The sequence below is a fragment of the Mirounga angustirostris genome, unplaced genomic scaffold (genome assembly GCF_029215605.1).
Source record: "Mirounga angustirostris isolate CCGP_5_RB_7025 unplaced genomic scaffold, mMirAng1.0.hap1 SCAF_3, whole genome shotgun sequence".
Classification (NCBI taxonomy): Eukaryota; Metazoa; Chordata; class Mammalia; order Carnivora; family Phocidae; genus Mirounga; species Mirounga angustirostris.
The window spans coordinates 176,050,382-176,310,796 of record NW_026991711.1 but is presented as its reverse complement, the minus strand read 5'-3'; the positions used below and the strand labels follow the sequence as shown (position 1 = coordinate 176,310,796).

The following is a 260,415-nucleotide window of genomic DNA, read 5'->3' as shown; positions in this document are numbered from 1 at the left end:
ATTACCCTTGGGTGTCCTCTGGGGCTGGCCTGAGCACGGGGCGGGGGTGCAGAGAGCAGGTGCCAAGCTGCAACACCATTAGGGGAATGAAGTTGGAGCAGGAGTAAGGGCTTCTGGGCACTGAGCTGAGGCCATCTGTGGGAGGTCGGAGCAGGCCCAGCCTGGCCAGACTGCCCCCCCCCCCCCGCTGCCCTCATTGGCTCCCCACCATTGCAGCTGCTGGTGGACTGCACTGAGATGTGCGAGTCACCCAGACGGCCTCTTGAACCCCAGCCACTCAATATGCTAAGCAGGGCTAATTTATTCCTTTGCTTCTTAATGGAATTGCACAAAGCCAGCGGGGGGTGAGTGTGGTGGAGGTAGCCCTGGGGTGGGGGGGGCTCTCTGTGGTTCTTCTGCATTCTGAGGCAAGACCCTTGGGCTCCCTGTGGGACTCAGCACCACCTGGTCCAAGGCTTCAGCCCAGAGAGGAAGCCGAGTAGCCGAGGGAGCAGGGACTGGGGGACAGGCAGCTGGGTGAATCCTTGCTTACTGCTTCTTAGCAGGGTGCCCTGGAAAAGCTACTTCGTGCCTCTGAGCCTTCACTTCCTCACCTGTAAAATGGGGAGCACAGAGGCCACCTCGCCAGGCTGCTGTGCGGAGCCAGCCTCACAGTCGATGCCAAGCCCTGGGACACCGTGGGCAGGCAGCAGTGTTCCAGCCCGTCCACACTCTGTTCTTGTTGGCATCTCCTGTCCCTCTTTTGTCACCCTCTGCAGTCCTGAAGTCTGAGGTCAGCTGGGGATGGGTGTTGCGGGGGGGAGGCCGTTCTGGGAGCTCTGCTCTGGGGTGCAGGGATTGGGGGTGAGGGGCAGGGACAGGGGAGCTTAGAACACTATGGTGATGAAATGAGGGAGGGTTTGTGGTAGAAAAGCATGGGCCCAGGGTGTGGGCTGCTCTGGTCACAAATCTGGGCTCTGCTCCTGATAACTTTGTGAGCTCAGTTTCCTCATCTGGGAAATGGGAATGATAACACCGATCTCGCAGGGTTAGCCAGGAGATTGAGGTGACTGATGTATGTCAAGCTCCTAGCACATAGTAGGCCCCCAATAAACATTAGTTTCCTTCTTCCCCTGGAAGGAGTCTCTGAGCTCATCTGGTTGACCTCTTCACTCGCTGGCCGGAAGCCTCACCTGGGAACTCCTCTCAGAAAGTAGAAGGGGAGGGTGGGAATGAGGGAGAGCCTCGGGCTTGGGATCTCTGACTTGTCTGGCAGCTCAGAGGTCACTTGGCGATGATGATAATAAATGTCCTTAAAAAGAGCCTTACGTGATGCTCGCAGCAACCCTGAAAAGTGATGTGAGCAGGCATTGTTACCCTTTTTCATGGATGGGGGTTGAGGCCCTGGGAGGTGACTTGTCAACAGCCCTACTGCTGTCGGTGTAGCTAGGACGTGAGCCAGGAATCCTAAGACCTCTTGTGCACACGGCATCTCTCCTGCTTCTCACCTGCAGGACAGCTCCCCCCCCGCCCCCCCCGCAATAGGATGGGTTGGGGGTGTGCAGTAGGAACAAAGGAAGAGGTTCCTCTTGTTCCCACTGGCCTCTTCGGAGCAAGAAGCTATGATCTTGCTTGATTGGTCCATCCTTCTCCTGGAACCCCCCCCCCCCCCCAACCTGGGCCTGGCCTTCAGCGCTGAAGAAGGTATCCACCCTTCTCCAGCTAGACCCAAGGCAGCATAGGAAAGGGGGATGGGGGATGGGGTGGTCTGTGGTCTCCCCACCTTCTTTGGTGTTAGGCCTGTTGCTCCCTCACCTAGGCTACGCAAGGAAGCCCGGCTACCTCTCTCTCAATGCCTCCAGCAGGTTAGTACTTCTGACCACCTCCTCCAGGAAGCCACTTCCAGGCCCTAGCTTTCTCCCTGCCCCCTGAAGCCATGGGGCACCCCCCTTCTTTTTCCCCCTCCCCCTAAGCTCTTCTGTGGCCCCTTGTAGCTGTGAGAACAGCTCCCATTTTTGCTTCCCAGACCCACTGTTGGGCATTTCCAGCTCTGGGGTCTCCCCTTCCTCACTCTCCCCCCATTTATCTCCCCCTCTGGGAGCCAGAGGCCCTTTGTTAAGCTCTTTGTGTGGATTTGAGCTCCCAAGGCTGGGCAGGGGGATAAAGGGACACCCCTCTCTCCCCTCTCCATTGTCCCATCACTGCCCAGGGATGTGTGTGTGTGTGTGTGTGTGTGTGCACGTGCTCTCGTCCATGTCTGAGCTTGGTGACTTTTATATGTAACTTGGGGGCCAGGAGGAATCTTGAAAGGAGTCAGGGATGCTGAGCAGTCTTGGGGCCTCTACTCCAAGGCTGAGAGGCCCTGGTGGGTGGAAGGAGACTAGGTGCTTTTGAGAGGGCGATCAGGCTTGGGGTGTGTGGAGTGAGGACAAGACTCTGTCCCCAGGAGCGGGTGCTGTCCCCACCCACCTCTACCCAGCTCTCTGATTCTCTTGTCATTCTCTCTCTTTGTCTGACTGTCTCTTGTCTACCTGCCCTGCCCCTTCTCTGTCCTCCCAGCTCACTCTGTCCATGCCCATCCCTCGTTCTCAGCCTAGCCTCTGCCTCCTTTGACACGGCCCCCTGTCCCCGAGGAGAGACAAGGCAGACGCCCTCCCCACCCCTCAATGCCAGTTCCAGGGAGACCCTCTCACCCACTGCCATCCCAATATCCTAGCCTTTTCTGGGCTTCTGCCCCCAACTCAGCCCTCCCTGGCCCTGACTCCTTGCCCTGGACTCTGCTCTTCCAGCCCCTCCCTCAGTCTGCGGGTGTCTCCTCCCAGGCATGCCATTTTCGCAGCCACAGCCCTGGCTCCCCTTTACCCTGGCCAGCCTGATGACCCCACAGTCTAGAATAACTCTGGGTGGCTGGCTGCCCGCTGGGGCCTGGTTAAAAATAGATCCATGCTTGGGGTGCTTTCAGGGCAGCCTGGGGCCGAGGCAGGGTCCACCCCACAGGTCCCTCATAGTCTCCTTGGGGGACATATTCTGCCGGGGCCCTGGAGCCTCCCCACCTCCCTGCTGCAGCCAAAAGCCTGGTTGGAGGGCCATGGGTCCCAGCAACACCTGGGAGGTACTTTCTGGTGCTGGTGGGTGACACGTGGGCAGAGGGAAGTGAACTGAGTGCTGGGATCAGCCCAGGATTCCTCGCTGGTAAGTGTCAAGGGCCAGGACTTAAACCCAAGTCGAGGCTCTCAGGCTGGAGGCGTAGACACTCCAGCCTTAGACGGTTTTGTTGCAGGAAGGTTGAGTTAAGGCAGGAATTTACATTCCTAGCTCTGCGCTTCTCTTGCCTTGGACCCTGAGCAGTGACTCAACCTCTTTGAGCATGAGCTTTTCCTACCTGGAAGACGGACCTTGCACCTCTCTGGGTTACTGCTAGGTGCATCTCTGCCGGGCTGGTGGTGGACAGGGCTCTGGGTGGTGGTGGTGGGGGGGCGTCTACAGGCTCACCAAGCTGGCTGGCCCGCTCCAGCCCTGGGCCCTGGACCCTCATCTCTTCCTGGCCTCTTGGGTCCCTCCCCGGGTCTGGGTCTCCACCTCATCTGGTCTCCAGATCACTCCTGTCATGGACTCTGGGGCCCTGAGGGGTGTGCAGGGCTTCTTGGAGAGGAGAGTCTGGCCTGCTGCCTGTGTGTGCAGAGTGGGTGAAGGGGCGGGTATGGGCCAGTGCCTAGTGAGGGCCTCAGTCTGGGCTCTATACTTTTCAGTTAATCCCCAAGAGCTGTTTGGTTTGTTTTTGAATATTTATTTATTTATTTATTTATTTATTTATTTATTTATTTATTTATTTATGCACGCCTACTGTTCTTGTTTCGTAGATGCATCTTCTTCTCTGGCCTCTGTGAATGCCGTTAACTTTATCTTGACGTTTTCTTCTCCCCGCTCCCCATCTGTTTCCTCCAAGTGGCTCTGCCTCTCTAGTTCTTCTCTGTTAAGCTTTCCCCACAGCCTGGGTTTTTGGCTTATATTTTAAATGGGACCCTAATGGGTGGATGGTTTGCTCTGAGGGTGGGAACGGACCCACCAAGGGCTTCACTCTTGAGTACCTGGCCGGGCGGCTGCACTGGGGAGCGTCCTATCTATATCTGGGTCGCCTCTCCAATGTTCTACGTATCTTCTAGTTTAAGTTCACATTCACCCCACCCCCAAAGTATCTGCCTCCATCAATTCAGAGCCTTTGGAGGGTCTCATGCCGAAGGGTGTGGTGGCTTCCTGGCTTTGGCTTTTCCTGCAGCCAGTTCAGGGTGCAGCTCTCTCAGGCTCACAGATCCTGCTCAGCCATTTGTCCTCAGCTCCCAGAATTTTGATACTGTTGTCAAGGGTGATAATCAAAATATTTAACCGGAGGTCCTAGCGACTGGGCTGGGAGGCTGGAGCCGTCCTGGGGCCCCTCCTGGGCCTGGAATTAGCCCCTTCGGGTCCAGGGGCAGACCAGAGCACTGAGCAGGGAGGTGGGGTGTGGGGGGTGTGCAGTAGCTAGTTACCAGTTGGAACAGAAGGGGTTTACTATCCCGGCAGCCGTAGTCCTTGCGCTGTGCTGAATGGCACTCCGCGGTTGGGTCTTCTCCTTTTTGGTTTTATTTGTCTTCCCACCTTTTTGCTTTAATTAAAAAAAAAAAAAATCTTGCTGTTGTTTTAGAGGAGTTTCAAGAGGGAGCTCAAGTAAATGTGTGTACCCCGCTGGTCCACGGCACTGGAAGAATGCCCTCTTCACTTCTCGGAGCTTCAGCTGCTGTCGCCTGTAGGAGAGCAAAGTGCGGGGGGCAGGGCACTGGATGACTCAGTCGGTAGAGTGTCCGACTCTTGATCTCGGGGTTGTGAGTCCGAGCCCCATGTTGGGTGTAGAGATGACTTAAACATAAAATCTTAAAAAAAAAGAAAAGGAGCCCCGTTGGCAGGCAGAGAGGCTGTGTGGCTGGTCAGGAGGGCTGGAAGACACAGTCTTTCTGGGGACCCAGAGGCAGGGTCTTCTCTCTTCCTGTGTTAGCTATCACCTGTCTTGAGTATGGCCTGGGGGCCACTGATGGGGCAGTGGCAGTGATGTGTGAAGCCAGCTTGAAAACAGCAACGGGTCGGACAATTGGGAGCACTTCCCAGCCAACCAGGGCTTGGAAACCAGAGAGTGGGATGATCTGGGCAGGCTGTAGGGTCTCACTTTCAGAAGAACTTTAAGCCAGGAGGGACCCTGGTGGGCCTGGGCAGGAGGACATCTCTGGGGAGGCAGAGGGCTGACTGGGGGGATCCCAGGGGCCCTTGCTGCCTGTCTGCCCCTATAAGTGTTGATAAGTTCATTTCCCTTTGGCGGCCTCCCTTCCTCTTTTTATCAACAGAAAGCTTCTCTCCGTGGGAGGCAGGGTCCTCCTCCTGTGGGCTAGGGGACAAGCCCCTTGAGAAAGGAGGAAGTTTGGGGTGTAAGAAGCAAAAATAGGGGGAGCTCTGGGGGCCTAGAAAGAGACACAAGGGTGGGGGGAGAGGCCCCGTGAAGCCCTCTGGGGCCCAAGGCTGGAGGCAAGGAGGGGCCACCTGCAGGGAGGTGAGGGGTTGGGGGGCTGGGGGTGGTTCTTACCTCCACATGACACACCCACACCAACATCTCATGAGGGTCAAGCATGGACAAAGAATTCCCTGTCAGGCAACCTCATTTGCATACTCTTTGCATCAGGCTTGTATGTCATTTGGGGTCCAAAATGGTCAGAAAGTTCCTTTAGCACCTACTTTTCTCTTGTCTGGGCGGTCCTCAGCTCTACCCCCTTCATTCTTTTCTGTCTTGGTCCCCCCCTCCTTGTCCACAGGGTCCCAGCCCTGGCCCTGACTCTTCAGGACGCTCACTTTGTCCCGCAGGGGCATGTGTTTTATGTATGTGTGTGTCTGTTGTATACACTTCTTCTATTTCCAGACCCATTTTTGCTTCTTTTCCAGCCCAGTCCCAGCCCTTTCTTACAAGCTTTCGGGAGCAATAATGGGGTTCCATCAGTCTTTCCCCCGTCCCCAAAGTTGCTTCATAAGTCCTGCATCCCCAGCTCCCACCCTCAGCCTGTGCACCCTTCCCTCTGCCTCCCAGACAGAAAACTTAAGGAAGGGGACAGTCGGTACTAGACAGAGCCAGGTCTGAGTGGCCCAGGCAAGGCCTGGTTGAGGAAGAAGGGGTTTCTGAGGGGTTAGGAGTAGATGTCTGTAGGGGAAGTGGGTCCCCTATTCCAGGCATCTGAGATGGCCATGGATGGTAGGACTGAGTTTTGGTTTCTGCCAGATCAGTACGGAGAGTGGCTGGGCTGAATGAGTCTAGAGATTTGGGGATCAGGGAAGCAAGGCTGGCCTATTTTCCTGCTGAGGAGAACAGGGACTTCTAATACTGAGGTTTTATGCTGAGTAATGGAAAGTTGAAGACTCAAACATCATTTGAGGTTTAAAGGAGAGTGGGGAAGTAATGGGGTGGAAACGGGCCTCTCTCTAGGTGTATTGCTTCATTGGAAGTTCTGCCTATTGTCTAACTTGAGTATCTCCTGCTTCAGGCCAGACCCATTTCTTCATGTTTATCTTCAGTGTGGGTGGGGAGCTCAGGAACTCACTGTTTTGCTTTTTTTCTTCTGTTTTCTCTGCCTGAGAGGCTTCCCTCAATCCCTCTTTCTTCTTGAGTTCCAGTTTCTTCTGGGCTCAGGTGCCCCCATTCTACCTCTCCTCTGGCCTGCTTCCAGCATCGCCTAACAATGCTGTCTTGGCTCATCCAGCTGGGACTCCTGGCTCCTCTTCCTTGGGTGTACATTCCCCAGATGGTGGTGTGAACTGTGTGTTCCAGACAGGGTGCTCTTGCCGAAGGTTCTAGTGCGGAGCATCTGTGTGGTGGGGGTGGGTGAACTTGCTTTGAAAGTTGCTTCCGGGTGCCCCTCCCGGCCCCAGTTTCTGAGATATTTGCCCAGTAGCTCCCCAGGGTGCCTTGATGACTCAGGTCCGGTGCCAGGCATTTTCACATTTAAGGCCATCCTGACAATTACCACATGGGGTTAGGGTCCTTGGCTCCATTTTACGGAAGGGGAAACGGGCTCAGAACAGGGAAGAAATCTCTTCCAGGTCACACAGCCGGTTAAGAGTCAAGGTCGGGATTGGACCCTGGTCTCTGCTGGCTTTGAACCTGTATCCTTTCCTTTGGGAGGTGATGCTTCCCATAAGCTTTCTCCCAGCATGCTCTCCACGGCACTGGGAGGTGAGAAAGGCAAAGGCAGTGTACCTGTTCCACAGACAAAGCTGGGCTACCAGAGGGGCTGTGCTCCAGTCTGGTCTGGGATGTCGCCTTCTGTCCTTGGGTCTGTCTCCTTACCCCCCATGGCCTCGTGACTTGGCTCAGACATCCACAGGGCTGCATCAGTAACTTCCTCTTCTCTGGCCTGCCTGGGGCCCAGGCCTGCCCTGCTCTGCCCTGAAGCTAGCAGACAGAGTGAGCATAGAACATGCCAGAAGCCAAGCTTGAGTGGATCACAGAGAGGGCTTGGGACCCTTTGGGAAGCGGGAAGAGGAAGCCACCTTGTACCGTTCAGGTCAGGGGAGCAAATGGAAGTCTGCGGGGGCCAGGAGGGCCTCTAGCCTTGGGAGGATACAGGATCCAGCCGGGGGGCACCATTCCTCCTGGCAGCTGTGGAGTGGTGAAGAATTTGCGTCTGGTGGGGCTTGGGTACCCTCAGGAGCTTGTTCAGGGCCTGGCCCCCTTGGGCCAGCTGGGGCCTCCTCCTAGTCAGGAATCAAGTGCCCTGAGAGTCTTGGCCCACATCTGTCTCCTGACCACAGGGGCTGCAGCTGGGCCCTGGCGGGACTCCCTTGCTTGCTTCTGGAGCCTGGGCATGAGGCCATGTCCCCTTGTTTTGTGCCTCGGTTTCCCTGGCTGGCTGGCAGGTGGCACCTTACACTCTCTTTCCTCTTTCATTTATTCCTTGCCTCTCCTCCCCTCACCCAATGCCGGCCCTTTGCTGCCGCCTTTATGAGATGTCACCTTCCTCCCTGTCTCCTTGTCCTCGCGCTGGCCTCCTGCCTTTCTGTTTTGCTTGCCTCCTTCTCTCCACTCCTGCGCGCTTTCTTTCACTTCCTGTCTTTGACAGTCTCAGCCCCAGTGCCTTTCCCGTCTTTGCTTGTCTCTCTTGGAGGCTCCGTTTCCCCTCCTGTCTGCAGCTCAGTCTTGGGGTCCACCTGGGATCTGACTCAGTGACCCAGCTCCTGGCTCCTCCTGGCCCTACTTCCTTCTCCCACTTCCCCAGAGGGCTGCAGGGCCCAGGCTGAGGGCCCTCGGCGGGGTGGGGAGCCTGAGAGTCCTGGGGTCCTTTTTTCTGGACTCCATCCTATTTCCTCACTCTGTAGTCAGGGGTGGGCCCAGGAGAGGAGCCCAGGGAGGGGACTGGGGGAGGATGGTGTGGTGTGCCAGGAGTGGGATGGGAGGGAGGTTGTTGGGTGAAGAGGGGGTAGATGGAGATCTGCTTATCTGTCTGTATCTGCCTCCCTTTGCCCGTCTCCGGATGTCTCTAGCTATCTGCCAGTCACTGTCACTGTCTTTGCCTCTCCGTGTCATCTAGGGTCTGGGACTGGGACACTTTAACCCAGCTCCTCTCCTCTGTGCCTCCCACACCCACCCGCCCTCTCTGTCCAGTTCAGGGGCAGACCAGTCAGTGGGCTGGTTTCCCAGGAAGGAGAGGGGGCCATGTGGGGGCTGGGTGGGGGTGGAGGTGAATGGTAATTGTATTAGCTAGTTCTGATGCAATTGGGCTTCCCAGACTGGGCCCTCCCCTGCCCACCTCCCTTCCCCTCCCCTCTCCCCTGCACCCCCCCCCCCCACTCTCCATTCATCTTCCTCCCTCTCCCAGTTCCATCAGAATCAATTAGACAGTCCCTGCTTTAATCTCATGCAGGAGCCTGGGCTCAGACCCAGCTGCCCAGCTCCTGGTCTGCAGTTTCCACGTGGGGCCCTGCAACCAGCACCCCAGTGGTGGAGGGATGACCGGGATGACCTCAGGGCCCCTGTTCTTACTTCTCCACCCCCAGATGCTCTGGCCTGCCCTGGGAGGGAGACCAGGCCTTGGGCTTCCCTATGGATTGATCCTCACCATCACTCCAGGTCTGTCCCCACCCCTCCCCCCTCCACCGTTTGTCATGTCAGCCTCTGGGTGGTGATGGAAGTCATTTGGAAAGGGGCCCAGAGGACCCAGGATTCTCATCCTGCAGAATAGAGTGAGGTGGGGGTGGGGTGGGGATGGGGGCTTGAATAATGAGCTGCCAGCGCCTGAAGGCATTCATTGTGCAGAAGAGAGTGACCAAGTTGTTCTCCTTCCCCGGGCAAGGCAGTCTAAGAGGATTTGCTTTGGCATTTGAAGGGGGGGGAATGGAGGTTAGGTATCAGGAAGAACTTCCTGCGTGTCAGGGGTCAGAGACCTGGCTTAGGGGGTGAAAAGGAGAAAGAGAACTTAGGGACTCACCTCCTATAAGAGAAGAAGCCTTTCCTCCCCCCTCCTCCTTCTCTGCCTCCTCGCCTCCCGTCTGCAATGCTGTGCTATGGAAAAGCAGTGGACCAAGCATGGGGGGGCCTCCATGCAGTTCCGGCACTGCTACTTTCTAGCTAAGTGACCCCTGGCAAGTCACTTTACCTCTCTGGGCCTCACCATCCTCATCTGTAAATCGAGTGTGTGTTGGGGCAGGGGGCAGGAGAAGGTGTGGGGTCCCTTTCGAGTTGAGCTGGAATCAGGACTGGATATTGGGGAGCTGTTTCAGAATAGGAACATGGGGCCCCTAGCTAGGGGCAAGTGGAGTGGAGCTGGATCAAGACCTCACCGTCCTGGCTGCCGTAGCAGCAAGAGCCCAGAAGGCCACACTCCCCACTGGTCCACAACCCAGGGCTGGGGGACCAACCAGTGCATTTGGAAGCAGGAGTGGTCTCCCTCCCTCCGTCCTTTCTTTCTTTCTTTCTTTTCTTTTCTTTCTTTCTTTCTTTCTTTCTTTCTTTCTTTCTTTCTTTCTTTCTTTCTTTCTTTCTTTCTTTCTTCTTTTCTTCCTCTCTTTCCCTCCCTCCCCCCCTTCTCTCTCTCTTTCTTTCTTTCTTTCCATGCAATCAACCAACCAATCTACCATGTAATGCATGTCCATCAACCATGCACCGGGCACCATGCTGTGCACCAGGGCAGGGGTACAATGGAAAGACAGATCAGCTCTTTAGGAAGCTGGCGTCTGGCCGGGAAGGGGTGGGATAGGGAAGTGAGCAAATCCGTCAACAAGCGGTGCTAAGAGCTGTGAAGAAATGCTGGTGTCCCACAAGACTGATGGTAGGAGGGCATGCAAGGACTTTAATGGGGCTGTCAAAGGAGATGGGAACCTAGGAGATGACACTGGAGCCCACATGAGATGGGACCCCAGCTCTGCAGGGACCCCTATTCTGTTGCGTGGAGGGAGAACTGTTTGAGTTCTGGACCTTGTAGATGGTTGGGCAGCGAAATGATGGGTGCAGCCTGTGAAGTCCATCTATGCACTGGGCTCTGGGGAAGCCAGCCTGGGAGGTGAGACCCGAGTGAGAGCCCCCTGGAGGCCACAGGAGGACTCGCTGTGGTTGGGAGGGTGTTGAAAGCAACTGGTAGTGAGAAAGCCAGGCCTGCTAGAGCTGTCCCCATCTGATGCAGGAGAAAGGCTGCAAGGTCCCTGGGGAGAAGCCTCTGTACATCTCTCTCTGGGTGTGAAAAGAAGACCTGGAGGCTCAGATCAGATGCCCAAGCCATTCTCCCTGAACAGGAACCGCCTTTGTCCCTCCGAAGACAAAACCAGCGGGGGGCACTGTGATCCTGGGGGCCTGGGACAGAGGAGGCTCTGTGCCTTCCCTGAGCGGGTGGGCCCTCCTCCCAAGGCTTGTCCCCAGGGGGCTTGTGGCTGTGACCTGCTCTCTTATTTCTCTGACACCTTTGCTGGCTGCCTCTGGGAAATTTCCCGTTCTTCCACTCAAGGGAAAAGGGGCTCCTCCTGGCTCTGACCCAGGGAAAACTTGGGGAGAAAAGCCCAGAGTGTCTCCCTGTCTGTGCACGTGGCCTCCATCCCACCTCGTCTCTGGAATTTCCTCCCTGGCCTGCACTCAATATCTGGGTCTCTGGGCTGCATGAGCAAGAGTGGGCTGAGGAGGAGAAGAAATTCCTCCTGCTTCGAGCCCTGGCCAGCCCTACAGCACAGCCTAGCTTGCCAGGGCAGACTCTGGCTGAGGAGAGGAGGAGGAGGGATGAAGAGCCAGGGCCCCAGACGGTGGCAGGGCCGGGAGCCAGGCCCAGGGACCATGGAGGTGTAGGCAGGGCCATGTCACATGGGTTGGGGGGGCAGGAGGTGGAAGCAGTCACTGAAGGGCTGGTTCACCCTCTGAGGATGGTGTCTAGCTTTTCAAAAGCTCCACTGGGGAGGGAGAGTTAGGAGTTAGGGGGCTCTTGTCTGGCACCCACTTGGGCACTGTAAATGTTGGGGGTCTGATGTGAGGTCCTCAGATGGCCCAGACCCTGCCTAGGCTCATCCCAACCCCTCACTCACTCCATATGTTGGCTCTAATATGTGGTCCCCTGTGTCTGATCATTTGTGTCTCGTCCATTCTGTGGAGCCTTGCATCTCTGTCCCCGATGCTCAGGGGCCTGGAAGAAGAAGGAGAGGGAGGAAAGATTTACTAAACACCCACCAGGAGCTGGATGCAGTTTCTGGTGCTTTGAGTACTTAGCAGGAAAAGGGGATTGAGATTGAGAGACCTTTTGGGATTAGGCTCCTCCTCACCCCCCGCCCCCCAAGACAAAAATTTTGGTGGAAATGGAAGCAAAGGAGTTGTTGCTGAAACTTTCCAGGAGATTCTGGGGATCCTGCAGCTGTTCTCAGGATTCTGACCTCCTCTGGTGGTGAAAACAGAACAGAGGACTTATGATTTCCCAAGAGCATCAAACTCCCCCCCGGGGGGGGGGACACATATTTCTGGGTGCTGTCAAGGCAATACACATGGGGGCAGGATCACATGGATCTTCAGGAATTGAGACATGGGGCATGAAGCTAGGCCAGAGGCTGGGAGGGGAGCGCTGGGGAGCAGCTCCAGGCAGCGATGGGCCAAACTTCATGTCCTGGTCGGCTGCGCATTCTTCCCTTCCTCTCTGGAGGTCCTTGGCTTAAGGACAGCTCACTGGGCAGTGGATGAAGTGAAGGGCCCTCTGCCCTTCTGAGTCTTTTTTCTTCAGGATCTCCTTGATCCTCCTAGATCCAGGAAGAGCTGGGTCTAGCCACCACTTTCTTCTCTTTCTTCCTACCCCTGCCTCCCCGTTTTGTTTCTGTGTTTGATGAGTGCCTTTTGTGTCCTAAGTGCTGGGAAGACTTTAGGATGCTATGAAGAAAAAGTCATCTAGTCCTCCTTTCTTTGGCCAAGCAGGGCCACGCCTCAGCCAATCCTATCTGAAGGACTTCCTCTTATTTAACAAATTCAACAAGTGGTCCCTTTCGATTAAACTTTGTTCCACTCGCTGTGGATTAGGCCCCATTTCCTCACGTCTCACGTCTTATCCATTTCCTCTGGTGTTGTGGTGGGGAGGGAGGCTGTGGAGATTGTGGGACCCCCAGAGAGGAGGAAGGCCCCTGTGTGTGGCGGGGGGCGGGGATGATGGTGGTCCCCTTGCTTGGGGGATTGTGAGGGGCTGAGGGCCCTAATGTCTGCCTCTCCCTCTCTCACTAGCCATGCACCAGCCGGGACCTGTTCCTTCTCTTTCACTGTGTTCCTGCCCAGTCTCCCCTAAGGCACCATACCCCACTGCCTTGTCTCCTGGTGGGGATCTGAAGTGGGGAGGGGGCAGGGCCTGAGAAGTCTGCTGGAGTAGGGGAGAGCTTGGGGCAGGGGTGAGGGGAAGGGGATAGGGAGAGGGCATTGCCCTGAGATGGTCCCAGGGAAGCCTGGCTGGGCAGTGCAGGCGGTGGGGGCCCTGGGGGAGGGGTCCCTCGCTGCTGCTCTGCTGGCCTGTTGCTGCGGAGGAGGCCCTGGCGGGGTCCTGCTAGCTCGCACCCCCCCCACCTTACTCTTAGGGCTTAGCTGGCTGGCTGCCCTCCCGCTTTCTCTGTAGCAGCAAGCCAGGGGCAAAGCTCATGGCTGCCGGTCCACCTCTCCGTAGTCTGGCTCTCCCATCTGCCTCTCTCTCCCTCTGTGGCTGTTTCTCGCTCCCTCTCTCCCGCGTCTTGCACCTCCTCCTTCTCACTTCTCTCTCCCTAGTTCCAGGGGCACGGTATGGTCACCCCAAACAAGATTCCTGAGAGGACCCGCCCTCACTTCACATCATCTGAGCACAGCAGAGGCAGAGGAGGGTCCCCGGCTCCAGTGGCAGACACGGGGCAGGACGGGAAGTGAAGGTGGGGAGTAGTGCGCCCTGAACCCCGAGCAGGACGAGGTTCAGCCATAGCCAGAGGGGGCCTGTCCTGCTCTCATCCGTCTGAGCTGGTTCAGCCCCTGAGGCAGGGTCCCTTCCAACCTGGGAGGGTTCTGGATGCTCAGAGCTCCCTCACTCCCTGACTTGGCTGGAGAGAGCCCCAGGTAGGGGAGGCTGAGTGTGGCCAGGGTCAGAGGTTGGGGGTGAGTGGGGACAGCTGGCCCGGTTGTGTTCAGTGTCCCCATGTGCACGCCCCAGCCCATGGATGTTTCTGCTCGTCCTGGAAGCCGGTGGCCTCCGTGGAAGTTAATCACATTATGCGCGGGGGAGCAATATGGGAATGGAGTGAGGTCTGGAGGGAATCCACACACGCACGCTCGCTCACACACTCACTGCAGCTTGGAGCACAACGCTGCCGCCGTCGCCCAGGCTCCCAGCGCCGCCGGGCGGTGCTCTGCCCTGCTCGCAGGTGGACGCCCGGCGCCCGGCCCCGCCTCTGCCGGGTCCCGACCCGCCTCTCCGGCGCGGCCCCGCCAGCCTCGCAAGTTGCCGGGGTGCTCGCGCCCGCCCCCTCCCCCCTCCCCCCCTCCCCCCTCCCCAGCCCGCCCGGGAAGCAGGCGCGCGGAGGCTGTCACGCCGCGGGGAGTGGGGAGAGAGGGGAGCCGCCGGAGGAAGTCTCCGAGGCTGCAAGCGCCCCGCAGCGGCCCCGCGCCTCCCGCCGGGGCTTCCGGGGAGATGGAGCCACGTCGGGGCCGTTCCTCCGGCTAGAGGGGGCCGGACACTCGGACACGCGGGCTGCTCCCGCGGGGGCTGAGGCTCCCGGACACCCCCCTCCACGCCCCCGCCCGCGCCCGGGGCCGGGCTCTCGGCGTCCTCCTCTCCCCACCCCAACTCAGCGCCCGGAGCGGCCGGTCCCCAGACCCTCACGCCCGCCCGAGGCGCCCATCCTGGGGGTCACCATGACTCGGCTGAGCTGGTGCTTCTCCTGCGTGATCCGATGGGGCAAGTACCTCTTCTCCTGCCTGCTGCCCCCGCGCTTCTGCCTCCGCAGCCAGGTAAAAGCCCTCCGCCTCACCTGGCACCTGTTCCCCTCCCCTCCCCCACCCCGGCTTCCCACTCCCTGACAGGCACTCCCCGCCCGTGGTCTCCTCCGCGGCCGAGGTATCACCCTCCCACCTTCAGGGACACACCGTCTTGACCCTTGTCAGCCTGGCTTTCAACAGAGTTTGGGGACTCCTGGGGCGCCCCTTCCCCGGGCAGCACGGATGCACGAGGAGGGAGTGGCTGCCCTTCCCCCAGCGCATCTGGAGTTTGGGTCAGAAGTCTGAAGGGTAGTACTGAAGTCTGTGGGGATTTGGGCACAGAGGAGCGTTTCTAAGGGTTTTCAGCATCCCTCCTAAGTTTCTGTGGGAAGGGAGGACGAGTTCCTGGAAATGGCTCTTTTCCCCCCACTGGACTAAGAGGACCCAGAGTTAAGCCTGGGAGATAGCAGAGTGAGATGGAAGTGGGGCGTGAAGGGGCTGGTGGACTCGGGAGGGATTTCCCAGAGGATGGAGGGATCAGGGAACTGGACAGGGAGAGGATGAGGGCAGGAGGCAGTAGCTGGGCTAGTGAGGGTGGAGGGGTCTGCCGGGGACCGCAGTGCAATGGGTCTATGGGTGGGCGTGTCCTGGTTGAGCATCTTTCCCCTGGGATCCTCCTAGAGAAGCTCCTTGACAATGCCTTCAGGGTGTGTTTGCTTGACTTGTGTGTGTGTGTGTGTGTGTGTGTGTGTGTGTAAGGAGGAAGCTGGGGAGAGGGTGGAGGTGAGTGCATAGCTAGCCAGCAGAGTAGGGAACTGGAAAACCTGTGTGTAACCTTAAATTCTCTCCTGGTGGGTCAGAGACAACCCCAAGAGCATGACCTTGAGCCCTTAGAAGCGTCCAGTGAGGGGAAGGATTTCAGGAACTGGGGGTCCTGTAACAGGGAACTAGGCTTCTGGTCTGTTCTGCATTCCTTTTGGGAAACAGAAGGGCCCGTCACGCTGGGGGAGAGGGGCGCAGTACACCATTCTGGTTAAGAGTGCCAGATGCAGAGCCCGTCTGCCTGGCTTTGAATTCTGGCTCTCCCATTTACTAGCGGTGGACCTTGGGCAAGTTGCTAAATCTGGCTGTACCTTAGTTTTCACACATGTAAAATGGAGATAATGAAACTACCTACACCGTTGGGTTGTTGTGAGGATTAAATGAGGCAGTACGTTTAAAGTGTTTACCGAAGTGCCTACTCCATAGTAGGTGTTCAATAAAAATTAGGGATATTATCTTGATTACTATTGTGCCTTTCCAGCAGGGGTCTCCTTCCTTGTAGACCTCCAGACAGGCCAGGACTGGAGTATGTGGGGATGGAGGGATTTCTCCCAGTATCCATTCTCTCCATCATATGGGATTGAATGTTCAGCTCCTCCTCCCAGGTGCTGCCTCCGGGCCTCAGTTTCCCTCTCTGCCACTCCGCAGTGGGGAAAGGTGCCAACAGGCTTCTGCTCCAGTCACCCAAGGTGTGCTTTGAAATCTTCTAGCAAAATGCATTGTCCCCAGGGATTGGTTGGGAGGCAGGCTCTGCAGCCGTGGAGCACGGGGCCAGAGCCCCATCCACGGTCCAGTGGACTCTGAGTTCAGAGGCTGCGGAGTCGGGTTTTCACGTTTGGGAAAAGGCAGCCTGCAGCGGGAAATGGCCAGCAAGGACCAGGTCAGTTGGACCCCAGGCCACTTAGCAATCCCCCACTCCTCATTTGTAGAGGTAGAGGGTGACCCCGAACTCCTCCTGGGCCAGGATTTGAATGGGGCACTGGGGTGAGGGGCTGGATGAGCAGCTGCAGCTGCCTCCCTCCCTCCAGCCAGCCTTGGAGGGCCTGAGTCAGGCAGGAAATTAGAGCTGGGGGGGAGATCAAGATCACCTAGTAGAGCCCTGGCGAAGATTTTATTAAAAATTGTTGGGATTGGGCCTAGACTCTGTCCCCACCTAGGGTGCTGGTGGAGGGGAGGTTAGGGGAAGGGGAGGTGAATGATGCTCCTTCCTGTGTCAGCTAGGGAAACTGAGGCCCAGGCAGGGCCCAGTTGGAAACTCGCCTTCTGTTTCAGGGAGCATCCAGATTTTTGGAATGCAACGGGGTGACCCCCATCTCATACTGGAAGGGTGGTGGGCATGGGGGCAAGGGGCAAGACCTCCCCAGCCCACAGGGTGCCTTGGTAAGCTTTGGGATGGATGCCTCATGCTGCGGGCTGATGTGTCCCATGCCGGGCTTGGTGAATGAAGCGTAGATGGGACTTCAGCCCCCATTGACCCCTGGCACCCTGCGCAGTGGTACATGGAGGCATGCTAGGGTTCTAGCACCGCAGAACTCAAAGGCCGAGTGTGTATGGGGCTGGAAAGAAGCAGGATGAGGAGGCATAGCTTACTGGAAAGGAGGGTCTCTGGCCAGCAGAGGCCAGACCCTGTGCTCACCCAGATCTCGGGCCCCAGAGCTTGCAAGTCCCGTGGCTTTTCTCTTCTTGTTGGCTCTTCTGGAGCCACAAGAGAGCCAGTCAGTCTCACCCCGAACCCTGTGGCTGCACTGTCCTCAGCTTCCCTCTTTCCTGCCCCTGCACCTCCCACCCAAGCCAGACCTGGGCCTGGGTAACTGACCCCCTCTGTGGAGCTGCAGAGCCAGCCCTTGGATCAGCTGTGGGAGGGGAGCTAAATCATCACCGCCACATGGGACCATAGCCCCTAGTCCTGCTATAGGAGCAGCAGGAACGTTCTCAATCCCCATGAGATGTTGAGTCAGACGCTGGCTCTCCATTCTCACACACCCTAGCTGTGTGACTCCGAGCAGCTTGCCGAACCTCTCTGTCCCTCAGCTTCTGCCTCTGTAAAATGAGAGCTGGTAGGAGCCTTAGGTGGATGCCACAATGAAGTGCCTGATTAGTTAATACTATCTTTCCTGGGGCAAGGGGTGGAGTGGTATCGTCTAAGGGGACGAACGGGTACAGATGGAGTTACGTTACCGAGCGCTTGGTGTCAGATTCCTGCGCGTCCCATACTATCAGGCTCTGTAGCTGGGTGTTGGAGAGGAACCCCAGAGCCAGCAGTGCCCCTGCTTATTTGACGGGAGGCATCTGGGACAGACTGGTGTGAGCGGCCCCTGCGTGGAAGGTGGTGGACTGTAGGGTTGGCAGGAAGCTGGAAGCATGATTGTTGCACAGTGACTGGCTGCTTTAGGGAAATGTGTGGGGCCTGGGAACCATGAGACTGGGGCTCTTTCCTGACCAGCTCTGTGACCTCCCTCCACTGCAGGGTTGTCGTCCGTTCAACAAGGGGGCTGGGTTAGATAAGCTGTGCCCCAAAGGCCAGACTTTCCCCGTGGACATGTTTAATTTGGCTGGCAGCATGGGTTTTCTTTTCTTTTCTTTTCCTTTTTTTTTTAAATTTCAAAATTCGGGTTTTTTGTTCATATTTTGTATGAAAGATTTTATATGATCATATAGATTTGGGGCTTCTTGACAGATCAAAGGATCTGGTGGTCTTCTGTCAGATGTCCCAGATGCTACAGTGGCTGTCCTGAGGAGTGCGTGTCCCCTTTAGCTGGGGCTGCCCTTTCGAGGTCCCCAGAGACCCCTTGCCCGCTCCTCTCATTTAACGTCTGTTGGGCCCCTGAAGGCTCTGACCATGACTCTCCTGGTCGCCCTGACTGTGGCTGCTCGCTGAGCCTGAGAGTCTTTCCACCTCCGATGATCTTGACCTTCAGCTTCTGTGCCGGTTGTGACAGAGGCAAGGCTCAAAGCCACTGCAGGAGATGGGCCAGACAACAGGAAGAACTTTTTGATGGACGAGTGTTGAGGGACAGGAAGAGTGGATTGGAGGGAACTGGGGCCTCGGCCTGGGAACTTGGGGGCATCACAGAAGGTGGAGCTGAAAGGGACCTGAGAGGCCATCAGCCTGGCCATTTTGCGGGTGAGGAAATGAGGCCAGGAGAGAGGGGTGTCAGGCTCAGGCTCGCAAAGCCCCTGAGCTTCATGCCCGCCCTCACTCACGCATCCCTCTGCGCCAGCTCAGTTCACCTCCGTCCAGCGCCCGAACTGTTTCTTCTGCTGGCTGTTGGGTCTGGATCTGGAGGGCAGCTAGCAGGAAGTGCTCTGCGTGCAGATGGGGAAGCCGAGTGGAACCCAGACCTGGCCATGGCAGTGGGGAGGCAGTGCGGTGGTGGGGCCCGGGGTGGTGGCGGGTCCTGAGGCTTCTGGGATCCCAGCCCAGAAAATCCAGCCAGCCCACTGGCGTGTCCCTGATGTCTGCTGCAGACAAGACCCTGGTCCAAGCCCAAGGCGGGGAATCCCAGGCTGAGCAATACTGTCCGAGCCCCCTGAGAGTCCACAGTCTGAGAGGGCCCAGAGACCAGGGGGTAGCAGGAGGAGATGGTGCTGAAGATGGGTGGGTATCACAGGCATGTGCAAATGTGTACTGGCAGGACTGCCCAAGGTCCTTCTAAGGGGATCAGAGGGGGAGAGAAAAAAGGGGTTTGGGTAGGGGACGGTAGATGCTAACAGGAGGAAAATAGGTTAGGACCCATTGACTGATAGATCGACTCATTCATTCTTCAACCATGTCTGGTACCTGCTGTATACCAGGCTCTGGAGACACGAAACACAGGGCATGTACTTGCCCAAGGAACTCTCCCCTTGCGTGGGTGGGGAGGGGACACCAGGCTGCGAAGGATGAAAAATGGATAACAAGCCAGAAACCAGGAGGTCATTACAGAGTTAGAGACACCTCGGGTGGCAGAGTTTAACATTCAACAGGGTGGATGGTGGTTAGGTAGCAGGGAGGACTTCCCAACAGTGAGAGGTTCAGATACAGGGGAGACCCCCACAGGCTTGGAATAGAGGGATGGGGACATTCTGGGGGAGGGTTCTTCCAGGGGGACCCCCAGCACGAGGGTCCTCCACACCCTGAGGGGACCGGGGAAGGGGCTGGCTTGAGGTCCATGGGGCCCCTTTGGGCTTTGTGGGAGGCCAGACAAGTTGGTGTCATTGTGACTTGGTCTTTGGGCTTGTTTTCCAGCGTTTCTGGGAAGCTGCAAGATGATTTCTCAGAACTTCTGAGATAGCCGTTGGGAGGCGCATCCTCTAGTGTCGCCAGCAGCAAAGGGCTGTGGGAGCAGGAAGAGTGGGCCAGGGTACTGGGATGTCAGGCTGGAGCTGGCTGAGCCCTCCAAGTTGTGGGAAGGCTGGAAGGGCTGGTGGTGATGGCTGGGGGGTGGGCTCCCAAGGGCCTCCTGAAAGCCATGCCTCCTCGCTTGCCTGTGGCTCGTCTGCAGAGGGTGGGAGGGTGTGCAGGAGTGTCCGTCTGTGGACCACCCAGGGGTGGTCGCAGGGCCGGCTATGCATGGAACCCTGGTGCATTCAGTGTCGACCAAACTGTCAGTGAGCCCCAGCAGGCTTGGAAGGGAGGTGGCTGGGGTGGGGGAATCAAAGGGTATCGTGATGCTGAAGGGCATGCCGTGGAGGGGCAAAACCTTTTGCAGCTTCATAGCTCTGCAGAAGGACTTGGAGAGACTTGGAGAGAAAGGAGAAGGGGGCCCCCGAGAAGGGACCCTGGTTCTTCACCCTGTCTCCTTGACCAGAACAAAGACTCTGAACACAGGCATCTGCTCCAGGAAGGACCAGAATCAGACACCTTGCTTCAGTGTCCTCCCATGACTTCTCAGAATCACCAGAAGATAGAGTGTCAGTCCCTTGTGCAGTGCACAACCTGCATTTCCGCACGTGGCAGCCTTTCCCCAGCTGAAGCGTGAAGGGATCCCTCTCTTTCTGGAGTTAGGCAGGTAAATGTCTCGGTTGGTCTGGGAGGCCACACACCTGGCTGGGCAGGTCCAGCTGAGGGGAGAGGCCGGTTGTAGAGGCTGAACCCTTGGGATGCACTGTATGTGGTGCTGACAGAGGGTGGCAAGGGCATGCTTTTGGGTGAGGGGGGGAGAGAGTCAGGGGATCTGTAAGCCTTTGTACATGCCAGGGGCACGCACCGTACACTTGTGCATGTGCAGGGGAGCCAAGCGAGAGGACTTTCTTGCCATGTTGCTCAGTCCAGGAAAGTGGTCTCAAAGTGCCTACTCTGGGTGGGGCCCCGTCCTCGGCATTTTGTGTGTTTATGTGAGTTGGACTGTGTGTCCTGGTGTGTGTGTCTACAGAAGGGGGTGAGGCTGAGCCCTCTTTCCCTCCCCTGGAAGGCTCCAAAAAGCAGAGCGGGTGATTTAACAGCCCCACCCACCCTCACTTGGTCCAGCCTTGGCCAGAGCTCAAAGAGGAAAGACTATGGGGGGAAAAACTTGGGGGGGGAGGGGTGGGAGCGGATTAAGACAATGAGGGTCTGAGCAGATTTTGCTGGATTCCCTTGCAGTGCTCCCTGGGAATACATTTATATTCTGTACCCTACTTTTTACCCTGCTCTGGACCCCAAACTCTCACTCCTGAACTAAAGGTGGGGGAGAGGGCAGGGGAGGGCTGGAGGGGAAGGGGAGCACTGTGGGGGAGAAGTAGGCGGGTGGAATGGTGGGAGGTGAAAACTGGGCCCAGGGAGGGGGGGCAGGGGCTGTGGAGGAGGAAGTGGGGAAATGCAAACCAAATGTTGGCCCAGGGTACAGTCAAGAAAAACAGACTCTCGCAGGAGCCTGGAGCGGGGCTCCCTTTAGGAAGGGCAGGAAGGGCTGGGACAGATGTTTGGAGAAAAGAAAGAAGGAAAAAAAAAAAGAAGTAGGAAAAAAATTGGAATGAAATCCACAGCCTGGAGGCAGGGCCATTCTCCCACAGTCTCGGGCCTGGTTTTTCTTGTGTTAAGGCCTGTTGCTGAGTGTGTGCAAATAAATGTGTGTTCCCAGGGCAGGAGGGCATGCATCTGTACTCAAGAGATGGGACGGGGCCAGGGAACCCCAGGATATACAGATTGTGTCTGTCTGTTCATCAGTGGTCTGGGGGCGGGGAGGGGGTTCTGCAGTGAGGACAGTAGGCTCTGCGGGCCTGCCAGCATCAGATCAGAAGGCGGGAGGAGCCTCGGTGGCTCACAGGGCTTGTATGTTTGGAGGTGGGGGTGGGGGTGCAGGGTGGGCAGTGATGGCCTGGGGTGGGGGCTGTATCCAGTGGCTGTCCCTTTGCCTTGTCTCCTTCATACCCCCCTGCAAAGCAGGGCTTCTGACCCCCAACCCCACCAGTGGAGCCTGGGAGGAGGGAGGAGACAGGAGGCTGGGACAAGGGGGTGGAGTGGGGGGAGGAGGAAAGGAGGGAGGGTGAGCTGGAGGCAGGCAGGGTGAGCTGCCGGGCAGATGCTGACTGCTCCTTCGTTCTCAGAGCTGCCTTCTGCCTGCTCCGTGGGGGCTGTGAGCTCAGGGGGGCCGTGAGCAGGCTCCGGCCTGGGCCCGAGGGACGGCGCCCGCCGAAGATGACGTGGATCTGTCTGTCCTGCATGCTCTGGGTAGGTCTCGCTGCTTTAGCTAAGAGGTCGCAGGGCCGCCCCCCTCCACAACATCTTATCCTTAGGCAGAGAGCCAGCGTGCGGGAGTGTTGGTGGTGAAGGCGGAGGGCCTCTCTGCCTCCTGCTGACTGACAGAAGGACAGACTGACTAGGGCAGGCCCTCAGCCGTAGTCCTTCCCCATCAACAGGGCCTAGGCCCTGGTTCTCTGGGTCAGGACATCCCCCCTCCCCACCTTTCTTGCCTCCACTTGAGTCCAGGAGCTGTAGTCTAAGGAAGCCACCAAGAAGTTTGTTTGTTTTGGGAGCCTCTCCTGCCTGCACCGCCCCCACCCCCCGCCCCCTGCCCTGCCACACTGGGGGGAAAATACTTCACCCCTCTGATGCTCAGCCCAAGCTGGGGAGGTGGCCGTGCTAGGGGTCTGGGGGACAGGAGACACTGACCTAGCAAATGAAACCTGGGGAAGCCTGGCTGTGGAGACCTCTGTTTGGATCCCGTTACTTTGATCCCTTCTAGACTCAGTATCAGCTTCTTCCCACTACCATTGCTTCCCCTATAGGCCACCCATCCTTACCAAGACCCTCCTGCCTCCCCTCCCCTCCTGCCCAGAAGAGGAAAACACTGCTTCCTCTTTCTCCCTTCTTTTCTGCTCCCCACCCCCCCCCCGATTTAGGAAGGTGTGTGTTGGGGTGAGGGTGCCTGAGGGGTGGGAAGGCAGGGGCTGGGGGCCACATGATGAGGGTAAAAGTCTCCTGGGAGAGAGGGGGGCGGGGAGAGTCCTGACTGCCGCAGGAGGGGTGGGGGCAGGGGCAGGGGCAGGAGACCCCTTCCTCAGAGGGGCTTCTCGGACGTCTGGGCTGGGTGAAGGCATGCACAGGGGTCAGGAGGGCGAGGAAGTCATCCCTGGCTGAGGTTCATGTTGGTCTCAAAGAGAATGATGGCTGGCTTGGGGGGAGGGGGCTCTGGGCCCAGGATCCAGATGTGGCCTTTCCTGCCCCTTTCCCTGTTCCGGCCAGTCCCCAGGCAAGCCCAGGCTGGGGGCAGCTGTGGGAGATCAGACTTGGGCAGCCAGGCATCCTTGGGGCAGTGAGGGGAAGGGTGGGAGAGGGGGCTGGAACGTGGGGGTTTGGGTGGAGCGTGGGGCTCGGGTGCAGGGGTGGGTCAGAATAGTAGACCGGGAGAGCCCGCAATGTCCTGCACAGAGGCTGCACCAGTGGTTTTCTGTGAAATGGGATCCTTGGCCAAGTTCATCTCTCTGGGCCCTTCCAGCGCCCTTGGACAAGCTCAGGAAGGCCTGCCTGCAGTGCTGAGGATCGAGGTGGGCAGCGGGGGAGCCCTGCCGGGGGACAGATGGCAGTTAGATTTCCAGGGGTGACCGGCTCCTGTGGATGGGGGAAGGGCCACTTCGGCTCAGAGAGCATGGGAAAAGTACTTCGCCTGGGCAGCCCTCAGTTTCCCCATGGGTGAAAGTAGGATAGTGAAGGGGAGCTGCTGAGAGCTAGGCATGAGTGCCCTGTCGACCTTACTGTCCTTTCTGAGAGTTGGGAGACGGTGCTGGTGACCAAAGGCAGGTGTGGATGCTGCCACTTTGGGGCCTCTAAATCTCTCCCCTGCCCTCTCTTCTGGTCCCTTCCCAGCTGTGTCCCTCCCGGCCCTGTGGGCCAGCCCCGTGGGCACTTGCCGGTGAGAGTGGGCTGGGCAGAGGGGATGGCCATTGCCGGGGGGTGGGGGCTAGAGTCTGGGGAAGTGTGGACTGGACAGAGGGCACAGTTCTGGCCCTGTCAGGGCTCCCACAGATGCCCAGGCAGCTCTACCAGCAACCTTCCTCTCTTCTGGGCAGGACTGGGGCGTATGTGGCGGGCAGTGGAAGGGTGGATGGCACCAGGTATGGAGAGGGAGCACAGAGGCCCTGGAGACCTTGCCAAGGGGGCTGCTTCTGCCTTGAGAGGCAGCTGGTGGTGGGAAGTGTGCGGACTTTGACACAAGACAGGGCTAGGTTAAAATCTTAGTTCCATTATTTACCAGATGGGCCTTGGGTAAAACAGTTCCCTTCCTGAGTCTCAGTTTCCTGGTCTGTAAAGTGGGAATAAGAAAACACACCTTGTGTGATGGGGATGAGCACAGAGATAATGCATGTCAAAAGAACAGGTGCCCAGGCACAAGTAGGTGCTCAGTAGATGCTCGTCCTTCTGCCGCTCCGAAACCTCCTGCTTGGCTCGTGGGATCCCCTGAACCCAGATCTCATGTGCGGGGAGGATCTCCCTGGGATGGCTGTTGTGGGAGGGGGCCCCTGAGGCTCCTGACTGCCCCAGGACCGCCCAGGTATTCTGAGGCCAACAACTATCTGGGTCTGCTGCCTCAGGGAGGTAAACTGAGGCATGGTCTGGAAGAGCTAGGTCTTGTGCCCCCGCGTGCGTGCATGCTTGTGTGTGTGGACAGAGAAAGGTACAGATGCTTTCTCCGAGCAGCAGTGTATCTGCAGTGCACGGCTTTCATAAGCTCGAGGAATAAAAATCACTTTATTAGTGGAGGAACATAGCTACATGTTATGCATAACTTGATTTTCTTATCAGATGCTCCTGTTATTACATATTCAAACATGGTTTATTTAGAAAATAATTACATGCCCATTAATTGAGGCTCTTTGGTGTTGTGCCGATGGAGTTAGAGCTGCAGGCTCTTCCTTCCAGAAGGGCTCACTCTATTCCCGGGAACTGGGGAGGAGCTTATCAAGGGAGGTGGGGCTGAAAGAGCCACCCGGGGTGGGGGTGGGGTGGGCAAGTGCTTTGGCCCTGCCCTGAGGAAGCCATGTGGCCTCAGGCTGGTCACTCGACTTTTCTGGACCTCACAGAAGTGGAGAAAGTATTCTCAGAGGCCCCTTCCAGCTGCAGACAATGAAGCGTTCTTTTTTCTGGAGTGGTGTTCTTCCCAGTGCCAAGCACACAGTTTTGTACAGAAGGGTCCTCATGAGCCCGCAGATTCTCAGGGCACAGTTTCTGCCACAGAGGCCCCAGTCTGACCTCTTGGTCCTGAACTCGCTGGCTCTGGAGTTTTGTTTGCTTGTGAGGGCTGTGCCCACCCGGGGCCTCCTGATAAGTAGGGCTTGGGACCTAGGCTGGGCTACACGAGACTGACCGGAGTCTGAAATAAAACCCTCCTTTTGCAGAGGTTTTCAGAATGACGTTTGAGGCACAAGGTCAGGGACAAGTAGCTCACTGTTCCTCTGCAGTGTTCAGAGGAAGTGCAGTGGGCTGGCTTTGATCCCGACCCCGCCAGTTGCTAGCTGCGAGACCTTAGGCAAGTAGCTTCACATCTCTGTGCCTCAGTTTCCCCACCTACCTAGAGGGTCATTTGGTTTTAAATGAGCTAATAGATGCATACATTTAGAATAGCGTCTCTCACACAGTCAGGGCTTAAGAAATGTTAGCTCTTACTGTCTGATGGCATGTTTTCAGAGCCACGAAGCAAGCCAGAGCAGAAGTAGAGACCGGGTTCTCCTGGTGCCCCATCAAGGGCTCTCCATCCTGGGAATCCTTCAGGGCAGGGTGTGCGGGGCCAGGAGAATCAGGAGAGTGATGCGAAGGCCTGAGAACAATCAGGGCCCTCCCCTGCAGGCAGGATGCACACGGTCAGAGCGTGGGCTCTGGAGCCAGCCTGTCTGGATACCACTTATTAGCTGTGTGCTCAGGCGAGTTACTTAGCCTCTCTGTGCCTTCCTTGTGTACAGTTCCTCAACTTCAACAGTTTCGTTTGAGATTCAGTGTGATTCTGTAAGGTGATTCAGTGTGATTCCAGTTTCCGGCCATGGTGAAGGGGACCCACAGAGGGGAAGGGGCCTGCCCAAGGCCCACGTGGCTTCTGGGTTCAGTGGTCCTAGACAGGGAAGGGTAGGCGCTGGGAGGGTGTTGGAGCTCAGGGTTGGGGGGTGAGTTGGGGGCCGGCAGTCCAGGGGTAGCGGCTGGTGTCAGGGAAGTGCTGTGTGTGATGGAGACACCGTCCAGCCACTGGGCCACGCAGGCACCCACCCACCCGCTGCCCGTCCATCCATCTCACGGACGATTATGGGGTGCCTACTTTCTTCAAGAAGCTTGCAGGTCTTGGGCTAATGATTACAGTAAGGTGGGTGTTGCCAAGACGGAAGCTGTGGGGGCAGGTAAGGGGGGACCTCACCTGGACTGGAGGAGGGGGAGGTATTAGGAGAGGTATAATTCAATGCAGGGGTGAAGCTGAGAGCTCAGAAGTCCAAGTGCAGCAGCTAAGGGTAACTGTGGATGGACAGAACTGGGGAAACTGCCAGGAGGTGGCCTTTGGGCAGAGGGGCGCCGAGGATGGGACGGTCAGGGCCTCTGGCACACTGTCAGTGACATGGGAGTGCAGTGGCTAGGGACTTGGGACCCTGCCTCAGACAGACTTGGATTTGAATCTCTGTTCCATCCTGCCCTGCCTGTGTGTCCAGAGCAGGCTCCTCGGGCTCCTTGTCACTGTGAGGGGTCAGTGAGGGAATCTGGGCTAGCCCCTCGCCGTGGCACCGGCCCATGCATGGGGCTCAGCCTGTCCCGTCTCTGAGCCCTGCCACCCCAGGAGATGACTCACTTTAGGGCACAAAAAGGGACCTGCGACTGGCTGCTCAGGCATGTGGGGACGTGGTGTATGAAGTTGCTGAGCAGGGGAGAGAGAAGCAAGCTGAAGGGGGAGATGATCCAGCTCCAGAAACTGAGTCTGGGACTGAGTCCTGGGCTCCCAAGCCCCCCGTGTTCTCTGTCACAGGGCAGGAGCTCAGTCAGTGTGACCCCCTGCCCTCCTTCCTCCGCGGAGAAGCGGGGCTACTCGGAGTCAGAGTTTCATCTCAGCTAGCACCTGTGGCTGGTGAAGGGGGTGACCCGTGTCCTCTCCCCAAGGGCAGGCCAGTGCGCGTGGGGTACAACCACACGTGGGGAAACTGAGGCAAGACAGCAAATCCACTCAGTTTGTTCCTTCAGACTTGTTTAGGGATCACATCGGTCCAGGGCACGGGGACATGGAACAGAAGGCCCGGCGGACGCGTGCCCCCTGTGTGCTAGTCTGGTGCACACAGGAGTGACAGATGACGTGTAATGCCTGGGGGCTGCTCACCACGGGCCAGGCATTATCTCAGAACAACTTGTGGGAGGTGACTATTACCAGCCCATTTAACCGATTAGTAAAGTGAGGCAGATGGGGCTAATCCACTTGCCTGGGGCCACCTCGCTAGCAAGGAAGGAGCAGGAACTCCCGATGGCATAGAGGGCTCCGAGGGGGCACCAGGAAAGTGCAACCAGGGGAGGAGGGGGTGCCTGGGGGTGGGGAGCGCTCAGCCCAAATGGAATCCTGAGGAAGTAAGCAGACAAATCCAAACTGAGGGACCTCCTGCAAAACAGCCCAGAGTCTTCAAAAAAGGGAAATCAAAAGGTGGAGTAGTGTGTCTAGATGAAAGATGAAGGGAACCCAGCAAGGAAATGTAATGCAGGGTCCTGGTGGATCCTGAGTCCCGGAGCAAAACAAAACCAAAGACCCAGCTATGATGGATGTTAATGGGGCCAAAGGGGAAATTCGAATATGAACGAAATCTTAGAGAACAGTGCTGATGCCGGATTCCCTGCGTGTGATCATCACCGCTGGCTTTCTGTAGGGCTTTCTGTAGGGCCAGAGGCGGAGAAACAGCGCAGGCAAAAGCAGCACAACATTAGCAAACGGTGAATCACGGTGATCGGAACATGCATGCTCATCTTTTCCAGCGCTTTCAAACCCTTCAGAATAAAAAAAGAAGACAGCTGTGGGGAGTCTATATCGAAGACAGTGTTGTGCGGGGGGCAGGGTATCTGGGAAAATCTCCCTGAGGGGATGGGGTTTGAATGTGGCCCTCGAGGACCTATAGAAGCTTGGCAGGCTGAGAGGGGAGGAAGGGCATTCTGGGAAGGGGGAACAGCAGAGCAGAGGCTCAGAGGTGGACGCAGGGCAGCGAGCTGGGGAGCGGGGTATGGGGTTTGAGATGGCAGGGTGGGCTGGGTATGGACTGAGGCTGCTTCCCCTGCTGGCTTGAGGGAGTGCACGTTTTGTCTTGGATGCATGGGTAGGCATGGAAGCATTTTGGGGTGAGTGGGGGTGTCAGTGATCCCATAGAGCTGTGCTCTTTAGAGGCTGCATTGAGGCTGTGTGGGGGAGGCGGGGCCCAGTGTCGGGGGCCCAGGAGGCTGTGGCAATAGCCGTGGGTAGAAGTGACAAGGCCTTCCATAGGGCAGAGGCCTCGGAATCAAAAAGCGCAGGAGGGCTGAGAGTGTTCAGGAAGCAAATTCAAAGTCTGGCAGCTAGTTGGACTGGAGGGTGGAGGGCTGGGAGGAGTTGGGGGTGACTCAGAGTTTTCCACTCGGGTGACCAAGAACACCATCAGGCCATTAGCTGGCTAGCAGATTGAGGGGGTGGCAGAGGTTAAGGAACTTTGGTGTGTATGTGAAGGGAGGTGGGGTTGGGGGAAGCTTGCACTTGAGGTGACTGGGTCTCCCACATGCCAGCCTGTGGCTCCTTGGGGAGTCCGAGTCTTCCCCACAGAAATGACAGGTGATACCGACCATCCTGGTGTCTCCACCCAAGAAGACAAGGCGTGGGGGTGTGGATGGCCAGGAGGCGGGGAGAGGGCTTGCTGACTCTCCAGGGCCTGCTTTTTGGTGACTTTCTTCCCCAAGGCTCACTGGCCCGCAGACTTCTGCCCTCTGGCCACATCATCCAGGGCTCCTAGTGTGGGCACAGGGAGCCGAGTGGGAACAGGGCTGGGGGGAGTTTCTTGTGGAGGGGTCTGGAGGCCTGAGCTGGAGGATCCCTAGGGCTGTCAGTCCCCTTTCGCTCCCCATCCCCACCACACTCAGCCCCCATGGGGCAGGGAGGGACCAACAAACAGCATTCCCCCCCCCCCCCCCCAGGGCCCAGGACTCCCGCCAAAGCTGTCCCAGCCAGATGTGCCACGCCCCTCTGGCTGGAACTATCTGGCAGCCAGGCTTGGCTGAATGGAGGGTGGGAAGGAGAGGATCCCTGAGGCCCAGGAAAGCCCTCTGATGCTGGGTGGGTGGGCTTGTCACAGGGCTCGGGCTCTGGGCTTGGAGGGTGGGGAGGAATGACTTCCTGGCTAGGACCTCTTCCCTTCTCTGGACTCTGGCTCTTGAGGGAGGAGGGTGTTGGAGACACCAGGTAGCTCCCGCTATGGCTGTGCCTCCTCGCGCCCCCCCCCCCCCCGGGGCCCCCAGGTCCTCCAGGAGCTAATCCAGCTAGGAAGAGTGGGGGAGTGCTTTGTGAGGCTGTCTGGCACTTGTCAGGAAAAATGATGAGCATTGTCATAACAAGTGGTTACCCCCGAGCAGAGTTTGCATTCATGGGCTTGTTCATATTCTCCGCCCATACCTGCAGAGTAACCCTGGGTGAGGGCAGTGTAGGTTCTAGACCCCCAGGTTTCTTCTTCTTCTGGAATTTAACCTATGGTTGGTCGATGGGAAACTCTTGTACCCCCTTGCGTCTAATCATGCATCCTTGTGGCTTCTGCCCCCAGAGTTTTGTTTTGCATTCAGTAACTTCATAGATGTCTGGTCCATTCTTACAATGATAGCCCCTCAAGATATTTGAAGATCTAAGGCTCACCCACCCTAGACTTTCTCCTCCTGCAAACTGGGACCTTCAGACCTCTGTGGGTGACTCTTTCAACAACATTGCCAGATACCCGTTTTATAGCCGGGCAAGCCTATGTTGCAGAGGAGGTCACAGCCTAGGGCCACTTGCCTGGGGGTGCTGGCCTCCTCGCTCCCACGTGGGTCCCCCAGCCTCTCTTGGAGGGGTGATATTTCATGAAGCACCCCCCTCTGTAACCATGAGCATGTCCCACCCCCCAGTTCCTCCAGCCCTTTCATCTCAAACTGGCCCATTGGTTCCCCTGCTCTTTCTATACTCAGACTATCTTGTCCAAACCCATCATTTTCATTTGGGAACTGTGAGGCCCAGAGAAGGCCACTGGTGTTCTCAGGGTCACCAACCTAGAGAGCTGGTCTCTAGACTCCCATCCCAGTGCTCCTTCAGCCAGAGAGCCAGAATGAGGTGGGGGGAAGGGCAGGGCCTTGGCCCATAAGCTGCTTACAGAGGCCATGAGTGAGGCCAGAGAATGTATCTAAAACCCTGTTCCTGCTCCCCACGCCGTGCGGGGAGAGAGTTTGTAAACTCACATTTATGAGTTTGGGCAGGCAGGGCAGGCAAGCCCAGGGCCCAGGGGAGAAGCCTGGGCGTTTGCTTGTCAGCCTAGAAGGCTCTGCCTCCTCCCCATCTGTTCACTGGGCAGCCAGGAGCCTCTTTTGGGAGATTCCGCTGTTCCAACTATACTTTGGGGAGAAGGCCACCTTCCCTGGGCTTTGGGTGAAGAGCTGGATTTGGGGTATAGACGGAGAAGTCTAGGGGATAAGCTGGAATGGGAAGCTCAGCTTCACTCCACAGGGTGGGAGAGGCAGGCTTGGGGAGTGGCTGGAGTAGGCCTGAGAAGTTTGGGCTTTAGGGCTTCCTGCCCGCCTCCCCAGACAGGCCTTAAATTGAACCCCAAGTCCCCTTCCTGCACCTCCCCCCAGCCCAGGCCTGGGCTGCTGCAGTTGACTTTGGGCTGGGCCCCCTCCCTGGAATGTCTATGACAGAGATTATCTGGAAGGCTGCCCTGCCAGGGGCTGAGAAGGGCAAACAGGGGAGGTGAGACTTCAGAATGGAGGGGGCTCACCTGCCTCTCCTGGTAGGCTGGGGGACACTGAGTGAGGTCTAGTGCAGGACAGTGCCCTGCCCCGGCCCTGCCCCGGCCCTGCCCCGGCCCTGCCCTGGACCCTGCCCCCACCCTCAGTGGAAGCTGGAAGCACAGCTCTTAGAACACAACACTGGACTAGCAGGACCCAGGCCATGCTGCCTGGTTTAGCCACCAGGGGGCAGTGCTGGGCTCCCGGCTCAATGGCCCTCTGCTCTCTCCACCTCTGCCCTGGGCTTTGTCTCTGCTCTGTCCTGCCTCCCTGTCATCTCTGTCTGCCTGTCTCTTTGAATTTTGAGCCAGTCTCAGACTTCAGAAATGTCGCAAATACAGTGCAAAGAACTTGTTTTCCTGAGCTGTTTGCGAGCGAGTTGCTGACACAGTGCCCTACCACCCCTACATGCTTTCCTAATTTTCCTACGAGGACTTTCTCCTACCTAACCCAACCCAGCCATCAAAGTCAGGGGCCTGACATTGACACATGGCTACCGTCTTGTCCTCAGACCCCACTGAGGTGCGGCCAGTTGTCCCGATGATGTCCTTTATGGTCACGGGAAGAATCCAGTTCCAAGTCAGCCCCTGCATTTGACTGTTGTATCTCTTTAGACTCCATTGGTCTGGAAATCTCAGTCTTTCCTTGGCTTCTGTGACCTTGTCACTTTTGATGATCACAAGCCATTTAATTAGTAGACTGTGCCTTGATTTGGGTTGGTCTGATGTTTCCTCATGATTAGATTCAGCTTGTGTCTCTTTGGCAGGAACATGGCAGACGTGGTGTCCTGTTCTCCAAGCATCCCCTCTGTGGTGCACAATTTCCATTCATCGCATTACTGGTCGTGTTTGCTTTGATCCCTTGATTAACGAGTAGTCTGCCAGGCAAAGTTACTTTTTTCCCTTTTGTAATTTAGAAGTGTGGCATGGCGAGGTGCTTTGAGATTTGTGAATCTTCTCTTTCTCATCACACTTTGAATTTTTTCACTTAGTTCACATATTGGCCTGGACTAATTTAAGCCACTACTATCATTCCGTATTATGATGCTCAAATCTGCCCAGGTTTAGCCTTTGGGGACCCATTCGAGCTGGCGCCTCTGTCCTTTTGTCTGTCTGCCCCTTTGATTCTCTGGTTGCCTTTATAGTCTCTGTGTGCTTCTGTCTAATTTCGCTTATTCTCTGTGTGTGCTGGTTCGTCTCTGCCTTTATTTGCCTCTGCCTTATCTGGGTCTTCTTTTCTTCCTCTCTGACTCTGTTGCTTTTCTCCCTCTTTCTCTGTCTCTCTGTCTTTATCAGTGTCTGTCTCTCTGATTCTTTCTGTTCTGTCTCTCTGTCTATCTCTCCCTCTCTATCTCTTTGCCTCTTTGTCTCTCTGGCTTTCTGTCTCTCTCTCATTCTGTCGGTTTTTCTCTCTGTGTCTCTTGTGGTTCAGCCTCTCTCTGCCCCAGACCACTGTAGTGTCTTCCGAGAGGAGTCCTGGACATGCTGGGTTTGTGGGAGGCTGCCTCCCTTCCTCCTCTGAACACACAAGTCGCCCCCTCCAGCCCCTGTCCCAGAGACTCTGGAGAAGGGTCCAAGGAGGGACACTTGGAAGAGAAGAACCCTCCCCTGGAACGGCAGGGTCTGTCATCAGCTGTGGCTCTGTGTGTGGCTATGTGTGTAGAGGGGGGTCAGGAAGCTCTGTGCCTGCGAGAGGGAGAGAGCGAGGGAGTGGCCAATGTCTGCACTCTGCTGGCCCCTGCTGCCGAAGCCGGGAAATGAATCCGGTTGGACGCCACGGTGAAGTACCTTGGAGAGGCGTGGTGCCTTTGAGCAGGGACAGCTTCCTGGGGTGTCCTCCAAACGGGGAGCTCCCCCAGCCTGTGCCTGGGCTGAGGGCCGCAGATGGGAGGAGGGGGTTCTAAGCCGTGTGGGGGCAGGGCTTTGCGGCTTAGAGTGCATTCCTGTATGTGGTTACCAAGGACAGACTGTCGGGGCTTGAGGGTGTGGGGCCCAACCTTGCGCTGTCCAGAGTGGGAAACCGAGGCCTGTGGTAGCGGTGGGCGGTGACTGGCCCGGTCAGACCCAGAGAAGGCTTGGACCGCCCGCCCGCCTCTCATCTCATGTGTGTGGTGAGCTAGTTTTATTTATTTATTATTTATTTATTTTTATTAAAAAAATTTTTTTTTAAAGATTTTATTTATTTGTTTGACAGAGAGAGACACAACGAGAGAGGGAACACAAGCAGGGGGAACAGCAGAGGGAGAGGGAGAAGCAGGCTCCCCGCTGAGCAGGGAGCCCGATGCGGGGCTCGAACCCAGGACCCCGGGATCATGACCTGAGCTGAAGGCAGACGCTTAACGACTGAGCCACCCAGGCGCCCCATAGTTTTAAAAAGGAGATTTAACAGACCAATATTTTCATAATGCAAAGTGATGTCATTGTAAATAAATAAATATTTATTTATAAATACTAATATTTATATTAATAAATAAAATAAAAATAAAATGGCAGAAGGCTTCTGGGCTGGGGCTGGAGGTGGTAGCGAGGGGGTGAGGGGGAATGGGGGGCACGTGGGTAAAAAGGCTAAGGACTATCACCAGTAGAACGGATAAAGGAAGCAGCTACTTTCACACATGGGCTACCACACACAGCGAAAAGAAAGAGCAGCTCTCCGGGCAGCCGTGTGGATGAATCCCACGGATGAACCCCGGGCGACAGAAGCCGGACGCAGGGGTACAGCCTGCTCAGTTAAATTTCAGACTCTGGCAAGATGAATCTTTGCTGATAGAAGTCACAATAGTATTGGGGTGCCTGGGTGGCTCAGTTGGTTAAGCATTTGCCTTTTTTTTTTTTAAAGAGATTTTATTTATTTATTTGAGAGAGAGAGAGAGAGAGAGAGAGCACAGAGGGAGAATGAGAAGGAGGAGCAGACTCCCTGCTCAGCAGAGAGCCCGATGTGGGGCTCGATCCCAGGACCCCGAGATTATGACCTGAGCTGAAGGCAGATGCTTAACCGACTGAGCCCACCCAGGCGCCCCGTGTCTAACTTTTGATTTCGGCCCAGGGATTGAGATTGAGCCCTGCATCGAGCTCTGTGCTCAGCGCGGTCTGCTTGGGATTCTCTCTCTCTCTTTCTCTCCCTTTGCCCCTCCCCCTCTCGAAACCCCCATAAATAAAATAAATAAATAAAATCTTAAAAAAAAAAAAAGTCACAATAGTATTTACCTTAGGGGGATATTGACTGGGATGGCCATGGGAGAGCCCTCTGGGGTGTGGTAACATGGTGTATGTGTGTAAAATTGTTATTGAGTAAGCCATTTAAAATCAGTGTCCCAGTGTGCTGACCCACCTAAGTGTCAGAGTCTGGGTCACACTCAGCTCTCTTTCCTGGGGCACCTCCTCCCAGAAATGGGGGCTCAGGCCTGTCACCCCTGAAGGGGCTCTCACCTCTCGTTTTCCCCAGTCCTGGCCCACTTCTCCCCGAGTCCCCCCAGCTCCTTCCCCAGCCTTCTGCCCAGGCCTGATCACTGTGCCTCTGCCCCCAACAGCCAGAGGATCTGGAGGCCCCCAAGACTCACCACTTCAAGGTGAAGACCTTCAAGAAGGTGAAGCCCTGTGGTATCTGCCGTCAGGTCATCACCCGGGAGGGCTGCACCTGCAAAGGTGAGTAGATGGTCAGGCTACGGGAGATGGGGAGCACGTCATGGTGGGAAGGAGGTGGCCTGGGACCTGGGCGGATGTCCTTGGGGTCCTGGCCTGGGGCCAGGTTCTCACGTGGGGGTCGATGCTGAGCACACCAGATGGCAAGCTCGTGGGTGTGTATGGATGGTACATGATGACAGGTGGTGGGTGGCATGGAGATGGCATGTAGCTTGTGTGTGGATGATATGAAGAAGGCATGCGGATGGCATGTGGAAGGTGTACGGCTAGTGGTTTGTGGTGTGTGGATGGTCTGTGGTTGGCATGTACTGAGCGTGTGTGTGGCGTGTGGAGGGTGCATGAGTGGGGCGTGCTGGCCCGTGGATGTCATGTAGTTGGCATGTGGATGGGGCATGTGGAAGGTGAGTGGGTGCTGTGTGGCGGTCACGTGGATGACACGTGGAGGTCCTGTGATTGGCATGTGGAGGGCACGCGGAAGGTGTGTGGGTGGCGTGTGACTGGCACTGGGAAAGACACCACATTTAGGGGTGAGTTTAAGAGGCCCCAGGTCAGACTGGAGGGAGGGCCTGGCGGCTGCTGGGCTTTTTCAATCACTATTCTCGTGTGCTTCTCACCCGGCCTGGGGTTCGGCTGTCCCTGATGCCAGAGAAGTCGGTGTCTTGGCCCAGGTCACACAGTAAAATCAGCAGGAGGCCCCTGCGCCTAATCTTGGTGGCTGACATCATCTCCCCACCCAGCTGTCCCACCAGATGCCTTCCTCTCCCCCGCCACGTCCCGTCAATCGCCAGGGCCCCCCAATATAGTTTGAGTCCCTGAGCTTCTCCATAGCCTATTCAGGCTGCTGGGTCCTCTCGCCTGGAGGGCTGACTGTAGATCCTTTTCCTCCTGACCCACCCCCTCCGATCCACCGTCTCACCAGCTCCCAGCGGGACTCCATGCACACCTAGTTCGGCCGTTCCCTGGGTACAGCCTTGGGAGTGCCCCTGCCCTCAAGACAGAGCACCGCCCCTTCCTGTGGCTGCGAGGCCCAGCCTCCACCCCTTGCCAGCTCTCTGACCCATCTACCCCTGTCCCCAAGTCCATACTCAGCCCGGCTGCACCCGGCTCGGCTCTCGAGTAGGCCAAGCGTGTCAAACATGCCAAAGGGGCCGGGCTCTCTGTTGCCCTGGGCCTTGGCTCACGTGGCTCTACCTGGACTTCACTCTCCTCCCCTCTCCCCTGCCGAAGTCTCAGTGGGTCTGGGAAGACAGCCTAGGGAGTAATCATCAAAGCACTCACATGGCTCTCCTGCAGTGCTCACAGCATGGCGGGGGGGGGGGGGGGGGGCGGCCTGTGTCACCCTCGCTTTACAGAGGAGGAAAGGAGGAAACTGGGGCGCAGAGTCGTTAAGACTCTTGCTAAGGCACACAGCTGGCTGGGTCCCAGTGGGGCTGTCAGGGGGTGTGCTCTCTGGGGGAGGGAAGTCTTCCTAGACAAGGACTTTCAGCGGCATGATGGAGTGGGGAGTGGGTGTGGATGGGAGCGTGTGAGTGTGTCGAATGTGCGTGTGGAGGATATTCTAGGCACGTCCTGCTCTGGACAAAGGGTAGAGGTTAATTGTCCTTCACTGAAGAGCTGGGATACCCAGACGGAGTTTAGGCGGCCAACAGGGACTTCTGCAGTACCCATATCCACCACATGGTGTCACGCTCCTCCCAAGAGGTCTGGCTGGGACGGGTGGTGGGTCAGGGTGAGAGCTGGGAGGAGTCAGGCCCGAATTGCTGGGCGCAGGGTCACCGCCCCACCTGCCCCTGCCCCATGAACCTGCTGAAGTTAGCCCCTGAGTCTTCCCCCAGTGCCTCCCTTCCTTCCCCAGTGTGCCTTCCCTTCACCCCAGTAACCACCAGAGGCAGCACAGGGGTGGGGTAGAAGGAAGTCCCAGCACTCACTGTGTGACCTTGGGCACATCTTTGGCCACATGTTCTGTGATGGTCTGTGGTCCTGGGTTCCCCAGTTGACCTGGCTTGAGGGCCTGGGTTGAGGAGGGGATGTGACCTCCTGGGAATGGAAGGCTCCCAAGGTGAGACACGGGTTTTCCCTGGTTCAGAGCCTGGCCCTGCCGGTGTGAACCAGAGTGGAGGTCATGTGGCCAGTGGGCTGTCGGGCTGGTTTGGCAGCTCTGAATGAATTATTGAGAAGTGGGAAGAAAGCCAGGACTGAAGTCCAAAGGCACCACTAGGTGTCAGGACTGGGCCATGGAAGGGCTGGGGCAGGTGGAGGGGGGCAGCAAGGGAGGATTGAAGACTCCCAGCTCTATAGGCTATGGTGTGCCTTCTCAGCAAGATCGTCGGGGTCACCAGGCCTGAGGTCAGGGTTGGGGCCACTGGGCTTACTGGTGGGAGATGCAGCAATGAGCCAACTCTCTGTGCTTTGGAACCAGGAGGTGACACGAGATGGAAAAATGCCCTTATCCATCCATCCATCCATCCATCCATCCAGGGCCACCAGGTATGGGTTATTGCTCCCTGGCGAAGGGGGTGATTGTGGACTAAAATCCAGGTCATATTTTGTTCGCCAAGCCCAGGGTTTGCTGTGCTCTCTGGTTCCTTTAACAGGCTTCAAGTCTGGGGTTACAGCATGGATACCCTCTGGATTTGTGGCTGGGGGGTAGGGGGGCAGGGTGTATGGAACATCAAGGCTGTGAATTCAGTCTCCACGGGGCTTGCAGTGCTGAGGGAATTCCTGCAGGCAGGGGCGGTGAGGACACTTTCCTAGATCTAGAGAAACTGGGCCACTTGTCTTTCTCCCTCCGTCTGACCTGCTCTGTAGCTCGGACAATTTTCTGCTCCCCGCCTTCCCGCATTTCACTGTTTAATGTAATGTGGCTGGAGGGGCAGGGTGGGAGACAGGGGTGGGGAGAAGAGTCAAAGAGCCCAGGGCCTGGTCTGGGAGACTCATAGATGGACCGTGCAGACAATGAACTAAGGTGGCGGGACATTCAGGTGTAAGTGTGACTGATAAACAGGCCAAGAGGTCCTGTGAGACAGCTACCAGTCTTCTCCTTCGCTGAGCCTGTCTCCTCCTGTGCCCCATGCAGTTAACAATAAACCCTGTCCTGCGTCCCTGGGGGGGTGGTGACTGTGAGGAACACGGAGTTTCTGTGTGTGGCTATAACACAAACACTAGTGTTAGGGACTAAGGCTCCGTGTGGGGGAGACGGACGGATGAGACAGTGGGGGGAGAGGAGGCCCCGGGCCTTTGTTAGGGGTCCTATCTCTGGCCCTGCCACCCACAGGCTGTGTGACCTCAGATAAATCATATCTCCGCTCAGGACTCAGTTTTCTCAACTTTGGAGGAGGGGCTGGACCAGGAATGCTCACTGAGGCCCAGACGTGGGTGCGGGGGGGGGGGGTCTGGAAAACTCCCTTGTTGGAATCTGTAAAGGCTTGATAACTCGACCAGTGGAGGCTGCCCCTTCACCTCCTGCATACACACGTGCATCCATCTGATGATCGTGAACTGAGCCCCCTCTGGGCTGGATGCGGTGCCAGGTACTGCTGCCAAGATCCAGCCCCTGACCTGGGAAGACAGACATACCATCAGACAGTCATAGAACATGGTGGCAAAGCTGACACAGAGGTGTGTGTGAAAGGTCATCTCTGACTGAGCAGAGATTTTCCTGTCAGGCTTCATCAGGGAAGGCCTATGTAGTCTGGGTCTTGAGGGGTGTGTAAGAGTTCCTTCGTTCAAACAGTGGGCTTCCCACAGATTCTTTGGGTGGAGCTCTAGGGAGTCTAGAGCTTTGCCAAAGGGCCCTAGCCTTCTGCTACACTGAAACCCGAGGGAAAAAACCAGAATGCCAGATCAAGAGCCCGAGGGCTGCCATCTGGGTCTGGATTTGGGGGCTAGGCTTAGACTACTTCCCTTCTCAATGCCTCTGATCAGCCTGGAGGGTAGGGAGGTCACCTGCAGTTTCCCCAGAGTGGGATGCACTTGGGAAAGAGAATTAGGCTCTCAATGGGACAAAACTACCCAGAAGCCCTTACTGGTTGAATCTGGGGAAACCTTGTTTCAGGGAGCTCTTTGTCCTCTGTTACTTCACTGGGGATCCCAGCTTCTACCCTCTGTCTGAGGACCTTTTTGGAGTCAGCCTAGTAGAGTGGGAAGACCCTACGTTCTAGTGCTGGCTTGCCATGGCCCAGCTGTGTGAGCTTGGGTGAGAAACTTAACCTCTCTGAGCCTGGCTTTCCCATTTCTCTAAAGGACGGATTGGACTAAGATCAGAGGCTCTAAACTGTCATCCAGAGGAACTGTAAGGTTTTTCTGGAGGTGATACAGGGGCCTGAGAAGGTAGGAAAAAGAAGAAACCTAAGGGGAAATGCTTGAGGGGTTGGGACGCTGGAAGCCTTGCCCACTTTAATCAGAACAGTTCTGGTTTTAGGAGTTAAATATATCAGGAGGTAGGGTGGATGGTGGTCTTGCACTTAGCCCCGACGTTCCAGATTTCTATCCCAGCTCTGCCCCTTACTAGTAAGAACTTGAGCAGAGTGTGTCGCCTGTACGAGCCTCAGGCACCTTTCCTTTAAAATGAGACACATAGCACACCTCCCTCCTCAGGTTTCTTTGGGGGTTAAATGAGATAATATGTATACATAAAGGGCATAGAACAAGCTTTTAGTAAAAGTTAACCAAGATCACTGAGGTTCCACATAAGAGTCCATCTGCATGAAAGTTTGAAAACCATTGGATAGGAACATCTAGAAGGTTTCCTCTTGCTTGAACTTCAGAGCCACACAGCGCCCACAACCCCGGGCCATCCCCTGAGTTACCTTGTGTTACTTGAGGTACCCCAGAGAAACAGAACCAACAGGATGTATGGATGGATGGATAGATAGGTCGGTAGGTAGTTGATGAATGGATAGATAATTTATTTTAAGGAATTGGCTCATACAATTATAGAGGTTTGGCAAGTCCAAAATCTGTTGTCAGGCTGCAGACCCAGGGAAGAGTTGCAGTTCAAGTTCAAAACCAGTCTGCTGGCAGAGTCCCTTCTTGCTTGGGGAGATCAGTCTTTGTTTTATTCAGGCCTGCAACTGATTGGATGAGGCCCACCCACATTATGGAAGTTAACGTGCTTTACTCAAGTCTGTTGATTTAAATGTTAATCTTATCCCCCAAAACCCCTTCACAGAAACATCTAGAATCATGTTGAACAACTATCTGGGTATGATAGATAGTCTACCTGAGCTGACACATAATATAAACCATCACACACCTCCAAGCCAGGCCATGGAGATAAGCAGGGCAGGGAAGGGCCATGAGGTGGTGCGGGCAGGTGGGTGGCTGGGCCAGTCTGTCTGCCAGCTGGGGAGAGGAGCTGAGGCCCACTGCGGGTGTGGGCGGTTCCTGCTGGGGTCAGGTGCACACCGAGGCTATGTGCTCATTTTCCGAGCCGAGGCCAGGAGGAAAAGGCCATTTAGATCCCAACAATGTTAGCTTCCTGTGTTCCCGGGAGGGCAGGAAGCCACCTCAGGATAGAATCCCAGCAGCCCAATGAGGCGGGAGCTGGCTCAGGGCTGGGGTTGGGGGTGCAGTTTTCTACCCCAGCAGGTAATCTATGGACCCCGCCACACTATGGGGTTCTTAGCTCCACCACGGGCTGGGCCCTGCTGGGTGGGGGGCCATGTTGACACCCATGGGCAGAGATGAGGCTCCTGGGGCTCCATTGAGCTTTGGTTTGGCAGGGTCCCTCCCCAGGGGGGCTTCATCTTGCAGGGTCACTGGCTTACGAGGCCACTGCCTTCTGTGGGAGCTGGGGCAGGCCACGGTCCGCTCAGGTGGGGTGGATCCTGGGATGTGTGTCTGGGGAGGACTCAAGCGCACAGCCCAGGAGGATGGGACGGCTGATGTTTTCCTGCCCATGTCCCCCCATGATGAGGAGCTGTACCTTGTGGAGTGGACATCCCTGTCAACCGCAAGCTGGGTGTTTCCCCCCCAGTGTCCAGGATGCGTTCAAGGTTGGAACCTGGGCCTCCCCTCCTTTCTTTGTCGGAGGGAGGAAGAGGCAGGTGGTGACCGGTGGAGAGACCAGTGGGGTGCCACAGGCTCTCACAGCCGGGAGAGGGCTTGAGGACCATCTGTTCCGGGGCTCAGGGCTGATGCAGGCAAATGAGTGAGTCAGTGGGGCGTGATGGGGAGCAGAGAGTGGGAACGACTTGCTTCAGGTCACACAGCTGTATGATGGCACTCAGGACTAGAACCCGGTCTCCTGACCAGGAGATGGGGGTTCTCCGGTAGAATACCAGTAATACAGAATCAGACGATGCTGATACCAGCTACAGCTTTCTACAGAGCATGCTCAGGGCCAGCCACATATATGAAGTCAGTCAACTCTCACAACCCTGGGAAGGAGGTGTTACTATTGCGCCCATTTTATAGATGAGGAAATGGAGGCTCAGAGTGGCTACATAACTGGTCCCGGATCACAGAGCATGACCGGCATCTGAGCTGAGAGCCAGTCTCTGTGTGGCCAGGGAGGTAAGCGGGTAGATGGAGAGCAGGACCAGGCTGGGTAATAGGTGGTGTTTGTACTGAGGCACTCAGAAGGCACTGACCATGGTCCACATTGGCCCTCTCCCAGCAGGGGCTGGGGCTGAAAAGTGGAGCTCACCCACCCTCTCTTGTGTCCTTTCCATTGCCCCAGAACATCAGCTGCGGTCCCAGTGGTTTAGGCTGGGAAGAATTCTTCCAGTTTTAAATTTATGCCACATTTGTTCAGCCCCATCTGTAAGTCAGACCCTGTGCCTGGAGAAGGGGCAGGATACAAAGATGCCAGGTTGAACAGGACCTCAGTGGGAGCACAGAGCAGGGAGTGATCATCTTTGAATGCCTGATTATTCAGGGAGGGGCATTTTGAAATGGGCCTTGGAGGATGTGTATGAGTTCACCATTTCAGACCTACCAGATTCAATGTCCTTTTGGGGAGTTCAGTGTGGCAGATCTCTTTTGGGGCAGTGGCTGGAGGTGGGGGCAAGACCAGGCCAAGCAGGGCCTTGTAAGCGTGCTGAGGAGTTGGACAAGACAGTTCTAAGCAGGAGTGTAATGTGATCAGTTTGCACTTGAGAATGGTCTGTGGCTCTGGATTAAAGGGGGAGCAAGGCTGGAGGGGAGACAGGGCCCAGGGAAGGATAATTGGTCTGAACTGGTGCAGTGGTGGGGGGCTGGCAGGAAGGGGGAGATTTGACAGCCTCTTTGGAGTTACTTTCTGGGACAGGATGACTAATTGCTTGGTAGGGGAAGGAAAGGGAAGAAGGAATTCCAGAGACGAGCATGCCTGTACCCAGGGAGCAAGGAAGGACCGAGGAGATGGCCTCTGGCCTCAGCGCCCAGCATCAGCCTTTAGCCTCTTGCTTTCTGTGGGATCCTGGGCTCTGGTTTCTGTGTTGGTTATCTGTAGCTACATAACAAATTTGTCCCCAAACTTAGCAATTTACAACAGATATGAAATTATGATCTCATGTTGTTTCTGAGGGTCAGGGTTTCACGTGTGGCTTCACTGGGTGGTTTGGACCCCGGGTTTCCCGTGAGTCGTAGTGAAGACGTCAGCTGGGGTCATCGTCATCAGAGGGCCTGACAGGGACCGGAGGATCCACTTGCAAGGTGGTTCGGTCATGCATCTGCCAAGTTGGTGCTGGCTGGTGGCAGGGGGCCTCAGCTATTCGTCACATGGCCCTCTCTATAGCGCTGCTTGGGTGTCCTCACGACGTGGTAACTGGCTTCCCCCAGAGCCAGTGATCCAAGAGACTGGGGCTGAAGCCACAATGCCTTTGATGACTGAGTCTCAGGAGTCACACACCAGCAGTTCTACAATATTCAGTGGGCCACGTAAGCCAGCCCTATTCACCGTGGGAATGGATGACAGGAAGGTGTGCATCCAGGAGGCAGGAAACATTGGCTGCCACAGTTCCCCTTTCTGGAGCACATTTGAACGTGCCATGCATCTGGGAAGTGGGAAGCCTGCAGAGTGGCATGCCCAAGTTTCACATGACAGTAGGGGGCCGGCCAGTTAGAGTAGGAAATACTGCCCCCTGGGGGAGACTGGAGAAGGGTGGCCAGACTGTGAGGGCCCCATCCCTGGAGGGATGGGGCCCTCAGCGCAAGAGGGCCTCCCTGGGGCTGGGCGCAGGTGCTCCTAAGGTGTAACAATCCACCAGCGGAGCTGCTGGGAACCTGCCACTTGAGCGGACTTTGCCGAGCTTTTGTCTTCTGGGCTGGGGGCCAGGGGCCGGCTTCGTCTGCTCCCCACTGGAGAGCTCTCAAGGGCACGCTCAGCATTCCAGCACACACGGAGCCCTCAGCTCGCTGTATTGCTGTTGCCAATGCCCTCCATCCAGGGGCATTTGTTGGATGTCTGCCCACTGTGTGACGGGCAGGGCTGCCCTGTATGGTCAGGCAGGCCGTTTGCTGCCAAGGGCGCCTCCCCGAGAGAGCACTGGAAGCGGCCACGCTTTGCTCTCCAAACCATGCACCCAGGTACAGAGCTGGGTCCGCCTGGAGAAAGGGCACCTTCTTGCCATTTCCACAAAGACGCTGTATTCAGCTGTGTGGCCAAGGGGCTGGTCTGCCCAAAGGGTAAGACATTTTCTAATTTGCACAAAGCTGCTGTTTGGTGTTGGAGGTCTGGATCAGAAACTGTTCTCACTACTGGGGATTTGTGTGAATGAGACAGGCATGCTCCCTGCCTTCATGGGTCTAGTGTAGGGAGATATACTATTCATAAGTGAGCAGGAATTACCCATGTTGACTTCAGACTGCGAACTGTATTAAGAAGGAAATTATCAGGGTGCTGCTGAGAAAGAATATTGGAGGTGCCTAATGTCATTTGGGTGGTCAGGAAAAGCCTCTTTGAGGAGATAGATGGCTTTCAGTGGATTCTAGTAGTAGAAGGATTTGGCTTGGTGAGCAATGGACAGCTAGGGTGAGGGAGAATGGTCCAGGCAGCCAGAACAGCAAGTGCAAAGGCCCTGAGGTAGGAAAGGATTTGGTGCATTCTGTGACCTGTCAGAAGTATGCAGTACGATACTTGAGGGAGATGGGGTCCTGGCTGTCATTGTGCTGTTGGTATCTTGACTGGGGTTGGGAGGCCCAGAGTGGACACTTAGGGAATGCCTTTTTGATGGATTATGAAATGTTGGGGGCAGGGTATGGCTCAGGGAAAGGCTGAGAGTGGGGTGGGAATGATTAAATGGGGGGTACACATAAACTCCAGGGGAGATCTTCAGTCAGGTCCAACTCCTCAATCATTTATTAAGCTTCTACTGTATGTACCAGGTACCAGGTATTGTGTAGTGAGAGAAAGAGAGAGAGAGAAGGAGAGAGAGGTCCTTCCTTTGAAGGAGCCCATAGCTGTAGGGACCAAGGTGGTGGGGGAAACGTGCTCTGTGCGGTGATACCTGCGAGGAGGTAGGGAACAGTGAGGGAAGCCTCCAGAGGAGAGGCCCGGGACTTGCTCCTGAAGGCTTGGGATTTGATTAGCAGAGGAAGGGGAAAGGTCCTTCTGTTTGGAGGTAGTGGCACAGTGGGACGCCTGCCTGGCTGGAATGGCCTTCCAAGCTCAGGCCACATGGCCTGAAGCTTTCTCAATTCCACATTCCAAGGCCAGGAAAGAAGGCATGGGGGTGGGGTTGGGGTGTCTGGAGGGGAGTTGCCATCCTGGGGTAGTGGGGGCGGGGTGGGGTGAGAGAGAAGCAGAAAGTCTAGACAGATGGGCATGACTTGACTCGAGTGGTCAGGGGTGGGTATGTCTTGGTGTGGCCAGGGGTGGAGAAGTCCCTGAGCTGGCCTGGGTGGCTGGTGGGGTCAGAAAAGCCTTGCTTAGCAACAGCTGAGTCACAGGTCTGAGCTGGGGCCAGGACAAGGTTCTGGGAGAACAAGGTCCCAGGCAGGGCCGATGGCCAAGGTCGCAACTCAGACTTCCATTCCTACAGACCAATCAGAAGCCTTAGTATGGAGAGCCCTCTTTTGCAGCTCTGGGCCTTCATCTGCGCCTCAGTCTCCCCTTTTGCATTCTGCTGAGAATCAGGTTGACTCAAAGCCAGAAAGGGGTTGGATGAACTGTAGATCCAAGAGGCCAGTGCAGCTGGCTGTGGCCCAGGGCTGTGGCTTGCCAAGGCTTTGGGGTTGGGGCAGCTCTCCCCTGCCTCCCTGACCCCTGTTCTCTAACCAGTGCCCCTAACCCACCTGTCTCAGCAGCTAACAAGGTCAAGTCAGTGCAGAAGCTCAGCTCAGTAGACCCCCTCACCGCATCTGTGGGACCTGGTGGGAGGGGACCACCAAATCCCAGGGTGGAGGGCCCTGGGGGTGGGGCAGGCAGGGCTGGGACATTCCAGACTGAGGGAACCCCATAGGAAATTTGATTCCAGCTTCTGGTAGTGGGAGGGCAGATTTAAGTCTGCTGTGTGTGTGTGTGTGTGTGTGTGTGAGTTTCAAATGATGCACAAGAAGTTTGTGAGCCTGTGTAAACATCTATCCATGTGTCTGTGTCCAACGTCTGTGTCAGGCTGTACTCTGAGGGTGTCCTGTGAAAGTGTGTGTGTTGGTGCCCCTGAGTCAGAGGTTTCCCTCGGGCATAAGTGTGAATGTGTGCGAGGCTCTGTGTGTATTTATATGTGTATGTGTGCTTGTCTGGCCGAGTGAATGCGGATAGTGGTTATTGGCGAGTGTGTGTGTGTATGGGTGTAAATGTGTATGTGTGTGTGTACCGGCCCTCTCCTGGACGGTAAATCGGGTCTGTGTGTCTCTCTCTGGGGGAGAGGGAGCGTGATCATGGTTCCTGGGGTGCCGGCTGCCTGCCTGCCTGGTGTGTATGTAAGGGGAGAAGCCCCCTCCACCCCATTCCTTGGCGCGGCTGCCACGCGGCCTGGGTCCCTCTGCCCCTGGCAAGGATCCAGCGGGGGAGTCGGTCCCCCCCGCCCCTCCCCCTGCCCCCCCCACCTTCCCGCGCCCGTCCCAGGGGCTCGGGCAATCAGGGCTCGGCGCCTCCCCGACCCGCGGGTCCCCAGTCCCGGGCGTTCCCGCCCCGCAGGCCCCGGGGAGCTGCGGCAGCCGCCCCCCTTCGCCCCCTCCTCCCTCCGTTCCTCCGTCCCTCCTTCCCTCCTTCCCTACTTCCCTCCTTCCCTCCCGAGCGCGGAGTGCGGGCGGGGGTGGGAGGAGATTTCGCCCGAGTTTCCATTCCATACCTCGCGGCTAAACTTTCTTTCTGTGTCGCCCTCTCGCAGTCTGCAGTTTTTCCTGTCATCCGAAATGCCGGGCCAAGGTAAGGGGCCGCGGGCCGGCTGGCTCCGCGGGGGGCTCGGGGCGCGACCGGCTCGGGTCCAGGACGGGAGCGGGGGCGCCGGCGGGCCGGGGGCGGGGCCCGGGTCGTCCCCTGCCCCGCTCTTTGTTTATGCAAAGCTTCGGGGCCCGGGAGCGGGCTCGGGTCAAGGTGAAGGCGAGGGCCGGGGGTGGGGGGCCGCGGCGCGGGGTCTGGGCAGCTCCTGAAGTTGGCAGGCGGGACCCGAGCTCCGAGGGAGGGGTCTTTGAAGGTATTTCCCTTAGTTGGGGGAGGGGGGCTGGTTGGGGGAATGGAGGAGGAGGGGGATGCATTTCAGTTATCCCGTGGGCCGTGCAGAGCCCTGGTTGGCCCAATTTGGGCAGTCTGGAAAAACTTGGGATGGGGGCAACGGCTGAAGGGGCCTGAGGGCGGGAAAACGGGATAGGTGGGGAAGTGGGGATGAAGTCGGAGGTCAGGGATTCCCTGGGCATGGAACCTCCTGCAGGACCATCCCACTCTCTTTATTGGCCAGGTGGCACTTTGGTCCTCAGTTTCCCCATCAGTGTTTCAGGGCTGGTCTTGGTGAGAGGAAAACTGAGCAAGAAGGCCAGAGGGGCTGCTGGGTCCTGGTTGGCAGGGCTGGCTGGAGTCCTGCAGCATCCTCTCAGGCCTGGACAGAGGAGTGATGGATCAGGAGCCAGCTTCTTGGAGTACTGGATTATGATGGCTTATTTGGTAGGGGAGCTGTTCTGTCAGATGGGCTCAGCCCTCTGGAGGTGGAAATGCCCTGCCTTACCTGTCAGTCTGTGCCCCCACCCCATGATGGCTCACCTTCTCCTCGCCCTCTCACCCCACCTTTGCTGTTCACACGTGATCTTTCCAGAAGGAGTTCAGTGAATGGAAGAAGAGGGGAGGAGGTTTCAAAAGGATGCACTGAACAGTGGAGGCCCAGTATCTGGTGCATCTCATGCTCTGCTGCTTTATTTGCTGAATGACTTTGGGCAAGTCATGTAACCTCTCTGAGCCTCCGTTTCATCCTCAAGGGGATGGGAATAAGAAAAGGTTGTTATGAAGATGAAATGGGAAAATGTGTGTGCAAGTGCCCAGTACAGTGCCTGACATAGGTAGGTGCTCAAAAACGTAGTGATTGGTTATTATCAGTTGGTAGCTCCAAGAGCCAAGTATTATTCTGGAGAAGGTGCTCATGGAGCAGACAGATCTGCAAGGGAATCCACTTCCTCCGGGTGACCGTGCTCAAGCCAAGTACGCAGCCTTGCTGGGGGCATCTCCCCATCGGTAAACTCCAGGTAGGAGTGTCCTCCTAGCAGAGGTGCAAAGGGCCTGGCTCACAATGGGCACACCTGGACAGCTGCTGCCCCTCCCATCACCTTCTGCTTTTCCGGCTCTCTCAGCCTTGTCTCCTTCAGGTGGGAGTGAGGGGTGGGGGCGAGTGAGTTCCTGCTTCTCCCTCCATCTCCCTCCTTGTTCTCTTCATCCAGAGCGGAGCTTCTCCACCCTTAACCCCAGAGGCGGCGTCTTCTCGCTCCTTCTCTGTCTACTCCCTTCCTCTCTTCCTTTCTGCACCTGCTTCTCGTAGTAACAATGAATGTTTGTACAGCGCTTCAGGCTTTAGAAAGCACTTCAGTGCATTATCTGATTTTATTCTTTTAATTCCATCACAGCATAAAGTAGGCTGAAAGATCCCATTGTTTTACGAATAAGGGAACTGAGGCACTGAGTGAATGACTTTCCCAAGGGCTCCTGGTCTAATTCCTCACCCTGTCTTTGTCCCTGGGCCTTTGCGCTTCCTTCTAAATATCCCATCTTGCCGATGTCCCTTAATCCTTGCCTACCCCTCCCCTTTTGCTTTCCATCTCTTGCAGCAGCGGATGCCTTCAGAGAGGATAAGGGCACGAACATACTGGCGTGGAGGGTCTAAGTCTGGGTGAATGGGGGCTGTGGGAGGTCCGGAGGTGTGACCCAAGAGGGTTTCTTATTATATAACAGCCTCTGTGGGATGACAGAGGGATGCCAAAGAGATGACTTCTGGGGGCATAGCCTGCCTGGCAATTCTTAGAAATGCTGGGGGCCTAGAATCCACCAGGCTGTGGCAAAATCCTGCTTTGCCTAGCCCCGGAGGACAACCCAGAGGGTAGAGGTGGACTGGCAGGGCACGGCCAGACAGACAGAAGGAGCTTTTTTAGAGGATTTTCCTCTATAGGAAATGGGACCAGTGGTGGTGTGGGCTCCACCCAGCTGGCAAGTCTTTCCCCTAAAACCACAGCTCTTACTACTGCCCTGTCTTTTCCTCCTGCTGGGAAGGGCAATGTGAGCCCCAGGACACACCACACAGCAGAGCTCTGTCCTCTAGATTTTATAACCAGATCACCTTGGAGGTCATCTCATCCATCCCCTTACCTCTAGACAGGGCTCATTACACAAATGCTTATTGAGCTCTTTCCAAGGGCCAGACAGTGTTCTAGGTAAACAAGACAGATAAGACATTTGCCCTCATGGGATTGACATTCTCCCGGGGGAGACAGACAATAAATAGGTAAACATGCTATGAAGGAAATGAGCTAAAGCAGTGGGTTAGAGAGTGATTAGGCTAACGTGGCCCAGGAAAACTTCTCAGAGGAAGTATTGCATGAGGTGAGACCCAGATGTTGATGTTACGTGATGATCTGGAAGATGGAAGAGCAAGTGCAAAGGCCCTCAGGTGAGATGAGCTTATGAAATGCTTGAAAGAAGGCCATGTCACTGGAGAATGGTGAGCCCTGGAGCGTTTTGAGCACATGGGACATGATCTGATCTGTTTTGAGAAGACTACTCTGGCCTTGAGCAGGCACAAGGGTAGGCTATGGAGATGGGCCAGTAGGCTACTGATGTTGCCCAGGTGAAGGAGGCTGGTGGCTTAGTCCATGGTGCTCACAGGAAAGGCAGTGAGAAGGGGCCAGGTCTGGGGTACATCATGGGGGTAGAGCCCAGGACTTGGCTGATGGATGAGATGTTGGGTGTGTGAGAGAGAATAGGCCCAAGGATGACTCCCAGGTTTTTGGCCAGAGTCACTGGGTGCACGTGGTTCCACTTACTGAGATAGATGGAGTGTGTGAGAAATTTCTAGGGAAGAAGGTGCCAAGATTTCTGCTTTGCTTGATTTCTTATTTCACAGCTCTTTTCCCACATACTGGGGATTTCTTGTGCATGTGTGTTCTCTCCTGTCCTCTCAGATTCAGCCCACGTTGATCATCCCTCTAGTGAGTGGATAGTTCTGGACACCTTAACATGCCACCTTCCAGACTGTTCTTGCAGCATGAACCCATGATCTGATCTGAGAGGGGCTATATTATTTACATATAGCAATATGATGTAACAGTCTACCCCCAAATTTAGTAGCTTAAAACAGCAACAAACATTTATTATCTCATATAGTTTCCATGGGTCAGAAATTTGGGAGTGGCTTGGCTGGCTGGTTCTGGCCTGGGGTCTCTCATGCGGTGGCGGTCAAGATGTCAGCTGGGGCTGTAGTTATCTGAAGGCCTGACTGGGGCTGGAGGAGCTGCTTCCAAGGTGGTTCATTCATGTAGCTAGCAACTTGGTGCTGGCTGTTGGAAGGAGGTCCTAGTTTCTTGCCACATGGCACTCTCCATAGATCTGCTTGAGTGTCCTCACAACATGGTGGCTGGCTTCCTTAGGGTGGATGATTCAAGAGAGAGCAAGGTGGTAGCCACAATGTCTTTTATGTCCTCGCCTTGGAAGACAAACACTGTTATGTTTACAATATCCTATTGGTTGTATAGGTCATCCTCATTGACTGTGGGAGGGACCTATATAAAGACATGAATACTTGGAGGCAAGAATCAATGGGGTGGCCACCTTGGAGGCCAGCTACATAGATGCCCAGAGAGAGGGCGAGGTTGACCTTGCTCCTGGGCGGGGGGTGGTCCATGGGAGTGGTGGGAAGGGCGGAGATGTAGGAATCAGACATACCCCTCTACCCATGCTGCCTTCCAGCTATGTGACCTGTGTTGTAGAGGAATAAATGCACCCCAGCACATAGTAGGCACCTTTCTCCTTTCTTGAACCATAGGTGGAGACTGGACAGGATCTTAGATATTCTATGCCCTGTTCTTTGCCACTGGGACCTGCTGGAGAGAAAATGCTCCATACTGGTTGAGGAGGGGCCCCAGAGTAGATGTTAAAATACCTGTTTATTGCACAAAGGAGGGCTGAGAGGTTGCACCCTCAGTTTCTAGAATAGTGCCTGACTGATAGAAGGGGTTCCGATGAAGAAGTAAAGGAGTGGAATAAAGGAATGTTGAGGAACAAGAGGTTCCTATTTAGAGAGAGGCTGTGGAGTGGGGTGAGGGAGGACATGAGAGCAGGAGAGAGGGAGCAGCAAAATCATTTCATAATATCCTTCCAGAAAGCCTTCTGACCTTCTGACAGAGACTCACACTCCACATAAGTTTAGTCGTTTACATTTTCTAGCGGGGGTATAACTCACGTACTGTCAAGTACACACATCAATAAGTTTGTACCTGTATATGAACCAGATCAAGATCTAGAACATTTCCAGCACCCAGAAGTGCCCTTTTGCGCCCCTCCAAGTCAGTATCCCCCAAAGGAAATTTCTAGTCTTACTTCTGCCATCACAGATTAGTTTTGCCTCTTTTTGAACTTCTTATAAATTGAGTCATACAGTATGTTTACTCTTTTTTTTAAATGACTTATTTATTTTACAGAGAGAGCACAAGCGAGCAGCGGGGAGGGGCTGAAGGAAAGGGAGAGGGGCTCTTAAGCAGATGCTGTGCTGATTGCAGAGCCTGACGTGGGGCTCCGTCTCATGACCTTGAGATCATGAAGCTGAGCTGAAACCAAATGTCGATGCTTAATTGACTTTGCCACCCAGGGAGCCCTGTTTACTCTTGTGCCTGGCTTATTTCACTCAACATTCTGTCTGGGACAGTCATCCCTGCCCTTGCATATTACAGCAGTTCATTCTTTTTGATTGCTATGTTGTATTCCAGCATATGAATAAAGCACAATTTGTTTATCCATCCCACTGCTGATTGCCATTTGGGTTATTTGCAGTTTGGGGCTGTTATGAGCAGATGTGCTATGAATCTTCAGTCATCTGTATCTACACAGAACTTTGTGATATACAAAATGTCTTCATTCACCTCGGTTCTGTGGGGTGGGCTGGGCTCATGGTAGCCCCAATTTATAGATCCAAAACTGAGGCCTGGGGAGGGTAACCAACTTGGCTAAGGGCCAGTGGCTTTCTACATGATTCTGGCACTGCCCTGGGATCCATTGGTGGGGAGCAGGTGAGAAGAGAAGAGAGTGAGACAGACTGAGAGCGGGGCTGATTTGGGCACTGGAGACACACCACAGTGGATGGAAATGCCACCCTCCAGCTCCCCATTCCGAATCCCTTGAAGGAAGCAGTTCCAAGCCTCCCTTAGTCCCCACCCCTATGTCTCATGGGGTCCTTATCTGTCCCCAGTTGTTTCTCTCCTGTTGAGCATTAAAGTGGATGGTCCAGGATGTGTCTTCCACTTCTATTTCAGTATACACATGGTATGTATATACACGGCAGATTGTCTTCTGCTTTGTGTTTCTTCTCTCTCCCCTGCTATACGATTCCACAACCTCCAGGTGAATTTTATCTAGCTCGTTAACTATCATCTATTTATCTATTATTTTAAAGGAAATTTGTCATTTTAGAGTTGTCTTAGATTTACAGAAAAGTTGCAAAGATGATCCAGGGAGTACCCGTGTAGCCCACATCGTTTCCCTAATCCCTAATACATTTTTGAGAAACACTTTTCTCGCTTCTGATTTGCCCCTTGTTTTAAAATAGCAGCTCCTTCCAGCAAAATGCTCATTTCCATTCCAGGTTAGATGCAAATTAAAGGAAGGTACCAGGCAGCTGCTGGGCAGCCAAATTGCCCACGCCTCAGCCTCCAGGCGGCTCCTACTCACCTCCTGCTTCTCTCTTTCTCTCCTACCCTCTTCCCAGACCCTGGCTCTTCCCTGTCCCGAGCACCAGCAATGACTTTGTCTCCTCCCTTGTACCAAAGGGGTTTAAATCCCATCCTTTAAGCTTGAAAGGAAAGGAAATCCCATAATGAACCCCCACCTTTCAGTCATACGACACACCGCTTTTCCCGCTTTCTCATAAACACACCTGCAACCTTCCCTCGAGGTATTGGAAACTTGGAGTATTCTCCTGCTACCGGGTATAGCTGGACTGGGGGAGGCTCGTGGCCCCAGGACGCATGGGTTGTTCTTTGGCCTTGGAGGCAGAGTATTGTGTTTAAATCCTGATTGCATCCATAATTGGTTATGTGACCTTGGGCAAGTTCCTTAACCTCTCTGAGCTCCAGTTCCCTCACCCATACCACGGGGATGATAGTAAGACCTATCTTGTAGGGCTCTCGTGAGCACTGAGATTGATGACCCAACTATAATGCCATGTTTCAAGATCAAGGTGTCAAAAAGTTCCTCCATCCTTTTCCCCCCACACCTGCCCCAGTCCTAAGCAACCACTAATTTAGTTTCAGTCTCTACATATTTCCCTATTCTGGAAATTTCATATGAATGGAATAATAGAATATATGGTTTTCATGATTGGCTTCTTTCACTTAGCATAATGTTTGTAAGGCACATCCATGGCTGAATACTATTCCATCGTGGGAGTATACCACATTTTGTTTATCCATTCCTCAATGGATGGGCATGTGGGTTGTTCCCACCTTTTGATGGTTATGAATAATGCTGTCATGAATATTCATGTACAAGTCTTTCTGTGACCGTATGTTTTCATTTCTCTGGGGATAGAGTCAAACCTTGAACAACCCAGGTGCGAACCACATGGGTCCACTTTATACACAGATTTTTACAGGATGGTACTGGAAATGTATTTTCTCTTCCTTATGATGTTTTTACTAACATTTTCTTTCCTCTAGCTTACTTTATGGTAAGACTACAGTATGTAATACATATACCATATAAAATATGTGCCGATTTCAATTAAAAAATGTGTTAATTGACTGTTGATGTTATTGGTAAGGCTTCTAGTCAACAGTAGGTTATTAGTAGTTAAGTTTTGGGGGAGTCAAAAGTTATATGGTGCTTTTCACTGCTCAGAGTGTTGGTGCCCCTAACCCCCTCATTCAAGGGCCAACTGTATATGCACTAGGAGTGGAATTGCAGGGTCCTACAGTAATTCTGCTTAACTTTTGGAGGAACTGCTAGATTGTTTTTCAGAGTAGCTTATATTAGTTTTCTAGGTCTGCTGCAACAAAGTACCACATACCCGTGACTTTTAACAACAGAAATTTATTGTCTTATAGTTCTGGAGGCTGGAAGTCCAAAATCAAGATGTTGGTGAGCCACGCTCCTCTGAAAGGTGTGGAGGAGATCCTTCCTTGCCTCTCTCTAGCGCCTGGGGGTTTGCTAGCAATTTGTGGCGCTTCTTGTCTTACAGAGGCATCTCCCCAGTCCTCCGTCTTCATATGGTATTTTCCTTGTATGTCTTCGCATCATCTTCCCTCTGTATCTGCCTGACTCTGTGTCCAAATTTTTACAAAGACACCAGTCATGCTAGATTAAGGCCCACAACAAGAACCTCATTCTAACTTGATTATCTCTGTAAAGAACCTACTTCCACATAAAGTCATGTTCTCAGGTACTGGAGATTGGGACCCCAACATATCTTTTTAGAGGGACACAATCCAGCCCATAACAGAACTGCACCATTTTAGATCCTCACCAGCAATGGATGAAGGTTATGATTTCTCCACATCCTCGTCGCTGCTTCTCCGACTTTTTGATTATAGCCATCCTCGTGAAAATGAAGTGACATCTCATTGTGGTTTTGCTTTGATTTCCCTGATGACTAGTGATGCTGAGCATCTTTTCATGTGCTTTTTGGTCATTTGTATATCTTCTTTGGAGAAATGTCTATTCAGATTCTTTGCCCACTTAAAAAATTGGGTTGTCTTTTTTATTGAGTTGGTAATGTTGTTTATATGTTCACAATACAAGTCCCTTATCAGATACGATTTGAGCTATTTTGTTTCCCATTCAGTGGGTTGTCCTTTCATTTTATAGCATGAAAGTGTAAAATTTTGATACAGTCTGATTTATTATTTTGTTATGACTTTTGCTTTTGGTGTCATGCCTAAAAATTCATTGCCAAATCCAAGGTCATAAAGATTTGACCCTATGTTTTCTTCTAAAAATTTAATAGTATTGGCTTTTTCAGCTCGGTCTTTCATCCATTTTGAATTATTTTTTTAAAAGATTTTATTTATTTATTAGAGAGAGAGAGTGTGAGTGCACAAGCGGGGGATGGGGTGGGGTGGAGGGCAGTGGAGAGGGAGAGGGAGAAGCAGACTCCCCGCTGAGCAGGGAGCCAGACTTGGGGCTTGATCCCAGGACTCTGAGATCATGTCACAAGCCAAAGGTAGATGCTTAACCCACTGAGCCACCCAGACACCCTGAGTTAATTTTTATATAGGGTAGGAGGTCAGGGCCCAACTGCATTCCTTTGTATGTGGCTAACCAATTGTCCCAAAACCATTTGTTGAAAAGACTGTTCTTTCCCCACTGATCTTGGCAACCCTGTCAAAAATCAATTGACTATAGGTGTGTGAGTTTATTTCTGGATTTAATTCTATTTCATTGATACATATGGCTATCCTTAGGCTAGTACCACAGCATTCTACTGTTGCTTTGTAGTAAGTATTAAAATTGGGAAGTGTGAGTCTTCTTTTTCAAGATTACTTTGGCTATTCTGGGTCCCCGAGTTTTAGGATCAGCCTATCAATTTCTGCAAAGCAACCTGCTGTGATTCTAATAGGGACTGCATTGAATTTATCGATCAATTTGGGGAATATTACTTTCTTAACGATATTGAATCTTCTGAGCCATGAGCATGGAAAGTCCGTTAATTTAGATCTTTTTAAATTTCTTTCAACATGGTTTTGTAGTTTTCAGAGTATGTCTTATAAAATTTATTCCTAAGTATTTTATTCTTTTCAATGGAAGAAATGGAATTTCTTTAAATGGAATTGATTTCTTAATTTCATTTTCACGTTGTTCATTGCCAGTGTATACAAATACAACTGATTTTTGAACATTGGAGATTTATCCTGCAACTTGATGAACTCATTAGTTCTAATAGTTTTTAATTGGATTATTTAGGATTTTCTATATGTGAGATCATGTAATCTGTGAATAGAGATAGTTTCACTTCTTCCTTTCCAACCTGGATGTTTTTCATTTCTTATCCCCTTCATCCCCCCAATTGTCCTGGCTAGAACCTCCAGTTTCGATGTTGATTAGAAGTAGCAAGAGCAGAAATCCTAATCTTGTTCTTGACTTTAGGGGAAAGCATGCAGTCTTTCACCATTAAGCATGATGATAGCTGTGGGTTTTTTTTTTTTGTGATGCCCTTTGTCAGGGGCATTTCCTTCTATTTCTAGTTTGATGAGTGTTTTTTTTAAATCAGGAGATACTGCTGGATTTTCTCAAAATCCTTTTCTGCATCTATTGAGGATCAAGTGGTTTTGTTTTTCTATTCCTTTGATATGGATGTATGATGGACTTTAATTATGGAACGTGATTACACTAGTTGATTTTCAGGTGTGAAAACAGTCCTGTATTCCTGGGGCAAATCCCATTTGGTCATGGTGTATAATTATTATTATTTGTGGCTGGCTTTATTTTTTAGTATGTAGTTGGTTTTTGCATCTCAGTTCATAAGAGATACTGGTCTTTAGTTTTCTTTCTCTTATAATGTCTGTCTGGTTTTGGCATCAAGGTAGTATTGGCCTCATAGAATGAGTTGGAAAGTGCTTGCTCCTCTTCCAATTTTGGAAGAGTTTGGGACGAATTGATATTGATTCTTCTTGAATGTTTGGTAGAATTCACATGTGAAGCAGTTTGTCTGGGCTTTTTTTTTGTGGGCAGTTTTTTGATTGTGAGTTCAATCTCTTTATTTGTTAGAGGTCTATTCAGGTTTTCTGTTTCCTCTTGAGTCAGTTTTGGAAGTTTGTGTATTTTTTAAAAAAAGATTTTATTTATTTATTTATGAGAGAGAGAGGGAGAGAAGGAGGGAGGGAGAGGGAGAGGGAATCGCTAGCAGACTCTGCACTGAGTGTGGAGCCAACTTGGGGCTCAATTTCATGACCTTGAGATCATGACCTGAGCTGAAACCAACAATCGGATGCTTAGCTGACTGAGCTACGCAGCTTTGATTTAGTGAGCCTGGGCTCGGGTCCAGGGATATGCCGTATTATCTAATGTCCCCAAAGATTCTGATGCTGGGATTCCCCGACAGCACCTGAATAACCCGTGTTTGCCCTGGATACTCCTCCACAACTTTCCTGGGTTTTGGTTCCCCAGGAAGCCACAGTTGCTCTGGGCTCTGTGTTCTCCTGGCTTCTGCTTCCCCCACCCCCGGGGTGCGGGTCAAGGATAAGGTAGGTCTTGGGTGGGAAGCCATTTCCTCGAGGCTTTATAAAAATTTGCAAGAAGTTGTACATTTTTATATGCCCTGCCCGCCCCTACTCCATCTTCCTAAAGTTCTCTCTGAGGTAATAGAGTGTAGGACCTTCAGGAGTTAATAAGTCAGCTTGGGGGGTGTGTCATAAGCAGTGAGTACGCGCATGCACACACATACACACCCCAGCAGGGAGAGGGCAAAGCGGGGAGGGGTTGTGGGGGGACAAAGTGACACTGGGCTGAGACTGGCTTCTCATTTTCCTGGAATGTGGCTCCCAAAAGGTCTCATAGTTTTCAGTATTTCTGACTCTGGGGCTGTGTAAACATCACATAGGGGATTGCTGTGTCTGAGAGAACAGAGGAGTTTGAAAGGGGGAGGGTGGGAGCCCAGAGCAGGGAGAGGGGGTGAATGGGAGATGGAGACTTGCAGCCAGAGAGGGGGAAAGGAGAGGGAAACCCTGGGGTCCTGTTGAGACAGGACATGTGGTAAAATATGTGGGAGGGAACAGAGGCCAGAGGTTTCCCACTGAGAGTGTGAGGGATCTGGTGAGGCCTGGGGTCCGTGGTGTGGGGTAGAGGGCAGAAGGCCCGGCGCAGATGAGGAGGCTTGTCAGTGGTGTGGGAGGGAACAGGGTGACTCCTGGACCCCTGGCCCATACCAGCCTCCCCCAGTGCTTCCAGCTTTTAGCTTGGGGGTCTGTAGTCTCTGAAGGAGTCGGCTAAGCAAGAGAGGGTGAGGGAGAGGTGGGCTCCCCACTCCTGGGGCATGGTGAGCCCCTCCCTCCTGGGGTCCTGAGCCGCCTTCCTGTAACCCAGCATTCTTTCCTGTGTGGCTCTCCCTAGTGGCCAAGACTGTCTTAGCCTTCTGAGCCTCCCAAGCCACTGACCTAGAACAGTTTCCAGAGCCTGAGTGTCCTGAGAGGGGGCCCGATGGAGCTGGAGCTCCTCTGGCCTTGGGCTCAGGTGGTTCTGACTCTGCCATTTATGTGAGCTGTGTTATATCAGACAAGTCACTCAACCTCCGAAATCTGGTTTCCTCATCAATATAAAACTGGTGACATTGATATCAGTCAACCTTGCAAGGTTGGTGTGAGGATTAGAGAAAATGTAGGTAAGATCCTGGCATGTGATAGGCTCTTTCTCAGTAGATGATAACTCCTATTTATTCTGTTATTATGAGACCCAAGGATAACAAGCAGCTAAGTGCCCCAGAAATCCACCAGCTGACAGGTCTGGCCAGCTCCACCAGAATGACAATGGCCCATACTCCCTTACCCTCCCCCACACTGCTTCCTCTGCCTGTGGTCACCTGCTGGCCCCCTGTCCTGTGCCCTGCTTCGCCCTGCCCAGGACCTATGAGGCCCCGCCTCCTCTTCTCTAAGGTTCTGGCCTCTGGCTGATGAGTGACTTGGTCATTTGTACCCCATAGCTGGCAAGCAGGGTGGGATGTTAGCGGGGGGCCATTAGGAAGAGAGGGTATGTATGTCCTGAGGCACAAGAAAGCACCGAGTGAGTCACAGATTAACCCCCTGGCCTGTTTCCACCTGCTGGGCCCGGGCACCCAAGCGAGGGTGTCCAGAGGTGTCTGGGTTCAAACTGGGTTCTGTTTAAGGAAGCTGGGGAGGAAGGTCACTCATGGGTCACATGTGATTGGAGGAACAGCAGAAAAACTCCAGTGCCCTCTCCTGCACCATAAAAATCACACTGGCTTGAATTCCACCATGAGTGCCTGGCTTACAAAGATCTTCTATCCTTGCATGGATGGGATCCATTTCATCTAATACTCACAACAACATGAAAAGGTAGGCATTAATGTAATCCCCTAGGGCACAGAGGAGGAGACAGCCTGGGATGGTTGAGCTGCATGCTCACACAGCCAGGAAGGTGGTGGAACCGGGACCTGGGAATAGACCCAGATTTAGGGAGAGCCTCGAGGAGAGAGTCTGACCTGCGGATGATATAGTGAGAACTGGCCCATTTCTGACTTCTCTACTTCAACAGCCTCATTGTGACTTGGGCTTCTGATCTGTCCCTGCCTTGTCAGATAATTGTGAGAGTTACCGAGTGAATAATGCATAGACAGTGCTTGGAGCAGTCGTGAATCCCAGCATTTTGTGTCATTGTCATTGCCTTGTGACTGGGGTCCCAGACAGAGGCTGTCATTGGGTTGGGTGGAGGGAATTCTGTATTACCAAGCCAGCTTTAACCTCCAGGGAAGACAATGAGAATGGTCTCCCCTGGACGGGGCTCTTTTGTGAGATGGTAAGCTCTCAGCAGCCATCTTGTGCTGTGTGGAGGGAAGTCGGACTGGGACGGTAGTCAAGGTCTGTTTTGTTTTAGGGTTTGGGAGCTTGGGAGTCAGAGCTGGATTTGTTCCCTGCTTCCCCTGTTTATAGTGGAGTGACCTGGGATCATTTACTGAGGAGTTCGGATTCTCAGTTTCCTCATCTATAAACTGAGGTCATAAAGACCTTCCTGCAGGGTTGGAGTGAGGATGACATTAGTCGATATGGAGCTTTCAGCTCCTGGTGCGCAGTGACCTGCGATGATGGTGGTGGTGGCATTGTGGTCGTTAGCCAAGTCTGGCTGTCTCCAGGGGAGGGTCCCAGAGCTGGGAGGCCCATGTGCTCTATTTGTGTCACCTTATCCAGAGGCCAGATCTGTGTGCTGTGCACCCAGAGCAGCCTGCATTCCTCCTTCTCTCATCTGAGCATCCCTCCTCTGATTCCCTGAGGCATCTGGGGCCTTCCCACGTTGAATCCCTCTTCCCTCCCAAAGACCTAATTCTTTAACTGCCCTCTGACTCTCATTCCGACCCTTAATCTGTGTCTTCTTTAGAACCCACTTAAAAAAATTTTCTTTTTGAAATGATTTTAGACTTACGGAAAGTTTGCCAAAATAGTAGAGTTCCCATATACCCTTCATTCAACTTCCCCAAATGTTGACAGCTACAGATCTATTGCATGATGATCAAAACCAGGAAATTCACACTGATCGGATGTTGTTACTAATTCACAGATCTTAGTAGAGTTTGCTGGGTTTTTCCAGTATCTCCCCTTTTCTGGATCCCAGATCCACGTCAGGATCCCACATTGCATTTAGCCGTGTGCCTGCTTTGCCTCCACCCAGCTGGGACAGTTCAGCAGTCTTTCTTTGTCTCTCATGACTTTGGCACTTCTGAAGAGTATGCGTCAGGTGTTTTGTAGAATGTCTCTTAGCTTGACTTTATTTGGTTTTGTGTTTCCATCATTCCTTCTACATGGATAAATGGAGTTAGACTGTTCTTTCACATTCTACTGTCTCTATTCATTCCACTGTCTCTTATCCCTTATTTTTTTATTCAGTTATTTATTTATGTCAGTATGGAACCTGGATATTCACTTGTTTTTAAAGGCTGTAATCCAGTGCTATCATCATTATTTTTGTTATATTATTATTTGATTGAATTGACCCTGCCATGGCCATTGTGAGTTTGTTTAAGTTGGTAGGACTCACGTTTTTTGACATCTTATTTGCTCACTGTATCAGTCAGAGTTCTCCACAGAAGCGACCAGTAGGAGGTATACAAGGCTTACCTCTTTTTAGCTCACTTTGCTTCATTGCCCTTTGCCGATATTGCCTTTTCTATCTCCCCCTCCCCCCGCAAATTGAAGGCTTAAGACTGCAGTGGAGAAAGTAGCTGCAGACGTGGTGGAAACAGCAAGAGAACTAGAATTAGCAGCGGAGCCTGAAGATGCGCCTGAATGGCTGCAAGCTCATGATCAAACTTGAATGGGTCAGGAGTTGCTCTCGTGGATGAGCAAACCAAGTGGTTTCTTGAGACGGCGTCTATTCCTGGTGAAGATGCTGTGGGGATTGTTGAAAAGGCCACAAAGGATTTAGAATACTGCATAAACTTAGTTGACAAAGCAGAAGCAGGTTTAAGATGACTGACCCCAATGATGAAAGAAGTCGTCCTATTGGTAAATGCTCCCAAACGGCGTCACAGGCTACAGAGAATCGGTTCATGAAAGGAAGAGTCCATTGCTGTGGCAAACTTTATTGTCTTATTTCGAGAAATTGCCATGGCCATGCCAGCCTTCAGCAACCACCTCCCTGATCAGTCAGCAGCCATCAACACGGAGACCCTCCACCGGCTGAAAGGTGACTCGCTAAAAGCTCAGGTGACAATTAGCATTTTTTAGCAAATCAGGTATTTTTTTTTTAAAGATTTATTTATTTATTTTGAGAGAGCGAGAATGAGAGAGAGAGAGAGAGTACATGAGTGGGGGAGGGTCAGAGGGAGAAGCAGGCTCCTCGCTGAGCAGGGAGCCCAATGCGGGACTCGATCCCGGGACTCCGGGATCATGACCTGAGCCGAAGGCAGTCGCTTAACCAACTGAGCCACCCAGGCGCACCTTTTTTTTAGATTTTATTTGAGAGAGAGAGAGAGAGAAAACATGAGTGGGGTGAGGGGCAGAGGGAAAAGCAGGCTCTCCACTGAGCAGGGAGCCCGATGCGGGGCTCGATCCCAGGACTCCAAGATCACGACCTGAGTGGAAGGCAAACGCTCAACCCACCGAGCCACCCAGGTGCCCCGCAAATCAGGTATTTTTAAATTATGTAAATTTTTAGACATAATGCTTTCGCACAGTTACTAGATTATAGTCTAGTGTAAATGTAACTTTCATCTTTGATATGCCCTGGGAAACCAAAAAAGTCATTTGACTAGCTTTACTGGGACAATCGGCTTCATTATGGTGGTCTAGAATCGAACCTGCAACGTCTCTGAGGTATGCCCGTATGTATATTAAGAGATTTTATTTATTTGTTTGTTTGTTTATTTGACAAAGAGAGACACAGCGAGAGAGGGAACACAAGCGGGGGAGTGGGAGAGGGAGAAGCAGGCTTCCCGCGGAGCAGGGAGTCCGATGGGCGGGCTCGATCCCTGGACCCTGGGATCATGACCCGAGCCAAAGGCAGACGCCTAGTGACTGAACCACCCAGGCGCCCCAAGAGATTTTATTTTAAGACATTGGCACACACAGCTGTGGAGACTGGCAGGTCTGAAATCTCTAGGACAGGCCGGCAGTCTAGCAAATCAGATAGAAGCTGGTGTTGCCGTCTGGAGGCAGAATTTCTTTTTCTCCAGGAAGCCTTAGTTTTTGCTCTTTGCAGCTTCAATTAATGGGAGGCCTGTCCACATGATGGAGAGCGATCTCCTTTACTTAAGGTCAAGTGATTATAGATACTAACCATCCTCAGACAACACCCAGATCGTGTTTGGTTAAATCACTGGGCACTGTGGCTGAGACGAGTTGACACAGAAGGAGTATGACACTGTCATACCCACCCATTCTGTAGGAAGCATGAACGCCACTTAGCTTCTCATTTGTCAAGGTAGGTAGAGGGATGGAGAATACAGGGGTCCCATCAGGCTGATTTGGGATGGAAGTATGTGCTTCTGGTCTGGGCCTCGTTCGTTTGCAGATTTGATCTTTGACTCTTGCCCTCTGTGAGATTTGGGCAGATCACTCCTTTCCTCTGTAAAATGCAAGGATCATTATTGTTCTCAGGTGGCTGGGGGGAATCAGAGGAAGGATTTTTAGTGCCTGCTCAGAAGCCTGAGTGGGAACACACCCTCCACAGGGCTTGGCTTCAGCTGCCTTCTGGGACGTGCGGCCAGTCTTCTGGGGACACGCGGGGCACCTTCCCTTCTGGGAGAGGCTGAGGTGGCGTTGGCAGCCACAGTTCCTCTGTCTGATCTGATCGCTATGGGAGGCAGTAATCAGAGTCATCACAGTGGGTTAACTACAGAGCCCAGGCAGGAATTGTGGCTGCGAGTGTGTATGTGTGCGCATGTGTGTGTGTGAAATATCCTGGGGTGTGGGTGGGGAATGACTGGCGATTCAGGGAGACCTTCGGGGATTTGCACTGGCAAGGAGGAGATAGCTGCCGAGCAAGGCTCTCTAACAGGGCTGAGCTCCCTGACATTTTGTAGGCAGCAGAGAGGGGGGGAGCAGGGGAGGTCTGGCGTTCCCAGAATGGGGGCAGGTCTGGAAACTAGGGAGAAACCAGCAAGATGGAAAGCTCTAGTTATATCTCCAAAGCCCGCCCCATGCTGTTAGGGCCTTGGCACTCCTCCTACCTCCCTGTGGGTCACTTACCCTCCCTCTTTCCATAAGGGGAAACCGAGGCCTGGGGTGGTTCTAACTTCAGTAGAGGAGTGGGTACGACCACAGTCACTGAGGTAGCCAGATAATTTTCCTGGTCTTGGTGGAGGACAGCCCGGGAGGAGACAGCTTGAAATTCTCCATCCCTCTACCTGCCTTGACAAATGAGAAGCTAGTGGCTTTCATGCTTCCTACATGAACGAGTTGGGTTCATTCCGAGGGGCTGTCTTCTGGTGGTGGGGAGCCAGAAAAGGGGCACCAGGGAACCGAAGGAGCCGCTGGGGCCCCTTGATTGGAATGTCAAGAATAAAAGTGGTTGTATTTGGCCAGGGGAGGGCCGAGCTGCCCTGACCTGGCGGTGCGTGTGTCTGTAGGGGCAGGATGATGTGTCTCAGCCTGCATTGCCCCGACCTGGGGCAAACCAGCGCAGGTTGACTCCGCCTCCTTAAGACCACATCCTTTGTCCCACCACCCCTGCAGCCACCCCTGTGAGTGGCCTCTGGGGCAGTGAGGAGATCCAGGAGATGGGGACTGGTATCAGTGAGCATCCTTGGGCGGCGAGCTTGACCAGCCCCAGCCTCGGTTAACTCGTCCGTCCGAGGATAGTGAGATCTAGCTTGCTGGGGGGTTGTGAGGAGCTTTGAAAACGGGGCCCACAGTGGGGTGGATGTCCTGTTCCTGGCTGAGGCAGCGAGTGGGGGGGCACCTTTGTGTGCAGTTGGCACTCCTCCTGCCCCCCGCTCACACAGTGAGTTAGTGGAGGGGCCGGGGTGGGGGTGGTCTCCCTCCCGCTCGGGAGTCCTCCCCCTCCTCCCAGCAGCTGCTGCTTCTCCTCCCCCTCTCCGCTCCCCACCCCCCCTCCTCTCACACGTGAGAATGATAAACACTCTGCCACCTTCAAATAGGGCCTGACCTCAGCGGCGAGGCATCTCCCCTCGCCCCCCACCCTCCCAGCCACCAGCCGCGTTCCTGGAGAGGATGAGGTTGGGCTGCTCTCCCCGTCTCGGCTTCCTTTGTCCTGTGGGCTATTGCCCACCGTCGGCTCCCTCGGGTCCAGGCTCATCAGGGCCCTGAGCGCCAAAGGGCCCAACTGTGGATCTCAGACAGGATAGTTAAGGCTAATAATGGCCATGGTTATCACTGATGAAGCAGTTAGGCACCAGGTTCCATGCTAAGCACGTTACATGGATCATGTCAATGAATTCTCGAAACAGCCCCATGAGGAAGTCATTACGGTTGTTATTATTCCAGTTGTAGATGGACAGGCAGGGGAAGGTGGGAAGGCCGGGGAAACAGGAGAGAGGTCAAGCTGCTTGCCCAGCCTCACGCAGCTAATGAATGGAGCCAGAACCCCTATGTTGCTGATAACTCGGAACCCCTTCCCCACAACCAGCTTTAGGCTCCATCAGCCTGTCCAACCCAGGCCCCGGGCCCCAGCCCTGAGAGCAGATGCAAGAATGGGAGTGAGACTTGCTTAGGAGCCTGGGCCTCCCAGGGGCATCCCCACTGCCAAGAAAGACGGATGGGGGATCTCCTGGGGGCTCAGAGCTTTGTAGAAGCTTTGTGTCCCTCAAGCGTTCCTTCCCCTATTTCCTAGCCTTGTCAAATTAGAACCTTGGGCAGGCAGATAGCCTTTCTAGGGCATTACCTTAACCCCTTTGTCCTTGGGTCTAATCCAGATTCTGGTGCACAATGAAAGGATTCTTTTACTAATATTTCCCCCATGAACCTCACATTTGGAGAAATTACATGCATTTCCTTGTTTTTGTTAATCAAACACATTTTGGCTACCAACTAGAAACTTCCAGGAGGCACCGAATAACGTATGTTCCCATGCTGAGTTGGTTTAATTCCAGCCCAAAGCTCAGAAGTCCGTTTTGAAATGTTGACCAAAGCTCCCAGCCTTCCGTTTCTACCTTCCAGTTCCCCCGGCTGTCTGACCTTCATTCAACTTGCTGCAGTCCCTTCCCTTTCTGCCACTTCTGGGTAACAACTGTGCTGGCACCCAAGCCGACTATGCAGCCCTGGGCCTACCGGCCCGCCTCTCCTTCCTCTCCCTCCCACAGCTCATGTCGTTCTTGTCTTCCTGCCCATCTCTTTCAGCGCTTTAGCTCTTTGCTGGGCCACGGGCTCCTGCTGGTCCGGTTACCTGGCTGCCTTCTTGGTTCAACTTGCAAGCCTGGGTATCAGAGAGATGGGGGTTCAAATCCTGACTCTGCCACCCACTGGCCCTGGGGCCTTGAGAAAGTCCTCTCTTCTCTCTGAGTCACAGTTTCCCCATCTGTAAAATGGGTATGATGTTGTCTACCTCTGAGGGCTCTGTGGGGATCGGGGATGGGAGACTGTGCAAGTACAGAGCCGGGTGAGCTGACTGTTACCCACTGTGGTCTCTGCATCCCAGCTGCTCACAGGCACAGCCCCGTCCAGCCTCTGTGGTGCTGTCTCAGGCGTGGATGCACACCTGCCTCTCCGGGATGCTGATGAGGGAGGATGGGTGGCTCCACCGTGGGAGCCTGTGTGGCTTTCCAGGCAGTGGGGAGTTTGGGTGGGCTTGGTGGTTCCCCAGCTGCGCTCGGGCGCATTCTCCTTTGCCATTTTACGGTTTCAGGTCTCACCGGCCTAACTATCACTGCATTAAAAAAAAAGACTTGGCTTTTATAACCTTTTACTCGTTTAAGTAATAGAATGTATAGGCTTACTCTGGGGTGCCTGGGTGGCTCAGTCGGTTAAGCGTCTGATTCTTGGTTTCTGCTCAGGTCATGATCTTGCGGTTGTGGGATCGAGCCCCATGTCGGGCTGTGCTCAGTGGGGAGCCTGCTTCAGATTCTTTCTCCCTCTCCTATTCATTCTCTCTCTCAAATAAATAAAATCTTAAAAAAAAAGAATGTATAGGCTTACTCTACAGTTTTTTATATATATATATTTTTAAAGATTTTATTTATTTATTTGACAGAGAAAGACACAGCGAGAGAGGGAACACAAACGGGGAGTGGGAGAGGGAGAAGCAGACTCCCTGCCTAGCAGGGAGCCCGATGCGGGACTCGATCCCGGGACTCCAGGATCATGACCTGAGCCGAAGGCAGTCGCTTAACCAACTGAGCCACCCAGGCGCCCTGGTTTTGTATTTTTAATATGCAGAAATATTAAAAGAAAATTATTGAGCCATGTTTCTAACTAAAATCATCTTAATACCACACTTTAGGGAACGTGGATCAGATGAACCCCCCTTCCTCCCACTGTGTGCTTGCGTGCGTGTATGTGTGTGTGTGTGTGTGTGTGTCAGTTCTTTATTGTGGGAGATTTAAAACATATACAGAAGTAGCAAGAATAGCACGATGAACTCCTTTGTACCCATGCTCGACAACCATCAACTTTTTTGTTTCATCTGCTCCCTTCACTCCTTTTTTTTTTTTTTTTTTTTGCTGGAGTGTTTTTAAAGCAAATCCCAGACATTATATCATTCCACTGTAAATACTTTACTATGTATCATTAACAGATAAGGACTTTTAATTTTAACATTACCATAATACCATCATTACAGTCAACACAATTAATAACAATTTCCTAGGAGCAGCTAATACCTAGTGTATGTTCAGTTTTCCCTGATTATCTCAAAAATGTCTTGTTTCAGTTGGTTTGTTTGCATCAGGCAAATGAATGTGCAAACTCTGCTCTTGTCCGTTTCTGGAATAATCATGTATCTACATATATTCTTGCTTCTGTCCCTTCACCAATCAGCTGACGATATGTGATCACTTTTCCCATGGGTCCTCATTCCTTAGTTTCTATCCCTGGCCTCTCCCTTCCAGGTTTCTCTATAGGCTTCCAGCTGGGGTCTCTGGCTGGATGTGAAATCCGGAGTCCAGTATTCCTCGCCTCTCAGCTTCTCCTTTCCGGCCTTGGCCTGCTGGTCCACTGCCCTGTCTCCAGGAAAGAGGGGGCTCTGGAAGGAGGGGCGGTGGAGAGTGAGCGGCACCCCAGGGTGAAGTTGGGGGAAGGGGGGGAGCTCACACGTCTGTGTCCCTTGATGCCTCATCTGGTAAATATTGTGTCCCTGAGATGTCCATGTAAGGCTGCCTGGCTTGCTCAGAGTTGGGGGGGGTGGGGGTGGCCAGCAGGCGGTTCTGGCTGTGGGGTCACACGGCTCTGGGAAGCACAGCTGTCTTACCAAGCCAGTGGCTGGGGGTGGCCAAGTCTTCATGGGAACACACCCCCTCTTTCAGCCTCACTCCATACTGTGACCCCACCTCCTGCACCTCTGTGCCCTCTGCCTTCATGGCCAGCCAAGGTCCTGCCCTCTTGGAGCCTGGTCGGCTGGTGTCAAGCTCGGGATGCCGCTCTGATCCTCCCAGATCCCATCTCCTTGGGGCTGGGAAAGTCATGCCCCCGAGTTCCCGGGGCCTGCTTCCTTCCGTTCTCCCTTTGCTTCTGAGGCCTCTGGCCTCAGCTCTACTGCTTGGTAGGGCTGCTTCCCGGGGAATTGAGGAGCTAGGGATACTTGGGTCCTCTTCTTGGCTTTTTTTTTTTTTTTTTTTTCCAGCAGAAAGGAAACCTGGCGCCTTCGGGAAGCCACAGCCCCTCTCTGGGCCCCACTGTTCTCATATGAAAAATGTCCAGAACAGCTCTTGACCTCATTGACTGAGTTGCCGAGAGGGACACTTGAGATTTAGGGGTGTGTGTGTGTGTGCGTGTGTGTGTGCACATGCACACAGACTTTAGAACTGCTGCCCCAGAACAGGGTTGGGCTACAAGGTGAGAAAAAACAGAAGTGTGGGCTGCCCAGGATCACCAAGGTACACCAGAACTTTCTAGCTCCTGGCCTCTGTTGCAACCACATCTTTTTTTTTTTAAATTAAAAAATTTTTTTATTGTTATGTTAATCACCATCCATTACATCATTAGTTTTTGATGTAGTGTTCCATGATTCACTGTTTGTGCATAACACCCAGTGCTCCATGCAGAATGTGCCCTCTTTAATACCCATCACCAGGCTAACCCATCCTCCCACCCCCCTCCCCTCTAGAACCCTCAGTTTGTTTCTCAGAGTCCGTCGTCTCTCATGGTTCGTCTCCCCCTCTGATTTCCCCCCCTTCATTCTTCCCCTCCTGCTATCTTCTTCTTCTTTTTTTTTTCTTAACATATATTGCATTATTTGTTTCAGAGGTACAGATCTGTGATTCAACAGTCTTGCACAATTCACAGCACTCACATAGCACATACCCTCCCCATTGTCTATCATCCAGCCACCCCTTCCCTCCCACCCTACCCCCCACTCCAGCAACCCTCAGTTTGTTTCCTGAGATTTAGAATTCCTTATATCAGTGAGGTCATATGATACATGTCTTTCTCTGATTGACTTATTTTGCTCAGCATAACACCCTCCAGTTCCATCCACGTCATTGCAAATGGCAAGATCTCATTCCTTTTGATGGCTGCATAATATTCCATTGTATCTATATACCACTTCTTCTTTATCCATTCATCTGTCGATGGACATCTTGGCTCTTTCCACAGTTTGGCTATTGTGGACATTGCTGCTATAAACATCGGGGTGCATGTACCCCTTCGGATCCCTACATTTGTATCTTTGGGGTAAATACCCAGTAGTGCAATTGCTGGATCGTATGGTAGCTCTATTTTCAACTTTTTGAGGAACCTCCATACTGTTTTCCAGAGTGGCAACCACATCTCTTATCTTTCCCTGTTACCTCTTTCCTTTAGGGACCTCGGGTTCCTTAGCTTTGTTCTTTCTCTTTCCCGTCTGTTCTCTCTGTGTCCCTTCTGGCCCCTGAGGACTCTATGTTCCTGTCATCCTCAGGATCCTGCCTTGTTCCCCAAGGCCCAGCCCTTCGTCCTGATCCTCCAGCACTAAAATCCAAAGGCCTCTCCCTCTTGACTCCATGGATGGGGGAGCCCCTTTCTCTGTCTTCACGGCTCCGTTTCCTCCCAAACCCTCGGGGACTTGGGGCTTTGAGAGCTCGTAGTCTCCTGCCCCAGGGACACCCCTCATGTCTCAAGGCGGTTGCAGATGCCCCAGAATGTCCCCTAACATCTGACACTTTTGTAGAGGTATTGCCCTTGTATGTGTGTGTGACTGAGAGCCCCCTTCTGAGCCTGTAATGAGCACAAGTCTTTTCCCTGAGGAAGGTGATCCCGGGGATGTCCTTGATCTACCTAGTGGCCCTGAAAAGATGTGATTTAAGAATCAGCCAGGCGGGGGAATTGTTTGAGGTCCTGGTTAGAGCCCTGGCTTAGGAGCCAGAAGACCTGGGTTCAAATTTGGGGTCTCTTCCTTTCTAGCAGTGGGGTCTCTGTGGACCTCAGTCCCTTCCCCTGCAGGGTACGATGATGCCATGGAGTGGTGGTGAGCAGGGGTGTGATGAGGTGCTGAGTGGTGTGTACTTAGTGGGGTGTGTGTGGGGTGTGTGTTTTTGCCCAGCTTGGGGCTGGAAGGCACACCGCTCCTGTAGGTTAGCCCGCATCTCAGGATGGACACACACGTCCCCTCCTTCCTTGCGTGCGTGTCTCTGTGGGGGAGACTGAGGCCCCCCCCCGTGGGCCTGGGGTCCCTGGAGAGGGGAGAGTGGCCAGCCCCCGGCCAAGGTGTGTTTGCTGGTGGTGCCGGCTGCTGGGGCCCTTCCAGGATGGCGCTGCGGGTGGGTGGAATCCACAGGGGTGAGACAGCGAGGCCAGAACGTGCCGAGGATGCTTGGGGCCGCTTATCTCAGGCCAGGAATGTGCTGCAGTATTCTTAGCCGACAGCCTTCTCGCCTTTGGAATAACCACCCGGGTGGCATGGCAGACATCTGTCCGGTTCGGCCTGCCCAGACAGTCTGCGGGTGCCGACGCCAAGCCTCCCAGGGCTGGGGCTCACGTGTGTGCTTGTGTGTGTGTGTGTGTGCATGGATCCGTGTGTATGTGTGTGCATGGGGGCATGTACCTGTGTGGGTGCCAGTGTGGATCTTTGGGGGCCGTTAGGTGTGGGAATGTGTGTGCAAAGAGGGTGCATGTGTATTCTGTACACATATATTCGTGTGTGTGTGTGTGCATGAGTTTAAGCACATGTGCTTGCGTGTAGTGCATGGGTCTCTGTGCATACATGCACAAGTGTGTGTGTGTGTGTGTGTGAGTGTGAGTGTACAGGACTGTGTGGCTGTGGCTGTGTGTGCCACTGCCCTGGGGGTGGGCAGGAAGCCCCAAGGGGGCCTAGGGAGCAGGAGGGAGGGAAAGGACAGAGGGGAGGTTGCTGACCCCACCAGGGCAAGACAGGCTGGGAGGCAGTGGTCAGATGTGCAGAGCCGAGAGGAGGGGCTGCTGGGGCCCTTGGTGCTTGGGGGCTGGGCCACCACTCCCCTTGACTGGAAGCTCCAAGGCAGCGCGAACCCTGAGGTCAGCCGGCCTGGGTCCACGTCCTGCTTCTGTCACTCACACCATCACTTGAGCAAGTGACTCCTCAACTGCCCCAAGCCTCAGTGTCCTCATCTGTTTGGTGGTGGGAATAATAGCACCTGCCCAGCAAAATTAACGAGAGAGAAAAAAATACAGTGCCTAGAACATCCTGAGAGCTTGATAAATGATAATGTATCCCCATCAGCATCATGATTATGGACTCCTCTGTGTGCCCCGCATCTGACCTTGGCAGTCCCTCTGTGGTTGGGACACCCAGGCAGGATGGGGGACCCCCCTGTAGCCCCCTATTCAACCTGGCACAGCAGTAAGATGGAGGCCCAGAGAGGGCACAGACTGGCCCTGGGGTCATCAAGGAGCTGTTTGGAGCTGTGAGGACCCAGCCCCTGGCTCCTGGCAGCTCTTCTCACCCCGTGCACTTCCTTGCTCCCGTTTCTGGGGTACCAGGCTGGAGAGGCAAGGAGAATCTGACAGGCTTCCTCACCTGGGCCCACTGCTGCACATCGCCCAGGACCAATCTGTTCACTACTGGATCTGTTCTTACAGAATCAAAGTTTCCACTCTCTGTCTTAACTGCCCTCCTGTGAGTCTTCTGTTTTCTAGCTCCCTTGATCCTGCGGCAAATCCCGACTCGCAGGTGGAGATGAGTCGGCCCCAAGGAGGGCAGGGCCCAGAATCTTCACCCCTTCGCCCAGCCCTGCTCGGGAGAGCTGGCCATCTGGCTCTGGACTTAGGTCCTCACACCTGGTTGGGCTACCCCAGCTCCACCTTCCGCTCCTGACTGTGGCCAGACGGGGTGGAATTCCTAGGAAGCGCTGGGCCCATTTAGAGCTGAGCCCCCACCTGCCCTTCCTCTGCCCCTGCCAGCACATCCCACATCCTCTCCCTTGGCCCTGCTAGGCCTCTCTGGACCTCCCAGATGCCAGGACAGCTGCCCGCCTCCGGGAAGCGGGCCCAGGGTGTCGCCAGGGCTGTGGAGGCGGGAGCGGGCATTTTAGCGCCTGGGCACTGTGGGTGGGGTGGGCAGAGGCAGGTGGGATCTGCCAGGATCCCTCAGCCTGGGCAGGCAGTGATTGCCCTGGACACCTGCCAGAGGAGACTTGTTCCTCATAACCATCACCAACTATCTGGAAGGAAAAGAAAAAACCAACAACAAAAACAACCATCAAACTTTTTTTTTTTTTTTTTGAAACCTACTGTTAATGGCCGATCGGCTGTACATTATTAAACAGGCAGCTGGAGATCTGCCAGGGTGCGGTGCTTGAGCCAAGACTCACAGCTTGAACACAATGTTCCTAGGAAAACAGTCACCTGTGGGGTCCCTGGGGAGGAGCACCCAGAGGGAGGGGTTCCAGCTGATGTCCCTTGCCCTGCTTACCCTTCCTGCCCCAGCCTCCATTCTGGCCCTTGGTGGGGAGCAGGACTGGCCTGCACCTGGAGCCCAAGAATCCTTTTATCTGGCCCTGTGGGCCCCTCACCACCGTAGGGGCCCGAGTCCCTCATTCCTCCCTCATGGTTAAATGGATACGGTCCTGCTTCCATCCCCACATGGGTAAGGCCAGGACCGGCTCTCCTGGGGGCTAGCGGGATGCAGGGCCTGAGCACTGGGGTGGGAGCGGACACAGGGTTTTAGGGTTGATTCCATTGAGTTCCTCCCTGTAGTGACATTGGGACTCCCTACTTGTCCTTTTGGGGCTTCAGTTTCCATCTAACTACAATGAGAGGACTGGATTAGTCAACTCTAAATTCTTGTCAACATCTGTGAGCCTCACTTGGGTGGCCCTGGGGGGAGCCTGGGGTGATTGTCTCCCAGAGTTTGGCGCCCCTCTCGCCCCATCCCTGGTCCCATCGGTGACACCAGGAACCATGTCTCAAGCAAGCCTGATGGGAGGGGCTGGCTTCATTTGCATCTTTTCCCAGCCATCTTGAAGCCAACCGGGGTAAAGGTCAGATGTCTGAAGGTGACAGCGAGTGGAGAACAAGCCGGGGGTCTGGTGTTGGCGTGACTACCATCTTGGTGAAGCCAGTGCTGCACTAGGGTGGATGGATGAAAAGCACAGGATGGGATCGGGGTCACCGCCAGGGTGGGCCTGCGACCTTCTGCACGGCCAGGCTGCTGCTGGCATGTGTGTGAGGGGCGGGTGGTTTGGGAACTGAGTCCTAAGGAACCCGCCCCGAGCCTCTTGGAGATAAGATGGCCGGGTGCTTGCGACCATAGCTGGGCCTCAGGCCTGTCGCCGCCGCTGTGTTGTCTTACTGGCCTTGGGCAAGTGACTGAGCTCCCTCCCCTGTTGGAAGTCGGGTTAGAAGGACGTCTCCCAGGCCCGTGGTGAGGAGGGAACGAGCTAATAAGGCAGGCGCGGGGTTTATAACGGGCCTGTGCATATGCCAAGTGCACCATAGCTGTTAGGATCTGCGCCATCCCTCCCTCTGGCTTTCTGCTCGTCCCCCCTTGCACCACTCAGCACGTTTCGGGGCAAGTGTTGAGGCTCCTGCTTGTGTGGTGTCTCCTCCTCCAGACCAGGTGCTCCTGAGGGCAGGTGCTCCATCTGGCTTCGCTCGGGATCCACCCGCAGGGCCGGCCCTTCGCTCGCCCCACTGCAGGCCCTCAGGAACGTTTTCGGAAGGAATGGGTGAACGGAGGCATGGCTGGAGGCCCGCGGGGCTGATCGGAGGCAGGGAAACAAGCGAGCACCTGGGAGGTGGAAAGAGCCAGAAACTGCGGCAGAGCTGGGAATGTCCATCCTGTGAAGCGAGGACTTGGGGGAGATTGTGAGCCGGTGTGTGTGTGTGTGTGTGTGTGTGTGAGAGAGAGAGAGAGAGAGAGAGAGAGAGAAAGAGAGAGGGAAATTTCTGAATAAAGCTTCGAAGGGACTGTTCTCTGCAGCAGAACCAGGAGGCACAGGAAACAGGCTGCCACTCAGCGGAATCTTCCGACCTCAGCAGGGCACGGGGTGAATTCCGAGGGCCTGGTGTGCAAGCTCAGAGGCTGCGAGCGAGCATCTGTCAGGCACAGGATGTCGATGGGCCCTGAGGTCCCTGCAGATGCTGCTTGAGTGAGGAGAGTAGTGGCAATCATAGCTGAGGTCTCTGAGTGTCCGTTTCCTTATCTGTAAAATGGGGTTAATAATGGTCGTTACCCATAGGGTTGTTAGGACGATTAAAGTTAATATCCAGGAATAGTGCCTGGCACATGGAAAACGCTCAATAAATGTGTTTATTAAATAGGGCTTAAGAGACACACGGGAAGGAGAGATGAATTGTGACTCTGGAGTGGGGATGGTGATGGCTTCTTGGATGGAGGAGGGGGTGGGGGAAGCTTGAGTATAGGGAGGGCCGCTCTGGCTCAGACTCTGTGCTCATGTCTCAGAGTGGTTAATAACTTGCCTGAGGTCACACAGCCGGTGAGGGGTGGGTGGCCAGGCTTCAGAGATGGTCTTTGCAACACCAAAGCCTAGACTCTTTCCCCTCCTCCCCTGGGCCTCAGTAGGATAGGGCCGGGTTTCCCTGGCTCTCATCATCCCCAGCCCCCCAGGGACGGCACTGCATTTCAAGGTGAAGCGGAGAGATTATTATCTATAGCGGTGGAAGCTAAGTCCTCAGGGGGAAGTCTCCAGCTCTGTCCAGCCCTGGAAGTGCTACATAAATAAGAAAAAATGGGGAGGATGCGGGAGTAGGGTGAGGGCTGCAATTTTTAACAGCCCAAAGCCACGGAGCACAGAGCAAGAAGTAGTCATGAGAAGAACACTGGAGGCATGGGGTTCGACTTTAAGGAGAAGGGATGATGAGAGGAGGGTCGGTTAGGGGGCTAGGGAAAGGAAGTCGATGCACAGAGGATGAGGCGATAGGCCATGCAGGTGATGAGAGACAGGACCAATCCAGTGATGGCAGGACCTGGGCCACAGGGCGGCTCCACACTTCGGGCAAGTGTGCGCATCTGGGGCCAGTCCCCACAGGGCAGCAGGGGTGAGTCTTGGGGGGTGGGAGGCCAGTTGGCCAGCATGAGAGCCAGCCTGGGACAGCATGTGCGAGCCAAACGTTCAGCCACCAGACTGGCTCCTCGCCCCCTCTGGCTCAGCAGCCGGCTTGGCGAAAGGTCCGCTCTCGTGCTGGGGCCAGCAAGCTCCCGACTGATCTGTGCCCATAGGCCTGGCCTTGTCAGGATGCTGTTTTGTCCTTCGCACTGCTCAGCCCCTGACCGATTCTGCCTTTTAGACGTTCAGAGATGAATGGGAAATGGTCCCAGGCTTCAAGGAATTCACAGATGAAGGGGCAGAGAGACAAAGGAGGTGTATATGGGCAGTAGAAATTGCCCTGGCTCACTTTCCCTAAGACGGTTTTTTCAAATACTTGATGATGTATGTTGTGTCCTTTTTTTTTTTTTAATCATCTGAAGTAAAAATTGGGCCCAATTTCTTTAACTTTTCTTGTACTTTGATTCCACAAATACTTATTGAGTGTCTACTGCTGTCTTCTTCTGGATGCTCTTTGGTTTATAGTATAGGAGAGAACTCGACACTTCTTTTTTTTTAAATTTATTTGAAAGAGAGAGACACAGCGAGAGAGGGAACACAAGCAGGGGGAGTGGGGGAGGGAGAAGCAGGCTTCCCGCTGAGCAGGGAGCCCGATGTGGGTGGGGCTCCATCCCAGGACCCTGAGACCATGACCTGAGCTGAAGGCAGACGCTTAATGACTGAGCCACCCAGGTGCCCCGAACTCGACACTTCTGATGGTGTCCGAGAGGCATGGAGTAGAGTGGAATTCTCATCTCCTTTGGTCTACATTCTGTACCTCTGTTAATGCAACCCAAAGAGCACATGACTTTTGGTGGCAGCCGTATCCTACTGAGAGCTGAACTGAATTTCTGTTTTCACTAAATCTTAGACCTTTCCTTGCATGAACTATTTTTATTTTTTTGTTATTGCACGAACTATTATTAATTCAGGGTTTTTATTTTATATCTTTTGAACCTTAGTTTAGGACTTGACCCCAAGAGACATATTCCCTTACTAATTCTGGCCTGTTTATCAAGTCAGTTTTGCATTTTGGTTCAGTTCAGTGCCTTAGCTCTTCCTTTTGCTTTTTTACCTTTGTGTACTTGGTAAGCCTCTGTTCTAAGTCTTCATCTAAGTTACTGATAAGTATGTTGGACAAGCCAGGGCAGAGGACAGAGCCCTTTGGCAAGTCAGGAAGTTGACATTGATCTATTAATCAACACCCCTTGGCTTGCTGGCTAGGAATCCACTCGGCTCTCTATCTTGTCTCCAAGCATTTCATCATGGCTCCTGCCAACACCTTCCTGAAATCCAGATAACCTAAGGTGTGGGGGATCCCCAACTGTCCTGTCCAGGCTCTGGACCTTGTAATAATGGGGTTAGGGTGGTGGGTGTGCTGTGTGAGGGAGGGCTGTGGGTTCTCTGAAAATATCCAGGTTGAAGCCGGTGATCATCGCTGGTTTAGGGGCAGTTACAGCCCAGAGCTCTTACAGCTTTAAAATCGGGGTTCTCAGGGGAGACAGGGATTTGTGTGCAATGAACTGGCAATGAACTGGCACAGCAGGCACTTTCTGCCAAGGACTAGCGTCTGCCTAAAAACGTGTTCCGGGAATCTTCCCAGGGACCTTAGAGGTTGTCAGATGAGGGGATGGAAGCCAAGAGAGACCAAGAGTGTCCTCTGGTCACCAGGGCATTGGTGGCTGGACAGGGCTGGAACCCAAGGCCCTGACTCCCAGTCTGAGCCTTGGGTCTGGATCCAAGTGCCTTTCCTGGCTTGGAAACTGAGGCAGGCTCAGGAGGGAGGGGCTGCAAGCATGTGTCTTAGGCACAAGTTGTTGGTAGGCTGTTTTTCTCGTGCTTCTCCTGCCCTTTTGATCCTTTGCCCTCAGACCACGGGCGCAAACCCGAGAGTAGGAAACCAGAACATAGGAAACCAGAACGTGGAAGGCTGAGCATGTCTCCCTCCCTGGGGGAGAGTGTGGCTGGCGCAGGGCTGAGGCTCTGCCCAGTTCTGCACTCTGAGAGATGCTGGGAATGCATGCAAATGAGATGCAAATGGGGTGGACAATGGTGAGGAGGGGGTGCCCCTTGCTGTTGCCTCAGTCTGGCCTGAGTGTTGAGGATGACAAATAGAAAAGGAAGAGACCTGTGACCTGGGCCGTGGAACCCAGCATCAGGAAGGAAGGGAGAGGGGCTCTGTGGGGCAGCAGGGTGGCACGTGGCTTCTGGAGCCAGCTCTGGGGGAGAAGGAGGGCGAGCTGAGGGGGTGGCTGGTTCCTAGGAGGTAGCCCTGAGATGGAGGATCCTGGGAGAAAGCCTGACTCATCTCTAGCTGCAGTGGCGGGGGGTGGTCAGAAGGGGGAGGGTGGAACCCAAGGCACAGACTGACCAAGTGCCTAGGGTGTCCCCCAGGGCCTGGCTCCCGGCCAGCTGTGCTATGGGCCTCTGCCCTTGGGGACCTGGGCATGTGGCCCTGCCTTCCCTGTGGTGGAGAGGGAGGAAGAGAGTGGGGGCCAAGGGCGCTAGAGGGGGGTAGCTCCAGCACCTCCTAGAAGATTGGGAGGCCAGTCCCTGCCTGCTGGATGGTGGTGGTCTACTCTTAGCCCCGCTCAGTGCGGGAAGGACCCCGGGGGCATCTGGCCCTGCAAGAGTGGGGGTTACGTGACACGATGACCTCCAAAGGGAGCACCGGGGACCCGGAATTCCCAGTTGTTTCAGGCGGCGAGACAGCCTTGAGTTGCAAGACCTGGGTTCAGATTCCGTTTCATCAGCTGCCCTGTGGTTTTAGGTAAATTGCTTAACTGCTCTGTGCCCGTCTCTAAGGCCGGGATAAGAATTACAGCCATTTCACGGGTTTTAATGGAAAAACACACGGGAAAGTTTTGGTGCAGGGTAGGCACTCAAATCTTGATGCAAGTGGAATGAGGGAAAACAAGGGAGCAGCTCTGGGGGCAGAGGCCGGGGGAATCTGGATTCAACATTCTCAGGCCATCTTTCCCTTGACTTTATCTTTGCCCTTTCTTCTCTGTCTCTGTGTGTCCCTTTGTCCTCCTTTCTGCCACATCCCCTCCTGCTTCATTGGAAGTGCCTAACTCAGCACCTGGCCCTGACAGGCACAATGCACTTTCCCTCTTCTTCTCAATGGCTGCTCTGTGGCTCAGTGGTTCTGTCCCACCACCCCCAGCTTCGTCTCTTTCTTCCTTCTGGGTCTCTGCTTCTGACCCCCTCTTTGTCCTGCTCTCTCTCCTTCTGGCTTTCCTGACCTCTCTTTCTCCGGCTTCTATCTTCCCTCAACAAGCATCCATTGAATCCTCGCTAGATGCCAGGCGCTGCCCTGCTCCTTTCTGGGCTCTGTGTCTTTCCCTGCCTCCTGGCTGCCCACTTCTCTCCCTCCTGCCCGCCCCTTCGGCCTCCTGCCCTCCCTTCCCCCAGCTCCACAGGCTCCAACACTGGTATTATTCAGTTTTATGAGAAACCCCTAGGCCTACCCCTGAACGGACCAACCACAACTGGAACCAGATGTGCAGTCCTGCACTTGGGGATGGGAGGGAGGGCGGGTGGGAGGAGGGAAAGGGGCATGGGCTGGCTTAGGAGGTGGGCAGGGGAGGGGGGAGGGGAGATGGGAAACCCTGGGAATCCCTCGCCTGCTTTGGCTCAGGGGAGGAGGGCTGCAAGGAGGGGAGGGAGAAGGGGGTAAGCAGACTTCTGTAGAAAGCAGCTCTCACTCTGTGTGTGAATGTGCACGTGCATGCGTGCAGGCGTGTGAGATGCTGGGACTAACACTGGGGAAAGCCTGGGGGGAGGGGGTTCACGGGGGATGATCAGCTATGGGACAGCTCTTGGAAATAAAGGGGAAGGCTACTCTTTTCCTTTGAAATCCTCTAGCTCCTTGACTTCCTGTCTGTGTGGTTTCTAGAGACTTCTGAATTGGTCCTGGAGCAGGAGGGCTGGGAGAGAGGGGTCGTGTTGGGGCGGAGGATGGAAGGTGTCACCTCCAGTGGCTCCTTGCAAGCAGCTGAGGCCGGCATCTCTCAGAGGCACCCCCCCCCCCCCCCCGCCCAATCTGTTGCAGACCTGGGGTGGATGGGATGTGCCTGGGACATCATGTACATGATCCTCATGTCTTAGCATGGTCAGTTTCTGTGATGCTCAGTTTTTTATACAGCTTTGAAGATAAAAGTCTGCCAACAATCGTCTTGGTACAGTGTTGTGCTGAATCAAGCATTTAAAAGTGCTCTTTTATTCCATTTGTAACCAATCATCCATCCATCCATCTCTCCACTATTCAGTTATTCATTCTGCATTCATTGAGAATCTGTGTGCCCTCCTGTGCTGGGCATTGAGCACGCTAGGGTGGGGGAAGGGAATGATGAATAAATCTTTGCTCAGCTCACTGGGAGATCTAGAAGAGCACGCAACAAGTGAGCGTCCTGGCGTTAATGTATGAGCAAGAGCCTTAGGTGTTCAGAGGAAGGGACAGTACCCGCCAAATGGTGCAGGTGCAGAAGGACCCAGGGAGGATGTGGCTTTTGAATTGAGGCCTGAGAGAAAAGAGGGAATTGTGCCTTGAAAAGACTCAGAGGTGGGGCTGTGTCACAGGGGTCCTTCTGCAGAGCTGGGACTCTATCTGGTAGGCAGTGGGGAGCCCGGGACAGTTTGGTGTTGATCAGGTTGACCGTGGGTGTGGGTTGGAAGGAGGCGATGGGGAGGACGGCACTGGAACCAGATGTGCAGTCCTGCACTTGGGGATGGGGAGCTGCTCTGTGGTCCAAGACGGGGAGGGGGTCCCCTCTTTTATGGCAGACTCCCCATCCACCTCTAGAGGAGCCCCCATTGCTGACATGGACTCTCTTCTCTCACCTGACCAGGGCTGTTCCAAGCCCCTGGGCCACCCTTGGTCTGCAGGGGCATGGGGGTTAGCAGGACGAGGCATCAGGATTCACCTTTGCCCCAGAGTTGGGGCAGTGAGGGCTGGCCAGGGAACCTAGCTGGGCAGGTCAGAGGCACATTCAGTGGGGCACGTCTCTCCCATCTCTTGTCTCTGCCAGCACCCTCACCCTCATAGACTGAGGCCACCTTCAAGGCTGGTAGGTTCTGAGATGCTGGCATCTGGAACCCTGGGAACCCTCCATCTAGGAAGGGGTGAAGTCATCTTGTTCTGAAGGCAGGGGGTGGGCACAATGATGCTTCTGTCTCCACAGGGTCCTGGGAAGGTACCCCTCTTCCTTGAATCCTCAAGGATCTCACTGTCACCAAAGCCAGAGGGGTGGAGTGGGGAGGGAAAAATCCCTCTGAAGGTTTGACCATTGCTGGCCCCAGATGCCCCCAAATCTTTCATGAGGCTGTTTGTCCCTCCTCTGGGCTTTCCCTGTCACTTTGCTCTTTGGAAAATTGAAGCCTGGGGAAGGGTTTGGCTGAATTAGTAAAATTAGAGTGTTAGAACTGGAAGACATCTTAAGGACCTTTGGATTCAAACTCATCGGACAGCAGGGGAAACTGAGGCTCAGCAATGCAGGTCACTGGCCTAGGACCTCCCACAAAGGCAGCCCAGATGGGGAAGAGAAGGTCCTTTCCGTCTCTGGAGGGCTGAGTGGTGGGGAGCTTGGCTCTGGAGCAAGGCTGTCCGAGGCTGAGTTTGCACTCAACACTGTTGTGTGTGGTCTTGGACAAGTCACCTAACCACTGCAAGATCACTTTTTTCAGCTAGAATAAGGGCGATTCGAAGATTAAATGAGAGAGAATATTCTTTAAGTGCCTGGCATGCAACAGGTGTGCAGAATGATTTTTCCCTTCTGCTCAAAGTAATCCCTTCTGCTTCCTAGCTCTTATTTATGTGGTACTTCAAGCTTTTCAAGTCACGTTTTCCCTGATATTTGTAATTATAAAAAAAAATTTGTGCATATAGAAAAGTTGAAAGGATTATATGGTAAACTCCCTAGATTCTGTGATGAATTCTTTGGTACATTTGCTTTATCACATTTCTATTTATCTCTCCATCCATCAGTCCGTGTTATTGTTTGATGCATTTCAAAGAGAGCTGAAGCATGCATCTCATTAACTAGAGTTCACTTCACATTACTTTTTTAAAAAAGATTTTATTTATTTATTTGAGAGAGAGATAGCAACAGAGAGAGAGAGAGTGAGAGAGAGAACAAGGGGAGGAGAGAGAGAAGCAGGCTCCCTGCTGAGCTTGGATTTTCCCCATTGGAGACTCAACCCCAGGACCCTGGAATCAAGGCAGATGCTTAACTGACCAAGCCCCCCAGGTGTCCCCACTTCACATCACTTTTGAAAATAGTCACAAATGCCTTAACTCAGCCGAGAGAAGAAAGCAGGGACTGTTACCCCAGATTTGACAGATAAAGAAAAAACAGGTTCAGAAGTGAGATTCTAGGTCTCCTGTCACCAAATGAGTTGGGATTGGCAGAGAGCAGGGTGCGCTACAGAAACTGGGAGTTGCTGTTCTTATGATTATCATTGTCATTGCCATCTGACCAACCATCCTTCTCCAGTCGGCAGCCCTTTGGCCATTTCTCAGCAGCTGTGTTTCTTCCCTGGGGTCCTGGACCTCTTGGCCACCTGTCCCCTTTCCCCACTTCTGCCCCCAGGCCCTCTGACGCCTCCCTGCAGGGCCCGGGGAGGCTGCTGGGCAGGTGGCTGAAGCAGGGGAGGCTGTGCTTCTGGGCACAGGGGGCCCCAGGCGTGTGCCTGCCGCCCAGCCACTGAGCTGGGAGCTGGGAGCCGGGAGCTGGGAGCCGGGAGCCGGGAGCTGGGAGCCGGGAGCCGGGAGCTGGGAGCTGGGAGCTGGCCGAGCGCTTCAGGGGTTAAAGGAGGCGGCAGTGGCGGCGGCGGTGGCGGCGGGCGGGCTGCTGGCCGGGGCTCCGGGAAGGAGGGGAAGGAGGCGGTGCGCCGCTTGCCCGCCTGCTGCCGGGGGAGGGAGCCGGGTGAGCAGCGCCCTGGCTCAGTTGCTCCCAGCAGTGGCCCTGGGACCAGCTCTGCTTCCTGCCGGCTCCTGCCTGGACACAAGCCTCACTCACGCCCTCGTCTCAGTAACCAGCTTCTGGCTGGCCACAGCTGCTGCCCTGTCATTGCCCACTGCCCTGTCCCCTGAGCCCAGGCACCCACCCCACCCGGTGGCTCTTCCGTTGGCAAGGTGAGTGGTGTGTGTGTGTGTATTTGTGTCCTACTGATGCTGTCAGGACCACCGATGCTGTAAATTAGGGGAGGGGGAGGTCAGCCCACTCAGTCACATGTCCCCGGGCTAGGCTAGCCCTCGGAAGCCAACCTGTCAGTCCCCTGCCTTCGGGGTCTGGTGCTGGCAAGGATGTCCGGGTGCGGTTGTCCCTGCTCTGAGAGACCCGTCATCAGGAGTTTCGTTTGCTGGGGAAGCTGCTGGTGTCAGTGACTGCTTGAGACTGAGGCCGGCAGGGCAAGAGGGAGAGGTTGGGAGTATTAGTCTCTTCCCCTACCTGCTGCCCATCCCAGGGTTGCTCGGAGAGGACCATGAGACGCGAGCCTGGGCGGTTTTTCCCTGCCACCCCCTGGAGCTGCTGCTGGGCCCTCCTCCTTGGGGCTCTCCTTACTCCCACCTCTCATCTCCCAGAGGGCCGGCCAGGCTGCGAGGGAGGGTGAGGCAGGCCTGGAAGGGTTTCCCCGCTGCACTGCCCTCAGCCTGGGTCCCTGGGCACACGGGCACAGCCTGGCGCGAGTGCCCCCTGCTGCCCTCCCCCAGCCAGCAGCTCTTATCCCCTCCTCACCCCTCGGGGCAGAAATGGCTAATCCAGGTGGTTAATGAACAGACACACACAGCTGCCTTCTACCCCCTCTCCTTCCTCTCTTCCCACCCCCCATCTCCTCCTCTGACCCTCTGGTGCCCCGCCTGCCACCCCTTCCCAAGTGGAACAGGCTCTGCAGAGCTAATCTCAGTGTCTGGCCCCCACCGCCCAATTCAGGACCAGATGTTTTTAGGCTGGCCACTGTCCTAGAAGAGAAGACTGGGAGGGGGTGACCCAGGGGTGACCAGGAGAAGCCTGCTGCGCTCCCGAGATGGGCTCCCTGCAGGGGTGGGATGGGTTTAGGGGACAGGATGGGTGCTGGATAGGGGAGGGCAGGACAAGCAGCCGTGGGATGAGGCTCAGAGGAGGAGCTGGAAACCGGGGTTCCAGAGTCTTTGGGGACAGGGCTTTCTCTTCTGGAAGCTGCAGAACTTCTTCCATGTGGCAGAGTCAAAGCAGGGAGGGGGGTCAGGAGGGCGTGGGGAGCACTCTCTTTCCTTGAGTCTCTGCTGGGCCCCTTCCTGAAGCTGCCTGGGTGGGGTGGGGACCATTGTGGCTCAGACTTGGCCTTAAGTTGCTTCTAGCCCTGCCAGCTGGCGGCCCCTCCTGTCTCCCCACCCTCACTCGCCCCCAGGACCTCAGGCTGAGCCCTTCCCTGCCCCAGACCCCTCTGGCCCAGGACTGTGGTGGGGACCTGGCTCCACATGGGGAGCTGGGTGGGAGGGCTCTCACTGGGTTCCCAGGCTGGGGAGGGTCTCCGCCAGTCTACAGGACCCCCAGAGCTGGGAGCCAGGACTCTGATCCGGAGCTGAGAATTATCGGGTGGTGGAGGAGGCAACGAGGGACCCTCTGCTTCCACACGCCTGCCTCTCCTTCTCTATCGCTCACTCTGTACTGCTCCATACTTCACCTTCCTCAGAGCCCCGGCTTAGAGTCTCCCATGGGGGCAGCAGCATCCCAAATCGTAAACACTGGGAGCTGGTGGCTGGTTGGAGGGGGGCTGGCTGGGGTGTCGGTGAGTTCGGAGCTGACCTTGCCGTGGGGTGACCATCTCATCTCTGACGGACTATAGCAGAAGACCTGGATTTTGGGGACTTCTCAGTGCCCTGTTTGTACTGAGGTAGGAACAGGAAGCAAAAAGGGAGAATGGATTTTTGTCGGGGGAAGGAAGCTTGGCTCAGGTTTAACGAAGGGGTTCTTAACTAGCCTGGCTGGCCAGCCGGAGAATGGGCTGCCTTGTAAGGTAGTGAGCTTCCCGTCCTGGGGGGAGTTCAGACCGAGGCTAGAAAACAGCTTGGAAGGATTCCTGAGCTGGGATGCGGTTAGGAGAGATGACCCTGACGGTCTCTTGGGATGCTGAGGTCCTGGGATTCTTGGAGTCAGGAATTCTCTGACACCCGGAATGGGGGAGTAGGAAGGCGAGGGCCTCCAGCCTGGGGCGTGGGCACTGCCTCTTATTCCTCCCTGCCAGTGTTTGGGGAACAGAGAGCCTGACGCTCTCCGCTCGCACCCAGTGCTCACTCTCCTACCAGGTCTGCCCCAGCTGCTTCCTGCAAAGAATCTGAGTTTCTTCCTATTTTTCCTGTCTCACCCTGAGCCTTGCCCTGCTGGTTAACCCCACGAGGGCCAGCACAGATGGAGGGGGCGACCTTGCCCCCTGCCCACTTCAGTTAGAGCCCGTGCTCCCAGTTAAGGGGGCTAACTGGCGGCTGGTGTGTGAGGATTAGGGGCAGGGGTGTACTTTGAGGTTTGGCAGCTCATGCCCCTGCCCAGTTTGTCCTCTGCTACCACCCCCCCACCCCATGGGAGGGGGCCTCCCCAGGCTGCCTGGAGATAGTGGGCCGAGGAACAGTGTCAAGATCTGAGATGCAGAAAGTCCCAGGGGTGGCCCTTGCCTGAGCCTCAGTTTCCAAATTTGTGTCATGACACGGAGTGGTCAGGGCAGCTTGAAGTGGTTTGTGTAAGTCGCAGCGGGGTTGCGAGGGAGGAGTGTGGGAGGAGCAGGTCCCCTCACTCCCTCCACGCCACCTCTCCAGACCTGTTTTCCTGTGGGGTGGGTGCCAGGTGGCAGGAGGAGAGGCAGGGTGGGATTGGGGTTAGAGGTTTCCAAACACCACACCCTGGGAGGCTGGGGCTTTTCATGATCGGAATGTCAAGGTAGGCTTCTGGGCTAGGCTCAGGACCCACCAGGGCTCCGTCCTTCCTGTCCCAGCCTGCGTCTCCCCACGGCCCCTGTGACTCCTTTTCTCCTTGGTGGGGAGAGTGAAGGAGTAGGGTCTGAGGTCACCCTGGTCATCCCCCTGCCTCCAGTCGGTCCTGGCTTCATCTGAGAACGAAGTCCTTTTCAGTGTCTAACTGGAGTCCCTTGTCCCGAGCCGGGACTAGATGAGGCTGCTTCATTAGGACATGCTTTCCTCTGGTTCGACAGAGACCCCATAGAGGGGCAGGAAGGTGAGATGCTGAGTGTGCGAGCTGGCGTGGACGGCAAAGGCTCTCAGCTGCAGGCCCTGGCTTATTGGCTTATTTCTGGGGCCACGTGTCTCTGCCTAGAAAGGGAAACTGAGGTCCAGCGGAGGGACGTGTATTGGAGGGGGGGCAGAGGAAAGCCCTCTCAGTTACTGGACTCTGAAAACAGCAAGTGAGCGTGATGCTAGGGGAGGAAGAGAGAGGTTTTCGGAGATTGGAGGGACTGTTGTCTCCAGAACTATATTCCCATGGGCCTGGCTCTTAGCTTTCAAAGCCATTAGGCACACAGAGGTGTGGGCACCAGCGAGCTGGAACGAGGTAGTCGGGTGGCGGGGCTGCCAGCCTTGCAGGCCATGCCCACCTCCCTGGGTGCTCTGCTCCATTATGCAAGGTCACACCTGGCCCTTCCTCTCCTTCCTTTGCTCAGATTGCCTGCAGCACTTTCCCAAGAGGGGAGGTGGCAGGCGGCATGGCTGGGTCCCTTGTCTGCCTCAACTCAGGTTGGTGGCCTTGGCCATCTTCCTACTTGTCCACACCTTGGTTTCCCTCGGAGAGATGGTCGATCTCCAGAGAGCTGGAGCTGTGTGGGGTGGTGTGGTAGGTGGGCCCGAGCCCGTCCCCGGTGCCGCCTCCTCCAGGGCTAGTCTGGGCTCTGTAATCCCTGCCTTTTTAGGGCTGGAGGCTTGTAGCTCAGGCCTGGGTGTTCTGGGAGGCAGGAGGGACTGGGCCGGGAGGGCGCGGTCCTGGGAAGCCGATGAGCAAGGAGGGGTGATGGTAGTGTCTGAGCCGAGTACTATCCTGCCACCATGGTGAGGGGCAGTCCCAGTTCGAAGTCCAGCTTCCCCAGAAACCTTCCTAGGCCATTTCCAGCCGAGAATATGGGGCCCCTCAGTTTTCCCTGCAAACTTCCCGAGAGCTCACCTGTCTTCTAGCTGGATTACAAGACCCTTGAGGGCAGGCCCGGGCCTTTTGCCTCCCTGGTGGTCCTTGCCGGGCCTGCCGCAGTGTGCTCAGCACTGACTGACTGCCCACTGAGGGGCACAGGAGTGCGGGATTTAGACAGGGCCTGGGGAGGATTGGCTGGGCCTGGAAACAGGGCTGTGTTGGCCAGGAGGTCTAGAGTGAGGCAAAAAATGTGACTCCGAAAGCCAGACTGCTGGGGCCCGACTCAGGCCGACCCTGTGTATTAGCTATGTGGCTTTGGCAAGTGACTGAACCTTTCTGAGCCTCGGTTTCCTCATCTGAAATGGGGAGTAAGAATTGTACCTGTTTCCTGGTGTGAGGATCAAATGAGTTAATTTGAAACACTTTGAACAGTGCCTGGCACATAGTAAAGGATCGATAAATGTTAGTAATTGTTATTATTATGGGTCATAGTGATGGTACTGGTGTTTCTCTAGGAGCTCAATTCAGGGTAGACTCTTTTCTCTCTCTTGTGGTTCTTCCATCCCTGAGACGGGAGGATTCTGGGACCAGAGAGTGGAGGAGATAGATGATGGCATCATTTTCCCTCAAGGAGACCCAGCATCAGAGCCCAGAGAGGAGAACCCCCCCACGTCTGTCTCCTCCTCTCTGTGCGTGGGGAGAGGCGGGGAGCTAAGGGGACTTCCCGAGACCTTGTCTGCCCAGGGGAGCCGATGCAGAGCTGTGTTTATGGAGGACTCTGAGAAAGCTGCCATCACTGTAAACAAGATGCGTTATTATAAACCAGTCCAAGCTCTGCTCCTTGGATCCTATCCCATCGCTTGATGAGAGTCACTGAATCGGAGACTCCCAGGCCTGGCAAGGACGTGGCTGGCCCAGCCTCCAGGCAGGCTTACTCTTGACCATGGGTATACCCATGGGGGTGGCGTCTCTATTTTAAAGTGGGATCTCCAAATAGCTGCTGTAAGTTGCTGTGTCGTATACCCGCTGGGTCTCTCTGCAGTCTAACCAGCATCCCTCTTGCTGCAACTTTAAGTTCAGTCCCTTGTTGGTGGGAGGTGGGGGAGAACCATGCCCAGCCCTTCCTGCATGCCATAAAGTTGGGAGCTTTGAACCCGTGGTAGGGGCGGGTCCTGGCCACACTCCCTCCTCATCCCAGGCCTCTGTCCTCTCTGGGGTCCTCCACTTTCTGGTGCCTCTGACATTCCTCATTAACAGGGGTCAGCCCCCAAGGCCTGCCAAGCTGCACTCTCTACCTACCCCTGGTTCCCACCCAGGGAGGCTGGGGTTGCTCCAGGTCGGGGGTGAGCTCTATTTCCGGACCCCTGGCCCGCCCAGTTGCAGCTGCAAAAGGCATTAAGCTTTTTTTTGGAGAAAGAATGGGTTTGGGTTGATGATGATGACAGCTGGGGAGGGTTCCTGAGCTCAACCCGGCCCTATCTCTCTTCCCCTCCCCAGCCCCTGTTCACCTCTGCTCCATTTCTAGGCCATTGCTCATCTAGAGGAGGGGCTCGCCTTTGGCTCTTGACCTTGACCAGACCTGAGCAATCAAGTGGCTACAGCAGCCCTTTATGGGGAGCAGTCTGTGGGTTAGGCCCTGGGCTTGCTGCTGGGGTGGGGGGTCGAAGGGCGGGCACAGGGCTCAAGGGGAGTGTAAGAAAGGCCCAGGGCATGGGGAGAGCAGCGCTCTTGCTCTGTTCCTGGATTCTGGAAGAGTCCCTTCCCTTGCTGGGCCTGATGTCCTCACCTGTCGGTGAAAGACTGGGGAGGTGCAGGGGCTGGAAGAGTCTGTGAGTGCATCTCCCTGCCTGAATCTCCCCTGGTCCTAAGCTGCGAGAACTTCACCTTGGATTGACCTTGCTTCCCTCCTGCCCCGCCCCCACCTCTGGCAATCGCTGGCAGGAAGTCCTGCTGATTAGGGCCCTAATCACCGGCTGAGACTCCCAGAAACAGCTGAGCTGGTTGAGCAGAGAGGGGCAGGCGGATGGGCATGGGGAGAAGCTCCCACCGAGGGACACGAGCTGGGTGTTGGGCTGTGATGGGGGGCACTTGATGCCTGCCTGTGACTGGGGGTGGGCTTCTTGGGTGGGGGCCGTGCCCAGGCACCCACAGTGGAGGCTGCGTGCTGAGTCCGACTGGGCTCATGAGGCCCCTTATTATTCACTTCAAAGCCTTTTGGGGGCACTGGCTGTATGCCAGGCAAGGTGCCAGGGGCATGGGGCTGGAAAGGCCAGGGGGACATGGTCTAGAAGGAGACAAAGGGGAGTAGATGGCTTTCTGCCAAATGCAGAGGCAATGTCAATCAGGAAGCAATGTACACGAGCTGGTGGAGTGGAGAGAGCTTTGGAGAAGAGATGCCATTGGAGATGGGTTTTGAAGGTTGAGAAGGAGTTCTGCAGGAAGCAAAAGGGACAAAGACTTCTTCAGGCACAGGGGAAAGGCATGCACAAAGGCACATGTCATGATGGATCAAATAATGTCCCGCACCCTGTGTTAGAGTCAGACAGAATGCTCTGTCCCTCCCGGCTCTGCTGCTTGCTAGCTGGGTGGCCTCGGGCCAAACCTCAGTGTCTGCATCTGTCAAATGGGGTTGATATTGCAGCCTCATAGAGCTATGATGGGGATGAAATGAGATCCTCTCTGGGAAGTGCCCCGCTCAGTGCCTGGCACGGAATAGGCCCACAGGAAGTGGTGTGCGTGGGAAAGGATGGCTTTGGGCGAGCCTGCTGGTGTTTCTTGGGGTCAGCCATGGGGGGTTTCCTGGGCCAGGTGAACGAGGGAGCAGCTGAGGGCTTTCATGTGGGGATAATGTGATGAGACTGTTATTCAGGAGGGTGATTTGGCCGGTGTGAAGGCTGTACTGACCAGGGAGATCTGGGGACATCCCATAAGCCAAAGTCCTCAGAGTCCTCTGTGCAAATTTCTCAACCCCACGCTGGGAAAGCCTCTCCTGCCATCGCTTCATCTCTCTGGGCTTCCTTCCCACGTGCTGACCCCCTTTCCTGCATCAGGAGGCTGTGGAGACCCTGAAATCTCCTTCCTGGGAGATCTTTCAGGCCAGGGGAGAGCCCTGTTGTAGCAGGCGGGAGTGAGGGTAGACCATAGGCTCTGGCATTTCTAAGGAATCGGGAGGCTCCTTTGGGGGCATCCTTCACTGTCTGCCTGGCACACGGTGGGCCCTCACTCTTTATTGAGCGAACGAACGCGAGGGTCCCCGAGTCAGGGTGGAGGAGACTGCGCTCGGAGGCCGAGGGTTTGCGGCCTGACCGTAGGCGGCCTGGTGAGTGTCTGGACAGGGGCTGCCTGTCCAGAGCCACGAGGACTGTTGAGCGTCACCGAGGCCGGTGGGGCTGAAGGAGTTCCATGATGGTGCGTGGATGAGGAAGCAGGGATTTCGGGAGCTTTAACTTGGAGCGAGGCCCTCTCATGAGGCACGGTGGGGAGGAGGGGGGTCAAGATCAGACACTGTGGCCACACTGTGGGTTTCAGTCTTGACCCCAACCTGCCAGTGCTTTATTTACCCATCTGTCAAAGCAGGAAATAAATAGAACCATGCCCAGCACACAGGCCATGCTCTGTGACCCTTGGTTATTATTACTACTATTGTTATGTGTTGGTGCAGAGGGAGAGAGGCAGGTAGGGGCCTCTCGGCTGGGATGAGTGCCTCGAGCGGGTGGGAGAGCACAGGAGAGACGAGGCTCCCCGGGAGGCTTTGAAGGCTCCTTGGTGCCTCATGAGCTGCCTCGAACCCCACACATCGGGCTGTGTCTGATGTGGCCAGCTGGGCTGAGCCGGGTGTGGGAGCGGAGGCTACGGCCAGCCTGGATTCCAAGCCGGAGCCCTGGGAGAGCAGGGGTGAGCCGGGGTGGGGGTCAAGGGGAGGAGAGGTGAGCAGAGAGGAGGCCAGGACTCTCCCAAGTCCCCAGCTGGGACTCCAGGAATTCCTCCCATCGTGTCCTGCCAGAGGGCCTGGCCTTCTAGCTCCATGGCCTCCGGAAGGCCTGTGGTCCATCTCCCGTCTGCCAGGAGACTGTTCCTGATGCTCTGTCGCTGTTAGAAAGTGATTGCTCCCCACTAAGCACGGTTTAGCTGCAGCTCCTTTCTTCTCTTCTCATCTGGGCTTCAGCTCCCCCAAGTCCGGTGGCTCGGGATAAGCAGCTGCTTTGCAACAGGAGGGCATGAGGGTAGGCTGCAGGGGCCTGCTCCAACCGACTCCCCGTGGGGTGAAAGGACTTGCAGTGAGTGGAGGGACTGGTGGCATGGGGGCCAGGCGGCCTGCTTGCAGTCCCCCTTTGGCACTGTGTGACCTTGGGCAAATCACATCCCCTCTCTGGGCTTCAGTTTCTTCGTTTATAAGATGAGAGGTTGGCCTTAGGAGAGCCCTCCGTTTCTCCAACCAGTGCTGACATTCTGCAAGGCTGCAGATCTTTCTGAACAGAGAGGCTCTTGTTCTTGGGGCCGTCCGAGGAGCCATCCAGCATGGAGGTGGGGGTCCTGGAAGATCTTCAGGCATCTGCTGGGAAGCCAGCTGAGATGCTGTGAAGGTCCCTTCTAGCCCTGGGATGGGAAAGTTCTTTGCCCAGTGACCACTCCTCCAAGCAGCTCTATTTCTTGGAACAGAGTGGAGGCTAACAGCTGTCTGGGCTGAGTGGGCCAGAGTCTGTGGGGCTCGGCCCCAGTGACTCAGGTGGTGATGCGCTGGCAGGATTGGGGCTAGCAAAGCGAGGGTGGGAACCAGCCAGATCCGCTGGCTCCCCTTGGCCACTCTCAGGGAACAGAGTCGGAGTGAGTGATGTGCTGGGGGGCAGGGTGCCGAGAAGAGTGAGTAACTAACAGTTGTGAGTAATGGCCCAGTGTCTCTGCTGGGCAGGTGGCTCCTAGGCTGCAGAGCTGTCTGAGGCTCCGGAAATGCTCCCCGGAGGCCCAGCCACTGAGTCACCGCAGCCTGAGCCCCTTAGGAGCTGGGGGTCCAGGCCGGCATGCCCACCCACCTGCCCCCTTTGCATCTCTGTGCCCCTCTGCATCAGCCCCTCTGCCCAGCGATCCTGCCACGCCCTCTAGGCCGCACAGCTGCCCTGTCTTTGTCGTCGAAGCACCCGGGTGACTTGGGTTGCCTGCAGGAGTATAGATTTGCAGTCTGGCTGTCCTGGGTCTGAGTCCCAGCTCCAGTGCTCATAGCTGTGTGACCCTGGGCAACTTACTTTTCTCCCTGAGTTTCTTGGTCTCATATGGAAAAGGGAGATTTGGCTGTTGTACATACCGTTGAAAGGGGTCAACGTGATGTCGTGTCTGCAGTACACGGTACCTTCGAGGGATTCAGATAATTTGGTCATCCGTCAAGCCCTAAACTCTGTTTTGCTCCTCTTCCCCACCTCCACTTCTAAAATTCCTGCTCCCATGCCTGTATTCCGTGATTTCCAGGATGTTTATTCTCCTATCAGCTTAGTACACTTGCCCTCCTGTTTCTGACACCTCCCACCCAGCTTTCATCAGTGTGCCTCGCCCCTCACCTGCTCTTCCAGAAGGATGGGCAGGATGCAAGTAGGGGGGAGAGTCCAAGGGGAATCTGTTGCTGGCCCTGCTCCCATAGATAGGCTGGCTCCTGGGGGCGCTTTGAGATCTGGGTGAGTATTCAGACTTGAACCCCCCTGCCTCTGCTGGTTCGTGCTCTCCCCTCCTCCAGTCTGGCCCTGTGGATCATTCCCCACCCTGGCTTCCTGAGATGAACTGTGCCCCGGGACCCCGTCCCCTGCCCCTGGGTGTGCTGGTGGGGCCGCCGTGCGGGAGTCAGTGCGGCTCTGCTTGGGGTGGGGCTGGCAGTACCACGGAGTGACTTTGCATCTGGTGCTGGCAGGGGTCCTGGGGGCTGTGTCTGCGCTGTGTGTGTGCCTTGGGGTGTGTGAACTGTGCGTCTGCACCTCAGCAGTGTCTCTGGGTCCCCGGGGTCTGTAGCTGATGTGAGCCGTCTTCCCTGTCTAAAGTCCGCCTGCATTTTCTGAGCCAGATAGAGCCGAGTCTTCCGCTGCCCCTCCCTTCAGCAACCCCTTCCCTCCAGACCTGGTTTCAGATGCGTGCATCTCCGAGGTTCTCCCTGAGAACAAGGAAACATTGCAGGGGGAGGGTGGATATGCGTCAGATGCAGCCGAACAATGCCGGTGACAGCCAGGCCTCCGCTGGCCTTCAGTGCTGGCCTCGCTTCAAGTCTCAGCTGCCGGCTAATTGGGAACCAGAGGGGGCTTCCTGCGCCTCAGCCACAGATGGATTTAAAGGAGCAACATGGGGCTGGGCTGCCCTGCCCTTGGGACTCCTGCTTCCGGGGCTCCTGGTGTGGTCCATCAGAGCAGATGGGGTTCTGGAACACCAGCCCTTGCCCTACGCTAATTGTGCAGATGCATCATTACGCTGAGTGCTCCTGGTGCTGCCGTCTGGGGCCCAGGACTTGCCTACGGGAGTGCCTTTGCAGATCACTGAAGCTGAGGCCAGAGTCGAGAGCTCAGGGAAAAGAAGTGGATTTTTTTTTTTTTTTTTTTTTTGATGGGAATCTCTTGCACTGTACGATACTTTCCCAAGTTCTGACGTATTGGTGGATGAGACCTTGTCAGTCAGCTACCTCTTCTCACCTGGTATATATAGTTCCTGAATTCTTCAGTCAAGTGGGCATAAGAACAGAGCCTACCTCACAGGGTTGAAGTGATGATTTTTTTAAAGATTTTTTTTAAAGATTTTATTTATTTGAGAAAGAGAAAGAGAGCGAGCATGAGCAGGGGGAGGAGCAGAGAGAGAGAATCTCCAGCAGACTGTGAGTGGAGTGCAGAGCCCGATGGAGGGCTCCATCCCAGGACCCCAATCTGATCATGACCTGAGCTGAAACCAAGAGTCGGATGCCCAACTGACTGAGCCACCCAGGCGCCCCTGCAGTGACGATTTGATGAGCTGAGATACATGCAGCCCTTAGCATGGGGCCCGCACCATGCAGTTTACTGCTGTGGACATGAAGACATGGAGGCGCATGTTGGTAGCGGCTCAATGGAAGGGACTACCGTGTACTAAGCGTGTGCTGTGTTCCAGGAGTTTTTAGTGGTGTCAACTGAGTCAACTCTATTTGGTTGCACCCTGGAACGTAGGTCTCCTTATCCCCATTTTCCAGACGAGGAGACCGCCTCGGGGAGCTGCAGGAAGTGGCGGGCTATGGCAATGTGGAATTGGAAGCCACGCCCGACTCCCAGTCCAGTGCTTCTTCTCCCAGCTCTTGCCCTTTGGCTGGAAACTCGTGGCCTCTCGATGTGTTGAGGAATTTGGAAGAAAGGGATCCATGGACAAAAGGTGTTAGGTGTGATCTTTCAGAACGGAATCTGCTCCCAGCTACGGGTTTTGGGTTAGAATCAGAGCTGTCTGCAGTCAGGCGATGGGACAGAATGACCTGCAGGGGTCCAGGGAATGTAAGAGCCACAGATGGGCTTTGAGGATGTAGAGTTTTCTCCTGGGTAACATGGACTTGGGTTGCCTTTGACCTTGTTCTTTCTTTGCGCGTCCTTCAATTTTTTAAAAAGAAAGTAGGTAGACACTGGGAGGGATTTCCTGATTGTTAGCAGCATAGGGCAGTTTGGGGAGCCTCACTTTTTCTTCAAATTTGAGATGACTTTTTTTAAATAACATTTGGTATTTCTGCAGTTGGTATGCATCTTGCAATTGGAGTGCACATTTGGGGTAGCATTTCTCCTTCTCAAAACCTGTTACCCAATGGATGGTGCCCCAGGCAACCAGTAACACCTTTAAGATTAGGAAGCAGAGTGGGAAGGGAGAGAGGGGCCAGGAGGGGCCAGGCCCCTGGTCCTGGCCCAGGAGTAGACTCTGGTCTAGTTTAAGAAGACAGAGGGACCCTCTGGTGTTGGTGTGGGTTCGAGTGTGGCCCCCAGCTCCAGAATTCTCCGATCTGTGGCCTGGCCGAGCCCCACTATCTCCTCACCCCAACCTCTCGTCAGCCTCCTTTGCCACGTCCCAGGGCTGCCGGTGTGCCTCTTAGCAGTTCCCGAGCCCTCTGACTCCTTGGGTTTCCCCCTTGCTCTTAGCTGTTTTTCCCATGCGTCCTTCCTGCCTCACTGTTCTGGCACAATTTAGGGTCAAAGACTTTTGTCCCTGCAAGTTCTCCTCTAGGGACAGAAACCCTCTGTGGGGAGTGAGGGGGGTTGGGTGGGCAGCCTCCCTCTGGGCGTAATTTCTGGAAAAACAGATGGATTTGAATCCCAGTGAGATAATAACCCTCTTCATACCTTCCTTATAGCAGTTAGTTACTGGACTCTTTTATAATTCCCTGTTTACATGTGGGCCTCCTCCACTGGGCCCCAAGTTCCCCTCCTGGTCCAGGCCATTCTTATTCATCTCTGTCTCCCTTGCTGGGAACCTGGCACTGAGGAGTGAATGCAGGGTCTTGCTTCCTAGGCCTGTCCCCCATCCCCCCCCACCGGTCCCCCAGTTCCACTAAAACCTTCACCACAGACCACAGCCCTTACCTTGACCAGATTCTTCGAGGAACTTCCTAGAAGCTATGTTTTCTGTGCTGCAGGCCATGTCACCCCACCCCCTGCTTTGGAACAAATGGCCCCTCTCCAGGAGGAGAAGAAGGGCTGGGGTTTTCCCTGGGCTTTGCATCTCAGGAGAAGGCAGCTCTGAAGTCTCCGTTTCAAACTGCCTGTTGACACTTTCACTTATGCAGCAGAGGCCCTGCTTCCTCGGAGGCCTCCAGGCTGGGCCTCTCAGTGGTGTCTGGCTTCTCCATCTTCTCCTGTCCCCTTGAAGCTGTCTTGGTGGCCTCTCTCCTCTGCACCTGGCCCTGGCTCAGAGCTTGTCTTGCTTTGGCAGCAGCTGCCTATTTTGGGTGGGACATTTGGCCTCCAGCCCTGCCCCTCGCCTGCACCTTCTCTCACTGGCTCTGGAGGCATTGGGCTACTCCAGAGCCCCTGGACAGGTGTGTCAGTCCAGCCCTCCAGACCTTGCACAAGGCACCCACTTTGACCCACTTCCTCCGTTTTGCCATGTGCGCCCCGGGCCCCGCTGACTGGTCTCCTCTCTGTTTTCCCACGGCTGATGTCTCCCCCGCCCCATCCGCCTCAGAGGCCATGCCCTCCATGAAACTCTTGCTGTGGCCCCTCACGGGTCAAGGTGGTGGGGTGCTGGGCACAGCTGAGGCTTGGGACCTTGGGTGAAGCGTGTGACCTCTCTGAGCCTCATCTGGGAAATGGGCTCAGAGCATATTAGATGGAACAGAATTGGACCTGAAAGGGGGTTTTTCTGGCTGGAGCAAGGGCTTGGAGGCAGAGAGGTGGGGAATGGGGCCTGAAAGAGACCCAGCCAGGTCCCGCAGGGCCATGAGGACCATATTAGGGCATTTGGACTCTGTCCCATGGATTCAGGAAGGACTTCAGGCAGGGGAGTGACAGGACTGGATGTGCATTTTAGAAATAGTTCCCTGGCTGCTGAGTGGAGAATAGGTTAGAGGGGCAAGACCTAAGGCAGAGACCTGAGTTAGGAGGTTCTTGCAATAATCTCTATGGTGCAGGGTGGGGCGGCTTGGAAAGATATTTGGGCAGAGGAATTGTCCAGGCTTGGTGGGAGGGAGGGGAAGGGGGAGTCAAGGCGGATGCTCAGGTTTCTGGCTTCACAACTTTGGGTGGCCGAGGGTGGGGGAGTGAGGTGGTTGTCAGCACTGAGCGGGAGAGGAGTGAGGTGGAGGTAGGGCTGTGAGCCCAGGATGCTGATCAGTGTCAAGCCCTGGGCCCAGCTGTGCCTTCTGCCCCCTGCTGGTGCTTTCCTGCGGCCTCATGTGTCCCACCCTTGTCTGTGGCTATTGCTCAGCCCCTCTGGGACCCCTGGCTTCCCCTCTGGGACCCCTGGCTTCCTCTCTCGTGCTCCCAGGGCCTGGCACACCATAGATGCTCAGTACAGGTTTGCCCGACCTCAACTTCTGTGCTTCTCCTGCTCACTGGGGTTTCATCATAAGAAGCTGGCCTGGTTGCAACCTCAGCCCTCCTAGAGTCACTAACTGTGGGTGTGGGTGAGTGTGGCCCCTGAGCCGGGGTCTTGGCTTGGGTTTAGGGGGAGGCACATCTTCAGAGAAAATGCTCTGCCACCAGCCGGGCCTCCAGCGTGGACTAACCCGGGTGCTAGCTCACGCCATCCTCCAGAAGGGCTCTGCAGGGACCAGCTTCCGTAGGTGGAGGCCTGCTGGTTCCATAGCATGCCCTGCTAGGTCCACCGCACCCCCCTTTCCTGTGGCTGCACCTTCTGGCCAGGCACAAGAGGGGCACACCCGGCTCCCCACCTCATGTAGGGTTGGGCTGTGCAGTCTGGCTGCTGCGTGTGGGTGTGGCCAGAGGTCAGGGAGGTGTTTGCCTGCAGAGAAAATTCCCTGTCCGGAGAGCCCTTTCTTGAGTGTGTTACCAGACCTAGAGGCTGGCAATGGGCGGGGTGGTCAGTGCGTGGGTGTGAGGGGAAGGTCCCGAGACAAGAGGGAGGACTGGGGAGAAGGGGGTGCTGCTGGAGCTTGGGGAGCAGGTTGATTGGGTCAGTGGTTCAAGAGGCATGTGGCCCAGGAGGGTTTGGGTGAACAGGGGGGACAGACGTCCTGGGGGCATTGCCCAGAGTCGGCCCTCTGGGACTCTCCTCTATTTCTTGTCGGAGTTGGAGCCTGTGCTGGGTTTGGGGAAAGGGCTGGCCCCTGGTTCTGGAGGGGACTCTTGCCTGGGACATGCCCTACCCCCCTCAGCTCAAGGTGTCCCTGGAAACAGGTCCCTTCTTGCCTCCAGGAACTGGATGCACTTCCTTTCCTGATCCTGAGCAGAACTCTATATAAGGGAAGGAAACAGCCGAGCAGGCCAGGAGCGAGCTCTGGTGAGGACAGGCAGCCTGGAGGGGAGGGCACAGGCCTGGGAGCAACTACCATCTCTTCTCCAGGAGCCCCCTGCCCAGGGCCTGGGGCTCAGAACGGGAGGCCAGTGTCTTGAGCCATTGAGCCATGCTGGGGCTCTGTCTTTTGCCGCCCGGACCTTGTCCTTGCTCCCCGCAAGCCCCCTGGCTGAGGCATTCTGTAGTTACCTGACTGCTGTGTAGGCTCAGTGCACACTTGCCTCCCACCGGGCTTCCAAGCCATCCTTCAGTCCACTTGGCTGGGCCTGCCAGCCTGCCTTTGCCCGGCTCACTGGGGCTGGCCATGGCCTTCTTGCCGGAGCCCGGCGGACTCATCACGTGACGTCTGAGGTGCTGGGCTGGCCACAGCCGAGGGGGTCTTCTGGCTCTTTCCTCAGTCATGTGGCATGGAGGCTAGATCCTCTGGGGGGTCATGATCTGTATTATTCTTGACCCCTGTGGTGTCACCACAGTGACCAGGGCTCAGAGGTAGTGGCGTGCTGGCCACAGGTTCCCCAGGAGGGGCCCGGAGGGTGAGCAGCAGCTCCGGTGGGAGGGGGGGTCCACTTGCTCCGTGCAGGGCAGGGAGGGAAGAAGTCGGGGCAGTGGTGTCCTGTGCTGTGGCTGGGGGAAGAGAAGGCAAGGCTGGAGGTCAGGGTCTGTCCAGTGTGTGTTTGTTAGTGTGGAAAGGAGGACTTCTTGGTTTTAGGGTGCCCAAGTGGCCCGTTGTCTGTGGGCTTTGGGCCCCCCACTTTTTCTCCCCCTCCCCATTATTATTAGTATCATTATTACACGTCTTTAGCCTGCCTTAAGCTTCACCCTTTACTTCTCTCTGCTCCCTCTCCCACTCAGGCACCTTCAGTGGCTCCCCAGTGCCAGCATCTAAAAGTCTTAACTTCTCTGCTGGGCTGTCAAAGTTGCCCGTGGTCCAACCTGGAAAGAGAGTTTGCAGCCGGTCCTCTTACCCTTTGTCTCCTTCCGTTTGTCCTTTAGTGTCCCTCCTTCTCCCTTTCCCCCACCCTGTGTCCCAGCCAAGGGGGACTTGTAGGAGTTCTTTCCTCCATGCCTTGTTCACGTGATCATTTGCACCTGAAATGCCCTTTCCCCATCTCCACCTTTTAAAACCCCATCCACATACCAGGTGAGCTCCGGGCTCTGGACCAGGGGCTCTTCCCGCCCTCGGGGCTCTTAGAACGGTCCTGGGTGAGACGCCCAGCAGACAAAAGCAACCTATCCTGGAGGCCTGGCCTAGGTGTCCCCTCCTCTGTGGACCCTACCCGGGACCCCCGAGTGCTCTCTGCATTCACAGCCCCTGGCACCTCCATCCGGCCATAGAGGCAGCGTGGCGTGCTGGGCAAGGTGGGCATTGGAGGCAGGCGGACCCCGGGGTCTGTCACTTAGCAGCTGTGCTGTCTTGGATCTCACAGGATTGCCGCGAAGACGGCTGGACATGAGGGCACTCATCTCTGCCTCCAGCAGGTCCCAGGGAGAGGAAGGGATAAAATAGTGTGCCTGGTACACAGTGAGCATCCAAAGAAACCTCAGCAACTGCTGCTTCTGCTTCTGCCATTCCTTCTCTTACGAGCTGTTCGACTTTGGGCAATGGCTTGATCTCTCTGAGCCCATGTGCCCCAAAGACCTGTCATGAAGACTAAATAAAATGTACGTAAAGCACCCAGGTCGGTGATGCATAGTAAGTGCTCTGCAAACCCTACCTTCCTTCCCTCCCGTGTACCTCTGGGTGTCAGCCGAGATGGGGGCCTGGAGTTGTGGAGGCAGGGATGTGGAGGGGTTGTCAGGCAGAACCTCGGTGGAAACAGCCTGCGTGTCCATCCATCGGATAAACACGGTGTGCTGGGCTCACGCAGTGGATTAGTATGCAGCCTGGAAAAGCAAGGCAGCTCTGCCACATGAGGCCACATGAGTGAATCCTGAGGACATGACACCAAGTGTGACAGTTGCTGGGGCAGCTCTAACAACATACCGCACGCTGGGTGGCTCACACCATGAATTCATCTTCACCCGCTTCTGGGGGCGGGAACTCCAAGTCCAGGCGTTGGCACTTCCCATTTCCTCTGAGGCGGATTCTTGTGTCCTCACGTGGTCCTTGCTTTGTGCATGTTCCCCTAGTGACTCTCTGTGGGTCCTAGCCTCTTCCTATAAGGACACCTGCCAGATTGGATTAGGGCCCGCAGATGGCCTCGTTGTAACTCCATCACCTCTTTCAATACAGTTACGTTCTGACGTACTGGGGATTAGGACTTGCAACGTGGGAATTTGGGGGGATAGAACTCAGCCCAGAACACGAAGGAAATAAGACAGACTCAAATTGCTGTGTGATTCCTCTTATGCGAGGTGCCTAGAACAGGTAAATTCATAGACACAGGAGGTAGCTTAGAGATCCCCAGGGGCTGGGAGGAAAGGGGGACGGGGTTCTTGTTTAAAGGATGTGGGGTTTCTTGTTTGGAAAGGTGACAAGGTTCTGGAAATGGGTAGGAGTGATGGTTGTACAGCAGTGTGAATGCACTTACCTGCCATTGAAATGTACTCTTAGAAATGGTTAAAATGGTAAATTCTATGTTGTATGCATTTTACCACAATAATAATAATAGAAAGGACTAGCTAGAGATAGGAAAAAAAAAAAAAAACCTTCTGCTCAGGATTGTATGAAATGCTAGAGTCAGAGACTCGAGTGGTTCTCAGTTTTGGCTGGGGCAAGGCGGTCCTGTCCAGCCCCAGGGTCAGGCGGACGTGGGGAGCTCCTCAGAAGAGCTGGGCAAGTTTAGGAGCCCGGGGTTTGATGTTATCAGGGCCGACAACTTGAGGCCCTGAGGATGGGAATGTCACCCAGTTGGGGACCAGGTCCCATCGCTTGCACACTGGTGAGGTAATGGGGGCCATGCCAGGTGGGTGCCTGGGTTTCCTCTTGCTCTGCAAAGAGCATTGCCTGGAGCCCACAGACCAAGATTTCACCTGCAGCGTGCCCCTTCCCAGCTGATTGACCTGCGACAAGTGTCATGATCTCTTCGAGCCTCCGTTTTTTTTCATCTGTAAAACGGAAACAATATTACTGACTCTGTAGGATCGGAAGGGCTCAGAGAGACAGGCATATGGCAGGATTGGCCCCAGCACCTGGCACGTAGAAGGTTCTCAGCGGTGGCGGTGATTTTGACCACTGGTAGTTGCAGGCGCCTCCCTTCCTCGGGTCCGAGTGTCCTGCATCTTCCCACAAGTGCTTATTGTGCAGCTACTATGTGCTGGGACCAATGTGATGAACAAGATGTATTCTCTGCCCGCAGGGCCCTTGATTTCTAGCAGGGGAAACAGATTACTGACAAGGAAACAGACACCTGTTTAGTTGCAAATTGCAATTAGGTCTGTGAAGGAAGAGATAAGAATGCAGGAGAAACAGTGTGTGTGTGTGTATGAGTGACTTAAGGGAGTCAGAGAGGGCCTCTCTGTGGTGGTGGCATTGAAGCCAAGCCAGAAGGCTGGGAGGGAACAGCATATGCAGAGGCCCTGAGGAAGAACAGAGCTAGGTGTGCTCGAAGGACTGAGAAGAGCCCACCCTTATGTGTGGCTTTAGGTCCTGGACAAGGGATGGACACGGAGTGCTGGTGGAGAGAAGTACAGGGCCCAGGTCACACCGGGAGCCCTTGCCTGGCTGGCTGCAGTCTGGTGCATTCAACCTCGTGACCTGGGGGAGTCTCCAAGGGTGTGTCCCGTTGTTGGCATTGTGTCCAGGGACCTTTGAAATTCAGAAGATGTTAGTGGGTGGGGGACTGATGAATGCCAGGCATTGGTAACTCACCCCCCAGCTGCGCCCCCAGCTCTCTCCCTTGCAGGCTCCAGAGCCAGATTTGCCCCTCCGCAGTGGCCTTGGACAAGTCATCACCTTTTCTGTGCCTTCCTTTCTTCATCTGTGAAATGGGGATAAGAAGTCTCTGCCCCAAGCATTTTGAGAGCTTAGGACAGTAGCGGACTGAAAGCCACATTCCAGGGGCTGTTGCCCTGGTCGTTGGATAGAGCTGTAGGGACACTAGCATTTACGAGAGCATCAGCATGGCCGAGAGGGCAGGAGCGCATCTCCGTCGGGAGCCGGCCTGCTGGGTTCACATCATCGGATGGCTTATCGACCTCCCCAACGCCTCGGCCTCCTGGGCCATAAAACGGGGTGTTGAGGGTTGTTGTAGGGATGAAATGAGGGAACTTAGGCTGAGTGGCATAGGACAAGTGTGACGGGGGCACCTGCCATTGCTTCTACTTTGACTGTTGCGTTTTTCCAAGGGCAGAGACTGAGCATCAGGCCTGCTCAGCCCGCACCGTGTGGATGGGTTTATGGAGATACACCAGGGGAGGAGGCTTACCTGAGGCTGACCTCCTGGGCCCGAGCCCTGGAATCCCGCACTGCCAGTGCCCGGGAAGCCAGTCTATGACAGGGCTGGGACCCAGAGCCCCTGCAGACACCCCAGAGTCTGCCCCCTCTGCGGAGAGAGGGTTCCTAGCTCGGGTCCCTATGGGGCAGTGGGAGTGGTCACTGCTGACACCGGGAGTGTGGGGCTGTAGGGCACGGGCCACAGAGTGGCAGGGGGCCCTGGCTCTCCCTGGCACATTCCAGGCTCCTGAGAGGGTGGCCAGGGGCCAGGGTGCCGGAGGGAAGGAGAGAGCCTTTTAAGGAAACATTTCTCTGCTTACAAAAAAAAAGAGAGACAAGAGACATTGAAACACACAACAAAGTTAGTGGGCTGGCCGGCCGGCTGGCCTGGAATGCACAGCTGGGGGCGGTGGGTGGAGGAGCTGCTAGGGGGCAGCAGGCCCCGAGGGGCGCCCAGACCGTAGGCCCTGCGGCCGGGGGTCCACCGCTCCTCTGCAGAGCTCAGGCCTTAGGGGCAGCTCTGCCTCAGGGGAACAGGGAAGCGACCTGGGGTCGGGACACCTGGACTCCCGTTCTTTCCACCACCGCCTTAGGGTGGTTCTGGAAGGGAGGCCCTCCCACTGTTTCAGAGGACACTGTCCATTCTGCCCCTGCTTTAAATGGATCCATAACCTCTCCCCGACCCCCTCAATCCCCAGACCCCGAATGGAGACTGGAAACCCCCTCGTGTCACGGCGTGGGAGACAGTGGCTGTGGATGGGACTTGCCCGGGTCTGGAGGCCGTGGCCGGAGTCTGCAGCATCCGTCCCCCTGCAGCATGGTCCTCAGGTTCCCAGCCCCACCCGAGCCCCAGCTCCAGCTCTCAAGGAAGGAGTGGAGCAGGGTGCTGCCCTGTGGATTGCACCTGCTCCCACCCAGGGCCCGAGGGACCCATAAATGATAGAGTGGTGGCAGACACTGGGAACCTGGCCCCGTGAGGTTGAAACCTATAGCCCCTGAATGGGGTTAGGGACAGGAGGGGACAGGGAGGAGGCCGCTGCTGGATGCAGGACTCCTGCCTCACAGGTGCCTGGGGGAGCAGTAGTGACCCCCGTGGCTGAGACCTTGTCCAGTGGGCAGGACAGGCAGAGAACCCTGCAGGCCACAGCCACCTCTGGGACCTTCCCTTCCTTCCCAGTCTGTTCTCCTGGCATCCTCCACCCCACCCTAGGCTCTGTCTGCCCCAGAAACTTCTAAAACAGTCACTCATGGCTCCATGCTTGTGTGTACCAAGAACCCTGAACTTGGGGGGGCATTTGTCCCCATGTTTCCTCGTTCTCTTGAACATAAGGGAGGAGTTTCCCTTCACATTTCATTTTGGGAATCAGAATGCCTAAGTTCAAATCTTCACCACTTATCCGCTCTGTGACCTTGGGCAAGGTGTTTAACCTCTCTGTGCCCCCCCTGCACCTCAACCAAAGATGTAATAGTACCTACCTTATTGGGTTGTTGAAAGATTAAATGAGTTAATATGGGTCTAGCATAGATAATAATGCCTGTCATTCCTATAGTCCGTATTCAATGAATGTTAGCTATTGTTCCTTTCTTTTGGCCTCATGTATGACTCTCTCAATAGTCTCGGAGTAATGGTGAGTACAGGGCGATAGATACTGAGACTCAACTCAGGCTTCTTTGCTGGAGAATGAGTTGGGGCAGGAAGCCCGTAATGGGACTGGATCGAGAACCCAGGGATGCTAAACACCCAGCTTCTCTGCCCCTTCCAGAGCTCAGGGCACACCATCACGTGAGTCTTGTCCCCTTCTGGGCTGGTGTGTCAAGTCTGGGGATCCCTTTGGCTGGTTGGAGGACAGAACTGGGTCTGGTGGAGAGAGGGCCCGGCTGAGGGTGGCTTCTTGTGAGCAGCCAGCTCTAGCCGAGCCTGGAGGCTGTCGCCATCACTGCTCTGCTGGGGTGGTGGCCGGAGCAGGGGTTGCCCACTTTTTGAGGAGGCAGCAGCCCCCTCTTCAGCGATCTGGGGCTTGTGCCCACACACCCTTATGCCCGAGGGAGAGCCTCCTCCTAGTCCCCTCCGTGGGCCCCTTGGGTTGGGAATTGGAGCCAAGATTGAGGTATGAGCTCCAAGAAAAACGTGTCCCAGCTAGAAAAAAAGAACACACTGAGTCTCTGATAAAGGGCCCTGCTAATTGTCAGGGTAGTGGTTTGGCTGCCTGGCCTGGATGGGGGATGTTATCTCAGGGGAGGGAGAAATGCAGCCCTCCCTCCCCCCTCCCTCTGTCTGGAGGCCCGCGTGCCAGTCCCCACCCTCCATCAGAGAGGAAGATGAGGATGGTGTTAAGAATAAAAGCTTGCCCATAGAGAGTGTGCTTTCGCCCCTCGAGGCTTTCTTTGGAAGAACTGGCAGGGGCCTTTCACCATCCTGCTTCCCACATGCTGTGGGGACCCTAGACTCTGTCTGCATCTTTGGGTGAGATGTCCTGGCATTGGGGAGAACCTCCTTTCTCAGAGGTCTCAAACATGTTTTTAAAAAATGTAAAACAAATCTTAGCATATTGTAGAACATTTAGAACATAGAGCAGAGAAAAAAAAAAAATCCTTCTTCTTATTACCTTAACCCACTGCTATTAAAAAAATCCCGGTGCACTGACCTCCAGTCTTCTGCATATTTTTCTACAGAATTAAAAAATTGTGTGATATACGGGGCGCCTGGGTGGCTCAGTCGGTTAAGCTTCCAACTCTTGGTTTCAGCTCAGGTCATGATCTCAGGGTCATGAGATCGAGTCCCGCATCGGGCTCTGCGCTCAGCACAGCGTCTGCTTGAGATTCTCTTTCTCCCTTTCCTTGTGCCCCTTCCTACCATGAGCATGTGTGCGCGCACTCTGTATCAAGTAAATAAATAAAATCTTAAAATCTTTTGCCTTCTGCCACACCCCCTCTACCCAGTGTTATTGCCCGAGAGATCCCCCACATGGCTGCAGAGTCTTCCAGTGACCTCTCCAGCTGGTGATGGTCAGTGTGTTGGGCTCACGGAAGGGGTGTCTAGCATGGAGGTGGGGTCGTGGAATGGTCTCAGGAGGCCCTGGTTTTCTGTGGGGATGAAAGATGCTAACCTTGCCCCTTTCTCTGTTCCCTCCCACAGGTGGCTGCCCCCTGCCTTCCTCCATCCAGCCATGAATTGGTGGTGAGTGACAGTCCCTTCCCTACCCTGCTGGTCTCTTTCCCCTCTTTCTTCAGCTCTTTCGTTATTGCTGCCTCTAGACCTAAGCATGCTGCTAGCCCCGGAGGGTGCTGGGCCATTAGGTAAGGAGGAGGAGGGGGACACTTCCCGAGGCTGAAGCTGGACTGGGAGGAAATGAGTCATGAGGTCCCTTCTGATGAGATGCAGGGCCTCCTATTTCAATTTGAGACTGAAGTCCTTGGAAAAACCCATAAAAGGGCATCTCGCATGCCTCTGGGCCTGGCCAGTGCCTCTTGCTCTGGGCTTCCAGGACCAGGGGACGGCACCTTCTACCTGCCAGGACCAGATACCCTTTGGCTGGAGGACAGGGAACGGATAGCCGGACCCACAGAGTTCGCCCGCCTGGGCAGTGGCTCACATTCAGGTGGTCCGTTGCACCTCCAAGCCCCTTGGCTGACTCTGCTTTTCTGCTCTGTCTCCATGTCTCCCACCCCTGCCTCCCCCAGCAGGCTTCCAGAAAAGTGTGGATAGGGGCAGGACGCCTATGAGTTGTGGGCTGTCGGGAGAGGGGCCTGTTCCAGACGGATCCCAGCTGGGCTGATTTGGAACACTGGGAACTTTTCCTCCCGGCCCTCTCAGGGCCTTCTCACCCTCCCAAGGCCCCCCCTGCTCCCCAGCCCAGCGCTGGAGGGAGGCAGGGCCCTGGAGGCTGGAGGGGAGGGGTCTGCATGAGTACAGGTGCATCCGTGTGTGTTTGTGGGGGGCGGGAGGGGTGTCCTATGGGCACAATCTGATTTGCTGCTACAGAGGAGCCTCTGATGACACTCGTGTGGGTGGGAGTCTGGGGGAGGGGGCCAGGATGCCCTGGCAGTTTCAGGCGTCTGCACACTCGCTCAACCTGGATACTGGAATCTCTGTCAGGCCACCTGGTCTCTTCTTTCCCTCCAACACCCATTTGCCCAGTGACAATGGACAAGTCCCGCACTCTTTCTGGACCCCAGCTTCCCTTACTGTCAAGGAGAGGGGTTGCTCCAGATGCTCCCAAGGCCTTCTCGGTGCTGAGAAGTGTCCCCTCCACCGAGGGTTGTTGCTGGAATGAAATAAAGTTTGTAAAAGTGCTCGTGACTCAGCCACCTCGGGCCCATGGCCGTGTCCCTGGCCTCTGCAGCCCTGGCCCAGGCCCTGCCAAGCTATTTCTGTTCCTCGCAGAGGCCCCTCCTCCCTGGTCTCACTGGGCTCAGACCCTTCTGGGCCTCAGCTCTGCCCGGCTATGCCGCTCCAGATGTGACGTGTTTTTTGCACAGAGCCCAGTCGCAAGGTCATCTGACAACAGAGGGGGTGGGTGGGGTGAGGCTGGGGTGCTGGCCTGGTTTGCAACTGCTGGTAAGAAGTCACTCTGGGATTGTGGAGGGTCATCATGGTGGGCGAGCGGGGTGGGGGTGGGGGAAGCGGGGAGCATAAGTCTCATCATTTCAACCCAACTGCCACCTCGCCTCTGAGAACAGAATGTCCTTGGCTGCTCTAGGATAGCTGGGGGGTCTGGGGTTTAGGGATCTCCAGGCAGAAGGCAGATTCCTGGCCACTTGGAGTCTTGTGAGCTTTGTTTATGTGAGGAAGGGTCAGGGGTTGGAACAAAAGGGAAGAGGTTGGCATTCCAGCTGGAAGGATTGCAGTTAGATACCTGAAGGAACTCCTACCTGAGTGAGGCTGTGGAATCTTCCCGTCCCTGTGATGTGCCCCACCTGTGCAGGAGGCTCTGACCTTCCTGGAGGCTGGGTCAGCCACCTGATGGTGGAATGGTTGACACACCAGATTGTGCTCCCTGAGGCTTCCCACCTAAATCAGAACCCCCCCCCCCCGCAACCGCCGTGGTCAAGAGTGAGGGGGTTAGACTCCCTCCCTTTGGATCCTGGCCCCCAGTCTCCTCTGTGTGACCTTGGACACATTGCTTAACCTCTCTGAACCTCAGTTTCCCCCTCTGCAGATTGGGAGCTTGTAACAGCAGCTACCCTATAAAGTGGTTAGGGAGAATAAAAAGGAAATGAGTGTATTTTTTTTAAAGATTTTATTTATTTGAGAGAGAGAGAGAGAGTGCACATGAGAGCGCACAAGTAGGGAGGAGGGGGAGAGGGAGAAGCAGACTCCCTGCTGAGCAGGGGGCCCACATGGCCCAGACAGAGACAGCACCCCCACATCTAGCCCCACCCCTACCTAAGCCCAGGACAAAACCTTTGGCTTTTTTTTTTTTTTTTTTTTTTAAGATTTTATTTGTGAGAGAGCAAGAGGGAGAGGGAGAAGCAGACACCCCACTGAGCAGGGAGCCGGATGCAGGGCTTGATCCCAGGGCCTCGGGATCATGACCTGAGCCAAAGGCAGATGTTTACCCCGCTGAGCCACCCAGGCGCCCTGTGAATGTATTTATTTAATCCGTATTCAGGGCCCTCCAGGGCCTGCCCACCTGATTTGGGGTAAAAGTCCAGGTTCTTGCACTGGCCTGTACCACCCTACAGGATGGCTTTGCACTCTGGAACATCTCCTAGAAGCTCTCTCCGCCACTCACTCGGCGTCAGATACCTGGTCTTCTTGCTGCTCCTTGAACACAGCAGGCCTGATGCTCCTTCAGGACCGCTGTTGTTTGTGTTCCTCCCGGCCGGGAGCCCATTCCCACGGATCCCTGCGAGGCAAGGCTCTTTCCCTCCCACAGGTGTTCACGCAAGTGTGAGATTTCCCTTCCCCCAGCAAGCAGCCCTATCTCCCCTCCCTGCTCTCCCGGTCCCTCCATGGCTCACAACCTGGTACACGGTGTGTGTCTCATTTACAGGGCTCCCCCCGTACCAGCACGTCAGCCTGTGTGGACAGGGATTTTTATCTGTTGTGCTCACTGCTGTATCCCTACCCTCCGGCACATAGTAGGCTGTCACCTACTATGTGCCGGAGGGTAGGGATACAGCAGTGGAAGAAAGGCGTTCAGCTGGATGCCCGGTGCGGATTAGGGGCTCAGCAAGCGGGACTACTGTGGCCCCTGTTGCCCCACTTGCCCATGTACGGGGGTCTGTCTATTCAAGGGGCAGGGGTGGGCCTGGGCCGGAAGCTCTGCTGTCGTCCCCAGGGAGTGGGAAAGCGGCCCAGGGGAAACCGGGAGAAAGTTTGGCTTCCCCCAGAGAGCACTCAGCACCTGTTTCCTCAAGGCAGGCGAGGCAAGTGCTTTGAGCAGGTTCACAAGAGGGAGGAAAGGGCGGGTTGTATTTTTCCTTCCTTTTCCATTTGCTGCCTCCCTTCAGCCTCGGCAGAGCTGGTCTCTGGTCTCCCTGCTCCCTTCTCTTGTGCCTCACACAGTGTGTGCCTGTCTGTTGCAGTTTCTCCAGGTCTCAGGGGGGTTCCCAGCTGTCCCTCTGGCCTTCTTACCCATCTTGCTTCGATCTTACCCCCCTGGGATCGGGAGTCCGAGTTCTGGGCACAGGATTTCTGCATGGCGTGTGCCTGCCAGTCACATTCTCCAGCTTGTGCCAGGCCAGCCAGGGCAAAGTGGCTTAATCTTCAACCCGTGTTTTCATCTTACTCAACAGATGTTGCCGAAGGCCTCGGGTAGAAGGGTCCTAGGGTCACCTCCCTCCTGTGGGGTCCCCCAGTGGGGGCAGGATGAAGAGGGGAGAGGGCTTGTTTGCCACGGACACTCCTGATCCTTGGAAATTGCTGAAGCAGCTTTTCTCAACTTCTGAAAAATAAAGAGTCAAAAGGAATTTCCCGAGGGTGATAGCCAAGTGGAGTGGCCGCCGAGGTCGGCTGGATGGTGAGCCCTCCTGCACACACAGCCTGGCACCCAGGAGACTTGCGCTGGGGACAGAAGGGGGTGCAAGTGCTTCTCCTCACGCAGACCAGCCCCTTGGCAGGTGCTCAGAATGTCACTGTGGGGTGAACTGGAGGTCGGGTGGGGAGTTTGTGAGGGCAGGAGGGAAGAGGTGAATGGGACAATGGGAATGCCAGGCCAGATTCATCCATAATAGCAATCAGAGCAATGGGGAGACGTTAACCCTTGTATGGAACTTTCTTTCCACCAAACATGGTTCGGAAAGCTTTGTAAAAATAAACTCATTTATTCTGCAGGACAACACAGCAAGAGAGATGCTGTGATTATCCCAATATTGCAGATGAGGAACTGAGGCCTCAGGCCCCAGAGATATTCAGAGAGGGAGCTGGGATTTTGACTCAGTAGTCCAGCACTGCTGTCCACCCTCTGACCATCAGTCTTGACAAACGTCATTCACTTGCATGACACCTGCAGTTTTCAAAGCCTTTCCCCTGACATCGGGCCATGGGGAACCCACAGTGGATTGTGTGAAAGTCTGGGCACGTGTGAGAGCCACCTGGGTAGGCGGAGGAACAATGTGGGGCTCAGAAAGTCTAGGTGATCTGTTCATGGTCCCACAGTAGTCGGGGGGTGGGTGGTGGTGTGCTGAGTCAGGAGTGGGGTTTTAGATTCCTGGTTCTGCTTTCTCCCCAGGATCCCCTAGATGCTTGCTGCTGATGTGAATACTGGATGCAGCCAGGTGGACTTTTCTAGGATTTCCTCTCCTTTCCTTTCCTTCCTTTCTCCCTCCCTCCCTTCCTTCATTTATTTGAAGTAGAGTCGACCCACAATGTTACATTAGTTTCATGTGTTGGGATTTCTTTTTCTAAACAGCACCAACCACAAGTGTACCTAGCTAGCTTAGGGCCTGGGATTTAGAGGAGGGTCCTGAGCACCCACCTTGTACACACTGCTGTTTTAATGCTGGGGCTGCAAAGTTCCTTTCTGCCACAGTGCCAGGCCTTCTAGAAGGCGAGTGGGGATGGCATGGAGCCACAGGAAAGAGAGGACTTTAGACACCATTTGGTCCAGTCCTGCTCTGTTTCAGGTGAAATGGAGGCCCTGAAAAATTTTTTTTGACTTGAGTGTTTTTTTATTGTGGTAAAATACACATAACATAAAATTAACCATCTTAGCCATTTTCGAATGCACAGTCATGGTATTAAGTTCATTTCTGTCCTTGTACAAACGTCACCCATCCTACTCCAGAACTCTTGTCATCTTGTAAAACAAAACTCTACCCATTTAACAAGAGCTCTGCCCTCCCCTTCCCCAGTCCCTGCCAACCACCATTCTCTTTGTATCTCTCTGAATTTGACCACTTAAGTGCCTCATGTGAGTGAACTCATATGATATGTGTCCTTTTGTGACTGGCTTGTTTCACTTAGCACTGATGTACTCAAGACTCCCTGTGCTGTAGTGTGTGTCAGAATGTCCTTCCTTTCAAGGCTGAATAATATTCCATTGTATGTCTGTGTCACAGTTTGCTTACCCATTCATCTGTCAGTGGACATTTGAGCTACTTCTAGATTTTAGCTCTTGTGAATAACGCTGTTTTCTTGAGAGCAGGCATTCTCCTGGGCTTGGGGTGGTGGTCCTGAGATTTTCAGAAGACTTTCCCAAGGTGCCCAAGTGTCAGATCTGAGGCAAGAAGGCACCACACTGCCTCATGGAGGAGGAGGATGATGTGATGTTCCGGAAAAGTGTGCAGAGCCCTCAGCCCTGATGATGCCATCTTGCCCTCCATCAAGGAGAATGACTAGCAGTCGCTTTAGTTTGAGCTCCAGGCTCTGATGAAATTTCATCTTCTGGCCATGAGTGCCATGAGCAGCCATCTTGGAAGATTCTAGAAAGCGGAGCAATGTCAGGAGAGATGAGCCCGATAGAGGCTTGGTTTTCAAAGGAGAGAGCAAACTGGGCATTACATTCCAAAGAAGATTCTCAGAGTGGTGAGGGTGCTGAAGATCTCCTTTCGTGCAACAGGGCTGTGCGGTCTGGAGAGGGAAAATATGGAGCAGGCGCAGACTGGGAGTGAGAACGTGGGGAAGGACAGATTTGCTATTGCTCTCCAGAGTAGAACCTAGTATGGAGGTTCTTACAAAGAGGAGGAAGGAGACATAGATGTAAAGAAGAGCTTTCTAACATCTAAAATGGCCTGTCAGGGGAGGGGAGGTGGTGTTGCTGTCTGTTGCTGGAACCCATACTCACCAGCACCTACTAGGTGTAAGGTGGATGCTGATGGCAAGTTCTTTCTCTGGGGAGGGCCTGGTGGAAGTCCCGCCCTTAGACTGGGCTGTGAAGGGACATGGCTCCTGGAGGTCAAGGCATCCATGAATGTGCTGACCACCATCCCGGGAGAGATCCAAGTCAGGTGAAGAGAAGCCCTTGGGAGCCATGTTCAGTGGGGGAGAAAGAGAGGAGTATGAGATGGAAACTGATCAGTGCCCGCCTGGGGGCTTCTCACCAGAGGTGGCCTTGGGGGCCAGGGAAAGAAGCAATCAGTTTGTGCTGTGGTGGCTGAGGAAGTCTGTCTCCTGTTTCAGGTCTAGTTTAAGATTTGAGCAAATGGAAGAGAGGAGAGGAGGAGGATGGAGAGCTGAAACAGAGAGGGGGCAGGGCCTTCATATGAGTTCCTGAGCCCGTTGCGAGCCAGGGCAAACCCAGGGTAAATATTTTTGGCCAGTCTGCCCTTGCTGGAGGAGGGGGGTGGAGGGGGTGGGGGCCAGGCGATTCTGTGTCATTTTGGTTGGTGGCCCTGGCTGGGTGTGCTGATGGAACTGATGAGTGCAGGAATGGAAAGAGCGCGAACATGGCATGTGTGGAGGAAGGGGCCAGATAAGGGAGGAGTACACACGCCTGGCAGGGGAACTTGAACTTGATGAGCCAAGCAGTAGGGCCATTATGGGTTCTTGAGTGGGGAAGTGACCCAGAGCAGGATCTGAGAGAGTCTGCTGCCAGCTGTGGGGTGCGGCTGGGTGGTGAGGGGGCTGTGGGAGGAGTGCTGGGCGCAGGTGCTCAGCTGGAGTAGAGAGAACGCGGACAAGAGTGGCCAGAGGGGCACAGAGGAAGCGCCTAGGGAAGCCCAGACTCCCAGTGCCCTGGGAAGGGGAGAACGGCATCCGGTGTGGAGCAGGGGCAGGAGGGGGCTGGGTGAGTGCCCGCCACCCCTGTCGTTGTCCCCTCTCTGCCAGGAACTGTGTGCCGGGTCCCTGGGGGTGAACTGGGGCCGGCCTGAGGACAGGAGTGGGCTTGCGCAGGCCCCTCCTTGGGGGGGGTGGTGTGCAGGGAAAATCAGGCATCACATTTCATTTAATCACATCCAGCCTCTTCTTTTCCTCTGGGGGCCTAGGCTGCTCAAGAGAGGATGGAGCCCCTGGGGCGACTTTGCCCTGGTTCTTAATGGGGAACCAGGCCGCTGGCCTCCCTCTCACCCTGGCCAGGCCTGGCCCTGCGTGTTCTGCACCCTCTCTCCAGCCCCCTGCCCTCAGTGCTGATGCCCATCCCCAGGGGCTCCGCCTTCCCAGGTTGGTGGGAATTAACACGGGGAGGGGATGGGGGTGGTGGTAGGCGAGGGGCAAACACAGGCTTTGAGGTGCAGACCTGGACACTCGGTTTCTGCATCTGCCCAAAGGGGTTCAAAGTGCTACCTGAGTGGCGACGGCTCCGGGATATTTTGTCCTTGTGTGATTGTCCCCCTCCCGCTCCCACTCTGGGGACTGGGGGGTCTGTAATGTGCCCACCCAGCTCCGCGCCCTCTAAGTGCCCAGTAAATGGTGCTTCCCTGCTCTTCCCTCTTGCTTCCAGCCCCTCCCTTCATCTGCTTAGGGTTCTATTTCTGGAGCAAGTGAGCCTGGAATAACCTGCTGTGGGTCCCGGGGCTGAGGACGCTCCTCCAGCCCCCACCAGCCCTACCTGCTGGCTCCCCCCCAACTCTCTTCCCGTCCTGCTAGGCAGCACCACCTGTGATCTCACAGTGGGTTGCCATGGCGGGACATGTGACGTCATGGGGTCTTTTTGGCCTAAAAAACTGCCTGGATTCCAGGCCTCCCAGGGGGCAAGAGTGGGGAGGGCTGGAGCAGTGGAAGGAAGGAGGGTGTGAGGAATTTCTGGACAGAATGTTCCTCCGGAGGCTGAGTCTGCATTCTGCGCCAGACCCCTCCCCCGAGCCTGGGCTTGGGCATTTACCCCTCCCCCCCATGGCCCTTGCCTTGCCTTTTCCTTCCTCCACAACAGTGGCCCACAGATACATTTTTTCCCAGCCCACCCTCCCTGTAGGCCACCAACATGTCATACTGCACAAACCTCTGGGCATCATCCCAGCCACCCAGCCCCTCAAGCCCACACAGTTTGGGGTGGGTATGCATGCACAGAGGGGGCGTGCGTGTCTTTTTTTGGAAAAAAAAACTTGAGGAAAGGATGTGCAGTTTCCCTTATCCGCCCTGTGGTTCGCAACCCTTCACATTCAGGAAGTTCTCTCTGATGTCTGATCTCAGTGTCTCCTACTGCTGTCCATTTCCTCCTCTTCCTACGGCAGTGCACTGAAGGGGTCTCTTCTTCCTGAGGATCTGAGACAATTCGTCTCTAAGTCACAGAAAGCTTGTTCCCAATGGGAGGGCAGTTGACTGAGAGGAACTTTCAGTGAGTGAAGATCTTCGTCAGGGAGAGGAGAAAGAACATGACAGGGATGGAGGGAGCCCGGTTCAAAGACCAGCTGGTCAACATTGGGCAAGTTACTGAACCTCTTGGACCTTCTGTCTCAACTGCAAAGTGGGGTCATGCTTACCTCGGCGGTTCCGAGGATTGATGGTCGTGGAAGAAGTAAAGAACTTGATATTATGCTCAGATCATTAGTACCTCATGAACAGTGATTGTTACTGCGTTGCCATTATGAAAGGCATCCCCAGAGCAGGGCAGGAAGAGTGGAACACTTGAGGAGGCCTGGCTCTCAGGGTTGTGTGGGTGTACCTCGTGCGAGCTGAGAGTGGATGCCTCCTGAAATTTCCTGCCCGAAGCACCTCACCCTCGTCCCTGCCTTGCTGCAGACTTCCAAGTTTGAGACCCCAGAGCAGAGTGAGTTGTGAAGCTCAAGGTCTGGCCGCCAAGTGGCACCAGGTCCAAACCCTGCCACCTGCTTGGAGTTGTCCTTCTGGGGGCAAGGAGGATTCTGGAAGACCCCTGGTGGGGCTGTGCATTGGCTGCCCTCAGCTTTGGAAAGCCTGGGGTCCTTAAGCTATAGGTTTTCTTGGGGAGCCTGGGTGGCTCAGTTGGGTAAGCGTCCGTCTTCAGCTCAGGTCATGACCTCCGGGTTCTGGGATCCAGCCCTGCGTCCGGCTCCCTGCTCAGTGGGGAGTCTGCTTCTCCCTCTCCCACTACCTCTTCTCCAGCTCTCTCCTCCTTGCTCTCTCACAAATAAATAAATAAAATCTTTAAAAAAAAAAAAAAGCCAAAGATTTTGTCCTGGGCTTAGGTAGGGGTGGGGCTAGATGTGGGGGTGCTGTCTCTACAACCTTCTGCGCTGAGCCTCAGGGGGAGGAAGAGGAGAGCCCACAGGGAGGTGTTCTGCTAACCCGGCCTGCAGGTTGGCTAGGGACTGGGGCGAGGGACAGAAAGGTGAGCTCAGCAGTGGGCCCTACAGGACCTGGGTGCCGACCCCGGTATTGCCATGGACCCCACTATGAGAGGCTGGGCGTCATACCTCTCTGTACCTTAGTTTCCACATCTGTGAAACAGGGAGGGAGGGAGATGGTGTCTGAAATCCTTCTCAGAGCTGGTGTTCTGAGGAGTGGTGTGCAAGGATGGGGTGTGTCCTGGCCCAAATCCAAGCAAAGATGGAGGTTCGAGACCTCGGCTCCACAAGGTCTGGGGGATGCTGCATTGTAAGTAGTGAGCATGGTCAGGGGGCCGGGGAAGAGTGAAGGGCTCTCTTGGTTAGCTCACTCACTTGATATTTGCTGAGGGCCTACAGTGTGCCAGGCCCAGTCCTAGGCTCTGGGGCCTATGGGAACTTACGTGCTAGCAGGGAAGGAAGACCTTAAGTGAGATCAGGAAGTAAAATGCATAGTGTGTTGGAGAGTGAGGGGCTCTAAGAAGAAAAATAAACCATGCAACAGGGAGAAAATATGTGTTTGGGTGTGCCCAAGGTGGGCTAACAGCCCAGGCTGAGTGGGGCTCTCTGGCCGTTGGCTCTGGCTCAGCCACGTCAGGACCCACAGCTCCGGTGCTCTGGGAGCTTCCCTATAGCATCGCTGGGGGCCTGGGGCAGGGGCAGCGTCAGTGGGAGCCTGCCCTCATGCTACCTGTCCCTTGCCTTTTTCATTCCCAGTAGCCCCGTCCCTGGCGGCACCTAGGAAACGGAGAAGCAGGTCTTCAATCCTGGGAGGACCGGGATGGAGGAGAGGGCTGGGGAGCTCGGCATGCATGTTGGGCTGTGTTTGCAAATACTGCAGGGGGGACACTGGGGGGACACTGGGTGTTTAACTCCAGAGGGGCTTTTGGAAATTTTTGCCTTCTCAGGGAGCCCCTGGAAGTATGTTGAACGCATCTGCTGACTGGCCCTGTGGCTGGCCTCTAGCCTGGCCCGGGGAAGGGGTGGGGACAGAGGGGCTGGTGCTCAGTTGATTGCTGGCCAGGAGGGAAGTTTCTCTTGCAGTGCTGAGGCCTGTGCTTTCTAATATTGACTCATCTCCCTGGTTTGCATCGTGCCAGACTGGGGAGGGGTGGAGCAGGAGGGTCAATGTGGGGTAGGGTGGGCCTTGGGAGTGTGCAGGGTAGAGATGAGAAATAACAGCTAACATTTACTGAGAGCTCTCTAAGTGCCAGGCCCTGTTCTAAGTGCTTAATGTGCTCCGTCTCATTTGGTGCTCACGAAAAAGCGCTCTGCAGGCCTGGTGAGGAGCAGCAAGGACAAAGTGACTTGTTCGAGGTCACACAGTTAGTAGTAGAGCGAGTCAGGACATGGCCCTGGCGGTCGACGGCTGACGCTGTTAGCTTAAACCCGTGGTTTTCGAAGTGTCATCCCCAGGGCCAGAAACCTTTGAGAAATGGACGTTCTTGGGTCCCACTGTAGGGCCCCTGGATTAGACTCTCTGGGCAGGGCCTGTCCCTTGTGTGCCCATAGCCCTCCAGGTGATTCTGAGGGCTGTGCGAGACTGCCAGCCCACATTCTGTTCTGCCCAGAGTCTGGGCTTCTTAGGAGGCTTTCCCTAGAGCAGGACAAGGGGCTCTTTAGGGCCTGTCATGGGCCTGGGGCAGGTGCTTTGCCTCCATCTTCTCTGTCCCACCCCATTTCTGTCCTTTCTGACCGCCCCCCATCTAGGCAGGCTGGTTAAGAGTGAGGGCTTTGGCGTTGACAGATCTGGATTCAAATTGCAGTTCTGTAGTGTAGACTCAGCATATAGAAGATCCCTGTGATCTGCCCTCCTGGAGTGCTCCTCCTCGCCTGGAGGCTGGAGCAGCCCAGAGAGGATGCGCTTGGGCTTTCCCGCCTAGCCATGGTCTCCACAGGAGAGTTGCAGAGCCTTGGACCAGAAGGGAGAGGTGGGGGTCAGGGGTCAGCGCTGCCAAGGACTCCCCTGGTTGGGGCTGGTGGCTTTTGGAGGCTGAGGGGAGAACCTGGCCCAGATTAGCAGGCAGCTCCTGAAGCTGAGCCTGGGTCAGGGGTCCCTGCCTGGTGGCCTGTGGCTCGGGAGTGGGGGCTGGGAGGGGGCTGGGGGAGGACTGGGGTTGGGCTGGGAGGGAGTGGAATATGGCATCTTTACTTCTCCAGAGCCTGCTCGGGCTCCAGGTGGGCTGACCTGGGGGCTGGGAGGGCCCAGCTGACTTGCCTTCCCATCTCCTACTCTGTTCCTGGGCCCTGTCCTCCCTCAGCCATCTAAGTTGCCTTGGCTACTTAGGAAGTTTCATCCCCTGGAAAGAAGTTCTGGCCTTAGCCTCCCATTCTCCAGGCCACTGGGGTAAAGGAGTCCCGGCCATTTCCTGGAAGAGCACCGCTACCTTGATCTCTGCCGGCTTTCTTACTCCATGCCCAGCTTGGTCCCGTTCCCCTCCCTGATGCCAGAACCTCTCAGAGGCCATTCTGTCCATTCCCCTGTCTTCCTCAGGGCTGAGGAGCTCACCAGCAAGGGGTTAGGGTGGGCATTTCCTATTCTGAGACACTGTATCCTAAGCTGGTCTCTGCTCATCCTGGCAAAGGCTTGCTTCCTCACCTTCACGGTCAAGCTCATGTCCTTCTGCGAGATTCAGGGGCCCCTGGAACCACTTCACTGTGTCGGGAACAGAGCCCTAGGGACTGGAGGCAGGAGGTGGACCTGGAGTGGGAAGTTTCTCTCGTGTTATGGGGGAGTCCAAGGAGCCTTTCAGGATGCCTTTAGTAGGAAGCACATCTGTTGGTCCTGGCTGGGAAAGGGTGGCACTGGCCCGAGGGACAGGCTCAGTCCACAAGTGTTCATTGGTGGCCTTCTACACATCCTTCCCAGTCCCTGGCGTGAGAGATATGGTAGCAGAGCTGCTTATAACGCTGCTTTGAATCTGTTTAGGAGGCAGGTGGGATAAGACTCATAAAACAATATTGGGGAACAAGACATATTCCCATGATGAGATTATTTATACCCTAAGAACCAGATACGTAGCCCAGAGGGCAGGCTTATTGGAGTTCCAAGGTGGGAGGGAGTCCTCCTTGCTGGGTGTCCAGGAAGGGCCTTGTGGGGGAGGAGAGCTTGTTGGAAAAGAGCATGGGTAGGAGAGCCGTTCCAGGCAAAGGCCTGGATGCGTGAATAAGGAAGGGGATCTAGGCGACAGGTCTGGATGGGGCCGAGTTTTGGGGTATGGACACAGGTCTGCGAGTGGGCGGGGCTAATGGTGGAGGGCCTTGAAAGCCTACCGGAGTTAAGACTCTGGCAGGCGTCATCCTGGGCTGTAGTGATTTCACACAAAGAGTGTGAAGCACAGAGTCCCAGGATGGGGTACAAATCCTGTTGTCGCCAGTGGTAGTCGATGACTTTGGACCACTCATTTAACTTCTCCTTTTCTGTGAAGTGGGGCTCACAGGTACTAATGGGATCCACGTACTGGGTTCTTGTCATGAATAATGAGCTGGTGCAGGTGAAGAAGTCTGGCCCTTAGGAACAGGTGTGACTTTTACCTGCTCTGTGTCCCTTTTTGAGGGGTCAGCGCTCAGTCAGAGGCCTTGCTGGGGCTTGTCGAGCTGCGTGGTTCTAGTACCAGTAGGATTGTTTTTTGTTTTCCAAACCTGGCTTCCCGAGCTTGGGGCTAGCCAGGTTAAGTCTGAGCCTTGGGTTGGCGCCATGGGCCCTGCCTCAGGGGGCATTCTGCCCCGTCGTGGCCACCAGCCCTGGGGAGCCAATCCATGGCTGTTCGCCCTGAGGCCTCACACTGTTTTCTCCCTGTGTTCACAGCCCATCAACACTGAGAGTGCACCGAAGAATGTAGCCAACACGGTGAGTGACGGCAGGTGTGGTGGGTGGCAGGAACATCCCGGGCAAGCATGGGGAGCCCAGAAGGCAGAAGGGTGATTTGGGGGAAAGTGAACACATACGTTTGGGGACATCCTTCTGGAGTAGATTTGAGGAACTTGGGGGAAAGTGATAGGGATGTGGGTCATGTTGGGAGCTGGGCATGTGACCTCACTCGTGTGTTTGGAAATGGATTGCTAGGGAAGTAGGTAGGCAGGTTGGAGAGGCCAGTGGTTAAATGTGGGTTTCTTTATTAAATATGTAGAATGCGAGAAAGCTGGGCAGATGTTTCCAAACAGATCTTTCTGACTTCGCAGAAAGACAGACAGTTTCCCAATTTCCTCAAGGCTGCATGGAGGAGGAAGGGAAGAGAGTGGGCGGGTCCTGCAGTGGAGAAGCTGGGGTCAGCCGCCGAGGGGCATATCCTGGCCATGGCTCGTGCGCAGTAATGGGCTTACGGTCGGAGGGCTTGCGTTCAGATCCTACCTCCTCCAACCTTTTAATTGTGCGACCATAGGCAAGTCATGAGCCTGTGTGTGCCTCCGTGGTCTCACGTGCAAAATGGGCACAGGAAGATCTCCCAGCACAGTGGTCGTGAGACACAAGTGAGAGGGTTGGCTAGCTCTGAGGGGCTTTTAGTGGACAAAGGAAAGCTAAACAAGCAGCGAAGTTCCCTCCCAGGCCCTTCTGCCAAGCCCCTCAACCCCTCACCCCTGCCAAAGCCAGGAGGTGAAAGACCAGGGTGCTTCTGATTCCCTTCCTTGACTCCCCGCTCTGACTGCCTTTTCTCCATCTCCAGGGAGAAGGAGCTTTCCGGGGTGGAAACACACGGAAAAGCCTTGAGGAAGACGTAAGTATGGGGATGGGGAAGCGGAGGCTGTGTCTGGGCTCATGTGCCCCCGGGGGGATTGCCGGTGTGGATCATGTCTCATACCTGTCTCGTTTGGTGGAGCATCCCTTGCCTCCTTTCCAGAAGGGCGCGGGGGTCACTCAGCTCTGTGGCTGAGCAGGGGAGGAGGGGTTGGGATGGTGAACAGGCCCCACGTACTTATGCACTGGGCCTCTGTCTTGGCTTTGGCCTCCAGCTCAGCTGGATCCAGAGTTCATTTGCCCACCACTTTGCCAGACCTCCTCAGTGCTCCAGGGTGGGGCGTGGGGAGGGAGGCCAGAGAGGGAGCGCTCTTTGAGGCCTGGCATGGAGGTGAGCAGTCACCAAGGTAAGGCCAAGGGAAATGGGCAAAGGGACTAAGGGCAGAGGTGAAGAAGGACCCCTGGGCTCGCAGAGGGTCATCAGACCTTGGGGAATTGCAGGCTCTACGTCTTGGGAGAAAGGAGCCTTTGAAAATGTCAGAGTCTTCTGTGTGACTTAAGTGCCATTGATTCAGGAGAAGGCTGGAAGATGGGCTAAGCCGGTTGATCCCTCTGGGCTCCTCTCGCCATGCATTTTTGGTGGAGGTCAATGGGCAAATTCCTAAAGTGGAAGGACCCCAGGGAAGGGCAGAAGGGGCTCTCCCAGGACCCTGCTTTGAGCAATGCTCGTGTCTGGGCTTGTCCTCACATCCCTGGGGGAGACGCCCCACAGTGTTGGGCCTTTCTGTCTTCCCCACCCTCCTCTGACAGTTTGCCCCTCTGCTGGCCTCCCTATCCTTGCCCGCCCTGATCTGCAGAGGAACAGGGAGTGGTTTGGTGGTTGGCACGGGGGAGCTGTTGATGGCATGAGGCCCTATCATCTGACAGCTGCCTGACCCATGGTGGGGAGGGCCCTGGAGGGAGGTGCTGGGACAGCAGGAGGCATGTAAGCAGCCGCACTTCTGTGGGGAGCCCCCCGCCACCACCGCCTTGCCCCCCCGCCCCCCCGCCCCAGGCAGCCCTGCAAGGCCAGCCCTACAAGGCGGAGGCATTCCTGGGGCTGCACGGCCTGTCTGGATGGAGCGGGAACATGCCTCTTAAATTAGTGGGGAAGGCTCTGTTCAAGGTATGTGTGGGTCCCATGGGCACAGAGTGCACCTGTCGGGGAGGGACTCTTGTCCAAGTCTATGATATTTCTGGGGCTGGGATGTGGGTCAGAAATTAATTTTTGTGTGTACTTATTACAGAGGACGAACTAACTTAATGCACACAGAACATATAATATGTGCTCAATAAATATTAGCCATTCTTATTCCTGTTATTTTGACTAAGGGCCAGGAGGTGGGCTGGGATTTGTTTGTTTGTTTTCTTTTTTTTGATTCCTACCCCCCACCCATGACAGATGCTCTGGTCCCATTTTTTAGATGGGAAAACAGAGACTTGAAGGGGCTCAGTGACTTGATGAGTGCCTTCTCCATCCCTTCCTGGGTCTGCTGCTCGGATCTGGTGTTACCCGGCTCTCCCAACCCTTGGCCAGGGGATGGTGTGTGAGCCAAACCTTTTACAGTGGCCTGAGCACATTTATAAGCCAAGTCCTAATGCCGCTGCTTCCCACAACCCCAGCCTGGGCCAGACATAGCTTGTCCGGGGAAGCTGCAGCAAGAGAGAGTGAAGTTAGACATCATCAAGAACTTTTTGATGTGACGGTGGGTATGACCTTGGTCCTCGGAAAGAAAGAAGTGGCCCTTTAGTTGGGACAAGAGGTTTTTTCAGAAGGAAATTTTGTTGATTTGGAATGAGTGTGTGTTTGTGTCTGTTTGCCAGGGTGGGTAAAGGTTGTGTCCTGTCTGGATAGGGGACGAGGGACAACATGAATTTTGCTTTAGCCAGTCTAGTGAAGGGAGCAGGTTCTAGGATGGCCTGTGTACTGCAAAGGAGGGAAGACCTAATCTTTACAGTTCCTGGACACCTGTCCCAGTTTGGGTGCTCTCAGGGTCATTCGTCCATGCCCCCGCCCAGCCAGGGGGGCCCCCCTGCAGTCTGCCCCGAGTGAGGAGACCTGTTTCAGAGGCTGCGCCGTTGCAACCCTGGGCCTCCGGGCGTGATAGTGTGCCTGTTCGTTGAGCTGTTTTCCTGTCTCTGGCCTCTGGCCCAGGACTCCCAGGGCAGGAATGGCTGTTTTCCTCCAGCAGGGTTGGTGTGTAGAGAGGTTTGTGGACGGTGTGCTGTGTCGCACTTTGTTTTGGAAAAATCCAGGCTGGTGGGCAGGAAGGAGAGAGGAAGGGGTGTGGCTGGAGGGGCTGGTGGGGGTGGGAGGGGGTGGCCACAGCCCCCGGAGGAGAGGTAGGAATGGGGACAGGCCCCTGACGTAGATTGGGCACCAATTTCTGGCTGCCTGACATGGCCCCTGGTGTTTCTTACAGACCCTCCTCCCAACTGGGCCCCCTGGGGCCTGGGGCTCAGGAAATGCCTTTTCTTTTGGTCCAGAGCTGTTGTGTTTGGTCTGTGGACCTCAAAGGCAGGCAGGACTCTTCCCACACAGTCGTTTTGCTCTAAACCAACCCCACCCAAGTCCTGGGGTTCCCAATCCTTGCTGCATGGTGGAGAAGGCAAGATTGGAGCCTAGGGCCACAGACCTTGAGCCACTCGGGAGTGTCTGGGTGGTGGTCCGCAGGGAGGACCAAGGCAAAAAGAGTTGGGTGGATCTGCAGGAGGAAGGGTGAAGGTTAGACACCAGGAGGAACTTCCGGATAGTGAGAGAAGCAAGACACTGTTTTGGCGGGGGTGGGGTAGAATTTCCTTTCATGCTGTTCTCTTCGTGAAACAGAGACCATGGTTTGGTGATGACTGTAGGGGAGAGTTCTTGGGGTCTAGGGAGTTGAATCAAAGCTGTATTACTGATCTCTGTCTTGGGAGGGGCCGGGAGGAAGTTGAGGCCTGGTGGGCAAAGGGCTTTGACAGCCCCAGAGAGGAGAAGAATGGGGTTACTGGCGGACAGAGAACTTATTTTTCTTTTTAAAATAAAATCTTTGTAGTACTCTTTGTAAAGCCCTCTGGTAGTTTTCCCTGGAGGCTTTAGGTTGGAACAGGTAAATCCCATGAAATCCCATGGGCGCTGTGCTATACCCATTTTACAGATTGGTCGGTTCTTGAAGAGTGTCTTCCTTCATGGAATAGAAGTTCTCCGAGGTCGGGGACTTGGCCTCCTCTTGTCCCCGGTGCCTACCACGTCGCCTGGCACACCGCTGGTGGTACTTGGTGAGGGCTTTCGGGATGAGGGATCGAGCACCGTGATGGGCAGCAGAGATGACCAATGTGTCCACTCACTCCCAGCCTCTTATCAAGGGCCTGTGTGGTGAGGCGCACAGCAGTGGGGGGCCCATCTCTGGCCTCCTGTGTGAGGTCACCTGTGTGTTTTGGAGTATTAGGTTGTGCTTGCTCACACCCCGCCCCCCCCACCCCTGCAACGGCGTGTGATTCTCCACGTCCACTAGACTCAGACTTGTCACCCGTCTATGTCTGCTTTCTGCCAGCGAGTGTCACATGTCCCCAGACTGCGGAAAACAGGAAGCCCCGTCAGTTAGAGGACAGCCCAGTGATTCAACAGGGGATGACCATCCAGCTGTTCCCTTCCCCGTCATCTGGTGGGGTCACGGCCCAGGGCAGCTTCCTCCCCTGCCTCCCCTGCCCTGGCCAGCCTGGTGGAGCAGAGCAGGCTTGGACTTTGTCTTATCACCTCTGGAGACGGCATGGCCAGACTCTGTTGGGGCCAAGTTTTTATTTATCTTTCCTGGCTTTTTGGGGTGGGGAGGCTGAGGAATGTGGAGTGTTGTAACGTTGGGAAGGGGGGTTGGAGAAATGGGATCCAGCTCTCCTGCCCCGTTCTTCCTTTTCACCCCTGCTCCCCAGGAGGCTCCTGGCTCCCCTTGGCTCCCTGGTCCCCTCGCCAAGCCGGTCTCAATATCGCATCGTCTCCCTGTGGCTCTGTGGGCTGGGACCCGTGGCCTTGGCCACACCTCGAGCCTCGGCTACAGCTGTGGCTTCCAGTGTTTGAGGCAGCGTGGTGGCCTCCAAACATGGCTGTGGGTCGGCAGCAGATGAAACCCGAGGGGCTATTTATAGCAGGGTGGCCCTGGGGCCTGGAGCAGGGCTGAGGGCCTGGGGAGGTTCAGCGACTCCTCATCAGGGACCAGTGAAATCAAGACAGATGGAGTGTTGGGTCTCTGGTGTTCCTCTGGGTGGGTAGTCTTGGAACAGCCTGGTTTGGGGCTTGAAAACCAAACATGATCCCTCCTTACCACCCCCGCGCCCCCGCCTGACTCATGCAAACCCAAGTCGTCAGGGCCAGGGGGCTGTGGAGACAGAAACTTTCCACCCTGACAGTCCCATTTGGCTGTTCGTTCTCTCGCTGCTGCCACAGAGGCTGAGCAGGGGAGAGCTGGGCCGTGGCCCACAAAGAGGGGGCTCTGGGTGCAGCCTTCTCCTGGGGGGCTGGATGGAGAGCTCTCCTCTTAGCAGCGCTGCCCTGACTTCGGGCTCGGCCGGGAGCCAGGCCTCCAAGCCTACCACCCACCCCTGCCTGGTAGGCGCCGCAGGGCCCTGGGGGAGGCTGGAACGGGCTTTTCTGCTCCGGGCCCCCATGGTCAAACCCAGAGTCTGAGGGTGAATCCTGCCGGTTGTCGACTTCCATGGGACTTGGGGGTGAGTCACTGTGCCTCAGTTTCTCCTCTTCTTGGCAGACTATGGTCCTGTCTCCTCCAAGAGGTGGTTGCGACTAGGTGGTTGGGAAAGGCTGGGAGGCATGGGGAGTTTTGGAAGGCACCAGAGGGCTCAAAGGGCTCTGGCTGGGCCTGGGAACTGGAAGCTGGGTGTTTGTGCATCAGGTGAGGTGGCTGAGAGGGTGGGCAGCAGCTGTGATACCGGGCTTTGATTTTCTATAGAGGTGAATGTTGGTTGTATCTCTAACTGCCCTTTTAATCGTGTCAGATGTAGTAACAGTAACACTGTATGAGTGCCCCATATGCATACTTCTTTTTAATCTCCAAACCACTCGGTAAGGATTGCCCCACTGTCCGTGTGACGTCAGGGAGGCTCAGAGTGTTAAGGGCAAGGTTGCGGGGAGGGATGCTGGGGGACCCCAGCTCTGCGCTTTCATCCCTGCGCCATCGGGTTGTCCTGGGCTGTTTGGGACCCCAGCGTGGGTCCATTTGCCTAATTTTGTGCAAGCAGACCACCCAGGAGATGGGTGAGGGGGTGACAGACAAGGGGCGGCGGGTCCTTGGGAGCATGATTTGCTGCCTGGCACTGGTCCCGGCTGCTACACACCACGTGGTCCCTGACTGCTCTGGACCCACAACTCTTGATTGAATGGCTCAGTGGTGCTGCTTTGAAGGGGAGGAGTGCGGGGAGATGGTGGTCGGCCGACAAAGGTTCAGAGCCGGGCCGAGGGCTGCCACACCAGCCTTTCCTTCCTTGAGGCTTGCAGTCTGTATTCTCCCCTCAGGCTTACTGTTACGCTGTCCGGTGAATCAAGACGAAATGTGTTTCCATCCATTTAGTAACTGTTTTATTGCGTGTGTGGACTCTGTGGATGGCAGCAGCCCAGACTGTTCTCAGCATTTGGGATTTCTTCCTTCCCCAGGGAAGGAAAAGCTAAGCCCTTTGGGGGCTTGCATGCACACTCCCAAAGGAATTGGCACTGATGGCCTTTGGCTTTAGGTTGCTGTGTTGCCTGGGTGTTAGGGGCCTGGGCTGGAATGTTGGCAGAGAAAGGAGGAGGGAATCTGTGTTTGCCCACAGCCCCGACTGCTCCCGTGGCCGACTCTCCGCTGGCCCCCTCCATAATGCCGCTTCTCCTTTCTCTGTCCCAGGGCTCCGCCAGAGTCACCCCGAGTGTCCAGCCCCATCCCCAGCCTATCAGGTATGCCTGGCCTGTGAGGGGCAAGGGGTGGGGGTGCCACAGTGAGGTCACTGTGGGTGTTTCCAGCAAGTCATACCTTTGGGTTTCTGAGCCCGAAGTCAGAAAGCCACAAGGTAGGGAGCATGGGGAGACATGCCAGCAACAGAGAGAGGGTGCAAGTGGATGCCCCTTGGAAATGCTCGTGTTTTGAGTTCTAGCTCGAAGCCAGGCCTTGAGCTGGATTCTTTATGTCCCTGCACGATCTCATCTAGTCCTTGCAACAACCGTGCAAGGTAAGTATTTTATTCCCATTCAGCAGATGAAGAAACTGAGTCTCAGGGAGGTAAGGTGACTTGTTAAAGGTCACAGAATCACCAGGAGGCAAGACTTGGGTGTGCCTTTGGACCGGCAGGTGTCAAGGCCTGTGCTAGATCCAGGTCTTCTTTGTGCGCAGGGGTTTTTGATGTTGGAGGGTCATTTCTTTTTTTTAATTTATTTTTTATTTTTTTAAAGATTTTATTTATTTATTTGAGAGAGAGAATGAGATAGAGAGAGCATGAGAGGGGGGAGGGTCAGAGGGAGAAGCAGATTGCCCGCTGAGCAGGGAGCCCGATGCGGGACTCGATCCCAGGACTCCAGGATCATGACCTGAGCCGAAGGCAGTTGCTTAACCAACAGCCACCCAGGTGCCCTGGAGGGTCATTTCTAAAAGGAAAGTTCTCTATCTAGCTGGCTGGCAGGGGCTGGGGGAGGGGATGCATGAAGACTCGGTGCCTTGCTGATCCAGAGTCTCTTTTCCCTGTGTCTGAGTTCTGTGGTTTTCTGGCTCAGGCTCTTCTCTCTCTGCCCCACCTCCACTCCTGAGGCTCCAGAGATGAGGCCCAGGGAAATGGAGCCCCGGCCAGAGAGGGCTGGTGTGTAGCTAAAGCCCCCAGTGGGTTGTGGCCCAGCGGCCCACAGACCGGGGTGGCCCTTTGGAGAATCCGCTTCTTCCCTTACAGCTGAGAACCATCTTGGGGTGGGTGGGTGCAGGGTGCAATGCTGAAGTTCTCCAGGCGGTGGCACTGTTCTGCCTTAGGATGCTGCCCGCCCCCCGCCCCCCCCCCCGCCCCCCCCCCCCCCCCCCGCAAAGGCTGCAGTGAGAACCTTATCTTAGGGACAAGGAATGGTGGGGGCTCAGAGGTCAAATTCAAACTGGGCTCCCTACCACAGCCTACTGGCCCCTCTACCCTGGTGGACATCTGGATGTGCCGCCCCATCTCTTTGAAATACCCTGGTAGTATTTCTCCACTGCCCCCCAGTCTCTCCTTTACCCTGCTGTAGTCAAAGATTCTCAAAAGGAAATGTGAGTGTGGACCACCTTGGGTAGAGAGGGGAAGTGAGACAGTAGCGGGTTGGTGATGGAGTAAGAAAGTGTGGGGATAGGAAGGGTGTGAGGTGCCCCCAGAAGCTGCAGGTGCACCTCAGAATGGAATTTCAGTGTCCTGACACCCATTTCCCCTTCCTGGGCTGGGAGAGAAGCTGGGTGAGGTGTAAAGGTGTGAACCCCTACCTTCCCTCACCCAGAGCCCAGCCCAGGGGCTTCCCACCTCTTTTAGGAGCTCAGATGGCACTGGGATTTCTGGGGGCCACCTGCCATGGCAGCAGCAAAGGCTCAGCACCCTCTGTTTCCTGGGCCCTTAGAAATCACGGAGGCCACTGCCAAGAAATAGCCCTGGCAGGCAGTGGAAGCTGCTAGAGGTGGGGGAGAGCCAGGGAACAAAGGGCAGGAGCCGGCCTGCCTCCGGGGAGGGCTGGAATGTGCACTGTGGTCTGGCTTACCTGGAGCCCAGGTGAGCATGTCACCTGAGCTGCCTTTTCCCCTGAGAAGCCTCCCCACCTACTCTACAGCTTGGGAGCAAGGGGAGGGCAGCCCAGTGCTCAGCCCTGGGATGCTGGAGAGCACCCAGCTCAGGCTCTCCTTCCTCTTCAAAATCTATCCCGGGATCCTTTGAGAGACTACCACCAGACCAGGTGGCCGCGGTGTGTCGGGAGGCTGAGCTGGACTCCTGGACTCCTAGCTGGCTCCCGTCCTGGCCCTGACCTCTGGGATCGCAGGTTGAAGGCAGGGCCAACAGGATGGATGGGCACTTAGGATTGCTGTCATGACTGAAATGGCCCGAGATCCTGCCAGCCCCTGGCCAGGTATGCCCAGGCTCCCAGGCTTCTAGGCTGGCCTTGCTGGCTGCATGGGCCTTGCTAGGGGAGGCCTCTGGCCTTGGCTCTGGGTCAGGGAAGAGCCAAGCCTCCTGGGTTGGAATTGTGGGCCCCATGTGGTGTGTAGGAGGTACAGCTACCTGAACCTTGCCCTGAGGAGCTGGCTTCTGATCTGGACCCCCTTCTGCCTCCTGTCCCTCCAGAAACATGAGCGTGAGCCGGACCATGGAGGACAGCTGTGAGCTGGACCTGGTGTATGTCACGGAGAGGATCATCGCCGTCTCCTTCCCCAGCACAGCCAACGAGGAGAACTTCCGGAGCAACCTCCGAGAGGTGGCCCAGATGCTCAAGTCCAAACATGGCGGCAGCTACCTGGTGAGGGTGGGGCCCGGTGCCCCCTGTCCTTTCTCCTCGCCACCTTCTTGCTTCTGGTGCCCGCCAGGGCCAACTCCTGCTCTTCCTCTTCCCGTGATTTCCGTGTCTCACTCGTGGCCTGAGTCTGCACTCACTCTCCGGCCCCACTTTGCTGGGAGGAGTGTGTCTGCCGCTGGAATGCGGCATCTGGACCCAAGTCACGTGTGTACACGTGCCTGTGTGTGCGTGTATGTATATGTGTGCATTGAGGAATTCATGTTCTCGAGCGCTCCCTATGAGGCAGGCCCTGTTCTAACCGCTCTCCACAGGTTTAACTGCACACTAGCCCTAGAAATCAGGTTTCGCCGGAGTGCGGAGAGGTGGGGTGTCTGCCTCAGGTGACAGCATCGGAAGTGGCAGAGCTGAGGTCTGAGGGCATGTTGTGGCAACGTGCATCCTACGGGACCTTGTGTGGCTGGCACTGGGGTGGTGCCTGGCCCAGAAGCACCTTACAGACATGGATGAGGTGGTTGGCAGTTCTTCTCTACTCTCAGAGAGCTGGCATGGGGATTGGCCCCAGAGGAGAGCTCAGTTCCATGTTACAAGGAAGCACCTGTGGGGTGGGGCTGGACCCACCAACCAGACGGTGCAGGCTCGAGGCGGGGTGTGGGAGGCCATCTTAGGTCCCTAGGCCTGCTCTAACACATGACCACAAACTGGGGGTCTGGAAACAACAGAATTAATTTTTTTCACAGCTCTGGAGGCTAGAAGTCCAAATCAAGGTGTTGGCAGGGCCATGCCCCTTCCTGGTGTCTGGTGCCTCCCAGCAATCCTTGGTGACCTTGGCTTGTTGCTACATCACTCCCGTCTCTGCCTCCGTCCTTGTGTCTCTCTGTGGCTCCTCTCCTCATCTTATAAGGACACCAGGCATCGGACCTAGGCCCCGCCCTAAATCCAGGATGATCTCATCTTGAGATCCTTAAGTACTTACATCAGCAAAGGCTGTGTTTCCAAATAAGGTCACATTGTGAAGTTCCAGGTGGATATGAATTTTTGTGGGATGCTATGAACCCACCGCGGAGGCCTGTCCATCAGCTGTGTTGGGCATTGTTGAGGGCTCTGGGTTCAGACATCGGAGAGTCCTGGGTTTGAATGCCGGCTCTGCTCTTACCATCTGACTTGGCCACTTCACCTCACTAAACCTTAGGTCCTGCATCTGTAAAATGGGTCTGATTACACCACCTACCGCTTGTGGTGGTTGAGAGAAGTAAGTTGACATGTGAAGTGGAAACTAGAGATGGCCAAATACTTATCAGTTAACAACACTGGGATTCCTGTTTAGGATGCAAAGATGCCCACCTTGTGGGTGGCACGTGGGACCTGAGACAGACTGCATCGCCTTCTCATTTTCAGTCCTGGGTGTCTGTCCGCTCACTGAGGGGAGTGGCCGTGTCTACCTACTTCCTTCTCCTCCTCTTTACCCTGAGAACCTATAGTTGAGTTCTTATTGGTCAGTGTGTGTGTGTGTCTGATGGGACACCATTGTAAGCTCTTGCATGGGTAGAATTTTCACCGAGGGGGGCATGGGGGTAGAGGAGACAGAGAGAGAGACAGAGAGACAGACAGAAGACAGCAAGCATTATCTTACAATCTCTTCCTTTCCCTCCTTCTAGCTTTTCAACCTCTCTGAGCGGAGGCCTGACATCACGAAGCTCCACGCCAAGGTGAGCTGATGCTGATCAGGGGTGGGGGCTTCCCGTTGCCTGAAAGAGAAGTAGAACAGCTGAGGTCCCTCTCCCTGTGGTCCCCACTTTAGAATCTGGGGGGAAGTGCTGAGACACTTCACAAAGCCTATTCCGTGTCTGTGTCATCTTCTATTTGGAACAAGGAAAAGCCCGTATTTATTGTTTTTGCAATACAAATTGCAGAGAGCCAAGCTTGATACAGCGATTTCCTACCCAGGTCTGCCCCCCCTGGGGTGCACGTAGTATCTCTGGGGTGAGGCTGGAGCTGTGGGATTTCTAGCCTCGTTGAAAAGCACTTTGGATTTAAAGTGGCCCGGGATTGCCAATGACCCGTTCCCACTTGCTGGCTCGGCGGGCTGAGCCCAGGCTTTGTGCGGATGTCTGCTCTGGCGCCTGGATTCTGGTACCTGTTGCTTTGTGACCCTGGGCAGGTGACAGTTCTCTGGGCCTCAGTTTGCACCTCTGAAACAGGACGGGCTAGATTAGATGTGCTCTCTCGGCTCTTCCGAGCATGAATTCTCTTTCCATTTAATGATCTGTGAGTTAAGAAAAGTTTCGAGGAGCCTGAAGCCTGCCATTCGGATCTGCCCTCTGTCCCCTTTAGGCTTCTCTCGGCCAGCCTGAAAAATCAATGGTTTGTGTGTCCAGGCCTGGAAAAGAGCTGTGAACACCTGGGGGCCCTTCACTTTCCCTCTTTGTCCCTGAGCTCGGGCTTGGGGTTGTCTATGGGAGGAGAGTTTGGGAGAAATGCTGGGGGGCACATTTTGAAGTCAGAGTCATGTGGAAGGGACCTTGGGGTCATCAGCTTTACACACATATGGGTAAACTGAGGCCAGGACAGGGGCCATGACTTGCCAGAGCCCCCAGAGCGAGGCAGTGTCAGAGCAGAGACTCAGAGACCCAGGGTCTCTGGTCCTGGGCCAGTGTCCTCTGTGTCCACACCGTTGCCTCCCCTCTGGGCTGATGGGCAGGGCAGGAAGCAAGGTGGGTGGGTGGCTGCTGCTGTAGCACCTGCGTGTGGGGTATGTCCTTGTGTCTCTCTGTGGCTCTTCTCCTCATCTTATAAGGACACCAGGCATCGGACCTAGGGCCGGCCCTAAATCCAGGTCTGGTCGACTCTCTGGGGCTTCTGCCCCTTCTCACTCATGGCTTGGACCACAGGTACTGGAATTCGGCTGGCCTGACCTTCACACCCCAGCCCTGGAGAAGATCTGCAGCGTCTGCAAGGCCATGGACACTTGGCTCAATGCAGACCCTCACAACGTCGTCGTTCTACACAATAAGGTCAGAGCGGGGGGCCGCCTGTGTGCGCGCACAGGCATAGATGTGTCCTTGGATGAGTGTGTGTGCCTGACTGTATCATTGGATTATGTGAGCGTGCAAGCCTGTGTGCATTCTCTTCTCTAGGAGATAGTAGATTCTGTCCCAGGGGCCCTGCCCAAGAAATGGGGAGTTACGAGCTCGTGGGGCTGTCAAGTGTAGTGGGTGATCAGCTGTGTTTCTTCTCTTTGAGTCTCAGCCCGACCTGCCTCCCTCCCTTGCATCCCCCTCCCCTGTCCTGTTCTCCTTGAGAACCACAGCCCTCTCTCCAGCCACTGCCCCCTTTTTCCTCCGGGCTTCTGCATGGGCTGACCTTAGAAGTAAAGTCTGTGTTTGGGGTTCTTATAGGGAAACCGAGGCAGGATCGGCGTTGTCATTGCAGCTTACATGCACTACAGCAACATTTCTGCCAGGTAAGAGCCTGAGTACTGACAGTGGGAACCCCCTCTGCCCATCCCCCAGTGACTGCTCCCTTCCTTGGGGTTGAGGGGTGCTGAGGATGGGCAGGAGGAGCCTACAGCTCCGAGGCAGGTGGCTGTGCATGGGGGGCGGGAGAAAGGAGAGTCCCCCCCTCTACTGGGAGCACTGGTGGGAGCAGCCTTGGGAGGCAGGCCCATCTAGGGACACCCCATCCAGCCACCTTCTCCAAGCCACTTTTCCTTGGCGAAAGGCCTTCTGTTTCTCTGAGTGAGCTGGAGAGGGAGTCAAAAAGAATGTTGGAGGGCAGATCTGGGTCTGGCAGAACCATCTAGAAGTTATCTCATCCTTGTGGGCTTTGATAAGGACTTTGGGGTTTGGGATGGGATGTCATTGGAGAGTCAAGAACAGAGGGGCTACATCATCTGTCTCTTCTTTTAAAAATGATCTCTTTGTGGATAGATAGAATGTTCTGTAGAGCCTTAGATGGTAGTTTTGTGAGTTTAAGAAACTCAATCTAGCCTAATCTTCCCTTCATGATGAATATTTCCTGTACACCTACTGTGTGCCCACAGCTTTTTATAGATGTTATTTCACTTAATTGCCATAACAACCTTCAAGGAAGGCCCTTGTCACTCACCTTTGACAGGGAGGGAAATCAGGTTCAGAAAGGTTAAATAACCTGATTCAGGACACAAGGCTAATAAGTAAGTGGCAGACTTGCTATGGGAACCCAGGCTGTCTGGCTCCAAAGTCCCCTCCCCGAGTCCAGCACACAAGATGTAGAGATGCTGGGGCACCCTTCTTCTGAAAGTTTCTTAGCATAGGGTGGCTGGAGGGCTCCACAGGTCTAGGGGAGCAGGGGTGGGGAGACAAGGGGCTCTCGGACATAGAAGTTGGCTCCTCTGACCACCCATCTCTCCCTGCAGCGCTGATCAGGCCCTGGACCGGTTTGCAATGAAGCGGTTCTATGAGGATAAGATTGTGCCAATTGGCCAGCCATCCCAGAGAAGGTGGGTCTCCAGGGCTCACAGCCAGTGCATGCACCTGTGTGTGTGTGCGTGCTTGCTATCTTGGGGACTGGCCTTACGCACCCACAGGGGATGGAACAGCCATGCCTAGGTGGGGGTGTACCGAACATGCATATTCCGGTGCCAACCTGGAGTGGTGTGAGCTCAGGGACATGGGTGAACCCATGGGCTGCTGTGTGCACTTACAGGTGGGCATGGCACTTGGCTCCTGAGACCAGTGCTGGAGAGCAGTGGGGATTGGTGGGGGACACATAGGTCTGGGTGCAAGAAGGCAGTTTGTATAAGAAGGCAGTGCTATTTCTTGGTCCTGGAAGCAGGACTGCTTCCGTGCATGGGTGAGCCTTTAGGAGGCTGACGTCATTGCTACCTGCTCTGGGGAGGTCACAGATTCTTACCATAAGGGTCATCTTCTCCTGGAAGAGCTTTGAAAATTTAACCAAGGGCTCTCAAGCACGTGGTCTCATTGGAGTCCACAGCAGCCCAGGCAGAGAGCAGGGCAGAGATGATTCATTCATTCACTGGACAAGTTTTAGGTGCTCTACTACATTCCAAGTGCTAGAGATATCTAGTTGAACAGGACAAAGTGCTTTGCCCTCAGTGAGCTGATATCCCATTGAGAAAGATGGACATCGCACAAGTAAGTAGACCAATAGGACCATTTCCGTAGTGGCTGGTGCTAGGAAAGAAAGAGAACAGAGTGGGATAGACCTGATGGAGGAGATTGGGGCTATTTAATGAAGGGGGTCAGGGAACGCCTGTGGGGAGGTGGTGGATTTGAGGCCGAACCTGAGTAATAATGACAACTACCGTATGACCATCCAGGGCATCCCCATTTTACAGATGAGAAGCCTGAGCCTGGGGGAGGGGACTCAGCATGGCCAGGATCCACAGCGAGTAGCAGCAGAACTAGAAGGTACTTGGGGCCTGTAACTCAGGCCAGGCCAGGACCCCTGCCCCGGGGTTGTGCCACCCCCAGTCCTGAGGGCTGGATTCTGCTCTGTGGATAACGTGCTGTGTAATTATGTCTGGTCCACAGGTGAGCACAGGTAGAATTAGGGCTGGTGGGCTGTGGGGAGGCTGCAGGTGAGTGCAAGGCAGAAGCCCAGGCCCAGAGGGGAGACCTGTAGATGGGGAATGGGGCCCAGCCCCCCTGTGGCCAGAGCGGTGGGTCTGCCGCACGCCCATGATGTGCCACACGGCTCTGCGCGCTGTGGCCGCGGGACTGACTGTTTCAGCAGGACACGAGGCATCAACGTACTCTCAGGTCATGAGAAGTACTTCGAAGGGGGAAAAACCCAAACAGCGCGTGATGGCTTCAAGAGTGGTGGGCATGAGGGCTGAACTTTCGGAGAAGGTGACGTGTGGGGCGAGCTCTGAGGGGAGGAAGGAAGCATCTGAGTGCAGGTCTGCCGTGACCACGCAGAGGAACAGCAAGTAGGCTGGCCTAGGGGCCAAAGCATCCCCCTGACTTTTCTAGCCCCTCAGAATGCTGACCAGGCTAGCAGGAGCCCTTGGCCTCTCCACGCTGGGGTTCCCCATTTATCCCCCATCACCCCCACCTTGCTTAGAAGGCTGTTGGCTCCGCTGGTGAGTGTGTCTGCCATTGTATCCGGAAGCCCAAGCAGAAGTGAGTGCTCAGGCCACCCAGGGCCTTCCACCGGCACAGGACAGCCAGAAGCCGGTCTCAGGGTCAGCCATCAGAAACCGGATGTCCATGTGCAGAAAACTCTGGGTGGCTGCCCGACACAGCAGCTGGGGATCACTGAGAGCCTTCCCGGGGAGGAATGAGCAGTAGTTCAAGTACCTGCTGGTTGCATATGACTGGTGGCCTTGGTCACGAGTCTGACTGTGAAGGATGAGGAGAGTGATGTGGCTTGGAGAGTGGGCTGAGCAGCCACGTCCCGAAGCTGAAGGCCTGGGGAACGGGATCCGTGTCTTCTCTCAGCAGGTGGAGCGTTCCAGGACTCCACAATGTGCACTGCGCTCACACAGTACGCAGCTGGTGGGGGATGTTGATGTAATCTGTCTGCTTGGCAGCTTGTATCTGCAAGCGCATCTGCTTATGGGTGGGTCATTTTGTCCGGGCCCATGTGTGAAAGTACGGCTGCTGGCTTCATCACGTATTTGTTGCCACTTTCCCGCCTTCTGGGCAGTGTCATTTGTAGGCAATAGAGCAGCTGGGGGAGAGGTGGGCAGAGAGAGAGAGGGAGGGAGGGGCTTTGCCTGCGACTCCCCCATTCATTGTCACCCCACCCCTGGACTCATTGTCCCCAGCACACAGACACATCCTGTTGGCATGATCCAGAGATCTGATAGGAACCGCCATTCCAGGTTTCCGGTTTGAGTAATGGGGCTGGGGGCTGGGCAGGGGCTGAATAGGAACTGGTGCTGCCCATCAGATTATCTGGCTTAGGTAGTGTGAGGTGGCCCCACCCAGGCCCAGTGACAGAGGCCCGCAGGCCTGGAGGTGGGCCAAAGAGCCAAGAGACAGGAGGGGACCGTTGTCATGGTCATGTGGGTTCTGGTTCCACTAGCTTCAGAGAGCCCCCTTGCCCCTCACGGAGCCTCAGGATTCATTCTGATCCATCTGGCTGGCCTAGCTTGGCGTCCTCTGGCCATTCAGAAAAGGAGGACGCATCGACCGATCCCCAGCAAAAGAACCGACCTCTCTTTCTGGCAGGTGCACTGAAGTTCAGACTGCTTTCCTTCTCTCCCCGTCCACTCCCAGCTTTGTATGTTCTTGCTATGTGTCAGCAACTCTTTCTGGACCCAGTTTCCCTTCTCTTCTAGAAGGAGTGGAGATAGGTTAATTCTTGCATTTTTCCAATAAGATCCAAAAAGAATGGGGGAGTGTTGACCCTAGATATAGGAATGCTTAGTGGGAGTTGGATGTCTTTCAATACCACATACAGAGGGATTTCATACACTTCAGTGTGATGTAAAAAAGTGAAGGACTCTAATTATTAAGCTCTTACTGTTTGTTGGATGGTCATGTGGCTAGTGGGTGGGTCAGGGCAGAACTGGGGCCTTGGGCATAAGCGTAAGCTTGGTTTAAGCTCAGTGTGAGGGTGTTAGAGATGTTTGATGGTTGATCAGCCTGCCTTGTACAGTAGTGAGCTGCTTAATGATGTGAGGGATGTCAGGGATGTGTGGGAGGAATTTTGGTCCAGCAGGAGATTTTTAGGCTGGGAGTGAAGCTGGAAAGAGATGTTCATGCTGACCGTCGGGGGCGCCAGAGAACCCCCAAACGGCCGTACTGGCTAGACGCAGCTCCTGGTTGGGTCCTACGTGCTCATTGTCCTTCCTACCTGGGGCTCCAGGCAGCGAGGAAGGACTGTACTGGGGTGGAGACCCCGGGTTCCAGGAGGCCTGGAGAGTGGTGGGGGGTGGGCTAGGCGGGGGCAGAAAAGAGACAGGGATGGCTCTGCTCTAGGATGGCTCTCCCGGCTGAAGCCGCCCCTCTCCCTGCCCCCAGGTACGTGCACTACTTCAGTGGCCTCCTCTCTGGCTCCATCAAAATGAACAACAAGCCCTTGTTTCTGCACCACGTGATCATGCACGGCATCCCCAACTTCGAGTCTAAAGGAGGTACCTGCCCGAGCCCTCTGGCTTCCCTCCCCTCCTGTCTCCCATCTTTTCTCCTCAAGAGGCAGCCTGAGGGGATAAAAACATAGGCTTGGATTGGAGTCTCGACTGCGCCACCTCCTGAGCTTTCTTTGAGCCCCGGTCTCTTCGTGGGATCGGTTCTGGCGGTGCCTGCTGGCCCGTGATGTTGGATGCGGCAATGGGTTTTGTAAACCTAAAAATGCCTCTCAGATGAAAAGCTAGTATTTCTTCCTCCTTTCTCTTTTCATTTCTCCTTCCTACCTCTCCTCTCCGCAGCCCTTCCTTCCTTTCCCCTCTCCCCCATACCATCCGCGCTAACACCACCCTCCCTTACAGGGTGTCGGCCCTTTCTCCGGATCTACCAGGCCATGCAGCCTGTCTACACGTCTGGCATCTAGTAGGTATTCCACGGGAATGAGAGGTCAGGGATGCCGGAGGCCCAAGGCCGAGGACCAGGGACATGGGTGTGGGGGGATGGGCCAGGACCTCTTCTAGGAGGATCTCATCTGACAGAGGGCTGAAGGACAGAGGCAGCAAGCCTTCCCAGGAGCCCTCTGGCAGGGGGAGCAGGGAGCAAGCGCACTGCCCGCCCCCCTCAGCAGCTCTCTTTTTCTCCGCTCACCTCTCCCTGTAGCAACGTCCAAGGAGACAGCCAGACCAGCATCTGCATCACCATCGAACCTGGACTGCTGTTGAAGGGAGACATCTTGGTGAGTGCTGCCCCTCTGTCTCAGGCCCCCTCCTCCCTTTATTTCTTCTGTCTTCCTGCTCTCCTGCCTCCCCAGACAAGATTGTCACTCCTATAGGCCACCAGCCTCCTGCAAGGCCTTCCTCTGCCTCAGAGCTGGACATCCCTTCTCCTGCGCTTGTCTCTTGTTCTAGAATATCTCCAGGGAAATATCTGCCATTGTGAGCTGTTACCTCCTTGCTTCCTATGGTGACAGGACTCCCTCAGTTCTAATTTCAGTCTTTCCTCCTGCAACTTAAATTCACTCCTACTTTTTCCATTCTGTGTGCAGGAACTTCTTGGGAGGACAGTTTTGTTCCCACAGGGTGAGATTGGCCTCCAACATTCTGCTTTCTAGAAGTTTCCCCAGATAGCTCTGAGATCCTATTTGGTATTGGTGACCTCTCCCTCATTAGGTTTGGGTGAGCCCTGGGGTCTCAGTCATGGAGCTAATAAGGAGGCTCCTTGAGACCTGATTTCCCCTCCTGGGGCCCCTGATGGACTCTGCTCTCCTTCCCACCCAGCTGAAGTGCTACCACAAGAAGTTCCGGAGCCCCGCCCGAGATGTCATCTTCCGAGTGCAGTTCCACACCTGTGCCATCCATGACCTGGGGGTTGTCTTTGGGAAGGAAGATCTTGATGATGCCTTCAAAGGTGGGCTCATTGAATAGAGACATAGACCTAGCAAGGAATAATACCACAAGGTAGAAGAGCAATAATGGAGGACCTATGGCAACAGTGAAGGGGGAACCATTTTTTGAGGGAAGGAAATGTGGTTAGGGTAGGTGTCTCCCTTTGCTTCTTTATCTATTTAAGGTTTTGTCTGTATCACATTCAGACCTGGGACAATATCCACATCCATTCACCCATTCACTCATCCATCCATCCATCCATCCATCCACCTACTCATCCAAATCCATCCATTCATCCAACCATCCATTTATCCACTCACCCATCTGTCCACCCACCCATCCAAATCCATCTATCCATCCATCCAACCATCCATATCCATCCATTCATCCAAATCCATCCATCTATCCACCTACCCATCTGAACCCATCCATTCATCCATCCACCCATCCATCCAAATCCATCCATCCATCCACCAAGAAATACTTGTGGGTCTTTGTGTGCCAGGCATGTGCTAGACCCTGGGGATACAAAGAGAAAGAAGTCAGGCCCTACCCTCAGGGAACTCACAGTTCCATGGGAGAAAGAGACACATAAGCGGGGTACAATGAAGTGGTGCTTGCAGTGATGGAGACATGCACAGGCATGATGGGTGGCTACCATCCCTACTGTAACCTCTCTTCTCACAAGCAGTGGATGGCAATCTGTCCAGACTGGGCTTAGGCCAAGAGCAGAGAGTAGAGCTGGGGCTCGGGGGGTGGGGAGGGGGTGGAGAGGAGCCTGATCCCCCCAAATGTAGTCTGGCTCATGCAGTAGAAAGATGTTTCTGTGATGAGTTTCTTCTGTACTGGAGCCAGGAGGGCAGAAGCAGAAGATTCCATGATAATTACATAACAGAATGTAAATGTTATCAGTCTTAACAGGGAAAAATAAAGGGGTAACCTACAACATAAAGGTAGAGTTGGTAGAGGCAGGGGAAAGTGGGGGCATAAACTTTGTCCTCTTTCACGGAGGGAGTCAGGAGACACCATTGAAAATGGACAGCTCAAGAAATAGAGGCTTAGCTATAGTATTTAAAGTTTCAAAGGCAATCAGAATAAATACTACTACTAGATTTAATAAGAAAGGAGGTGGGAGTGATATTAGTGGGCCAAACTCATTATCTTCATGGTGGTCAATCAATGGAGATTACTTGAAATTGGTATATCAGGAAATGGTGGCATAAAAATAGTGGCTATTATTTAGAGTCTTAGAAGTAACTGCTAGTGGAACAAGAAATAGGAATGGTTGGGAATGGTTATCTCAGGCAAATAGGACTGGGGCCAAAGGTGGGCAAGAGGCTTATTTCATTATATGTATATGATATTATCAACCATATATATGCATATTATTTTAACCTTCTCCAGAAAGATTAAAGTTGGAGTCCTTTTTGGGAATTAATTGCTCATTTTTGTCTTTCCTTCTCCCTTTTCAGATGATAGATTTCCAGAATATGGCAAAGTAGAATTTGTATTTTCTTATGGGCCAGAGAAAATTCAAGGTATAAGCTTGTTAGAGTTCATTTTTCCACCCCCTTGCCTCCATCCTAACCTGTCCTCTCCCCACCCCCAGCATTCTCCCACTGATGCGCTCTACAACTATCAAGTTACCTGTGAATGAGAGGCAGGCCAGCAGTAAGGGATCTGGGTATCGCAGTGGACCTCCAGCTAAATGTGAACCAATGACTTATTCTTTGGATAATAAAAATAAATGACCAAGAGGTGCTAGGCTGGATAAACTGGTCCCATTAGGTCACCATCCCATTATATTCAGAGACTGGGGGCTGTGGCAGATTGAGGGAGTGGCTGAAGGGACATTCAGAGGTACTAGATGGATGAGAAGTATTTATGAAAACTGAGGTGGTTCAACCTGAAGATGAGAAGGCCAATTTAATAATAGCTGTTAAGCCTTTAGACTGGTTATATGTGGAGACCAGTTGTTCTCCATCCTATTTGAGAATAGAATGAGACGAGACGAAGTTAGGCTACAGATGGAGGGACTCTGGGAAGATTCAAGGAAGGACTGCCAAGTCAGGAAATGGACTTGCCCTAGGAGGCAGGACGTGCGGCTTGTGCGGTCTTCATTTTTCTGTGGATGTGTAGGAGAGACTGCTTCTCCCCTCAGATTTCTGCCTGGAGCCGGGAGCATCTTAAGTGGGAGGCAGGGGGATGGCTAGAATGACCTTGTGTCCTCTCAGTGTCCTGCCGTGATTTCCCTGTTGTCCTTGACCCCATGTTGCTCATCACAAACCTCTTCCACACTACTCCTGACTCCAGGGGCAGACTTTCTGGTCTCCTGGCACTGCCCCAGGGGCCTCTGGGACATGGAAAAAGAAGAGTCAGACATCTAGCCAGAGGGCCCCCCAGCTTTCTCCTTCTTTCCTCAGAGTCTTGTCTTGATTTACCCCTATAACCGGGGATGAGCCTTTTCAAGAATGCAAGAAACCAGGGGCGCCTGGGTGGCTCAGTCAGTTGAGCGTCTGACTCTTGATTTCAGCTCAGGTCATGATCTCAGGGTCGTGGGACTGAGCCCCGTGTCGGGCTCCGTGCTGGGCGTGGAGCCTGCCTAGGGGTCTCTCTCTCCTTCGCCCTCTGCTCTGCCTACCCCCCACCATAAAACAAGACAAAAGACTGCAAGAAACCAGACTCCTGGGTTCTCTGTCCACTCTAAGCCCCTGGCTGCACCCTACCATGGTCAGGAAAATGAGAAGCCCCTCAGGGAGCAGCCATGGGGGAGCTGTTGGCTTCTTCTGTTTTTCCAGCTGTTGATCCTTTTTTTCCCCCCCTTTCTCTTCACTGCCCTCCCGCCCCATTCCTTCAGGCATGGAACACCTGGAGAACGGGCCGAGCGTGTCGGTGGACTATAACACCTCCGACCCCCTCATCCGCTGGGATTCCTATGACAACTTCGATGGGCATCGAGAGGACGGCCTGGAGGGTAGGTGGCACCTGGGCTTCCAGCTCCCCTCCATGCAGCACTGCCCTGTTCCCGTGGCCTCGGCACTGCTGGTGGGCTGTGGCACCGTACGGGATTCAGAGACGAGGCAGAGGACAGGTCCAGGGCACCTGGGAGAGCTCCCAGTTGGGTGGGGGACTATAAGACAAAACAGGAATGTATGAAATAATGAAGACAGAGCTAAAGAATGTAGCCAAACAGCCACAGTGACCTGACTGGCAGGGGAGGGGTTCTTGAGAGCTGGAGTGGCCTGGGAGGGCTCCTTGGAGGAGGGGGCCTTGAGTGGCATTTGACAAAACTCCCATGCAGCAAACGCAGTGCTTTGTTAGATTTCTTTGAAACCTGCTCTTAGAGGTCTCCAGGCTCGTGGCCTGACTTCCCTGAGGTCAGAGCACTAGGACTTAGACACAGCATGCAGGGCCTACCAGCTTTCATCAATAGCCAACAAAAATGTTTGAGAGCTGGAAACTGATAGGCTCCAAAATTTGAAAAGTAAGCCGCAGCCGAAATTAATGCATGTTTAATTTAGCTACAAAACCTAGCATTATGTCAAGTGGGCAACTGCAACTCAGTTCAGTCCTTGAGAGTTAGTTGTGGGTTGTATTTGTTTGTGTGGTTGATTTGAATGTGGGAGGCGGGGCGGGGCTTCCAAAAGTTAGCATGCCTGGAGCCCAGGAGCCCTTGAGATGCCTCTCTGGGGTTTGGCATAGACTCGCTTTTCTGATTTGGTCCTGGGACTGCAGCATGCGGGAGCTGGAAGGATCCTCAGGACTGTCAGTCCGTCCCCCAGTCTTCCGTTGGGGATAACTTAGACCCCTCCCCCCCCTGGAAGGAAGGGTCTTCTGATTTACCCCCACAGCCAGCCAAGGATATGTCCTTTCAAGGACACCAGCTCCCAGCCTCCAGGCTGCAGCTGGTCCTAGGGTGGGGCTGTGCCGTCCCAGGGACTCTGGGCCCTGTGGCAGATCCGGGTTAGGGAGAGCCAGTCCTACTGGCCCCCACCTTCTCCCGATCCTCTGCACCCCCCTGCCTCCTTCCACCTTCTTCTCCAGGGTTTTGGATTTGTTGACTCCACCCTGCAAGCCTTCTAGGTCTTTTCTTGAAAAAAGATTCTCCCTCTGACCTTTGAGATACCAGAATGAGTGACAGATTTCAGAGCGAGTGGGATGCGGGCAGTGGTTGGGCTAGAATTTAGGGCTTGATGAGAGCATGTTGTTTACAGGCAGCACTGCAAAGTGGATGGCTTGTCCTCAAGCCTACCTCAGTTCCCGTCTTCCCCATCCTCCCCCCAGAGGCCCAGACACCCCACCCTGCTGAGGTACCGCCCCAAGCACTCCTCCCCACTGCCCGGCCCCCTCTGCTGTGCTGAGTGGCTGGGAAAAGGGCAGAGGATGAAATGAATTAGTTCTGAGCTACCAGTGGCTGCCAGCCTAATTGCTCATCCTTCTGGGGATGTTTGCATTTTTAACAAGAGCACTTGGCAATTTGAAGGTATTTTCAATGTTTCCCCATCTCTCCCTGCTGTGGATTCTGTGCAATGGTAAATGTAAAAACCTTCCGTAAACTGTAAAGGGCTAGGCAAACAAAAGGTAAGCTAGTTAGGGGAAAGGAGAGACTGGGGAAGGCCTGGTGGGGACACAGTGGCCATGAGGGAAGGCAAGGGGCAGACGGCGGAGCAGAGGGGGACCGCAGCGGTGAGAGGCAGGAATGGGGAGGAAGGAGAGGCTGAGTGAGCCCCCGACTCTTCTCTCTCGTCATCCCTTCCCCCAGGCAGGGGGACGGAACCAGTGGGACTTTGTGACCAGTGAAAGGTCAGCTCATCCTGCAGGGACAGAGGGGCTCCTATCTAGAGGCTGAGAAGTCGGCCCTGTGCCTGAAGAATGGGAAGGGAAGGCAGGGGAAGCAGAAGGAGGCTCTGCTGTCCTCTTCCCTGGCCCGGCCTGTCCTGACTACGGTTGGCCTGGACCGGGAGCTACGCGGTTGGGGTGGTCACCAGGACAGACCCTGCCTGTCCGCCGCCGCTGGGCTGCATCCCCCACAGGGACAGGAAAGCCAGCCGTGGGGTGGGAGCAGTGATCATTATTCCAATCCTGCTTTTCTTCCTGGCTGGAGACACTTCTGGAAGGTTCTAGGTTCCGGGGCCCAGAGAGAAAAGCGTTTTCTTCTGGCTAATTTTCTTGGTCCAGAGAGGGAAGTAGGAGGCCTGGGCCTGTCTCCTTAGCTGTGGACAAGACTCTGTGCCTCAGTTTCCCCATGTACTAGTTGGGGTAAGGGTAGGGGCACCTTCTGGGGCGCCCAGGAGATGGCTCCAGCTGGAGCCTGGAAGGTGCCTGGGGGCTCCCTGGAGTGGCCCTAGGGCTGGGGGCTGGGCTCTGCGGGTATGTGGTACCCCAGGTGGCTCTGCCTGCTCCCCGAGGAAGTCACGGACCAGGAGAGGCAGGCTAAGCCCGAGGTGCTGTAGTAGTGTGGGTGAGCACGCGTGCTTGAGGCCTGACTGCCTGGGTCCGGTCCAGGTCCAGGTCTCAGAGGCCCCCCTCTGTAACTGAAAGCCTTACTTAGCCTTCCTATGGTCTCAGTTTCCCATTTTCATGGAAAGCAGTTTAGGTAGGGGTCCAGAATGTGGCCTCTGGAGCCAAATTATCCGGGTTCAGATGCTCTGACAAGATGCTGTCCTCTCAGGGCCTTGGTTTGCTCTGCTGTGAAAGGGGGATTGGGTCGACAGATCGTTTGGCGCACATTCTGGGGAGTAGGAGCAGGGGCGGCGGCCTGTTGTGGCTCCTCAGGAGTCTCTGACACGTCAGTCGTGACTGTGGCCAGCATCTCAGGCGTCTGCAGACAAGGCTAAGGGGGGCGCCCATCGGCCTCGGGAGCCCGCTCTGGCTTTGCCACGCTCCAGCCATTGCGGGTCACCGTTTCGCCTAACGCTCACAGCTACTCTGTGCAGTGGGCACTGTCATCGTGCCTGGGTAGGGAAACTGGGGCACAGTGAGGTTCAGTAACCTGTGTAAGGTTGTCTCGCCAATAAAGAGCAGATCTGGGTGTGGAACCCAGCGCTAACCACCGTGCTGTTTTGGTAACCACAGATGCCTGTATTCCGGGCGCCAGGTCCCGTGACACTCCCTGGGTGCCACTGAGCTTGGATGAATCTGCCCCCTCCGTCCCCACCTCTCACCTCTGGGCCGACCAGAGGACCCCTGTCCTGAGTCTCAGGGTGAGGGAGGGGTTGGATGCAGCGGTACCTGGAGCGTAGCAGCTGGGAGGGCACCGGGCTGGCCCCGCGGCAGGTGCTTAGCTGGGCTTCAGTGCAGGGAAGAGCTGAGGCGCATCCCTTGACGTCCCTACACTGCCCCCCTCCCCCACCCAGGAGGGTTTGGGGCTGCTCACAGTGCGATGCCCTGGTGAGGGGATGGCCTTGCAAAATAGGGAGGGGTGGTGTGTCTGAGGTGAGGTGAGGCCATTTCTGGAAGTGGCACACCTCTCCTATTTCAGGCCCGGTGAGGGAGGGGGATGGGAGAGGCCAGGCCAGTCCCTCTGGAGGCCCCCGGGTGACTCAGAGGGGAAGGCAGGGGGCACTGAGCCAGGCACTGGGGAACAGAGAGAGATTATCTCTGGCCTGGGCTGCTCCTCGAGGGCCCCCTGCTTATGGTGAGGGCCGTCAGCCCTCCACCCCCTGTTCCTCCTGCTCCTGCAGGAGACCCTGCCTTAACCCTTTGTGCCGGGAACTACTCTGTGTTTAACCCCTTCCTTGATGCCTGCACCCCCGTCTCCCTCCAGCCCCCCCATTCCCAGTTCAAGTTTCCACCCCCTCACGACATCGCTGAGCGATCTCGGCAGCAAAATTAGGGAAGAAAATCCATGGGGCTTCTGTTCTCTGGGGTGGTCCGGGCCAGTCATGGAGCCTGTCTGATGCCCCACTGCCACGGTGAGGACCCTGAGGCTCGAGAGGCCGGGGATCTGCCAGAGGGGGAGGAAACCCTCACGCGTGGAGCCCCACTTTGCGTGACCTCCACTCTTGTTGTACTGACCCCATTGTGCCGATGGGTGTCGTGCTGGGGGGGAGGTCATGACATAGGACATGGGGTTGCTGTTGAATCCAGGGGTCTGACTCTGGTCCCTTCCCACCTCCCTTGGAGCTCAGCATATTCAGCGCTCCACACCCGTAATTCGGGTGGTCCTTGCAGATGCTTGTCCAACTTGTCACACCTTCAGAGGGCAGAGTGCTCACCACCACACGCGGCAGGCCGTTTCACTTTGTACAGGTCCAGTAATTGAACCAGAAACAGAGGGAAAAGAGAGAGTTGCCTGTGTGTGGTGGACCATGGATGCTCAGGGACCCGTATTGCTCCCTGCACTCAGGCCAGAAGGAAGGGGAAGTGATAAAAGGTAAAGAATCAGACAGAAGCTCACTATCAAGAACTTTCTGACTGGAGAAGAGTCCAGGCCTTGGGACATGTGTCTGGGGAGCAGGGAAAGCACCTGCCGTCTCTGGGACTCCTTACGTCGGGAGGAGCACCGTCTGGTGAACCCCACAGGCTGGTGTCTGAGTCTGTGTGGGCGGTCACAACAAAATCCCACAGACTGTGCGGGTTCAATAGCAGACAGGCGTGTTTCCACAGTTCTGGAGGCCAGAAGTCTGGGAGCATAGTGTCAACAGCCCTTGTAGAGGGCGGGGCTTGTAGAGGGCGGGCTTCTCCCTTGCCTCCGTCCTCCCTCTGTGTGCGTCTGGGTCCTGATCCCTTCTTTATAAGGACACCAGTCAGGCGGGACTGAGGGCCCACTCATGCAACCACGTTTTAACTTAATTACCTCTTTAAAGGCCCTATTTCCAAATACAGTCCCATTTCTGAGGTACTGGGGGTTAGGACTGCGACATATGAACTTGGGGGGGAAACACGTCAGCCCATGACACCGAGGAAGGAGTTTTCTGGGTTGCCTGTAGTTGGATGCCTGCAGCCTTGGTCCTGAGTTGGGGGAGGGGGGGAAGAGAAGGTCCAGGGCTGGGGGAGGGGAGAATGGTCTGGCCCCCCACCAGCCTCCTCCTTGCAGGCTGTCTCTGTCTTCCTCTGGTTTGGTCTGGAGCCTGCCAGCTCAGCGCTCTGGCTGACACCACATTTCACAGCCTCCAGAAGCCCCATTAGCTGTTTGGCCTGAGTTCTGAAGCCCCGTGCCCAGATCCCAGCTCCCTGTGGGTGGGAGTGGGGCTGTATTTTTTGCCTATGCTGCACAGAGCAGCCTCCAAATTCCTCCAGAGTGTTCCAGGGCAAGCCTTCTCGGAAGCGAGTTCCATACCGAGAGCTGTGGGCTGCCTTCCACCTCCAAGCAGCCCAGAGGCTGGCCAGGCCTGAGTTGCCTCACTGTCCCCATTCACTTCTCCTGTCCCCTAACCTCCTTGGACACTGAGTTGTTCAGGGTCTCTCGCACCTTAAGTGGGTATCGGGGAAGAGGGGTGCGTGCTGGGCACAGCAGCGGATTGCTCAGGGCCAAAAGAAAGAATGGAGACCATGACAAGCCCCCGGGCCTGGCTGCAGATGGCAAGGGCAGCTAGGAACCACCCCTCTTCTGGGTTTCTCCTGCGTGGTGCCCATCAGGCCTGCCTTTGTTTCTGTGGGAAGTCCCCCAAGAGCCAGGGGCTGGTGACAAGGGGGTGTGGTTTTGTGCCCAAGCTTCTCAGCCCTCAGGATCTGTGAGGAGAGACATTCCCTTCCTCAGGGGTGAGCTTCCAGTTCTGTAGGACACCCAGTGCCTCCTAAAGCACTGTTGTCTGAGCCGGGGAAGAGCCTCTGTGATGGCAGCCAGGAGTCCCTGGTCTGCGGTGACTTCTCCTGAGCTGGGCTTGTCCAAGAATTCTCTGATTTTTTTTTTTTTTTTTTTTTTTTTGAGAGAGGAAAGAGGGAGGGAGAGAGACACAGCAAATAGTCAGAGAGTGAGGAGGAGAGAGAAACAAGTAAGAGACCAGCAGAGAGAGACAGACAGACCCAGACAGACATTGGCCTGGAGATTTGGGTTTGGGTGTCCTTGGTAACTCCTTTTCTTTAGATCTCCCTTATTTCCTGTAAAACGAGGGGATCGGAGGACTGGTTCTTTCTGTTTATTTGAGCTTGATCGTTGTTTCTTTCTGTGAGTTGGGAGGCGCTAAGATGGACCTGCTGTATTTCCCTCTCAGACCTTTCCACCTCGTGAGCTTGGAGCAGGGAGAACAGTGTAGCTCAGTGGTGGTTGTAGAAGTCAGGAGAGGCTTGGTTATGCTAGGTAAAAAAAACCCCAAATTCTTACTCCAAAAAACATATATATATACTTCTTGCCCATGCTGCAAGGGGCCTGTGTTCATGTGGGTTGGCAAGGGGCCTGTGTTCATCGTATTTACTCCAGGCTGGCGGTGGCTTCATCCCATAGCTGTTTCCATCATTGCTGCCACAGTGGGTGGAGGACACTCTGAGTGCCTCCTGCTTCTGCCCAGACGTGACACACATGCCTTCTGCTGACATTTCATTGGCCAGAGCAAGTCACACACCCAAGTCTAACGTCAAAGGGGGCAGAGAAATGGTGCACGGAAGACGGAAAGTGGAAATAATGTTGAACAGATTAAGATCTACTATTGGGATGAAGTCTGTGGGATCTAGAGTCTAGATCTGGTTCCAAGCCCTGTTGTTTATAAGTGTGTTTCTTGGTCAAGACACTTTACCTCTCTGAGACCCAAATGTCATATCTATAAAATGGGTACAATAACGGTACTTTCCTCATGAGATTGTTGTTAAGATCCAATGAGGTAATGTATGTGAAAGGTGAAATCCAGAGTGCCTGGTATTTACTATGCTGGTGGTAATTTGTGTCTATTATTATTATTATTATTATTATTATTGAAGTACTGGAGGAGGGAAGGTAGAGAGGTGATTTAAATGTATACAAGCCCTCTCTTCTTGAGAAGAATTCCACATCCCTCTGGCCCCTCTACTCTCTGGGAACCATCTATAGCTGGCTCTGTTCCGGGAGCCCCGCTCTCTCGGGAGTTGCGAGACTTGCCTCTGACATCACCTTGCTGTGTGACCTTGGAAAAGTTACTTCTCTCTGGTTCTCAGTTCCCTTATCAGTGAATCGAGGAGGATGGATTCCAAAGGGGATTCAGCTCTAAAGCCCTAACGAAGATCATGACCAGTGCCAATGACTAGATGATAGCGAGCCTTGGTACCCAGCTGGAGCCAGGCACCACCAACTGCCCTTTCTCCTGGTTACTCCTCCCCAGTAGGACTACTAGGCACAACTTGTAGGGTGTGCTTACGCAGCCCCTTTCTTTGTCTACCACTGCCCTTAATCTGTTCTCTGCTGTCCCTGCGCCCGCATGGTAATAGGGCGAGTCCCGGGCCTGTTGTGGCCACTCTCAGGGAATGAAAGCCCTTCTGGTCCATCGACAATGTGCTCAGTGCCAGTGGACTTGGCACTTCAGTCAGTCCGCTCTCTTCCCCTTTGTTGGCTCCTGCCTGGCACCAGTGCTGTGTGTACGTGTGTGAGGAGGCTCACTGGGTTTTCCCAACTTATGGGAAGAGAAGGAAGGAGGGAGGGAATCAGGAGGGGGTTCCTGCCCACCGGGCACACACTGCTTCAGGCGGGGGACAACCCTTCTGGGCCCACGCGTCCCTCGCTCCCTGCAGCCTCTTCCTGCCGAAGTCTGGTCAGCCCAACAGGTGGCCCTCTCGGACAGCATCTGAGGGGGCCCCAGGCCGGCCTACATGCTCTTGGCCTCAGGCAAGCCTGGGATGGAGGTGGCCAAGGCAGCCCCTCTGTCTGTCCCCCCGCCTGCCTTCTCACCTTTCAGACTTTTGGGCCTGAGCCAGGCTCTGTCTCCCCTGTGCTCTGTGCTCTGGAAGACTCACTGGGATTGGGGGAAAAGCCCCCAGCAGCAAAACCACACTCTCCAAAATTTCTCTTGGACTCTCCCCCTTCCTGATCCTTTTCCTCCTGACATGGGTGTGTGTGAGGTAGTTTACAGCCACAGAACACTTTTCGGCTTCTCTCTCTCTTAAAAAAAAAAAAAAAAAATATATATATATATATATATATATATATATATATATATATATATAACAGCTAATATTATATATTCCCAATATCATGTAATAAAATTGTATTCACGGATATAACTTAATACCGGCACTCCAGCTGATTTAAAGTGTACGATTCAGTGGGTTTTAGTATATTTGGGGTTGTACAACCATCACCGTAACCTAACTGTGGAAACTTTTCATCGCCCCCCCCGCCATTGACAGCCACCCCCCATTTCTTGTCCCCATCCCCAGCTTCATCTCCTTTCTCTCCTGACAGATGTGAATGTTCTGCAGATTTCCTGTAAATGGAATTATCCAGCACGCGGCTTTCTCTCACTGAGCATAATACTTTCAGGGCGCATGCATGTTGGAGCGTGGGTCAGTGCTTTGCTTTGGTTGCTGAATAACACTCCATTTATGGCCACACCACAGTTTGGTCATACATATCTCAGTTGACGAATGTTTTCTTTGTGTCCACTTTTTGGATATTTTAAAGAACACTGCTGTGGACATTCGTGGACCAGTTTTCGCGTGGACTCTGGTTTTCACTTTTTCTTGGGTAGATACCTAAGGGTGGAATTTATGGGCCATAGGGTTGCAGTATGTTTAATCATTTGAGGACCTGCCAGACTGTTTTCCAAAGTGGCCGCACCATCTTACATCCCCTGAAGATTCCAGGGTCTCGGCGTCCTCACCACCTCCTGTCTTCGGGGCTCTAGCCGTCCTAGTGGGTATGAAGTGGGATCTCACTGGGGTTTGGGTTTGCATGTCCCTCATGATTAATGATGTTGAGCTTCTTTTCACATGGTAACTGGCCACTATAGATGTGTTTGTAGAGAAATGTCTATTCACATACTTGGCACACTTAAAAAAATCCTTTTTTTTGTTTGTCCATTTGCTGTTGAGTTGTAAGTTCTTTATCTATTCTGAAGACAGGTCCCTTATCAGATCAGTGATTTGCGGCTGTTTTCTCCCCTTCTGTGGATTGTTGTGTCTTCCTTCACTTGATGCCCGCGGGTCTCTCTGCAGTGCTTTGTGTGCTGATCGCCAACCTTACTCCCGGCGTGAGGCGTTCATCTTCCCGGGACCTCTGTCACAACTGAGATCCCAATACTTCCACGTTGACATCTGGTTGCAACTCGGGTTCCCATTTTATAGATGACGAAACAGGTAGGAGCAGAGAGGTTGGGGGCCTCGTCCAAGGTAGTGTCCTGAGTAAATGGTGGAGGCAGGACTCCAGTGTGGGGGTCGGGAGCCAGAGTTAGGGATCGATACTCCTTCCTAGTATTTAAGGATCTTGATTGAAAAGATGATTCATCTCCAGCCCGAAGTGCTTTCGGCTGCTTGGTCTGATCGCTTTCCAGCCCTAGAGCTGGTGCTTCAATGGGCCTAGGAAAGCGGCCCCATGACACAGAGAGGGAGGCCACGTCTCGGATCCCTGGATAGCAGAGCAGGACAGAAGTGCATGACTTCTGCCCCCGCAGTGCCTCAGTCACCCACATGGCCCCATGTCCCTTCATCTCCCCGAGGCCAGGCGGGGTGAGGGAGGGTAGCCCCTCCTCCAGAAGGTGGCCCCTTTGGGTTGGGAGTGAGACAGTTAGGTAGCGAGGGAACATAGCCCCTGTGCCCACTCTGGAAGAACACTTGTGCCCCATGCTGAATATTTGCCCCTGACCTACTTTCATCGGGTTTAGCTTTCTTGTCTTCTGAACTTTTGGGGAAGATGTGGGAGGAACCAGGAAGAGAGGAGTGCAAGATTGCAGGTGGTCCCAAATAATTCACGAGGAGGTTCCAGGGATCCCAGAGTGATGTGTCTGCCTCATATCTCTGAGCAGAGGGTTTTAGGGGGTGATCGTCTGACCGAGAGCCTGGGGTTCGGCGCCAGACTGATTTTTGTTGGGAAATCCTAACCTGGTTGCTGGAAAGGGCAGCCCTTCTGGCATGTGACTTCAGGGGATGGGGTTGGGGGGACAGGGATGGGCAGAGAGGGAGAAATTCACAGCTGCTGCAGAAATCTTCTGTCCCTGTTCTGTCATGTCCTGTAGGACACAGGGCTTAGTCTGCAGCAGGAAGGGTTTGAGTTAGCCACCTGGTGGAACTTCCTGGCTGTGAGAGGGGATCAGCTGTGGTGGGGAGTTGGGTCCTTGTCCTCTTGGCACCCTTGGGCAGAGATGTCAAGAGGCAAGGGAGATGGGTCTCCATGTGGGATGGCCTGCACAGACATAGTGACAGAGGCAGGGATAGAATGGCTTCTTGAGGAGGACCTGGTACCTTCTCTTCCCCCAGGTGGGGGGAGTCCTCTCTCTTGACTTCCTGCAACGATCAAGAGTGCTGAGAATCCAAATGCAAAGTCGGCCTGACCTTGTGGGTAGAGAAGATTACACCAATGACCCAGCATCTGCCAGCCACCTGCTTAGTGGGGCGAGGCGGGGCTTGTCCTGGTGCCCTCAGACCCTTCTTTGGCTCTGTTCTGCGAGGCAGCTGGTAGGCGGGGAGAGTAGTGTCTGCCCGTGGAACATTCAGTAAACCAATACCCTCTGGAGTGAATGTGCCTTCGGTCCTCTGTAATCTCTGCCATCGGGTGGAGGTTGGAAGGCCGGAGCCACACTCGGAGCGGACCAGAGCTCCTGGCCAGTGGCCTGGGCCGCACGTCTGCCCTCCTGCTTTGCTCAAATATCCAGCTCCAGCCAGGGCTGGAGGAGAGCACTCTCCCCCTCCCCCACCTTCTCCTCCTCTGCCAGACCTGTAGACAAGTGCAAGTTCGCTAGAGCCCGCAAGACCCCATATACCGACTCTAACTATGTCCAAGGAAAGACATTGAAGCTTCCATTAATCAGATCTTGCTTCCTCCCCAGCTGTGGCTTCTTTTCACCCATCATCCCTCTTGCCCTCCTTCCCTTCTTCCTTCTCTCCCTTCCTTTGCTCTCTCCTTTCTTTCCCCCGAATCCTTACCGATCACCTCCTAGGTGGTGGGCACTGCGCTGGCCCGGGCGCTACAGATGCTGTAGAAAGTCGTGCCCTGGAGTTGCCTGCAGACAGAATGGGAGGGGGTGCGGCACCACCCGCTGCGTCCCAAGGCCACGCCGAGAAGGATCTCGGCCAGGGCCACGGCTTCTCAGGAGAGAAGCAGCTACGGTGATGCTCAGAGGGGGACAGCCCTGCAGAGGGGCTGTGTTTGTACTGGGTCTGGGAGGGAGACGTGGCATGGAGAGCAGAATTGTTTCCCAATCTAGAAGTGGCATAACAACATTGCGCCAAGGCTAGCTAGCGGAGGGAAAGAAAAGCAGTCGATTCAGACTGACCCCGCTCTCACCACTGCTGTGGTCCTGGGGTGGGTGAGTGGGATGCTGGAGCCCGTGAAGGTGGGAATGTTGGAAAGGGTGGAGGTGAGGGTGAGGGGAGCGCCTAGGGAGCCGCATACCGGGGGTCCAGGAGGGGAGTGAGAACCAGGAGAGTCGGAGAAAAGACAGCACAAAATCACACACACAAAAAGCACAGAATCCTGCTGCAGATGAGTCTGTTTGCCTTTTTTTGACCTTGGGCAGATAGGTTAGCCTTTCTGACCCTCAGTGTTCTCACCTGTAAAGTGGGGCAAGGATGGCACTTCTCCTCTGGGGCCGGGGATTACATGAGATCATATGCGGGCGCCTAGGTCTGTGCCTACGCACACTAAATCAGCGGTTCATGTTTGTTGTTACTGATACCACTACTTGACCTTGGGAGCTATTTTATAAAATGCTTCCCGGAGTGCAAGTCAGTTCATTTTTTGGTGATCGTAGGTGTTGACCTGGACTTTGAACCTGGACCTCTGGCTACACGTTCCGTGTTCTTTCTACCATGCGGAACCAGGTGTGGGTGTCTGAACCTTTTCCCTGGCACCCTCCAAACACCAGGTTCCATTCCCATGCGGAGCTCCTCCCTCTGCTCTGGGGTTGGGGGACTTGTGAAGGTCACACCCATAGCTGGGGGCAGAGCCAGCCCTAGCTCCCAGGGTCTTTTCAGGGTCTTCACCTCCATGGGTCCTGCCTCCCTGGCTCCAGTCATCCATGATGCCCAGGCTATGGGTTATGGTGACTGCTGGCGCAGGCCTAACGTTTCTTCTTTCTCTTCCATTTGAGAAAACAGAGTGCAGGAGAGTGAGAATAACATGATTGTAAGGGTAACCTTGAATCCGCTCCACCGACAAGAAAAAAAGAAAAAACAAATTGCCTGTGTTCTCTGGTACATGGACTGTCCTCAGTAACATTCACTCATTCAGTCAACAAATATTTCACTGAGAGCCTACTATGTGCCAGTCACTGTTCTAGATACTGAGGATATAGCTGCGAGCAAAACAAAGAGCCTTGCCCTTGTCATGATTATATTCTAGTGGGAGAAGAGAGACAATGAAAAAAATTTTAAAGACATGATAAGTAAACGAGAGAGCATGCTAGAAGGTGATGAACACTCTGGGAGAAAATAGAGCAGAATAAGGGTGGTTGGGGGGGGTTGAGGGGTGAGTTGAAATTTTTTAAAGCTGATCAGCCCAGCCCTCACTGAGGAGGAGACATCTGAACGAGGACTTGAAGGAGGTGAGAGAGTCAGCCAAGAAAATATCTGAGGAAGAGCATTGCCGGTAGGGGGGCAGCAAGTGCAAAGGTCCTGAGGCAGCAGCTTGCCTGACACGTAGGCTTGGGAAGCATCAGAGGGGCCAGTGTCACTGCAGTGAAGGCTGTAAACAGTGAGGTCAGAGGTAATGGGGACCAGGTCATCGGGGTTTGGTAGCCATTGCAAGGATTTGGCCTGTATCCTGAACTTTTTCATCTAATGATGTGTCATAGAGACCCTTCCATAATAGTTTGTAAAGAGCCATTTTACCTTTCTTCAGTTGTATCCCTTCCACTGTACACTTGTTCTGTGTTTTATTTAACTGGTATTTTATTTAACTGTATTTAAGTAATATGGACATTTAAGTTGTTTCTGGTCTTTTGTCATTTTTGAAAATGCTGCAGAGAATAACCTCGTACGTACCCCATTTTGGTTTGTGCAATTCTATCTGTGGAAGTGGAGTTTGTAGAAATGGAATTGCTGGGTGAAGAATACATGTCTATGTAATTCTGATAGTGCCAAAGTGGCCTCTGTAAGGGTTGTATTGGTTGGCACCCCCCACCAGCAGTTTGGTTAGGGACTCGGAGGAAGATCCACCTCTGCCTTCTATACGTACGCTCCGTACGTGAGACACTATTGGGTACCCATCATTTCCTGTACTTCTCAGGACCCTCCTGTGAGCTGACTAGTCTTGTCCCTATTTCACAGATGAGGAAATAGGCACAGAGAGCTTAAGTAACCTACCAGTGTTTGCATAGCCAGGTGGGTGTAGAGGCTGGGATTCTGATGCCCACCTTTTCTCACCGTGGCTTCACAGGGGCAGGGGTCTGAGGAGCTCTGGCCCTCTGCCCCCTGCCCCTCACGAGTGAGCATGTGGACCTAGCAGCCTGGGTTTCAGAGGGTTTAAGACTCCTGAAAACAAGAGTTAAAATGGAAAGCCTGCTTGCCTGGCTCTGCCATCACTGCGCCTGCGTTCTGGAGACCCTTGCTGGCCAGCAGCAGGCTGTGCAAGGAGGCTGTCCTGAGGGACCTGGAGCCACACAGGCTAAGCTGGCCTCCCCGGCCGTCCCTCCCCTCATCAGCCCCGGTGGTGAGACCTGGCAGGCTGTGATCCAGCTAATTCTGCTCCAGGTGGGGCGCTCCCTGCTGCTTTCTGCTGCGTCAGCTCGCTCCCGGGATTGGGTTTCAGCATTTCATCGATGAAAATAAATCAGCCTCTTTATTGCCCGGCATGGCCCTCATGAGCTCTGCAGCCGGGCGTGTACTTCCAGATTTCCTGTAAGTCACTATTTCTGTCCTAGCCCCTGGGGGGCCCTGGGGCTGCTGCAGAAAGAGCCTCAGATGAGCTTGGAGCCCGGAGCCACCTGGGTGGGACCAAGCAGGAGAGGAGAATCAGGCTCAGTGCCTGGCTGAGCATTTTCTCTGAGCTGGATCTTCGAGCATCTAGAGCTGACCAGGAGTTCAGGGGTCATCTGGTTATGCTCTCCCACTGCACAGAGGAGCACCCTGAGGCCCCTCAAGGATCACTCCTTAGTACACTGGCCCCTGACTCCCAGGCTACTGCTGTTTGCTACTGGACAGCCTTTTTTCTAGGTCTGTTTATTGTGCAGTGGCGGGTTAGGGATATGAGGACTGAGTGGGAAAGAGTGGGATTTAGCTGCTGCAGGCTGGGCAGAGAGATCTGACATCCAGGAGAACTGTCTTGCCTTGGGGGGACATGAGAAAGGAGAACTGGTGGCAGGACTGGATTTTCTTGAGGTTCCTTCCACCCCACACATCTGTCTAAATGGGGTGAGTGACCTTGGTTCATGGCCGTGGGGGAACAAGGCAAATTCTAGAGCGCTCCGACAAGGCCCCAACAAGGTTCTGTGTGCAAAGGGGACTCTGGAGTCTCGCCTCAAACTCCCTTTTCTCCTGCCCCTCCCTTTCTGTGCTCAAGCATTATTTGCAAGCACAGGACTCTCTGGCAGGGACGTGGGGCGTCCTGCCTCAGATGGCAGACCTGCTGGGGTCTCTCTCCTACCCTCCGGGGCCAGGGCCTATCCAACCCCCGGGGGCTTTATCCAGGCCACAGTGGGACTCCCTTGTCTGGGAAGCAGCTGAGGAGCTGTAGTGGGCGGGCGCCAGGAGCTCTGACTGCCTTGCTTATCCTGGACCGCCCGGCCTTCACATCCTTACGGCTTGTCAATGCCCTGATGCTTGTCAGAGACTTTGCCTTGGGCTGCTCTGATAGCTTTAAAAATTGTCAGCAGCAAAGTGTTCTTTGATGTTTGTTCTCCTCCTTCTCCAGGGGCAGTGAGATCAGATTTTGATATGAAAGCTCAAAGCTGCTCAGATCTTTTCTTCTCCCTTCCTGCCTCCCTGCCCCTCTCCCTCTGTCTGAACACTGCTTGCAAACCTTCCAGAACCAGGCAGGCGCTCTTCATGTGACACAAGGAGAAAAAGAAGCCTGGGGGTAGTGCCCTGGCTCCTGCGTCCTGTCCAGGTCTGTACCCCATGGTTCTGTAGCTTCTGTGGGTCAGGAGAGTCACTTCCAACTTGTCCCTCTGTAGCAGGGACTGCCAGCTTCTGGCCACACCTGCTCAGGTGTGTGAGCTCATGCACATTGCCTAGCAGACCCCCATGGAGATGCCTATATGAGCCTCCCTAATGCTGATGCACATGGATGGACCCATTTGGGAAAGGACCCATTTGGGAAAGAAAAACTTCCATTTGGGTTGCAGAGACCCAACCAGTTTTGCCACCTACACCCATATCCATACGCACTCAGGCAAAGAACCACACAGACCCCTTTGCATATACTCAGCGCCTACGCAGAGAACCACAAAGGCCCCCCACTCGACATACACCCACCACTCATTCACAGACCCACATAGACCTCTACCCCACCGCATGCCCCACAGTGGTGATGGGGCTCTAATTATAAAACTGCATGGCCAGTCCGATAACCAGTAGTTATGTGTGGTACTTAATGGGCCTGTTTGGGGTCAAGAATGGGGATTGATCCCTAATTGCAGAGATGGGTTCCTTTGCGTGAATTTTGAACCAGCCCTATAGTGGTTCCCTACAAGTTTCCAGGAATGCTTGGAGCCCTGGAAGCATCATTAGGCTACATGCGTAAAAGCCCTAGGGGACCACCTGTTTTGGGCAGGTTGTTCTGAACCAGCATTGTGCTTGGTTGTCACTCTTCACTCCCTTCTTCCTGATGGATGCCTCTGGCTCTCCCCCTTTGCCCCTCCCTCTCCTTCCTTCTTCCTCTCTGGGAAGCAGAAAAAGCATGACCCTCAGAGTTAGATTGGCCATGTGATCTTAAGCAAGCCACAACTCCCAAGCCTCAGTCTCTTTATCAGGAAGATGGGGACGATAGTATCTCCCTTGAAAGGCACTTGTGGAAGCAAGTGTGAGAGCATCCGTGGAAGGGCGGACACACAGTAAATAACCTGCCATCCCCGTTCTGTGGCACTCTCCCATTCTTCCCGGGTCCTCAAGCTCTGCAGCCCCCTCCCCATTTCCCTCCATCCTTCTCCAGGTGGTCATGCCTTGGGAGGCTGTAAGAGTGGGGAGAGGCAGGAGGAGGTGTGTGGGTATGCCCCTGACATTTGTCCCACCTGGACATCTGCCTGCGTGTTGACAGTTCCCTTCCTAAGTAATCCTCTGGCACAGCCGCTCCTACCCTCTTCTCAGGGAATGCTATCCTGAGCCTGGTCCTGGGTGGGGGGGCACTTGGAGACCCTGGAAGGCCTGGGCCGTGTGAGGGGTGCCCAGAACCTGCCCTCCCTCCACCTCCCTCAGCTTCAAGGTCAGCCCTGCCTCCCCTCTGCGCTGGGCTGGAAGGCGGGAGGAGGTCCTGGGGAGGTCTGTGGACATGTTTTCATCCCACACACAGTGTCCCACCCCACCGGGCAGCAGGCCTCTCGCTGTGCTCCCCCTTCGCCCACCTGACGTTCATTCAACCCCTCGACGCTCGGCACACCCGTGCCTTTCTCCTCCTCATGGTTCTGCGCAGAACCAGCTCTTTTAGAGCTCAGAGTCATCTTGTTCTTCTCTCGCATTTTACCACTTTGGAGACTGAGGCCCAGGCAAGGGAAATGACTTACCCAAGGTCACGTGGCGAGTCAGCGGCACAGTGGGGACTGGAAGCCAGGACTCGTGAGTCATAGTGCCGAGCTTTGTCTCTCACACCCCAAACTCCCTCTGCCCTCAGGCTGGCTCACGGAGCCTCAGCTGCGGCACACCTGAACTTGGACTGGGTAATTGCTCGTTGCTGGGCCCCATCCTCTGTGCTGTAGGATGTTTAGCAGCATTTCCACCCACCAGATGGCAATAGCATTTCTTCTAGATTCGACAGCCCAGAATATTTCGACATTGTTCCACGTTCCCTGGGGGGGAGGGGCATATCACCTTGGAGGAGGACCACTGGCCTACCTGTCCTCAGCCCTTTGCCTCTGGGGCCTTAGCTCTCCCGCTGTACGGTGTGAGACAGCCCTTTTCTCTTTTCCTGCTTCCTGTTTCTCTTCCAGGATCGGCTGCTTGAAAACCAAAACACTCAGCCATTTTATTCCTTAAGAGAAAGAGTACAAAATCCAGGTTGGGGAAGATGCTTCCACACCTGCCAATGAAAAGAAAGCACTGGGCGGGAAGGGGGCTGAAGGAGGGGACAGAAGGAGACTGGGCTCCCTTCCTCCCTGGAGGACCCTTGGTGTGATTGAGAGGCCCTGCGGCACCCCACCAGCCCAGCTATGGGGTCTGCAGGCCAGAAGCTCATCCTGCAGGGGATGGAGCATGCGTTAGATTTGCATGTGGATAGTCTTTCTTAGCTGTAGAATTGCCCTTAACTATTCTGCTCTGTTTGCATGGCCAGACCCAGAGACCTTTGAGGGTCTAACGTAACAGGGTTTCTGGTGCCCTTTGGGCATCCCCCTCATGGTGTCTGACTCAGCTCTGGCCGTGGAGAGAATTTTCTTCTGGGAGCTGGGGGCCCTGGGTGGTTAGTCTCTGCTCCAGTCCCGGCCCAATATGCAAGGGTAGGAAAATTCCCCTGCCCTGAGTCTTGGACCACATCAGGGTGTGTGTGGGGGAGCCTGATGAACTCAGGATGTCCTCTGGGTTGACCATGCTGAGACTATAGGGATCATCAGCCTGGGCTGGCAGCCCACAGCTGGGCCTCGTATGGCAAATTTGGGGTCTCCAGTACTACTGAGCATCTGAGGGGCTCCAGAAGGTCACTGGGTCATGTCCCTGCTCTAGAGCTTGTATTTCATGAAACTGTCCTGCCCAGGGCTGTCTCAGGGGACAGGGCACACCCAGCTGCCTCGGAAGAGTGAACAGTATTTTCATCTCTCAAGCTTAGCTTCACCCATCTCCCATGCAGAAAGACGTTTGCCCCAGCTATTTGAGAAAAAAAAATTTTTTTTCTCAAATAGAAAGTGGTAAAATTTTTTTCAAACCAGATCTACCACACCCCCTGCCCAGTACTTTCCTGTCTGTGTGAAGGCAGCTGAAATCTTGCCCCTGTCCTCCCCCCACCCCATGCGGAAGCCATCTTGGGAGGCGGGAGAGGGGGTGGCATTTTCCGGCCTGCTGTTGGCAATGACCAAGCTGGACAGTCTTGGTATTTATTAGCTGAGCAGCGTCATGTTCTCAGATTCCGGGCTGTTTCGTTTGATGCCGTGATTTTCGAAAATGGAAAGGGCAAGGCACATGATATGCCCTGAAGTTGAAGCATCAGGCATGCGCATCTGCACCCCGGGGGTGATAGGGTCACCAACGTGTAGCTCCACCCAACGTGGAGCTGGGTTAGGGAATGAGGAGGAGAAAGCAGAGGTCATGGTCATAGTTGTATATATGTGGCCACCTCATTGAGAGCATCTCTCTGTGCTGTGTCCTGTGCCAAGTGCTTTATATGCGTTATATCAGTCTTTGCAGTACCCTCTGAGATAAAAATACTAATGTACCCATTTTGCAGATAAAGAAACTGAGGCTCAGAAAAATTAAGGAATTGGCCCAGGGTTGCACTAAGTTAGTAAGTGGTAGTGTCTGGAATCAGAGCAGTGTCTGCTTGATACCCTAAGCCCGTGTTCTTAGCCACTGTGTTCCTGAGCGAGAAGGGCTGGGTATAACAGGCCTCATTATTAAAGGTATGGTGTCCAGAAAGTGGGAGGTGATAGGCCTATGGGGCTCCTTACTGGTCAGAGAGCCACATGGGTTGTTTGTGGGTCCCTTGCTTCAGAATGATAAAAACCGCTGGAAGCGAGTGCTCAGGTAGGGAAGAGAAGCAAAGGGAAGGTATGGTGTGGTGGGCTCAGGGACTTCAGGCTGGGTCCAGGGGAGACCGGGCCTGTCAAAGAAGAGACTTGGGAGGACATGCACACATTTAGTATCTAAAGAGCTCTCATGTGGCAGAAATTTGGCTTGTCTGAGCCATCCCATAGGGCACCATATGGCCAGTTAGTGGAAAAACAACAGGGGGCTAAAATCTACTAATTACAGCCATCAAAAGATGAAATGGGTGTTTTGGGGAAATAGTAAGATTCCCCATAACTGAAAATAGTTAAGCACAGCTAGTATTAGTTTTTCCCAAACCTGGCTGCCTCCCATTCTCAGCTGGGCAGTGTTTTACAGTTCAGATTTCCCAGGCTCCACCTCTCACAATTCTGCTTCTGAAGGTCTGGGGTGGGGCCAGGGGATCAGGGTTTTTATAAAACTCTCCCCAGGGCCTTCTGGTGCAGCCAGTCCCTAGATGGGAGTAGAGCACCATAGGATGGAGTTGTTACTTCCAGGGACTGTGGTGTGGTGGTGTTTCCAAAGTGTGGTATGTTGGCCAGGTTGACAGTTACCCATAAGATGATTTTAGGTGCATTTATTTTAATGCATATTAGAAGAAAAAAGAATAGACTTTACACTATATGTATATATGATTATTGATGCTTAGAACTACTTGAACTTAAGTTTATTTTAACAATTACAAAATTTTGTTTTATTTTATTTTTTTAAAATTACAAAATTTTATAAAAATAGTGTTTATGGGATTCACAGATAAACAAGAGGGTTGTATGCAAATAAAATATCCGTTAACCCTGATGCGGGTGGGGGTTGAGTAGGAACATGGGTGGACAGGAGCTTGGGGTTTGTTGGTTAGTCCCAGGTGGCTCTGTGGAGATAGGTGGATAATTGCAGTAGTTTGTCCAGATTGTGCTCTTCCAACAGTCCAGCCCTGGGAAAATTGGAAGTCCTCCTGCCCCCAGTTCTGGAAATCCACTTCTCCCCTCCCCATTCTTTTTTTTTTTTTTTTAAGATTTTATTTATTTATTTGACACACAGAGAGACAGCGAAGAGAGGAAACACAAGCAGGGGGAGTGGGAGAGGGAGAAGCAGGCTTCCCGCCGAGCAGGGAGCCCGATGTGGGGCTTGATCCCAGGACCCTGGGATCATGACCCGAGCCCAGCGCCCCCGTGTAATGACTGAGCCACCCAGGCGCACCTACCCTCCCCATTCTTAATGGCTCCTGTGAATTCTGTGGTATGGGGCGGTGGGGGGGGAACCTCACCCATCTTGTCCCTGAAGATGCAGTTAAGACAGGACACTCGATACCATGTTTGCTCTTCCTCTTATTTTCTTTCTTTACTCTCAGAAAAAAGCAGTGAGAGAGTGAGTGATAGGGAGGGGGCCAGGGTTGAGATGTCGGCTCAGGAGAGGGAGGAGCAGGTGATCTGTACCTGGCATGCCTCTCCCTTCTGAACCTGCAGTGCCCAGGCCTGGCTGTGGAGGGTCTGGGCACCGGGGTGGGGGTGCTGCAGAAGCACTTTGGGGTTGCAAACTAACTGGGGTCCTCAAGGAGACAGCAGGCCCTAAAGCCCCTATGGGGCTGGCTGCAGACCCCAGGCCATCTCTTACCCACTCTGGGAGCTGGCTTGAGACATTCACTGGATGTGAAAATAAGTCACCAGCATCGTGCACATAAGAGTTAGGGTCTGGTGTCCCACTGTCAGGGACTTCTGGCACTTCTTAGGGCATCCAGGATCGTGGTGGGGACTTTGGGCAGCTCTCGTGGTTTTGGCGGATGGGCCTGCTTTAGGTCTGGGTGCTTGGGGGTGAAGGTGGATGTCACTGACACTCTGAGAAGTTATTCTCTCTGCCATCCATGATCTTTATAGATTGGAACCAACTAATACCGATAGCTAGTCAATTGGAGGCATCCTAAGTGGCCTGGTGGCTCGATGTCCTGGGCCAGATGCCCACTTGGCCTTCCCAAAGTCGGGCCTCAAGAACTGTCAAGGTTGCTGGGCCAGAATCCAAAGCTTTTCCCTGAGAATGTAACTTTGGGCCACCTGCCCGCCCCCCCCTTCTCAGAGACCTGCCTGGGTGACACCTCGGTTCCTCTCCTCAGGCCCGTTGTCACCTCTGGGAACTACAGGGGCTTGTAGGGTTTTTTTTTCTCCTCGTTTTATAAGCCAAGGAAGTGTCCTGGCTCCTAGACTCTGCCCCGTGGTGGGGGTGTGGGGGAAGGAGGGGGAGAGGGAGGGGAAAAAAGATTTCCACCTTATTGTTCAGCAGCTGGAAAATTGTTGTCATCTGTTCTGCCTTTCATTTGCTGAGAGTGGAAAAAAATGTGGAAAAATTTGGGGAAATAAATCTCAGTACCCTCGTCGGAACTCTGGCCCTTCCCGCCAGCATCCCGCCAGCATCCTGGCCACTCAGCTCCCGGGGCCGGTCTTCCCACTTCGCTGGGCACCGGGGCCCTGATGGGTCTGGGCCTGGGGCCGGGCCGGGCCGGCCGGGCAGGGGCAGTTGCTGGGCTGGTCTCTGCGCCTCGCTCCGTGTGGAGGGCTTGGGAAGCCACTGTGATGTCATTCAAGAACCGCATAGCTACAGGATGATAAGTGAAGCCCTGGGGACCCAGCTGGCTGAAATTACAGACAGAGTTTTCTCCCACTGGCTTCCTATAAGCCAGAGCGAGGCCGAGCTGGCCGGGAGGGGGAGAGCGAGCGGAGGGAGCGAGCGGAGGGAGGGGTGGTGCGTGTGGACCGGGCAGGAGGGCCGGGCGGGCGGCGGCACTGGCCCCTCCCACCCCTGACAGGCTGAGTGAGCCCGAGCTGGACGCAGACTGCCTTGGGGCTGTAGCCATGGAGGAATTATTTGAAACTTGAGGCACAAGGAACAGAGAGCAAATTAGAGCAGTTATTCTCCTCCCCTTTCTGCCTCTCCGTCCAAAGGGTAAGTGTCCGTGGGGCATTTGTGTGGGTCCTTGGGTGGCTCTCTGTTGGACCTGGGGCTGGGGGGCTTCTGGGCTCGGGCACCGGGATCTGCCGTGGACTTGGCCCCAGGAAGCGCGGCTGTGGGAGGGGAATGCATGGGGCCGTGGCCCATGGCGCTGCCTTTGGAGGTGGACCCGGCTGCCCTGCTCCTGGCCTCGCTGCCCTGGGACTCGGAAGAGCCACTGCCTCATGTCTGAGGGATGGCTGAGTCTGTGGGTGGGGGGCAGTGTGTCTGAGAGGGCCGCGCTCTTTGGGAGTAATGGTTCACAGAGGATGAGGATGGGGTGGCGGGTGGAGGGAATGTGGTGGCGGCATGGCGAGCCCCTGAGACACTCCTAGTGGGACGTGTATTCAGGGCACCCCCCATTCGGTGGTCTGAGCTTTGCGGGCCCCCCAGTGCTGACCATTCCCCTGTGGACCACCCGCGGGCTCCCATTCCTGGCTTTCCCCCAACATTGGCAAGGCTTGGAGTGGCTTGACCGTCCTACTGGCCAGGGATCCCCGAGTGTCCGGGCAGGCACCCTGGCCTGGCAGAGAAGGACTTCGGTTGTTGTGGGCTCGGGTGCTATTTTTACTGTCCCGAGTGCCTGTGATATCTGGTGCCCGGAGAGGCTGCGGGCAGGGAGTGGGAGTGCCAGGCTCTGCTTATAGCGCCTGGCATGGGAGCTGAGGGCCAGGCTGGAGTCAGGAGGCTGGCCTTGCAAGTTCACATTTGCCCCACAGGCGTGGGCCGTCCTGTGACCTGGGCAGGTCCTTCCATGCCCTGGTCCCTCGGGTCTGAAATAAAGGTCAGGATTGAGTTTTCTGTCCCTGCTCCCTCTCTCTGGAGGAATTTAAGTAAGATGGTATCTGTGAAAGTACCGTGGGTCCTTCCTGAGGAAGGCCTGGGGACGCATCTGTCATCAGCGCTCCATGAAGCCCCATGTATTATATTGGGAGGTTCTTGGTCTGCAGCCATGGTTGCCCCCCTGGCCCCCAGACTCCAGTCATCTTCACCTTGAAGGCCATTAGGAGAAAGAGCAATGAACCTCCCTGCGCTGGGTGACCTTGGTGGGGGGGGGGTCCCCTGGGCCTGCTGAGTGTCACTGTCCTCCTGTAAAATGAGGGGTGGGCAGTGGATTCACTGATGCCCTGAGACGGTTCAGCTAGAATCCCCATGGCGTTTGGAAAGCTCTTTTGGCTCCGCTGACTTCCTGGAGCCACCGGAGACAGGAGCAGCCCATGGGGGAGGCTCTCTTTCCCATTTCTGTTTGAGTGCTGACTTCCTCCATCCTCCAGGCCCGCAGGCTGACGTTCAGTCCAGGGCTCCATTTGGACATTGGGCCTTCTCTCTTTCTTGCCACAGCAGAATGATGGAGGTGGCCACCCACTACCCCCCCACCCTCCCCGGGGCCACAGAGGCAGGTTTGTGGGTGACTCTGGTGAGGTCACTTGTATGGGGCACAAAGCCACCTGTTAAAAGGTGGACAGCAGCCTTGAGAAGAATCTTATTTCTCTTTGGTTCAGTCTCTGAGAAGGCAGTGGGTTCCCTCTGAGTGCTATTAAGCAGGAAGACAGGCAGGTGTCTGTTGGCCACTCTGGCCTCATCTGTCTCCGTCCACAGGGCCTGACACCCCGTGCCCATCAGCAGATACCTCCCAGTGTGAACCTAAGTCTCTTGGGCTGCACCTGTTGCCTGCTCGCTGCCATCCCAGAGGCTGTGTCCCCTTTGTGTTCTTCCCCTTCAGAGACTTGGGGACTTCCCTTCAACCCGAATTCTGCTGACCTTCAGAGTCCCTGACGAAGCCCATTCCCATCTGGAGACGTTCCAGAGCTCTCTGCAGCTGTGAGAAACAAAGAGCTGCCTTAGTCCCCGGCTGCCTGTGGGATGGGAGGTCGGCACGGGTGGAGGCCAAGACGGTCACAGTCAGGGTCACAGGAGATCCCTGCCACTGTTGCCACGGTGTCTCTAGAGGACCCCAGGCCATGCCTGAGCCGTGGGGCTGAGGTTCTGCACACCCCTGTCCATCCTCATCTCCTCACACTCCCCTCCCTCGGGCAGGTCGCAACTCAGTGGGCTCCTCTGGGTTGGACCCCAATTGTGCTCCTCCAGCTGGAAGATTTTCCTTTTTTATGTGTTCTCCTGTTTCTCTTGGATGCAGCCTGGCATTCTTCATGGAGTCCCGGGCAACAGAGAGGGATCGCCAGAGGCAGCACCCTGTTGGATGCCTACATTTAAATTTAAGATCCATTGGTGGACTTTGAGGTGTCCATTCACCCCCTGCAATTATGTGCACAATTTGTGTTTGTGCATTTTAGGGGCAATTATCAGGTATGGGCTTTCATCAGGTATCCCAAAGGGTCCTTAGTCTATGAAAGTTAATGTCCACTGGCCTGGAGTGGGGCTGGGGAGTCCTCTGAGGGACACCATGGGGCAGGCTCTGGCTCAGGACCTCCACTGTGCCCAGCCTGGGCGACCAGCTGTGTAGAGTCCTCCTCTGTCATGATATTTTCTCTTTTCTCTTTCCTTTGGGAGAAGCTTGGGTCCCCCCTGAACCTCCGATTTTTCACATCTCTGGATGGCAGCAGAAGAGTGCCTCGGTGGCTCACAGGACTATATATAACTTCTTGGACTATTTAATGTGATGCAAGAGGCATTTATGAAACATGCAATGTGTGCCAGGCCCTGCTTCTGCTGAGCTGTCCTATAAGCCATGCAGGTTATGCATTAAGCTCCAAGAGGCACTGTTCACATAGACCCTATCATGAAGGGTCCCCTCTGGGAACCAGGCACAGGGGGGGCAAAGGCTTTTCTCGAGGAGCCCCCAGCTTAGTGGGAGGACAAACATGAACAGCAGTAATGACCAGCCAGTGGGTGATTTGTGTTACAGGAGTTGTCTGCCCAGGGCAACAGGAACTCAGAAGAGGTTAATCTCAGTCTGGAGGGCTGTGAAAAGGGTTAGATTGTGGGATGCTTCCCAAAGAACTTCAGGCTGAACTTGAAGGAGGAGAAAGGGGTTTTCCAGGGAGCTTGAGAGTTGTGGGGAAGAAACATGAAGAAGCATCTTTCAGGAGAGGGAACAGCATGTGCGAGGCCCAGAGTAGAAAAGAGCATATGGATAGTATGAGGAGTGAAGGGTGTTGGGGGTATTGAGGACAGTGAAGGTGAGGCTTTAAGCATTTGAATCTCACTCCCCAGGCTTGGAGGCCAGGCTCTGTGTGGTTAAGTGGTTGATGCAAGTGGACTTGCCATTAAGATGGGGACCATCCTTCTGAGTAATGGTTGTATCTGGCACAAGGGGTTGAAGGGGTGCTTCTCCACTGTCTTCTCTCCAGAACCACATTCCTGGGACCTTCCTGGTACCCAACCCCATCCTCTGGCTCCCACATGCTGCCCCTCAATAGCCCTGGCCCTAACCCCGGCCTGGCTCCCTCCATGGCTGAGGGAGAATCTGTGACGAAAGGGTTCACATGTCCAGGCCTTGCTCTCTTGGCTGCTTCTTGGCCAAGCCTCAGCCCTTGTCAAAGCTCACGTACTTCCTAGATGCACACGCATGGCCTTTGATGCCCCACTCCCTGTTTAAGGAGCTGAGATTCCCTTTGGGTGTGCTGGGGCCCCAGTCTGCCTCTAAACTACCTGTGTCCAGGGTGGGCGTGATGCCTCTTCCTATTGGCACTCCTTGATTTTCCTCTACATTGGTTGGTTATCACTCTGTTCTGCATAATATATTTTAATGAGTTGCTATTCTGCTGGACGTGGACCCAAAGGACTTTTTATCCTGAAGGGCCCCATCCTGAAAACCTTAATAAATCATTCACTATTCAAAACAGGCCTGCTGGTTGGACAAGGAAGGGTCGCTCCTCGCTGACTCATCGCCAAAGGAACCTTCTTTCTTGGAGTCAACCAGGCTGGCACCTTTTATTCTGCATGGTTGGGCCATCTGTCCTGACCTCTAAATAAGCGAAATTTCCACACTAGACATTAGTAAGAGAAGTAGGGGTCCTTCATCTCAGAGTCCAAAGTGCTGGCCACTGGGGTCAGGGTTTCTCAAGATATCATCCACCTATGTGAGCCCCAGAGCCTTGGGAGAGTTAAAATACTGCTTTTTGGCCTCGCCCCAGGCCTATGAGTGAAAATCGTTGAGGGTAGGGCCCCAGCATCTACATTTTTAACAACCCCCGGAGCAGATTCCTATGAACATCAAAATTGGAAAACAACCACCCTAAACCCAGGTCACCTCTTGCATCCCATCGTTCTTCCATTCTCTTTGCAGTGTGCGGGATGCACACATCTCCCCTTCCCTGCATCCTGCCCATATTGTGCTTCTAGCACCACGCACACCTCCATGGCTTGCTGGAGGGAGCCTAAGGAGTAGGTCCACGTCCAAGTCAGCTGGGGATTTTCCTCAGAGCTTTCCAAAAGCATGACTCGCACATCTGGATTACGGCCGCCGTGGAAGAAGGGCCTCTTGGTGCAATGAGGCTCAGTGTTGAGGGTGGAGCTGGGGTTTGGAGCTGCTGCTGGGGGAGCCAGGAGACATATTCAGACAAAGCGAGTGGGGCCTTGAAGGGACCGTGGGCTTCTCGGCTTCCCTAGAGAAGCGGCCGGGGAGACGGCCCACGAGACAGGATGTTCTGGCCGGCCCGCTCGTGGGGCTGCGAGCTCCCCCCTCTGGGCTGCTCGCAACCTGTGTTGCCCTTGCCGGCTGTCCTTCTGCTCAATTTTCACCCATGCGGGTACCCCTGGCCCCGATCGGGCAGGTTCCTCCTCTGTCCCCTGCTCCCTGCCGCACTGGGCGTCCAATGCGCTCTCACCCGAGAGGATTTGGCTGAGTTGGCCGTGCCCCTGGAGTCTGCTGGAACTGAGTTGGATCTCATGGCCTCTCGGCTTGAGAGCCTCGAAACCATCTCCCCCCACCCTCTCCTCTGGCTCTGTTTCCCTCCTCCTCCTTGCTCTGCCTGCCTCTCTCTTTTGCCCTTCCTGCCTTAATAGATTGAAACCGACGTTGTGTTCCGGCTTCTTGTGGTCCTGCTAAGTAGCACTTAATGTGGCCGCAGTGGCCCGGCAGAAGGGGAGGACGAGCATGTGTGTGTGGGGGGTGCGCTTCATCTCTGATGGGAGGAACAGGGGTACCTGCCACGCTGGGTCACTCCAACGCACTGGGCTCTCAGAGGAGCCCTCCCGGGGGCTAGACAGACCCGGGATGGGCCTGGGTGTCCTCACGGTCCCCCCTTGATGGGAAAAGGAAGGCCAGTGAAGGTGCAGGACAGCCCGGAGCATGGGGCCAGCACTCGGAGTCAGGAGCAGTGGGCTCCTCCTTGGAGGACAGCAGTAGACATTTCCATTTGTATTGTGTGAAAAAGATTTAGTTAAACAATCTACACTTCTTCGATTTTCTTGCTCAGCCTTGGCGGCCTGGCAGTTACTGTTCCTGATGTAGCTGCAAACAGTGGTCCGTGCGGGGGTAAATTACATGGCAGAATAGGTTTAATATCGACGTTGTCAGAATCAGTGAAGGGGCCAAAAGGGGCAAGATGTCAGGTGCTGGTAATCAGTGTGAATTCTTCCTCCCTGCCTCCCTCGGGGGATATGCTTTTGTAGCTCTCTTGCTAAAAGCTCTTCTTTTATGAACCCAAGTGAGATGCGGGGGTGCGTCTACTTTCTCCCTGAAGGAGAGAATACTTCTTGGTTTACGCTGATTTGTACCCAGAGGTTCTCATTGCCCCTAAGTGTAAATGGGGAGCCCGTTGGACACTCCACCCTTTGCTTTGCTGTTTCCCCCACTTCCCAGACCACATGAGCATGAACTTGGGAGGTTAGGGGGTGCAGGGGATGGAGGAGCTCCCTGGCCTCACAGCGTGAGCTTCGGAGTGGCGCCAGGGCCCAGGAGTGGGCCTGCCTTCTCTGGGGCCAGCCGCTTTCCAGGCACAGTGGGAAGGAAGGACAGCCCTTCAGCCTCCCACTGACTGGTCTAGGGGGCCCCCCTCATGGAAATCACCCCCAGAAATCTGAGTGGAGGAGAGCTCTTGTCTTCGACGCTTTCCCCCTATGGAAGCCACCATCTGGGGTCTCTTTTTTTTGTGTAGCAAGGAGCCCAGTTCTTTGGAAGGACACAGCATGAGGGGCAGCCTCTCTCCTTCAGTAGCTTCGATACCTTCAGGGGCAACGACAGGCCATTTGGAAGAGGCAGGCATGCCTGTGCCTGCATCTCAGCAGCCATTGGGGGCCCCAGCACAAGGAACAGATTGCTGGAGATTCAGACCTCTCTCCAATTCAGACCAGCCCCATCCCTGGGAGCCCGTGGCTGCGGCCACACTCTGGCCCAGTATCACTTGGGACCTGCTGCTGGCCAAGGTCCCAAAGCCCCAGGGAAAACTGGGGACAGAGAGATGGTTCTGGAGAGTTAAGTGAATGGGCAGAGCATCCAGCCCCCGGGGGGTGTGTATGGACGATGTGCCTCATTAGGCCTCGCTGTGCTTGCTCCCCGTGACATCATTTGGTCGGCCTGTGGTTTGTGTGTGTGTATGTTGATCAGGATGTTCCTGTTTTGTGGTTGTCTGATCACTTGTTTTTGGCTGTGGGCTTCTGTATGAGTGTTTATTTTTAGAGGCTGCCACTTCTGGCCTGAGGGCTGATCCTTGGACATGGTAGGAGCTTGTATTTTTTGAAATGATTGTGGCTTTAGATTTAAGTATTTATTTTGGGGTTATTGTTGCCTTTTATGTGTTTAATTTATTCTCTGTGTGTGTGTGATATGAGAGACAGTGTGAAATAATAAAAATTGAATGGTTTTTGAAGTTCTGATTTTAAATTAGTTTTGCTTTTAATCTAGTTTTATTTTAATTAAATCTTAAATTAGTTCTGATTTTAAATCTAGCTTTACCAGATACTGTGTATCTGCAGATAAATGGTTTCACTTCTGTGAACCTCACTTTTTCCCATCCTTAAAGTATAATACTCCCTGACTCGCAGGATTAGAAATAATGTGTATGTAAAGTGCCTTGCAAGGTGTTTGGTGCCTCGGGGGCCCCTATCTAGTGGACCCCAAGAGTGTACCAGGGTGTTTGATTTGGGTGAATTCTGGGTGTTTGACTTGGGTGATTATTAGTTGGCGTGTGTGTCTCTGGACGTCTTTGTGTCTGGTTTTCCTGTGTGTGAATGGTGGGTGTGTGTGACTCTTAGTGTCTGGCTGGAGTCTGTGCAGTATTTGGGAGGGGGCTTTCTTTTCTTGCCAACGGGGGGCCTGCCTTGGAGTGAAGGGAGGGGAGGGGCTTCTGTATGTGTGTGTGTGTCGGGGCTTGAAGCTGAGCTGCTGACTGTACAGGGTGTGAAATCACTGAGTCCCTCTGGGTGGGGAAGTTCTTCGTTCCTGAGTCAGCCCTCTGGCCCTGAGCCATCCAGTGCTCACTCTTTCCTTTCAGAGAAAGTATTGCTCATGGGGTCCCCAGACAAAATGACACAGGGGACACCCCTCCCTGATGAGAGCATCTCCTTTTGTGTTCTGGATCCCTAAGATGCTTCCCCTGCCCCCCTGGTCTCTGGATCCTCTTTCCAGAATTCCACGAGCCCAGTGTTCCAAGGGAAAGCATGTCCCCTCTGACACGGGGACTGCTGGCTTTGCTGAACCCCATCTTGACCCAGTACTTTCAGGTCCTTGGGAAGCTGGTGAAATGCCAGGGCCAGCCTTTGGACAGGGCATCTTGCTCCCAGAACCCCCTCCCCGCCCGCTTAGGCTGCACTGCCTGGCCCTGAGAGCTGGGTGTTGGGGCCCAAAAGCCTGGGCTAGGAGTCCTTTTGTCCTCCTCCCCCACACCCCCTGACCTCAGCTCTGTCTTGAGTGGTGCGGGGAGATTTTGAGATCCAGGGAATGGAAGCTCTTCACTCCCTCTGGGAGAGGCGAGGGTGTCCTTGCCTCCCACTGACGTCTGCTGTCTGTTGTTTGCCCTCCGGCTCTCTTGCAGAGGTGGTGGGTCACACTCAGGGACCTCTGGATGGGAGCCTGTATGCCAAGGTGAAGAAGAAGGACTCCCTGCACGGCAGCACTGGGGCTGTCAACGCCGTGCGCCCCGCCCTGTCTGCCACCCCCAACCACGTGGAGCACACCCTCTCCGTGAGCAGCGACTCAGGCAACTCCACAGCCTCCACCAAGACAGACAAGACCGACGAGCCTGCCCCCGGGCCCTCCAGTGCCCCTGCTGCCCTGAGTCCCGAGGAGAAGCGCGAGCTGGACCGCCTGCTCAGTGGCTTCGGTGTCGAGAGAGAGAAGTCAGGGCCCATGTACCGCACCCAGCATCTCCGGTCCCGCCCCATGGGGGGCCCGGCCGTGCCCTCCTCTGGCCGCCATGTCGTCCCAGCCCAGGTTCATGTCAACGGCGGGGCCTTGGCATCTGAGCGGGAGACGGACATCCTGGATGATGAGTTGCCCAACCAGGACGGGCACAGCGTGGGCAGCATGGGCACACTGTCCTCCCTGGACGGGGTCACCAACACCAGTGAGGGAGGCTACCCAGAGGCCCTGTCCTCACTGACCAACGGGCTGGACAAGCCCTACCCCGTGGAACCGATGGTCAATGGCGGGGGCTACCCCTATGAGTCTGCCGGCCGGGTGATGCCTGCCCATGCTGGCCACACGGCCCCCATGCGGTCCTCCTACTCCGCACAGGAGGGTTTAGCAGGCTACCAGCGGGAGGGGCCCCACCCAGCCTGGCAGCAGCCAGTGACCGCCTCCCACTATGGCCTTGACCCCAGCGGTATGTTCCGCTCCCAGTCCTTTCCGGAGAGTGAGCCCCAGCTGCCCCCAGCTCCAGCCCGTGGGGGCAGCAGCCGGGAGGCTGTGCAGAGGGGCCTGAATTCCTGGCAGCAACAGCAACCTCGTCCGCCCCCTCGCCAGCAGGAGAGAGCCCACCTGGAGAGTCTCGGGCCCAGCAGGCCCAGCCCCCAGCCGCTGGCCGAGACCCCCACCCCCAGCCTCCCTGAGTTCCCAAGCGCAGCCTCCCAGCAGGAGATCGAGCAGTCCATCGAAGCACTCAACATGCTGATGCTGGATCTGGAGCCGGCCGCAGCTGCTACCCCCCTGCACAAGTCCCAGAGTGTCCCGGGGGCCTGGCCAGGGGCTTCCCCGCTGTCCTCCCAGCCTCTCTCCGGCTCCACCTGCCAGCCTCATCCACTGACCCAGTCCAGGTCTGGCTACATCCCCAGTGGGCATTCCTTGGGAACCCCTGAGCCGGCCCCGCGGGCCTCCCTGGCCCTGGAGTCCTTCCCTTCTGGCAGGCCTTACTCCCCTTATGATTATCAGCCATGTCCTGCTGGGTCCAGCCAGAGTTTCCGTCCAAAGAGCCCAGCCTCGTCCTCCTCGTCTGCCTTCCTTCCAACCACCCACAGCCCTCCCGGGCCTCAGCAGCCCCCAGCCTCTCTCCCTGGCCTCACTGCTCAGCCTCAACTCCCACCAAAGGAGGCAACTTCAGACCCATCCCACACTCCAGAGGAGGAGCCACTGAACCTGGAGGGACTGGTGGCCCACCGGGTAGCAGGTAAGAGCCTCAGGGACCATCAGTCCTGGGAATCCCCTCCTACTCCCTCCATGCCTTCCCTCTTTGGTCTTGGTTGGTCTTGTTGGGGGGAGGTGCAGGGGCAGCCATCACCCCTTGGCAGGCGCTGCTTTGACCTGGGGAAGAGGCTGTCAGGAGCCCACACGCTAGCCATCCCTCCCTGCGTTCATTGTCTGTTAGGCTCTAAGGCAGGCATGGAGATTCAAAGATCAATGTCTTTCGGTTCCTGCCTTCAAGGAGCTTACAGTATAGTGAAGGGACAGGTAGACAGGAGTGTAAGGTGTGCTCTGACAGGGGTGGGGGCCAAAGCCCCAGAGCTGGAGGGAAAGCAAGGCTTACCACCTAGAGCAATCAGGGAAAGCTTCCTGGAAGTGGTGACTTTGGGGCTGGAGTACAGATTTTCTAGGCAGAGAGAAGATGCTCTGTGCAACTGCCTGCATCCTCAGACTTCAGTTCCTGGGGGAAGGTGTGGAGAAGGCTGGAGGGAGGCTTCTGTAGACCCAGTTTCCCACTTGGGCCCTCCCAGAGGCATAACAGAGAAGGGAGGGTGTCCTTAAGGCCGGGGCTCTACCTGAGTGCTCAACCCTGGTGGGTCCCCTCCGGGTAGGTCTCATTTTCGTGGGGAGGCCAAGGTTCCCCTTCTCATTCAGCTGTCCTGTTAGTCCTTGCTTTCAGACCCGCTGTGGATGAGAAGCAGGCACTAAGAAACAAAGCTCCATTTCCTATCAGAGAATGGGCTTATGTTTCTGGAGGGAGGATAGGGAATGTGGTGACCAGAGAGCTTATTGGGGAGATCAAGGCAAGAAATGGCAGAGTGTGCAGGGCCATGTTGGGAGGGACAGGAAGGGCTCCCTTCCTTCTTATGGGCCTAAGCCCATGACCATTCCATGGGGGCAGCCACACTCGGTGAGAAATCCTATGGGTTTGTTTAACTGTGGAGGTGAGGCCAGGCAGGAGTGGACTAGAGACGGGGGCTAGGGGACCTTGTGCCAAGCCCCTCAGCGGACAGGGTGGTGGGAGCTCAGGGAGGAGAAGAGGAGCCTGGGCAGCTGACTCTGCCCTCCACCCCTCTCCCTAAATGTAAGGGAAGCTGAGACACCATAGCAGCTGCAGGGAGAGAGGGAGACCCCTACGTGGGGATGGATGGTAGGTTTGGGGAAGCAGCTGAGGGCAGGCTGGCTGGCTATTAGGCTGGGTCCAGGACCGGGGTGTGGGGGCAGGGAGCCCTGCTGTGCTTCAGAGCAGAGCACGGTCCCGAGTTCCACTCTGAGTAACTTCAAATTGGCCATGAGGAAAGTATTTATGCCATGGAAATTGGCCATCAGGGATTCACTTCGCCTGGAGAGCTGGTCTAGGAGCACATCATTGCTTTTAGCTGAGAGTCAAAACACAGGATGAGTAGCTCTATAACTCTAGAGGTGCTCTGAGTAGCTCTATAACACGAGGTGGGGTGGTCCACATGGGGCTGCCATCTTCTTTTTCCCACCTCTGGGCTCCTGAGAGAAGGACCACTGGCTTCTTTGTCAGAGATTTTGTTAAAGGGAGAGAAGTGGGGCTCTCTTAATATTTTACAGAGATGAGGTGGCCTGAGGAATAGTAACACTCTAACCTAATGATGAGCAGATTCTCTGGGGAAGCAGAGTGAATTTCCTCTCCCCTACCAGAAACCCCTCTGTATAGCTCTCCTGGAGCTTGCTCTAAAGGAAGCCATACCTTAATGGCTCCAGAAGGATGTCCATCTTGTAGTGCATCTCCCCTCAGCCTTTTCTCTCTTACCAGCTTCTGAAGTCTTGACTGTCAATATCCATATCCTTAGCTGCCCAGGCTTTGGCTGCCAAGGAGTCATAGGGAGGGAGGGATGTTGGTACAATGTCTCTGTCCCCAACCCTGCTATTGTCTTCTCCACCAACTGTGAGTGACTCAGTCAGGAGAAGGGATGAGATGTATAGAGGGGACAGATATATTTGGTCCCCAGGGCTATAGAGGGGACTCCTTGGTCCATGCCCTGTCATGAAAGTATTTATGTCAGCACAAATTCCTCAGTGGCCCTGCAGAGTGTCTGCAGTGCTTGTGTAAGTAAGGGTGCAAAGGCAGGATCATTGTGTACAACAGTCTGGGAGTCAGGGAATAGGCCAGTACCCCTTCTTCCTGCTTCTTCTATGTTCTTCTGCAAGAAGCTGGAACATAAGCTTCAGTATGAGTAACCCAGGAAGCTCAGCTCTGAGGGAGAGCCTCTTTGTGGCCATGAACTTGATCTGGTTTCTCCTGGCTTTTCTCCTGCAGTTCTGCCTTTTCTTCTTTGGCTCAATACCTCCTCCATACCTCAATACTATATCCCTGGCTCATTCCATTTTGATCCAACAACTCCTTATGTCTTATTTCAGCTTAGATCTCAGAGAATATAGGGATAGTTTTCTTAACTTGATAAAGGGTAGGTACCAGGAACCTGTAGCATACATAACACTTTCTTGTGAAACATTAGAAGCATTCCTGGTACACCAGGGACAAAATAAATATGCCTGTTATCGCCACTGTCACTTGTATTAGATATCTTAGCCAGTGCAGTAAGACAAGAAAAAGAAATAGGAGTCAGAGTTGTTGAGTCCATGTTATCTTATGATCCTGATTCTGTGACTGGACTGATCTCAGATGTCTCTAGAGGTAGAGGTTTCAATGCATGTTGGAGATCAGATGCGCATCTTATCTTTAAGGAGTCTAGAGTTTAGTAAGGGGAGAAAGAACTGGAACTTTAAAATGAAGTCATTCCTAATGAGTGAGATATGGAGAAACTTCTGTGGGAGTGAAGAAAAAGGAAAGATCAGTGTCAGCTGAAGAGACGGAGGAGTGTGTTGAGTGTGGGTTTTAAATAGAGCCTTGGGAGAGGAATAGGAGTTTGAAAGTGGGTGGGGTCATTGGAGAGACAGGATTCTTAGTGAAGACAGGAAAGCATAAGTGTTTGAAGAATATAGTAGATTGAGAGCATATAGGCAGTGGCCTGGGACCTGCCTCTGGTTGGTCTTAATATATCAGACTAAGGAGCTTGAATCTTATCTAGTGGCAATGTAGGAAGCCATGGCCATGTTTCAGTTGGGAGTATGCCATGATCAGATCTGTAATTTAGGAAGATGTATCTGGTGGATCTGGGCAGGGAGGAGGCAAAATAGGAGAGAGTTTGAATCGGGACATGTAGTTGTTTATTAGGTAGACTGGGTCGGGGGGTTGCATTAGGGTGCTGACCATGGATATGAAAAAGAAGAGATGGGTGCCAAGGATACCATGAGAGTAGAACCAGTGCACTTACAAATTGATTGGATGTAGGGGTGAAGGAGAGGAAGACATCAAAGATGACTGTGAGGCTCCATGAATGGGAACAGAATGCTAGTTCCATTAATAAGCCAGGAGTTAGGAGAAGAGGATTTTGTGGAAGATGAAGACATCTGTGTTCTGTATGTTGAGTTTGAGGTGACGGTGGAGCCTGCAGGCAGTAGCGATGTATGGAAAGCAGCTAAACATCTGGAGCTGGAGCTTGAAAGAGTGGAAAGAACTGTACGTTTTGGAGTCATCCTCACAAAGATGTGGGTTAAAGCTTTGGCCATGAATGAGATATCTGTATCAGAGGGCATGGAGAGAAAAGAACTTAGGATGAAATGGCCATGAGGTGAACGGAGGGGAAGGGGGCTGAGAAGGAATGTTCAGGACAGTGAGAGAAGACAGGGACAGTGGGTCACCACAGAAGTTAAGACAGAAAAGGGTTTCCAGGAGGAGGGGTGGGGGGGTTCACAATGTCACTGGAGAGATCATGAGGAGGACTGGGAAAAATTCACTGGGCTTGCCAATTAGGTGGCCCCGGGAATTTTCAAAGACATACTTTCCGTAGAGTGGTGGTGACGGAAAGCAGACTACAGGATTGAGGAGTGAGTGCAGGGAGGCAGCGCAGACAGGATATCAACTCTTCTTTTGAGTGGTTATATGATAAAAGGGAAGAGGATGGTAGCTAAAGAGTGTAGCAAGATATGGAGAGCCTTTTTTTTTTTTTTTTTTTTTTATAAATATAGGAGCCATGAGAATGTTTTTAGAGGAGGAGGAGCAGAGGTTGAATATGGAGGGAATAGAAAGAAGAAAAAGATGGAAGAGAAAGAAAGAAGTTGCTAGAATAAGACCAGTAAGGAAGGAAGAGGGGCTCTAGGCCTAGGAGCCCAGGTGGATGATTTAAGCTCAGTGAGGAGGTGGGATACCTCCTTGTGAAGTAAGAGTAGAGGATGAATACAGATATAGGGAAATACCTGTATCAAGCTTTGGGACCTCAAATTGAGAACCCAACTTTTACCTTTCATCGTGGAAAGAGGAGATGACATCAAAGCCCATTCAGTCATTCATTCGGCATGAATTCCTAGTCTGTGTTAGTCTGGGCTCTGGAAAAATGGCGGTAAACAAAAGAGGTAAAAACTCTTGCCTTCATGGGGGAGATGGACAATAAACAAATAGCAAATACATATATAATATGTCAGATGGGTGGTAAGTGCCACAGAGATAAAATAAAGCAGGAGAGTGTCAGTGAGGGATAGAGGGTGGGTGGGTGGTTGCACTTTACATAGGATCAGGGAAGGCTGCCCTGGGCGGTGAGGGAATGTGCAGATGGAACAGCAAGTGCAAAGGCCCTGAGGTCGGGCTGTGCCTGATGTGAGGCTTGTAGTGGGGCACAGAGTCAAGGAGGTGATGGGCCTGGGGGCCAGCTTGCAGGGGCCTTGTAGGTGCTACTAAGAACTTTGGCTTTTACTCTGTGTGCTGTGTGCACAGTAGTGACATCATCTGACTTGTTCTAAAAGGGTCAGTGTGGCCAGGATGGAAGGGAGAGAGACCAGTGAGGAGACTGCTGCTATTGATCAGAGTGGGGGCTGTGGAGATGGTGACAAGTGCTTAGATTGTACACAGTTTGGGAGGTGGAGCCATCAAGGCTAGACGTGGAATATGAACAAGAAAAGTCAAGGGCAACTCTAGGGTTCTTGGCCTGAGCAACTAAAGGGTGGAGTCGCTCTTTACTGAGATGGGTAAGCATGTGGGAAGAGCAGACTTGGAGGGAATGTCTGAAGTGTGATTTTGGCCATGATAGATTTGAGAGGCTCTTGAAACCTCCACGGGGAGAGGTTGGAGCTTAGGAACATGGGCATTATGATGCCAGTACATGAGGTTGCCTGTGTATGGTGTCATGTGAGGTGTGGCATGCATGATGGCACCTGGGAGGGAGCACACTTAGAAAAGAGGTCCCAGAGCTGAGTCCCAGAGCCTCCCACATTTGGCAGTTGGAGGCACGAGGGGGAAGTGGCCAAGAAGCTGATGTGGAGTAGCTCGTGAAGCAGAGAGTAGGGGAAGGAGCAGGTTTCCCTGTGCGGCCCTTGTGGGGTCAGGGAGTCAGCGAGGGTGGATAAAAGGAGGACATAGCAAGTCCTTATAGTGCATCCAGGTGGGCTCATTTTAAGGGCTTTTGGGTGGTGCCCAGCAGCTTTGGGCCGGAGTAGAAATGGAAGGGACTCCGGGGAAGAGGGTTGCTAAGGTGGGGGTGAGGGAAGGACGAAGGGCAGGGGGGTGCTAGGATGCTAGGGACTGTAGCCCTTGGACTCAGGCTGGGAGGGTCACAGCTGGGTCCAGGAAGAGGCAGGTGACCACAAGAGGAGAGAGGTCCCAGGATGGGGCCATGCTGACTGTGAGGGCAGGTGAGTTGTGGGGCAATAGGACTGCAATCTCCTGGTCCCGGGCCGTCACCTGCTTGCCCCATGCTGGGGTTAGAAAATCGAGAGATGTGGCGTCCTGTGGGACAGCAAGAGGTCCACCTGCCCACTGGAGAAGCAAGACCCTGGATGCACCCTCTCTTCTTGTCTGACACCCTCCCACCTCCCTCCAAGCGTGTGGCCCGATCCCAGACTCAGAACAACTAATCTTGATTTTCTCTTTGTTTTTGTTTTGTTTCGTCTTGTTTGATGCTTCGTCCCTTGCATCCTCTGTGTGTCCTGTGTCCATCTGTCCCCTCTGACGTGGGTGTGGTGCCTTCCTTGCCTGGTGTCATCCCCTCCCCCCTGCCTTCCCTTCCTGCTTGCCCCTCTTCCTGCCGGTTCCCCGGGGTGGGTGTGGGCAGCGTACAATGCCAAGCTGCAGGGCATGGGGCACACCAGCTTTCGGCTGCCTCCTCTCCACCGGCTCCGATCTTCCTCCCTCTCTGGTTGGTTCCCCTCCCCACCTTCCCCCTTATAAGTCTCTGGCCCTCACTGTAGCTCTCAGCTTCTCTTCCCTCTTTCTCATGGACCACTTCTTCCAACCTTTGCCCACTCTCGTCCTTGTTCATTTTTTCCATCCCCCTTTACCTTTTTTTCCTCCCCCTTCTATCTTCTTCTTTCCATCTCTTCCTGTTCTCTTCACCCCCTCCTCCTTTCCTTACTGGCCCTCGCACCCACTTCTCTCTCCTGCTCTCTCTAAACCCTCTTCCCCTCCTTTCTGCATGAGCGAGTGCTCCCACTTCTGCATGGACACAGGCCTGATGCTTTTGGCTTTGGCCTTACTGATAGGAACACGGTCTGGGGTGACTAGATGAACTTTCAGGCTCCCCATGGACACATAGGCCTTTGCAGTGAGTGTGCTCGGTGAGGGCGGGGATAGCCCGCTCTCCAGCCACCCTGGCCAGACCACCCTGGCCAGACCGCCCAGGCTGCTGGGCCAGGGTCTCAGCAGGAGCCAGGTTGTGCTTTGCATGGGCCACCAGGCTCATGACAAAGAGTGGTGTCCAACACCTGCTGCCCTGTCCACTCTTGAGTGCGGTACTCTCTGGGGACATGGCACCCCCTCTGACCTCATCCCGAATCTCTGATCCTAGGACCCATGGCCAAGAGTCAGAAGCCCTGGGCATGGTCCTGGCTCTGCCTGTGACCCCCTATGTGACCCTGGGCAAGTCTCTTGATTACTCAGAGCTCAATTTCCTAACGTGGAAAAGGGAGACGTCATAGCCCTGCCACGTGTATTTTGCGTGGTGGCTTGACGTGCCCCAATATGGTGGACCCTTTATCATGGGTCCCCTTGCTCTCTTTGAGGATGATGCCCACTAACGTCTGCCCATAGGCTGTCAGCTCTGGGGAGGGTGTTGCCTCATTGTTTTCCCTGCGCCTCTGAGCCTGGAGGCCCAGGTGAGGGAGAAGGTTGTGCTCAGGCTTGCCCCACGCCATGGCCTTGAGCAGTTCGGGAACAGGTGTAGGGGGTAGTGGGGATTGTTGACTCCTCATGGCAGTATCTGGTGTTTGCACAGACCCTCCTCTTCCCAGTCCATGGGAACTGGAGAGATGGCTCTAGCAGAATGCCCCTGTCTACCTTCTCTCCCTCCCTTCACCCTTTCTCGGCCCAGTGGTGGGGAGTGCAGTGTTCATTTGGACCTGGGGGGCTGGGGCAGGTCTGGGGCAGCGGGCCTGTCCCGAGGGGAGCTGGCATGGCTTGCCCTGGGGCTGCTAGTGTGATCTCCGTGTGGCTTTCTGGTGCCCTGGCCTAGCAGGTGGCCTCCCGGAGAACCTGGCTTTCGGAGCCCCAGGCATGCTGTCGGACACCCAACCCCGTCGCCTGGAGCTGAGGAATCCAGGCTTTTGGAAATCGGAAGGCTGGAAAGAAGAGCTGGGTCTGTGGGGGTGGACACGGCCAGTCTGGGGAGGGGGTAGGGGAGGCGTGTGATGAAGCCTGACACCTGGGCGTTTATCCAGGGGACTTGGGTGGTGGGCGCCTGTGCTCTGCCCAAGTGGGTGCATTGATGTATGCTGGGGCTGCAACCCCCAGAAGTGCGGAGTGTGTGTGTGTGTGTGTTAGGTGAAGGGGATTCATTGCCTCAGGTCCAGTGCACTTCAGGGGAGCCTTGAAACCAGCTGTTCCCTCAAACACAGCACCATCCTGGGGAATGCAGTGAGGACCTGCAGGAAATGGGGCTGTTTGGCACCCTGCTCTTCAGATCTCGCGGTCTGTGTACAGGCCCTGGGCTGGGGTGACTGCCGTCCTCCAGGCGGTGGGGAAGGCCCAGTGCCTAAGTGTGTGAGCAGCCTTCAGAGGACACAAAGTGCTTCTGAATGTCATTATCCAAAAGGCCACTTCCTTGCCATGAGGGCGTCCCCCTCCTCATGCTCCTGGGGCTAGAAGGAAGACATTCCAGAGGCCCTCAACCCCACTCTTTCCACCTTTCTTCACGAGCTTCCTCCAGCCCCGTGGTCTCCTGCTGGGGTAGAGGTTCTGAGGGCGACCCGGACCCACTGCCATTCCTGCGGGTGAAGGCTCTGTGTGTGTGTGTGTGTGTGTCCATGTATGTGTGTGTGTGTGCATGCATGCGTGCAGGGAGTGGACCACATGGACACGGGGGCCTCGACAGAGACAGGGAAACGGGCCAAGAGACCGAGAAAGTCCTGGGGTTGAGGGTGGTGGTGGTGGGGAGGTGGGTGGCCGGGAGTAAGCCTATTTTTACGATCGGTCAGTCTCTGGGACATGAGGGAGGGGTGTTCTCTCTCTCTGACACTGGCTGTTAGCTTGTGTCCAGCCATCCCAGCTTGGCCGAGGAACAATAGGGCTCTCTTCCCTGCCCACCCCCGCCCCGGCCATGCCCTGTCTCCCCTCCCGTAGAGAAGGACAAGGGAGATGGGACATGGCTCTCCAGCACTCTGGGGCATATCTGGGCCTGCCAAAGGGGACAACAGTGATATACTGTGTTCAAAGAATGTGAGAGGCTCTGACTGGCCACTGGTGCCATGGGGCCCACTGCGGGGGGAGAGGCTGTCTCCATGGGAGTGGAATGTGGGGTCTTCCCCCTTCTGCTGAGTCTGGCTCTTTGGGGGTCATCCTGTCCGTCCCCCTGCCTCAGGACTTGAGGAGGTGTGATCATTCTCAGATGGCTGACTGGGCTAGGATCTTGCATCCTCTGCCGTGGGAAGCCCCTCTTGAGCGGTCCGGCCCCTTCTCTGGGCAGCTGCAACCGTCTGCAGCACCTGAACATGGAGGATGCTTCTGGGCACGCCGGGGAGCATTTTCTCTGTCCCTCTGGGAGATTTAGGGCCTTGAATTGAAACAGACCCACTTTTCAAGGGCAGACATCAGATCCCCAACCAGGGAAACTGGCCACCCCTGGCAAAGGCATAGGGCTCTGCCAGAAAGAGGCTGCGGGGCTGGGTGAGCCGGAACTGAAACCAGCCCTAATGCATTTCTTTTAACCTTGGAGCTGAACTTAGTTCCAAACCCCAAGAGCCTTTCCCAAATGGGCCTCCTTTGTCACAATTATTATTAGAAAATCAATGGCTATGTCTGTTTCTTTCTAATGTTTTTGCCAGGAATGAAATGCGCGGCAGCTCTGAACCAGGCTGCCCAGGAGGCCTGGGGAGGAAGGGGCTCGGTGGAGGTGGGAGAAGCGGGTGAAGGCAGGAAGCCCCTGCAGGCGTGGCGTGGTGCTTGGGGGCTGCCGCCTCTCTGACGGCTGGGAGCCTGGGGTGGCCGCACCCTGGGGTCCTGGGCACTGCTCAGCCCTGGGAGAGCCTGCCTGCGTCTTTAGTCCAGGTTGATGGTGGTAACAGACCCTTGTTAGGACTATGTGACCCCCATTTTTCTATTTGGAAAATAAGGGCACTTTAAGGGGAGGGCTTATTTGCTTTAAGTCAAGCAGTTTGTGAGTCTGGTTCACTGTCCCCATCCAGGGTTCTTTTCTCTTGGGTGAGATAGCAGGCAGGCTGCCTCTGAGTCAGAGGGAACCCTAAGTGGAGGCTCGAACCCGCACCCCACCTGGGCCCCTCTGCCTTTGTAAAAGCTACACTAGTCCTGTGCTGTCCGGATGGGGTCCCCGGTTACGCGATCGGATGAGTGCGTGTCGGGAGTGCCTGTGTGTGTGTGTGTGTGAGTGTGAAACAGTGTGTGTCCGTCCCTAGTTTGGCATCGGCAGCCTCCTGTTCATGACAAGTTAGGAAAGCTTCCCAGCATGTGATTTTCACAGCAGCCTCAGTGGCTGTACCAGGCCGGAGCTGGGGGGGGTGGGGGGGGCACGCGGACCTCACCGTGGAGGGCAGATGATTCAGTCTGGAGGAGGGCTGCACCAGCACATCCCGAGGGGACCAGTGGTGTGCGCACGTGCATGCGTCTCTGGGTGCAGTGTGCCACGGGACCGTGTTCCCGGATGTGTCGGCACGAGGCTGGCACGGCTGGGGGCCCCCGTGCCCTGTGGTATGTCCCAGCACTTCCCCTCACTTAACCTGCCCTTCCCGGGGTATGGTGAAGGCAGAGCTGCAGATGTCCTCGCACAAGATTAATGAAGACAAGAAGCCTGTCCTCAGGCTGGGTCTTGGCCTCTGCGACGTGGGGAGTAAGTTTTCTAGGATTCTGGAGCCAGCTCAGTGAGGCAATGGGTTCCGTGCCTCAGCCCAGCTGTGGGAAAACAGAGTGGGAGGGAAGGAGGGCGAGGCTAACAACATGCTTTGGCCTGTGGAATGAAAGGGGATACAGAAAACTAGATGGAGCCCATGACCTCAGGCCCTTTGCCTGCTGATCTGTGGGGAGGGGCGCGGTGGGAAGCTGGACCATCTTTGGGGTGAGACAAGGGGTGGGCAGATGAGGGGCCAGCATAAGGGCAGTTGGTAAGCATTTTCAGAGGTGCCCGGGATGGAGGTTGGGGAACCCCAGAGAAGGCCAGCAATATTCTAGGGGCCAGCTGGGGCTGGGGACTTCATGACAAGACTTAGTCATTTCTTTGTTCCTTCTCGGGAGCACCATTTGCAAGATGATGCATTATGTGCTCTTTCCAAAGTTCTTCCCCACGGGCCTGATGTTGCTTTTTGGTTGATGCGGTCACCTTGGAGACTGTCTCTCGTCTTTCCACCTTCCCTTCTTTGCCTGGAAGCTCTGGCCCTCTTGTCTGCAGGGTTTGAAAGGAGTTGACATCTGTTTCTCGTATCAGCCCTTTGTGCTTTGGGCCCCAGCCCTGTGCAGGGTAGAGATTCCTGGTGAAGGCCAGCCCCACCTCACAGCAGATCCCCCACCCTGCAGAGAAAGCCTGCGGTGTGGGCAGAGGGAGGCAGTGGGGGAGTCTGGAGGGGAGGCAGGCCCAGCTCCAGTGTGGCCCCTGGCTAAGATGCACCGCCTTCTCTGGGGAACTGGGCCTGATCGATCATTTCTCGCCTAAAATGCTCACTGCCCTCTGTGCCCTGAATTCCTCCCAGGGGTGCAGGCTCGGGAGAAGCAGCCTGCAGAGCCCCCAGCCCCTCTCCGGAGGCGGGCAGCCAGCGATGGACAGTATGAGAACCAGTCTCCAGAACCCGCATCCCCCCGTAGCCCTGGGGTTCGTTCCCCTGTCCAGTGCGTCTCCCCCGAGCTGGCTCTCACCATCGCCCTCAATCCTGGAGGGCGGCCCAAAGAGGTGAGTCCTTGAACTGCATCCTGTGGCCAGAGAGAGTAGTGGAGCCCCCCGAACTATCTGGGAGTCAGATCGCCACCTGCGTGGCCCTGCCCTATCAGGAAACTCAGTCCTCATCCTCTATCTCTTCTCTGGCACATGGAATCTGGCATTTCCCTCCCTAAATAGCTTTTATGCCCCCACCTCTTAGATTAACACTGAGATTGAAGTTCCCTCCTTAATTCTTAAAGAGCCCCGCTTAGTGGGGTGGTAAGGGTCCTGGGTATGACACAGATGACCACAGTCTCTAAACTCCAAGCCAGATCATATAGACTGACAAGAATGGTTTTTGAATTCTTTCTAGGTCTAGGGTTTTCTTGGCAGATCTAACTTCAATGCCAAAATGTTTGCATTTCTGAGACCTGTCCGTAGTTGGGAGGCAGTAGATCTTAGACTTCGATGAGTATAAACAACCACTAGGGAGTTTGTTACAAACATAGATTCCCAAGTCTGCCTCCAGAGATCCCAGCATATTAGATCTGGGATAGGGCCCGGGAATATGCATTTTAAACGTCCATCCTGGAAGATTCTGATATGAGTGACCCATGTCCAACAAAATGCAGGCTAGCGAGTTATTCTAGATATAAATGGCTTTTGGACATCTTTTCTCTCCTGCCTTCTGGCAGGACCCAAGTTCCCCATTGCCAGCCCCTTCTCTTTGGCCCTGTTGGGGAATATTTCCAAGGCAAGTGCTCCTGATTTCCACCCATGCTGGACAGTGGCTTTGCAAATAGCCGCTTTTCATTCGCTCAGTGACAAAGGAGTGGGTGGGGCTATGAATGGCCAAGATCTCCCTTTGACCTTTGTGTTTCCCCCAAGAGGGGTGGGGGGGGCGGGGCTGGCAAGGGGACGTGTGGGCTGGTTACCTGGGAAACCCCTCCTCTTCAGGGTCACGGCCACCAGTGGGCAGCCCCCCCACCTCCTCTTCTTCTCCTGCAGCCCCATCTGCACAGCTACAAGGAGGCCTTTGAGGAGATGGAGGGAACCTCCCCGACCAGCCCACCGCCCAGTGGGGGTAAGAGCTCCTCACTAAGCCTGTCTTCCCTGGGTGCCCGCAAGCTGTGCTCTCAGCCCCGGCCTGAGTAAGCACCCCGGGTTTGGGGGAGGTCCTGGCAGAGTTGGGCAGGGCCAGGATCTGTCGCTCCTGGTCCAGATGGCTCATTTCACTTCACCATCCCTGCCCTACTCCCCTTCCTTCTGTTGTCCACATGCACACATGTGGGGGTGCAGCAGCTACGGGCTTGGGATCCTACCGACCTTCTGTGGGGCTCCTGGACTCCCAAAGTCTGGAATCTTCCTAATCGTTGAGAGGTTTTGCATCTTGTGTGCAAAACACCACCCCCGCCCCCATCCTAAAGTGACTCTTTGTGACCTGCTGGTGTATCTCTGAGATACCCCTTGGCCTTCTTGCTCCAGACCCCCATTTCTGTCTACATCCGGACACCTCTTCCATTTCAGGCAACCTATTTAGTTTCCATCAGGGAAAGAAAGGCCCAGAACACTCAGCCTGTCAGAGTCCCCAGCTCATCCGTCCTTGGTCTCCAGGCAGGAACATTTAGTCTCTAGCCCCTGAGGTACTCACTGGAGAGGCAAAGACCGGAAGGGCAGAGGCATTTCCACACAAAGAGAAGACCCGGATGAGTGCAGGGCTGGGGTAGTGTACCTTTTTTTGGTAGAACAGACGGGGAGCTGGAAAAGGGCAGCTGTGGGACAGCAGTGATGGAACAGGACTGAGAAGGACTCAGGGTCCCGGTGGCAGACCCCGGGGCAGCAGAGGAGGGAGAGCCCAGGGAGGGGAGGAGAGTGAGGACTGGAGACCAGAACCAGCGGTATGTTCTCCTGGGGGCTGGCTGTCGTGAGGGAAGAATGTGGCCCCAGAGCCCCGTCCTGTGCAGCAGAACGTGTGTGGGCTGCTGCCTGGGGCATGTGGGGGTCCAAAGCTGGGAGTGGAAACCATGGTTCTCCCCAGGGCAGTGTGGCCCAATGGAAATCCAGCCCAAATCACACTTGTGATGGAGCATTTTCTAGTGGCCGCATTGAAAAACATTATAGGAAACTGGAGAAGTAAATTGTAATATTTTTTATTTAACCCCAAATGTCGAAAATATTATCATTTCCATAGGTAGATCAAGATAAAAATATTAATGAGGTATCTTACAATCTTTTTTAAAAAAAATTTTATTTAGATTCAATTAGCCAACATATAGTACATCATTAGTCTCAGATGTAGTGTTCAGTGATTTATCAGTTGCCTATAACACCCAGTGCTCAATCTTTTTTTAAAACTGTAAAAAGAGGCTGGTGAAATTACTTTTAATAGGTTTTTATTGAATTTGAAAGATCTATAATACTATCATTTCAACATGGAATCCGTATAAAGAGATATGTTGCATTCTTGTTTCATACCAAGTGTTTGAAATCTGTTGTGTGTGTTACACCTAGAGCGCATCTCAATTCTGATTGGCTCCGTGGCAGGTACTCTCATGACTACCATATTGGACGGTGCGAGCCTGGGACGGTCTGCTGAAGAGGCAACTCCGTGGCCTTTTTAAAATTTTTTATTTTTTAAAGATTTTATTTATTTATTTGACAGAGAGAGAGAGAGCATAAGCAGGGGGAGTGGCAGAGGGAGAGGGAGAAGCAGAGCCCTCCTGAGCAGAAAGCCGGATGTGGGGCCCGATCCCAGGACGCTGAGATCATGACCCGAGCCAAAGGCATTCGCTTAACTAACTGAGTCATCCAGGTGCCCCCTCCGTGGCCTTTTGTGACTCCCTGGAATCGCTCTCCCTGCTGGGGGTGGTCTTAAGCGTCCACCTTCACACCTGCTCCGATTGATTCACTGTTGGTCCAGTCAGCCAGGATCTTGGCCATCACCCCGTGTGGGAAGGAAGCCACGTGGGCGGAGCTAGGGTTAGATTTTGCCATATGTGTCTGTTCCCATTCTTCTCTGCCTGCCTTTGCCAGCCCTGCTGCCCCAGTGGGGAGAATAAGCAGAGGTTTCATCAATGCACAGGGTTGGGAGAGAAGACAGAGGCGGAGAAATGCGAGGAATCCTGCTCTCGGAAAGCAAAAGCCTTGCTTGGCTTTGGGGTTGCCCACTCGTCTGCCTCAGCAGAAGAGCCAGATGCCTGGCGACGGGGCGTGAGGGACTAGGCAGCTGGAGGTGCCGGAGGTGGGACCAGGAGAAACCTCCCGCTGCCTCTTCACCTTGGCTCCCTTCACCTCTCCTTCACCCTGGCTCACTGGCCCATCTGTACCTCTGCTGCCCCGCCTGGACCAACCCATGCACACCCGTGGGCTGGAGATGCTTCGAGGGCATTCCATGGACAGCGGTGGTCTCTGAGGCTGGGCTCCTTCCTCCATAGTTAATTACATTCCAATTCGTTCATTTGACAAACATTAATAAGTGCTTGATAAGGGTCCATTGCAAGACACCATTTTCAGTAATGGGCAGGGGGGCTGGGGGGGGCAGAAACCGAATCTGTGTGTGTGTGTGTGTGTGTGTGTGTGTGTGTGTGTGTGTGTAAGGAGAGGGAGGGATAGAGACAGGCCAGCCTAGACCTACCTTATTACTGGGCTGTGTGCATTTGCACACATTGGTCCCCTCTGCTGTGTTTGTCCACTGGGCATCTGAGGATGGTGTGAGGATGGAGTCTGCCCCCATCCCGACCCCGGTGATTTCTCACTGGTGCATACACCCACCTGCGCACAGATAAGTTGTGGATGTTGCTTACACTGAGAGATTGTAGCTTTTTGTTTCCTGCAGGTCTCTGTCTTTTGAGGAAAGGAGGAGGGGCCCGGGGGGGTCCTGGAGCTGCTGTGTGGGGGCCAGGCACCAAGGGCCACACCTGGTCTGTTGGGGCCGTTGGTGTGTGGCGGGCAGGCTTGGGCTCTGGCGGACCTGTGCGGCTGCCTGTCCTCAGGGCCTGTGGCCTCTGCACACTCCCAGTAGCCGTGATAAGAGACACAGAGCTCATTGCTTTGCTTCTTAGAGATGTGTTAGGAGACACAGCAGCTGCCACCGAGAAATCTCGTGACTGGGCCTGCCAACCACCCTGCAGTCCAGCTCGGAGTCCGGCCATGTCCTTGGCGGATGGGAAAAAGCCGGACAGCCCTTTCTGACCTTGTGTGTCACATGACACCTCTAACCCAGCCGGGCGGCTCGGAAGGGCCCTGGGGTGTGCACAGGGAGTTGGTGCTCTTGGCCAAGGATTGTGGAGGTGGAGCTCCTCCCTCTTCCAGGACACCGAGATTTGGGGGGGGGGGACAGAGAGCCCCACACTGAGAAATTCTCTCTTCCTGGGGTTTATAAGTGGCATGGTTTGCTGGGGGTCAGAGACCTCCGGTCGAGGGCTGCCCTGGGTCTCAGGGTTGGCACGGCTCCGCCCGTGATCCCTTACTCCTTCCGTCCTTTACGGGATGCGCCATCTTGATTTCCCATTTCCTTTTGTCCTACCAAGTCCATCCAAGTGCACGGCGTGGAAGGACTGTGTGTGTGTGTCCGGGCGGGAGCGGAAGGATGAGGGAAGAGAGACTATGGTATGGGGGACGTCAGAGATAGCCAAAGAAAGCTGTGTGTATGTGGTGAGCTATGGCGATGCAAGGGGACTGCAGTGATGCCACCAAGGGCCCCAGCATAGAAGTGATTTGCTCGAGGTTGAGGGCCAGGGCTGGGTTGCGGGGCAGCGCCATTTCCTGACTTTTCACTCTACCCTCTGAGCTGTGGAGAAACACGGAGATAGGAAAAGGCAGTGGGGAGCAAGGCAGGAAGCCCTGGGGCTGGGGCTGGTTCCCCTGTATTGCTTCCTGCTGCCCAGCCCTCAACAACATGTCCTCAGTTAGGGGTGTCCCCGCTCCTGCCCCTCTTCCTCTCCCCACACCTCCTTCACCCCGAGGCTCACTGCCTGTGTCTCCTTTCTTCTTGGCACAGTGCGCTCCCCTCCAGGTCTGGCCAAGACGCCCCTGTCTGCTCTCGGCCTGAAACCCCACAACCCAGCGGACATCCTGTTGCACCCTACAGGTGGTGAGTGACTCTAGCTGGAAGGGAGGTGGGGGGGGGGCCAGAGGGAGGAGTAGGGGTTGGAGGACCCCTGTGGTCCTGGGCAGGGCCTCAGGATCTCATCAGAAAGTGCCCAGAAGTGACGGGTTCTCAGGACCCTTCTGGAAACAAGATGGCAGCCTGGCTTTGTGCCCACAATGCGGTCAGGTCTGAGTGGGGGCTCTCTGTGTAGGGCTTGAGCCTTCATGCCCATGGACAGGTGGAGTCAGTACCACTCCCAGGGCCCTCTGACTTGGGGATTTGGAGGCTTGGCCTCAGTTTCCTTGGACTTGGTTAGCTCTCTGCAGAAGCCTGGCTCCACCATCCCCCGAGTGTACTTGTGGACACAGATGTACACCGCCCCCAGGTCACACCTCCCACTTCCTTACCACATCCCCCTTCCTCCCTGTGGGGAAGGGGAGAGTGGAGGGCCCTCGTCCCTGAGTGGCCATTTCCAGTAGGCCGAGCCCAGAAGGGTGTTCTCTAGACTCTGGTTTTAGGGTTGGGCTGGGGCCTTTGGGGCCAACTTGGCTTTTCTTCCTTAGTCACCAGAAGACTGATCCAGCCAGGTAGGAGGGCAATGACACACATGTGTGACCCACGCGGACACATGGCTGGCATAGCCTCCCGTCCGGAGGTGTCTGCATGGCCGGGGACACTGAGTCACCGGGGAGCAGAAGGGGCCTGGGGCTGCCTCTCACCAGCCAGCACCCTTCTGCTTGAGATGCAAGCCCCGGGTGCACGGGCTGTGAGGGGGGCCGGCTTTGTCCCCGAGAGCGAGGCCCTCCTTAAACTGTGTGTCCTGAGCCCCCATGGCCGTGTCAGGGTGGACCTTACCTCTTACCCTGGGCTCTTCTGCCCTGGCCTCACCCTTGCTTTCCTGCCTTCTTTCTCTCAGCAGATTGTCTTTCAGGAAATAATCTCTGTTAATCAATCTCTCTCTCTCTCTCCTTTCTGCTCTTCCTCTCCTCGTCCTCCTCACCTGCCTCTCTTTCCTGCATCTCCTTCCTCCTACCTCCCCTCTCATCTTCCCTCAGAGGAGGATGAGGGGAAGGTGGTGACCGAGCTTCCCAAAGGTAAGTGTGGCTTTGCTGTGGGCCGCTTCCTGCTCTCTGGGTCCGGGCATGGCTGTTCAGGAGAAGCTTGCTCAGGCTGGCTCGGGGGCAGCTCTCTTTCCTGACAGGTCTCAGATGACCGGCCACATAGCCTTCTGGTCCCCACCCCCTGGTGATGAGCTGTCACCCTGGATGCTGCCTGAATTCTGACAGGCGAGCTGGGCATAGGTTCAGGTGTTGCCAGCTCCAGTCGCCAGGGCAGTGGCACCTGGTGACAGTCCCCCCTCCTGCTGCCTCCTCCCCCAGCGGCACGTCCGCTAGCTTGCCTGGGGTGCAGCCAGCCCCCTCGGAGGGCAAAGGGACGCACATTCTTCCATTGCCTGGGGCGCACTCCACGTGCATAGCTTGGAGCAAGCTTTCTCAGCAGTCTTAGAGCCGAGAGCAGCCTCCCTGAAGCCCTTGCTTGGTTTCATATCAACACAGATGGTGGGAAGTCTGTCTTTCTGGGAGCTTGGATGCCTCTGGGGATCTTAGAACAGCAATGGATCCACTCGCACACGAATGCATTGGGACACCCATGCACATAATTTTGACAGTTTCAAGGAGTTCGCATGTCTGTGGATCAGCTTCACCCTCGATTTCGATGAACTGTGCATTGTACATGAAGCAGGGAAGGGAACGTGAGCAGAGATGGGAAAGCAGAGAGGGGACATAATCTGGTTGGAGGCCTTTAAGTTATTAGGGACAGAATTCTAATGATGACTCAGAGCATCAGGTGAAATGAAGGGGGTGCGGGCCTAGGCTGTCTGTATGTGGCTCTGGGCATCGGTGTCCCCCTCTCCTTCACCAGGGGGCCTGGGATGAGGGGGGCACTGAGGTCCCTTCCAGCTCTGATATGTTAGATGTTCTGACTTCCCTCCTGGGCCCTGGTTCCATGTGGCCTGGTTTCCTTAAAGGCTCTATCTTTAAGGAAATAATAAATCTTTTAAAGATTTATTTATTTGAGAGCGAGAGAGAGCAGGCGCGTGCACGGGCATGCAAGCGTGAGCAGGGGAGGGGCAGAGGGAGAGCATCTTCAAGCAGACTCCCTGCTGAGTGTGGAGCCCAGCGCGGGGCTTGATCCCAGGACCCATGAGATCGTGACCTGAGCTGAAACCAAGAGTCGGATGCTCTGCCGACAGAGCCTCCCAGGCGCCCCCTATCTGCTTTTCTGAAGCCCACTTCCCACGCACCACCTTGAGGCTGTGCCCCTCTCAATCTGCCGTCACCCCAGAAGATGGCTGCAGCTTCCCATAGGCTTCGCCTGCTTGGAGTCAGCCAGAGTTTGGGCAGCAGAACCAGGCTGCCTGGGCGTAGCAGATCGAGGCGGCCCCCAGCAACAGATCCCAGAGAGGGACGAGCCCAGTGTGCTCTTGGCTGCCCCTCCCCCCTCCCCCCAGCCTTCTACCCGGGGAAGGGGCTGTCCCCCAGGCCTGCTGCTGGCTCCTGGCTCCTGACAGGGCAGTGGAGATGGGACAGGAGTCCAGAAATGCTGGGGCCTGGAGCCCCCCCACAAACACTCTCCAGTGGGAGGGTCTGAGGGGAGATTATCCCACAGGCTGACAGGCCCTGGATGTCATGTTTCCCGCTTGGGGGTGACACTTCAGAGAAGCGAGTATCGACAGTCGTGAACCAAGAGCTGCCTGTTTCACGAATGACTCTCTGCCTGCAAGGCCCCGAGGCCTCTGGCCCTCTTCCATATGTCCTGGAGCCACAGAGTTCGGAGGGAAGGTTCTTGCAGATGTGCTCAGCTACATCCACCATTTTCATGGATGTGGGGCTGAGACCCATGCTGTGGGGGTCGGGGTCTGGAATTTCTGCCCAAGGCCACAGTGAGGAGGCAGCAGGACCCAAACTGGACTTGCTGGTCTCCCGTCTCCTAGTCCAGGGGCTATTTCAAAGCCCTCCTCCTGCCTCCAGGCACCGTGCCCTGGGATTCCAGCGTGGGGGCGGAATTGCTGTCGCGGTCTGGGCAGTGGGGTGGGAGAGGGGCAGGGAGCATGGCTGTGGGCAGCCCGTTCATTTTTCCTGACTCATGTACCACCTCCCGGGTCAGACTAAAGCACATTCTTTGCTGACCCTCTGAAGCTCTGCTTGATTTCCCTGCTGAGACTATGATGGGAAATTCAGAAAAAGCTGCCTGTGAGGAAAAATGATAAGAGGCAGAATGATCCAGCTAGAGGAAAAGCAGACTTTAAGGGAAACTGCTCTGGTCAAGGCACTGTGCTAAATGCTTGTCATGCATTCCTTGTCTTATTCACTGATTCATTTATTTCATATTTTGTATGTCTACCATGTACTGTGCACTGTGCCAGGCTCTGGGAATGTAATGATAAGCCGTACTGTGATTCCTCATTTCGTGGAGTTTGAGCCAGAATGAAATTACTTGCAATGAGCAGGAGCCAGAATGAAATTACTTGCAATTACATATTAAGATAGTGCTCCAAAGGGATGGGATATAGTTTATGAGACCTTCTAGCCAAGAACCTGACCTTGGCTGAAGAAGTAAGATGTGAGGGTGAGTGACATTAACTTGGTAAAACCGGGAGGTGAGAAGAGCATTCCATGTAGAGGAAAAGCATGTACAAAGGCCCTGGGGTCAGAGGGAACTGCATGTTTTTGTTTTTCTAGGAACTGCAAAATCAGTGAGGCTGAGAGCAAGAGGGAGCTAGAGGCTGGAGCAAGGGGGAATGGGGTACAGATGAGGTTCAACAGGCAGGAGTGGGACCATGTGGGACCATTGTCACACCATCTTGTTTAACAATCACAGAAGCACCGAGAGGAAGGTGGTAGGAACCCCATTTTACCGATGAGGGATGACGTTTAGGGCCGTTAAATGCCTTGTCTAAGGCCTAACAGTCAGTCAGGGGCATGACTGAGAGTCAACGCCCGATCTGTGGAGGCTGCCCCTTTCCATGTGACTACACTGGGCACACCCCCTAAACAGTGGGGCTGGAGCCTGGGTACTCTTCTCCATGAAGGGGGGCGAGGAAGAAAGCCTGCAGCAGTACAGACGTGAGGTCAACATCAAGAATATCTTCCCAGTGGTGAAACAGGGAAAGAAAGTTGTAGAAGCTTCTTTCCCAGAGGAATGGGAAAAGGGAACATTCAGGTTAGGTTCTGTTTGTCCAGATGACTAGGTGGGACAGATTTGGTGTAAAGGAAGACTTTGGACTAGAAATGGCCCCTCTGGGGGATTGTTCCTGCTCGGAGATCCTTGGGGGTGGGTGTACTGTGGCATCTGGGATTCTAAGGCCGTGCTGTGCAATGCAGATTTATTGAGCACCTATTTTGTGCCAGGTCGTGTACTAGGCACTGAGGATATACCCACTGTGGGTATAAGGTGAGATACCCTGGTGAGGGCAGAGATGCCAACAAAGAACTCAGCATTTGGGAGAAGCGCGGAGCAGGGCTTGGAACAGGGTGTTAGGGGAGTTCAGAACTCCTGTGTATGGCCCAATCTAAAAGGCTTGAAATTCCAACTTTTGAGCTCCTGGACTAGAACTCGGGCGTTTCTTTATTTCCTCCCTCTTCCTCACGCACATGTCTTCATTTTACTTGGGGTGGGCAGGCTCCTTCTCTCCAAGTAAAGAACGTTTCCTGGAGGCAGGAAATGCACTTCAGGGTGTGGGTGAAGAGCTGTCAGTGCCCTGGGCCTGGTGGGGCCCAAGTCACTCTTATGCTTCCAGGTGCTCTCAGCTGCCAACAGCCACTTAGAAAAGTTTGAGCTCTGGAATGTTCTGTGTGAAGTGCCCTCTGGCCCCACCTCTCCTACTCTTCCCAACTCCTTTGGGTGGAGCTGCTCCAGGCAGGAGGAAAGTAGCAGGAGAGGGTGGGAGAGAAGGGTGGAGAGAGGCAGGACCAGGTGTGGCTGGGGACAGAGGCAGGCACTGGGGGCTGCTTAGAAACGCTGGTGTGGAACGGAGCAGGAAAGAATGAGAGGGAACTTCCCCATCTCTGTCGCTTGATCCTGGCTGGGCAGGTGAGTGGTCTCATTCCCCTTGTACAGATGAGGAAACTGAGTCCCAGAAAGTTTCAGCAACCTGTCCCAGGTCACCCCTCCAGGAATTGAAAGAAGGGGGAATCCCACGAGTCGTCATGTTGTCCTATGGTTGGGAAGAGAGAAAAAGCCGAGGAATAGACAGAAAGAGGAGGTGTTTTTAATATGGTAACCGACTTTGAAAACTTGGGAAAACTGAGTTTTTGGCCTTAAAGGTTGGTTTTGAACAGTTCTGGAAATGGACTCAAGAAAGGAAGTAATTTCCCAAAGGTCCCTCCTGCTTCAGGTTCATGAGAAACAGAGACGGAGACAGAGGGCTTTGTTCATCTCTACCCCCGGGTGGGCCTGGTAGGCCAGGAAGGGGTGACAGATGGTTGCAGACTAGCCAAGCAGACATGAGGATGGTCATGCACCTAGCGGGACTGGGGAAGGGAGGTGAACAGGTGAGGGCAGGGCCTGGTGAGCTGGGTCACTGAAATCCTTCTAGGCCAGGAGCAAAGCCCTGAGGCTGGTTGGCCTCTGAGCTCAAGGACTATTTCCTACCGTGTGGAAGGAAGGCAGTTGCTGCTTCTCCCTGGGGAGAGCGTCCTGTGCCCCGAGTTCAGACAGAGTCCTCCCCTGGCTTTCTGTGGCTCCCAATCCGGTGGCAGTGGGGAAGGGGCTGATGAGGCTGATGCCTTACAAATGTGACCACCCTGGGCTTTCCGACTCCCCAGAATTTCTAATATGCCGTCCCATCATCACCCTGTGCAAACTACGGGCAGGCCCCTGGCCTGGGGCTCAGGCTATTGCGTTCGGGCCGGGAGCAGTGAGTGGGGACGCAGCCTTGTCTAAGGGCGAGCAGGCCCGATGGGAGTCAGCATCCACGGGTCCCAGGCATGGCTCTGTTCTGACTAGGGGACAGGGTGCTGAGGCCCACTTTATCTCAGTTTTACTGTTGGTAGAAGGAGTACATGTACTTTTTTTTTTTTTTTTACAGGTGGGGTGTAGGGTACTGTGAATTGCTTACCCAGTGTTTGGGCCTGGGTCCCGGTAGGAAAAAGATGGCTCATTCTGTGGGGCAACAGAGAGTTTCATGGACTATTTAAAAGGTCTGGGTAAAGCAGGGACGGATGGTGAAGCACCCCCGGGTGATCCCTAGCAGGAGGAGGGAGCCATTCCCACGCCAGACCTGAAGGAAAGCAGAGAGCTGGAGGAGAAGTTCCCTGAGCGGAGCTGTGGTCTTGGGTAGAGGGATGCAGCCACCGACACCTTGACCTTTTGTCCTCACTCTCCCATCTCCTGCCAGTCCTGCCCACTGGCTAAAGGCCAAAGCCTTCCAGAGCCCTAGGACCTGAGGGTCTGGGTGATGTGGTCAGTACTGGCCTGCAGGGACGCAGAGCAGGCTGGACAGTGGACCGGGAGGACATCGACGGGTAGAAGAGCACAGACTTCAGGGATCATCCACGGGGCTTGTAGCTTGAACTTCTGGGGTCAGCACGAATTCCAGGGAACGAGAAAAGTGAATGTGTGCCTCTCAGGTCCTAGTTATTATGCATCTCTGTGTGGGTGGGGCTGGAGGGTGAAGGTCAGGCATCTACTAGCTTATAGGATAGATGCATATCAGGGGCTCTCTGTGTGCCCGGGGGTGTGTGGGGTGCTGTGAATATAGTGAGCAGAGAGCCTGGGGTGGCCAGGGAGCAGATGGATCCTTTGCTGTTTCTCCGTGGGAGAGGGGGTGCTGCCGAGTGTTGCAGGCATGCAGGTGAAGCCGAGAGCCTGGAAGGGTACAGGAGGAGTTTTCAGAGAGTGACCCAGAACGGTGAGGGGTGGGAGGGGAGCGTGGACTCTGGCTTTGCGTCTCCATCGCCGTTTCTATGGGCTCCTTGTCGCATGGCAAGGACACAGCTAGCCCCCCAAGACTAAACCGGCTCCCTGATTTTTAGCTGGCCGATGTGTGCGCCGTGGGCTAGGGGGCCGGCTCTGGGCCAGACTGCCTGCATTCCTGGGCCTTGGTACTGTGTGATGGGGTGAGCTACTTACATTCTCCGATTACTTACATTCTCCTACTTTCCTCATGTAATTGTTTGCTATTTTTATCATTATTAATAGTTCTGGCCGACATGCTGGAGGACTGGGTAGCCGCCAGCTCTTGGCGTCCCCGTGAGGCTGTGGCCCTTCTCTAGGCCACCAGGAGCCAGCATTGAGAGTCAGGAGACCATGGTGCTAGAATCTCTGGCCACTGATTGGCTGTGTGTTCTGGGGCAAATTTCTCTACCTCTCTGGGCCAAGAGGAGGGGTGAGATCAGGGGTCAGCAAACTGTGGCCAATTCTAGCCCACTGCCTCTTTTTGTAAAGAAAGTTTTATTGCAACACAGCCATGCTCTTTTGTTTATGAATTATCTACGATGGCTTTTGTGCTCCCAAAGCAGAATTGACTAGCTGCCACAGAGACCAGCTCCTAAATGGTCTGAAATATTTACTATCGAATCTCTCATAAAATGTGTGCCTGCCCCGGGCCAGAGGGTCTCTGCAGCTTCTTCGGGCTCCGGCCGGGCCCTTGGGCACGATGGGCACAGAATCCATGCCTTTGGAGTGAAAGTGGCCTGAGGCTTCTGTGAGGTGGGTGGGTGGCCCGGGCCGGTTGGGTGGGGCTTTTGAGGAGGCCTCTGGTGAGGCTGGCCTCTGCCTATATGGACGCCAGCTTCGGGCACTGAGGTGACTGGCTCTGCATCACCCTGTGCCCCACCCCCACGCACTGTCACACAGTCCTGGCCCGCGAAATCTCCAGGGACCTGGCCTGCCCAGGACAGCACACACCCTTGGGTTCTTCACTTTCTTAGGCAGGTTTCAGCAGATGCCCTGATTGGGGTCAGTGTGTGAGCCGGGCTCCGATCATGTCCTACTTGGGGGAGCCAGGGCGGTGCCAGGTTTGGAGGTGTTAGGAGCGTCGTCGATCCCTGATCGTGTCCCAGGGGAAGCCAAGAGTGGCCTGCTGCTTCTCTCTGTGTAGCCCTGAGAACCTTTCAGGCCTGGCCTCAGAGGTCTAGGAGGAGGGTCAGGCAGACACTGGCTGGGCGTCAGATCTCCTCCTGGTCGTGCCTCCACACGTTGCATGCCCCCGGCCTCAGCATCCTCACCTGTAGAATGGCCTTTCTGGCCCTTGTCCCCCACCTCCCCGGATTCTTAGGCTCTTCTAAACACCAGGCAGGGATAATGATGTCAGTCTCGGGAGGAATGCTAAGTGTGTCAGGCAAGGTGGGTGGGAGTGTCTTGGCGGAGAAGGGGCTGGGCGTGACTCGCCGCCACAGGCCTGTTGCTAGGCCAGCAAGCCTGTTTCTGGATTCTGAGCGTGGGTGGAGCCCATGGGAAGCCTGGAGCTGTTCTGAACATGGGCAAGGCTGACCCGGAGCTCTGGGTCCACGGCAGAGCAGACTCCAGCTGGGCCAGGGGGCACCTAGGAAGGAAAAAGCAGCTAAAAGGGGTGCCTGGCTGTAGGAGGGAAGATTCTATGATGACTATGTTCAGAGGCCAAGGCTGGGGTCCATTTCTGGGAAGCTTCTGTGTGTGAGGCCCCGGTTAAAAGTTCTGCGGGGGCTCTCACAGCTTCTCCAAGACACTGGGAAGTGGGGTAGGTATGGGCTGGCTGGAACCCCAGAAGTGCCCTGTGCATGCTTGGCTATCCTTTGGGGGCGGTCCCCACAGGCTGGGGAATTCCCTGACAGGTTGGGAGGGGTCTACACTGCACCCCCGTGGATCTCAGTCTCTCTTCTGCCCCCTTCCAGAGCCCCGGAGCTATGTGGAGTCGGTGGTGAGGACAGCAGTGACTGGACCCCGAGCTCAGGACCCTGAGCCCAAGAGCTTCAGTGCCCCAGCTGCCCAGGCCTATGGCCACGAGATGCCCCTGAGGAATGGGACCCTGGGAGGCTCCTTTGTCTCCCCCAGCCCCCTCTCCACCAGCAGCCCCATCCTCAGTGCTGACAGGTAAGTGGGGAGGAGGATCCAGGCCTGGATCTGCCTAGAGCATGGACGGGTAGAAATCACATCCAGATAGCCGGACCTTGGACACCAGCCCACCGAATTGAGAGAGCATCCCGGGTTCCGAAGCCCATGGGGAGCACGAGGGTGGATGAGCTATAATTCCCAGGCTGAATTTGATCCCACCGTCCAGAACTGTGCTGGAAGGAGCCACCATGGTGAACCAGTCCTTCCCCCAAGTTCAAAACCTAACAACGGCAATCACTGTGTAGTGAGTGCTTCTGGTGTGCCAGACACTTCGTGAAATGCTTTATCTGGTTATTTTGTTTAATCCTCTCAGCAATCCTGAGAGGTAAGTACTCTTATGGTCCCACTTTTCAGAAGAGGAAACCGAGGCACAGGGAAGCCAAGTAGCTTGCTCAAGGTCCTGCAGCTAAACAGTAGCAGAAATACGATTCAGACCAAAGGCGTCTGGTTCTAGAGCCCACGTCTCTCCTCTCCCCTGGGCCTGTGTCTCTGTGCCCACCCATCCCAGGCTGACAGTCAGAGGTGCCCAGAGCAGACATATAAGGGCTTGGAGCTCCCGGTGAGGGGCTGTTGTTTCTGGCTAGGGATGCAGAGAGGGTTTCTGGGGGCTGGAGGTATTTGTGGTGAGGCCAGAAGGATGAGCAGCTGTTGAAAGGTGGAGGAGGAGGAGGGAACGGGCATTCTAGAAGGAACAGCACAACCAGGGCAGAGGGCTGGGGTGTGGACCTGTTGGTGCCGTGGGGCTGAGGGCACCCAACTACAGGTGGGGAGGTGGATGGGTGGCTGGCGTTCTGAGTGGGTCAGACAGAGAGGAGAGCCTGGAATCAGGCTGGGGAGGGCTGTGAAGAGGGATGCCCCCATGTGGGGGGTGCAGGGGGAGTGGGCTGTATGCTTTGTGATGGGGAGAACGGGATGTGACACGGCACAGGGAGCTTGAGATCAGCCCAGGCAAGGCAAAGGGTGCCAGGCATGGGGGGATGGACTAGGCTTGCCTACCCTGACCAGAGCTCTCCTCCAGGAGGGGAGACTGCTGCTAGGCATTCCTTTGCATGTCCATCCCCTTTCCCAGCCTGGCCTCCCATGGGGCCCAGAAACTGTCCAGCCACCCCCTCCTATTGTCACAGGCCAGGCCCGGTGCAGAGTTTGCTGTGTGCCCTATGCCCTTGGCCCAGCGCAGCGTGCCCCTCCCAGGTCAGAGTGGGGGTGGCCTGGTGAGCAGAGGCTGTGTTTTTCTGTGTTCTAAGAATTCGAGAACCTCTAGCTGAGCATGCACCCCCAGTCCATCTCACCCCCTCCCCAGCCTCTGGACAGGGCAGATGGCTCCGTTTCTTGGGAAGTCTGCTTCTGGGCAGGAGGTGAATTCTTCCTTTAAAGGAAGGGGGATTTTCCTAACCTGGCTAGCCGCTGCTGCTCCTGTTGAGGGAGCCCTAACCTTAGGAGGTTTTCACTGTTTCTCACTCAAATTCCTCCTGCTGTGGAGTTGGCTCTTTTCAGGGCTCAGGAAGCTAGCATTTCCCTGGTGGGATTAATCTTCCAGAACTCCATGTCAGTGGCCCCCACCCCACCCTGCTCCGCCTGACACATCCTCCCATTCCTGAGTCCGTGGTATTCCGTCCCAGGAATAGCATTCCACTCTAGCTCCTTCTGGGATTCGAGGTAGACTTTTTCTTGGCCTGCCCCATGACCTGCTTCCTGCCCTTGGCTCTTGCCCGGCTCCCCACCTCATGTCCCCCAGCGACCGGAGCTTATCCAACCTGGCCTCGAGACTCCTTCCAGTCTGTAGCTCCAGGCTTTGGCCCATCGTCTTGTGTAAGGACCACCTCCTCCACCCTTGCCCCCTGCCCAGGGGCTCCTGCTGCCAAGTCCCCCTGCTACTTCCCTGCAGCCACAGCTTAGGCGGGGTCCCTGTCAACCTTTGCCTCTCCTACCATATCATCAGCGGGTAGGAGTTTGGGTCTGGAAGGAATCAGCATTACCTAACCCAGCCCCTTCGTTCGCCACATGAGGAAAGTTGAACAGGTTTCCAGCATCTGGGTTTCCCAGCTGATGGGCCATTGCATTGCACGGCTCTACAGACTTGCACAAAACTTCAGAGGAGGATCTGATTGTGGCTATTTCCCCAGGGACAGCCCCCTCTGAACTGAATTTTATTGGAGTCTTAGAATGGGGAGCTACCTCTGAGCTCATCTAATCTAACCTCCCAAAGGAGGAGATCCCCTGGCCACAGCATTCAGGTCCGGAAGTTGGTCAGCTTCTGCTTAAATACTGCTAATGACGGGAGTCTCATTACTATGCAAGGCAGCTTGCTAAATTAGTGGCCAGATCCAACGGCTGGAAAGCAGGCCTTACAATAAGCTGAAATCTCCTTCTATGAGACTTGTTGTCTGCCTTTTGGAGCTATCCAGGAATGAAAGCCCAATTCCGGCACTCTCTGTGTCCAAAGATGATAATAGCGTTCTGGGAAAAGTGAGTCAAGGCGGGATATTCCCAGTAGGAACAGGAGCCAGGTGGTTTGACCCCTCCCTGGTGTTCTGTTTCAGTGATGTTGGAGGTGACATGAGGCTATCTTCAGTTTCCATTAGAGGAGACCCCCCTGTTTTGACTTGTGGTTTAGGAGTCAACAAGGGGCAGTGAAGGAAACATGGGCTTTGAAATCAGATGCAATTTGAGTTAGAACCCTGGTATTTTACTGTGGGTTGTGAGCTTAGTGCTTCGCCTCTCTGAGCCTCCGTCTCTTCTTCTGCCGGTTCCATAGGGTGATGTACAAAAGTCATGACATTCCAGCAAACATGCCCGTGGAGCTCTTTTTGTTGTTATTAGCGGTGGGGGGGAGGGCTGCATGCTCACGGAGAGCCTGTCCTTCACCTTGACATCTCACCCTGCCCCCTCTCTTTCTAGCACTTCAGTGGGGAGTTTCCCATCTGGGGAAAGCAGCGACCAGGGCCCCCGGACACCCACCCAGCCTTTGCTGGATCTGGGCTTCCGTTCCGGCAGCCTGGGCCAGCCCAGTCCTTCGGCACAGAGAAGCTACCAGAGCTCTTCTCCTCTCCCACCCGTGGGCAGCAGCTACAGCAGCACCGACTACTCACTTCAGCAGTTCAGCGCCCCAGAAAGCCAGGCGCGGCCTCAGTTCACTGTGGCCGGCGTCCACACAGTGCCTGGGAGCCCTCAGGCTCGCCACAGGACAGTGGGCACCAACACCCCCCCCAGTCCTGGCTTTGGCCGCCGGGCCATCAACCCCAGCATGGCCGCCCCTGGTAGTCCCAGTTTGAGCCACCGCCAGGTGATGGGTCCAGCAGGAACTGGTTTCCACGGTAGCACGGTCTCCAGCCCCCAGGGCAGCGCAGCGACCACTCCGGGAAGCCCCAGCCTGGGCCGGCATCCTGGGGCCCACCAGGTTTCAGGCCTCCACGGCAGTGTGGCCACGACTCCGGGAAGCCCCAGCCTGGGCCGGCACCCTGGGGCGCACCAAGGCAGCCTGGCCTCTGGTCTCCATGGCAACGCGATAGCCAGCCCTGGAAGCCCCAGCATGGGCCGGCACCTGGTAGGGTCTGGATCTGTGGTTCCCGGCAGCCCCAGCCTGGACCGGCATGTGGCCTGCGGTGGCTACTCCACCCCCGATGACCCGAGACCCACGCTGTCCCGGCAGAGCAGTGCCTCCGGCTACCAGGCTCCCTCCACGCCCTCCTTCCCCGTGTCCCCTGCCTACTACCCAGGCCTGAGCAGCCCTGCCACCTCCCCATCACCCGATTCGGCCGCCTTCCGGCAAGGGAGCCCCACACCAGCCTTGCCCGAGAAGCGGAGGATGTCCGTGGGAGACCGAGCGGGCAGCCTCCCCAACTACGCCACCGTCAATGGGAAGGTGTCCTCCTCGCCTGTGGCCAGTGGCATGTCCAGTCCCAGCGGGGGCAGCACCGTCTCCTTCTCTCACACCCTGCCCGACTTCTCCAAGTACTCCATGCCAGGTGAGCCCCTCCTTCTGCTCCCGCCTCCACCTTGATGGATCGCCTGCTAGTTAGGATATCTGTCTCTGCCTCTGCTCTGCCATCTCTTTGGCACACAATCTCGAGCAGATCACTGACTTCTCGGCCTCAGTCTCCCCATCTGTATAATGGAAGTTGGAGGTGTCCTCAAAGTAAGTGTGCTGGGTGTGGGGGCAGTGATGAGGATGTGGGTGCCCATGAGGATGATGAAGAGGAGGAGAATAATAGTGATGATCTTACTGGGAACAATGATCATCACCACCAGCCTAGCTTCTGCCCCTTGTTGAGCACATGCTGTGTGCCAGGCTCTGAGCCAGGCACGAGCTCTTTAATCTGCATGGCTGCCTGGCACAGTAGGTATTATTGCCCCTGCTTTATTTTATTTTATTTTATTTTATTATTTATTTTATTTTATTTTATTTTAAGATTTTACTATTTATTTGAGAGAGAGAGAACATGAGCAGGGGTAGTGACAGAGGGAGAGGGAGAAGCAGGCTTCCCGCGGAGCAGGGAACCCGATGTGGGGCCCCATCCCAGGACCCTGGGATCATGACCTGAGCTGAAGGCAGACACTTAACGGCTGAGCCACCCAGGCGCCCCCTTATGACCCCCAGTTTATGCAGGAGCAAACCGAAGCTTAGAGAGACTCAGTCATTTGTCCAGGGCTCCACACTTAATAAATGGCTTCTGATCTAGGCCCACGTACCCTAAAGCTGGTGCTCTTAAAGCATGATTAGAGTTGTCTTATCATGTTTCCATACTTGTGATTTAGCATCACCCTGAAAATCTGCCTTCCAAACCTGGACCTCCTATGTTTGGCTGCCCACAGCACTCTATCCCCACCTTTTGATCCCACTGCACACACATCACTAATAATAGATCAGGCAGCCGGCTGCACTCTGGGCCAAGGCCGGGGGTTGGGCATGTTCCCCGGAATCTGGTTCGTGACCGTGAACCGGCCCAGCTTCACGGAAGCCCATGTGTGTTCACACACTGAATTCTTTACTCATCACCAGAACTTGGCATTTTTTGCCTCCATGTAGAGGGCTCATTATCTAAACACAAAGGTCAAGGCCTCAGCTGATCAGCAGCCTCTCAGCCAGACCTCAAATGTGACTACTGCCGAGTGGTCCCGGAGCTCTGGGGCATTTGAGGACGATTTAGAATGTTTCGGGCAGCCTGCAGTGGGCCCCAGCTGCCTAGATGCTCAGTGTGACTCGCCCGGGTCCTGCCTTGGGCCTGCCAACCCGGGGCACCTACAGTGCCCCTGCACGCCCCTGCTTCCTGCTACCCACCAGAGACATCTGGTTCCCAGCCCCTCTTCTTGGAGGATGGAAAACTTCTAGTAGTTGGGACATTTCCTGTTTCCCACCATCTTCCCTGCTTAAAATAGCCATTGGAGTCAACACAGGAAGGCACATGGGGCTGCAGCCACCTCTGACAGCTCATTAGGCCCCAGCAGCAGTGGGGGCCTGGGGCTTCAGAGCAGAGAGAGAGGCAGCAAGCAGCACTTGTGGCCCAGCTGCCTAGCCCAGAGGCCCCCCTCCGTGCACAGCTGCCAGGAAAGGGAGCCGGCCTACCCCCTTGCTATCCTCCGGACGCTGGTCCCAGGGCCGAACACGGTGTAACTGACAAGTCGAAATGGACCAAGCGCTGGACACACAACCTAACTCGTGTCTCGGGTCCGCGCCGTCAACTTCACAGCATTAACATAAGCTCGCTCTGTCCCAGCTTCTCTCTGAAGAAAGGAGAGCAAAGAAACATGTGCAGTTGGAATCTTCCTTTCTTTCTCTTCCCCCAACCCCCCTTTTGTTTCTTTGGTGCCAAAAGATGAAGGAAGAGCTTGGAGAGCGAGGGCCACACATCCTAACACCCAGACAAGGAAGAGAAGGTGTAGCCAGCACGGAATTGGCAGCTGTTTTTCCTTACCTGGGAAGGTCTTACAGGAGCCTTTCTGAGAACCGCCTGTGCGATTTGGGTAGCCTCTCTCTCTCTGAGCCTCACTTCCCTCATTTGTATAGTTAAGTGGTTGGACTGGATGCTCTCTGAGCATCTTCCTGAACTAATGCTCCATAAGGCATCTCTGGTCTGCAGAGGGTCTGGGTGAGGGTCATTTGCCAGGGAAGTGGGGTAGGTATATGACTCAGAGTAGATAGCCTCTAGGCCATCCCCCTCCTCTGTTCCAGGGCAGGTTCTCCTCTGTTCCAGGGCAGGGCTGAATTTTTTTGTGTGTGATGCAGAACATGGGCTCTCCATATAAGGCATGAGGGGGTGGGCGGGGGGCTTGGGGAGAAGTGATGGGAATGTATTTTTCTTCCCTCAACTTCGAGGTGGTTTTGACACAGTTGGGAAATCCATCTTGTGGCGAAAGAGGCCAGAAGGTGGGGTGCCTTAGCCTGTGGGAGAGAAGCTGCAGGAAGGGTTTAGTCCAAATCTTCTGGGGAAAGGAGGGGACAGGGTGAAGGAGGGGCTTTCCTCAGCTTCGTGAGATTTGCTGTGCCACGCTCTTCGAGAGGAGAACAGCTCCATGATGTGTGACAGTTGGCGGGGATTGGGAAGGATGGGCAGGCCGCTCGAGGTCCCTTCCAGCAGTGAGGACACTGTCGTCCTGTGCTAGTTTTCTGTGACCACCATGACACGTGGTGGCTCAAGACGACAGAATTTAAGCCTTCCCGGGCTGGAGGCTACAAGTCCAAAATCAAGGTTTTGGCAGGGTTGGTTCCATCTGGAGTCTCGAGGGAGAGTCTGTTCCAGGCCTCCCTCTTAGCTTCTCGTGGTGGCTGCCAATCCTTGGTGTCCCTTGGCTTTTAGACTCATCCCTTGGTCTCTACCTCCGTCTTCATGACCCTCCCCACGTGTCTCTCTGTCTCTTCCCCTCTTCGGATAAGGACATCAGTCATATTGGATTGGGGCCCACTCTAATCCAGCACGACCTCATCTTACCTTAATGACATCTGCAGAGACCCTATTTCCAAATAAGGTCACATTCACAGGTACCTGCAGTTCGGGCTCCAACAGACCTTCTTGGGGGGCTACAATTCAACCCCTAACACTGTTTCTCTTTCTTCATCTCTCTTTAGACAACAGCCCCGAGACACGGGCTAAAGTGAAGTTTGTCCAGGACACTTCCAAGTATTGGTACAAGCCTGAGATCTCCAGAGAGCAGGGTGAGTCCTGGGTGCCACCGAGGGTCCTGTGGTCCATCAGAGGTCACAGCTGGCTGCTGCCCACCATGTCTTCCTCGGGCAAGGAACACAAGCAGACTCACTCCTTTTTGCCGTATGTGGTGGTCACACAGAGGGGCTGGGATCAAGGTCAGACAGTAAGATGCCCCTCCCCAGGCTGAAGTGTGGGAGGACCGAAGCAGGGTTTGTAGACCCATGGAGGGTCCTTAAAAGCAGCCAAGTCTGGATTTGCCAAGCACAGTGAAAGGCCAGCCAAGGTAATAGCAAATCTTAGCCCTCTGTCTATGTGAGGTGGGAGACTTCTGCACATTTTACGGAAAGAACGAAGTTGGGATCGTGGGGCTGGAGATGAGGCCCGCCTCAGGCTCCCAAGGCAGGTCCGGGTGGATGTAAGGCAGGCGTTGGGGATGGGCTCGAATCCGGACTGCTGCCTGCGGGTGTAACTACGGTTTTAGTGGAATGCACCATGGCGATTCGCTTCTGTCTCGTGCGGCTGCTTTGAGGCTGCCGGGGCAGGGCCTGGTACTCGCAGTAGGGGGCTGCACGGCCTGTGGAGCCTGAAATATCTACTACCTGGCCATTCATAAAAGACGCTTGCTTACTCTAGCAGAGGAGGACCCTTAGGAGTGTTTAAATTCTAACTAAAGAACGAGATTCGATAGGCCTGATGAGTCTTAAATAAGCCCAGGGCCATCACCGTCTTCTCTCCTCTTCTCTCCTCATCCCCTTCCAACCCCAGCCATCGCACTCCTCAAGGACCAGGAGCCGGGGGCCTTCATCATCCGCGACAGCCATTCCTTCCGAGGGGCCTACGGGCTGGCCATGAAGGTGTCTTCTCCCCCTCCGACCATCATGCAGCAGAATAAAAAAGGTAGCACCGCCCCCTCCTCGAGCAGGGCTTCCGGACCATGTGCTCTGTCCCGTGTTCTCGGAGCCTGAGGTGCCCAAGGACCCTGAGAGCAGCAGGGGAGCTGGTCCCCACTGAGTCAGACTCTTCAGGAGGATGAATCCTGGGCCTGGTGATGGTTGGGGTCAGAGCACAGGGAAGCAGGATTATGGGGACCCTGTGGTTGTGTTTGCTTGAGCGGTGGTCTCTCCATTCTGGGGGTTCTGGCCGTACTGCCCGTCCCACCCTTGCTCCCCTCACAGAGCGCGCACGTGGGGAAGGGATGGAGTGCCGTTGGCAGGTGCTGGGAGGGCACCACGAAAAGTGCTCCATCCTCTTGTCTTTTTCTTCATCCCAGGGGACATGACCCATGAGCTGGTGAGACATTTCCTGATCGAGACCGGCCCCAGAGGAGTCAAGCTCAAGGGGTGCCCCAATGAGCCAAACTTTGGTGAGCTGTCCCCCACCTCCACAGCCTGCCCGCAGAGTCTCAGGCAGTCCCCGGTCCCCCTTGTTGTGGGTGCGGGGAACAGTGGCGCCCATCCTCTGAACTGTGGCTGCTTCTCTCTGCCATATGCTTTTCTGCATTTGTCCCACTCCACTGAAATGCATTACCATTGGAATTTGAATAACAACCCTAACAACTGCCTATATCTACCGCCCCCTACGATGTGAAAGTCACCATCTGGGAACCTTATATTACTTGTGGTCTCCTAACAGTCCTGCATGGCAGGACTAAGCTAGACTTACCCAAGGAACACAGAGCTAATAAGTGACTGAGCCGGGATTTGATTCCACGATTCTCTGATACTTTGGCTGCACCATCCTGAGAGGGGCCTTAGCAGCTAGAAGGACTAAGGAAAGATGTTGGGAGGAATTTTCTGGAAAGGAAACCTTGTGGCTGTTAGAGGGAGCCTCTGGAACCTTCTCCCTTAGATCTTGCTAACAAAGAGGGGGTGGATTTTCAGCTTCATTGGTGGGATGAGGGAGAGGTGATAAAGAAGCTGGAGATTACGGATAGCGGGGTGGGGTGTCTGGGCTCTTCAGCACCCTGGCCCACTCCCAGGGACACTGGTCCTGACGTGCTATCTCCTTCCACAGGGTCTCTCTCTGCCCTGGTCTACCAGCATTCCATCATCCCACTGGCTCTGCCCTGTAAGCTGGTCATTCCAAACCGAGGTAGGAACGTGAGACTCCTTGCTCTCCAAGTACATCTTTGAGCTGGCCTCCTCCTTGTGTCAGCTCGGCCAGCCACTCTAGAACACGGGCCAGGGTTGGAGGACATGGGTCATTTTGCCAATCTGGGGAAATTCAAAACTACTCTCCTTCCCCCCACCCTGCCCCCACCCATTAAAAAAAAAAAAAAAAGGAAAAGTTCTTTAAAAAACTTAACTCCAGGAACACACATAATTGACTTGCCAGATTGTTCTGGAAAATTCTCTGGTGGCTTTAAGGAATTCTTTTGTGAATCTTCAGAATAAGCCCAGGGGAGGCATTAGAAGTAGGAGACAGTGATGGGGAGGACCGTGTGTGAAGAATAAGATGGACATCGGTGGGCGGGGTTGAGGGAAGGGGAAGGGGAAGGCAGATTTAGGTCGTGGCGGGTGTTGCCCAGGGGTTGGAGGTTGATGTGAGTTAAGAGGAGCGCACTCAGAGGAAGAGGTGGCTGGTGCCTCATGGCGTGGGAAGGAAACGGGGCCAAGATGTCCCTGGAGTTTCCAGTCCGCTTGGCTGTGGGGGTGTTGTCTGACTGAGGGGATGCAGAACTACGGAAAGAGCAAGGCCTGTTGATTGTGGAAAGTATAAATGGAGCCTGAGAGCCTCAGGACATATAGGTGAGAATTTGAGGGGGACCCTGGGCCCAGCGAAGGAGAATTTAGCCTCTCTTAGAGAAGTGTTCCAGCTTTGGAGGATGGCAGATGGACATCCGACACCCTTCACAGTGTAGGCTTCTGCCCCCCGGCCCCACATACGAGGCCCATGTGAGGGGGATTATGCTCGGCCCTGACCTCGAGGTCTAGGAACTGGAACCTGGGTTCCTTCTTCCCATCCTCTCTGTTTAAAACTAGGATATCTAGAAGTGTCTCTGGGACTTTCTTCCAGTTTCTCTTGGAGCTCCTGGGGTTATGCCCACACACAAAACCCCCAATATTATTTGATAATTTCTATGTATCCAACTCAATTCATTGAATTATTAATGATAATTGACCAACATTATTAGTTTAAAAGTTCAAATACAACTTAAGTAGCATTATTAACCCCGCAATTTGGACACCAACTAAATTATAGTTCTATGCAATTTATGAAAGTAGTTTAGCGATTATAAAACTGTTTGATATTGGGCGCCTGGGTGGCTCAGTTGGTTAAGCGACTGCCTTCGGCTCAGGTCATGATCCTGGAGTCCCTGGATCGAGTCCCGCATCGGGCTCCCTGCTCAGCGGGGAGTCTGCTTCTCCCTCTCCCACTCCCCCCTCTTGTGCTCTCTCACTCTCTCTCTCTCTCAAATAAATAAATAAATAAAATCTTAAAAAAAAATAAATAAATAAAACTGTTTGATATTTACATTGTATAAAACAGTGCTTCTCAAAGTATGGTTCCCAGACCTGCTGCATTGGCACCCCTGGGAACTTGTTAAAAGTGCAAATACTCTCAAGCCCCACCTACTCAGAAACTCTGGGGTGGGGCTCAGCAATCTGTTTTAAAAACCCTGCACTCCAAAGTCTGAGAAACACTGGTACAGACAGTACTCAGTTCTTATTAATATTGAAATTATAGTTGTGCTGCATTAAGGGCTTGATGATGTAGGGCATTCGTCGATCTACACAGACACATCCATGCACAATGATGACAGTGACATCCATTGCCACTTGAAGACCTGCTTTATGCCAAGCACTGGGCTCACACTGTACGGGGGGCATCTCAAAGCCCCAACAAAATGGGTACGATTGCATCTCTGTTTTATAGCTACTTGGCAGATACTGGGGCGAGGCTCTGAGCCCCACACTGTTGGACCCCAGAGCTCTCAACCTGTGTGCTGCATACTTACAGTCATTGTTGGAATGTTCAGCCTGGACACACACGTGCCAACTGCCGGGGCCTGTTATGAAAAGCAGTATCCGTTGCACAAAGTATTTGCAGAGCTTGCTTGAGGCCCAGCCAAACGCGTGCTGCTTTCCAGCTCTAGAGTTTTAATTACCAGCTGAATTAAGTTTTTGTCTCAGACCCCACAGATGAATCGAAAGATAGCTCGGGCCCTGCCAACTCCACCACTGATCTGCTGAAGCAAGGGGCAGGTGAGTGGTCACCCCAGACTGGGTCCCCACCCAGGCCTCTCCTCTTGCCCGCCCTGTCCCCTCCTGCAGACCCAAATATCTCTGCAGTCCAAATTTCTCTGTGCGGATGCCTGGCCTGAGGCTGGCCTAAAATTCATCAACTCCTTCTCCCCCAAGAGATGACTTGGTGTGTCATCCCCACCCACTCTGGCCCCCCTGACTCCTCTTTGGGTGGGTTTATTCCAGCCTGCAACGTGCTCTTCGTCAACTCTGTGGACATGGAGTCACTCACTGGGCCACAGGCCATCTCCAAAGCTACTTCTGAGACACTGGCTGCTGACCCCACACCAGCTGCCACCATTGTTCACTTCAAAGTTTCTGCACAGGGAATTACACTGACTGACAACCAGAGAAAGTAAGGCTTTTCTACTTGCTTCCATATTGGGCTCTCTCCTTGTGGCCCATCTATCCATCTATTTACCCACCCACTTACCATTCGTTCCTTGTACTCATCTTCCACCCACCCACCCACCCATCCACCTACCCACCCATGCATCCAGCTGTCCACCTGCCCGCTCATCCAGCCACCTATCTACTTTTCTACCCACCCATCCATCCTTCCACCCAACCACCCATCCATCTACTTACTCATCCATTCACCAACTGATTTGCTCATTCCTGCATCCATTCATCCTCCATTTATCCTCCTCCACCCATTTATCCTATCATCCATTTATGTCTCTACTCACTCATTCATCCATCCTTCCACCCATCCACCTACCCATCCATACATCCATCTATCCACCTGCCCACTCATCCAGCCGTCTATCCACTCTTCTACCCATGCATCCATCCTTCCACTCAACAACCCATCCATTCTTCCACCCAACTACCCATCCATCCTTCCACCCAACCACCCATCCATCCACCTACTCATCCACTCACCAATTGATTCGCTCATACCTGCATCCATTCATCCTCCATTTATCCTCCCCCACCTGTTTATCCCATCATCCCATTCATTCATCTGTCCTTCCATCCATCCATCCATCCATCCATCCATCCATCCATCCATCCATCCTTCTACAGTTGTGCCTGCATTGAACACACAGCCATAAATACAATCAATAAAAGTGCCTGCTTTCTAGAGCGGAGCCTTTCCTCTCAGGCTCTCCCTCCTGCTTCTTTCCTTCCTCCTCCAGGGTCTGCTCATGTTCTCCTTCAATACCAGTTTCTTCCTTCTTTTTCTACTTACTGGCATTTGGGACATGTTTCAGTGACACGTCTATCTGTTCCTGGGCATTGCTTCTATGAGCGGCCCAGGCCATCTTGCGTATAAGGGGGAGGTGGGGTCAGCCCATGACAGCCACGCACGGTGGCCTGACCTGCAAGGGGAAGGTGGGAAAGAGTGGTCATTTCTGCGCTTATTCTCTGTCTGTTGTCTGTGCCACAGGCTCTTCTTCAGACGACACTACCCGCTCAACACTGTCACCTTCTGTGACCTGGATCCTCAGGAGAGAAAGTAAGGCTCTTGCAGACCCCTTCCCTCCCGCCCATTTCTGTAACGCCGGAGTCTCTGTGTGTGCATGCATGTGCACGTGTGGGTGTGGGCGTATATTCTTGGTTCGACTTGAAGGTCTGCCTGTGTCCGAGAGACAGTGAGTAATTGTGCTGGGTGGCTTTCTGAGTTTCTCCCACCACACATTTGGAGCTCCTCCCAGGGACCCATATGCTTGCTTCCATGCCCTCTGCCATATCCTTGACCTCGAATCTGCTTCTCTTCACACTGCGGAGAGCTCCTTGGGAGACAGGCCACAGTGTTCCCTCCACCGTGAATGCCTCCCCCTGTGTGATCTTTGGAGGCTCCCATCCCCCTGGAACGGGGTCTCCCTTCTCCCCCCAGGAGGCCTGGGCATGCACGGGGCCGGGTTCTGGGGGGGTGAGAAGGTGTAGTGTTTTATGCTGTGGTGTGTTTCTCTCCACAGGTGGATGAAGACAGAGGGAGGTGTCCCTGCTAAGTAAGTGTCTTCTCCCCTGCCCCGGCCGGCTGCTCCTAGGGGAAGCCTAGAATCTGGGCCCGGGGTAGGCAAAGGGCAGCAAAAGCATTTGTGCTGGGGTCAGTCACTCAACTTTGGAGGAAAGCTTGGCCAGCCAGCGAGGTCTTTTGCCTTCTCCTGCCTCGAAGCTGGAGGCCCAGCCTCCAGTCTTGTCACCTGGCCTCTCCTAGGACCAGACCAGCTTCTCTGAGGAAGCAGGCAGAGGGCTGGCAGTTATATTGGGGGCAGCGGCCACAGGGCAGGGGGCTGCTTGAATGGTCTTTCTGCCCAAATCCTGCTTCCTTGATTCCCACTCTCACTCTTTTGGTGAGTGTCTGTGAATCCTGTGGTCAGGAGTGAATGTTGCTCAGCAGTGGACAGCACCATGAACGCCCCTGGGAGCATCCAGAGGGGCTGGGGGGACAGAGGGGATCTCGCCTTGCCCCAGGTCACGTAAAGAACTAGTGGCCCAGCTGAAAGAAGGACCCAGGTGTCCAGCCATCTCAGAGCATGCCTCATACCTACTTCAGCCTTCTTTGAGTTCCCAGGGCCGTTAGGAACTCCGAGTCCCTGACCCAAGCAGGCCAGAGCTTTGTGTCTGAAGGAGCTCATGCTCAGTCACCACCGGGCCCTGCGATGGGGAGACAGTGGGTTGGGGACAGAAGTGGGCTGCTCCCAAGCCCGGAAGTCATTCTCCTCATTCCAGAGCTGGTTTTATGCAGAGCTTCCTGTTGACGCGGCCTTGCTCGGCAGGGCAGAGGCCCCCGGAGAGCCCGGCTCAGTCAGGCAGGGACCAGGGGGAGGTATGCGAGGCGCCTCAGGCCCCAGATTTCAGGAGGTACTTGATCGCAGGTCCTTGCAAGTGCTCCTCCCTGCCCTGGGGCTGAGGTTTCTTGCCTGGATCCATTCCCCCTGAGCAGAAAAAGGACTTGGCAGTCGTTGAACTGGCCTCTGGAGCCAGGGAGCTGAAATCAACAGCAGGGAGGGCAGGCGGGCCGTGTTTAGGCTGGTGAGATTGGCTGGCTCTCCACCCTGGCGAAACCAGGCAGCCAGGGCTGGCTCGAGGTCATGGGGCGGCTGGGAGCCACTCCCTCGCACCAGCACCGAGGAGCCTCAGCAAGCCTGCAAAGAAGGTGCTGGGGCTTGTGCCGTGGACGCAGGCATCCCCTTCGCTTGGGCAGGCCATTACCCCGGACCTCGGGCCCTAGCTGCCCCCAGCCCCTGAAACAAAGTTGGGGATAGCCAAGCTGTAGGAAGTCCTGTGCATGTGCATGCGTGTGTGTTTGTGTGTGTATGTGTGTGTGTACACGTGCGTGCGGGTGGTGGTGAGCAGGACCCAGCTTTGCTAATTTCAGCTGTTGTGGTCCAGTCCTGGGGAGAGGGGTTTCCATCGGAATCTCCAGCTGTCCCGATTTCCCCATCTCGCTCTAATTAGCAACGTGCCGACTGGGAGGGGACCTGGACTCACATTCTGTTCTCTGCTCATATTTTTAACTCTGTTTTGCACAGAGAATTCCAGGTCACTCTGGTGCGGGGAGTGGGGGTGGGGAGGAACAGGTGTGGGGTCCCCCATCCCCTCCCATTCTCTGGAGCCCGGGAGAAGAGTGTGTGTGTGTGGGGGGGGCGCGGTGACCCCTTGTCCTTGTCTCCCTGATCCTCCCCTGGTGTCTGAGGAGGCCAAGCGCTTTGACAGGCAGACGGCATTTTCTTCATGCGCTTCTGTGTTGTGCGCAAGAACTGTCGGGGAGGGGTGGGGCTGGGAAGGACCGAGAGAAGCCAGCCTAGGAATGTCCCCATTTTATTTTCGGTCTCCTCCCCACCTCTTGCTGTCCAGTCTCCTCATTTGCCTCTAGCCCCTCCTCCGGCTGCTCCTCAGAGGGGAATGGCTGCCTGCCCTGAAGCCAGGGACACTCTCATCTCCAGGCCCTGGCTTTCTGGGGGCAGACGAGAGGGAGGATTCTCTCCTGCTCTCGGGACCCCCCATCCCCATGTGCAGGGAGAGGTGGGAAGACTGGGGAGAGGCTTTGAGCTGAGGATGAGCTTGCTCACATGGGCAGCCCTCCCAGGCCTGGGGTCCCCCCCCCGGCCCCCACCTTCCCCTCACGCCTGGCACCCCTCTCCTGCCCCCCCGCAGGCTCTTCGGATTCGTGGCCCGGAAGCAGGGCAGCACCACGGACAATGCCTGCCACCTCTTCGCTGAGCTTGACCCCAACCAGCCCGCCTCCGCCATTGTCAACTTCGTCTCCAAGGTCATGCTGAGTGCCGGCCAGAAGAGATGAACGCCACCCCTCGCCCGGGGCCAGGGCAGTGGGGGGGATGGGGCAAGTGGGGAGGGGACCCATGAATCCTGACCACCCTTGAATCCAGAAGGAGGACTTTGGGCCAATTTTGGAGAAGGAGAGAAGAAAGTGCAACGTGAGGAGGGGGAAGTGAATTGCAGAGGGGAAGGGGGAAGAGAGAGAGAGAGAGAAAGAAAAAGATGGAGGAGAATAACTTGGATTCCCCTGGGTAGAGGGATACTGTGGAGCCCTGAAAGCCTCCACCGCTCACCAGGTCCACCTAATTCCCCCTTCCCCCCTCCGAGAGGATGGGGCTCCTCAGAGGAGACAGACCAACTCCTTGGGGATCTGTCATTTGGGAGTAAATGGAAAAGCTCTGTCTCCCTAACCCGACTGCTTCGTGAGGAGAAATCAGATTGAGAGAATCCTTTTCTGGCCGCCTCCGGGGTAGATTGGTGAACCAAACACAGCCAGCATGGGACGTCACGTGGCCGAACTTTTGCCTTTGAAAGTATCTGAGACCTGAGGTACCTGAGGTCTCTGGACTCCGCCTCCGCTGTGCAGTCTGTGCGGGTGTATATACGGGGTGCGTAATAGGTCCACACCCCCATCCTCACTGACTTTCCTGTGCCTCTCAGCCAGGTATAACACCTGTCCTTGTCTGTGCCCCGTGTGTTTGCGCACACACATGTGCATCCTGTCCAAAGAAGGCAATAGCAGGGGGTGACAGGGCAGCGGGGGGGGGGGGGGACATAAGCCCTCTTCCCCACGAGTACCCAAGATTCTGGGTCACAGCCTGGGCCCCTGTGCCTGCATTCTAGCGGCCCCGTGCGCTGCCAGCCCTTCTCAAGAAAGACCCCAGTGGGAGGGCGGCTGGCTGCCTGACGGCGGTATCCCCTGTTCTGCCTCAGTCGGGAGGCTGGAGTATTGGTTCCGGGAGGTGCAGACATGCATGCGCATCGTCTTGGGGGAGAGATCCGTCAGGAGGGGCGGCTGTGGAGCTGGCAGGATCGCGGGTGTAGCCTGGGCAGGTGGCTCCCACCAGCTCCGAGCCCTCAGCCCGTTCTTGGGTTTTGTGCCCCAGACCAGCCTTTCCTCACATTTGCTGATCTGTTTGATGCCCTTGCGGCTGTGGGGGATTGAGCCTTCCTGCCCTGCCCCGTCCTTCAGTGTCCCCATGTTGGAGCTTGTCCTGCCGAACCTGCTTTCAAAAGCCCTGCCCAGCAAGCCCCAGGGAAGACACCCGAAGGCCTCGTGCTCCCCTCTGCGGGTGTTTCGGGGTCTGACTTGTACGGGGCTGTCCAGGATATCCTTAGCAGAGCTCTTGTTGCTGCTGCCTGTGCATCCCACATGGCCTACCTACCATGCCAGAGCCTTGCTGTTACCCCTCCTGCCTTGGTTTCCCCGGCAGAGCCAAGCTGCCGTGCAACAGAGGGGCCAAGGCATGCATTTAGGTCAGAGGGCCGAGAATCCATCTGGGCAGTTGGGGAAACCCCCAGACCACCACCCAAGGACTCTAAGCCAGAATGGAAAATTCACCAGGACTCCATTCTTGAGTGGCTTCTTAAGCCCAGGGGGTCCCCTAGAGAGAGGCATTGTACTGATATATAAATATATATAATATATATGTGAGACATACTGACAGAATCTGTAAGCTAATAAAATATAAGAAAAGGTTAAAAAAAAAGAATAGGTAAATTGACAAGAAGTATTTATTGTTTTCCCATATTGCTTTATCGCCTCCCCGGGCATAAACCAGTTCCCATCCCTTTTTTTATGTCTAAGTGAAGTCTGAAACGTAGGGGCCCTTTATCCTTGGAGTGGGCAGTGGGGAGGCAATGTGCCTGCTCCATTCCCATGGCCCCCTTATTTTCTGGTAAGCCTGGGGTTCAGCAGTCAGCTCCCAGAGATGAGGGGGAGCTGCCCCCTCACTATGGACCTGAGCAAGTGTGTGAGCCTGTGGGGGACAAGGGTGTGTGTGGCCGATGTGGGTGATGTGTGTGTCTTTTGCATTTTTTTCTCCTCCAAGAAGCTGTATCTGTGTGGACATTCTGTTTCAGGGAGTTGGAAAGGAGAATGTCTGAAGGTGGGAAGCAGGCCCCCGCTTCCTAAAGGTTGCAACCTTGTACTTGGTGACCGAGGTTCTTCCAAAGTGCTCTTCCTTCTGAGGCGTTCAAGCCAGATACCCAGATATCCCCCCCTATTCCCACCCACCCCAACTCTCTCCCCAGATAGGAGGTATTTCCTGCCCACTTCCTTTGTAAATATCTTAAATCTCCCACTGGACGTGGCCCCAGGGTCTCGCCCCTCCTCGTCTGGATGTCCTCTCCTCACTTGGGGCCAGGCGGAGCGGCAGACCCTTTGGCAGCCAGCCCTGGGCCTTCCACATGCTTTTCCCACCGCCTCCCCCCGCCCCAGCAGCCCCCACCTCCCGGGCATGGCCAGCCTGCCCCACTCGGGCCTGAGCCGAGTGTGACCCAGGGAAGGACCAGGGCATCCTGGGAAGCTGATCAGCTCAATCCTCACTCCCTTGCATCCCTCTGGAAGGAGTGGGTTTCAGAAGAATGCTAGAGAAGGGTACCCCAGTCTCCAAGTGGCCCTACCTTTGGGTCAGACACTGGTTGGGAGGACACTGTGGCCCTCCCATATCTCACAGGTTAGGTCTGTGCACCCCAGCATGCAGACACACACACACACACACACAGCACCGCAGTATATTCTTGCCAAAGATTTCCTTTAAGAGAAAGCACTTTTAATCATTATTGTTATTATTGTGTAAATGTCTAGCCTTTTCTCTCCTCCCTCCTCCTCACCCCTGTTTGCTGTTACTGTTGAATCTGTCTGTCAGCCAGGAGAGTGCTGTCTGGTCTTGCAAACAGGCTGGCAGGGCCAGGGTCCGGGGGAAGTTGGCAAGGAGGAGTGGGAGAGGCAGGGTCAGGTTGCAGAGCGGGGGTGCAGACGTCAGGTGGGCTTACGGCCCCCCGCGTTCCAGCCCGGCGTCTGAGGCCGGCCCCGGGGCCTCCCTGGGGCAGGCCCGCTTGGTGTCTGGAGGGAAGAGGGCAGGGAGATGACATGTGTCTGACTCTGGGAGAGGTCCAGCGAGGTGCAGGTGGCTCCACGCCGGTGGACCAGGAGGAGAGGGCAGAGCATGGGAACAATGGAGAGGTGACCCCAGAGGGGAAAGAGGAAGGAAGGGAGCTGTCTGGTCCACCTCCAGGGGTGCCTGGAATGCCCCTGCCCTGCAGTCTTGGCGTCCTGGCCCCCTCATCTAGCCAGCTATCTGAGGGCCACGTACACTGTGACCGAGGTTCGGGATGGGCCTTTGACCTCCATCTTCATCACAGTCTCTCCCCAGCGGCTCTGAAAACTCATGGAGTCCTTCTCCCTTGGGCTTCGAGGAATCCCTCGGTGTATCAGAGACTGGCAGGATAGGGCCGGTGGGGCCTGGTGGCCATAAGAGGCGGCAACCAGGGGCACAAGTGTGAGCCTTACAAAGGTGCTCTCAGGAGAGGGAGGAAGGGGACGCCAATGCGCCCGGGCCCAGGTCGGGCAGCCTCTTCCCGCCATGCAGGGCATGTGGAGGTGTCTGGAAGCAGAACATCTGTGCTGGACACTTGCCCACCATCCCTGCCTCCCGAGTCTTCCCTCCTTCTTTGAACTTCTCAACTTCAGGCCCTGGGGAGCCCAAGTGGGTCCATACCCTATCCAGGGACTGCCTACATCCCCTACATCTCCCCACGCTCAGGGTCCTTGGAGAGGTTGGGGGCAGAGTCCCAGAGCCATTCCTCACCCAGGCCCAGGCCCCAGGATCCAGAAACCGGAGCTCCTGGCCAGTGTAACACAGGACATAGGTGTGCGTGTGCATGCGAGTACAGGAGTCTGTGTGTGCATATTTTGCTGATCTCTTTAGGAAACGTGGGGTTAGGGCCAAAGATAGTGGGTGGGCAATGGGACGCCCAGTTCGATATCACCCAGCAGTGAAAGGAATCAGGAGGGCCCCCGATGGGAGGAATCGCAGTATTGTCAATGGGGACGACTGGCTCCACTGGGTGGGGCTCTGGCAGATCGGCTCCTTCCTGATTTCTCTGTCCTCGGATGACCAGACTGTTGGAGGACTTTTGTGTATGTCCCACACCTGGGCTCTTCCCGGCAGTGAGGTCTTTGCAGACAGATGTCCCAAGTTTGGTTTCTAATCAGTGTTAAGCAGGTTGAGGCTCTCCCGTGTGTCCATGTTTGGTTTGTGTGTGAGAGTGAGCACATCTGTGTGTGCATGCCGTGTTTCCCCATTTTCTCTCCTCCCTCTGACATGCCATTCAGAACAAATGTAAGAGATTCCTCGCCACCACCTCCCCGGCCCCCTGCAGGAGAGACAGAATAACCCAGCGTCCTCCCCACCCCCTGGCTGTGTATTTATATAGATGGAAATATCCTTTCTATTTTGTATCATCGTGCCTATACTCTCTGCCACCTTGTATAAACCCTGACCTGTGCAGCTTACCTGGATACGAATGTATCGTACCCTCATGCCGGCCCCCTCCTGTACAGCTGCTTTCTCTCCTGGCGCCGCATTGTATGGCTTTATACATGATAAAGTGAAAGAAAAATCTCTGCCTTTCTCTAGCTTTGTTCTTTGGGAAGGGGTCTGCCGAGTCTCCGGTGAGCACAAAGGGGGCGCCCTCCAGGCTCTGGATGTGCGGTGGGCTTGAGGGGTGCCTCTCGCACACAGCTCCCCCATGATTCTCCCAGCGGCTTCCCCGCCGTCCAGGTCTTGGTTCTGATTGCCGTGAGAGTTCCGTCTGGACTCTTAAAGCCAGGAGAGAAACTCAAACTGATTTAAAGGGAGGGGGTAAAGGACTGTGTCGGCCCCCGTGAACAAGAGGTGAGGCCCCGCAGGATCCGGCAGCTCGAACGGTGGAACCGGGAATTGGTCTCCACCCCCTGGTTCCGGGCTGGCTTAATTTTCAGGCAGGCGGTGTCCCTGGGGTGGCACCAGACGCCCCAGCGTTTGGCCACGAGGTGCTCCCGGCTTGCATCCTCCCAGCCCGGCAGCCCCGTAGAGAGCTCTTTTTTCCCGGTATTTTAAGCAAATATTAAATGCTGGGGCAAGTGCTCTTAGGCGCTGATAGGCCCCGCTTGGGTCCTACGAGCAACTCGGAACCAACCCGTCTACGTGAAGCTGGTTCATGAGACGGCCTCTGGAGGTTTCTGGACCACGGAGACAGGCGCTGCATGCCTGCCACGGGCGAGGAATTGTCACGACTAATCTTTCCAACACACCCGGGAGGTAGGTGTCATTACATCGAAGTGACAGAGAAGGAAACCAAGTCTGCGGGAGGTCACCGAGCTTCTAAGGGGCAGAACTGGAGCTTGTCACCACCGGTGACAGCTCGCATCGAGCAACCCTGCTAAGTCCCAGAGACGGTGCGGAGTGCGTATGTGTGTTTTCTCACACACACGCGCCTGGGGACCGTCCTTGTCCTCATCTTACAGGGAAAGAAACGGAGCTTCAGAGATGTCGAGAGATTGCTCAAAATCACAAGACTGGAAATTGGCCGAGCAGGCTGTGAACCCTAAAAGTCCATGCGTCTCTTAGCTCGCACCCCTTCCTTTGCTTAGGGTTTTGTTTACGAGGGAAGGACAGACTCTGATGAGTGAGGGGCAGGCAGGAGCCCCACCTGATGGCATTGGTCAGACAGGGGGGTCCGGGGACTGGGCAGTCTGGCTGGCTTCCCACAGAGGGGACCGGGGCTTCAGGTGTGTGTGTGTAGGGGGTCACCCTCTGATGCCACCCAGCTGTGGGGTGACGTGGCTACCTTGGGCTGGGTCTGGGCCAGCGGAAGAGAGAAACAGATGAGACTGGCAGGCTGGGGCCTGCGGCTGGGCTCATGCGGCCTGGCTTTGAGGGGCCCCAACAGGGAGGCAGGGTGGAGGCCAGCTGCGCTCCCAGTGTGCCCTGAGGAGGAGGAAGGAGTGAGCGGGCTGCAGCCGGAGGGCTCTGGGGTAGGGACGTGAGTTCTCCTGACACCCCTTATTACACGGGAGACTCTCTTCATTTCTGAGGCAAGTGCGGTCCCTGCAGCGTCAGCCCATCCGCATCGCCTGGGAGCTTATCAGAAAGGCAGAGCCTCTGGCCCCACCCCAGACCAGACTCTCAGGAGACCCCCCGGGAGACTCGCACAGGCGCTGAAGTCTGAGCGGCCTGGTGGAGGATCGCCCGGCTGGGTCTCAAACCCGGGGCCTGACATGTGCCGCCTCCGCCCCACCCGAACCATGAGGACCGTGACCGCCCTTGTCTGGGCCTCCGCGGGGCACCAGGGGTCCTAGGCTTCCCCTCGCGGCCGGGCCTGCCGGTGGGATCCCGCGGTCTCTGCGGCTGGGGGGCGCGAGAGCTAGGCGGGGGCGAGGCCTGGCACTGCTGCTCACGCCTCTGGTTGTGGAGGGTGTTTGGGGTGTGGGCCGAGGCCGAAACAGCATCAGGAGGGCAGGAGGGACAGAGGGATGGGGTTGGGGCCAAAGACAAGCTGTCTTTCACTTGGTGTCTCAAACTTGGCTGAAAAGTACTGAAGCCTGGGCGGGTCACACCCTGAGGTTCTGGGTGAATCTAAGGTCCAGGGGGGACGCTGGAACTTTTCATCTCTCTCCTGGGGACTCTATGGACAACTCATGGCCAGAACCACTGTGGAAGACTGTTGTGCACATGGAATCCTCTGTGGCAGGTGTGTGTGCTCACACACAGACGCACACGCCTTGGGGAACAGTCTGGAGGAGGGGCAGGGGAGGAAGAAGTCCCCTCTGGATTGGCTTGGGTGTCCCCATGGCCCCCTTCCCCATGTGCCCCCTCAGAAGCTGAGCCTAGTGTCCCTCCTTCTGCATCTGGGGGGGTCCTAGCTCTGACCCGCCTGAACCAGGGCTCTTTGAGGAAGGAGAAGCTGTCTTTGTTCCCCTGGGGCCATGTGCAGGCCTTCTAGATGTCGGTGGAAGGGTAGGGTCTGGGAAATCCAGCTCCAGCAGCTCTGAAATTTCTCCTCTTGGGCATTAAATTCTGCCTTCCTCTTTTAGAGACCTGGATTTTCCTCATTCACTGGTGAAGATGACTAATGATTAGTCTCAGCAGTTTGTAAGCAAGTCAAATTATGGAAAGGATACAGCTGGTTCTAAACAATGGACGGCAGGTGGAGGATCAAATGCACCTGTGTGCATGCGGGGACAAAAACACACACACACACACGCGCACGCACACACACGCACACACACACGAGACCTAGCCCGTCGGGCTGTACTGTGTCTCCACGGAGGCATGTCCTTTGCTCCCCCTTTGCGGCCGACATCCTGGTGGGGAGACTCAGTCCCAGGGGCGTCAAGCCGGCAATGGGGCAGGGCGGCTCCCACAGCGAGCTGACCCCTGGCTGCGCTCATCAGCAGAGTGGCACAATCAGAGGCGAGGGAGAGCACCCGCCCCCAGAGTTCTGCTGGTCAGGCCCGGGGCCCGGGGCACGGTGGACGCAGGACATGGGCAGGCGGGAGTCGGGGGGCAAGGGCCGGTGGGCTGCAGCACGAGGAGCCTAAGGATTGGGACAGCTCTGCTTGGAGACGCGGAGGCGTGGCGAGGCTGAGATGCTGGCTATGCCGTGTCCTGTGGCCTTCCGTGGACAAGGGAGCCCACACTCTCTGGGCGCCACACCGTCCTCGGCGAGTGCTGCGGGGAGCCCCAAGTGGAGAGGAGCTACTGGAAAGTGTGCTCTGGGACCAGTGAGCCCCTGTCCCTGCAGATGCTGGAGTGAGGACTGCCTCCATCCCGGGTGTGGCTGCAGGCACAGCCTAGGGAAGGCCCCCCTTCCAGCCTGAGCCGGGACCAGAGATGAGCCTCGTCAGCTGTGACCTGCCTTGGGAGCGCTGGCCTCTGACCCAGGCACAGCTGGTTTGGCTCTGGCTTTGCTAGGGCCTCAGGAAAGCTTTGTCCTTCCTGGGCCTTAATTTCCTCATCTGGAAAATGGGAGAACGCTGACCCCAGAGGCGGGGTGTGCAGATGGACCGCAGTGTACTGCACTCTGGGGCCTTAAGGAATATGCACCCCCGTCCTCTTCTTGTGACTCTTGCCTCCTCCCCACCATTTCTCAGGCCTCTGGGGGGACTTGGCAGCAGAACAGACTTGTAGCTGAAAGCCTCCCTAACGATATTGATCTAGCCGGCTCCTGACTCCAGACCACATGCTTGGGGTGGGGGTGGTACAGCCGCCTCTGTGGCTCCAGCTTTTATGGGGTTTAAAGATCATCTCTGGCCTTCGAGACAGGATGTCTAGATTCTGGACCCCTCCTCTCAGCCCCTTCCCGTTCCCTGACTTCCGGGTTGGTCCTGGGAAACCAGGGGGCGCCCATAAGTTCACAGGCTCCTTGCCTCCCCTCAGCCTCCTATCCTGCATGAGCAGGACCCGACCTGGAGCACCACCGCCCCGTCCTCACGGGACTCAGGCTGGTTGGGGACATCAGGAGCAGAGGCTGTGTGGGCCAGGGGTCCTGGAGGAGGGCAGGAGACCACCAGGGAGCGACGGAGAAAACCTCACAGACGTGGTGCTCTAGAGCTGGTGGAGAACTCGGGGCTCCCTGGCGGTAAGTCAATCAGCCGGTGAATTCACCTGAGATGCAGTGAGCACCTACTATGTGCAGGCATTGTAATAGGCACTGAGCGCTACTGGTGTGTTTGTTTCCCTTGCAGCATTCTGGGTCTAAAGACAGCACGGAAGGGAGAGTGGGGAAAACGTAAAGAAGCAGCCCATATGTAATTACGGTATGATAGGTGCCCTGGAGGACAGGCACATCATACAGCAAGAGTTCGTAAATGGATCCCGATGGTCTGGGGAGAGCAGAGAAGGTGTCCCCTAGGAAGTGACTCTTTCCAAATGTTAGAGTCCACAGAGTGAACAGGAGTCGACTGGGTAAAAAGGAGAGAAAAGGTATTTCAGGCAGAGGGAACAGCATGTGCCAAGGTCCAGGGGCAGGAGGGGCATAGCCTGCTTGAACCTCAGGTGCCTCCCCAGGGTGGCGTGTTTTACAGTGTTAATTTCACATTCAATTGCAGGCCAGAGAGAAAAGAGGCTAACGCAGAGGCTGTGGGGTCAGGGTTAAAATGCTGCGTCATTCCTATTAGCTGTATGACCCTGAGCACGTTGTTTGACCTTGCTATGCTTCTGTTTCCACCTCTGGCAATGTGGGATGGTAATGGTGGTCTCTGACTCAAGGGGTTGTTGTAGCAATTGAGAGTCTCTATCTGTACAAACATTTTAGGGCAGCACTTTTAGTAAATGCTTGATAAATGTCAGCTATGTTTATTATCTACTTATTTGATCCCCCCCCCCCAACTAGACAATTAAGTCCTTAAGAGCAAGGACCCAGGTGTGTACCTGAAGCCCCCGCACAGTGTCCGGCATGTGGGAGGCCCTCTATCAATGTTTGTAGAAGGAGTGAGTTAACCGCAAGGTCATTGTCGCCAGAGGGAGCTGGTGGGGGCTGGGGGGAGTCAGGAGGTTGGACTAGAGACGATGGGTGAGTTTGGCAGGCGCCTTTGGTCATGTGAAGGGCTTGGTGTTTGTCGTAAGAGCAGTGGATGTTTTTGAAAAGTCTTAATCAAGGGAGTGGTGGGGACAGATTAGCCTTTGGCAAAAATGCCTGGGCTGTCTGTTTCAACATCTGTTGCAGCCCAGCTATATGTTAGATGATGCGATGTTAGATGTTAGAGGTCATCTCATTTATTTATAAAATGACCCTGGGAAATAGGTAATACAGCTAGGGAAACTAAAGCTTGGAAGATTCAGTAGTTTGCCTGAGATCTCGTAGCTGGAAAGTGCTAGAAAAATAGGACTTCAGATCTCCTAGCTCTGCATCATTTAGGATGTTGACTCAGCTTCTATAGCAGATTCCAAATTACCGAACACTTAAATGTGAGAGGTACCTAGTTGCTTTATCTCTCATGAAAAGTCTCTAGCTCATATCAGAGCTCTACTTATGAAGTTGTTTAGGAACTCAGTTTTGTCGTTCGGCCATCCTCAATATGGGGCCAAAAAGCTTGATCCAGCTCCTGCCATTGCAACTGCATTCCAGTTGGTGGAAAACAGAGAAAGGGGAAGGAAAGATCATGCCCTTCTCTTTAAGGACATGATATACTGCTTACATTTCATACATTGTTTCTGCTCAGATGGCAAGGACCCAAACTATCACATGGCCTCAATTAGCTGCTGGGAGGTATTACTTTTTTATGCTGTGCAGCCAACAGCCCGGCCATACTTCTGGCGACTTATTACTAAAGGAAGAGAGTGGGTATTGGGAGCCACTGTTAGTTTCTGACTCAACTCACGCTCCTGCACCAGTGGGAGGGAGAGCCCCTCTGCGGCTCCTGGGGCAGGAGGTGAGGGCCTGCGCCGTGCCTCCTTCTGGGGCCACACTCAGAGCATGCTCAGTAGGTCTAAGAGATGGAAGAGCTTCAGCACTGACCCAACACAGGGGCGATGGAAGGCCAGTTGAGAAGGACCAGGCCCAGCGACAGTACACTGAGTTGAGAAGCATTGGTTTGAGCAGAAGTTGAAGAGTCTGGAGGTGGACATGTTGAGGGAAGCAGCCGTGGGGCTTCCGGTGGAAATGCTCACGGGGCACTTAGAAGTGAGGGGTCAAGATCCTGGAGGTGGTGACGCCACGTGGCGTAGCTGCACAGCTCAGTGGTCACCCTCTTTCACGGGAAGGACCTGGCCCCCAGGGATGACCCCCAGCAGCCATGTCTGTGCCTTGGGGTATCCTGACCACTTCCTCCCCGTGATACAGCAGGCTGGTCCAGGGGCCAGGATCCGATTCAAGGTGGGGTCTGGGGTGGGTGGGTGGCTGTAGGAATGTCTCATCATTTCCTCCAGAGAGGTGACAGGACACAGGGGAAGGATGGTCCTGTGTCTCAGTATAGAGGACAAGGACCAGTGCAATGGTCCCTATGCTTCAGGTGTGGTCCAGAAACTGCAGAGAGTGGCCTAACCAGGGCCACGCAGCCCAGACAAGGCCTCGGCACCACCTACGGTTCAGGTCCCCGGCCCGCTGAAATTCCTCACTACTTCCGTTGAGAGGGTTGGGTGATGGAGAAAATGAGTTGAATCACAGAAGGATTGTTGTGCATCTGTGGGTGGAGACTCATCCCCATCTAAAGGCATCGCAGAGAGAGGAGGGTTGTGAATGGGACCGGGGCACATGGGGGTGCAGGGAGGAGGTGGAGGAAGAGGGTCTTGTGAAGAAGACTGGAGGTCTCAGAATGGGAGGAAGAGCTCGTGTCTCCGTAGAAAAGGGGAGTTTTGAGGAAGAAATGGGCAATGGACAGACAGTCCAGCTGCCCCCCCTGAGGATCACGTCGAATGAGCCCTGGGAGAAGGTCACTGAAGTGACCATGAGGAGGTCATCCTGGCTTCCTCCTCCGGGGAGAGACAGCAGAGGGTGGGGGCTCGGGGTTGAGGAAGTGGCTTAGCACAGCGTCTGCCTCCAAATGGCTCATGGTATTTCTAGAACTGGCGACTCCGTGAGTGAACAGGAGGTGGAGAGAGACAGCAGGTGTGGACATCCTTTCAAGAACCCAGACTTCTCCCCACCGCGATTCACTTCTCTTCCCGAGCGTTGCTCTCTGCTTTCAGGTGCTCAGCCTGCATTCAGGGTGATTTGTCCTGGAAATCGGAAGCCCCCTGGGGGTGGCCCTGCCGAAGGAGCCGCCTTCTGATACCTCACCTCGATCTTGCTTGCTGTGGTATCGGTATTGGCAGGTGTCAGCTGGGGAGGGAGAAGCCTTCTCTGAATGAAGCTCCTTCAGATCACTAGAACCGCGGGACTCTATCCCAAGTGGGGAGATAAGGGAGGTGAAGATCAGGTGAGAGCCGGACGCCTTTGTGTGGGCCTGGTGTGACATTACAGCCCTCTCCCTGCCCTTCCTTGGCCGGATGTCCTGCTCCCGGGACACTGATAACCCAAGCCCTGGATTGGTGTTGAGGAGGCTGGGTCCTTGCTCCAGGCAGATGCCAGAGGGGGGTGTCTGGGCCCTGCAGGGCCAGCCCAGCGGGGGAGGCCCAGGGAAGACATTCAGCTCAAGGTTCCTCCCTCCCCTCTGCCTTTTTCGCTCTTCCTCGCCTCCCCTACCTCTTCCTAGCTGCTCTTTCCTGCTTCCTTCCCTGGGTCCTGTCCTCTCATATCCCATCTCATTGTTACTTCTCTGTCCCCCAGGCCGCCTCCCTCCCGCCCCCCCCCCCCACCATGGGGTCACCTGTAGACAGGCTGCAGGTCCTGGCTGTGGTCCTTCAGGGTGGGTGGACCAGGGACCTCAGGGAACAAGAGGGGCCTAGGCATGGGGGGTTGTTGAGGGAGGGCTTTGGAAGTCCAAATGGGGCTGCAATTCTGGTATCTGAGCGTTTCTCCTCCTGCCTTAGGGCCGCACCACCTCAGCCAGCTTCCCAGTGCCGTCCCGGGCCTAAGGCTCCCTCCAGTGGCCGACAGGGGGCACAGCGGGCACTCCCGGACAAGGTCTCACGGGGCCCCAGGCTGAGCCAACTTCCAAGGGCCCCAAGAGAGAGACCCATCTACTGAGAGCTGGAAGGGGAGAGTAGCTGGGCACTTCGAGGCAGGCTGTTTATTAAAAGCCCCAGGGAAGTGGCGGGGACAGAGACCTGGAGGCCCCCGTTCCCGTCATCGGTCATCCTTCCTGGCAGACTGGAGCTGGTCCAGAGCCCCTCCATGACCTGCCTGTGGGCAGGGCCAGAGACCCTGCAGGTGGCCAGTGGTAGCAGGAGCCACTGAGGCCCTGACCGAAGGGCGTGGCTCCGTGCAGCGGCGTTGGACTAGCAGCCAAGAGATTTGGGAAGACTGGGGGCTGGCCAAGAGACTTCCCCTCTCAAAACCTCCGTGTCCTCATCTCTAACTGGGGCCTCTGGGCCAGACGATGTGTCTGGGTGCTTCTCGCAGCCCTGCATGACCTGGCCCCATGTTCTGACTCCCTGGGTCCACAAGGCCCGTCTGCCCACCCCTGCAGCCGGCCTATGTTCTCCCCCTCTCGGTGGGGCAGGCGAGTGTCTCTCTGGGCGAGCAATGCAGAGTGGGCTTGCACTTGCCCTTTGGAGCGACTCAACACTGTAGATTCTGTTCTGCTCACCCTGTGCCTCCACCCTCCGTGGGAGCATGTTTCTGCAGGGTCCGGCCCCACAGTGGCTTCCTGTGCCCAGGGCCTGGGGTCTAGGAACCAGGAATGCAAGTGTCTGCTTTCCCTGGACTTGGTCATTTACTTCCCTCCTCTTCAAGGTCGGTGACCCCCGTGAGAGTGAGCGTGAACATCCATGTTTCTCTCGAGGACTCCCAGGCCACCGAGCTCACCGAACTGCCCCAGGTCTTTATGAAAGAAGCCGAATCTGACAAAAAATGAAAATAAATAAGTGAATAGGCCTCTTTTCCCCCCAAAAGGAGTGATGGTGGGCGCCTCTGCAGAGGCAGGACTGAAGACCTCGTACCCCAGCTGAAAAGCAAAGATGAGATGTTTTCATCAGCCTGCTCATGGAACATGGAGGTGGAGCACGTGTTGGGGGAGTCCCTCCAGGCACTCTGCTACTTCCTAGCCCTCGATTCCGGGCCAGTCATTTCACCTCTCTGTGCGTCAGTTTCCTTGTCTGTAACACAGGGCAGTCCTGACAAAGTTATGTAAATATTCATAAGTCCTTTATGCAGGGTGTCTAGCTTGGACTACTGGGAGGGCCGTCACATTTATTGACTGCCTGCGATGTGTGAGGGACACAGGATCTCATTTACCATGAACTCAACAAGGTGGTCATTATTACCCCCATTTCATAGATGAACAAACCAAGGCTCAGAGAAATAACAATTCAATTAAGAGTCCATCTAACGATTCAAACTCGCATCTGTCTTCTTTTTTTTTTTTTTTTTAGATTTTTTATTTATTCATTTGAGACAAAGAGATACAGACAGAGAGAGAGAAAGCATGAGCAGGGAGAGAGGCAGAGGCAGAGGGAGAAGCAGGCTCCTCGCTGAGCCAGGAGCCCGATGTGGGGCTCGATCCCAGGACCCTGGCATCATGACCTGAGCTGAAGGCAGACGCTTAACCATCTGAGCCACCCAGGCGCCCCTCGCATCTGTCTTCTTCCAAAGACTCATCTGGGAAGGTACAGATGGAGTGGAGGCAGGAGCCTGCTGAGGGCGGGCTCCTGAGAAGGCAGAAGTCCTGGTGAGACCAGAGAAGAGCCAGACAGGTGGGAGGGAAGAAGGCAGCCAGGGACAGGCCTTAGGGAGAGGAGGACTTGGGGCTCATGAGATCTGGTGACCGCTCATCACACTGTGCCCTTTGTGAGCAGGACAGCTGGGCTCAGAGAGGGGAAGGGACTTTCCATAGGTCACTTGGCCTCGTGGAGCTTGGCTGGTCCAAAGATTCAGGGATCGAGAGTCCTAGGACGGTCACCAGGAGGCTGAGAAGGCCAGCTGTTGTCTGTGGGATGCTCCTGGGGAGACTCCAGGGCCTGGCCACTGGCAGCACTGGAAAAGGGCCGCAGTGACACGGTGGCCGAGGGTGGTGGTGAGAAGCCTGAGGGTCGACATGAGGCCAGAGCTGGGAGAGCCCCGAGACCGCACTGGAGGGGCCACCTCCCCTGCCTCTGGAGGAGCTGGGAATGCTCTGGGGCTTAATAGGAGAGAACCTCCGGGAATGCAGGGAAGGAAGGAGAGAAAAGCCACAGAGAGGCCGCTCCTGGCCAAAGACATCATGGTTAGAGTCTGAATCTACTGGACATCCAGCTGTGGCCACAAGCCCAGTCACCTGGCCCAGGATCCCCTCCTCCTCTAGAAGAGGCAAGCGGCCATGCTGCCTCATTCCTACCTCCCCCGCACGGGTCCCAGGAAAGGAGTGGCTTTAGGAAAGAAGGCTGTAGAGGCATTGGAGAGGGGATGTCGCCCCCTTGTGGCCGAGCGGCGGTACTACGAAGCCAAGGTTGGATGACCAGAGAGGGAGGGCCCCACGCAGCCAGCCACAGGTCGCTGCAGTTGAAACACTTTTGAGTTCCTCCTGGGCGCCGGGCTCCCTTTGTGAGAGACGTCCCGGAGCCGGGTGCGTGCGAGACGCTGGCGGCTTTCAGGCTTCATTGCCGGGAGCCGTTTTCTCGGGAGGATCTTCGGGGCTCTAAGGGTCCCAGGCACCTTACCATAGCAGCCTTGGGAAGGCGTATACTGAGCTCTCCGCATGAGCCGGGCCCTGTGCGGGGCTCTGAGGACCCAGAGATGGACAGGACGTGGACCAGGCCCTCCACCATCCATGCGGGACCCAGGCGAGAGGCCAGCGGACCATCACGCAGCCATCTCCGGGATGGAGGGACAGCGCATTAGGGGCATAGCCACTTCTCCTGCGGAGGGGTTTCTGTAGTACCCTGGCCTGTCTCCTCACCCCTCTCCGGTCGGGGAGTTTGGGAGGAGAAATGGAGCTCATTCTACTTCTCTCTGCCCCCTCAGAACCAGCATGCTCCAGGACGTTTGCATTCCAGTCTCCTCTGCCACGAGGCGGGGGGCCTGTCCTGCGCAGGGGCCTTGGGGTTGTCCCGAGCCGCTCATCTCTGTATGGGAGGCTCTCGCTTTGAGTGTCGTAGGAGCAAGTATGGGGCCCCTGCTCTAACGTTCTCCCATCAGCTGTACAAGTAACATTAAAAAAAAAAAGATTTTATTTATTTATTTGACGGAGAGAGGCACAGCGAGAGAGGGAACCCAAGCAGGGGGAGTGGGAGAGGGAGAAGCAGGCTTCCCGCCGAGCAGGGAGCCTGATGTGGGGCTCGATCCCAGGACCCTGGGATCATGACCTGAGGCGAAGGCAGACGCTTAACCGGCTGAGCCACCCAGGCGTCCCTATCAGTAACATTTTCATCTTCATCTTCCCCACTTTGGGTCAGTCAGTCGTTTCTGAATTCAGGTGTGGAAAGAGGATGTTTATTGCTTCTCCAAATCCCTAGAGCAGTGGTTCCCCACCAGGGGGGTTTTGCCTGCCCAGGTGATATTTGTCACAACGGAGGGTGGAATCCTCCTGGTATCTAGTGGGTAGAGGCCAGGGACGCTAAAAAAAAAAAAAAGTCCTAAAATACTCAAGACAGACCCTCAGAACACAAATCATTCAACCCAAATGTCAGCAGTGCGGGAGTTGATAAACCTGGACCTAAAGAATAGGGTGTTAGGAGAAATTACAGGACAGGTGCCCAATTCAGCCTTGTGGGGAGAGGTTGTGTGAAGTGGGAGTTCAAAGAAGGCTCCTGGAAGGAGGTAATATCTGACTTGGGTTTGGAATATAAGTTGGCGTTTTCCATGCAGACGAGGTGTGTCAAAATCAGACATGTGGAAGAATATCTGGGCAACGGGAACAGAGTGTGCGAATACATGAGGCAGAGAGGCCGTGGTACATATGTACCGGGCATGAGCACATGGTGCATGACGGGCTGCACGGAAACGGGAAGATTAGGCTGCGGAGGTGGGTCAGGCCGAGCATGGAAGGCCTTGCACACCTTGCTATGGAGTATGTTTTTATAAAGTATAAAAAAGCCACAAAATGCATTCACAAAAGTGTACAAAACACAAATGTATATGAATGTAGAGCTCAATTAATTACCAATCATATGTTGGTGTTTCCACCTTTGGCTACTGTAAGTAAAGCTCTATAAGCATTTTTGTACTTGTCTCTTGGGGTTCATTCTTTTGTTTTTAGAAATTATTTTTAAAATTTAAATTCAGTCAATTAACATATAATGTATTATTGGTTTCAGAGGTAGAGATCAGTGATTCATCAGTCTTATATAACACCCAGTGCTCATTACATCACGTGCCCTTCTTAATGTCCACCCCCCATTTCCCCATCCCCCAACCCCCCTCCCCTCCATAACCCTTGGTTTGTTTCCTATAGCTAAGAGTCTCTTATGTTTTGTCTCCCTCTCTGATTTCATCTTGTTTTCTTTTTCCCTTTCTTCCCCTACGATCCTGTTTTATTTCTTAAATTCCCCATATGAGTGAAATCATATGGTATTTGTCTTTCTTTGATTGACTTATTTCGCTTAGCATAAAACCCTCTAGTTCTATCCACGTCGTTGCAAATGGCAAGATTTCATTTTTTGATGGCTGTGTAATATTCCATTGTAGACAGATACCACATCTTCTTTATCCATTCATCTATTAATGGACATCTGGGCTTTTCCCATAGTTTGGCTATTGTGGACATTGCTCTTATAAACACTGGGGTGCATGTGCCCCTTCGGATCCCTACATTTGTATCTTTGGAGCAAATATCTTGGGGTTCATTCTTATGCATCTCTTTTTGGGCATAAACCTAGTATTAGAATGGCAGGGTCATGGGGTATGCATATGTTCAACTTCAGTGGATATCATCAAATAATTTTCCGAAGTTCTCGTAAGAATCTACCCTCCTACAATAGTGCCAGAGACTTGCCATTGCTCTCCATCCTCACCAACAGTTCCTATGGACACCTTCTTGACAGTTAGCTCTCCTGAAATGTGTGTAATGGCAGGAAATTGTGTTTTTTTAAAATAAGGTTTATTAATATATAATTTGTATATAACAAACTTTACCATTGTAGGTCTACAGATCTATGAATTTTCATTAACCTATACATTTTTGTAATAAAAATACATAGTATTTTCAGCACCACCCCACCACCCTCCAAAGGTCCCTCTTCCTCTTTACTGTCAATCCCTTCTGTTACCCCAGTACCTGGCAAGTACGGATCTATTTTCTGTCTTTATAGTTTTGCCTCTTCCAGAATGCTATGTAAATGGAATCTTAAAGTAAGTGGCCTTTTGAGTTTGGCTACTTTCACTTAGCAATATGTTTTTGAGATTCATCCAGCTTATTGCCTGGATGAACAGATGGGTAATTTCAAAAGTGAGGTAGAAACTGTAGGAAAAAATAAAATAGAAAGGCTCAAAATAGAAGACGCAGTAGCAGAAATGAAGAAAGCTTTTGATGGGCTCGCTCTCTTTCTTTCTGTAGCACCATATTCAGCATGAATGGTTGGCTAATACGGGGAGTAACACGAATGAGGAAGGATGTGATCGGTTCCTTGGTTGTGTGTGTCTCGGGGGAGTAACACGAATGAGGAAGGATGTGATCGGTTCCTTGGTTGTGTGTATCTCGGGGGAGTAACACGAATGAGGAAGGATGTGATCGGTTCCTTGGTTGTGTGTGTCTCGGGGGAGTAACACGCATGAGGAAGGATGTGATCGGTTCCTTGGTTGTGTGTGTCTCGGGGGAGTAACACGAATGAGGAAGGATGTGATCGGTTCCTTGGTTGTGTGTGTCTCGGGGGAGTAACACGAATGAGGAAGGATGTGGTCGGTTCCTTGGTTGTGTGTGTCTCTTAGAACACAGTTTCCTATTGTCTGGGTTCAAAGCAACTTCTGGTTCACATGGAAGGCGCGGCCTCCCAGGGTTGTCAGGGCCCGGCTTACACAGTCGTAGACACGTCGTGCTCGCCTTGTACTCACTTTGAATCCTGCTGAATTCCAGCGCAGAGCGCAGTCACTGGATTCTGGGCTCACTGGGTGTTGCCAAAGGCTGTGTGTGTCTGGGTAGCAAAGACTAGTGGACAAGCTTTTTGCTGCATCTTTTCTGCTCATGGGCATTCTCTATAGGCCCATTGGACTTGACTTACAAAACAAGAGTTCAAAGGCAAACCCATCAAGAATCCATGACCTTGATAGCAGAACGTGACAAGGAGCCTGGGGCCCTGCCCAACGGCAGGGTTCACACACCCTCGAAGCTGACCCGGGAGCCCCACCCCACTCTTCCTTATCCCAGGCCCATTATCCAGATGGAACTTCACGTTTCTGATGCCCTTCAACAGATGAATGGATAAAGAAGATGTGGTCCATATATACAATGGAATATCACTCAGCCATCAGAAAGGATGAATACCCACCATTTGCATCGACATGGTGGAACTGGAGGGGATTATGCTAAGTGAAGTAAGTCAAGCAGAGAAAGTCAATTATCATATGGTTTCACTCATATGTGGAACATAAGGAATAGCATGCGGGACCATAGGGGAAGGGAGGGAAATCTGAAGGGGGAGAAATCAGAGAGGGACACAAACCATGAGAGACTATGGACCCTGGGAAACAAACTGAGGGTTTCAGAGGGGAGGGGAGTGGGGGGACGGGGTAACAGGGTGATGGGTATTGAGGAGGGCACATGATGTGATGAGCACTGGGTGTTATATGCAACTAATGAATCATGAACACCACATCAAAAACTAATGATGTACCATACAGCGGCTAACTGAACATAATAAAATAAATAAAGTTTGTGGTTCCCTCTTCCGTAATATGTTCCTGTTTCTTGATGATTGTTTCAGAGATTATCCAGTCATTTTCCGAAAGGCTACACGGACAGCTAACTTATATAATCCCCTCCCTTTGCCTTCCACTTCTTACCAATATCATTACCTGTAGTCCCTCTTTTGTCTATTTTGGAACTTTCTAGAAGATGCGTCTTTATTTTCTTGTTATATAAGTTATAAAAATGTATCTTGATTCCCTCATTTTGTAAGTTGAGGATATTTGGGTCCATTTCCTTCACCAATTTTTCCCCTTTCACATTTATTTTTTTTCATGTGTGCTTTCACTGACTATATTTGTTGGGGTAACACTAGATGCTGAGACAAGTATGTCTCGAACACAGTGGAAGTTTACTTACGGCTCCCAGAGAAGCACTGGGGGGTGACTAGGTTGGCAGTTCATTCGTTGGTTTAGGCTGATGGAAGCTTTATGAATTCAACGATGAATCACGGGGGTTTCCATGGTAATAATCTGCTCCTCAGCCAGCAGGAAAGAATAACGAGCATGGATTAGAGGAGGCGGGCAATGTCTCTGGGCCAGGTACACATCACGTCACTCACACCCCATTGGCTGCAACTCAGACCCACGGACACATTTTATTGCAGGGGAGATGTATTCGGTTTAGCTTCCCAGAAAGAAGAGGAAAACAAAACAGTTAATTTTGGTTAATAACTAGCAGTCTTTGTTCCTTGCATATCACCACGTTTGTAGTCTTTCTGTTCTCTTCAGTGATTTCTTCATCGGCTGATTCTTATTTATTTATTTAATTAAAAAAATTTTAATTTAATTTTATTTACATTCAATTAATTAACATATAGTGTATTATTAGTTTCAGAGATAGAGTTCAGTGATTCATCAGTTGTATATAACACCCAGTGCTCATCACATCACGTGCCCTCCTTAATGCCCATCACCCAGTTACCCCATCCCCCCACCCCATGTCCCCTCCTGTAACCCTGTTTGTTTCCTTCGAGAGTCTCTCATGGTTTGTCTCCCTCTCTGATTTTGTCTTGTTTTCTTTTTCCTTTCCTTCCTCTATGCTCCTGTTTTGTTTCTTAAATTCCACATATGAGTGAGATCATATGATAATTGTCTTTCTCTGACTGACTAATTTCGCTTAACATAATACCCTCTAGTTCCATCCCTGAAGCTGCAAATGGCAAGACTTAATTTTTTTTTGATGGCTGTGTAATATTCCATTGTAGATAGATACCACATTTTCTTTATCCATTCATCTGTCGATGGACATCTGGGCTCTTTCCACAGTTTGGCTATTGTGGACATTGCTGCTATAAACATCGGGGTGCAGGTGCCCCTTCGGATCCCTACATTTGTATCTTTGGGTTAAATACCCAGTAGTGCAATTGCTGGGTCATAGGGTAGCTCTATATTAAACTTTTTGAGGAACCTCCATACTGTTTTCCAGAGTGGTTGCACCAGCTTGCATTCCCACCAACAGTATAGGAGGGCTCCCCTTTCTCCGCATCCCTGCCAACATCTGTCATTTCCTGACTTGTTAATTTTAGCCATTCTAACTGGTGTGAGGTGATATCTCATTGAGGTTTTGATTTGGATTTCCCTGATGCCAAGTGATGTTGAGCACTTTTTCATGTGTCTGTTGGCCATTTGGATGTCTTCTTTGGAAAAATGTCTGTTCATGTCTTCTGCCCATTTCTTGATTGGATTATGTGTTCTTTGGGTGTTGAGTTTGAGAAGTTCTTTATAGATTTTGGATACTAACCCTTTATCTGATAAGACATTTGCAAATATCTTCTCCCATTCTATCGGTTGTCTTTTGGTTTTGTCCACTGTTTCCTTTGCTGTGCAAAAGCTTTTTATCTTGATGAAGTCCCAATAGTTCATTTTTGCCCTTGCTTCCCTTGCCTTTGGCGATGTTTCTAGGAAGAAGTTGTGCGGCTGAGGTCGAAGAGGTTGCTGCCTGTGTTCTCCTCTAGGATTTTGATGGATTCCTGTCTCACATTTAGGTCTTTCATCTATTTTGGGGTTTATTTTTGTGTGTGGTGTAAGGAAATGGTCCAGTTTCATTCTTCTGCATGTGGCTGTCCAATTTCCCCAACACCATTTGTTGAAGAGACTGTCCTTTTTCCACTGGACATTCTTTCCTGCTTTGTTGAAGGTGACTTGACCATAGAGTTGAAGGTCCATTTCTGGGTTCTCCTTCATAGGCTGATTCTAAAGCTGTAAGTCAATGTCCAGGGTTGACACGAACACAACTGTATGGTCAGGGTTCTGGTGCAGGACAAAAGTCACTCTAGATAGTTTGAGTGAGAGGGAATTTACTAAATGAATTTCAACATTTATGAGGAGGAGGAAAAACAGACTCGAGGTTAAAATTTCAGGAACCGCTCCAAAACCATCCCTGGGGGTTCTGTGATGTCCACAGTCAGGGAGTCACCATCTCCAGAATGTCACTAGTCAATTCCTATTCCTATGAGGGGAAGCCACCACTGTCACTAGCTCTAGAACCATGTGGAGCTGCTCTGAGCCCACCAGCAGTGGACCAGCTGCTTCCAGCCCCGCCTTGGTGCTCCTGAAGCTTGTGGCTGGACCCCCGGGCTTCTGTTAATCCCACGCACAGAAAAACCAGCACGTCCACTGCTGCGTGCACCAGCCGGAAGCAGCACCAGCAGTAACAACCCCACCTCTGCTTTCAAAAACCTTGAGTGCATCTGTCTGATTGACAGAGCGCAAATCACATTTAAAACTCCAGCTGTATGGGAACCTGGGAAATGTAGCTGTCCGTTTTCCAGCCTCTTCCATGCAGAAATATTTAACAATATTCAAACTATATATGTGTGCATTTGTACACAGGTATATATTCAGACATTATATCTATAGTCAAACACACACACGTTTATATTTGTGTTTATTCTTATATCTCTGTATGTTGGAAGTTGAGGTCACACCAATATATCTACTTCCCTAGGGTTTATTCCTGTCTTCTCCCTTTCCAGATTTCCTGGTCACATCCCCATAGTGAGAAACGTGGCTCCCATTATCCTCAGTCTATTCCCTATTTGTCCCGTCTCTCTGGGTAACTCATCCTTTTCGCTCCTGGCCAGAACTCCCACCCCTCTTGCCCAGACGCCCTCTTCATCTTGCATGTGACATACTTATGTTAAAAAATTATTCACCGTTTATGTGAAATTCCCTTTTAACTGAGCATGCTCTATTTTTATTTTCTAAATCTGGTGAATCTGGATGAAGGGCTGTCCCAACTTCAGTTCCCCTGTGGGGTCAGCGGAGGCCTTCAGGTGACTGCCAAAGCCCCTCCCTGCTTGTACCCTTCTCCAGCACAGGTGTTGGTCCCTAGAATGTTCCCCTCTAAACTTCCTGCATGCCAGTCTCCACCTCAGGGTCGGCCTCCTGGGCACCTCACCTGCAACACCAAGTCTCTGCTTTATTCTTTTCCTGGTTCTAAGACCCCTGACCACACTGGTGGAAGTTCAGTTTCCAGAGCAGCCCAGGGTTTACTTTGGAAGGAGGACCTAATAAGAGCTCGAGATACCAGTCGGCAGGTTGTAATAACTCTGATGACCACCAGGGGGCAGATTTGACCCACAGGTGAGCAGAGTCGCGTCCCCGGGAGGGTGAGGGGTGGGCTCAAGGAGAGGGCGAGTCAGCGTGTGTACGTGCGTGAGGGCACGTTTGGGGTGTGCAGGGCCAGAGCCCGCGTGTGCACGGCCTGCGTGTGTGCACATGCGTGTGTGCTCAGGTGTGAGCAAAAGTGCCTGACCCCGGGAGGGTTCTGTCCAGTGAGGGGGTCTTTTCATTTCGACAGTCTATGTTCCTTTGTCCCTCAGCACCGCTGGGTCAGCTCTAGACATGTCTCTGTTTCTTTTAAAGAATGGAAAATTCCAGGCCACTGATTGGAGGTGGGGGCTAGGTGGAGAGAAATGGAGAGGTTTTATTTTCTGCTACCAAAAGCAATGCTTTAATTGATCTTTTTTTTCAAATCTGAATTTTCATTTCAGCAAAAGTTTTCTTTCAAAATAATCAGAGTTTGTAAGTCCTGTGCAAAGGCACTCATGCCCCGGGATGGTGCTTCTCTATGCATTTGCAGGACGCTGGCCCTGTCACCAATTCTCAGAATCGCTGGGACTTTCCACCCAAGTGCCCCTTCCACAGCAGAGAAAAATGAGGTAGGAAAGAGCTAAGGCGGCAGGCTCAGCCTTCCTGACCTTCATGGGTCATTTGATTGCTGTGCCTCAGGATCTCATCTGTAGAATGGGAATAATAACATCTACAGGAGTATTACTCTTATTGCTAGTAAGTGTGGTTGAGTGTTCTAGTCTCAGCTGCGCCACATTAAAGCTCTGTGACCTGGACTCTTGTCCTTGTGGGATCTTTGTTTCCTCCTCTTCATCAGGGAAAGGGACAGCACTCATTTTGTGCAGTTGTGATGAACAGGGAGGGTGTTTGTGAGACCACCTGGTGCATAGCAGATGCTAAATAAATTCCAGGTTCCTTTCCCAGACCAGTGCTGCTTCCCCAAACTGTGGGGGCTGTCACCGTGATGTCCAGGAGGTCACAGGGATAAGTCTGCTGATTGCACGTGGCAGATCTTTCCAGGACATCTGTGCTTTGGGGACAGCGTGAGTGCAGGTGTTCAGGAACGCTCAGGGGAGCGCCGGCTTCCTGCAGGCTTTTGTGGCCCCTGAAATGGCACCAGTGTGGGTTTGCTCTCTGCCTGAAGGTAAGGGGCAGGGCTTGCAGGGGTGGAGATGGTGAGTCCCCTGGAAGCCACCTCTTTGGAGGTGGGGCCGTGTCGTTTACCTGTGTGAGAAAGGGGGGTTCATTTTCTGCTCTACCTGTATGTTTTCCTGCACTCCCCCCAGCTCTCCTGTGGACCGCCCACTCCCGGGTGAGCCTCTGCCTCTGGGACCTGGTGCTGCAGGGCGGAGGGCAGGGCGTGCTCACACCTGCCAGTCTTCTCTGGCCTTTTATTTTGTTTTATTTTTTCTGGAGGCTTGAGTTCTTTGAGAGGTGAGCTCTCTGAGGAGGAGTCCACAGTAAATGCTCCCTGGGCCCTTCTCCTTAGCTGCCAGCCTACCTATCATGCCTCCGCATTGCTCCAGGAACCCTGTGGGCATGGCGGCGAGAGGCCGGGCCTGGGTCTGCAGACTGCAGGTGCCTGCAGATTGTTCCTCTCGGTCCAGCATCGGCACGCTGGTCTTCTTGGGAAAGGTGCAGGGATGAATGACGATGAGAACAGCCACCGGTCACTGAGTGCTTGCAATCTGCTGGGCATGCTTCTGAGCCCTTTGGGCATCCTTTCTCGTTAGTCCATGCAATGGCTAGTGCTGTATCATCTCCACTTTACAGATGGGAAAACGGAGGTGAGGACAGGTGAAGTCCGTTACCCAAAGTAAAGGAGCTAGCAAGAGGCAGAGCCGCGCCACTGACCTGGGTGACCGGAGCCCAGAGTCCCTCACTTGAAGCATCTGGAGCAAGGAAGTAGACTGGCTGAACCAATCCCTAAATGCAGAAATAATAAATTAGATCAGGGAATGGCAAGGCAGGATGTGTGCATTTCCTGCCTTCCACACGTCTCTTCAGGGAGCCTTTCCCTCCCTGCTCCCCTCACAGCCCACCCAGCCTGTGGGGACAGCGTGGGTCCCTTGTCCATCTCTGCTGGCCCCTCTGGGGGCTTCTGATCCTAGCTCTGGGCTGGGTGGTAGGAGCTCTGGTGCCTTTTCGGTCAAGGATGGACAGAGGCATTCTTTTTCTTTTTCTTTCCCCAATGCCATTTTGTTAAAGCAGAAAATCCTTGAGGAGTGAAGTCACATTTTCCATGCCCCCAAAAGCTCCAGAGAGCCGACGAGTATTATTGTAACCAGAGGAGGCTGGGGACAAAGGAAGCTTATAATTTTGTGAACAGAGGCTTGGGAGAGGCCTGCCTGAGATGGCTTTCCAGGGGGAGGGAGAGGGGAGAGGCAGAATTTGGAAAAACCCAGAGCGGGGCAATCGCAGGGCTGGTCAGCGAGGAGGCCTAGCACCGGGGCAGAGACCTGCTGGGGGTCGGGTCAGTGGAGAGCATATCTCCCCATCTCTCCTGCCTCCTTGTCCAGTCCCCTGCCCCCAGCATCCCAGAGGATTTCTGCTAAACTCCACACTGTCGGGCTGAAGCTGCAGCTGGGCTTGGGGCTCAGAGCCCCGCTAGTGAGAAGCCTTGGTTCTTTCTCTCAGGTTCCTCATCTGTAAAATGGGATGTTGAAGGCTCTGCCTTGGAGTGTGTCCCCTTGGCCTGGTGACGGGGTGGCACTCCTCTCTCGCCTGCTCGGAGTTCCCACCACTCCTCACTGTCTTTGGGCCAGACCACAAAGGCGGGGTTGTCTGCCGATGGTACTGTCATTTTTCTGGGGGGCCTGGAGTCCTCCCCGTGCCTCGAATCAGAAGGACAATAAGAGCTAATAGTGAGTGCTCTGGGCTAAGTGACATCCTCTGCATCTTACTTCCTGTGCATGACAAATGCACAAGGTAGGTGCTGGCCACCATTTGCATTTTACAAGACTAACCCTGTAAGGATGCAGAGCAGGGACATCAAGAGCCCTGTGCCGGGCAGCCATCTGTCTGCACAGTCCATGGGCATGACCGCTGGGGGCTCTGCTCTGCTCCTCTCGGCCCACAGCCTCCCAAATGTCAGGCTTGGACCTGGGACGCTTGTCACGAAATGCTTGTTAACATCCTGGAATACAGCTTGAGCAACGTGGACAGGAGGACCTCTGAGACCAGTTAGATGCTTGGCTCACCATGAGAAGGCCCCACTGAATTCGAGGGAGGGAGTGAGGGAGGGAGAGACAGAGACACTGAGAGACGGAGAGGGAGAGAGAAAGGGGGAGTGCCACCATTACCAAGGAGATAGTGACATAACTTAAAGAAGTGCTCTGGGAGGGGAAGAGGAGGGTGACCGGAGGGATGGCTCTCCCACCTGGCTGGGGCAGGCCAGAAGCCCCTTTGCATGTGTGTTTTGAGCCACAAACGGAGGGTGGCAGGGCCCTTGCCTAGCGAGGGAGGAATCCCCACAGAGGAAACACGTACACCGCAGTCATCGCCCTCTTGAGTCACGTGAGCAGCTTGGCGGGGGGCGAAGGGGGGAGCTGGATCCTGGGGAGTCTCTGCCATCTGCCAAGGGGGCAGGCTTCTGGGCTCTGAGGCTTAGAAAAGGTAGAACGGGGCCAGAATTGGAGGAGGGAAGGGAGTCCATGCTGCTCACCAAGGAGACCCAGACTGACCAAAAATATGCTCATTCTCCTCAAGAAGCATTTCCCCCCAAAACTCTCACATGCCTGCCCCTTCCGGCCTCTGACCTCCGGCCCTGGCTGCAGCCTAGACTGCCTGCTATCAGGACCTGTGGCTCAGGAGCCAGCAAACGGGAGCCCTGGAAGGTGGACTCGTTTTTCTCCATCTTTGGATAAGATCAGAGAATGCTTGAGTCTACACGATGCCCCCATCCCTCTGGTCTGGGGGACAGAGAGCCGACCCTCTGGTGGTAGTGCTCCAGCCACATGGATCCCCCTTCTCGGTCTGGCCCCCAGTGAGCTTGCTTGAGTGCTGTGGAGTGAGGGCTAGGAGTCTCCACTCTGGAGCCAGACTCCCTGGATCTACTTAGCACTGCCATTTAGTATCTGAAAAACCCATGCCTCTGTTTCCTCCTTTATAAATGGAGGTAATGGTGGTGTCCTCTTCAAAGGGTTTGAGATAAAGCTTTTGGAACAGAACCCAGGCATGGAAGCCATACAAAACCTCACCTGAAGCTAAACGTCACCCCTCCTCCTGGAGCATCTTCAAAGCTTAGTATGTTTGCTAAGGAGGATGGTGAGCTCCAGGACAGTTGGTATCGTGGAAGCATTTCTGAGAATTATTTGCCCAGAGAAACCTCTTTCTGTGGAGTATCTAATGGGATTAGAGTATCTGTGCTCATGGTCTGGGAAACATTGCGAACCCAAGCCCCTCACTTTGACAGTCCAAAGAAAAGTGGAGGCCGTCCACCCGGTGACTGGGGGACCAGCTGGGGCTTGTGATCAGGGGCATCTGGTCTAGCTAGGGGATCAGGCTAAACTTGGGCCCAGGATTGTGCCAAGGGCATCCTGTTGTGCTCCCAAGAGCCTCAGTGGCCAATGTCTCTCTGGGGTGTCTCAAAAGACCTGTCAGGCTGGTGGCGTGCTCCCCTTGTGGGAATGACCCTGCTGTTGACACAGGGGGCTGGCACCCACACCATGAACACGGATATCAGGGGAGGGCTAGCCAGCTCGGACCCTGGAGGAGCTGGGCTCATCAGCTTTTACTCCCAGGACCTGAGGATGCTCTGGAGGGGGCAGCAGAGGGGAGATGGCACACATCAGAGCTGGAAGGGTCCTTGGGCATTGTTGGGTCTAGAGATTCGCATTAGCTGTGTTACTGTTTCTTTAAATGAAAATGAGAATGGAACCCCACTAGAAGAAACAAAATGAGGGAAGTAAAGCATTCCAGTTGAAATATGCGTGGGGAGGCCAGGAGAATGTGATCTCGTTCTGCCTCTCCCTGTTACGGACAATGGAGGTCATTCGGAGCCATGTTTCCAGATCCTTCCCACCTGTCTCCACTCTTTGTGTAATGGCTCCTATTCTGGGAGGTACCATGGGACATGTCTACCGGGGGTTGGGGGCTGCCGAGGCTCAAGACCTAGGGTGTATGGGCGAAAGCAAAGAGGCTGGCTGGACCCTCTCTTCTCCTGAGCTAGTCTTCACCCCTTCCTGGCATTTCCATGGTGGAACCTTCTCTGCTCCGGGGAGAATAGGACTCTCAGAATCACATACCATCCCTGCCCCGTGTCTGGGACCTGGAAGCTGGAGTTGCTGTCCTCCGTCTGGATGGTGCCTGGAAAGATGATGCCTGCTCACCAACTCCTCCTAAATCCCACTGTCCCTCCTTGGGAAGCATCTCCCACGCTCTAGCTTCCATCATTTCCTTGTGATTTCTGCCCTGATGGCTTGGACTCGGAGTCTTACCGGGTTCCCAAGGTCAATGTGACCTCGCTGTCCTAGCCCCACGCCCCCCGCCCCACTTTCTCCTCTCAGTGTAGCTGGTCTCCTAAAGCCACTGTTCTCTCCTGAGCTTCCATTTCTGGGTCACCCTGGATTTGCGCCAGAGCTAACCCACGTTCCCTTGTTGGAAACTTTTCTAACTGGGGCAGGAGACACTTGGTGAGGGAAGATGCCATCCTTCCATGGCCTCGTTTCCAAGGGGTCAGGTTGGCCACCCCAGCTTTGGAGGTCCACTTAGATTTCTGTAGCCCTTCTTTGTGTTGTCCTAACTTGTTCACTTGCAGGGCATTCTTGTGACTGACTGGGAGAGTCACCCTTCTCTGCCCAGCCTGTCCTCTCTACCCAGATGGAATCTGAGCCCTTGCAGAGCGTGGAGAGATGCTGGTGATGGTCCAAAACTAGGTCTGGGGGGCCCCGAACATGGTGTAGGGGCCTGAGAGAGTCCAGACTCCACTGAACCTGTCCACTCACCTGCAAGTTGGCATCTGCCTGGTTGCCTGGCCCCCAAGTGTGGATGACTCTCTTTTTGAGTGTGGATGAGAGGGAAAGCAGGGGGATGTGCAATATCTTCCTGTCCGTGCTGGGGCCCTATGATCCTGAGGGGTCAGGCCTTACAGGACCGTTCCTTGCTGGGGAGGGAAGAGCTAATGGAACGTGGCATCATGGTGTGTGACATTGTAGGTGCCAGACCTCGTCACAACCACAGAGCCCTCAGGAGTCCTTCAGCTACCCTGGAAATCAGGGGTCCCAAAGGCCATACCTCGGCCCAGGCCGGGCACGCACCACGTTCACGTGGGAACCAGAGATAAAACCTGTGTGTAGATCCACTCCTATGGAAAGGGCCAGGCTTTGCCCTGTGGAGCCTGCAGGCTGTGGGGACATACGCAGTCCTGTTTACTATCCCATATGTCCTTCCAGAGAGTATGCCAGTGGCTTGTGGGGACTGTGGGCTCTCACTGGAAAGCCAGGCGCTGGGTCCAGGAAAGTTGATTTTCGTCTCCTGAGATGCTTGCACAGGCCCCAGGCCAAGCTCTGCTGAGGGCTGGCAGCAGACTGGGAAATGCTCAGCTCCCCTGTCATTGTGGACTCCAGAAGCAGCCTCTAGGGAGGAGAAATCCTTGTGGAGGGTGGTGAAACCTAGCCATGCTGATGAGACAAAACAAAAGGGGGATGAGTTACTGAAGAGGGGATAGACAGATGTTCCTCTAGGCTAAAAGTGCTGACTAGTGACTCTGACCTAGGGAGAGGGGGGAAGGGGACAGGAAGGAGGAAGAAAAAACAATGGAGATACTAGAGAAGCCCAAGGGGGGGTACAGTTGTCCCTTTCTGGAACGGAAGCCATGGAGAGCAACAGCTAGAACAGGAACTGAGCTTGAAAGGAGACAGTAATTGGCGAGATGTTCTGGGATTCAAGATGGCGGCACTAGAAAGGTTGACTCCACTTGGTAAGTGGAGAGGCTTCAGGATCAGGCAGAGCGAATTCTCTGGACTTTGGCTCCAACTGTGCTGGGCTTTCACTAGAGCGCAAACCCTAGAGGGCAGGCGTTCCTGTCTGTTTTCTTCATTGCTTCAATCTCAGTATATAAAATAGAGGCAAGTACAGATTAGGTCCTCAAAAAAAAGAAAAAAAAAAGAAAAAAGAAAGGTTGTTGAATGAGTAAGTAACTTGAGTGTGGGGATATAAGGAAAGGAACATTATATCTTAGGGAAAGAGCTGAAAGTCTCTTCCAAATCTACTCTGGGGTCCTAGAAATGCTTTTGAGGGGTATCTTAGAGAATATTTTGGGTCATCCTGCTGTAGGGAACAAATTGAGGCCTATAATGGGGAGAAAGAAGTGAGAATACTGAAGCTTGACCCCAATTTCAGGGAGCACAATTGAAGAGAAGGCCAGAGGTTTGGACCGCCAGAAACTCTGGCCTTGAGCAAGCCAGGCAAATGTGTGTCTTTCCCAGGCATGGAGAAGCCATGGGTGAAACCCATCCATCACTTCCTCAGAGGTGTGGAGAGCCTCAGCCAGCCCCAGAGCAAGGCAGGCAGCCCCTTTCCTGGTGCTCCCACAGGGGTCCAGTTTCTGTTTACGCTTACGCAGGCTGCAGGGTGTGAGGGGTGGTCCCACTTAGGGGTGACTTGATGAGTCAGCACCTTCAGGGTGGGTGAGGAAGGATGAAGGAAGCTGTGGAGGGCAGACCTTTTTTGTCGGCTAGTCGCTGTGTCTTGGAACTCTGGCCGCAAGTACCTGAGGGAACATTTCAGGTATTGATTCTACAAACACTCACTGAAAACTGACCCTGTGCCAGGCCCCGGCTCAGGAGTTGTGTGAACAGTGGCAAGGAAAGGCAGGTGTGGTCCTGCTTGCATGGAGCTTAGTGTCAAGGCAGAGAGAAGACTTGATTAAGTAACACAGACTGGGAGGTGTGTTCTAAGTGGGTATCAAGCTCCACCTCTTGAAGAAAGGAGTATCAGAGAATTTGTGGACCTATTTAAAACCACTACACGGTCCAAAGCCAGACTTGTGTGAACTCCTCCCCTAGACCCAATCCCACCCTCCTGGTGCCTATTAGAGCGACTGGTGCCCACTGAGCAAGCCAGGGGCACACCCCAAATTGCGGGCCAGATTTAGTAACCTGCTTCTAATAAACAGAATACAGTGATGTTCTCTGACTTCCAAGACTAGGTCATAACAAGCGTTGTGGCTTCCATCTTGTTACTCTCCCTTGAGTCACTCCCTGAGGGGGAAGTCGCTGCCATCTTGTGAAGGTCTAGGTGGCAAGGAGCTGAGACCTCCAGCCAACAGCCGTGTGAGTGCGCCATATTGGAAGTGGATACCCCAGCTCCAGTCAAGCCTTCGGAGGACGGCAGCCCCAGCCGACCTCTTGCCTGCCGCTTCACGAGAGACCTTGAGCCAGAACCTCCCAGCAGAAGCTGTATGAGATAAAACAGCAATAGACAACTAATACAGACGGCCAGGGGTAGGTGTTGGGTAGCCATTGTTGTGGCTTGAAGTTAAAATTTGGGAGTTGACAGCATTTTGATGGTGGTTGAGCCATTTAGGAAAACATAAGAAGGGAGAAGGGACCCAGACTGAGCCACAGGAAGTTCTATCCCTTTGGGGCTCTGTGGAGAAGGATGAAGAGGATTTCAAATCATGCTCTGCATTGTTTCTGGTCCAGTGGAGGGGACTCCGTGGATGGATGGAGGCTGATAAGCAGCTAGCCCTGCCAGGCCTCTGGTCTGACTCATGGTCTTGCCTTTTCTGTTTTTAGGTTGGGGTTTAGGGTAAGATTCATTTTGGGGGGAAGCCAGGATCTGACTCTAAAATATCACAAACTGCTAACCTGGGGCAATTTCTCTGTTTTTTTTTTTTTTTTTTTTTAAAGATTTTATTTATTTATTTGAGACAGAGAGAATGAGAGAGACAGAGAGCACATGAGAGGGGGGAGGGTCAGAGCGAGAAGCAGGCTCCCTGCTGAGCAGGGAGCCCGATGCGGGACTTGATCCCGGGACTCCGGGATCATGACCTGAGCCGAAGGCAGTCGCTTAACCAACTGAGCCACCCAGGCGCCCCCGGCAATTTCTCTTTTTACAGACGAGGAAGCTGAGCCTCAGGCTGGCAAAGTGACTTGGCCAAGGATGGGTAGCCTTGGAAGTAGGTCTCTGGGCCCCCATCAGGTGTTCTTGCTGCAGAGCCTCCTGTCTCCAGCACCTGCCAGTGGGCCCTGGGGGAGAGAGCTGGGAGAGAGGCAGAGGATGGGATGGGTTTCTGCCCTTGGCGTTGTACCCCTTGGGACGATGACACCCCTCCACTGACCTGCCTTCTCTGGGAAGGGGGCAGGGGTCACGGGGCCCATTCCTGGTTCTGCTCGGTATGTGGCTGGCCTGAGCCTCCGTTTTCTCATCTGTCAAGTGGGAATGAGGATTCATCCCTCCTTGCTAGACTGCTGGGAGCGTCCAATGAGGTAGGAGAGGCCAGGGGGCTTGTCAACAGGGAAGAGCTTCATAGATGGAGCAGGTAGGTGGCTGTTGGCTGGGGAAATGCAAACTCCGAGTCTGTCCCTGGGCAGAATGGAGACACCTACATGGTATGACTCTTCTGCTAGAGCAAATCCAGACCAGCTGCTCAGAATGCTGGAGCCACCAAACTTTCAGTAACCCGGGACCTCTGCCCGTCACGACGTTCCCCCTGGGTCTGGTTTGCACCACAGTGGACTCTTAGCTTATCCGAGTTCTCTTGGCTCTCAAGGACCCATCCTCCCAGCCCCTGATTCTGTAAATCGTCACCCTGATTATCTCCCTGTCAAGTTTGGAATTGTATGGAAGGGATGGTAGACATGAGAGTGTACCCATTGTTTTACTGGGGAGACTGAACGAGGCCCGGGAAAGCAAAGTGCTTGTCCACCATTACACTGTCCTCTCCCCACCCGTGTCCTTCTTCATGGCTTTCTTGGAGTGATGCTTGCCATCTGCACCCCCACGTAGCTGTCCTTCCTTGGCCCCCAGGCCCACCCTAGCCTGTTCTTCCCTGACCATCCAGTCTATGGCCATGTGACCTAGCTTTCACCTTGACCCTGCTACGCCAATGTTGGCACCCACTGCACTGGGCTCTTGAACCCAGTCAGAAGCTTGTGCTGTATGGCTCCACCATCTCCCCTCTAGCTGCCAAACCTCCTTCCATGTGTGACATGCGACTCTTGAGTCCTCCCAGGGTGGGTGAGGAGCTCTTAGAAGAGGAGCCAGCAGGTCTCTAGGTCTGGGCGCCTCAGCCCCATGCCTGGCTGTCCTGTACCCCTCCCTCCTCATCCGTCACCATCCCTCCCCATCCCTCTCCAGCCCTCCCTAGCCTTCCCCAGCCCTCCTTGTACCTCCCCATCCCTCCTTGTCCCTCCTCACCCTTCCCCATCCCTCCTTGTGTCTCCCCATCCCTCCCCATCCTTCCCCATCCTTCCCCATCCCTCCTCTTCCCTCCCCATCCCTCCTCCTCCCTCCCCATCCCTCCTCATCCCTCTCCATCCCTCCCCATGCCTCCAGCCCCCTCAAGCCTCCAGGCTGTTTCTGAGGTCTGGAACCAGCACAGAGTTTCCCCTGACCCTATATTTTCTTCTGCCACTTCTCTTAGCTTGAAACCATTTGTAAGCAAAAAACCATTTGGGGTGTTGTGTTTATTTTTTCCTAGTTCCACGGGAAATTACTCAGAATGTATAAGTATGTGTTTTCCTTAGAAAATAGATTCCTTTACATTTTGGCTTTGTGGTTCCCAAGGCAAGTGGGGCCCATGGAAGCCTAGGCTGCCAAGAGGGCTCCCCATCCAGGAGTCCTGTTGACCTCAGAATTACACCCTTACTCCTCTGGAGACTAGCCACCCCCTCGGGCCCCCTCTTGGGTCCCTCATCTTCTGAAGTCCAAGGCCTCAGCCCTGGTGGGCTAGATACCTTTCCATCAGGTTCTCCCAGATGCCTGGACTCCAGCTCTCCCTCCTCTGGGGGCGGTGGGTCAGGGGGTTGGGGTGGAGGAGGGAGATGTTGAGGCAGATCAAGGCAGGGGAGGTCTCTGTTGGTCTCCAGCACAGACCCAAAGCCGGAATTTCCAAGTTCTAATCCTGGCTCTGTCTCTCGCGTGCTCGTGATGTGGGCAGAGCACCTCACCTCTCTCCGTGCCTTGTTTTCCTTTCCTGCACGTGGGTGTGTTGTCAGTCCTTGTGCCGAAGGCTACGCTGAGGCTTCGGGGAGGGCGTTGTGTCAGGCAGTGAGCACGGACCCAGCAGGAGTGAGCAGGGCATGTTTTCTCCTGTGTCTCTGTCTGATGTGCACTGTGGTCCCAGCCCCTTCCTCCTGGCCGGCAAAGGGAGACCCAGACAGCAGGGGGCAGGCATGGCTTCTCCCCAGCCCCCCAAGTTCAGTGCTCCTCTCCCAGGCTGGGCCCCCTGACCCAGAGCCCTTTCTCATCCCCCTCCAAAGTCGTCTTTCTGTGTGCACGCCCATGTTCACAGCGGCAGTCTCTGCTCGCCATAGCGGGAATGGGAGCAAAACCCATGTCATCACTGGAGAAGTAAAATGTGGTCTTTGATATTATTATATGGAACAATATTCATGTAATAGTCCATACAAATGGAAAATTATTCAGCCTGAAAAAGAATGAAATTCTGACACATGCTGCAATATGGATGAACCTTGAAGACATTTTGCTAAATGAGATGAGCCAGACACAAAAGGACGTATTGTGTGGTCTCATTTCTAGGAGGTCCCTGGAGTAGTCAAATTCAGGGACAGAAAGTAGAATGGTGGTTACTGGGAGCTTGGGGGCGGGGGGTGTGGGGTTTATTGTTTAATGTGTAGAGAGTTTTCATTTGGGATGATGAGAACGTTCTGGAGACGCATCGTGGTGATGGTTGCACGGCAGCGTGAATGTACTTGATGCCAACGAATGGTATGCTTACACATGGTTAAAATGGTAAATTTTACATTTTGTATATTCTAACACAAAAAAATGTATACAGCACTAATAATAATAGTAGATTTGCCTTTCGAGACCTTCTGAGGGGGCACTCACACGGAAGTGCTCCTGGTCTGTGGGGGCACAGAGGTGGGTGAGTGTTCCTGGAGGGGCTTTGGGGCAAGGGATGGATACAAAAACCATGACCAGAGTGCATCCCTTTAAGGACTTGTTCTACTCCTGAGAACTGAGTTCTGGGGGGCTCAGGGGCAGTTAAAAAGTCTGCCTGAAGCCTGGGCTTTGCAGGCTTGGGCTGATGGGAGAGACGAGTAAGGGCTGGGGAGCGTGACGTTGAGGCACAGGGGGTCATCTGTGTGGCCGGCCTGTGGGAAGCTGGGGGAGGTGGAGGACGTGATACAGGACCGCAAGGGCAGGGCCAGAGTGTGAGGCCTCTGGGGGCCTTGCCAGGGCAGCTGACGCCTCTGAAGATGTGTGGACCAGACTGATGGCTAAAGTGCAAACCTCTCCTCTCTTCTCAGATCCCAGGATGCTGCTAAAGGAATGCAAGTTTCTTTTTCTTTTTCTTTTTAAAAAGGATGATTCCAGGCACCAGGACAAGCTTGTAGGTGATATTTGGCGGATGTCCAAGTCTTTGTTACCTCTCATCCCAAAGGTGGTTGTATACTGCCTGATCCCCACTTGACCATTGTCTCTGTAAGTTGTGCTCTGGGAAGCCTGTTCCTTCCTGAGTTTTTTAGTGCCCCTGCCTCTGATTTCTCAGGACTCATCAGGGCCTGCCTCCCTCAGGATGCCCTCCTGGGCTAAGGCAATGACAGACAACTGAATCCATCTACTTCCCATCAAGCTAAGCTCTCCTCCTCTTAGGGCAGAAGAGTGTGGTAACTAGGGACCTAAACTCTGGGGCCAGAGGGGCGGGGTGGGCTCTAATCCAAACCGCTACTCAGTAGCTATGTGAACTTGGGTAAGTGACTGAACTTGGGTGCCTCAGTTTCCTTGTATGTAAAATGGAGATCATACTTGTATCCACGTGGGGGATGCCAACAACCCGTGCCCACTGCGTTCTGCCTTGTGCTCACACCACCACTTCCTGGCCACAGAGTGGCAATGGCCCCAAGTAAGGGAGGACTCTCCCGCCGGGGTACTTCTAAGCTCACCCACGTGATGCAGATCAGAGCGTGCCTGGAAGAGGGGCTCCTGATTCCAGCCTGGCTTCTGGAACTGGCCTTGACAGTGAACTCTTAACTGGCCCACCTTCTTGCTTTTAACCCTTTCCCCTGGCCAGCCTCTCTGGGGGGCCCCTCCCCTCCCCGAGGCTCTACGGCTTTTGCAGGAAGTAGCCTCTGTGTCACAGAGAGGCAGTATCTCCTATACCTTTCGGGCACCAGGGCCCTGGCTGCCCGTGACGTGTGTGTGTGGCCCTCCTGGTTCCTGCACTTGGAGTGTGTGCGCGACTGCACATCCATCTAGTATTAATGAGGCACCACTGTATGCCTGGTAGTGTGCCAGGCACGGGGGGTGCAGAGCCAGATGGTGCCCTGCCGTCGAGGGGCTTTCGTTCTGATGGTCAGTGGTCAATCTTGAGGGTCAGGCCCGGCTGAGGGCTTCGCGTCCTTCCTGCATCGAACTCGGCCAGCAGCCCTACCAGGTGGTGTGGGGCTCTCACCTTCAGGGAAGTGTTTTTGTGATGGGAAGATGGCTAGGCCTGTTTGGAGACGTGAATGGGAAATTCGGAGGCTCCAGTAATGAGAGATTGCCCTCCTGTCTCCATCTTCCCCATTAGACAGGGAATTCTTGCCTTCAAGACTTTTGGGTCATTTGAGAGCCTCCTCTGGGGCCAGCAAAGAGAGGCCCTGTGGACCCCACTGGCACCCTCTCCTGCAGCCTCCAATGACCTCCACACTAGGTCAGACATGGTCAGCCCCCAGAGCAAGCCCAGCTCAGAGCTCTCAGGGGTATCTCTGAAAATAGGGTGCAGGGCGATGGTGAGTCGGCCAGGTACAGAGGACAAAGACTAGAGACTCCTCATTACACAGGCCCGAGAGATAGGAGGCCAGCGCCTACCTGCCAATGCCCTGTTTCCAGGACGGTGACTCGGCAGCTGGATGCCCCACCTGGGGGACAATCGCAGGGTGGACCAGGCGTAGTGCCCGATCCCCCAAGCTGTCTGCACAGCAAAAGTGATACCCCTCTCATTACCTCCTCATTCAGCCCTTCTGTTTTCACTTGCCCTATTTCCTGCTAAATTCCCTTCCCAGGCTAAAAGTTTCCATCTCTGGGCTTGGCCCCAAAGTGAAATTCTTCGGAAACTTTCAGCTGAGTTCATTTAGCTGTTGTCGGGTGGGAGAGGGTGGGTGGGGGAGCTAGTCTGGTTCTGCTCATTTCTGATAGTTCAAATGCCAGCACGGTGAGACCCGGAACTTTCCCCGTGGCTGCTCGGGATCTCAGCTGGGGTGATGGAAGAAAGTAATGTAAAGGAAACAGCTCAGGGCAGGGGGCCTAGACCCCTTGATTCCAGCCCTGGTGAGGATGGGTCTTGCCCTGCCGATCTGGTCAAGGTGCTTTAATTCTTCAAACCGATTTGCAGATTTCTAAGGCTGGGAACCTTCAGATAAAGGTTCTTTGCACACGGCCCTGATGCTGGCTGATGGATGATTTAACCTCATGGTGTGATTTTTCTTTGAAATGATTCGGGGCAGCCATCAGAAATTTCTAGCTCCTGCAGATGCCCGTGTAGTCTTGTCAGTCTCCAAGTCCTAACCAACCATGGCTGGACCACAGAAGTCTCAGGCTTGGCCTGATGGAAATCAGGCAGCTGGCCCGGAAGGAATGAGCCTTGTTCTGCCCACCCTTCTCTCCTGTTTGTTTGGTTTTCCTTGTGTTCTGCGTCAGGGATGAGCTGGTGGGGAGAAGGGCATGAAACTTAGACCCTAGATCTGCACATGTTGTTTTGTTTGGGAAATTAAAAACAAAACATTGAGTTGATTTTAGTCCAAGAAAGTTTTTTTTTTAGAAAGACAGGTTGTTCGTCTGGATGTGCTGATTTTTGTTTTTTACCCTAACATAAAAAGGTGAAAAAAAACCAGCCTTTATTTAAAAAAAAAGGTTTGAAAAATGGCCTCTGTGAATTAATTTCTTGCTAAGAGGGTCTTCAGTGGGTGGGAATGCTGTGGTACAAGTCAGATGAGTGGGGAGTGGCTGGAAAGGATGAAGGGGACAAAGGCCAATGTGGGATTTTCAGAGCCTCAGAAAGTTCTGTGGCTCTGACAGCATTTCTGGGACATATTTGTAAATTGTCTAAAATGTTCAGGCAGAGAGGAAGGGTCTGCAAAGTCCCCATCCCCCAGAGACCATAAAAGCAAGAAGAAGGTCTCCTGGTGTCCCTGGGGTTTCTTAGGAGTCTTGCCTGGAGGGAGGGGGATGGATGAAGGGACCTCTGGAGGGCTGTCAATGCAAACAGGGAGAAGAACCCACCTATCAGGACGAGTACACAGGATGACAACCCCCCAGCTTGCTGGAGGGGAGACCTTCACAAACTGTCTCTCCCTGAGAGGACTCTCAGCTCTTTCCTTCTCTTTCCACTTCTGTCCTGGATTGGGAATCTGTCTAGATTATTCCAGAGACCCTTACTCAGTGCATTTAAAACATTGAGATATAGTGGACATGTAGCAATGTGTTAGTTTAGGTGTACCATGTGCTGATTTGATACATCTTACTCTGTGCTTTTTACACCTTGTGGATGCTGAGCTGCAAGGCACTGTGAGGCCTGGTCATTGCTGTTCTTCCCCCAAAGCCACTGTCTTACTTTGCCCTCGAGATGCTTGTCCACATTTTCACAAACAAGGCTTTGAATGGCCGATTTGAAGATATGAGGGAGAGAGTGGAGGGTGGTGGTGGTGGTGGTGGGGAGATATTTTGGGGTGGGAGGTTCCTCTCATTTACCCTGTGGGCACCTGTCTCTTATCTGGCCCGGAAGACGTCGGTGTTCAGCGCTCCCGAGCAGCTATTATGTGTGGGGCTCTGCGCTTCCCTCTGAGGGCATAATTCACATTCGACAGCTTGGGAAACGGAGGTTCTTGCTCCAAGTCACACCCTTGGTGAGAGGCAAAGCAGAGATTGGCATCTAGATTTGTCATTGCAAGCCTAGGACCTTAAGCAGCCTCGGCGGCCGTCTCTGGGGCCCCAGTGGACTCGACAGTCGCCAGTAATTCTGAGTAGTTGGCAATGCTTGCTGGCGCCTGACTGCTGCCAAGTGCTTTATGTTCCCCCATTCCATCCTCCACTGCTCTGCTCCCAGCTTCGGCGGAGCTGACTGACGCTGAGCAGGTCCTCAGACTGGGGCCGTGTCTCCCCGAGGGGCTGCAGCCCCGTCAGGGCCTCTTGCTGTCGGGGCCCCGGTCTGATTTCTACGGGCCTGAGGCACTTTGCCCTCATGAGCCCCTTCCTCCCTAGAAAAATATTCAACATTATATGATAGCATTGGTATAAAGACAAATACAATTCAGGCTGAATTCATGATTACATGAATTACAGAGGATTCATGATTACAGAGAGAGAGAGAGAGAGAGAGAGAAATTGAGAGAGGGAGAGAGAGAGACACCATGGTGTGTGCATGCCAGTGGAGGGGTTTGGTCCGGTCTTGGCAGGAGGACCTCCAGGCAGAGGCCCGCACAGGTACCCATGGTGTGGTGCGGAAAGGAGAGCTGAGCTTTGGGCTGGCATATTCCCTGTGCCCCCCAAGTCCTTGCCCTGTGGACAACATCGAGGCCAGAGGAAGAGCCGGTTGGGCCCTTTAAGCATGGCCCAGGGCGGGGGTCCACCTGGCCTGGCTCTGAGGGTGGTGCTGTCCTGAGCTTCCGCTGGCATACTCACTGCCTGACTGTATATTTAGATTTGCTGACTCCACTTGTAAGCAGTGTGTTCATGTCCTCAAAGAAGTGAGCTGCTTCTGGGGCCTGAGGCTATGGTGGCCCTTTGTCGTACAAGCCCGATGCCCACAGGCTGGGAACCAGCAGAATTCTGTATTAAAACCATTTCTGAGTCAAACGAAGTCTTACGAAGCAAGTTTGCAAAGAGGCAAACCCTTAAGAGCAATAGGGTTGCTTTCTCCCTCACACGGGTGGCAGTTGGAAAATGTCGATAATTTCATAATTAAGGCTTTTGTGGGACATTTCTTGTGACATGCCCACTTCAGTCAAACTCTACAAGGATATGAATAACCCCCAGGCTTCATACCAGTTCTTCCTACTCTCTAAATCGAGAAAAGCCTCGTGAGTGTGAATGGTGGACGTTATCATGTTTTAATCCATGACTGAATTATTTGAATCAGGGACATTCCTTGGTTTCTCATCCTAATACTGCCATGAACAGTCTCAACTGCCTCCCTGCATCTTCCTCCCACAAAATGGAGAGAATACCAACATGGTGCCGGGCCCTTTTCCTCCAGAGGAATGACTCTCTAGTCTCCTTACCCAGTTAAGTCAGCCCTGATTACTGGGTGCTGACCAGGTGCCTGGCCCCTGGTTGGCACTCGGAAAGCAATGGGGATCACGTAAGTGTCATCCCAACCCTCATGATGTTTGCAAACTGATTTTTTTTTTTTTAAAGGAGTAAGAAAAATCCTCCATCTCCTGACAAATCACTCTATTGCCTTAAGTTTAAATACAACAAAGCTTCTTTCTTTTTTCTCTTTTTTTAAAATTTAAGTTCAATTAGCCAAGATACAGTACATCATTTGTTTTTGATAAAATGTTCAGTGATTCATTAGTTGACTGTAACACCAAGTGCTCATCATATCAACGAAGCTCCTTTAACAGCTGAGTTTCGCCTTAGCCACGGGTGGTGGGGAGGTTTCTCAGTCTTTGTCTGAAGGGAGGTGTGTCCCTAGGACCAAATCCTTCACGCATTGAAGAGGCCAAGAGTGTCTAGAAATCTGTCACGGTGGGCTTGGCCACCAGCTTACTGTGTCAGGGGAAAAAGCCCTCATTTACTTTCTCTGGGACTTAGTTTCCTAGGCTGTACTGCAGGGCAGCTGACTCAGTCTCCCCTTCCCCCTGACATTCCATGAGAAACATTTTTAAACAGACAATAGACAGTTGTAAGTTTGGGCCCTGAGGGACTGCACTGTGCTCCCCCTGATGCCCCCCTTGAACTGTCCCGCACCAGAGGTAGCCTGGCCTCTGATCTGGCTCATCCTTGCGCTGCTCTGGAGACCGCAGGTGGGGGGAGTCCCAGCTGCTGGTGGCCTCTGGGGCTTCCCAGACGACTGTGGCTGCAGAATCAGCCCGAGGTGCTCCTGATGACCACCTGTTCTTACACCTGTCAAGCCCTCATCCTGCCACGGGGGTCCATCTATCCCCCACCAGACTGGTCTGTTCATCAGGCAAATATTTATTGAGAACCTATAATGCCAGGCACTGTTTTAGCTCTGGCAGGGAATATAACAAGCCCCTAAGGACACAGGGCATGCATTCCGATGGAGAAGGAGAAGAGGGAGAAACACACAAACACACACACACACACACAGTGACGTCAGTGCGTGGTAAATGCACGAGGAATAGAAAACAATTTAAGGTTGGTAGGGTGTGTAGCAGAGTGCTATTGTAGCTTGGTGATTGGACAGGGGGACTTTCCGAGAAGGTGACTCAGTGCAGAGACCTGAAAGAAGGGAGGACGTGGGCCACGCTGCTATCCAGGGGAAGAAGGGCAGAGCAAAGGCCCTGCAGTGGGAGCATGTTGGCTGAGCTCCAGGAACAGCAAAAGGGCCAGTGTGGCTGAGACGGGTATGTGAGGGGAGAGTGGAGGGTAGGAAGCCAGAGGTCTAGAGGCCAGATCTTCTAGGAGCAGACGAGTATGGCTTTTGCCCAAAGTGTGAGGGGAAGGAAGCCTTGGGGGAGCTGAACAAATCAGCTCTGATCTGGGTTTTATAAGGCCTGTCTGGCTGCTGTGTATGGAAGAACCTGAAGCAAAGGAAGGCTGGGAAAGCAGGCGGACTTGCTAGGAGCTGAGCCTGGGAGCCCTGGGGAGGGGAGGACGGGGGCTGGCCAGCGCGGTGGCCGCGAGGAGTGCTTGCAGTCAGGGCATGTGAGTGTGAGCACACACCGTGTAGGAGTCACCCGAAATGGCGTCTGGCACGAGCAGGTGCCCAGAAAAGGGAAAGGAGAAGTGAGAGAACAGGGCACAGCTCCAGAAAGCCCACCTCCAAGTCTCTCTCGGCGTTCCCCACACATCTTCTGCCCCCGCAGTGTATGTCAGGGGAATACCCTGTGTTGGCTCATCCCCTTGTTCAACCCGGCGGCGCCCAGCCCTAAAGCTCTTGTTCTGTCCCTGGAGGACAGACGGGATGGGGTCTGGTGCAGAGACTGTGCCCGTGGGAACATGGCTGGCCGCGGCCTTTCCAGAAGCTGCGCGCCAGGCGGTAAGGCGCTGCCTGCATTTGCTGCCTTTTCCTCCTGTCCAGCCACCCTTCCCTGTGCTCTCTCTGCCTTGGGGACTGCACCCCCCAACAAGCCTGATCACTGAAGGGGTGCCCCCTAGCCACGTGGCTCCAGTGGGCTCTGCCCCCCAGTTCCCAGTTTCTCGGCCACGGAGGTGGGCGCGTGTCCCCAGCTGGTCCTCACCTGCTGTCTCTTTAATTGGAACTGAAGGAACAGCAGTTATTCCCTGCTGGCGTTGGACCTGCAGATGCATCCAGGAGCTGCGAGAGGCCACTCCCAAGGAGCATGGAGGACACCTCTCTGGGGAAAGGAGGCCGGCCTGCTGAGACAAGCAGACGTGAGCAAGGAGAGAATCCTGGGTCCGGTTGCTCCTCACACCCAGCTGCTTCCCTGTCCTGCTCACAGTCTCCTTCTGTGAGGCAACCCATTCCTCCTCTTTCCTGGCGGGTTTGAATTGGATTTCTGTCATTTGCTGTATTTAGTCAGGCTCCAGACAAAAAACAGAAACCCCTTGGAGTATTTTCCATGCAGAAAGTCGAACACAGAGATGGCAGAGCCGAGACACCAAACGGAAATTCATCGTATCAGGAAGATTCGAACACCTTTGGGGCTGGAGGGAAAAGGGGGCGTGGCGTTATTGGCATCCAGGATGGGGGCCACCCGGCGGAAGCTGAGACCATGGGCAGCCTGTGGGTTGGGGGGGGAGGGGAGAGGCCACTGCTTGAGATGCTGCGCAAAGCAGAAAGAGGGGGGCAGAAAGAGTGTGGTCTTCCTTCTGCCCCTCAGCCTCCACGTCGAAGCTGCCCCTGCCTCAAAGGGAAGGGAGCCTGGGATCTGCGGTTCTCTGCAGCACAGCACGGAGCAGAGAGTGCGGGAGCAAACAGGCAAATGATGGACACACTGTGGTCCAAGAGTCAGTTTAAATTCTACTGTGTCTGCCTTTGGCTGTGAACCCCAGAGCATCCCTGTGTGCCGACCGAGCCCTGCGGCCTCCCCCGGAAGTTCCTTACAAAGGACTGGGGATGATAGCAATGGTGGGGGCCATCCCCGAGAGGTCATGCTCCCTTGGAGAAATGGATTGGTTCTCCCTGTACACATTTGAATGCCTTTACACTCACATGGGGAACCCACGGGAGGCTGAACTCATGATTTAGGGACTCAGCTGAGCCACAGAGAGAACTGGATACAGCCTCAGAATAATCTCCCAGCCCGGGCACAGTCAGGGTCCACTGAGCTCCAGCTCAGGGGCTGACCAGAGCTGTCTGAGCTGTGCTGTGGGCATCAGGAAGTTCTCTCCAGGGTCCAATCTACATCCCTTCCCCCGAATTGTCAGATCCCCCTTGGGAGGCCTGGGACACCATTGCCCTGTGTCATCTAGAAGATGGTATTCAGGATATTGGAAAAAAAGGGAAAATATTCTTTTTGAATTTGAACTAAGGATGGACTTAGTGAATTCTGATGATGTGGCGGGGGTGGGGGGGTGGGCAGGGACAGGGGTCATGGGAAGGATTTTCAGACTCCAGAGTGACTGGAATGACTAGCTAGCGCTTGTCCAGGCAGTGGGGTTTGAGGTCCGGCTGCGCTTACAGAGAGGTTCCTGGGAACCTAATAGGGACAATTTGGGGTTTTGCAGATCATCTGAGCAGAGGTTGTTGAACATCTGTTGGAGGGCACGCAGCTCTCTATATGTCTATATTTTAAAGTAAATAAAAGGCTCTCTGAGCAAACCACATGGTATTGGATGGACTCAGATTCCAGCTCTGAGCCTCTGCCTTCTGACTTCACAGGAGCCTGTGGTGACTGCTCCAGGCTGAGAGTCCGGCTGCTGGGTCAGCTTCTGGCTTCTGCCACCAGTCGCAGTTCCAGTGGACGGGCAGCCTCGCCTCAGTTTTGCCTTTCTGTGAAACAGGCGGAGGGGGCCGGGGGCTGCACGTGTTGTGGAAACAGATGACATTTTAGGTCAATATCATGGGTCGAATTGTGTCTCCCCCAAATTAATATGCTGAAGTCTTCATCCCCAGAACCTAGGAGTATGACCTTGTGTGGAGACAGGGTCTTTGCGGAGGTGATGAACTTACAGTGAGGTCATTAGGATGGATCCTAACCCAATATCACTGGTGTCCTTATAAAGATTTGGGCACAGAGGAGAAAAGACGATGTGAAGACAGCCATCTGCAAGCCAGATTCTTCCCTCATGGCTCTCAGAAGGGACCAACCAAGTCAACTCCTTGATTTTAGACTTGTAGCCTCCAGCCCAAGCACACAAATGCCTCCTTTTTTTTTTTCTGTGTGGACGTATCAGGAGAATCCCCGTCCCCCTTTTCCCATGCATCTCTTCCTCCCCCACACTCACTCCTGTATCACCCTAACAAGCTCACTTCAAAACTCTGTATTATTTCCACCTAAAAAATTTATCGTCACCCTTACGCCTTCAACTCTGCAAGTGTCCCCCTCGAGTACAAAAGGAAAATGTCTCTTTGTTGGAGTCAAGGGTCAATAGGGATGCAGTTGGGAGGGCTATCTGTCAGGGAGGGAGGTGAGGCCATGGGAACGGGTGGGAAGGAGGCCGTCACCGCTGCTTCCCCAGAGACCTGGATAGGAAATGGGCCACAGTCTCTGAGGCTGGACTAAAAGACACTTCTTGAAGATCAGAGCTGACGAATGAAATGACTCCCAACGACCTTGAAGACTCGTTCCCAAATCTGGGTCCATCAGATTATTTGGAGAGCTTTAAAATTTTTCACCCCCCTTTGATGTTAATGAAAATGCACAATACTACCTTGAACATCCTTGTATCTCCAAGTATTGCTGAGGTTAAACTGCACAGATAGAAGTAAAAGCACCCGTGTATGCTTCTCATTTCTCGATTGGGAACTTTTGAAGTCATAGAGACTGCCCAGCCCTACTATAGACACTAAACCAGAGTCATCAGAGTTGGGGCCCAGGACTCTGTATTTCCCAGGTTCTCCAGGTGGTTTTGTGTAGCTGGAGGGACAGGGCACTTATGGATGGAGCCAATGAAGCTGCAGGGATTACGTCTAGGAACGCCCAGATTCTCTCTCTAGGAGCAAGCTCCACACACTTTGTGGTCCAGCATATCCGGGGAGACCAGGTGGGGTGGGGGGGGCAACTGGAGTTGAGGGGGCTTAGGAATCAGGGGCTGCTGGGGGCCAGATGCTGGGTGAGCATTTGTGGAGAAGAGAGAAGCCAGAGGGGGACAGAGGTCAGAGACAGTATCTCCCAGTGGGAAGAAGATGGAGGATGACCTTGTATCAGGATCTAGGGAAACGAGAACCAGCCCTCTCCCACGTCGGTTTCTAAGACAAGCTTCTCTTCCTGTTGGGTGGAAACTAAGGTCTCACCTCTTCTCCCATCTGTTCGATGTTCAGCTGTTTTCTTCCTTTTCCAGTTATACCATCATGGGCAAGTCACCTTGACCTCTAATTTCCACCTCTTGAAAATGGAGCTAAAAGTATCTTTCTTACTCTCTATGATAACATGGTTCTTAGAATCAAATGAACTGATGCTCACGAAAGAACTTGGAAACCATAAAGGGTTCAAGTCTACTCATTCTTCAATGTCAAGATGGAGAATCATCACCTCCGTCACACCACCCTAGATCCTACCCTTCCCTGCCAGGCCAGAAATAATCACCTTCTGTTTCCTTCTTCTCTCCAGGAGCACATCACAGTATCCTTTAAATGACAAGTATTTGCCTCCACATCTGTTTTGCTCACCAGGCTGTGAGCCCCATAAGGACAGGATAAGTGTTTCAGTCAGGATCGCATCTTCAATGCCTGCCACGTGATAGGCACTTGGCAAGTGTGTTCTGTGTTAATGACTTTAGTCACCGTGGGGGCACTGAGGAGCCCCTGGTGGCCCAAGCCGCAGTGCTGTGCCCCTGATGGGTCCGGGCACCAGTGGAGAAGGGACCAGTGCTGGCTTTTGCATTGTGGTGGAACCTGCAGGAGCCCGGCTTCCAGCTGGGCTTCACCCAGTGCCATGGTTTCCCGTGCTTCAGCCAGCTCCCACCAGTGCCTCCTGCATCCAGGCTGCTGGGACTCCGGGGCCGTGGCTTGACTGGTGCGTCCATTTCGGAAGGCAAACTTGCAATTTCAGGTCATGCCCGGTGCCGTTTGTAAAGAAGCTCAGGTTTCCCTAAGTGGAAACAGCATGTTCTGAAAGCAATTATGGGTGGGGAGGCATATTCTGGAGCGAGACCCAGCATTTGTAAGCAAAGGCTACCCTTCCTGCCTGGTGACAGGACGATGTAGGGAGGACACACTCCATGCAGTTAACTTCTGCATTATCCGGGGAGATCCAGCACCATCCCTGACACAGGGGTCTGCCGGGGTGCTGGCATTTGGTTTCCAGTGGCCTCTCGGGGACCACTCTTTTCCGTGTTAAGACCGTGGAAGCTGAATCTGACAGGCCTCTCATTGGGAACGGTGGGACCTTGAACAATCACCCCCCTCCCCCTGGTTTTTTGTATCCCGAGGAGGTCGAGTGAGAGAGTCTCTGACCAGTCGTGTGCTGGTAAAAGTTGAACAGTAGCTGTCTGGAAGAAAGGCCTGATCTGTAGTGTGAGCTCATTTCTGCGGTGTAAAGACTCCCGCCAGGGCAGATTTCAAGTTATGACGCAATGTCACCGACTGCAGACGTGGGCGCAGATGCTTGCCGACCGTAGAGAGCTGCCCGGCACACCGCTGTGACCCGGCTGAATGTTCTCCAGGACTCATCTGCCACACACCTGAGCAGGTCTCACAGGGCTGGCTGCGGAATTCACGAGCCGCTGTGCAAAGTGCGAATGTGGGCCCCTTGTTCAAGCAGCAGGGGAGAAAGTGCCATTAGAGGTACTAAAACGTGAAACTTGATTTCTTTTCCTGCCTCGTCTGCCAAGGTGTTTCCAATTGCTGTTTAATGTAGTTCTAAGTAAATGGAAATTTAGAAATTAAACGATTAGCATGAATTTTATTGTTATATTGGGCAATGCCAGTCTTAGATGAAAATAGAGGAGCATTTAACTAGTGGAAGCCCTGGAATGACACAATCGCACGTCATAGTTCACACATGCATAGTGGGAACTCTCGCAAAACTATGGTTTTTTTTTTTTTAAGTTACAGTTCTAATGAACAAACTTTTTTTTTTTAAGATTTTATTTATTTATTTGAGAGAGAGCAGGAGAGAGAGAGAGCACAAGCAGGGCGGGGGCAGTGGGAGAGGGAGAAGCAGACTCCCTGCGGAGCAGGGAGCCTAATGTGGGACTCGATCCAAGGACCCTGGGACCATGACCTGAGCCGAAGGCAGACACTGAACCGACTGAGCCACCCAGGCACCCCAACTCTATAGTTTTCATTTTGTCTCTTGATGTGAGCACATTCTGTAGCTCTTTCTACCTTAGCTTCCTGGCTGGGCATCAAAGACCCGAAAGGAATGAGATCCATGCATTGCTCTCTTCCCCCTTCCCTTGGTTGTGCGTGTTTCCGAGAAGCTGTTTCCTTCTTTCTGTGTTCAAACCACCTCTTGTATGAACAGACAACATAGCTTCTTGAGATTGTCAGCTCCCACGTGACTTTCATCGCAGGCATGACGGCACTTACCTTGTACTCGCTTTGAGTCACGCGGAGCTGCCATGCATCACAAGTCTGCTGGAACTCTGTGCTCAGAGGAATTGCAAATGCTGTCTGCAGACCGGGGGGCCAAGAACGGTGGACAAGCTAATGCTTGTCTCTGCTCTGCTCATGAGCACGTGCGTGTCCCATTGGGCTTCACTTATAAAACACAAACGTAACATTACTAAGAACTTCAAGACGGAGACAGCAGAGCATCAAAGCCAACATGCGGTGCTTCTGAGCTCAGACACCCCACATGTGTGCATCATTTGCACACACAAGAGTTGGACTTGGAGTCTTAGATGAAACTAGAGGAGCATTTAACTAGTGGAACCACTGGAATGACACAATCGCACGTCATAGTTCACACATGAATAGTCGGACCGTGCTTATGGTCCCAGATTTATGGCTGAGGTTCTGATGCAGTATGGGGCAGGAGTGACAGGAACCCTTGGAAGTCCTTGGCTTACAACCACCTCGCGTTTCTGTGGCAGAGGGTGAACCCGCCTGCATTTGAGAAGCGCTGTTGCAAAGAAAGCAAACTTTGAAAGGAGGGAGAGACGGTGGGCTTCTTGGAGATCTTGGGCTCAATAAGCATTTGTTAAGTAAATGGATGGGTGAATGAAGTCAAGAAAGAAACAGGATCAGAGAAGCCTGGAGATGTTAGCAACAGGTGAAGTGTGAGCTTCCCATCTAGTCCTGTGTGTCCTGTCCCTTCCCACCATTTGAATGAGCTCCCAGCACTTATCCCAGGGCTGGGAGTAGAGGGGCACCATTCCTGCTTGTTGAATGGCTGCGGTCCATGAGGGGCCCCTCAGAGCCCAAGGACTCTCAGAGAGTGGAGGACAGAGGGGATGAGATCTCAGAGCTGTCTGCTAGTCACATGGGCTCTGAAGTCACCCGTGGGCCCTGAGCGAGACCGTTTCTGCATGCAAATCCAGCCAGGCTCTTTAGAGAGCTCTCAGGTGTGTGTGTGCGGGGAGGCATGGGAAGTCCAAGTCCGAGGCTGGAGCAGTGTTAGAGGAGCGGGGCCCACATTATGGCTCTGGCTCCCCTTCAAGGTCTTCAGAAAAGTGCTACCAGCCGCCTCCATCACCTGTTCCCACGTCTCACCAGGGAAAGTCAGGAGCTAAATCCATGGATTTGGTTGTCTGGGGCACAGAAATTCCACCTGGGTCAAATGCCTACTCCCTGCCCTCCAGCTGGAAGGCTCTCCTCTCTTCTTGGAACTCTCAGCGCCTTTTATCTGTGCTTCTGCCTCTAAGACACTTGTTGCAGCCAACCTTGTGACTTGGTCGGCGCTTGTTCTCCTGGTGAGTAGGGCCTGAGTGATTTATCCCCGTGCACCTTTCCACACTCCCCGCCCCAAGGACTGATTCAGCACCGAGCTGCCTGGGCCGGGCTTGCTACACAGTAGGTGGGAGGAAGGCTGGAAGGTCTGTGTCCTGTGCTTCTAATGCAGGGCAGATAGGCTGCTGGGCCTGGGCTGGGGGTTGGAGGTGCTCCCTACGGCAGGGCGGCAGGCGTCAGAGGGTCATGGTGCAGCGCCAA

General features: G+C 54.5%; 1 protein-coding gene and 1 long non-coding RNA gene across 13 annotated transcripts; one reads left to right on the top strand and one right to left on the bottom strand.

Moving 5' to 3' along the window:
• The first annotated feature begins 21,750 nt into the window (after positions 1-21,750).
• On the top strand, positions 21,751-215,550 carry TNS1 (tensin 1). Of its 12 annotated transcripts, XM_045868018.3 has the most exons (35): positions 21,751-21,875; positions 34,165-34,279; positions 45,532-45,569; positions 103,217-103,258; positions 116,516-116,557; positions 117,372-117,422; positions 123,292-123,341; positions 125,720-125,891; positions 127,544-127,594; positions 128,777-128,899; positions 129,284-129,348; positions 130,282-130,365; positions 133,859-133,971; positions 134,326-134,386; positions 134,624-134,699; positions 135,241-135,370; positions 136,821-136,886; positions 138,206-138,322; positions 168,162-169,730; positions 175,879-175,962; positions 180,953-181,149; positions 182,125-182,200; positions 186,116-186,208; positions 187,261-187,299; positions 195,082-195,280; positions 198,200-199,266; positions 202,365-202,451; positions 203,209-203,340; positions 203,714-203,806; positions 204,457-204,534; positions 206,577-206,648; positions 206,874-207,042; positions 208,081-208,149; positions 208,613-208,645; positions 210,798-215,550. In XM_045868018.3, the coding sequence occupies exons 1-35, from the start codon at positions 21,843-21,845 to the stop codon at positions 210,940-210,942; spliced, it is 5,631 nt and encodes a 1,876-aa protein (XP_045723974.1). In that variant the 5' UTR covers positions 21,751-21,842; the 3' UTR covers positions 210,943-215,550. The 12 variants fall into 12 exon arrangements, with proteins under 12 accessions (XP_045723974.1, XP_045723975.1, XP_045723972.1 ...); XM_045868020.3 differs by lacking the exons at positions 21,751-21,875; positions 34,165-34,279 and adding an exon at positions 44,823-45,113; XM_045868019.2 differs by lacking the exons at positions 21,751-21,875; positions 175,879-175,962 and having other exon boundaries at positions 34,186-34,279.
• Positions 24,381-45,626, bottom strand: LOC135363919 (uncharacterized). The gene is made up of 4 exons (XR_010410292.1): positions 45,493-45,626; positions 37,751-37,834; positions 34,195-34,271; positions 24,381-27,638 (listed from the first exon to the last, which is right to left on the bottom strand). It is a non-coding gene; the product is annotated as an uncharacterized LOC135363919 (long non-coding RNA).
• Positions 215,551-260,415: the final 44,865 nt, after the last annotated feature.

Coding starts and splice junctions, on each gene's coding strand:
- TNS1 (XM_045868018.3), top strand. CDS start 21,843: ATGACGTGGATCTGTCTGTCCTGCATGCTCTGG. Junction 45,570..103,216: donor ATCCGAAATGCCGGGCCAAG/GTAAGGGGCCGC, acceptor TCCCTCCCACAG/GTGGCTGCCCCCTGCCTTCC. Junction 187,300..195,081: donor GGTGACCGAGCTTCCCAAAG/GTAAGTGTGGCT, acceptor GCCCCCTTCCAG/AGCCCCGGAGCTATGTGGAG.